Source organism: Ptiloglossa arizonensis, chromosome 11, assembly GCF_051014685.1.
Source record: "Ptiloglossa arizonensis isolate GNS036 chromosome 11, iyPtiAriz1_principal, whole genome shotgun sequence".
Taxonomy (NCBI): domain Eukaryota; kingdom Metazoa; phylum Arthropoda; class Insecta; order Hymenoptera; family Colletidae; genus Ptiloglossa; species Ptiloglossa arizonensis.
Genome location: NC_135058.1, coordinates 3,268,563 through 3,556,920, shown reverse-complemented (window position 1 = coordinate 3,556,920; position 288,358 = coordinate 3,268,563). Strand labels below are relative to the sequence as shown.

Genomic DNA, 288,358 nt, shown 5'->3' with positions numbered 1-288,358 from the left:
TGACTCGTCGAGTTCCAAGCCGGAGAAAATTTCGATTCGTCGCGAATTAACGAAGAACGAACGAGTAAGTTTCAACGGGCGATAAAACTTACGGTATGAATCATCGAAGAGCTCACGCGAACGAAAGTTTCGATCGAGTGAACTTATCCTCGAGGAACACGCAAAATGTGTTCGGTTACTGGGAAACCGTAAGGAATTAATTAATACGCTTCGATCGTTGCTCGAGAGCTTCGTTCATCGGGACACAGATTCCCGAATTACGAATATACGCGTTATGCTCGAAGAGTGTTCTCTAGCGAGCCGATACGTTGCGTCGAATAAATGAATTTTCAACGCCGCGCGTTGTCCCTCCCTGCGCGTAATTTTCGTTCACCGAACGAACAGCGAATTAAATACACGATTTTCGTACTCGATTGATCAGGACGCGCGCGGAGATCGAACGATTCGTAATCGCGCGCGGCACTCGCCATCGGGGAATATTCCAAGTAGAATATTCCGTGTGGGGTCAGACGCGGCGGTGTATCCGCTCACCGTCGGTATCACGAAATTCTTGATAAAATCTCGTCGCGGTATTAACGGGAGGGTCTGCACGTATCGATGGGGCCGGAGGGGGTTTAAGGGCCTATCGCATCATCGACTTCGACGACCGACACCTAAGGTGAGTTCTCTTGCGTCAAACGAGGTGTAAGCGTCGAGGGTGTTCGCACGAATTATCGAGCAAGCTGCGGTCCAGACTCTCCAGGAATTGATTTTCCACGGCTACCGCCTTCGTTGCCTGTACTTTCCCTCGTTCTCAACCATCGACGCTCTGGACCGTCGACGGTGACTTTCTTCTCGTTTTTTTCTCTTTTTCTCTCTCTCTCGAGCTCGAGCTCTCCTAAGATTCTCGTCGGGGAAAATCCGAGCGCGCTTGAAGCTCTTTTATATTCGAATCTCGTCACGTGTTTCGCGAGATATACGAGTGTACGTCTCGTCGTCGGTAAACTAATCGATGCGGTTATTCACCGTCTACGAGTAAGCGTTGCGTTATTACGCGTGTAAAAAGAATAAAGAAACTCTTTGCAAAATGGACTACGGTTACTTCGTGGAACGATCTCCGATCCGAGTATTCTTTTTATCGATTATTAACATCGATGAAACGTTTACTTTGCAAAGGACTCTAGGGGCATTTCGTGGATGGATCTCCGAACGAAGTATTGCCATTACTATTTATTATTATTAATAACATTCTTGATTTACAAAGGAGATTAAGTGTATTTCGTGGATCGATCTCTGATTTAAGTATTCTTATTATCGTTTTATTATCGATGAAACGTTTACTTTTAAAAGAACTTTAAAACAAATTCTGTGGATAGATCTCTGAACGAAGTATTACTATTATTATTAATCATTGTTAATAACACTCTTGATTTACAAAGGAGACTAAGTGTATTTCGTGGATCGATCTCCGATCTAAGTATTCTTATTATCGTTTATTATTATCGATGAAACGTTTACTTTACAAAGAACTCTAGAACAAATTCTGTGGATAGATCTCTGAACGAAGTATTACTATTATTATTAATCATTGTTAATAACACTCTTGATTTACAAAGGAGACTAAGTGTATTTCGTGGATCGATCTCTGATCTAAGTATTCTTATTATCGTTTTATTATCGATGAAACGTTTATTTTTAAAAGAACTTTAAGACAAATTCCGTGGATAGATCTCTGAACGAAGTATTACTATTATTATTAATTATTGTTAATAACACTCTTCATTTGCAAAGGAGACTAAGTGTATTTCATGGATCGATCTCCGAGCGAAGTATTATTACCGTCCATTATTATTAATAAAACCTCTACGCGGATCAACGGTTCACTTCGTATCGATAATACTCGAGTATTATTACAGTTCGAGTAATAAATTTTGTTTACACTTTATCCAAGTGAAACATATTTTATGCACCCTCGAAAAAGGCGTCGCGTTGTCCTCGAGTTGTAATTTCACGAGGAGCATAATTCGATCGCGAGCGACCAAGCGTTCGTTTAGCGGTTAAAGCCACAGGACTTTGAATACAAATGAATTCTCAACGGGGTATCTTCGGTCCTCGTATTATCCATTGGCATTGAAAATTTACACAGTCGACAGCAGAGTAATACCACTTTTGAACTAGGCGGCGTATACCCCGCCGGTGAGGAGCTATTGGCCAACTATCCTTAACTTCATTAAAAGTTTCGTCGAATTTACCAAATGGCCTGTCAAACGTTTAACGTCGCTCGAGATCGATTCTTTTGTCGCGTCGAACGCGCTGGGGACACATCGTTCGTTCGTTCGTTTTGCAGCAGAGAACCTCTGTTATCCGAACTGATACGGGGACACAATCGTTCGGATAAGGGAGTTATCGAGCTTTCTCGACGTTGATCGTTCTATATTTCAACTAAAATAACAGCAACATCGGCAACCGAAACGAAGAAATAACACAAAAAAAAAAAAAAAAAAACTTTTCAAACGTGTCTTTTCAGCTGTCGGATCACCCGAAGATTTTTGACAGATCCGACCGCGCGAAATTTCATACCCTTTCTATATCGAAAAATGACTAAATCCTTTTTTTCAATTCCACCAACGTAACGAAGAGTCTCTCGATAAAAATTTAATTCGATAGTAGCGATCGTACCGAGAGTGTTTAATTTTATTCTTACTTGTAATTTTCAATCAAGATTGTGCCTCTTTTGATATTTTCTGCGACAGTTTCGATTTTACGTTCAGACTGGAAACTATGTACACATTGTTGAGCTAAAATTATATCTTCGTTTAAATAGAATTTAAATATCGTCCAACTACGAGGATTTCGTTGTTAATATTGACATATTCGTTGATAATACGAACTGAAATGTGAAAAATATTGTTCGGTTTAAAAACGATTGATCGTTGTAACTTTAAGAAATTTACATTAATCTCGTTCGATCCGATAATTGCGGGAAACGGTTAGATTTAATCGGTATTTAGTAGTGTTAACAGTACTCGTTATCAGTCTATAAGAATATTCTCCGTTCCGATAATAATTCGACTAATAAACCATTCGGATATCGACGATTCCACCGTATTCAAATTGTTTCTTAATGGCCACCTAAAGCTATACGCAATACTTAACGATCGGTCCTCGTCGTAAAAGCTTTACACCGATCGATAACAATTCTTACTCGGAAGTCTACAGAAATTTCTGCGCGCAAATATTTTCAATACAAACGGTATACGTTCTTGTACTTTCACTGTGCTGCTTCTGTCCGAGAAGATTTATATCTGGAAGATTAAGGAGAAGAGTTTCATAATACAGATTACAGTTAATGGTAAACATCGAGATGAAATCGTTTAGATTATTCCATTACGATCGCAACGGTGATATGCGATGCATAATTGCCGGTACGTAGAAGCAATCGTGGAACAAGGCGACTCGTTTAAACCATTAACTACCACAGTTACCATTCGAATACCACGGTCTCGTTGCATCGAACTTGGCGATAAGTGATAGATTATTAATCGTACCGATTGCTTTAACGTTTTAATTACCGTTTCTTGTTTCTTTGTCCGTACCACGATCCTCGAGTGGGACATTTGTCGATTCATTATTCGAAAGAAGAATATTTCATTCGTCGAGACACGCGATTCTCGACACTTTGATCCTTCGTACGTGCGAGTACTTTTACCACAAGTACCTCTACAACTCGGTGATAAATACTCACCAAATTGACCAACAATTACGCCGATCACTGCTGCTAATCGATTTACGAAACTAATCAGAAACCGATCAATCACCATTCGACCGATAAACATTCTACTTCCCAATTAAACAAATTTTTCTTCCTTTCGAAATCTCGTCGAAATCGTTTCTAAAAATTTCAACGAAACATTCCCCGAACGAACAATTAAATAGGCATAAAAATTCAAGATAGCGTTCGTATCGATGACAAAGTCGTAGAAAATACGTGTCTATAAAAATACATATTCCAAAATGAAAAACGAAGACACGCGTTAACGAGTTAAATCCGAATATTCGGTTAGCGGAGATTCCAGTGGATTCGTCGCACTTATTGTTAGTTTTGGAGCTCCGTATCGAATGGGGAAACCGATCGAAGCTTTTCGACGTTCTCGGACCGTGCAGACAGAGGCAGAGGGAAAGTTTTTCGTCCTCGTGCAACGGATTCACGGGCAAAGACGTTTACGACGAACGAGTTAAGTTGCGGATAAGGGTGACTTTAAGTTCTCCCGCAAGGAACGGTTCTAAAGTGCTCGTAGCCGCCGGAGCGGAATCGATTTCTTGATAGACGTGCGCACTGATTCACGGCTATAACGCCGGCTCGAGTGCGACGTCGACGAGACGACGGCCAAGACGAGCGCGTTATCACTTTCATCGTCATTCTCGGTAATGAAATTCATTAGAATTTCTCGGTTGGCGCTCGCTAGCTCGCAACCACGTCGTCCGTTGCCAGCGATTATCGCGACGTTTGCTCGAAACTGAACCGTATTGTGTTAATTGCGTTCGAAAGCTGTCAACCAACTCGGAAGAGATTCTGTGCAATAAGTCTTATTCTATCGATAGGTTTTGTCGTTGGATAAGAAATTGAGATATTAGATTCGTCGTTTTATTTTTCCAAATATGGTACTGTTCTTTGACGAACGTGTGTGCAGTTTCGCGTAGATCTGTAGACTCGTTTGTATACTTTCAGTTGTTCAAAGTCGATGTGTCGTGGTATTCCTTTGTTATGATGAAAGAAAACGACAAAACTTATCGAAAAAGAAAGTAAAAGTTTATCGAAAATATGAAAGATAATTTCTATTTAACGTCACAACTGTATTTAACAGTCGCTAACTGTTCTTTGTATTTAAAGTATAGATTATAAGTACAAACGTAACGAGTATACTCCGAGTCGTGTATCCATTTAAATGTTAATGAAAACAGAGCGGGAATTTTTAATTTTTTTTTATTCATTCGAGGTTACATCGACGAGTCGCGTTATTGAACTCAGCGAAGAGGTTTCGATGCAACTATACCGTATTATTGTACAGTGGTCTCTATTAATGCCTGTTGAATATTCGGAAACATTTTCGTACGTTTTATTTTCGATTATTCGAGAGTTCGAGCACGACTCGGTTGAGGTGTCTCGTCCGATACTCGTCATTATTTCTATTTGTGTCGAAGTCGGTAAATGTTTATTGTGGCGCGTATGTATTTGTTTTTCGTCTCTATTTGTGTTCCATAAATATTGACGTTTATTTTATACGTTTCATCGACGACGCTTCTACGTACGGTTAATTTTGCACTTCTCGTTTCGGTTCCATTAGCAACGATCTCTCTCGCACACGCGAACGTTTCGTTTCGCGCGAGTCACATCCATCGACATCTCGTTCCATTTATCTCCTTCTGTCGTTTTCATTTTTTCAATTAAGGCGATGTACAATGAAATTTATCGCACCGAGAGTGTCTCGAAAAACGATGTCGAAAATACTGAAACCGATACGAGAAAATTCTCCGTCAACGCAAACGTTAATTCTTATCGAGGTGGGTATTCTACGAAGAAACGAAGACCTTCCGTGCGATATTGGATCAGACTTTATGGTCAGCCTCGACGCTGTCCACAATCTACTTACGCCAGGTACCATATTCCCCTTAATCCGAAACCGTTCTTTCCATCTCTAATACGCTAAGGCTTCGCAAACAACGCATCGAATACGTTGAAGAAAGACCAACTGAAATACAGAACCAGAAAATCGGCAAACTGTTCGAGAAACTGCGAGAGTTTCCGATTTCAACGACTCGAGAAAAATGATCGAATTCGAAACACGGAGTCGAAATAGCGCCAAGCGTCTAATTAATTGCTACGATGTTGATCGAACCAACGTTACGTTCGAAAAATTCGTCCGCCATCGCGAGCACGCGATTTTAGTCAATAATCGACCATTGTTCGGCACGATGATAGTCAACCGAACGTTGTCCATATTCTAGGTCTTTAATGCACCTTATTCCCTTTAATTCTTTCCCCATAAAATGAACGAGTGGTTGCAAAAATCCTGTGCCTTGAATTAATTTCTCTATTCAATGTTTAACAATTGCTCTCGCAGAAATACGCGAGAATTGAATAAAAAAATATTAACCCTTACGGAATATTTTCCAACAATCACAATGGATTCCAACAATCCAATTCGGATGTTTTCGTCGACTCGAACATTTGGAACAGTATCGTTATCCACGCTCGAGCGTACTCCGAGCTTGTTCTTTCATTCTCCCCGCGATACTGTCGCTAACAACTCGCGAGCAGTCGAATTCGCGTAGCGAGTTGCAAGAAGTCGACCGAAATGGAAAAAAAGAAAAGAAAGAGAGAGAGAGAGAAAAGAAGAAAATCCGTCACCGTTGGAAGACGACGTCGCCACCGTGTTTCGTAACAAGTGACACGGTTACGCGACAGATTTTGAGAAACAATAAAGCGCTCCCGTTTCTCCCGTACTTTTAATTAATCAGTGCTAGTAACGATGCTCCGCGAAAGAAAGAGAATGGTACAGTCGATAGGGGAGCAAGCCATGTTCGTTGAACCGCGCCGCGCACCTAATTAGTTGCTACGATGTTAATTGGACCAACGTTACATCGATCCTGCTTCTTGCTTCTCTTCGAGAAATTTGGTAACGTTGTCTCTTCGTCGCCGCCACGGAACAGAGAAACTTTCCATTGCGAAAATTGCCACATCGTTATTCGAAACCACGTTGGTTCCTGTTGTCATTAGCCGTCCCGTGTCTTAACGATATCCACGCGCGTTGGATCTTCGATCGAGACATTAGCTACCTCGGATAGACTCGTTTCACGTTTCGCAAAGATCCCAGTCGCGTAATGCTTTATTACTTCCGACATGGATCGTTGACTTCGCGAACATTAAGCGAGTTGTTTTTCCACGTATCCGTGTCACTTACCGGACGATTCGTAAATGATACCGAAGTATCAAAGTGTAATGTATCGCGTGTACGAGGGTTCGGACGGAAATCGCGAGTATCGAACTTTATCGATTTTTAAACAACCATTGAATTACCCGATATTAGAATTTTAGTAACCGAAGTATTAAACAACCTAATGCTTTTTCAAAGGGAACCAGCGGTTTGGGAGACTACGCCTGGGTCAAATATGACCCGTGAGGAAACATTTCGAATAAAAATTCCATTAATCTGTCGCAACTTTTTCAATTTGTAAGAAAGGTTTCGCTAACGCTACGAACAAACGGTACAAATACCAGATACTGAAAGATCCACTGTTAAGTAAAACCTAACTAAACAATTAAACAACTTAATACTTTTTCAAAGAGAACCAGAGGTTCGGGAGACTACGCCTGGGTCAAATATGACCCGTGAGCGAACATTTCGAATAAAAATTCCATTAATCCGTCGCACCTTTTTCAATTTGTAAAGAAAGTTTCGCTAACGCTATGAACAAACGGTAGAAATACCAGATTCTGAAATATCCAATGTTAAGTAAAACCTTACGTTCCGAATTCCATGTAAAAGATTCGAGACGAATCTTTCGGTTTAATCGAAAAACGAAACAAAGAAAAAATACGTTTTCAACCGGTTACGAAAAATGTTGAACGGACACCGCGATTAGTCGTACACTCGTGGTTACCATTCGCGCGTAATCGAATCCGAAAGGTTTCGTGTTCCGAGTCTCACGATATCCAAGGATCGTACGAAAATCGCAATCGAGGCAACGTTATCCGACGAAACGGTAACGACGTCGTACCGTTTTTTCCATCCGTGGTATTTTTTCCACGATGGGGCATTTCCCGACGCGAGAGCACAGGACTCGCAAATCGTGCCGCCGCCCCAGCCACCACGAGGACACTTCTCGTGGCTGTCGCCATAAATCGAGAGGCAATTTGTCCGAACTGGTCGCTCGCGCACCTCGGTTCCCTCGTGTCTCGTAATCGTTCGCGGCCAGGTTTCATTTATGCCCAGGCCGTCCCTTTGAATTTTCTACGATCGGTATAATTCCCGGGCACGGTGTTAAGGACCTCGAGCTGCCCTTCGAGGCCATCTGGCTACCATCGGTGACGGGTCACTGTCGAAACTTCCTCGCGCACTTACTTCGAGACCCTTTGTGAACTTCGATCGACGAATCGGACCGACGACAATGTCACGAGACCGTATCGGAGCGACGAACAAAAATATAAACACTAGAGTTTCTTTCACTCGCGCACTGAAATGCACGGGATCGCAACAGGAGTATGTAGCGGACCTCTCCGCATAGTTTCGGCAACGAATAGCTGGGCGTTGAAAATGTAATTTGACGCGCGACCGTCGCGCGGAGGACTTGGCGCCGAGTAACATAAACGGTCAAACTAGCTTATCGTTGCCGGCGGAGGCCTGCACTCGAAGGGACGAGTTACCGCTGTCCGAAAGAAGGCGATCGTGAGAATCGTCTTCGAGGACAGCAGGGTGGCGGTCGAAGGGCAGTAAGCAGAGGTCGCCCGTACAATAAAGAACTAAGGCGGATCCTTTCCGTCCGCCGAACTATTCGCACAATTTTGACTCGCTGTGCGTCAGTACTTTAATACCGTACCTACCGTACATCCCCAAAAGTACTTAAACGAAAACGGCTTAACTAATTCTTTACTCCGTTGAATAATCGAATAGATACCGAAATTCACTGCTTTAGGCGAATACCTCCGTAGAGAATACGCGACTAACGAAAGTGGCTGCTTTAACGAAATACTTCCGTAGAATGTATAACGGCGAACCGGCGTTATAATTAAAAGGTGCACGGCGGGTGACGGACAGAGATTCACACTTGACTAAGGTGGAACAATCGATGCTAATCTATTCAGAGGGTGGCGGCTTGTATGCATGATTTTTGGTTATCGGTGATCCTGGTGTTTAGGCTTCGTGACGGTCTTATCGGCGTGCTAGGTGGTCCTCGCAACAACGTAGCTACCGTTTCATCGGTGTTGTTATTATCGCGAAGGGATACGATTGGCACAATTGCGAAAGAGGTTGGGTATCAATGGCGGCGTTCGTAACCCTCGTCCCTTCACTGAACTGGGATTTCTCCTCAAAAATGCTAGGGATCCTAATTCCCTCTTCCTCGATCATCTACGTAACAGACCCAGTGATTCCATCTCCTTTTTTACCGACGGTAGTAAGGATGAAGAATCTGGCAGAGTAGGTGCAGCATGTTTCTCTCCGGACCTTGACACTTCTTCACAATTAGGCTTACATAAATATTTTTCCATTTTTTCAGCGGAATGTATTGCATTAAAAAATGCTATTGAAATAGCTTCTGTTGCCCCCAGTAACAATGTTTTTATATACTCGGACAGTCTTTCTGCCTTGCAAGCCTTAAACAAATGCCCATGTAACGTAAATACTAATACCATCATCCTTGATATTCGTAATCTTATAAATACCTTCTCCACGGACAATAAGAAATTCTCCTTCTTCTGGATTCCCTCTCATATTGGTATTACCTTTAACGAAAAAGTGGACACCTTGGCAAAAGAAGCATCCCTTTCCAATGTGTCTCTCAATATTCTAGTTCCGTATTGCCATTTTTCCGATATTTTTAAAAAACAGGCCAATATAGCGTCAGAAAGGAGGATTATTGCGGAAGACGAATTTAAAGGTAAAAATTTTTTTGATCATTATCATCTCTCTTCGTCCTACCCATGGTTCTCGCGCAAGAATCTTACTAGAGAGTTTATTTGCTGGACGAACAGGCTTCGGGCTAACCACTTCCAGTTAGCTGCATCCCTGTTTAGAATCAACCTCGCTCCGGACACAAAGTGCCAGTGTGGATGGCCAGTCCAGGATCCCAACCATGTGATATGGCAATGCCCCATCCTTAACAGTAAGAGGTATATTTTATTAAATCGACTACGTAACATGGGTTACCACCCGCCCTACTCAATTGAGTTCTTCACAAGTAAACTGCATATTCCTCCTCTACTGTGCATTCACAAATTTCTGAAAGACCATGGCGTAAATCTCTGACTACCAGTAAGGTCTGTCTGTCCGTTTGATACTGATGCGAAAAATTATGAATTTATTTATATAAAGTATACCATATTTATAAACCGCTACAAGTTATAAGCATCTAGTAATAAGTATTATATATTGCCCATAGTTATAAGTATGTAACTATAAGCACTAAGTACAATCACTAGTAATAAGTTTTTTTTTTATGTATAACGATACATAACGATGTATCTTCGGGTAATCTTAACTTATGTATTCCATTCTTGTTTTGTACTGTTAGTATGCACATCGATGTGCATGCTGCTAATAACCCTGTACTGGGTTCATAGCGTAAATAAAAAAAAAAAAAGAAAAAAAAAAAAAAAACCTCGTCCCTTACGCGCTTGTGCCTCTTAAATTAGTAACATACACGGAGTGTATCCTTTGGGTTCGAGCATTTTCGCCGATCTGTCGGAGCGATATTTTAAAGAAGCTTTCGACAGACTACGCACTTGAATATTAAAAATTTCCGAAAAATGTTTCTTTTCTTTTTTAATAAAAAATGGAGGTCGTATCGATATTTTTAAATAACTCTATATATTGTATCGATTTATCAAGTTGTAGTCGACGCGGAAATAAATTCAACCATCCACCGTATCGTGAGGTTACCTTGATTTTTTATCAGAGAGAATATTTTTTTAGAAATTTTTAATATCCAAGTGCGCGAGCGTTGGTTAATTTCTGTTCGAAATATATCTTCGATGGATTAGTGGAAATGCTGCAAAAGAATACGTCTTGTGTATTTGTGTGTATCTTTAAGTGTACGTAACGAAGACGTTTGATAAGAATACTTATATTTGTTACAGCGGTAACGTTTTACATCGGTAACGGATAAATGAAGCAAAGGAGTCAGCAACGAATATGGTGTACGTTACAAAATGAGTATAAACGATCAAGTTAATTATGTAACGTAGCCGAGAGGACGAGCTCTTGAACGAGTTGAACGAGATCGAGAAAGTTCACGTTTCCACGCAAATTATTGGCCGTAATGCACATTCGTGTTACAGGATCGACGTTCGAAAGGTCGATTTCGAAGTAGCGAATTTTAAACGGAGTCCGGTAAGTCATCAGCGAGCATGACTTGGACCGTGTGACTGAGTTACGATCGACCTACGTGTACAAACGATCGCGTCGACCGAACCGATACCGATTCCAACGAACGAGCACGTACGGATGCAGCTGCACTTTAAGTAAACGCGTTAGCGGCCGATATAGAAATTTAGAGCATTAAAAAACCATTCGATTCTTTCTTTTTCCTTTCGTGCCGCGAAACGTTTCGACGTCTCTGTAGACGTACACGCGTTGCATCGAGACCGATGTAAAAGCCCGAGCAAAGAGTTAGCGAAACGAAACTCATTTGCGTTAAAGTTCTACGACGAGCGAACGAAAAATATAGAAACCGGTGGCAGAATAAATTGAACGGATTATTATCGTGCCGCGTTTCTATCGTACGTTGATTCTACAATGACGTTTAATAATCTGCACACGTAATGTGCATAGTACGTATCCATAGTGTCGCGCAAGCATTGCAAAGTGTGTACTTTTTAATGTGAAATCGCACGACGCGAAAGATCTTTTCTATCGCGGTTGAAAGGTGAAGTGTTTCACCCGATAACGAATATATTTAAACTCGTGAAAACACAAGGGGCGCGCGAAGAATTGTAAACCAGTGCAAAGCCCATGGTAAATTTCACTCGTTCGTAAATGAGTCTTGGTAAATTCTATTTCTTTTCGTTTGAAATTTTATATAATTATTTTCGAAGGGAGACCACGGTGCGGATGATCGAAATTAATTCGAAGAGTATTTATTTCTTATTCCCTCGAAAATAACCGTGATCAAATCGGAGAAGTTTTGCTCAATTTAGTTGCTTCTATCTCGAAAACGAAGCCTCGGTGCGTTAAATAACGATAGATGTTTCGATGTTTATTCCTGTGCATTTCGGTGGAGGTTTTCGAAGCATTCTGTATCGATGGAATTCCAAAATTTTCGACCTACTTGCGAAAAACGGGAAATAACGCATCCGGTTACGTTAAACGTGCGCTCCAATTTGAACGAGGATCGAGTTCGAATCGGTGTTCATCGAGAAATATTTTTTAAATTCAACTGTTCACTCGTTCTGCGTTATCTCCCGTGACCGTTACGAAAATAATTTCGCGACGATTACTTTACAGATTTCTCAAGGTATTCAGAGAGACGCGTACAAAAGTAGACCGGAGAATCGGCAAAGAGAAGTTTTTACTCGGATTAAAGAGAGGTTTTATCTCTGAAAAGGTTGGCTCGCGGATTCACATTTACCAGGATTTCTTCCTTTCTTTCTACGAGCACCGAGCCTTTATGAAATTTTTCTGCGAATTCTTCAATTCCTTCCACAGAGAGGACCAACGCGTTTAACACCGTTAACCCTCGTCCGTGCAACGATAACGTAACTTTGTAAACAATATTCCACGTATCTCTCGTGCTGGAATTTTATTATCGATATCCTTGGAAAGGATTCCACGTATTCGAGCTTATTTCGCTTTCCATAATTACTAATCTTTGTTTCATTTTTTTGGAAAAAGGCACGTCAAGTTCAATTACTATCGTTACTATTATTACTTTACGTTACTTGCAATCTTCTGTATTATTTTTCGGTTATACATCACTCCCTTACCAATGTCACCTTTGTATGTAAGAATTACCTTGCGACATTTTCAAAATCGATAAAGTAACCATTGTCTCGCATTTTCTAATATATCTTACGATATCGCACTTAATATCTTTCGAATGCTCTCTTGGCAACATTCACAGATACATTTTCTTACAGAGAATATCGATCTGTCCGTAGGACCTTCGTGTTTTCTCTTGTAAAGAAATCAACACCCGACTTTAATTTCAAACATCGTTCCAGTGAAAATATTTCGAGACACGAGTACACCCGTGAAGTACGAAAAGTCGAATAAAATTCTAAAAGTATGAAACATTTACCAAATACGTCGCGGGTACATGGATCGGGAACCGCGTCGGAACATAAGAAATATATCGGGAATGCAAAGAAAGAGCAACCGAGGAAAAGCGTTGCGCCGATGTGTGGTAGGTAAAGCAAACGAAATAGCGACGTTCGGATGGAAAAACCCGTGGAAAAATAAAAATACATACTTCTCCGTGGAGAACCGATTCAACGTTCAGTCGTCTCTTCGCGTACGATACGTTCGCGTTTCTTTCGCTGTTGGAACAACAACAGCCCCGAGAAAGAACATTTCACCGAACGCGGTCCGTAATGACGTGCTATTATTCCAGGGTCGGTCGTGTATTAAATTCACGGGGATTCCGGAATGGAAAACGTAAATAACGGTTTGCACGTTCGAGCGATCAAATCTTGTTGCTTGTTCGACCAACGGTTCCCTCGACGTTACGTTTGCCGCGTGATTTGAAAACACGGTCGAGCTCGAGAGACGAAAGGCGAACTTCTCTTTGTTTATACGGGTTTCGCGTATCTTGCACCGGTTTCGGTCGGCGCGCGTGTATTTCTTATTTACCAGCGGCGATACCCCGTGTATTTCTGTATTCGTAGCTACAGCCACTCGTCGATTACTCATCGCCGGTTTCTATCTAGCGTGCACGCTTTACGAGCCGCATTTCCATACTTTGTCCGCGATGTATCCTTGTCTCGGGAGGGTTTTAAAGCTCTTCCCGGCATTTGTCCGTCGGCAGGAAGAGGTCGTCATGGGTATTCATCGTGAACGATTCCCTTCGCTACCTATCCGCGCCACTTATTCCCTTAACGGGATGTTCTTTTGCGTATGAATAATCAATGCGCCCGAATTTTCCACCTCGTTCGCGCGCCTCGAACGTCTCGAACACGCCGCGGACACGATCCTCGGTTATCTCGCGATCAGTGCGATGCACCTGGTGTCACGAAACACCTTTCGGCACCCGCTCGAAAAGCATTTGGTCTTTATTGTACCAAATTCGCGGTAAGTTTCCTTTTTATCGCGTAAATCTACGACCGAGCGTGCCGCGTAACTCGAGCAATTTGAATTGTTTCGTAACCGATGGACGAGTAAAAATTTCCAAATTTATCGCGTTACGATTGCAGGGAACGCGAATCAAATTGTCGAAGGTTACTTTGGAAAATTGGATACGAAAAGGGACGATAAATGAAGAATCAAATCTCGTCAGAAACGTTCTTCCCGAAGGATTTCTTTTATGCAAGTTTTCAAACTTACCTGCAATATTTTTACGGATTATATTCAGTTACATGTATCGATGAATTCTCCTTATCGTCTCTAATCCATTTTTTCTACGGAAAATCGATCGAAATTTTTCCTTGAAAACAAAAAACGATTGCCTTCTGCTATTGTATTTTCTTCAAACGAATCGACGCGTTCAATCGTTTCTTCTTCTAAACATCCGTTTACTTCTCGGCTGCTTTTAGTTTCTGCCGTGCATTTCGGTTATCGGTCAAGGCAACCCGATTTTGTTAACTGTACAATTAAAATTACACGTGTACGGAACTTTGAATAAATAGAGGAAGAAAGCGTACGGGAGTACGCACCGTACGAATTGCATTCCGTTCGCCGGATGGATTACCGAACTTGTTTGCCCTGAGAGATACACGCGTTTCGTATCGGTAATCGCGGCGTTGTTTCTTTCCGCTCGAATTACTCGAATCCTCGTGATTTCGTTGCTCCGCGAACTCGCAACACCGATGACAAGCAATTGCACGCGAGTTGCGAGAAACTTTTTCATACCGGGTTCCGCTAACGAAACTTCCTCGTTTCGCGATAGGGTGATCCAGATTTAATTAGACTTTCGTTTAATTGTACCGGCGTTCGTGGCCCGTTGCACTTCTGTGCTCCGATGTGCACCGTGTGCGCGATGCACCCAAGCCGTGACAAGCGTACCGATCGTCATTTCGTTCCATCGAACCGAACGTTGTCGCGAAGAATCTCCGTAAACTTGGAATTATTGTCAAAGAGACTTCTTAAAATAGAGATAGACATCTTTGAAAAGGATCCTTAAGAAAGATATCTACTTCCTTTTCAAGAAATCGTTCAACGATCACTCGGAGTCTACGAAGACTGTTCGCGATAACGGAGCGTAGAATTTTTTAACCAAATGGCGCGAAAGTATAGCGTAAAATCGAAGTGCAATAGATGGCCTGTACAGATAGTTTTCAATATTTTGGATCTCGTTGGAATCAATTCGTGGATACTCAGGATGAGGAAACAACTGGGTTGGAGCTATCGAGGCAATCTTTCCTGTTACAATTAGCAGACGAGCTCGTTACAGAGTACCTCGAATTTTGTAAAGAAGAAAAGGAAAATCAACGAGAAGGAGTATCGAGCAGCTCCAATAATAATTCTCAATCCAGGAAAAAATGTCAAATAAGATTGCGCGCGGGCAATAAAACAACACAAACTTGCATAATTTGTAAAAAATTTGTTCGCGGGAAATGTACGAAGGAGAAACCCATCCTGTGTAAAAAATGTAATTGGTCGATTGTTTCGTTTGTAACGATAAAAATATGTGTTTCATTTTATACGATATCAGAAACGATGTTGCAAATTATTTCCTTTAATGAATAAAGAATTTTTTACGAAAAATCTACGTTTATTTCATAAGGGGTCAAATGACCCCCTATGGTAAGATTAGGTATAGAAAAATGCCGTTACGTTTAGCGTTAAAGAAGAAATCGTTTAAATTCGAAATTGCTTATAATCTTTTCCACGTTACTTGGAAACGAATCCGAGCCCGTGGACGCGTTATTAATTCCAATTCCGTGTTTCTTTTCAAAATAATCTTTGATACTGGACAAGTTTCAGCGTACTTCGGTGTAATTTTTCCATTATCATTACTTCCTACTATTCTCCTACTATTATTGCTTCGAGAGACGCAACCTGAAGATTACAACGCAACTTCGCAACGGTTACACCTACCTAAGCAAACATCGATCGCTTTAAATTACCCTCGTTATTTCGAATTCTCCCCTTCCTGTTTAAAACTATATTCGAATCTCTCCAACGTTTCCTCAAACGTTTCATACGCGAAAAGAAAAGACAACGCGATACACGATTTCGGAATCGGAATCCGTGAGCAACGTCGATTCGAAAATCACGAACGAGTTCGGTACACGATCGCTCGGGATCCCTTTCGTTTCTCGAAAACCACCGAACGATCCCGGGGTAACCATAACTCAACTATTATAAACTGAAATAAAACCGTTACTTCCGACAAAGCGTATTCTTAGAGTCGACGTCTCGCCTCTGGGCGTTTCTTCGCGAAACGCGCCGTTTTGGAACCTTCGACGTCGCGGAGCGTTCGAATAGCTTTGAAAAATGGCGGTTCCAACGTATAGGCGACCACGGGTCCCCTTTCTTTCTCCCCGTCGAACGAAAATACAGCTTGCGTCGCAATTTCGACGAACGTTCGCAGGAAACGGTCCGACGAACGAGTCGACGTCCCTTTCGAAAGTCGTTGCGGTTTTCGAGAACGAAAGATCCGGTTCTGGCCTCGCCACGGCAGACTGTACGTCCGCGCGATCCGTGGAGGATTCGTGGATGAATGAGCCGAAGACCGCGGTGATTTTTATTCAGAGGAACGACGTCGATTATATCCAGCGGCGTAAGGGGTGGATATTAAGAACCGGGGCGACGCATAATGGATCGGGCAACGAACCACGCCGCTTAATAATTAACGGCGTATCCGTGGAAGAGGAGGAATGAAAACCTACGGCGAACCATCGCCGACAAAACAATGCCCGCTCATTACCGTCCGTATCGAAGCGCTCAAGTCTTCGTAACGAGACGCAAGTAGCGGCAATCGTGATTTCCACCGCGATAACCTAATAATCATCGCGGCAGGATGACCCGGCCGCCAAGCGCCGAGGTCTATTCCGAACACGGTATCCCATTACTAATTACATTTCGATCCCCGTCGGTAAATCCTTCGACGGATAAATCCGTGTCGAGTACATTGTACCAGCTACCATGAGCCACAATTCCCAACGAATTTCACCGGCTCGTAAATCCCGCTTACAAGGCGCGCATCACCCCCACCGAGTTACGCTTTCGTCGTTTACACACCCCAAGGCAGAAAATATCATTACGCGTGGGGGAGAAGAGAAATAAAATTTTCAATTTGTTAACCACGAAGAAGCTACGATACAACGAACAGTGTGAATCATTTTTACGAGTTATGCAATTCGGAGCGGTTGTTCCGCTTGGGTTCGTTCGTAGGGAAATTTTCTATTGTAGATCGATATTTATATTCAAGGGACGAAACCTTGGATGTTTTACGGTAAAAGATATCGAAAGGAGAATTTTGGCTTTTTGTTTCTATTTCGACCGATTTGTTATTCGATCTTTCGCCAGGGTGGAACGTACGTATGGTGAAATTAGGTACAGAACGAGGGTAGAATTGGGAGAAATACCTCGAGGAACGAATAACCGGTTGGACGAATTCGGTTAGTTATTGAATCGTGTACCGTAGGAGAAAGACGCGACGGTGCGAAATGAAATAAATAAACGAATCAATTAACGCGCCTGGCGCGTCGTTCGATGGGTTTCTGAAAACGTTCGATTTGTCGATTCAAATCTATCGGAATTTCTCTTTTAATCGGGGAATCTTCGTTAAATTAAATACGTACGTATTATTCGCGCGCGTATCAACGCGACGTTTCCCATAGTTAGCGAACTTCTGCGCGAAAATTCACGTACGCATTAATCATTCTAATCGCAGAAATGGACGCTGGGAATCTGATGAAACTTTAGGGGCGCCCCGGGTTGCAAATAATGTACCGTTAATGCGAAATTAATTGTTATTCGGCAACGAAAATGAAATGGATGTTTTCATCAATTTTAAACGAACGATACGAGCGCGCGCAACTACAGGGGATCAACGGTAATTAAAGAGGAATAATAAGGTAGTTGGGAATGATTAATTTGACCGTTAAATTCGAACAACAAAGAGAACAACGTCTCCGCTCCGATATGGTTGCGAGAACGCTACAATGTGAAATTAACGGGTGACTAATTAACGAACTGCACCGTACGGATTGTTGGCGGAAATTATATTTTTCATTAAGGTAATGTTACGATTCGTCCCACCGAAACGATGGAAGCACATTTTTCTTTTAAATATCCGGTTTGGAATACCCTGCTCGGTCACCAGATTCCTATATTAATAACCGTTAATTAAAAGAGATTCTACGTATAGTGTTTTCGTCCAATGTGTTTCGTAGAATTTTTTGCAACACGTACGATAAACGATTTACTTAAAAAAAAAAAAAAAATACCGTTACTGCGTTATCTTAAATCCATAAGTAGAGTACAACCAACGACGAGACATTTTCTCAAACAACTGAGAAAATTATCGTCAAAGAACGATACTTGCTAAACAAAAATAAAAGAGGGTATACCGATCGGAAGTGAAATAGAAGTATAAAAAATAGAGAAACTTTTCGCGTGTAAAAATTATTGTATCGAATATTTTTTATTCTAATATTTTACTTTTCTAATATTTCAAAGAAAAATACAAACTCACGAACGATGTTACTCAAAACGATAATTTCCCAACGTGCGCTATCATTTTGTCCAAGAGTGTAATGTTCTCCACACGACCGTATTTTATAATTTTATTAACAAAAATAATAAAAAGAAACTTACTATTCGAAACGATAATTACTCAACGCGAGCTATTATTTTGTCCAGGAGCGTAACATTCTCCACACGACGATATTCTCTAATTTTACTGTCAAAAATAATAAAAAAGAAACTTACAACCTGTAATATATTCAAAATGATAATTATTCAACGCGCGTTATTATTTTGTCCAGAAATGTAACATTCGTCCACCTGACGGTATTTTCTAATATTATCACCAAAAGTAATAAAAAGAAACTTACTATTCGAAACGATAATTACTCAACCCGCGCTATTATTTTGTCCCGGAGCGTAACATTCTCCACACGACGGTATTCTCTAATTTTACAATCAAAAATAATAAAAAAGAAACTTACAACCTGTAAAATATTCAAAACGATAATTACTCAACGCGCGTTATTATTTTATCCAGGAGCGTAACGTTCTCCACACGACGATGTTTTCTAACTTTATTCTAAAAAATAATAAAAAAAAAACTTACTATTCGAAACGATAATTACTCAACCCGCGCTATTATTTTGTCCAGGAGCGTAACGTTCTCCACACGACGATGTTTTCTAACTTTATTCTAAAAAATAATAAAAAAAAACTTACTATTCGTAAAGATAATTAGTCAACGCGAGCTATTATTTTGTCCAGGAGCGTAACGTTCTCCACACGACGATGTTTTCTAACTTTATTCTAAAAAATAATAAACAAAAACTTACTATTCGTAAAGATAATTAGTCAACCCGCGCTATTATTTTGTCCAGGAGCGTAACGTTCTCCACACGACGATGTTTTCTAACTTTATTCTAAAAAATAATAAACAAAAACTTACTATTCGTAAAGATAATTAGTCAACCCGCGCTATTATTTAGTCCAGGAGCGTAACGTTCTCCACACAACGATGTTTTCTAACTTTATTCTAAAAAATAATAAACAAAAACTTACTATTCGTAAAGATAATTAGTCAACCCGCGCTATTATTTTGTCCAGGAGCGTAACGTTCTCCACACGACGATGTTTTCTAACTTTATTCTAAAAAATAATAAAAAAAAACTTACTATTCGTAAAGATAATTAGTCAACCCGCGCTATTATTTAGTCCAGGAGCGTAACGTTCTCCACACAACGGTGTTCTTCTTGCAGTCGTGCTTGACCGTCGTTCGGTTTCCAGTATTTCTTATTTCCGCCAAATACTCCTTCGATACCCATTAACCTTAACGACCGCAAGAACATCGGATTTCCTGTGTTTTCAGGACGTCGACTGTTATTTTTCTTTCTCGTGCTCCGAGCAACGACATCGACCGCCCGTTATGTACTCGAGCAGCAACTTCTAGCGCGACGATCGATCGATCGAATCGATAAATCAATTGGGTCGCGCGACACCCTTCCTTCCTTCCTTTGGGTGTCTTACGCGGGAAGTTTCTCCATTGGACCGCTGGAAAACTCACCGCCACCCGTTCGTCTCGACACCCTCTTGTTCTCGCGATATTACACGGGACCGAACTATTCGTCGAACCAAAGAATCCTTCGTCTCGCTTTTCCGTGCGCGAGCAACTCGTTCCGCTCGGCTCTAAAACTCAATTTACCCGATGTCGTTTGTGTTAAATTAACGCTTTCCCCTTGTTGCGAGCCGTCTGCCTCGTCGGTACGGAAAAACCGACCGTGCGTGCGATTCACCGAAACATTTTCCAACCGTTTCGTACACCAGATGTTCGGTACGCGAAAATATTTATCGGAACGTTCGATGCGATAGAAAACGACGCGTTTCGTTTCGAAAACCTACCCTTTCGAGCGTCCCGCGACCGGATCACTCGAACACGTTGCACGTCCGGTTTCAAATTTAATTTTCCAACGGACGAGAAGAAATTGGATCTTTCCAACGGCGAATCGTACGAATGGAACGCGCAAAAGTAGACAATTGTCAGCGGACGTTAATTCCAAAGAGCGATCGAGCGTTAAACGGAGTTTCGAACGACACGGATCGTTTTCACGCGAATACCGAATAAGATTCTAAATGTGGAAAGTGAATGATAAAGTGCATCGAAACCGGTAAATAATTGTAATTCTTTGTAACCAATTTGGTAGAATTATGCGCGGTTGAATCTACCGAGTACTCGAAGAACCATTACGCTACTGCCATTATCCTAAATGGCTTATTAAACACGGCGCGTAATAATCCTTTAAGAAGATTTGAAAAAATGTTCTCCGATGGAAACGGGTAATCTCTCGAAAGATGCGTTTCGTCTTTACGTTGCCGATAGACTCCTCGATAGAGCTCGTTCGACAACCTTTACCTTAAACGCAATTTCTGTTCACCGCAATTGATTCCTCGTGATTCGATTAATAAAACCCGCGCGAAACAGGTTTCGAGGCTCCGTGGTCCAGCGCTGTCCTACGGAGATTCGGAATTTCGTGTCCCGCGTAAGAAAATTCGATCGGTTCGAAATTACAACAAGCGTACTATTTCAGCCGCGGAAATTCGTTACGAGCGAGTACTAAATGGCTCGGTTAAGCGCGTCTAACGAACCAAAGTTCAACTCCGTAGAGCGTTCCAATTAATGTTTTCCGATATCTCTAAGCATCTCCGAAATAATTCCCGACGAGGAGAAACCTCTCGAGCGGACGTCGTTTCTACGCGATGTATACCGAAAACTAAAAGCTCGTACGCGTTTAAAAATGTCCGCTCCGTCTTAAAACGATCGGTACGTCGCGCATAAATTCCTTCCACGGAAGAAAATCGAGAACGAATTTTACGTTTCCGTGTAAACTCTTTCCTTTCGTGAAATGAAATGTATAATAATTTGTAAAATTCTACTCGGAGTCGAGCCGCGCGATGAAAAGAAGAGAAGAGGGAAAAAATGGAGAAGAAGAAGAAGGCGAAAGAAGAATACGCGCGGGAACCGACTCGCTATTATCGAATTGAATCAGATTTTCCATCGCGACACGCATTCAGCTGCATTTTGCATACGAATGAATCGGCCGCGATTCAAGCCGGTGCAGTTGTTCCGCAAGAGCGGAAAGTAAAATATTGTCCCTCCGTTCGCGCGTTACTTTGCGCTCCGTTTTCCTACCGCGTGTTCGCGCTCCCTCGTTCCATCGGCTCCTTTGTCGCTCTATTTTGCTCACTCGAGGCACGAAAGTGTACACTTACAAATAGCTATGCGCATACTTTCGTACCTGCGGGGACCACGGGAAGGAAGAAGCACCCGGGAGAAGCACGGAGTCGAAAACGGAGAGGAACGGAAGAGGACGCCGGTGAGACGAGGAGAGAAGAGCGGAGAAACCAACCCACCGAGTGGAGACGATCGATAACTACTCGCGGGCCTATATAAACTCGAGACGATAGCCGCGGTAGGCTTTTTCGCTCGTGGAAATCTCGCGTCGGCAGCAGCTCCGACCAGTTTTCACCTCTTGACCGTGAGCCGCGTAATATTACGTCACGCGACGAGAGAAAGAGAGATTCCCCTTGCTCTTTCGACGTCGAGAATGCCCGCGTATTTCGCAATTCGCTATCGATACATAGCCGCGTTACACACGCGCGATTATATTTTATATTTCACCGTGTGTTTACGATTACCGCCTGCTACATCCCCCACACCCTCCTACACCCTCTCCATCTTCCTCGCTGTTCGTCGACCAGCTCGTAAATCGCGTTTCGCAAAAGCTACTTCGGCGCTGTTTTTCCCGACTGTTCATTTTGTTCTTCGATTCTTTCGTACGCTTATTAGACGAAAACTTTAGGTCGCTTTACCGACCGGAGTGTTCCGAACGCGGTGCGTTTTATTCGCGACGAGCGATTTTAACCGGCGCGGGTAAGTATTTCGTGTTATCTGGTCCACGTGCCCTCTCTCCACTCTCGAAAGTTTGCGTTGGATTTCCATGACCGTTTCAAGATTACGCAACAAAAATTATCTCAAAAGTTAGTTACATGCATTTATGTATGTTTATATGTATGTATGTATGTATGTATGTATGTATGTATGTATGTATGTATGTATGTATGTATGTATATATAGAATGTCTTTCTAGAAGGTTCTATTCCACGAATACGTTTGTTTGAAAGCCAATCTCGTAAATAACGCGCGCAAAAGATATACCTCCCACAGTATTAATAAAGTTTGATTTATCGATAAAATAGAAATACCGAGCTATTATTTAATCCCACCCACAATCGAAAATTTCAATTGCTTGGAACGCCCTTTGCGTTTACAGGGTGTTTTATAGAAATAAAATTTCGCGCGCGCGTACTCGTCTCGTTGTAAATTGCGCTTCTTTGGTTCGAAAGAGCGATATTCTGGCAGAGGAGAAGAATCGTGTATCGTAAATATTCTTCGAGGGAACAACGCAAGAGATTAGTTTCTTCGTATCGGCACTCGAACGTTGATGATGGATTTCGTGGACTTCTATTTTCGAATATACGGGAACGCTGTAAAAGTAGGCGACTAAACGAGAAACGAGTTTTTTCTATCCGTAGTGATTGATCGGTTTCGTAAAATTCTTTTTTTTTGGTTATTATACGCGCAAAAATTATGTAAAAGTAGGCGATTAAATAAGAAACAAGTTTTTTCTACGTTTTACGATTATTGCACACGTAAAGATTTTACAGCAACGAGTGATCAAACGAGAAAGAAGTCTTTTCTATTTGCAGCGAAACGCGATTAATTAACTTCGTGTAGTTCTATTTTCGTTTATTATGCGTGCGAAGACTGTGCAGAAGTAGGTCATCCAGTGTCCGCGTATGCGGTGCGGTAGCGCGAGTGAAGTTAAATAAAATAATAATTGTCCGAGGCGATCGAAACCTGAGAAAAAGTGTCCACGTATCGGTAGGTTTCCCACAGCCAACGCTCGACTCGCAAACGATGTAGCAAATGGTACGCCTTTAGTCGGCAAAGCGTTAATTAAGATATTGTGCAAAACGATAATCGAGTCTCGGAGTAGAATGTTTTTTTTTCCGCAACGAAATACTTTCATACCGAACGAAGAAACGGATATTCGTCGGAGAAATTACTCGCTAACGAACCGAAGTATTAAAAATAAATTACGAGTATTCGACGCGTGGCACCGGGAGCAAATTTGAATAATTAAAAGCGAAGGTACGAGCGAAGATGGAAGGTTATTAAAACTTTGTTTTAATAAACCGAAAGTCGTTACAATTTTTTTCCATAATACGCACAATCCACTCTCCGAACGAGCAACCGGGCTCGGATCGAACATTGAAATATCGCGTTTGTTGTTAATATTCTCGTCGGCCGCGAGGACCGTGTAATTTCACACTTCGACGAATATTTTCTTCGAAGCGCTTTTAAGGAAGGAACGTTATCGCTCGGTGATTCGCAATAGTTGTACACACCGTGTACAATTTTTCTTTCGATGTTCAATTTCGTTGGCAAAGGAATGCGCGCAACGACGAAGCGAAAGTCAATCCTCCTCGTGGTAATTCGAAATTAATCGAACGAAATCGTTCCCTCCTCGTTCGGAGCCCTTCAATTTTCACTTTCAATGGAATTTATTCGATCGCGTTGCATACCCAAATGAAACGTCAAATAATAGATATACGACCAATTGTAACACGTGTAACAACCTGTTTGTGTAACGTATTAAATCAATCGCCCAGAAATATATCGGATAAGTAAATATGTGTCACTAATGATATTTAAATAGTGGCGCTGGTTATGCGCTCGTATAGAGAATTCGTGCTCGGTAATTGGGTTAATACGGGCAAACAATAGAAGAAAATTATTATTGACGTATTGCCCCTGTTCTTGGACCCTTTCCAGAATATTCAACCGGGTGAATTTTAATACGAATAAAATTATTTTTACAACGACCTCGAAACTAAATTACGCGAGACGCGAACAAAGGGATCACTTGACAAAGCGGGGTACGAAAATATTCAACGGGGAATTTAGAAAGTGAACAAATAGAGAAAGAATCCAGAAATAAATATCCAAAGTAAACTATTCTACCGAGCCGAGCGATCAATGAGCAATAACGATCGGTGACCGAGTAGAATACAATCGCTTATACGGTAGAATATACCATAATTACATTCTACTCGCGATAATAGTACAGAGTATACTGTAATACTTATAGTCACATTCTACTTAGAATGCTACGGTACATTGCGATATAAGTAGTCACATTCTACTTGCAACATCTCCAATGGAATGCAATGCAACACTATTCGTTTCAAACAGTCCCTAACAAACGTTACTATTTCGTAAACATTCGGTATAATTTACAATATTCGTCGTTGTATCGTCGTATTTGTCAATGATCGTCGACGACGAACGTTAAAGTGGAAATGTAAGTACAAAAAATATCGACGTACCCTTGTGACGAGCGTGGAGCGAAAAACACGATCGACGAACAAAGAACAAAGTAACGGATACTTTTTTTCCGTGGATAAGTGGATAAACCGCGATACTAATTATACAGAAGCATATCCAGGTAAGTGCTCGAACGAGCGAATATAACGCAACGATGGATTATCGACTTTACAAGGCGAGTGCGCGCGCCCCGCAGAATTCTATTAACATCGTGGATAACGAAACACCCAATGACGAAACGGACAGTTCACCGAATTCGATTGCAACGCGATTGGCGCGCGCAGGAGCATGGAACACGGAGCCATTGTTGCTGCAAAATTTGCGTCGACGACGACAACGACGACAACGACGACAATTACGAACAACATCCGCCCTGTCGTCATCCTGATCGTCTTCCTTATTGTCTTCGTAGTCGTCGTTGTCGTCCTCGTTGTCTTTGTTGCTGCCCTCGTCGTCCTCGTTGTCTTTGTTGTCGCCCTCGTCGTCGTTGTCGTCGTTGTCGTCCTTGTTGTCGTCCTCGTCGTTGTTTTTGTTATCGTCTTTATCGTCGTTGTCGTCCTTATTGTCGTCCTCGTCGTTGTTTTTGTTATCGTCTTTGCCGTCGTCGTTGTCGTCATTGCCGTCATTGTCGTCTTTGTTGGTGCCCTCCTCGTCGCCGCCATTATCGTTATCGTCGTCCTCGTTGTCTTTGTTGTCACCCTCGTCGTCATTATCGTCGTCGTCCTCGTCATCCTCATCGTCTTTGTTCTATTTGTCGTCGTCGTTGTCGTCGTCCTTATTGTCATTGTTATCGTTGTCGTCGACGTCATTGTCGTCATTGTCGTCATTGTCGTCATTGTCGTCATTGTTGTCGTTGTCGTCGTCCTTGTTGTCCTCGTCGTCGTCGTTGTCGTCCTTATTGTCGTCCTCGTCGTTGTTTTTGTTATCGTCTTTGTCGTCGTCGTTGTCGTTATTGCCGTCATTGCCGTCATTGTCGTCTTTGTTGGTGCCCTCCTCGTCGCCGCCATTGTCGTTATCGTCGTCCTCGTTGTCTTTGTTGCTGCCCTCGTCGTCGTCGTCGTCCTCGTTGTCTTTGTTGTCGCCCTCGTTGTCGTTGTCGTTATTATCGTCGTCCTCGTCATCCTCATCGTCTTTGTTGTATTTGTCATTGTCGTTGTCGTTGTCGTTGTCGTTGTCGTTGTCGTTGTCGTTGTCGTTGTCGTCGTCCTTATTGTCATTGTCATCGTTGTCGTCGACGTCATTGTCGTCATTGTCGTTATTGTCGTCATTGTCGTCGTTGTCGTCGTCCTTGTTGTCCTCGTCGTTGTCGTCCTCGTCGTCCTCGTCGTCCTCGTCGTCCTCGTCGTCCTCGTCGTCTTTGTCGTCGCGTCGTCTTCGTTGCGCTGCACACGCTAGTTCCTCCGCATCTTGGTGTCCGCCGCAACAGTGGTGGAACTTTCACCACCTCGAATAATATTGCGGAGATTGCGGACGCTTGAAAGGATTCAAGTTGAATCGAGCTCGTTTCACGACCGACGAACAGAAGTTCGTGACGTTGCTTCGACGTTCAAGAACGAACAACGCAGCCGCTTGGAATCTGTTAATTTCATTGAGGAACTACGGAGGCGCCTCGGCTACCCGGTCGGGGAACCGAGACGAAAGAATTCAACTCTCGGCCCGAAGAGTCTCGTTACCACGGCTTAACGAAATTTCTCGATCGTCGAAACACGCGATACACTTACTCGGTGCTTCGCCAGTGGAAAAATTCGCATATAAAATCAAACGTACACGAAGGTAGAAATATTGTACAGGTCGAGATACAAAGGACAGATTATCGCGAAAGAAACATCGCGAGAGAATTAAAATTTCTGAATGTCGATTTTGATTACTCGTCGAGATTTTGAATTTTACGAATAAGTCCATCGAACTTTGTATCTTAGAATTTGACAAATTGAGGAAATAGAAAACAGATTAATCATTGATATAATTTTCGAGGAATACGAACAATTTAAGATTAAAAATCCATCGTTGGTTATAATATTGACAATTGTACTCCTAGGTATTGTTATTTTTGTTTCGTTCGATTCGTAGAATAATAGGTGATATTAATTTAGTTTAAACGATATTTTCGGAGAATTCGATCGCGTTTCGCATCAAGAAAATGATCCAATTCGACACAGGAAACACCAATAACGAATATCCGGAATCCATTAACTTGCCGACACAGAAATCATTGCACAATGTACGAACGCGAAATTTTAAGACGAGAAAACGGAGTTTTTCCACGTCGAATTCGTGTCCAACGATGAGTAACGAACGCGCAAAGTTTTTTAACTTTTCGAAGAAATACAGAGACCCTTGCGCGAGACACAATGTAACGAAAAAGATTCCACTCGACTCGAGTTCGTTTGCAACAAAAAAGGTAAACTTTCCTGACGTTGAATTAAGATCGGAGAATCAATAATGGAGATCCGGAATCTGTTATTTGCGTCGTGCGATGTCGAAGTCATTGTGTCGGTTTCAAATGGGAACGAGTGCGTGTATAGTTAGCGAATAAACTTTTTTGACATTGAATCGAGATATTCGGGAACGAATATTTCGGGCATTTTGTGCGCGCTGCCTTTATGAAACGTCATGGTAACTTTTTTACAAAATACGGACGGAATGAAAGAGAACTCAATTCGAACTGGTTACATTTACGACGAGGGAATAAAATTTTTTTGGGATAGCAAAGAAACTCCGCCAGCTTCCGTGAAAATCATAGAATATTTGTCAAAATGTTTCCAATTTTAACATTGTAACGTACCCAAATTGAACACTAGACGTTTCAGCGTATCTCCTAATTTAATATTTTAATTTCTCATTCGATGGTATCCAATTTACCTTTTAAATTACTTCGATATTCCGTGCACGCTGCATGGATAAAATTCGTGGAAAAATGAGAGAAAGGAAACGCTGTCCCGCGTGCACATAAGTTAAAAACAAACGAAATTTGTTTTTTCTTTCTCTATACGTTTTAAAACAACGTTAATCCAAGATCGGCTCCGTTCTATTCGACTTTATTGCACGCAATACGATACTTTTTGCTAATAAATTTTGTTTCAACGTGTTTGCATACTCGTTCGAACTGCATCGTTCATTTTTTCATTGTTTCGTAACTTACCGTCTTTGTGTTGTTATTCCGGCAATATTTTCTAAACAGCGAACCATCAACGTAAGCAGAAATGTCAAAAGATTATGATGTTTGTTTTTACCACCGAAACAAATTTATTCTTCGATCGATCATTCATCGAAGCAAAAAATTCCAAACTATAGTACAACATTATACATTATTGTAAACTGTCTTCCAAACCATCTAGACTATCGATCAAAAGTATTTGTTCGTTCGACGGAATAAAAATCGATTTGCATTTACCAAAGAAATTTTTATTACACTTTTATATTCGCTTTTATAATTACACAGAGGGTAAATAATCAAACTCGAGTGACTCGTTTTCGAACGAATCCAAATTTTCCTTTACCACTATTCTCACAGATGATGTCATTCGATTTGTCGTAAGTCTCCTTTTTATCCAAAGTTTTCAAGGTCAGCTTCGAATTTTTTACCCACAACTCCACAACTTTTGCCGCTCATCGATATCTGACAGCTGGTTGAAAAACAAGCATTTCTTTTTTTTACGCAATAAAACATTTTTTGCGAGATAAAAGAAAGCTGAAGGTGACTTTGAAAGCTTACATAAAAAAGAGACGTACGAAAAAAAAATCAAATGTCATCGTCTCGAAAATTTATCGTAATCGTATCGTCGGTGGTAAAAAAAAAAAAAGAAAAGAATTCGATTCGTCCATTAGTTACGAAACAAAATCGAGTTAGGTGGTCCTCCGCGTTATTGACTCCGTAAAAATAATAATCGAACTCTCTCCGTTTTACCAAAAATTATTTTCACGCTGGAATACATTTGAACAGCATCGTGGTACCGAATTCCGTTCGAATCTTTAAACTTCGTTCTCATTCCGTCGATTGATTCGCGTTATTCAAGAATGGTCCACTCGACGTCGCGAGTAGTCGCTTATCTTAATTACACGCGAATCATTCGTACGCCTTACATCGTCTATAATTCGATGCGAAAACGAACGATTATGCGTATCCCAAATGGACACGATCAAATAAATAATTAATCGAGAACGCGTCAGGTGGGTATCGAATCCTTTTTTTCTAATTTCTTCTCGTTTTATCGAACCATCGTCGAACCGTCCATGGAAATCTATCAAATTTCAGACGAAACTCCTCCCCCCATGGATCTTCCATTGCGTCTTTGTTCGCGGCGTAACATTGCAACTTTCACCGGTGAAGTGCAGCCACGATCGAGCTCGATAGGTCGATTCACCGTTGCGATTCTACGAGCATCATTCAAACCCACCGGGCACACAAACTCGAACGCGAGCCTCTTCTGGTCAACGGGAAGGGTCATCGTCGTCATTGCCGCGAGGACGAAGAACAAAGAGCAGCCAAAATGGCTCGTTAGCGACGCTACCGAACACACTGGACTCTAACAGCGATTTTCAAACTTTTTGGAAGGTAACCCTTGAAAATAATAGAAAAAAAAAAAAAGAAATTTTCCACGCTCGAGGTAGGTGGTGATATTTATCGCGTTGTTCGGTATGAAATTCCGATGATTCTCGCAATTTGGTAATTGAAAGGGTTGCCAGATCGTATATCAACGAGAAACTCGAATCTGAACAACCGTGACACAATGTGTGCACGTAGGTACTGCACGTTGTTAATACTAATGGAGATTTCGAAGAAGGTGTAATTAACGAGCGAAGGGACCATCGTTGATTCGATGAACTTTGATTAGAAGATACAGATCATAAAAATTGAATCGTGAGACTTCGAAAACGATCGATGAAATGTAGCGTTTCTTTTCTTTAATCGGAGACACTTGTTTTATAACGGTGAGAGTTTAGTAAATGTTTTTATCGATAAATACGATTTTTGATAAGACAGTAGTACACGAAACATTCATTGTGAATTGTTTTACTTTGATTGTACTAATCTGATAAAGTGATACAAAAGAAATATACTTCCACTGTTGGCAAACTTCGACGATCAACGTATTATATTTATGGAGAAGTTTAGATTGTCTACATTTTTCTACGTTAATAATTTTCTTTCGATTTACCTGCTTGGTGAATATATTCGTTTAAATGGATAAAAAAGAAATATTCCAGTTATTGAACTCCGATGATCAATCTATTGTATATACGTAAGTACGTATAAGTATCACTACCTATAAGCAATTTCACGGATGTGAAGATTTCCTGATAGGTACTACGTGCCTTCGCGAAACGTGAGAGAAATGTTAACCTCTTAACCTTAACTTCTTGGGGGATACTGGACCATACGCGTGCGATTAGTTTCGAAGTGAGTTTAAACATTGCAACACGAAAGTAATCACTGAAATTATCTGTAAATATAGAGTTATACGGAAGGAAAAGGGGGAGGAATAATTTAGCATATGAATTTTTTTAACAAATTTTTAACGAGGAGATAATTCGTTCCACGAAAGGTTAAGACTCTTATCGAGGCTTAAAAGAATAGTCGATCGTAAGAAGAATTTCCGTTGAACGAACTTTTCAAATAACAAACTAATTAATTCCAAAAGAGGTCAAGACTCTTATCGAGATTCAAGAAAATAATTTCGCGCGATAAGAATTTTATTTCGACGAAATTCCCCAACGAGAGAATGATCAAACAATTCGTTCCGAGGAGAAGTTGAGTCTCTTATCGAGGAACGCGTGTGCCCTGTAAGTTGAACGAGCGGAACGCTCGTCGTTGTAGTAAAACGCGTTGGCCATGGTTCGTACTTGTATTACACCAATGACCACTAGCAACATCTCCTCCGTCTACCATTGGTTAACCCTTCGACGCGCGGAGGCATTTAAATGCCCTGTCTGCGTTGAGAGTTTCAAGGCGAGGGAGTAACATTAAGAAAGGATTTTTTTCGAAACGCGTGACATATCATCTCAGACCTGTTTCTTCTATCTAAAAGGCAAAGAAGAAGCCAGCTTTGCTCCATTCATCATCGAGAGATGTAAACAGATGTGTCAGAGTCCGTAAAATGCGAGCAATGCTTGCATATTACACGATGCGCTGGCGTCCTCGTTGCGCAACGCGAATCTAAACGAACGTTGCAAAATTTTCAAGCACATTCGACGTTCGATCGTTTCTAAATTGGTTATCGCCGAAAATATTGCACTACGTTGGAAATATTTACCAACGTAATTCCTGATCGAGTAAATAATATGAACGTCACTCGTGTGTATATCCGCTACGGGGTCCCCTGTGCAATGGACGTGTCACTCGAATTCGAGTGACACGACAGTCAACGTGTTAAGGGATATTGTCCCAGACCAATATCTATACATTTATCCATCTATCTATCTATCTAATAATCGATGGAAGCCACCGAAAATTACACGCTTTCGGCTAAAAGGCCATGTCGATATCGATGAAGGGCACATCTGCTTCTACCGTAGACGTTTCGAACGAATGGATTGTCTTTTCCCTGTATTTTCGAGAAATTTTAACCATTGAAAACGTGTTCGTAAATCATTCGGATCGAAATTCGAAAAATCAACGAAATTGTAAGAATCGGTGTGGGACGAGTGAATGGATTTATTTTTCGATACGCTATAAACGCAAACTTTTTCTCGAAACTACTTTTTCGTCGCGTCGGTAAAAAGTCCGATATCGATGAATAAAATAAGCACGCGTCTTAATAGCTGTGGCTATAACCAATTCGATGTCTACAATCGCTCTACTTCCGTTGGAAAAAATGTTACACTTTTTTTGATAAAAAATTTCGCTACTGTTGTTTAAAGCCACGTCGTTTCTAAAATTATCGACGTATTTCTGTCTCTCTCGTCCCGGTTGTAACTATATTTTTACTAAACACGAGGCAATGCAATATTTTTGTTTCCTATCGATAGATTGTAAAAAATCACGGACGCCGGGAGCGCGAGTTTCTTTTTTTCCTTTTTTTTTTTTCTACCGAGCCACTTCGAATAACGTATTCCTATATTCCTTCGATGAATTAACATTTCTTTGTAAGAAAAAAAAAAAGGTATATAGGTTTTCTTGAATCGCGTATAAATAAATATGTAATGCTCGAAAGAGCTATTATCGAGAGTTTCGTTTCGAGTGAGTCGCTTCGAGCATTTTAATGGTTAACGATTTCGACACGCTGTGTCGAACATGTTTGAGCTCTCTTTGGTAACACAATATCGTAGATACGAATCTGCAAAGGTTTGTTACAATGTAGGTTAAATTGTAAACGGTGGAAAAGTGGCACCGAAATCCGTTAATAACAAAGAAACGTACATTATTTGTCCTTGACACGGGCCAATTTTATTTCCATCGGTAATTTTCACAAATTGATTCGTTTCTGCTATTTACGATCAAACCTACGTCACGAAGAATTTGTTCAGATTCCACGATCAAATTACCAAAGAGAACTCGAGCATACGTGTCGAGAACGAATCATTAAAATATGCGTCTCGTTTAAAATAATTTGTTTTCTAACAGGGTATTATTATTCTTAACGGGTTTTCACGAAAAAATTCTTAAAAAAAGTAACGTAAAAAAAGAATTTTCTACGGTAATTTCTCTAAATCAATTCCTTCGTTTAGATTCTGTAATCGAATGACCAAAGAGAACTCGAAAGCGTACAAAATTCATTTTCAATAATTTATTCTCCAACGGAATGTTATTATTCTTAACTTTGGCGAGAAAACTCACAAAGGAACGCCTATTTCTAGCGTTCCAAAATGTAAGGTACTCTTAACGCAAAAAAAAGAATTTTCTACGGTAATTTCTCTAAATCAATTCCTTCGTTTAGATTCTGTAATCGAATGACCAAAGAGAACTCGAAAGCGTACAAAATTCATTTTCAATAATTTATTCTCCAACGGAATGTTATTATTCTTAACTTTGGCGAGAAAACTCACAAAGGAACGCCTATTTCTAGCGTTCCAAAATGTAAGGTCCTCTTAATGCAAAAAAAAGAATTTTCTACGGTAATTTCTCTAAATCAATTTCTTCTTTTAGATTCTATAATCGAATCACCAAAGAGAACTCGAAAGCGCACAAAATTCGTTTTAAATAATTTATTCCCCAACGGAGTATTATTATTCTTAACTTTGGCGAGAAAACTCACAAAGAAACGCCTATTTCTAGCGTTCCAAAATGTAAGATGCTTTTAACGCAAAAAAAAGAATTTTCTACGGTAATTTCTCTAAATCAATTCCTTCGTTTAGATTCTGTAATTGGATCACCAAAGAGAACTCGAAAGCGCACAAAATTCGTTTTAAATAATTTATTCCCCAACGGAGTATTATTATTCTTAACTTTGGCGAGAAAACTCACAAAGGAACGCCTATTTCTAGCGTTCCAGAGTGGAAGGTCCTCTTAACGCAAAAAAAGAAAAAAAAAAAGGAAAGAACGCTAAGCGCGTGTGTGTGTGTATTCTCGGTAACGTAATTTCGATGGACAGCCGAGCGTAAGGAGAAGTCGGTCCAACCTGCGACCGGTGAAAGGCCAGAAAGGCCCGCTCTGTCTCACGAGCATCGCAAGGCGTCGTTACCTTTTATTCCGTCGATGGATCAAGAGACAGAGAGAGAGAGAGAGGAAGAGAGGGGGCAAGAGAGAAAGATGAAAAGAGAGCGAGAGAGAGAAGCTTCGGTGGACGTCACGCGAGACGATAGTTTCGCCGGATAACGTTGTATCGCGCGGAGGCGCATTAGCGGAAATGAATGATCGCGAACCATCCCGAATCCATTATCGCCGATCCATTGTTCCCGGTGGTCGACGATTAAGCGCGAGTTACCGCCAGACGACCGTCTGGGCTCTTCAAGAACCGTAGACGCGAACAAAGTCGAGCAACCTGACGCGAGACGACGACTATTCCGTCGAATCGCGATGTTTTATCCGTCGATTCCCCATTATCGCCCCGGTTAAACGCTCGTATCAATTGATCATCGTCCCGAATCGAATTGGCGGAATTGCGTTTCCACCAAGCGTACACTGTCTCGTAACGAGTAAGCTCGAATCGTTAACGACGAGACCGAGACGCGTTTCGATACCGTCGATACGTTTACGTTCGAAATCGATATTCTTGTTTCAATTCGGTTCGAACGAACGTTCTTTTCACGGGTGATTCAATCAATGGGTAGGAACGACTTGCGTTTAAACACGTTTAATCTTGCGATATATTCGGTAGTGTTTATGTATAAAAATTGTACGTAGAGATTGACGAAGGATCTTACGGAACTGTCGACAAAATTAAACATTTTATGGTTTATAGTTGGTATTTCATTTCAGTCGAATAATTTATTTTGCGGCGATTGTACTTGGAGATTTGTGTGGAGGTTGAACGAGGAATCTTACGGAATTATTGACTAAAGTTAACTAATCTGGAATAACGTCTTTAATAGCGCGAAGAGTATACTTGGGAGTAGTAGTTGAAAGATTCGAGAATGTTTTCGAACGATTCGAGACTCATCGAATCACCATCGATACCTATCGATTGTACGAAGTTTGGTACCTCTTCATTCGCGATTCAGTTAAACTAAAAAGATCGACAATGCACTCGACTATCCGTTCGAACATTGAGCACAATTGGGAATTAAACAAAGCTCTTTTGTGACCGTTCGAACGCTTATTATACAATCTTGAAATAACTGCCGTAAGTATAAATGTTCTCGATCGCAAACCTTGTAAAAAAAAAAATACGAAATATTCTTCTTTCGCCTATAAAACTGCAAACGTGTGCAAACAACGCACATTAAAATCGTATCGGCGGGGGCGAAAATAAAAAATAAAAACACGCGGGAAAAACTCCAAGATTGAATACCTATTGTATCAACGACCGTGTCATTGGGTCGGTCCCATCGTTAGAAATGGGTCAGTGAGATATTCATTCAGTAATTCGAGAAAAACGTACAAGTTGGTGTTTTTATACCTAGACGGCCGAACGATGTGCAAGCAACGCAGTTAAGGATCGTAATATCGGCGAAGCGAAAACAAAAAAAAAAAATAAAAAACGCGGGAATATCTCTAAGAATGAATGTCTATTGTATCAACGATTGTGTCATTGGGTCGGTCCCATCGCTCGAAATAGCTCGGGAGATGTTCGGGCGATAACCCGAAAAAAGGTACGAGTGTATTTGTACCTGGAGAACAAGAGTGATAAAAAAAATATAATTAAAAAAAAAAAACAAATTGGACGAACTTTAAGAACGTACACCCATTGTATCAACGACTGTGTCGCTAGAAACGGACCGACGAGATATTTATCTAATAAGCCGCGCGAACTCGCTTAATTAAGCGGCATGATTCGCGAAGAAAAATCTCTCTACCGTAACAATTGCTTTTGCTTCTCCTCTGATCGCGTTTTGCGTATCCAGCAACAACACCTGTCGTAATCCGACGTACGAGCAACGATTGCGCAACAATTACAATCCGCGTGCGCAATGTATACATTTATAAAAAAAAAAGAGGGAAATAGCGAAAAAAGAAGAGAGAGAAAAAAAATGACACGAACAAAATTGGGTAGTCCCGGAGGATCGATGTTCGGAATTCCAAAGCAGTCGCGCAATGTTTATTAATGCAACGTGTGATTTTATGGATGTGGACAAAACAGATCCCGCCTGGAATTCGAGGACGACGCGTGCACAGTTATCGAGGCAATGATAAAAAGAAGTCCGTCGTAGACATTTTTTTTTTCTTTTTTTTTAATTATTGATTTGCTATTTTCGGTACCCGGTTCGATAATACTTTTTTCGAGGAACGAATACATCGATGGGGACGAATAACGCGCCGACGTAATTCAAAAATAATTTCGAATTGTTTCAAAAATAATTTCGAATTATTTCAAAAATAATTTCGAATTATTTCAAAAATAATTTTTACGCGTTGTATCCGCGAGGACAGCGACGAATCGTCAATTGTTTACAATACGATTGCGAGTTTTCGAATCACTCGATCTATCAAACGAGAGATTCGCGTACGCGTTGTTATTTCGAGGGAAGGAATTATTTTGTAAACGTAACGCAAAATTCTCGAAACCGCGATCGTTGTTTCAACGTACGTCCGATATTTCTAAACAAGTTTCGAGCTACGGTTCTCGAAGTTTTTCGGTCGTTCAATTAACGGAGGATTAGTCTTACTTTACGTTTCCGGTTTCTTTCTTTTACATTGCACGCTTTGTGCAATTCTCGTGAGTTTCTTGTCCTTAATTTTTTACAATCCCGTTTCTTTCCGCGCTCGTACTTGTGTCATACTTGCAACAACGGATTATCCGAGAAATATTACCCGTGTGTTCCGTTTGAACAAAGAAAGAACCGAGTAAGCAAATTACTCGATATTTGAGTTCAATTGCTTCGCGAAAGGCGTTGTTTAATCGCGAAGAACGTTACATCGGAGAAAGTGCAGAACGTCGAGAGTTACTTAAACGCGAAGTAACCGAAACATTGAAACGAAACCTCGTTCGACTTTCGATTAATGAGAAACGATCGCACTTCGGAGGGGCTCGTTAAAAATTGCAAAGGTCCGTTTCGTTCTTTCGATTCAAATCGAATATTTTCCTATCTGTATCGCGAATGGCTCGTTTAACGAATTACTCGTGGAAACTGCCGATGTCTGCAACGAAAGTGAAGAGAAAGCTCCGTTTAGTAGGATCATTATAACTTACTATCACCTGTGCGAAACGAAGGTTCGGGGAATCGTGTCTCCGGCGAGTGTTTGTCTCGTAACGAATTATGATCGCGAGAAACGTTGATTCGGTAAGATTTTTCGCGATATTAGTCCGTGGATTTAAAATAAACAGTCGTATTACGAATTTTCGCGTACACAGGGTACTTTGAGAATACATCGATAGATAAATACTTTCGAGAAGTACACAAGAACGAGTAACGAATCTATCCTCTATAATTCCCACGAATAATTATCCGAACGTTGCCACCAATAGTCAAAACTTATACGTTGTCGACCGGTAGAAAGTTATTTATATTCGTTGTTCGTGGATCGAATAAATTCGAGTTGAACGCAACGTACACATTTTACAATATTTTTTTTTTCAAGCCACGTCGCGTGCAAAATCTCGAAAAAATTCATAGACCGAACAATACCGAAAGAAACCTGCCTCCGGGCTCCGTAGATCGTCCAGAGACGATTTCACGAACGCGTCGACAATATTGATAAACGAGCGGAGATTCTTCTTCCGTTTCTCGAAAAAGAAAAAAAAAACGAGTCAGTTCCGTACGAGTGTCGACATTTTTTCGAAACAGTCCGTGTATTGGAAAGTTTGCAACAAAATTGAGGGTTTCTAAAAGACCGTGTGTCCGCAATATCCGAGTAGAGAAAGGACACCGAGTTTCTAATTAACAAAGACGATCGGGTCGTTAGTGATTTTCTAGCAAGAAATCGTGGAATCGGTCTCTCGTGGAAAACATGAAAATAATTTTTCCACCATTTCCGTGAATCGTGCTCTTGGTCCCTATTTCGTTCATCGATTCAACCACGTTGCGTTCCATTTGTTACACATTTGTGCACGAATATATTACTCGGTAAAGGTCCGTCGTTGTCGACGGTTGATCCAGAACGAAACAAATATTCGACCGCGTTGGTACACGTTCTCGCCTCCCCCTGAGCTACACGGTAGCGTAACGGATGAAAAGCAGTGTTCCTAAAATTTGTAATCGACGTTAGGTTTCGACAGCACTTTAGCCGCGCACTCGGCGTGCCCGGGCTGTTTTGAAACACCGTTATCCGAAACATTATTTCAAGCAACGTGCTCTCCTACGTTACTTAACTTTTCGAAATACAATTCCATCGTCCTTATTTTCTTCCATCATCCCCCTTCCTTCGTACGTTCGTTCCTCGCTTTCCCATCGATGATTCCTCTTGCGCACGAACACAAGAAGATACACGGACCCCCGTGATCGTTGTTATCGCGGTCTGAAAAAGTCCCACGGAAGATAGAAATTTTCGGTACGACGTATCTCGGTAAACTCGATTCACCGTCGCGGTTGGTTCAAGTTCCGTGGTGGATCGTTTCGCAGTCGAAACGGTCCCTGGGTTCCCAGGGCCTCGATACGCTTTTCCACGAAATTGCACAAAATCCCCGCGCCCCGAGACGTTCGAGAGATCTCCGCCTACGCGCGGTTTCCCGCGCGAGGCAATAATCTCGTGGCGCGCGCAAAACTTCGCGTCTGGCGAACGAAGCGCCCCGACCTCCTTCCAAACGGAATCCCTGTCGGCCATCTACCAGCGGGTAAACATTCTCCGAGCATCGAGAGAGAGATTACCATCCTAATGAATCATCGTTGCTGCTTCCTTCGGGCAACGAGGTCGGCGAATTTCCACAGAGCGGGGCCCCCCGTTTTTGACAAACAATCAACGCGAGCGAGCACAACTACTCTCTCTCTCTCTCTCTCTGTCTCGCACCAAGGTGCGTTATTGCGCTCGCGAGGTCCCCGACACACCGGTTGGTATCCCGTACACGACCCTGTAACCCAGACGCCGGTCTCCGCGAGGATTCACGATCGTCCGCCGCGATTACGCCGCTCGGCGTCGGATTGTTACATCGTTGCGCGCCGGAGAGAGACCCCTCGAAGAGGAACGAGAGGAACGGGGGTGGGGGGCGGCTAGTTGGAGGTGCAGACCGAGGAACGGTGAGAGGGGGGACAGTGGGGGATTTTCGTCGAGACGACCGGTGGTGGGCACGAAAGTTAGGTGTTACGAACGCCAGAAGACGAACCGGGTAACCAAAGGGGGGCGTAAGGGCGGGGATCCGCGAAGAAAGGCAAGTGCTATAAAAGAGGCACCGGTCCCGACGATGGGCATCAAACACCTCAACATGAAGGTACGTGGTGGTACGAGCCGCTCCCGCGAACCGTGCGACGGGTACACGAAACCGACGAGTACCGCGCTCTGCGCTCGCCATTTGGTACCCGTGTCTACCGTACGCACTGGATCACAGGATCTCGTTGTATCTTTCATTCACGCGTTATTTTCGGTTCCAGGTGTTCGCGATTACGGTCCTCTTGGCGCTCGTAGCCACCACCTATGGTGAGTACAGAGTTACCATTCACGCGTCAACGGGGGACACGCGAGATGTAACGTTTCGGTGTTTGTGATTTTCGTCCGCGGACGTAGACGTTGGACGAAGCTTGAAGTGCGGGTCGAGTAACGCTCGGTAAAGAGTCTCGGACGCGTTTTTATCGTCGATTTTCGAGTTACCGCGGAATGAATCGACGCGCGGTGAAGATTGTATTTCGCGCGGGAAACCGAGCAGTTTCGTTTGCTCGAGAACGGGACCAACGTACGCGTGTTCTCGACTCGTGAAAAGAAACGTCGCGTTACAAGTATCGAGTAACGATCGTTGCCGTTTGGGTCGAGATTTCTCGTTCGTCGGTGGGTTCGCCTCGGTGGAGCAAAAAACACGGTTAGCCAGTTTCCGCGAACGTTCTCGAGAGGTTGGATCGAGTCGCGTCGAGACGAGTCGAGTCGAATCGGTCGCGAGACGGGCCCCGAGGGTACTCCGCTCGAAAGTAGACGGAACACCGGTTCCGCGCGCCCAACTCGAGAGAATCGAAGACGCGAGAACTCTTGTTTTGCCTTGCAGCCGGTTACATAAGCAGCGGTTGGAACGGCGGCGGCGGCGGTGGCGGCTGGTCCGGCGGCGGCGGTGGAGGCGGTTGGAAACTCGGCGGGGGCGGCGGGGGCTGGAACGGCGGCGGCGGTGGAGGCTGGAACGGCGGCGGCGGCGGTGGCGGAAAAATCATCAAGGTGATCAGCGTGGGCGGTGGCGGTGGTGGCTGGCCCAGCGGCGGCGGCGGCGGATGGTCGGGAGGCGGTGGGGGTGGATGGCCGAGCGGCGGCGGTGGAGGATGGAAACTCGGGGGCGGCGGATGGAGCGGCGGCGGCGGCGGTGGATGGAGCGGCGGCGGCGGTGGTGGTGAGTAAACCGTGTTTCGATCGCGTTTCGTTTCTCGCTCGATAAATTGTTCGTCGCGGGTGCGATCAAACTTTTACTCGCGTTACGTAGAAACTACGGAGCGTATTTCGATACAAATATCGCTCGCGATCGTTCGCTTTGATGAAATAAGACGATTGGACGTTCTCTTCTTGGATATAATAACGAAGCTCTTACGACTTCGTCGAACGTTTTCGCGAAAGAATCGAACGTTAAGATTTTGGAAATTGTAATTAAATTTTTACTCGTCGAACGTACGTGCAACGAGTGATCGTCGAACGTTTTCGTGAAAGAATTGGACGTTAAGATTTTGGAAATAGTAATTAAACTTTGACTCTGAGAACGTTTTCGCGAAAGAATTGAACGTTAAGATTTCGGAAAGAATAATTAAACTTTTACACGTCGAACGCACGCGTAACGAGTGATCGATGGAATTCCAAGTGTGTATGTACGTGCTTTCCTGAAATTTATTTATTTTCTCGCTGTCGCGCTATCGTTGTACGACTCGAGAGGTGTTTCATAACCTGAACGACGATCGATTTCTTTTTAATTTTGTTTCGCTGCTGTACGCGAATTCGACAATTCGGGCCACCGTACCGCGTTCGACCGAAAGAAGAACCTCGCGTAAACACAACCACGTGATCGCAAGAGAACGTCATTGGTCCGCCGCGTCACTGGCCAGGAGCGTATCGTAGATACGATTCGCGAGTCGAAACGCGAGAAGATTCGACAAAGTGTTGCAAAAGTTAATCTTTGAAAGAAAGTTACAATATTACTACACGCGCGTGTACAGTAATCGTTCAGCTTCGATTCTTTCACGGTCACGTGGTTTTGTTTACCCAAAGTTGGTCGAATTTCTTCGTTTCTCGGTGGATCGCGTCCGTTGACAAATTTATCGGAAATTCGTTATCGCTTTGCTCGTAGAATTTCAAACGTTCGTGATTTTTCCACTCTGTCCTCTGTTGTTGAAAATTTGTTCACCGATAACGAAAGATCGAATTTCTCCCCCAACGTTGCACGGATCTACGTTGCAAGAACGCGGCAAAGACAGTATCGACTTCTCGGGTCACTTTCAAAATCGTGGGTCGCGTTACGCAACGCTTGAATCCAGATTTACGACGATCGCGTAACAGCTGTGGGAATAACTGAATTTCAAAGAGCCGCGTAAAAGATATCGTAAATCGCGGGAATCGATGTACATTATGAAACTCGTTGCTTCAAACGCGTCCGTAAGATCGGTATTCGCCGGGACGCGTTTAACTCGAAATAAATTTCACGATCCGCGAAAGCGATCGAGGAGCTCCCGATCGGCGTGTGTTTACCGTTGGATTTACCGCGGCCCGCGGTGAAAAACTTGGAATAAAATATTTCGTCCCGAGGATATAGATTCGCAGGCCAATTGCATCAATATCGATGACCGTTAATGTATGCTAATAACTTTTTGCTCCGAATCACTCGAACGCTGAAATACCGGAAAATTAGTCGCGCGAAATCGTTAAATGGGATACCTCTTCACGGGGAATAAATAAACGTCAAGCGTCTAAATTTACCGCCTGCAGTTTAAATACCAATTAAACAGTGCGCGCGGCATCGGCGGGGGCCGATGAAATCCTCGTCCGAGCGGCGAAAAAATTGAAAGAAAAATTACATCGATTCGTCGAAACGGTTCGCCTCGAATCGTTAAATAGAAAAAGGATCGAAAATTTTCGACCGACTCGTACTTGGGTCGAACACTTTTACCGTATCGTATTCGAATTTCAATTTTATCGATCGATCGACTTTCGAGCACCTCGCGTCGAAGAACACCGTTTACGGAAAATGATTACAATTTCGACGTTGCAGCGCGTAAAGAGTTCGATCGAAAATCCCGTAACGTTTCCAAAGTTTGTCCCCTTCGGTGGAACGCCTTAGAGACTCGAATCTCGAAGGAAATACCGGTCGAAAAAATCGATCCACTTTCATTGGAATGTACCAAACCGCTCCGTTGACGGAATCGTCTCGCGAAGTAACGCGAAAAAATCGCTTTTCGAGAACGAACAATTGGGAGGACGCGACGCAACAAACAATCCCTCCCCTCCCACCGTGTCGCGGATACTGTTTCCGTGCGTTTGATTAAAGGGGACGCGGGTTACAAAATAATTAAAAACAACAATCCACCCGCCGGCCGGATTCTGGGGGACAAAGAGCCGTAAACAAAAGCACCCGGGACCATCGTCCGGCGGAGAGACAGTGCCCATCCCTCCGCGATTAACGCACGAAAAATTCTTTTCAGGCTGGTGGTAAAAGACACCGGGTATCCGCGGATAATTAGAAGGAAATTTGCTCACCGATCACCAACGCACATCTTGGCTGTAATCACCGATTGTCGGTTCACGAAGAGGCCCTGACCCCTCTACGGTTCTTCGAGCGGGTCTGGGGGACGCACCAACCCCCCGTCTTCCGTCGAAGAATGGAAAAGAAAAGAAAAAAAGAAGAGAAGAAAACGAGAAAAAACGAACCCGCCACCCGTCAACGGCCACAGTTTCCGCATGTTCCGCTGAACAAACACAGAGCGAGAGAGACTCGGGGGAAGAACAACGGAGATCAGCGGGCCACAAACGAACCACGCCAACGACGTTTTCGAGAGACCACCACCACCGACACCACCAACACCACCACCACCGCTACTACCACCACCACCACCCCCAGCTACCTGCGTTCTTCCAGCAATCTACGCGTCGCCCTCGAGAACGTTCCACGGGAACAGTGGTCGTTCGACGATTCACTTCCGGCGTGCTCGCGTCTCGACCGTCCAGGATCTACCCCCTTCGAACCTTCGTTGTCTGGACAAGAAAATCCTCCCCCGCTCGGCCTCGATCGTCCGGTTTCTCTTCGAATTGGAATTTCGTATTCCCTTGCCCCCACCACGCCTAAACTCCCTCGATCCATTCATCTCGACGCACGTGTATATTCCGATAACGACCCTAACGGGAGGGTACGGGGTCACTCTTCGATGAAAGTATAAAGTATTTAGCGAATAACATTTGTAGATTTTGTATAAATTGAAACACACGGTTTTTAATTACTACTTTTTCTTTTTTCGACGAAAAACGTTTCGCACACCCTGTCCGCGACGGAAGTGCACGATCGAGAGAGAGAGAAAGAGAGATAAAGAGAGTGAGAGAGAAAGAGAGATGGTGAGCGAGAAAGAGACAGATAGAGAGAGAGAGAGAGAGGAGTAAACGATTGCATTGCGCAGGATATTTTTGTATTTTTTTATAAAGCAGTTTCGACGGAACGACGTGCAACAATTAAATCTCATTGACAGAAATCGAACGCGTGGCGTTCCGTTTTATTCGTTTTGCCACGTTCCCGGCGAGCCAACCCCGACTGGAAAATAACCACCCGCACCCCTTCAACATCCGTGTCGGTAAGACTCGGATAAGCAACGACGAGCGTGCGACCATGCATCACGCTGTGAATTAAACGAGCGTAAATTCCCGATTCGGCGATCTCCTTTCGATTTATGAATCCACGGTCATCTTGCGCGCCACGGGGAAAATTAAAATCGTAAACGGGCGCGAAACGGGCGTGGTCCGGTCGCGATATTGCCGAACGAATGGATTTACTATCGCCGGGGCTCGGCAATAACATTCTGTCCCCCCCCCCCCCCCCCATACCCACTCACCCCCATCCGCCGTACGTCCCGTTTACGATATTGCAACGGCGTAAATATCATGGACACGACACGCTCGAAAACGATCGACTCTGAAAGTTTCGAGCGACCGCTCTCCTCTCGCACACCCCCGAATACCGAGCACGCTCGTTGAATCCTCGTTATCTGCGTTTTTCGCGACTTTCGCGACAATCGGGGACCTAGCCCCCTCCCGAAATGAATTATGGCGCGCGATACGCCGACGACTCGGGCCCACCCGCATTTTTAATATTTACAGACGGGGGATCAATTCGACGGAGGAACACGGTGTTTCGGTATTTGCGAACGGTGTCGGTGTCCATCGAAGCAGAGGTATCGAACAGAGTGGTAAAGAGAGGAGTCTAAGATTTCGGGAACTTGCAATGGTCATCGAAGGGAACGAAAGTCAACCTAGGTTCTACGATCGATCCTTTCGACGTGAAACTTTGTTATTTAGGAATATTTGGTATCGCGAGTCTCTTCGCAGCGAAGTGAGTAATTACCGGAGAATATCACCCGTCACGGTCAGTATTGAACGGATTGCTAATTTCCATATAGTGAAATGTAGCAAAGAACAAGATAAAAACGTCAGGCCTGACGGTAAATATTTCGTAATTGCTAGAATCAATATAGAGTCTCTGTGAGCAGTGTCGGTGTCCATCGAAGCGGAGGTATCGAACAGAGTGGTAAAGAGAGGAGTCTAAGATTTCGAGAACTTGTAGCGGTCATCGAAGGGAACGAGAGTCAACCTAGGTTCTACGATCGATCCTTTCGACGTGAAACTTTGTTATTTAGGAATATTTGGTATCGCGAGTCTCTTCGTAGCGAATTGAGTAATCATCGGAGAATATCACCTGTCACGGTCAGTATTAAACGGATTGCTAATCTCCATATAGCGAAATGTAGCAAGGGACACGATAGAACCGTAAAACCTGACGGTAAATATTCCGTAATTGCTATAATTGTACCCAGTTTGGTTGGAAACGTCGAGACAGATACGGAAGACATCGAAAAATCGTCGTATTCGATACGAACGCTTACGAGCCAATTAAAACGATCAAGAGCCGCGCGAAATTTATCCGCGATACTAAACGGTACAACGAGCGGTAACCGACGCTTTAGTATCGGGTCGTCCCGTAAATAATACGCGTATTTTTCTCCGTTTTCGAAGGAACATGATTCATTTACCGTCGTCGATCATCGATAGGTTTCCCCCTCGTTTTCTGTGCCAGTTTTCCGCGTGTCCGTTCATTTTTCGATTCCCCCTTTTAAAAAAGATTCATCGACTTCGACGCGAAGAATTCGTTCGGGCAGCTCCCGATTGCGTCAACATTCCTTGACTGCTTCCCGACGAAATGGTTTCGCAAACTCTCGAATAAGAATAATTCGACGAATACACGTCTGGAGAACCGGGAGAGCGAATCGCTCGTTCCCGTTCGAATCGATCGATGTTTGCCAGCGATTCACCGCGTGTGGTTGAACGTTACCTCGACGAGAAAAAAGAAAAAAAAACACACATTCTCCGTTGAGCAAATTAGCCCAGGTTTTTCTTCGATGTTGACTGCGATCCACGATGAAACATTTTTTTCCCTTTCCTCCGAGTGCCTATCCGTGCTTTTTCTCGACTCTTCTCCCTTTATTTCCCTTTCCACGAGCCATGCTCGCACACACCTACGCCGTTTCTCCGTCACGATTGCGACTGTATCGCGTCTAGAGAGTCCGGTATTGACTGTATCGAGTTTGACAGCTCCTGTGTTCTCTACATCGTGTCCGACGACTGTGGTATTATCTGCTGGCTTGTGTCCGACCCTACGTGTTCGGTATCGTTTGTACCGGTTCTACCGAGTCCTGTGTTCTCCGTATCGTGTCCGACAAATTTGGTATTATCTACTTCGGAACTGTATTCGATCCTGAATGTTCGGTATCGTTTGCATCGAGTCTGTCAGGTCCTACGTTGTCTACTCTTGGTTCGTTTTCGACCTTACGTATTCCGTATCCTCTGTACCTCGACCGATAAATCGTATAATCCTTGTATTGGCTCCGATAGGACCAGTGCTCTCTACATCGTGTTCAAAAACTTGCATATTACCTACTTTGGATCTATATCCAGCCCCGAATGTCCATTAAGTACAATATTCCGTACTGTAGCAGACTTACGCCTACGACCCTACCGATCCGAAAATCGCGAACAAAAGTATCTACGACTATTAACAACGTCACTGACTCGGAATAACCAGTCCCCTCGTATTCGAATTTCCATGCACAGGTACGGAGTACTCTTAACTCCAGAGTCCATCGACTCTAAAGAAGTTTATTACTCTTGATTCGTTTTTGCTCCTGGAGTTTAACACAATTCCACCAAGAATAAAACCTGTAGCCCTAAGTGTTCAGTATCGTCTATATCGAGTCCCCTCGTATTCGAATTTCCATGCACAGGTGCGGAGTTAACTTAACTCCAGAGTCCATCGACTCTAAAGAAGTTTATTACTCTTGACTCGTTTTTGCTCCTGGGGTTTAACACAATTCCACCAAGAATAAAACCTTTAGCTCTAAGTGTTCAGTATCGTTTGTATCGAGTCCGATGAATCATCTGCTCCGTACATCGCGTCCGACGACTTCGTTATTATCTACGTTCTGGCCAGTATCCAGACCTGTGCGTCCAGTATCGTTTGTATCGAGTCCGACAGGTCCTGCGTTCTCTGTATCGCGTTCGTCGAACACGGTGTTACCCACTTCGAGTCTCCGTCCAGCCCTAAGCGTGCAGTACCGTCGGTGTTGCAACTGACGTTGCCCGAGAGAGGCTTCGTTGAGTCAGTTGTCGTCCGCGATGGGTCCGACGCGCACGGTGTTGCGTCGAGTCTCTCGAACTCGATGTCGCCCTCGCATTCGGTTACGAGGTTACCGACGATAACTGTATCGGATGGCGGAGGATTCGAAGTCGTCCTTTCCGGGTCGTACGAGCGCGAGACGGTCCGTACGGAGTCTCTCGAATCCAACGTGACCGGAATCGGGTTCACGATCGTCGATACACGCGTCCGTGTTGTACTCCGCGGATCTACCATCGTTCGTATCGAGTTCTACCAGGTTACCAGCTGCTATCGGTGAACAGCTCCCAGGTGTGTACCAAATCTCGCACGTCCGAAACACCTCTATCTTTTTTCCCCAACAATGTAAACCTTGCGATCCTTCGAACGGTACGTACACCACGAGCAGCTCTCCGACAGTGATCACGATCTATTATTCGCGACGCCATTAGATAACGGCGAAGTATCGTTGTTATAATTCTTCGTTCAAATGAATACGAATTACCAATGGAAAATTATGCTCATTTATTTTAATACCCGCGAGATCGAAATAAAAGGATTCGATGATTAAAATAGAAAATCGTAAATAACAATTCCGCGGTACGCACGAGTGATATATTCGCGAGTCACGAATTTTTCTCGCGAAATATATTGCGGCTAGCTACGGGATAACGTTAAAGATATGTATCACGAGGAATTGGGGTCGCAGCTGTGATCGAAATCGGTCGATTTATTCGCGCGCGATTACGATTCTTTTAAACAATCGATCGCCGATACCGTGCCCGCGCCGTAATAAATTTCAGCCACGGGACGTATTGCAAATTTACGTTTAATCAGGAATAGCGGAGGTACGTCGACGAGGATCTTGAGTTACAACGAACGAGGGATTATCGACGAGGATGCGATGTTGTCGATTGTCTCCGAGCGTTTACCATCGAGCGGAATCGCGTAAATTCCGTTCGGGCGCACTTTCTCGCGCGAGTCCGATACGTAAAAACGGCATAAAAACGCGCGACGTTAAATAATTGGAAGAGGGAGCCGCGTAACCGCTCGACCTATAGAAATCCTCGATCGTAAACTGTCGTTCGTCGCGCGTTTTCGGCCGGCACCCCCTTTACGCGCGAGAGTCGTCGCGTTTCTTCTTTTTTTTGTTCCTTTCTCTTTTTTCTTCTCATTTTTCGTTTCGTTCGGCTCGTCCCGACTTCCTCGAATGGAAAAGTGCGAGTGTCCCGACGGAGCGAATGACTCGTTAATTATTTCGTTCACGGAACCGGTCGACGGTACGTTCTCCCGGAATGTACACCGAGCGGAGAAATTTCACGCGTCAACCGTGTCAGAATCGATACGGTGGCAGAGCGACGTGTCGAGAAGTTCGCGACAGAAACAGCCGTGCGAGCAACTGGTTCGGTTACAAATTACCCGACGCCTCGATTCTCGCTTAATCACGACGATACCGTGTAACGTGAAACGCAAAACGTCTCGAAGTCACGTGCTGCAACCTGTACGAGCAAACTTGGGAGAATCTACGCGACGCGAGCGTACCTAGAATGCGCGCTAAGATTGACGGGAACCGAATCGCTGGAACGCGCGGGAATTCCCGAAACGGAAACTGTCTGTCGTCTTGTCACGATCTACCGGAGTACTTACAGAGTTATTCGCGCCACATTGTGCCCTCGATTGTTTAAACTATTATTTTCGAACCGATACATATTTTTTGGTCAACGATTACCAGAAAGCGTTTGCTTCGTTTATAAATTGACATCGCGACACTGTGATAAGCTACTACTATACGTATTTTTAGTCAACATTTACCAGGAAGCGTTTGCTTCGTTTATAAATTGACATCGCGACACTGTGATAAGCTACTACTGTACGTATTTTTAGTCAACATTTACCAGGAAGCGTTTGCTTCATTTATAAATTGACATCACGACACTGTGATAAGCTACTACTGTACGTATTTTTAGTCAATACTTACCAGGAAGCATTTGCTTCATTTATAAATTGACATCACAACACTGTGATAAGCTACTACTGTACGTATTTTTAGTCAACAGTTATCGGTAAGCATTTGCTTAATTTATAAATTGACATCGCGACACTATGATAAGCTACTACTGTACATATGTTTAGCCAACAGCTACCAGGGAACATTTATCGAATTTATGTATCAATGACGCGACACTTCCTGTGACAAACATTATGATAGTTACAACGACTATACATATGTTCAGCCAACAGGTACCAAGAAACAATTATTTATGTTGGAACGAATGCAACAATGATCCTAAGAGTGCAGATGTCGATAGCGAATGGTCGATGTCAGTTTTAAGGACTGCCTCCATATTGGCACAGAAAGGTCAACGGTTCGGGTATTTTTTCTTTTGGATTTTTTCTAGTCGGTTCCAAGTCGAAACTCACGAAGACCACACGACACTGTCGTCGTTCACTTCAAGATATATTACTGTATACTTGTTTGTTCGGACATTGTATTCTTATAGCTACAAAAGCTATACTACTGGATACGCGAGATCTCTGCATATTATAATAAACTACATATTATAATCTGAACTTTACATTAATTTAATTTAATTATTAATGACGCGACACTCACTGTGACGAGTCACGATAGTAACAACGACTATATATATAATATATATATATATGTTCGGTCAACAGCTACCAAGAAACAATTATTTAATTTATATATCAATGACGCGACACTCGCTGTGAGAAAGATAAAACACCAAAGACGAAAAGTCTCCACCGTATATCGAGTCGACGAGGATACTTAAAGCGTTGTACGGTCAAACTTTGTACGAAGAATAGCAAAAGCGGAAATAGGAATTTTAAATATACAAGAGGCGGAAGCCAACGAGAAAGACAAGGACCGTACACCGTGTTGTTGCAATTAAAGTAGAACATCTCCAAAGATCGCCGCGATAAAAGTTTGAAACACGCAAACGACAAAATATAATAGTACGGTATCTCGCAGCGTGACGACTGAAATTATTAAAATTGCCATAGCTCGGGAAGTAGGTCGCGTAAAACATTTGTTTACGCTGTAACGTACCAAGCATTTTGACCGGATGGTTTTAATTCGACCTTTGGCCGCGTTATCCGAGTCCTGCGTGGTTCGAAATTTGCGTCATCGAATCCTCGTTCGTGTTCCGAAATACTGAGCGATTTTTACGAAAGGAAACTCGTATTGTAAATTACTTTCGGTTTGTTTCAATATCGTGTTCGTATCGGATACTCTATCTATACACAGTATCTTACCGTAGAATTCTTTAGACAAATGTAAACGTAAGTTCAATTATTTTTGAACACGTCAACGCATCCTGTTCCTTTTCTGGGTCGTACGCGCTTAATGATCGTTTATTTCCATTTGTCGTAACAAACAGTATTTCAACGCGCGCCGAATGTTACCGTGTTTAATAATAAAATAATACGAATCTTTTTCATTTCGACGTTATCGTATCAACGAGCTATTAGATATCGAATACGTAACCGAAATATCGATATTAACGCTAGGTTTACGGTACACGTCATTTTGACGCATTTCTATCGATGAGGAAAATTACCAATACCGTTTACATTTTTCTTTGGTCACTTGTACCGACTTTTATCCAATTAACGAGACAAATATGTAACGAAATTCATTTTCTTCGAAGCTTTTTTACAATTCTCTATACGGTATACCTATTTCTTCTCGATACGCGCCAATTTAACGCAAGAAATATCCGTAAACCTAGTGTTAAATCGCAGAATCGTTACAAACTCGTTTCTAGATCGTCGTTCAATTCGTTGTATCTTTACCAGTTTTATATAAACATCGCGTTCGATCGTTCGGTCGTTGAATTGTCGTTTGCGTGTTTCGTCGCAATCACGGTTGTCCGTGAGTTGCCGAATAAAGTTCATCTTCTTTAAAATAGCCCACGGTGTGTAAACTTGTGCGGAATTCTCATCTATTGCGACACGAACGTCCTTTATCTTCCAACGGTTCGTTTCTTTCGAGTTCGGTGATAACTATAATATATACACGGTATTGTGCAAGTCCATAGATAATAGATACTCGAAACAGCGACTAATAAATCAACGTTCGAATTTTCTCTAACCTGACAACTGTACGCGAAATCGTTCGAAACAGTAGCTGTTCGACCAAACATCGATTTAAAATCGCTATTTTAGTTACGGAGTTACGTAAATACCATTTTGAAATATGTACTTCGTTCCAACTCGAGAAAATAATATTCGAAATGGGTATTTAAATAACACGGTACGCAACCGTAATGCGTCACGTCCGTTCGAACCAGCATTTTGTTTAAATCGACCTTAATGGTGTTCCAGACAAGTATTTCGTTGGCATCCAAGTTTTTACATCGATTTGTGTCCGATATACGAATGGAAAATAAAGTTTGCGACAAGCTCGATGCGACGAATCGTTCTTATCGACGGTACAATAATCGATAGCGAGGACGAAGCTCAAGGAGCACGTGATCCACGGATTTCGGTTAATTCTCGATTCGGAATAAAACTGGCGGGGATCTAGCTTCGAAATAGCCTCTTTCGTTTCTCGCGTACCGTTTTCCATATCGCGTGTCTACGGACTAAGAAATGGTAAATTTAAGCGCGAATATTCCCACCATTTGTCCATTACGTTACCACCGAACGAGACAGCGATTCCGTACAGTTATATTCTACTTAGCGCGGCCACGGTATCCGATCTACTTCGAATTTTCCACGACACCGAGCATTATGTATACGGGAATAAAAAATAGAACCCGGTTGGATATTCCGTAGCATCCGAGCTGTACAAGCGTATCTGCATCTTTAAACGGCTATCTCGCGGAGTAATAGGGAAATATACTAGAAGATAGCGTGCAATACGCTCGCGGAACTTTGCGCGTTTCTTCGCGAACGAGCAGTCAGCAACCGGGGCAAGGTATTAAAAATGTAACGCTCGCCGGCGAAAATTTCGTCGAAGAAGAAACCTAGGACGCCGTTTCGTTAATTGCGCGTCATTATTTCATAATCTCCTCTCGTCCAGCTCCCTTGCCTCCCCTGTGCCCAGTTGCTTTCACCGAACGAGCCGCAAGTCTCGTTTCTGAATTATTAACGCGTCGGGTGATCGGACACGGGCGCACGGGTGTGTCGCGTGAAAGCACAATGTTCGAAAGTGACCATTTTTGGTACTCCGAGGAGAAAAAGTTTTACGTAACGCGGTTCCCGAAGTCGGTGGCCACGGCGAAATCCATTTTTGCCCGAGGGAAAATTCGCACTTTCCTACCGTGTCGTAAGCCCCAGGTGTATAATTATTTTTGCAACGGTCGAAAAATATTTTAAAGGCCATTTCTCAGGCATCCCGACAACGGTGTCGCGACACCACCGTCCACGGACCCCGTTTACTCCGTACCAGAGAAAAATATTTTACTTACGTAACGCGATTTCGTCTCTTTTGCTTTCGAGGAGCACGAACTTCGGTACATACACGCATTTTAAATACACGCGGCTGGTATCAAGTCTCGTTCTCTTTTCTATCGATACGTTCACGCGTTCGATTGAATTTTCCTCGCGATTCGTACCAGCGATAGATTCGTAATAAGCAAAACGAATGTACAGGGAGCATTGTGCTCTCTCGGTGCAATATATTCGAACACGATCGTAGATAATTACGATGGTAACGCGTCGGTCGGGTAATTATTTCTTCACGATTCCCTGGGGCGTACCTTTCTTTCACGAGTACCAAAAATAACCATTTTCGAACAATGTACTTTTACCCAGTTCGGTGGGCACCGTTCCGCGGAATTCGTTACAGTTTCGCGAAAGGTAACGAAAGGTGGGCGGCCCGGGCCAATATCGCATTAATTAATTTACGTAATCGAGTTACGCGGCAATTAAGGCACTTACGCGGTCGCGCGGCCTGAGAATTCTCCGCGCGCGGGGTATAAAATTCCATCTCGTAAATAAAACTGTCGGCGAGAAGCCAGCGGAGGCACTCGCCAGGCCCGAGAATTTCTTTTCAACCGGAGATCTTGATCGTGCAAAAGGAATTCGAGGTAATTCGCAATTAATTCCACTTTACGGCGCTTCCCGACGAATCCACGCGTCCCTTTAAACCGAAGATTTGAATATTCCGCGAATAAATCTCTACGGCGATCGCTCAAGCCGGTTAAAGCTGCCCGATTGTTAGCTGCTGGGTTAAATGGGAAACGAAACCCAGATGTAATAAAACGGCACGATATTACGTGTAATAACGCCGAATAAAATTAACGGCGCATTGTTGCGTTGTTTTTCGTTGCGCGATGCTCCCGCCGCGATGTTCGAGAAATTAGCGGGAGAATTGCATACATGTATTTATCGCATCGTAAAATTGTAACGCGTAACGAGAGACGTGAAATCGAAAGAGAACGCGATAAAACGAGGGAGTCCAGAGACGAACTCTCGAAGAAAAGGGGGAAAAATGAAAATGTTCGAAAGAAAAATGTCGGTAATTAGTTCCGAATCATCTGGACCGGAGTTACTTTCCGATTAAAGTAATTAGAAGGCCGTCCGGTGCGAAGATTTTATAGCTCGGTCGATAATCTCGTGTATTCAAATTTCCAGAATACGATCGACACTGTGGGCTTACGACCGTTTGACGAACTTTTCTGCATTCGAGTGTTCGAACACTTCGGTAACTCGAATATAATTCGAATACAATTGAATACTGTTCGAATACTGTACAGGCTATTATTTAGAATATTTGAAGTATTTTTCGTAACGATCGAAAGCTACTATCGGAAGTTTATTCGTAATATTCGAATACTACTATTCGAAATCTATTCGTAATATTCGAAATCTATTCGTCATATTCGAATACTACTATTCGATATCTATTCGTAATATTCGAATACTACTATTCGAAATCTATTCGTAATATTCGAATACTACTATTCGAAATCTATTCGTAATATTCGAATACTACTATTCGAAATCTATTCGTAATATTCGAATACTACTATTCGAAATCTATTCGTAATATTCGAATACTACTATTCGAAATCTATTCGTAATATTCGAAATCTATTCGTAATATTCGAATACTAGTATTCAAAATCTATTCGTAATATTGGAATACTACTATTCGAAATCTATTCGTAATATTCAAGATCTATTCGTAATATTTCGAAATCTATTCGTAATATTTCGAAATCTATTCGTAATATTTCGAAATCTATTCGTAATATTCGAATACTACTATTCGAAATCTATTCGTAATATTTCGAAATCTATTCGTAATATTTCGAAATCTATTCGTAATATTTCGAAATCTATTCGTAATATTCGAATACTACTATTCGAAATCTATTCTTAACGTTCGAATACCTACGAATAATCCTACATCGAATTATTCGAACAGCCTCGGTAATGGGGGCATGCGTGCAATTAGCATCCGCTCGAACACAGTGAGATAAGTATCGTAACCATGGTTGCGATAACACGATTTAGCGAACAAGGAATTCAACTATTCCCGCAGATTCTGATGGACGTGAGCGTAAGAGCCTCCCTATTTCGGAAAACCCATGTACAAAGGGTTACTCGTGTAACCCTATCGTAACTTACAAGCGATAACCGTCCGACTAATAACCTGTTAATTAGAAGTTTCCCGGCCATTATGAACGCCCGTTGTTGCACGCCGTAAACGCATCCGTTATCACGAAATTCGAAGGATGGTATTAATGCAATAACTCTATCGTCTAGCAGCTTACCCATGATTCTCTCTACAGTCGGCTTAATTAATATTATCCGGATGATTGTGTCGTTGACAACACGTAACCGCGATCGGTTATTGTTTAATCTCTGCCGCCGTCGTGCCGAGAATCTTACGACGAATTTGCATCGCGAGTACCAATCGGATCGAAATCAATTGGCCACTCAAGGTCGCTTCTCCCCCTTTGAATCGCCTCGAACACGATCACCATTCTTATTCTTTATTTATTTTACGAATGGATGCCCTTCGATACGATTTTTCACGAACCGTGTTTACCGAACTCGTCGACAGCGTAACAGGATACTGGAATATTTAAAAAATACATCGTTCGCGTTAAAATAATTCGTATTTAAACGAAGAAGAAAATTCCTTGCACGTAAGAAAGAATTTTCTTCGCAAAATTTCGAAACTTTTCTTTCGAACTCGCGCAAGAAAATCAATGTCGTCGTTTTTATTATTCTCTTGTTATATCGCGAAGACGAGTTTACGATGTACAAATACCGTTTCATTCTTTTTATTTCGATTATTCTGTCTCGTTTGTATTGAACAGGCTACTTTCAGCAACACCTACGTTTCGATTCGAATCGAATTTCGCGATACTTTTTCTACGTTACTTTCAGACTGCGATTACGCAACACTCTTGAAATAGTCGACAAAAGTAATACAGAAATACTTTTCCTCTAAAATAGCTAAATACTTACCCAGAGCCTCGGTTTACAACGTTTCGCGAACAATAGACCGAAGCCCGACACGCGAGGATTTTCACGGCCTTCGTACACCCGATGCGCATCGCAACGCGCGTTTATTTATTTTCCTCCACGTCCCAGTTAAAGTTGATTAATTACAAACTGTCGTATTCAACGAGGAACGAAAATATCGTAAACAACAAGTCACCTAAAATAAGATCGGAACGTAACAAGCTTCCTGTTACGCGAAACGTTTGCGACTCGAGCCTAAAATATATCTGTACAATTATTATCGAATATGAACGACAAACTCGGAAAAGAATAAAATATCCATTTCACGTGTTTACACGACGACGATATTGGAAGAATACCGTTCAATTATACCGAAATATCGAAATACCCAACGATGTACAAAAAAGAAGTACATCGAACCGTTGTTAATGCACGTATAATTCTCCATTACGCGAACCTTGAACGTAATTCAAGAAAATGAACGTTTTCTACGCAATGAGAAAACCTAACGGTCAACAATTTTCAATTTCGCGACGCGCGATATTTCCCCGTCCCTTCTTCCCGCGAAATATTTCCGACGCGAGTATTTCATTCATTTTCGTTCCGCGCGCGATACAAAGCGCCAATAAAAACAGAGAACGCGGGATACCCGCTCGCTTTCGAAGAGTAATTCTTCGAAAAATATTGGCCAATCCGGAGAACGATACAACTTCGGTCCGTGAACGTTCAGAGGGGGGACGTTGTTACCGAGATAGTTATTAAAAACAACTAATTGAGATCAATGAAACGGACGCGGATTCCGCGCGAAGTCTCGCGGCGCGTTCCGCGTTTCGCGTTCGGCGTTGTTTTTAATGCAACCAATTTACAGAACTCGCCAGCACCCTCGAGGAAGCTTCGAAAACCAACCGACGCTAATTGGACCCTTCGGATATCTGCTTTGAATAATTACCAAGCGTCTTCGAATCATCCACGCGAGTGGCCGTCTTTTCGATGCTTTTTCTCCTTTTTTCATTTAACTACGCGACGATATTCCATTTTTTCACGGTCCATTTCGTCACGGAGGCATTCAATGCACGCGGATTCGAGTTTTTTTTTTCTATCGTCGTTGGTCAGGTAAAGGTAAAGATTTTTAAACGTATTCGACGATTTCGATGTCGCGCACGAGCGATGTACAATTTCTGGTTAATTTTCGAGTTCATTTCCAATGATTCTTAACGGAGCGATGTTACGCGAGATCTCTGGTCGAGAGCACACCCTTCAGGAGAAAGTTCTTCGCAAAATATACGCATCAATCTTGTTAATTATCGTTACCGCGCTGGATGACGAAATAAATCGGTGAAAATTCCGTCCATTTCATCGTGGATTGAATTCGATGAACTGACGAATCGTTCGTGTCCATCTTTGACGCGTTGGATCGATAAGTGTACACGCTTTTAGGTTTAGTTAACACGAGCTAGACCCGTTTATTTAGGCACAACCGAAATATCGATCAATACGATACAACAATGTTTCGTTTATCTAGAAATTTATTCGTCGGTGAATTATCAAAATATTATAATATATAAAATTTTCACGTTATACATTTAACCGTAAAATACGTTAGCAAATTTTGTACGGTAGCTATCGAACGCGCTGCGTATTTTTTTATTTATATGAAATATCGTCGTATCGTGCATTCGGAGTTACAAATTCGTACGATGAATCGTGGATACGCAAAACATCAATTAAGTATATTTGTTACGAGAATTTCTGTTTTTCTTTGAGCAATTATCGTGTCATTATTTTAATGGCGCTGAAAATTGTCATTTCGTCCAGCGAAAGATTTCGAAGCGTTACATTTTTGGTAAGCGTTGGACGTTTCATTATCGCGGATAGAGAATCGTTGTTATTTGCAAAAGTATTTGCAACGAATTAACCGAATTTAGTCGAAGAATTAATTAAAATAATGTTTCCGGTATACAATCCGCTGGAACGTGCCCGAATTTGTTAACCGCGGTTAAAACGTCAGAACCTAATTCTCGATTGCGAATTTTATGAACACCGGTTCGCTCCAACTGTTACGGTAGCGTGTAGCGCTGCATCGGGGACAAATATTTGCATAAATTATTTCGCGAAATAGAATAACGTAATTGTGGTACAAAAATTGAAGTAAATGTCAAATAAGATAACACGTTGTTCGAAACGGTGCAACGAACAATGTTGTTTCGACAGTGCCCAAGTCTGCCAAGTGCGGTTAAAATGTTGAAACCTAACCTCGATTGCGAAATTCGTAAACACTGGCTCCCTTGCGTTCGTTACGGTAGCGTATAACGGTGCAACGAGAGACAAATATTTATAGAAATTATTTCCTGAAACTGGAAAACGTGATATTATATTACTCCAATTGAATAATTAAATAACCGTTAAACAAGATAGCACTTTATTCGAAGTATACCGTACTGTTCGTACTTTTACCATTTAAAAGTATCCAAACGCGCCTAATCGGTAACAACGGAATTTCCATGGACCCCTTTCCGGTATCTCGGCAAACTCGAACTCGGACGAGACACGCGAAGAAACCAATTACCGAAAGACGAACGGAACGAATCGTGTATTCGAGTTTCAGGAGCGCTCGCGCCGCGCTCGCACGAACCAATTAGATTTCGAGCGAAGGGTCTTCAACGTGGCCGACCGAGCAGCATCAATTGTCGCATAAATTTATCGGACGCTGATGGGTTCGCGGGCGTGCAATCGACTGACACCAATTTACGGTGACCGCCGGTGTTGGCCGACAGGCTCCGACTGACTGGCAAAGCCCCTGCGAGCTATCGTTTCGCTCGCGTAACACCCTAAACGCTTCCACTTATCCCTATTTTCATATTCAACGCGCGCGGCATCGAGCCGGATGGAAATCGCGTTCGATGGAACGCGTGCGCGAAATCGATGCGCGTCGCGACAATTTTTCCATTCAATTCCAGGTTAGCGCGATCGCCGTATCGTTCCGTATTCGTTCTCCGCGAGCCGCCACTTGCGCGACGACCTCTGCCCTTTCTCCGCGTATACCGGTCCCCCGAACTACGGCGTCCTTGTACTACCGGCAGCGATATTGCCGACAATTCTATTCCGGTTAATGGCCATCGATGACGAGGAGCAATTAAATTAGCGCGGATTACGAAATGCGCGTCAGTGTGTGTGAAATAGGGGCGGGCGTCCGGGCGGTCGGTCGGTCGGCCGGTCGAAGGGAGGGCAAGGGTATAAATTTTGGGGTAGGCCTGGGGTAGTGGGTAGCGTGTTTCAAACGCATCTGTGCCGCGCGCGCGCCACCGCCTCTGGTACGGCCAGCCATCGTCCGTCTCTATCGCGACGGTTCTGTTTCCGTTTCGGCCACGGGGAACGATACACGGTTTCTCTCTCCTCACCTATTTCTCGTCCCGTTTCCACGGTGTTTTCCGTCCTTCTTTCGCGCCCGCTACGAGACTCTCTCTTCGTTCGTTTGGTTCCCCCTCCGAACTACCGCGCGCTGTCTCGTTCGCTCCGATCGGTCCAGCATCGCGCTACTCTCTGTGGCTGTCTCGCGTTCGCGCTCGATCACGTTGCGCGTCTCCCCTCCTCGTCCCTCCTTCGCGGCCGTGTTTCACCTCCCCGACCACCCCCCGTTTAGCCTAGCTGCCGGCCGTAGCGCCAGACCCGAATCGACCTGACGCTCACCGTGGCCGATTACAAATCTGACCAATTAGGTGCACACTGCGCCCCGCTGGATCCGAATTGGCGGGCGTTCCGAAAGCGCCCAGCAGCGTTTGCTGCCCGATCGTGCCTCCTCGAGGATCGAATCCCTCGGCTTAACGATGCTCGTTCACCGGTTCTCGACCGTGGAAATATTAAACGCGCACGGATCGACTACCCCTACCCGAGATACGGACGAATCGACTTTCGACGCGCGAGCACCGTTAATTGCCCGACGATTATCGCTCGGGGATGTATCATTTATTTCGAAAATATGCAATTGATTTTACACCGTGAACGAACCATTGGATAACGTTCTTCGGTTCCCTCGAAATGGAAAATTCCATTTCTCGCGTTTCGAACGTTTTAGATCAATTTTCCTCTTCGAATGTATGCCTGCGTGATCTACGATACGAGTTTCAATCGTAAGAAGATTCTCAGAGAAGGCGGTCGTTGCGTAAACAATTTTTCACTATCTCGCGAGCAACCGGTGGTATCGAAATAACGTTCTTACGAATGTTATTTTGTACGACTGTTCAGTGACGAACAAGTTTCTTTACGAACATACGATACTTTTGGTTGTTCGTGAGATTTTCCAGAAAATTGAATTCGAAGTAAAGAAGAGCCAACTAATCTTCCGTTTCACGGGTAATAAGTGCGAAACGTTTGTAAATATTTCCGCTCGGCTCTCTTTGAGCGTAACATTTTCTTTTTACTTTACATAATCACCTTACAGCGAAAGATACTTTTTACCGGGGAAATTCAACAGTTTGGTGTTTCCGCGACACCGGATACCGAATGATAAAATCATTAAAATACAGGAGTATGTAATTGCTTCGAGCAACGTGTCAGTAGCGCGCACCACTACGCGCGCGCTAAATACAAATGTTTACTCTACATTAAAACGTGTCTTCGTTTTCCATACCGTGCTCGTAAATACGATCGTATCTCCCCTCGTACTTTTCAAAGTCACGTTGACCAGATGTAAAACACCGATGAATTTTTCACCACCGTTTCCCTATCTATAATCACCTACTTCCACTCGCTGTCATCGCGCAATTAAAGTCCAGATCCCGATTTCGTAAATATTCCTCTCGCAATTACAATTCCGTTTCTCCAGAAAACCAGATTAATCATCCACCGACTTTTCGATTCATTTTTTCATAATTCGGCCCCACCGTTTTTCTTTTCTTTCGAAGGTACACCCAACGATCGATTTGCAGAATTTCAATTTTCCACGGTCGAGGGAAAAGGTAAAACGCGATCAAAATTTGCAGCGATACGGTTTCGAAGTACAATTTTCGAACCGTGTGATATTCGCGCGTACGAAAAATTTTTGATCGATCATGACCCTATATCCCAATCCTTTTCTACACTCGACGGAACATTTTTCACATCAGATTTTCGCTTTTGCGTATTTGCGCTTTCGAAGATTGCACTTCTATCGATGAAAAAAAAAAAAAAGGAAAATTTCTTTACGGTACAAATCTTCGTTTCTTCTCTACGCAACGAATAAATTATTCGATCGAGCGTTGCAACACTTACCCTCTGGTTCTCCATAGAAATTTTAATCTCGATTTACACGGTACTCTCGCGGTACAAATCGAGGTTTACGCGTATATTATTTGTGCAATATCTCGGAGGTGAGGCTCGAAAACAGCCGCGGGCTGCACCTCGCCTTTACACGGTTACGCAATTACTTTCCGTTATGATCCGTACTCGTTGCATATATCGATTAAAGAGAAAGGTAACGATTCCTTGCTTTTTCAAATTTTAAAGCGGATAAAATACAATCTTATTCCAGAGTGTAAAAAAGAAACCGTTTCCCTGTACTTGCCAGTTTACGAAGAGCGGCCGACGTTTTTCGATTCAAATTTCAATCGTACGCGTAGAAATTCTACCTCGCGTAATAAACATAATAAAACGCCCGCGCTGCCAGTTCAAAGTGGTAGAACACGGTTAGAAATTCCATCTTTGAAATTTTCAGGAATCAAAATACCCTTCGTATTTGCTCCGAAATATCGAAAAGAAAAAAAAAACCAGTATTCGATGGGTTCGATTCTCGTCGAATCGATCCTTTTCGACACCGTTCTTAACAGCGTACGCAAATTCTTCCTCTCGCGCGGTACGAACCGCGAAACCCGTGGAAACGCTATCGCTACTCCATTTTTCGTGAAAATGAGAAAAACGCGAACGATATCGTAGACGCCGCGAAGTCTCGCGTATCCGCGCAGCGGGCACGCTTCGTGCGATTCTTATCGGGCTTCGCAGCGAAATATAATTGAAGCGGAAAAGAAAAAGAAGGGAAGGAAGAGCGTCGGGGCTTGAAAAAAGGAAAACTGCGGGGAACGAATGTACGCTTCACCGAGAAAATAAGACCTCACGGACATTTTGCGTCGGCCTCGATTCAATCGACGTGCCCTACTCCCCTATCCACCCCCCTCCCCGCGCACGAGTCGACCGGCTTTCAATGCATCTTTTTCCTTTTTTTTTTTTTTTTTAATTCTGTTCGAATTACCTTCCGTGGTATTTTCTACGCAACGCTACGGAGCACGAGAGATAGATAGATAGAGAGAGAGAGAAAGAGAGAGAGAGAAATAAAAAGTAGGGGGGAGAGAGAGATAGATTTTGAGGCGAACGGGGGTTTGAAAATTCGGATGCACGCGAGCTACCGGGCGACGATAATTTATTATTCGGTGTTGGGCCACCGACTCGATCCATACAGGGTGGCTCTGGGATACGAGGACGCCAGCAGCCGTTTCGAAAAGAGAAAGAGACGGAATGCGCGCACGGGGGCCATAGTGGGGGTGGGGACAGTGGTCGCGGGCACGGTAGGTGGTTCGAGGTGGCACGGGGGCGGTGAGGTTGAAAAAGAGGAACAGAGACAATGGACGAGGAGGTTGCTCCGGGTAGGGAGGGCGGTGTGGAGGTTCGAGGGTGGAAAATGCCAAAAAAAGAGAAACGGGAACGCGCGCGCGAGAGTCGGTGTTTTATTGCCGGCGGATTTGTCGTATTGACCGACGGTGGAAGGGGACACCGGGTTGAAAGGCGGAACAGGGGGTTGGAAGATCCAACAGGAATGGCAAAAGTGACACTCGCCTGCCGGCGGTCGATAAAATCGGCTGATTCCGGTGTTGTATAAATGATTTCGGGGTTAGATAGCAATCGCGGAACAATTTCGAACCGCGTTGCGCTGCGCTTCTGGGTGGACCGGGCTTTGATCGATACAGAACTTCGTTAAACGTCGTGTTTTTCTCGCGGGTTCGTTTCAATTGGAAAATCATTTTTCCGCGCCGAGTACGGCAGCTGATCGTACGCGATCGTTGCACAGGCGTGGCCGTTCATTCGTTGCCCTGAGCTCGAATTTTAGAGACGGTTCTCGTTCCTCGGGTGACGTCGCTCTGGGAAAAAATTGGCGAGTTTTTTTCGGGTAATTCGCTCCGCGATTATTTCTCAAAGTGTAGATTCGGAGGGTGGGTACCGATTTATTCGATGGGAAGTGTTTTACGAATCGCGAAAGAAACAATTTCGTACGTTACAACGTTTAATTACGTTTTACCGTTGCTTCACCGGGAACGTCGATAAAGATGGACGGCTATTGTCGACAACTAACGAGCTGTTCGGGGGTCGTTCTTCGGATTTCGAAGAGACACCGTTCTTTGTTCGTTAATTTTGTACACGTCGCTCGGTGACCGAGGTAACGTGATTCGATTACGTCGTAATGTCGCTTACCTAGAATTCCGGTAAAAAAATCGACGAAAGGTCTTTTGTGCGAAAGTTTCGTATTAAATGCGCGACGGACGGTGAAACGGAAGGTATTAAACGTTTATTCTTGGACGAACGTGGCTTCGTTTTTCGTCGAACGAAACGCAAAAACTATCCGCTCGAGCCGATAGACACGCGGGGCCCCTCGGTCCGTCCGAACACGTTGAAATCGTCATTAGCGCGGCACAAAAGCGACGAAACGGTCGCCGCGCTAAACGACATATAAAAATTGACGGGGCATAACTAATTCGTGAGGGCGTCGCCGTTGGATAGCGAAAAGCTCTTTAGAATCTCACGGCGCAGACGATCGCGAGGCGTGGGCGTTATAAAAATTACACGCATTTCCATCTGGGATAGCGATACCATCAATCCACAAGTCTCAGGAATAAAAGGAAGGCGGAATGAGTCCCGCTGTGAATCGTCCGTTGATTCACGGCTTGCATCCCCCGTTTTTTGTGCGATCTCTCTCTCTCTCTCTCTCTCTCTCTCTCTCTCTCTTTCTCTATCTCTATCTCTTTCTCTCTCTTCATCCCTGCCGCGCGCGCCTTCCTGATGCTCTCCTCCTCGCGCGCGCGCCGAGGCCTGCACTTCTTTCGGGACTCGGAGAAAGAGAGATTGAAATTGCGGATTAGAGTCTACCTCCGGCGAGAGAGACCGTGCAGGGACGAATTAAAGAAACTTCGAACCCTGTGCAGATTCGTACGAATTTCATAACGTTCCACCGAAACGAGCGACGATATCGCGCGGTGACCAATTCGGAGATATTACAGGGATTATCGTAATCGACGATAAAGTTCTACTTTTTTTTTAACGATTTTTAATCTGGATAGTAAAAATAATGAAACGAAAACCGAAACGATCGACGATATCGCGCAGCGACAAACTTGGAGAAATTACAGGGTTATCGTAATCGATGATAAGTTAAGCTTTCTTTTTCATTATTTTGAATCCAGAGAGTAAAAATAATAGAATAAAAATCGAAACGATCGAAAAATTACAGGGATTATCGCAATCGATGATAAGTTAATCTTTCTTTTTCATTATTTTGAATTAAGAGAGTAAAAATAATGAAACGAAAACCGAAACGATCGACGATATCGTGTAGCGACAAACTTGGAAAAATTACAGGGATTATCGTAATCGATAAGTTAATCTTTCTTTTTGATCATTTTGAATCTAGAGAGTAAAAGTGATGGAATAAGAATCGAAACGATCGACGATATCGCGCAGTGAGAAACTTGGAGAAATTGGAGGAATTATCGCAGTCGGTGATAAAGTTAATCGTTTTTAAAAGTATTTTTAAAATTTTGAAGAGTTAAAGCGATGAGATAATTTTAGACGAGCGTGCGTCATCGAAGACGACCAAATTCTCGCGATTGACGCAGTTGTGCTACATCGAACATCCAGTTATAAACGGATCGGTTAATTTTTTGAACAATTTGCTAGGCAATTTTGGACTCGAATCATCCAATCGGAATACTTATTATCAGAATTATAAAATCGAAAGGAAAATAATTGTTCCGCTCGTGTATATATTTTGCTTCCACTCTCTGTTTACTCGCGGTATACTAATTAAGCGTTCGGTCAGTCGCTATCTTTTGCGTAACATTTTTACATTTCGCGCGTTTTATTTATGCTCGCCATCGTCCCGCGTAACATTTAACAACTATTCATCTTTTTAACGTAAAAACGTGTTTCAATTCTAATGCACTCGCGAATTACGACAGCCGTATTTCTCAGAGTTCATTTCTAATTGTAAGTAATTTCGAAGATAATAATTTTTCGTACTTAAAGTAACAAAGTTTTATCGATGAGAAATTATGTATTTTCGCCGGGAGGACCGAAACGGGTCGAATGTTCGTTGAGAACGTAATAGTCGAAAGGAAGTTATCGTTCGATAATTTTATTTTCGCCGAGCAACGACTCGACTGATTCGACTTATTCGGTTTCGAGGGACAGGGATCCGTGGATTTTGCACGCTGGAAAAATTTCGATACGCTACAAGGGAAGCTAAGGGATCTTTTGAAAAAATTAATCAGTAGTTTCGGTCGCGATAGCGCAAGACGTGTTTCAACGAATGCACACAGCTTGGCTTTCTATGTACGTATCTCGATGGAAAAATCCTCGTACCATCCCCGAAGCGCGCGTTATTCCGACAGCGACACCCGGCGTCGCTATCTTCCGCGAAGGAAAGATGAAAACAGGGTATTCGTCGATACGCAGACGCGTTTTCAGACAGTAATGGAGCTGTAACTCATTAAAATCTCGAGATGAAATGGTACCAAAGAAAACACTCGCGTCACGCCGTTCTGGATTTTCCTAAGCGACTCCTTTCGACAAAACTCATCAACGTCGAGCGCACGTTAAAGCTTTTACAATAATAAAGTAAGTCTTTACGGTGTAATTAATAACTGGAAAACCCGAGGACGAGACAACACCGGGCGCGCAACGTTCGTATTTTTCAATGTGCCCGCAATGTCGAGTCCCTGCGTTGCACCGTCGTTGTGAAACTACGTTGCACGAATTCCTGACAGAATTAAAAAAAATTCTATCCCCAAATTTTTTTCCCTCGGATTTTTTCCGTCCTTTTTCCAAACGAATACAGTCCATTTCGCTCCGGTTGTATTGTTTCGAGTTTCGAACGAAAGATAACGAAAACGCGTATCGTGACGAACGTCGAGTCGGTTCGTCCGGTGAACGGGTATACGAACGGATTAACGTTCGCTGTTAACTCGAAGAAAAAAATAAACGATAAACAACCGAGATATTTCACGGTCCTGTTTCGTAGATTTCTAGATCTCGCTCTTTCTAGATTTTTGTTTCCATCCTCTGCGCCGAAGTCACTGTTCCAACTTTTCGTCTCGAGAACCATAAGTCACACAGCGACCGTACCGTGCGTATATTGATCGTAAATAATCGAATAACGATATACTTTGATCCACGCTACGGTAAACGTGCGACGAAAAGTTTACATACGGTCCAACGAAACGCAAATTTAAATAAATGCGTTTATTTCTGTTTATCGACTCGTCTCGTTCAACGACATCGGTAAAACATCGGTGAGTCAGAAATGGCTCCGGTTAATCGACAAGTGGAGCTGGTTTTACGCGGGATAAATATTCTGCAGCGATAAAAAAATACTTTCTCCAGTCGTTGTTCTTCTTAAATAATTTTGCACCTCGAGACGGGTGTTGTTCGACCACAAGAGGAGAAAGGGAACATTTTTCTCTGCGAGTGTTGCACCCGAACGCCCAGATAAGGCACACAGGTACCAAACCACTTTTCCAAGTCGTGGTTCTTCCTAACTAATTTTCCCACTCGACAGATGTTCAACCGAAAAATTAACCGTCGTAATTATTAGATTGTTTGGAAAGTCAATTCGTTTTCCAAAATGGAGAATATATAATTTAATAAAATATTTATATACTCTAAAACAATCGTGTTTCATTTTCACCAAAAAAAAAAACGAAACGACTTTCCGAACAACCCAATAATTTTGCCAGTTGACAGATGTTCAACCGAAAAATTAACCGTCGTAATTATTAGATTGTTTGGAAAGTCAATTCGTTTTCCAAAATGGAGAATATATAATTTAATAAAATGTTTGTACACTCTAAAACAATCGTGTTTCATTTTCACCAAAAAAAAATGAAACGACTTTCCGAACAACCCAATAATTTTGCCACTCGACAGGTATTTAACCGAAAAATTAACCATTTGAACTAATTTTGCCATTTGACGGATATTCAACCGAAAAATTAACCGTCGCAACTAATTTTGCCACTTGACGGATATTCAACCTAAAAATTAACCGTCGCAACTAATTTTGCCACTTGACGGATATTCAATCGAAAAATTAACCGTCGCGACTAATTTTGCCACTTGACGGATATTCAATCTAAAAATTAACCGTCGCAACTAATTTTGCCACTTGACGGATATTCAATCGAAAAATTAACCGTCGCAACTAATTTTGCCACTTGACGGATATTCAACCTAAAGATGAACCGTCGCAACTAATTTTGCCACTTGACGGATATTGAATCGAAAAACTCGAAGAAAAATGAACCGTCGTTGGTCGGCTCAGGACTAAATACTCCATCGTACGATCGAAGAACGCGAAACACGGCCGTCGAACGGACGATTCGGAGTTATGTTAATTAAACCGTGCCGGAGCATTGGTGATCACACGTGAACGGTGAACGGTGATTCGGGCGTGCCTACACGCGCGGTCTGGCTCGCTAATGCAGCTGATTCGTTTTATACGCCGGCCTAATATACAGACGACTGTTTCGATACGCGCGATCAAAGCGACGGTACCACCCTACTCGTCGATTAAATGGCCTTTGACGCGTGGGAGCCAATTTTGGCAACGAACGGCTTTCCAGAAATTAATCTTCAATAGCTGGAACTCAACCACCGCCACCACCCTCCCATTCCGGAAGGATGATTGGACGCGATGTAAACGAATAAACGGGAGGGAGCTGCTTGCGAAAACTTCGACGACACTGAGTAATTGCCCGGCCCACTGCTCGGCCGAGGATAATTAAAAATAATCACCACCGCCCGAGAATCGATTAAATAGATAGGGTTTTGGAGCACCTAGCCTTACCTTTTGCCCATTGTCCCTTTACCGCGCTTCTTTCGCGTTCTTCCCAGTGATCGGTGGATTTTGTGAAAATAAATTTCCGCACAGTAAACCCGACGAAAGAATTCGGTGAGATTTTTGTGTAACTTCCGCGAACCATGAAGGATATTGAAATGTATCGCGTGTCCGATGTAACAATTTGCATGCATCGCACGCATGTACAGTTACAACGATTTATCGAAATTTAATACAAATACAGTTTAAACGAATCTTGCAAAGAGAATTAATAGATATACTGGATTGTTCGATAAGTTTTGTCGAACTTTCCCATTGTAAAAAAATACTATGACACTTCGACTTTGAACAACTGTAGATGTACGAATGAATCGACAAATCTACACGAAACTTCAGACACGTTCATCGAACAGTACTCATCGAACCCTCGACTATTTAGCTATTTTTAATTTTCTCGTTGTAACTTGGAAACTATAGAAGACAGAAAAAATGTTTTCCAACGAAAAGTAATTCTTAAAACAAGATCTATAGGCTAGTGCCTCTGGCGTGATAAATTATCCGTCAATGTTTCCGAACAGTCCGATAAAAATTATAAACGGAATTCGATATTCTTGTGTATCGTTTATCACGGGATAGATCTAATTTTCAGGAGTAACTTTAATCCAAATATTTTTTTAAAACTGAAAATTAATTCTTAAAACAAGATCTATAGGCTAGTACCTCTGGCGTGATAAATTATCCGTCAATTTTTCTAAACAGTCCAATAAAAATTATAAACGGAATTCGATATTCTTGCGTATCGTTTATCACGGGACAGATCTAATTTTCAGGAGTAACTTTAATTCAAATATATATTTTTTTCTACGTTTTGCGTTTCGTTTCGTTCGCGTACCTCTCGTCCATCTGTGGACTCCTACGCTTGTCCAATTTAACCAATCGTAACGGTGCATCGCGTCGAGAGGATTGCCAGTGGACGATTCCCCTTTCTCTGTGACTTTCTAGTTTCGAACAGCGGTTAACTTTTCGCGCATCCACGGTACACGAGTTCTTGGAACTCTCGAGCAAGGATCGATTTTAACAGGGGTATTGCGCGTGGGAAGGCGCGTAAACATCGTTCGAATTGAAATTTATTGCGCGCGATACGCGCAGTTACAATTAGCCGTTTGCGGTCCGTCTGTCCAACGCAACGGAGCATCGACAGGTTCGATTTATTTCAGAGCAACGCTGCGCGTACGAAATAATTTCACCGTGTCAAATGATCAACGACAATGGAACGAAACGTATTATTCTTGCACCACGGAAACATTCTTCTACGAAACCATCGATTCAATGACCGAATTCTCAGTGAAACCTGTAACGACCGTTGGATGATTTCAGCGCGTATAATCGACGACCATAGATCGAATCTTATTTTTGCGTCGCTGAAACACAATCCTGTCGGATTATCGTTACAATGGTCGAATTCTCAACGAAACGTACGACAACCGGTAAGTTTAGCGCGTAATCAACGACGACAGCGAACGTGTTATTTAGACCGAAACATTATTCGATTGTCGGTATATTGATAAAATTCTTAACCGGACTATAGATGTATCGATACGCAGCGGATTCGATACGCATCGATCATCGCGAACTGCATGCATTGGATTTCAAAAAATATTTTATCGGTAGTTTTTAACATAGCTTCAAGTACTTCGTTTCGAAGATACGATAAAACTTTGTAAAAGCTATTGGGTATTTCGTCCAATTTTTATTTACACGCCGAACGTACATACTCGAATTTGACTTTGATCCGTCATTCGCTTTGCCGTACAATCTGCCACTTGCTGTTAAAATATTTCACTGCAAAGCCAACAACTCGATACTTGTTCTTCGACGTTTCGATCGTATCGTTCGAAACTTCTAATTTTCTGCGATAGTTAGATTACAATTATCAGAAATTTCGTCAAGGTAATATTCTAAATTTGCAGCCGACGGTTGTTAATAATTATGATAAATAAACATCAAGATATTGCGAAATCTGCGAAGGCGAACGATTTCGATGAATGTTTGTTCATTTCCGCGATTGTTAGTAACATTTATGCCTATATCCAATATTAATCAAACAATGTGTATTCTATTTATGCATTACAAATGATTAAGTAACTTATAGAAATTAATTTTGATCGAAAATCGGAATCAAATCGTCTAGAGGGACAAACATTCGCTGAAATCGTTCGCCTTCGCAGATTTCGCAACATCGGGATGTTTATTTATCGTAATTATTAGCAACCGTTGTAGGACCATAGTTTAAACAATTATTAACAATTTCTTGAAACATTCGGTTAGATCGAAGAAACGCAAACGCAACTAATGGTAGACTCCGAGGTAGACGGACCGGTAAACTTTGAGTACCTGGACCACCACGGACTACCATGGATGCCAATTCGTATTTGTTTTCGCATGCTTATCTTTTGTCACTGCTTCGTTTATTTTCTTTGTTACTGCATGGCCTGTATTTAACCATTCCTAACTTCATTTCTCCTCTGTTACTGTTCTAAATTTTCTATCGTGCCTTGTTTTGTTCAATACTTGCCGATTTTCAATTTGTTCCTCTTAGATAGGCACATTGGCAAACGAAGAAAGAAGAAAGAAGAGAACACTCTCGTCGCAGCCGCCGTGGGATCTTTAGCTTTAAACTTAGAGTAAGTTAGTTCTAAGGTCACCGTGTACGAATGTCTGTTCTCTGCCAAGCAATTGTCCAATCTTTAGCTTATTTTGCTCGCTTCCCCGTTTCACAGTCCGGCGACCCCTGCTTGTTGCATAAGCAAGTGACCGGTCGAGTAGCTGGACCGAACGGTCAATCGCCGTCTCTTCTGGTGCGTCCGCTTCCGAAGGAAGATGTTGCGAACACAGAGGGAGGCTTTACCTCTGTCTCTATGGAAGTCGCCGATCGCAGGAGAGGACCCTCTCTTCGGTAATTCTTCGTAAGTCGTGACCACGCTTGTGTCGCGTAATAATTAAGGATTTGATAGAAAAAATGTTGATCTCCAACGGGAGATCGAACTCTTTGTTATTTTCTTTTGTATTACACTTTAATTGCGGTACCTTTCGTCACAGATTCGTGCGGATCTAATCACGGGTCAAGACCGATCTGTCTCCTATGTGTCGGGTTTTTGTATCTGTTCTTGTCCCGAGTGTCCTGCGTTACGTAAGGAGTGCGTCGTTATGGGAACGGAAAGAGTCTCGTGAGTTGTTACGGGAACGTATGCAAAAGCAATTTCGGTTATCAGCGGTCTGTCGTATGGAGTGTCGTGCGTTGTTATAGGAGCGGAAAGAGTCTCGGCGTTGTTATGGGAACGTGTGCGAAAAGGAATGTTATCGGTTTTTGGTATGGTTACCAACTAGTAGGCCCAACTCCACGGTACGCGTCGCGTCTTTCCCAATTTTGCCTCGTTTTGTACGACGATGTAATTGCTCGGCATAACTAAACGAGGAGATCGAAGGAACATTGATTCCTTCTATCTCTGCGGTTTAGTAATTTCGTTTGTACTGCGTGTCTAGGGAGATCGATTGAACTTTGATTTCATCTATCTCCCTCCGGGTCTCCGCTCGCGGCAACCTCTACGTGGTGAGACCTGGCAATCGGTATTGCTCGCGACGAACAATAATTCTTCGTCGCGGGTAGTACCGAGCTAATTGGCTGCGAATTTAGAATATTACATCGACGAAGTTTCTGTTAATTGCAACGTAACTGTCGCCGAAATGAAAACTTGGGGTGGTACAGTAATTTGACTTCCGGATACTTGTTCGAGGAGCGTGGCTCTGCAAGGATCACTTACTGGTTTTCGGAAGACAAAAATCGTATCGGACAGTGTAATCAACAGCAAGGTTGCTCGCAACTCTCACCGTCCTCGCGAATGTTAAATTTCTTTTTCAAGGATATTGTAGCAATGCGTGAGAATGAAAGGGATTGCGTGTGATCCGGAGAGAAGCCGAAGAACGTGACCAGACGCATTCAGTGGGAGAGGTTAAGAATTGGAACGAAAGGGAACGAATGCGCGTGAAGATATAAGGTGCGAGGGAAGAGTGTTTAGGGCGGCAGTAATTGTTTGAAAATTGTCGAAGCGTGTCGTGTCGCGTAAAATAAGAATAGCGTAGTCAGCGTAGTTATCGATTGTGCGCTTTGTTAACGTTTTGTTCCTACCATTACTCCATTCGATACACGTATATCCTCGAACTTTATTCACTCTTGTTTTATAACCACCGGTACTGAATAAATTCCTATGATATTAAACGTGGGTTTCCTTCCAATATTTTCAAAAAAATATATTCGAACCTGCGAATGTGGATTATTTTCGGCCCGATTCCCTTACCGCGAGTCTCGCGCGATATTGTAGGCGAAGGGGTTAAACAGTTAGCCGGAAACGATAAGTAAGTGATCGATTCCGCGAGTCTCATCGGTGGTTCGGAGGATGGCCGAAACGTGTCAAAGTGGGTAGCGGAATGGCATTCGTGTCGCTGAACCGTCGTTCGGTAGAGAGGAGAAGAGGGAGAGTATCAACGTGAAAAGAAGTAACGAGCGAGAGAGGAATAGGGGTAGAGTAGGGGACGCGTGGGGCGACAAGGGGGAAACTCTTAACTCGGTCCCAAGTTCGACTCGAAAGGCTAGAGTTTCCGTCCTTCAACGGCCATCGCTCTTTAAACGCGAGGCAGAAAGACTCCCGTTCAACCACCCGTTTCTCGGATACGTACAACCGTCCTCGTACTCGAAAGAAAACGCGAGCCTCGCTGTTCCATATACGCGCCCTCCCGGTTGTACACGACGTTTTATGATCGAACGTGCCAGCTACTGTGCAACGTTCGTTCAATTTATTCGCGCCGCGGCGTAGCGATCGCGAGGTATCGCGTGTCGGTAACGTTAATGAACGTTCAGTAGACGTAAAACCTACCAGCGTTGGTCAGACATTGACCCCATTAATCCCACGGAGCACGACGCTCGCTCGTACGCAAGCGGACACTGATACGCGTACTTTCGAACTGTTTTATTTTCCAAGACTTTGTACATCGTTTACCAGTTACCGACTAAAATAACGGACAACGCCCGGTCGAAATGCTCGATCCTTCGATAGTGACTTCCGTTACCGTGAAATTCGGTAATCTTCGGACATGAAAATCTTCTTTTCTAATTTTCGAATTTTCTTTGATTTCAAATTGATTTCACTTTGCGCACTCCGCAACTCGAGAACGTTTCCTTGGGTTTTTCCTCGAAGGAACATTTTCTACGGAGAGACCATTTTCTAGTCGAGGGATATTAGAATAAAAATGAGCATTCGCGAATGTATCGCGAATAAATTCACGGCTAAATATTTCTCGAGGAAGCTCGCACCCGAGTTTACGATCACCGATAAAATCCAGTTAGAATTCTCTCTTATTTGGTAATCTTTTTCTCGCGACCGCGAAGATAACGGGTTTTCCGTGCGAAACGGAATCATAGTTCTCCTCGACGCCTTGCTTCCCTCCCGCGCAATATTTTCCATAACCGGAGCAAGAACACCCTTGAATACCTGGAAGTATGGGACAAAAGGGAGTCTCGCCCCGTATTCGCGTGGCGCGAACAAGCTACGAAAGTCCTCTCGCGAAGATATCGTCGCTTTTGTATATTTCTTTCAACGATGAATCGATCCTTGAAACTTTCTCAGGCAGTACGATCATTGGCTACCCGAACGCACGTGCTCGATCAATTCTATCCTACGTTGATACGATTTTTTATCAAAAACTCTAGAAACTTGCCAACCGTTGTTTCGCAGCGCGTGTCGTACGAGCGTCGATATTTTCGAACGCTTATCGATTCACAACCGATCAGGTATCGGTTTGCAATTTACACTTGTCGTCACCTCGAAGAAAAACATTTGTTTCGCGAGAAAACGATGCTTCCTATCGAACATCGATTTAAAAGAGAAAACGATAATTTGGCATTCAACGAGTGCGCAAATTCCAGGTTCGTCCTCTCTCGACTCGACGTTTGTTGCGTCGCAAGGTTAGACGTAGTTCAAATGTTTCGCAATGTTTCGTCGTCGCGTTTGGTACACTGGTAACACCGTATGCGTACAATATCTGAATTTTCCACTCCGACTATTTTTCTTTATTCTGTACGGAATGCTAAACGGTTATTCCAGCTTTCGAACCGATACGATCATCGTTCCGACAGATTCGTACGAACCAGCTTACAAATGTACAATCTTCCGATGAACCATAGTATCGAATATTCCTCGCTGGCGTAGTTCGATCTCAGCGTGGTTCCGTTGCGTGAATTTGTATCGGAGATACAAACGTGCATACGCGATTCGTTCACCGAGGCTACGCTCGAACATCGCTGCTAATCGTTCCATTAAGTTACAAAATTTTAATCGACGTCTCGAACGAAAGTGTAAATTCGTTTGTTCGAGATTCGCGTCTCGAGCGGAGGTGTCTCGAAGCGACCGCGTAAGATGTAAACAAATTCGTACACCGAGGCACGCGAAGTTCGTTCCACGGCACAAATTGGAACCAATTTCTATATTGAATGCACGTCGCGAGTTCGAACGCGGTCGTTTAAAATGTCTCGGGCGTATATATCTATACACACGTACGTATATCCGCGTATAACCGAAAGGCATTTTATTCGGTTTCGTAGCGGGTAAAATACGCTCCCCGGGCTGCTTCCACGCGGGAAGAATTCACTTTGCATTTTTACATTTCGTTGGAAAGAAGAAATCGACGCGAGACTACCGCCGAGAGAGACGTATCCCTCAATGGCGATGGCAGCCTTTCGTCTCGGCCCGACTTCCCTCAGGGCTTCGTCCTCTCTTCGCCATTTAAGGTACTCGTCTCTTCGACAATTCAAATTTTAATTCAATTACTACGACGACGACGAGGAGGACGAGGAGGACGAGGAGGACGAGGAGGACGAGGACGAAGCGGAGGAGAACGACTACGACGCGTTCCCCGTCGAGTCGTTCGCGCGTCCCCGTCTTCTTTTTCCCGGTTCGCTCTTTTCCACCGGATCTCCACGAGTCGGTCTTCCTTCTCTTATTTTTTTTCCTCGCCACCTTCCCCCCGTGAAAATCTGAATTTAATTATGACCCTTCACGTAGCCGTTTTACTCCGCCGGCTCCTCTCGCGTCGCGATTCGTGGCCTATCTCGCTCTCGCATCTTCCGGTTCCCGAACGCGCCAAGTCTTTCGTCTCTTCTCCCCTGACAGTCCCCCACGTTCCCTCTGCACTCTATCCGACGCGCTAGACGATCGTAGACGGCTACGAACCTCCCCGGGGAAGCGTCTTAAATTTTAAACGGCGTTTAACCGCCCTGCCCGCCTTTCCCCTATTAAACCTCGATTTTTTCGTTCCTGGAGTCGAAATCGTCGACAGTGATCGGTTCGATCCGTCGACGATGGAATTTTCCCGCGCTGTACCGCTTCGCGTGCCAACGAACCGTTCCGTGCTCGATTCTCGAGTACGCGACGAGACGCGTACACGTTTAAAGAACACGGGACCGCGTTGTAAATTGTCTCGAGTCGACGTTCGCGGCAACTGGACTTCGATAGAGACAAAGGACACTCTTCTGATCGGGCGAGGATCCGTTTTTTCGTCGATCCCGAGACGTTTTCGAATCCACGGCTGTTCGAAGGCAACGCGAAACCGACTCGGCTCGAACCGCGACGCAGGTCGCGACGTCGTTCGCGGATTGCGCGAACCGGCGATTATCGATCCGGCAACGAATAAATATTCTTATAGACGGATAATGATGGGTTTTGTATTATGAAAAGACGTAATAACGTATTCAGAACTGGTTACGGGTTGGCCGTCTGGCTCCCGCTTCGGTCTTCATTAATTCTCTTTCTGTTGCGCGCTCGTCCTTTCCGTTGGGTTGTTTTATTTCCCGTCTCGATTATCCTTTGGAAACGGGCTTCTATACAGATCGAGGATTCTTCCGTGAGGTTCGGCGGCACATTTCCCGCCCTCTTCCCCCCCGCGTTTTTCTTTCCCGTATTTATTCGGCCGCCCCCCGATCTTCTCGTTACCTCGGCCCCCGATAACGATTCGAGGTTCCCGCAGCCCGGCTAACGGCGATCGAACTAATGCCAATTAAACAAACCGACAACCGTTAATTGACGGTTCGTACAACCGACGCGAGACCGCCGATCCACCGTTTTATAATTTCGCCTCGGTGATTAGAGCACCGCGCGCGTTATCCGCTCGTTAACTACCCCGCGGATCGAGATTTCAGCGCGAACGCGATCTTCGCGAGGGTTTTACCACGCGGATGATTTCAGCGACAAGTTTCACGGGGCAACCATCGAATCGAGTTCACTTTTAAGAATATTCATCGATTTCCGGTAATTTTGCAAACCTTTGCGCGTTCGATCGCGCAAAATTTCGAAAGAACCCACGCGTCGGTCGGTTCAACGACCCCCGTTAGGAAGTATTGGGTTGTTCGGAAAGTCATTTCATTTTTTTTTTTGGTAAAAATGAAACACGATTGTTTCAGAGTGTATAAATATTTTATTAAATTATATATTCTCCATTTTGAAAAACGAAACGACTTTCCAAACGATCTAATAATTACGACGGTTAATTTTTCGGTTGAACGTCTGTCAACTGACAAAATTATTGGATCGTTCGGAAAGTCGTTTCGTTTTTTCTGGTGAAAATGAAACACGATTGTTTCAGAGTGTATAAATATTTGATTAAATTACATATTCTCCATTTTGAAAAACGAAACGACTTTCCGAACGATCCGATATTATCACGGCCTCGTATCTCGCGGCGAAAGAAACATTGAAACGATCGAACGAAGAAGAAAGAAAATTTCTCGTCGAATCGTTTGCAACGCTCGAAGAACGCTCGAAAATTGATTTTTCGGACCACCTCTCCTTGTTACAACGAGTGGTAGATACACGTGTTATTGTTTAATAAAACTCCTGTTTATTCTCGCAAAGTAGAACTCTTCGACTCGCACCAATGCCTGTTCCCAAATACCCGCAAAATTTCCGAGTGCTCGAAACGTCGAAGAAAATCTAAGAAAATCGAAGAAAATCTAAAAAAATGTAAGAAAATCTAAGAAAATATCCACCCTCGACATTTCTCTCCTCTGTTCTCGAACAAGATCGTCGCGATTAGTTTAACCGCGAAACGAGACTCGATGCCGCGATTCTTCGCGGTGCATTCGACAATTTGCGAATTAAAACGCAAACGTCGAATCGCAACCGCGTTCTCCGCGTACGAACGTACTATTATGCAGGAGGGAAGGGTCGAAGGAACACTTGTGTAGAATTCAACGATCCCTTGGCACTTTACCGAGGTTTTATTAAAATAGACCGATTGACTTAATAAGTACTTAGCACTTATCGATGTCTTAGAGAAGAGTGACCCTCGGAGTCTTTAACGGGTCTTTATATGATTCGGTGACAAAGAAGGAGTTCGATCCCAGCACGAGATTCCCACGGGGAGTCACGTAGGCTGGTCCGAGAAACGTTTCGGCTGACTTACGTTATCTGACTTCTGTGAATCGGCTCGCGTGGGAACAGAGATTAATCCTAAGGATGCAACGCGGTAGGTATCGTATCACGATTACGGTTTTGGTGTAACAGTACCACCGGTCGTATCGTTGGAGGAATCTTCCCAGGAAAATCGATTCCGATCTTTCGTGAATTTCGAGGTACGTGAAAATTCTCGATAACGGGCGAGGGAATTTTTACGAATTACTTACTCGCCGTGAATCTTTCCCGTTAGGTAGCGGCAGGTTTCGTAGAAATGGCGGAGGTCGCGGCGCTGGAGCGACGTTATCGGAAACGACGGGGCGCAATCTCGAGAAATCATAGCACGCTGGATCAATCCGTCGGGACTATGAAAATTTGCAGAAGTCGATCCCCCGTACGCCTGGGACCCTCCGGTATTTGACACAGCGGAGCAGGCGTATTCTAATTAAACGGTACAACGGTCTGATCTCGGGATGGAATCCCAAGACCGGGATCGATTACCCAGCCAATTTGCAACGGGCCGCTTCTCTCCTCTCTGTTGCTCGTTCTTGGTTCTCATTCGCGCTGTCTTCGTCCTTCGGGTCCGTTTCGACGAGTTTCCTCGAGGAAATCCCACGAATGCGCCCGCATCGCGTCAAAGCCGGTAGAAGTTAATTCGAAAACGAGAGACGCTCGAGTTGCATCGACGTATCGGCTTTGACGCGTGCACACTTTTTCCGCCGAATATTTACCGAACGCGAATTTCAAAACGATCTTCGAAATCGATCGCGTTTCGTTGGACACTGGTCGGACAAAGGAAAATCCACGTGTTCTTTCTTTTTAAAAGAGAGGAACGAAAGTTGGCCCGGATTGGGTCGCGCAAATTGAAAATTTGTAGAAATTTTCTTTCGTCGTCGCGACTTTTTCAAACGGTGTATCCTTCGGAGTCGTAGTCGAGACGAATTCGATGATCCGCTTTACTATGGTCTTGAGACGACCTTGACTGTATTTTTAAAAACTTTGAACATTCGAGCTTGCAACTAACCGAAAATCGATTCATCGTTTAGAAATTTCTTCGTCGGACGATTCGTTCGGTGGAAACGTCTCCGAGAAATAGTAATGCAACTCGAGGGATACACCTTGCGTAACGAGAATTCTCGAAGAAACGTTCTCGAGATCAATTTCCTTTGATTCTACAATTTTAAAGATTGATTCTACAATCTTTGATTTTATTTTCGCGATTTAATTTTCCCTTATGTAGGAAAGATCGCTCCTAGAAGAAAAATGTCGCGAAATGTTTGATTCGTTCAAGCTTCGACGCACTCGTCGCGAATTAACGCGTGGTTAAATTCGCGGGAAAGATACGCGTTTGGTACGAAACGGCGTTCCCCGACGTTTACCGAAAAAAAAGGGCCACTTTCGAACACGGTCGTTTGCGCTCGGTTTCACCGTCGTCGCCTTAATAGTTCATTTGTCGTTACGAGCTCGAACGCTTTGCGAAAGCGGGGGATTGGGCGGGAACACGGCGGACGAGGCGAGGAACGTGGACGAGAAGAGGAACGCGGAGGAGGGAGCCACTGTTTATGTCAATTTCGTGCCTACGATGCATCACAAAGGAAATAAAAGGGAACAATTGCACCGTCGCCAAGTGCAATTTGCGCCCAGATATTATAAAAAGGGAAGAAAACGGGACGCGGGGCGGAACGGAGAGAGTGAGTGAGAGAGAGAGAGAGAGAGAGAGAGAGAGAGAGGAACGGACGGAAAGAGGACTAATGGTAGGGACAAAATGGTCGGAAAATGGAGAGAAAAGAGGTAACTAGTACAAAACAAACGGCGCGCCACTCTACCGGTGGCTGCATTGATATATCGCGGTGTATCTAACCTCGCGTGTGTCGCGACTGCTCCGGGCGTGCTTTTCGAATTCGATTATCGGCCTCGTCGATAAATCACCGATGAAAATAAACGTAAATTATGACCGTTTATCCGTGCTGGAAACGGGGAAAAATACACAATCCAATAAGTACTTCTCCATCGAAGGGACGAATCCGACGTAACGAACGTATCGGTCACGCCGAGTAACTCCGGTCCGGTTAAATAGGGTAGGGTTCCCTCGATCGGACCCTTCGTAACGCGAGATTTAGGGAAAATTTGTCAGGTTTGATGGGTAACACGGGTTGCCTGGACAGGTGAGCCGAAACCGCTCGATTCGTCGCAGTCACTTGCACTTGGAACGTCACCGGTGTCGGTGAAGAGGAAACATTCGACAGATCGAAAGGGAGTATCGGAGACCGTCGTCGTTTAAAAGTTCCAGTCTGCAATCGAGACGGTACAGTTTCGGTCGGTTGTCGAATTCGAATCGTCCCGGTTGCAGCGGCCACGCGAATAAAATTCAACTTACGAGAGAAAATTTCCAGAAGACGAATCGAACCGTTCGATTCGATAATATTCGTTCCGCTCTCTCCGATAATAGTCGTTCCACTGTTGCAAAGTGGCCGTTTTGAACGTCGCGCGTGCTCGAATGTGTACAGATACTCTCGCGGTACGAGTAGGTTCTCAAAACGTCCACCGTTTACCGAATCGGTCGCGCAAAATTAATTTGTCCCGCGACGAGAGAGAAATGTATTTTTTTTTCTCCGCACGCGCGAAACACTGTAAATTCAATTTCCGTGCTCCGGCGAGCAAACGTTGTTTCACTTGCTCGAAACGGAAAAGAATCAAAACCCAATCGTGCGCGATATGCGAAACGAACTTTTACTCTTACGCGTATCAAAGGTGAAAGGTGTTGTAAAATTATTCGGCGCTCTCGCGCGACAAACTTCCGCGAGAAACTTCCGCGTATCGCGAACTCAACTTTTCGACTACAATCTTGTCAGTAGTTCGCTTACCTTGTATCGTTATTTCTATCTTTCGTTCCGACTGTTCGTTTCCGTTAATCTCTCGCTTAGCTCGTGTTACACTCCGCGTATCGTTTTTTCTCTTTCCTTCGTTTTCGTCGATTCTCGTTCCTCGTAACAATCGTGATTTCCATCGAATTCGAGTATGGACTCTCGGAGCGGATTTTTTTCGACATTGTTCATCGTTGTCAGCGACGCCTGGCACCTAGCGCCAAAATAATTGACCGCTGTCCCAGAAGACGATCGTCCACGCTCGAAGAACGCTCGAAAATTGATTCTTCGAACCACCTCTCCTTATTACAACGAGTAGTAGATATACGTGTGTTGTTTTTTCTCTCTTCGAATCACTCGAGAAGAGATCTTTGAGCGATCGATCCCCGTACGAGCCCCCAAATAACTGTTGTACTCGTGCGTGGTTTATGGATATACGTATATTTATTATGAATTACAGCGATAATAGTGTTAGATGTAGCGTCGGTGGTTAGTTTCGCTTGGTACGTCTTTCAATTGTCTCGTCTTATCGTCTTTTCAGTCGTACTGTCCGCGACACACTCTTCGGACATACTCTCGTCGTCATACTTTGTCATACTGTCTCATACTGTCTCATACTGTCTCATACTGTCTCGTACTGTCTCATACTGTCTCATACTGTCTCATACTGTCTCATACTGTCTCATATGGTCTCATATGGTCTCATATGGTCTCATATGGTCTCATACTGCCTCATACTGTCTCATACTGTCTCATATGGTCTCATACTGTCTCATACTGTCTCATACTGTGTCATACTGTGTCATACTGTGTCCCTTAACATTCTTCTCGCGCTCTATATAGTAATTCCCATTAATTCTCTTTCATTCCAATCCTCGGTCTCTCTCACTTGAAACATTCGGTCACGTTCGGCCATCCTAATCGTTCGACTTTCCCAAACACTCTTCACTTTCTCCGAACCACATGTATTTCCTTTCATCCCCGTGCATTCTCACGCTCGGTCGTCGCGCAAGAGCAAGACCCCCTGTAAAGGATACTCGTGCCTTCCAGGAAAGCTAGCGGACCGATCGGCGCCAAATGTTTAGTTTAACTCAAGTCCGACCGCGCGCGTTATCTTCTTTAGGCCTACGCTCGAAGCAGGCCTAAGCGGACGCGGAAAATCCGATACGTGCTATTGTTTAATAAAACTCCTGTTTATTCTCGCAAAGTAAAACTCTTTGACTCGCAGCAATGCCTGTTCCCAAATACCCGCAAAATTCTCCATTTCCGAGCGCTCGAAACGTCAAAGAAAATCTAAGAAAATCTACGAAAATCTACGAAAATCTAAGAAAATCTACGAAAATCTAAGAAAATCTACGAAAATCTAAGAAAAACTAAGAAAATCTAAGAAAATATCCACCCTCGAGATCTCTCTCCTGTTCCCGAACAAGATCGTCGCGATTAGTTTAACCGCGAAACGGGACTCGATGCCGCGATATTTACCCGACCCACGTTGACGTCTTTCATCCGTTCAGATTTGGTTCCTCGAATAGTTCGATGAGAATCCTTTCTCGGGGTGCGAAAGGTTCGCGATGGGGTTCCAGTACGCCCGAAAGCGGCCGATATTTTCCCTCCGACTCCGAAACACGTATCACGGTGAAAAAAGCAACAGAGGATCGAGCGCGTTTCCGGTGGCTGGGGTTCGAGGGGAGTCGGTGTGGTTCGGTTCACCCAGAAACGCGCGGCGCTCCCCGGTTCTTTCCGGGTCCCCTAATTCGCTTCTCTCGGGGGAACGTGACCTGGGGACAAATTTGAATTCGCGCAAACGGTTTCCTGCCGGCTCTTTACGAGGCAGGGCCTAGGCAAAATCGCGCGCGCGAGCTAGATAGAGGCAGAGAGAGAGAGAGATAAAGAGAGAACCAGAGAGAGAGAGAGACAGAGAGCAAGAGAGACCGTACGCTCGGGACGCGCGACAGACGGAGAAAAAGAGCGTCAAGACAACAGCCTTAATAGCCAGTACAATGGGCGGATCTTCGAGTCTTTTACGTCGCACTTGACGAAACAATAGTCGAACGAGTACCGGGCGATAGACCGCCGCTGCTGTAGGGTGTCGAGGGTGTCGAGGATGCCGAAGAGGGGCTGCTACCCGGTAGACGACTCGGAATCCGTAGCCCCGGGTCGGGTTTTAACGACGTGCTCGGACACAGTCGTTGCGTCCCTCTGCCTCGGATATGCGCTCTCTCTCTCTCTTTCACTTACTCAGTTGCTCTCGAACTATCCGTCCCTTTCTCTCTCGCGCGTTCGCGTTCTCCTCGTCGCTTCTACTTGGCCTAGCTCCGTCCGTCTCTCGCGCTCCTGCCTTCGTTTCGTTTTCGTGCATGCTGCAACCCCGGGACGCATCAAGCTCTACCTTCGTTGCACGTCGCGCACACGCACACACACCTGCACGCGTACAGCGATGCGTTCCGTCCCTGTTGCTCCTTTTCTCTTCGTCGAGTACCCTTCCTCCTCGCTCCTTCCATTCTCTCTGGTCCCGAGTCGTCTCTCTCTCTCTCTCTCTCTCTCTCTCTGCTCCGTAGGTTCTTTCTCGTCGTTCCTCGTCCTCGTCGCACATCCGCGGCAACCCTCGCTTCTCGCTATCCCCGTCTCTCTCCGACTCGGTGACAGTTACCTCTGCTCGGCTCGGCGCATCTCCGTCGTTCCTTTCATACGGCTCAAGCTTGCCTGCAAGCTCCCCCGTCGCTTAACGTCAAAACTTTCGTGTCCCTCGTCGCTACCCGTTCTCTCAGCCAATGAGCACATCCTTCCGTGTACTGGGTGTCCGGCTTTACCGCGACCGGCGGCGTCTTCCACGGAAACACGGTCCCTGTCCCGTTCGCCACGATTATCGCGCAAAGTACCGAGCGTACGAGGATTCGTTCGTACGTTGCGCGACGATGGTCCGACAGGGTCCTCGAGAGGATCCGTTCGCTGGCAGAGGCGATGGTCGAAATTTCGAGGACACCCCGCGAACACCCGTGAATAACCGGGCTCGTAAAGCTTCTAAAAAGTGCACGAATATAATGTACGAACGCGGTGGTCCCCCGTATCCTTTCTTTCGTTTTCGGGGAAAAGTTCCAGCCATCTCCGGTCTCCTCGGGATCCGCGCGTCCCGAACCGACACTCCACGGGGAAAACCGTCGAGCGAACGGAGAAATCGAGCCCCGAGCGGGAGAATATTTTAATAAAGTCGTTAAAGCACCGAGCGTTGCGCGACATTCTTGCGTGCAACTGCGTAAAAATTGAAAAATTGAAGCATCGCGCGATACCTACCTACCCACCTACCTCTGTCTCCTTTTTTCTCTCTCTCGCTTCCTCCGTTGGGGGGGGAGGGTGTCTTTTTCTTTTTTTTTTTTCGTTTTTAAGAGAGCAGACAACGCCGCGAGAGGAGCACGGGACGGAAAACGGGTCGACGAGACTTGTTAAAGTAAGAATAAAAAATGCAAAATGAAGAGACAGAGAGTGGGAGGGAGAGACGAATAAGAAGCAACTACGAGGAATAAATTATACATTCGAGGGACTATCTCGGTGCTCGTCTGCGTGCACGTAAGTTACAAACTTTCTCAAAGATGCAACGACTGCAAAACGTACTCCCTTCGTTTTTTTTTTATGCACCGCGGTACTCGCATCCTCGGCCGTCTTTTCCGCCCCTTGCGACTCGCCGGCAGCTCGTTCGAGAAACCTCGAGACGACAACCGGTAAGAAGGAGATGGTTGAACGCGATACGTGTGTACCGTGGAACGCGATCAATTTTTCGAGAGACTCGCGATCAAGATTTACCGCGAAACGCTCGATACGTGTATACGCGTCGAGTGTTCGTAGCGAAGACGGGGGAACGAGTGGAAATAAATTTTACGATAAACGGCGATTAAACGTTCCCTCGTGATCGTTCGAGGTGGCGTGGATATTGGGCCTGGGTCGACACTTTTCCCACGCAGTAGTGGAAATTCGTTTCCGTTCGAATTCGAACGAACGATCGAACCAACCAGCGCTGGATCGTTCGAGTACGAACGTTGAAACCGATCGTCCAATGTTGCATTCGATACTCGTTGAAAGACAAGACTTGAATTTTTCAACCGAGTGAAATTGCACTCTCCTCGATATTAAACGATGGGGGGGGGGGGGGGGTAGTCTAATGTTGCATTCGATACTCGTTGAAAGACAAGACTTGAATTTTTCAACCGAGTGTAATTGCACTCTGATATTAAACGATGGGGAGGGTGTGGAAACAATTACCCTTTGTTGCAACTTTAGACGGTACCGCCACTTAATATCGTCGCTGTAAACATTCTTTTACCTCGAAACAAAATATTCTTCCGTTGTAGTCCGAGCATCGTTTTCATTGCCGTAAATTCCACTGTCCAGAAAATACTGTAGAGACCGAAACGCGGACGCGGGGAGTAAAAGTTTGAATGAAAATGCACCGCGAGTCAAAATTCGATTAAAATAAATAGTCCCGCGGGACAACGTTTCCCGAATTGTGTTCACCGCGACGCGAACAAGCGTTTCGTGAATAATCGTTGATAATAATTGAAACAAGGCGAAACGAAACACGTAAATTGCGCGTATTCGTCGCGAACGTAATTTTTTCTATCGTTTGAACTTTTCCCGTTATATTTTTCGTTGATCGATACATCGATGTACGAAAACAATCGCGTATTTCGACGAATTCGGAACACACTTTGCGCGTTACAACGACCTTTCGAAGAGAAACGTGCGGATGGTACGCATCGACGGTATCGACGAAGAACCAACGATCCAATCTTCCTTCCGACAACCATAATTTGCGTTGTTTCGGTACTCATGTATGTACACGTTACAGTTAAAGCGTAAACTCCAACGGACGTATACATTTTGTATACACTCGCCAACTGCAAGATGTATACGCTCGCTAATGAACGTATACATTTTACCAGGGATTTAAACGAGAACTAACCGAAACTTGACTAAACTCGGTCCAACCTCGTCGACGAATATACACACGTTCTCCAAGTTCGCGTTTCGACCGTGACGCAACATATATTTTCTTATACAATATTACGACTCGACGTTCGACCGATTTCGACCGATTTTCTTCTTTTCCAAAGCGTAAGTTAACGTCGACTTCTCTGTTATTATGAAGAACGTTGCGACGCCCCGTTGTACCGTTCGATTCCACTTTCCTTAACGAATTCAAGGAAACGAAATTTAATCTCGACGTTATCCTTCACCGCGGATCCTCGTTTTCTATTTATCGCGCGTCGAGTGCATCGAACGGACGGTTTTGAAAAAATAAAATCGTTTAAAACGTTGCTCGAAATGTTTCTCGTTTTAAAACCCATTTGCGGAACAGAGATTGGAAAAGTTTCTCGGCTCTGGGTATCGAGAGCGAAACTAATTTAAGGGCGCGAAATTGGGAAAATGCGTGTGCCGTTGAAAAATCGAACCTTTCGAATTTCGCGGGACTTAATGTCCGCGCGTTTCGATCTCGTCGAAAAATCTCGAAAAGTTCGATCGTCGCGTTCGAGGTCCGTTTTCTTGGCGGACGCGGAATTTTCGCGCGTATAGACGTCGGAAAACGAACGAGCGCGGTCGTTTCGCGGCGGATCAGCCGTGCCGTAACGAGGACACCGAAGTTTTAATCCTCGTGGCGCGCGGAATCGCGAGGAGACATTTCCGCTAACGTTTTTAATTACGTACCGAAACGGGCAACCTTACGCGCCTATCGATATTCCGCAACGGAAACGCTTTCGGCGCCCGCGGAATGTATTTTAACGCGCGACCCAGTTCCCGTAATTGAATCACATTTCGCGCGGTGTTCCATCATCGTCGAACTAATGGTGAAAAAAGACGAACACCTGGTACGTAGGTACGTAGATTCGGAGCACGATGCACGGGGAATATTTTAACGTCCCGATAAATAAAATAGCGAACGTACCTCGCGAATAATAGAAAATAAACGCGGGACACGTGCTCCCGGAAATCGTTCGATAATTAACGCGATTATGGAAACGTATCGCAGAGGACGCGAATAAACTGTGGATCCGGATTCCCTGGGATTCGCTAGGTGTCCAAAATCGTTTAAAACGTTAATAGTCGCGGAGAAGAACGGTCCAGGTTTTATTTCGTCGATAAATCGCGCACGGATCGCGGTACAAACGACGCGGAAGTCTTTTCGTAAGAAGTGGACGATGTTGCAACGAAGTTGTCGAACGCGTGTTAATATTTTAAAGACGCAATTGGGAATTTTTTTTTTTTCTAAAAAAAGGACACGTGTTTCGACAACGAGTGGAAATTGTTGAAATTCGTTGCTAAAATTTGCTCTCGATCCTAGTCTCGTTTCGCGCGTTCTTTCTCCGGTCGAGTCGAAAGTGTAATTACGAACGATCGAACGACTCGAGTATAATGTTCGCAGAGTTGTTCGCGAGACGGAGCCTAAATTGGAGAATCGAAGTAAACGAATCTACGCGGTCGAGAAAAACCGTAACGACGATTCGAACGATACCGCACTCAACGAACAATGCCGTCGAGTATATTTTGCAACGAACGAAACGATTCGAACGCGTGTTTCGTTTCGATCGAACAATCGGGAGGGAAGTGGAATAAATTTTGAAAAATAAATTCCCCTTAAAATATTCGATACTTTGAAACGGTTCCATACGATAACGAAATCCGTACAGGAATACATCGATCGAACGGTAATCGATACGGAACTCGGAAATAACGATCGAAGAACCTATACACCGATGTAGATCTTACACGGTTCTTCGGAATCTAAATCGAAATCGATACGGACTGGAACCGATACGTTCGTAACGGTTGACACTTTTTTCGGTTTCCGTAACCGTTTCGATCAGAGTCGATGCGGAACAGTTCGAAACAGTTATTTCGAAAACCGTTTCGACCACCGCGAACGATCTATCAACGCGCGTCCGAAAAGTGTTTTCGAACCGTGCTCGCGCTAAACGCGTCCATCCCTCCCGTCGAAATTAACGGCGGGTCGCGGAGAGTGCAACAACGATTCCCCCTCTCTCGAAAACAAAAAAAAAAAAAAAACAAGAACACACCGTGTCTCGATACGGTCACCGAGGTTGAAGTTTCTCGAAACCCATCCATCGACCGCGCGCGCAACGATCATCGCGAACGATACAACTCTACTATCGTTCGTCCGAACACCTACGACTCGCAACACGCCTACCGTCATCCACGGAACAACCCTAACAAAGCGGAAGAAACATCGCGCAAGGGTTCGCCGCCCCTGGGGCGAGAGGCTCGTCGATTCGCGCGACAACTTTTCGTCGCTGCGACGCGCGAAACGTTAAACGAACCCACCTATCGCCCTACCTACCCTCTTACGCGTTCCACGCATCCATCCGGAGTCGAACGTCTATCCGGTGAAGGAGCTGCGACAAACAATACTCTCGTTGCGAGAGAACAAACGGAAAGAGAAAAAGAAGGGAAGAACGAGAAAGAGAACGAGAACGAGAACGAGAAAGAGGGGTAAAAAGAAAAGAAAGCAAAGAAAATAGAAGAAGCGGGAACAGAAGGGAAAAAGAAACGGACAAAAGTGTAACGCATCGCGAGCATCTCCGAAGCGGGGTGGATGTGCGTGCGAGGGCCGCGCGCAGCGTACGTCCTCCCTTTCGTTCTTTGTGGCACCTGCACGGCTACCCTTTCCAACCCCTAGGACACGAGCAACGCGGCGAAGGGAGAGGCGCGAGTGAACGCGGCCAACCGAGAAGGAGAGGGCGATGGTAGGCGAGGAGAGGGTTGAACGCATGCGCAACGGTACTCGCGGGGGTTCTCCGGCACGATCAGTCGTGGCCGGCGGTGCCGGAGGCCAAAGACTTTCGCGAGGGTGGACGCGCGCCGCGTTTTCTGCCGGACCTCTTTCGCCTCTATCTGCACCTGTGGTCGTCCGCGTCCCCGGCTCTTGTTCGCCGTGTCAGATCGCGGCGACTGGTCGGCTCCGCGCACGTATGACCCAGCACCGCCGCCGCGTGCGTATCTCGCGGCCGGCTGCACCACCGTCGACCAGGACCACGACCACCGCGACCATCGCGACCAAGACGTCGCGACAACCCCCTTGACTCTCACGGGTTTACGTCGGTGATCGCCCGCTGCTCCTACGGTCCGCGTGCCAGCGGTGCCCGCGCGCGACCCGAGGACCAAACAACGACGAGACGCGATCGAACAGCGCCCGAAACAACCACCAGGTGCACCGGTGCAGTCCGTCGAACGACGCACGCTTCGAGCTCCACCGAGCTCCAAGGACACGATCGACAAGGATGCTCGCCCGATACCTGATTCTCCTCGGTAAGTCGTCTCAGGTCCCCGCGATCACGATCACGTTCTACCCGCGTCACGCGAGACCAACGGATACCACGGATTTACAAACTTACCCGTTACCAAGCATCCGGACCATTGTGTTTTCGAAAACCGCGCGACCGTGCACGATCCTCGATAGAATCTTCGCGCGGAAACCTTCCCCGACGTATCTTACTTTTCACCGTGGTCCTCCCGAGAGGACGTTCGATCGAGCCACGGATTCGATCGTTTATCACCCGGTAGCGATTTTATCGCGAACGCGCACCAACAGGGATTTTCTCGTTCAGAAGGTACGATTTTTGCTACGAAACGGGTAGAGAGAATTCACGCCGAGTCTACGGGAAGGTATTTCTCGCGACGAGAATGTTTCGAACTCTTTTCAATTTTATCGAATGCTGCAACGTGTTGGGGAGATCGTTTCCAAGGTGTTGGAAAGATTCTTTTCTAGCAGGGAATTATCTCGTCCGAGCAGGGTTCGAGTAGAAACGATCATTCGTGAACCGTGGAAGAAATTCTTTCGTTAGAGAACACTGTTTCGTTGGAGCGGGAATTATTCGTTTATACTCTTTTCTCGAATAAGATTATTTCGATATAATAATGATTCGTAAAGTGCGAAAGACAGTTCTTTTCTCGAAGAAAAAAAGAAACCGTTCGAACAATCGTGAACGTGTACGTTGAGTAAGTTTCACCTGGAACCGCTTCGATCGAAATTTCTTCGCGCGTTACGGACAACTTCGAAACGTATCTCGCGTTCGTTGTGTTCGCGATGGGGGGTTCGGCGAGATGACCGTCGGTTTACGCGGACGCGGAAAATACGCGCGGAAACAAAAGTCGGACGAATCCGGGACTAGACGTAACGTGGACTCTCGTCCGTGGAAAACAATTACAAGTTGGCGCCTTCGTCGAGGGGGCGCGCACCCCGTACGCGAACGCGTACCTATTCCGAAAAGTTTCGCTCGGTATTGGAAACGAGATAACGGTGAGCACGTGACACTCCTGTAAATATAACTCGCGGAACGCGGACGACGAATCCACGGTTTCGTCGAACGGGGGAACGAACCGATCCGCTGCACCCCGATTGAAACTTTTGTGCTAACCGCGCGAACGCTTCGCAGACACCGCGAGTGATTCGAGCGTGAAATCGCCTCGTACGAATCACGCGATAATGATACGCGTCCCGGAACGGAATTTTTCTCCAAACCTCGACCAAGCCAAACTTTCGATTTTCGTCGAAATCGAACTTGCCCGGTGTTTGGAGCGCGATCGAGACTCGATCCACGGAGATTCGCGTCCGTGAAATATTCGCGTTCGAAACACGCGAAGTAACGAATTATACTTCGAGTTTCGTCGAGCAAGTTCTATTTCGGAAAATATCAATCGCGCGTAGAATTTACAGTCTCGTGGATTCGATTTTCAAATTGAATCGAAACGCTCTCCGATTCGTCGATCGTGGATTTTGAAATTAATTCTGTAGAAGATGTTGGACATTTTGTCGAATTTATAAAAATAAAGGAAAACGGAATCGTGGAATTGTCGTAACTTGGAAAGTATCGCGTTTCGAAATAATTTTGAAATATATATATATATATATATATATAAATGCAATTACGAGACGGAGGAAATTTTTCTTCCAAACTTTTAATCTTCGCGACGGTTTCGTTTGTGCTCTCTAATAATTTCCGCGTTACCAGAACCTATCCCAACCGCGTTGAATCCTCTTTGGAGCGAGCTCGGAATCGTCTACTGTAAAAAGAGCGACGTTCACTCTCTCGTTGAACGATCCTGGACGACGGTTGTACCGGCCGAAAAGAAACGCACGCTCGCGGCGAGCGCGAACAAGTCGAACAATTTGCCGAGAAAATTGTTTCGCGGAAGAAACGTCGCGTAAATACAGGTTTCGTTCCGAGTACCCGTGACAAATGAAATTTTGCCCAATGGTGTGTCACCTTCGCGAGAAAATTATAAATTCGTGGTTAATTACCGTTACGATCGTTCGTCGTCCGTTACGGTATCAAAGCTTTCGCGATTCGCTGTTCGGTGCAAGAAACGATCGAAATGTACGATTTCAGCAGCGTGGACACGAGTCCGGTATCAAAGAAACGGTAAATTCTACGCTCGAAACGTTTCATTGGTTGTTACGGATTTCGTTCGATGCGTTAATAACGCGCTGAATTGCTCGGAAATGTTTGTTTCGAGACCGTACGGGAGCTCGATTTCCGAAAGGGTGGATCGTATCGAGTTTGGCATTTTCTTACGACAGTGATAACGTTTCGAATGCACACTCATCGCATACGCGTAAAGGAGACTAGCTGTGACCAAAACTACCCAACCCCGAGCCTCTGTTGCGTCTCTCGTTTCGTTTACGTTTCGTCGTTGCAAGTGTGCAACGAAAGCGTGTTCGACGACAACGCGAGACCCTTTTTCCCCCCCCAAGAACAACCGACCGACCGTATCGTCCAATTACAAATGTGCTCGTTACAAAACAGGTAATTTCGCCAAAGGGTTCAACGAGAGTCTATTTATATTCAAACTCGAAACCTCCGCGCAAACGCGGAACAATCGACAAAGTCGATTCTCCTAGGTGCGTTATCGCGCGTGCAAAAATTCTCGATTAACATTCACCGCCGGCGACACGTTCGCCGGAAGTATGGGTTCCTCGGAAATCCTCCGCGTGAAAAAAGACTCATCGAGCGTTCACCGTTCGCGCGTGAAAAAAGAAGCGGAAGAAAAGAACCGTGTTTTTATTCCGCGCGGCGACCATCCCGAGTGTGCGTTCTCCGTTCGAAATTTCGTCTCGGCCGGAAGACGCGCAAACAGAGGTTACGCTCGAATCGAGAATCGACCTCCGGCTTCGTAACGACGAGCCGTTAAAAAGAAAGGAAAGAGAAAGGAAAGGAGAAAAAAAAGAAAAGGAAAAGGAGCGGTCTACTTTAACGCGGAGTGCACTCCGCCGCATCGTACTCGAAAAGGTTAACTCGTTTGCTTACAATTCCCGCTCGACTGCCGCGTTTCCGCCATAATTCCTATAACTGCGAAGGGGTGGGCAGGGAGAAGGGCCGGAGGTAGAGTCGGAGAAGAAAAAAAAAAAGAAAGGGGGTGGGGGAGGGGAATAGACGACCACGGCAACCACCGCCCACCGCCCACCGGCAGCATCGAGGAATCGACGCAACCGGCCACGAAGGAAACGCTTTTCGCATCGGCGTCCACAAAGGGGAGAACATCGTCTTATTTGCGTTCTCGTGGAACAATACGTTTGTCTGGCGGTGGAAGAGGCCCCGACGACATCGCTCAGACAATGAGAAACGTCGATAACGATCGCGACGCATCTTAAGACCTCTCTCGTTAACGTTCAGCTGGTTCTTTCGCTTCTCGCAGGAAGCTCTCTGTAGTTTCCCGAAGGAGCCAACCGGAGCCCCCTCTCCTCGAGACCCTCCCCCGATCCCCCTCCGTCTACCCTCTCCCCGACCGCTGTCCTCTCCCTCCCGCCGTTTCGCACTAATTGCGGACAATTCCAGACTTTAAATCTCTCGAATCTCGAAAGCCTTTAATCTCGACGGCCGAGCCTTAACGACGTCGCCGTGTTTCGTAGAGCGACAGTTTGAAATTTAAGCGCTCGAGGGGGCGGAACAGACACCCTTAATAAGGTTCCTCCGCCGTCTCCATCGTCCACACCCTCTCGCCATCCCCCAGCCACCCCCTGCTACCTACCGCCCTGGCCACCTTCGCTGTCTTCGGCTTATCTCCGCCACCGTCTTTCCTCGTCCTCGTTCCGACCGACCTCACCTACGCGCTCGAATGCACCATCGCCGGACGAGCGTTAATGGAATATTTTAATGGCTAAGCAAACCTTTAATCAACCTTTGTCCGTCCACCGACACATTGTGCGGAATTAGGGGTAAGTAGATAAGACGTTCTCGCGGCACGGAACACCGCGTCGTACAACGATCTCCGATCCAACACGAGGAACACGAGCAACGAGGAGGATTCTCGGTGAGAAAATGGCGGCGATCGGTGTCGCGGTAATGCGGCGCGCTCGGTAGCGATCGTCGCCGATTTCGGTGGAATTTAACCGTCGTTGAGCAACACGTGCGCGATAACCGTATCTAAAATTATAATCGTGGATGACCGGTCGGTTATGGGAACGAACGAATATAAAGCTCGGAAGAACGGCTCGAGCGGGGACGTTCGACCACCGGAGCCTCCTAAACAACGGTAACCGTGGCATGCCGGCCGTAGGAATTTCGATGAAATTCGTTGCAGAGACAATGAAAACGTTGCGTATATTACACCGCGAACTTCTCGCCTCGAAATATTACCAAGCTTCTACGCGAGCCACGCGAGCCAGGGCTGCTGTTGGTTGGAACGATCCACTGGAGTATAGTCGTTTGGGCGGTCTTTTCAAATTTTACACTCGTTTCTTTTTTTTTTTTTTTCAATTCACGACCACGACGCGTGTTACGATCGTCGTACACGTTCACCTTGTCCGAAACGTGGACAACTATCGTAAATAGAAATATTTACAAGTACATTTTCGTTAAGCGGACTTAACTCTAGCGCGTTTCTCGAGTCTTTTTCGACCTATCCGGTACTTGTATCGTTCTCTTGGATACGGGGTGACTTTCTCGATTCGATTGTAACGATCTCGAACCCGTTTCGTTTATCTGTACAACTACCATACGTGGAAATATTATTCGAACACACTTCGCTCAAGTACGCCCTTCGATGGGTCATTGATTTATTATATTTTATTTCTACAATTCAAGCTACCGTAATGGACACTTTTTATTATATTTTATTTCTACAATTCAAGCTACCGTAATGGACACTTTTCATTATATTTTAATTTTACAATTCAAGCTACCGTAATGGACACTTTTTATTATATTTTATTTCTACAATTCAAGATACCGTAATGGACACTTTTCATTATATTTTATTTCTACAATTCAAGCTACCGTAATGGACACTTTTTATTATATTTTATTTCTACAATTGAAGCTACCGTAATGGACACTTTTCGTTATATTTTATCTCTACGATTGAAGCTACCGTAACGGTCGTTAATTTGTCGTATCATTTTTCTATAATCGAAGCTACGGACACGATTGGATGTTGCGGCATTTCTTCGGTCCTCTCGTCGTTTTACAACGTTAGAAAGCCAGGGTTCCGTGCATTCGGGACACTTTTACTCCAGAGACTTTCCGCGTAGAGAATGGAAGAAGGTTAACGTGTTGAGCACCGAACCCATTTACCTTTTTGTTTACGCCGCGCGATACCGTCAACTCGAACGACTCGAATGTTACGTATCGCAAAAAAGGAGAAAAAGTGGAAGAGCGTTCGAGGCCGGAAAATTTGGTAAGAAATGTAACGTGGACGATGCACAACGCTTTGAGAAACACGGTGATAAAAATTTCACGATGCGTGTCGCAACATTTTACGATAAATGCGATGGAAAACCTCGTGTCTGCTCGACACGTTTCGGCCGACTTCGCTGTTACGAACGTTGATGAGTTATCGTAATTATTAATATCGATAATAGCGATGTTCGAGCGAAGTTTCATTTCCACCGTGATCTTGCAATTTTTAGTTACGACCGATTCGGTGTCCAAAAGGGTACATCGTCGGTCACCGATGACCGACAGGGCTCCTAACGCGTTAAACGACCACTTTGTCGATATTCCGAACACGAACGCGAGTAATTGCTAAGAAACGTAACGCATGGCTGGCCAGCGAATTTGCTCGCTACTCCTCCATAAATTGATACGAGGGTGGTTCGAATGTACAAAGAAAAGATTTTTCGATAAATCTATCGAACGAATATTTTCGCGAACCGACAATGAAATATTTTTTCACAGTGCCGATCAACCGTTTCTATTCAATCTTTTCGATCGACAGTTCTTTAATGCCTAACTAAACTAAATCGGTATCGAGACAATTGTGCGCAAAATTCTTCCGTTTTCCGATATCGTTTTTAAATTCTGTTTTCTCAACTCGCTGGAATTATGAATTATTAACTTTTTACCAAGAATTTACAAACAGTCCGAGCATTAACGAAACAAATTTTAAACTTTGCGGATTTAAGTGGAACGAGTCTATTACAGATTTCGATCGAGAAGAAATCGGGCAAACAATGCGTACTCCATTTGTTCGATTGTAAAAAGAAGACCGAATCGATGCGCAACGTTCAACGAATGACCTAACCAATCCACGAAAAAGTAGTTGCAATGTCGTGGCCTTTCTAAAACGCCTGACCATTCTTCGAACGAGACCCAAGGTTTTCTAAGCAATGGAAGCTTTGATACGAAACGAGGTCCGAATTGAGCGCTATGTCAAGGTCGTGTGTCCTACGAACAAAAATCAATGCAACGTTCATCAACGAAACGTTTATCATTCTACAAAAGGATCTTTCCCTACGCGCATATAAACCGTGCAAGAAAAATGAAACGAAGCGACGATACATAAATTTTCACGCGTAATAAAAATCGCATACGTTGTAAAGTTCGGATTATAATATCTAGTTTATTACAATATGCAGGGATCTCGCGTATCCAGCAGTATAGTTAATGTATATATAACAATATAAAGTTCGAAGAAATGCGTATACAGTGATACGTCTTGATGCGAACGACGACAGTGTCGTGTGATCTTTCTGACTCTGGACTTGGAACTCGACTAAAGAGAAAAGCCAAATACGGAGACAGTTCTTAAAACTGACATCGACATCTGGCACCCTTGAGATCATTGTTGCGTTCACTCCAACAGATATTGTAGAAAAATGATACAACGAATTAACGACCGTTACGGTAGCTTTAATCGTAGAAATAAAATATAACGAAAAGTGTCCATTACGGTAGCTTGAATTGTAGAAATAAAATATAATAAAAAGTGTCCATTACGGTAGCTTCAATTGTTGAAATAAAATACAATAAAAAGTGTCCGTTACGGTAGCTTTAATTATAGAAAACTAATATGATAAATGAATGACCCATCGAGGGGCGTACTTGAGCGAAGTGTGTTCGAATAATAATACATCGTCGCGATTGAACTCGATCGATTTACGTTTAAAAATGTTGAAAATTTCTTCCCGCGAAGATCGATCCTCGAGTCTCGACGAGTCCTCTCGAGACAAGGATCGCGCAAGGGTGTCGTCGAAGCGTGTAATTTCACGCGACAATTTCCAATCGAGCTTCAACCGGTATCAGGAACCGAGTGTACGGTGACTTAAAGTCGTTGAAAAAGAAATCCGTGAAGGATTTGGTCCCGCACGATGCACCGTATCGGGCAAAGTTTGCAATGGTAATTGACGCTGAACGATCGAAGGGAGCGAGATGCGAGCGGCGCTCTTTTCGAGAGGCAAAACTGCGATTGGACCGCGACGCGGAACACCCGCGAGGAGACCGCGTCGTCGTCGAGGATCGATCGGGAGGCCTCGTGGAGAGAAATTTGGAATTTTTATCGACAACGCTGGCGGGGAAGTTTCACCTCGAGTGTACGATGTTACCCTTTCGAAACGAATACTCGGGAACCGAGGTTGAAAAATGTTCAATTCCAGACGCGACGTAATTACACGAAATCGCGTAATTAAAGTTTCGACGCGTTCGACGACTTCTCCCTTTCTCTCTGCCCCTCCTCGTCTTCGTTTATTTTTCGAACAGTTACGGATAACTCCCGCGATAAAATACGTTGCCGGGACTGGAAAAGCAAGAGGGTGGTAGAAGGAGGTGGATGTCGATGGAGAAGGATGGGGCGGGGGGTGGAAGGTAAAATATCGATCGAGTTTTATCGCGAAACGTCAAGCCGAAGGCTGTCGAAAAACAAAAACGAAAAACGGCCGCCGGATCGGGTAAACGGCTCGATACTTTGTCTCGAATGTAAAAAAAAGAAAGAAGGCAGAAAAAAAAAGGAAAGAAAAACGCCGAACCGGGGGAAATAATTACGGGGACGGTTGGTAGGCCGCGAGAGCTGTCAGTCACTGTGAAAATTATCGCTCAAGTATCACGGGTTTGTACACGGATCCCCAGACAGTCTGAAGGGTTGCTCGTAGATGGTGGTAGCAACAGCGGGGATGCGAGACGCGGAGCACGGTTCTCTCGTTGGCACGTTCCCCGATTATGTGGATAATGCGAGACAACGTGACGAGCCTACGTATACATCCCGATGGGCGCACCTCCGAAGCCGGCTGAATAACTTATTCGTTATGAATATAAACTCCGCGAAACTGATTCGTACTTCTCCGCTCGCGTTGCCCGCTACCCTCGTCACTGGACGGAAGGGACCGCCTCTGCGATGGAAACGTGACAAGATTCCTCGTTGGGGAGAGGGGACGATGCTTCGTCGTTTTAGAACTTCCACCGTTTCCGTACAAAATTCAGAGAAAAAAAGAAAAGAATCGCGGATCTCGCTGTTTCGATGAATCACCGCCAGAGATCACATCAAAAGTCGTCCGTTCGGCAGATTTCGTCCATTTTGCAGATTTTTAGTACTGGATATCTTTCGGTATCTTTAAGGTGAGAAAGGTGCGGGTGTAGCGAGTGTACATCTCGGAGAAACCAACGTGCGAGGAGAAAGAGAAAGCGGTTCGTACGCAGAGAATGGAGAAACGATCGATCGTACAGAGTCGAAAATCGTTTAAAAAATTCTAAAGAATGCGAAGAGTCTTCCAAAGCGGAAATCAGCTGTGACATTTGAAGTAAATTTATTTACGATAACCGTTGAAACTAGTTGTTTGGGCGATTGGTAAATCAGACGTTGAAAACGGATGGCAGGTAATCTACTTTTGGTGAATGTAGCGTTAAAAGAGTACACCAGATTTTAGACCATTTCGATGATACTCGTCGATGCTCGAGAAAACTAATTTACAAAGTTGTCCTTTCGAGAAACTTTGCCAGTTTGTAGTTCGAAAAACCGGATTCGCGTATATTTAAAAGCGTCCGTTCCTGCGGATCGTTGACTAGCTCTCGAGTTACCAGTCGATACTCGAGAAAATTAACATCGAAATTTGACAAAGATCCGATACAGTGTTTCTCGAAGTACGAAGCGCGGTAGAATCCAAAGAAAACCGTTTAACGCGAAAAAGTGTGAATATCCGTAAGGTGTGTTTCTCGCGCCATTGTGCAACGCTCGTCTCGTTCGATCGATCTTCTTAAATTCCAGTCGGAGAAAATTCTAGGATGAAATGTTCTCTGGACCGATACCGGAAGAAATTTTTCAAACCGGACGAAAAGTGTCGGCGCGTTACAAAAGAATCCTCGAAGATCGTAAACGTGTTTCGTTGCTGCCAAGTCCATTGTCGCTCGACGAACTTGGCTCGAGTCCTCGTATTTAGCATTCGTTTTCTTTCCGGCGTTGTCCTCGTGTTTTCATTAATTACCGTTATCCCCGTTGTTGTTTACTCCGATTACGCGGAAAGAAAGTTTCGTCCGTTCTCTCGATACGTTCGCGTTATTTGAATCCCTGCGTCGTCTCTTTGGTCTTTCGTGTTCCAAACGAACCGAAATGAAAAGAAGAAAATTGAAATAAGAGGGAAGCGACTACCTCTCCGTATCGAGTACAGTATTTAATCGCGTTAAATGTTTTCCTCCTCGTTACTTCGAAGAGTTGCGTCTCGGAGCTCGTTTTCTTTGCTCTTTCGCAACGATATCACCGACAGCGGAAAACTTTAACGTTCGCGATTAAAGATCGTAACGTCTACCTTCGCTCTCGCGTACTCGCGATCCCGTTTCTCCCGGGATTTTCGTTCCTTTTCCATTCCCGTTTTGGATTTTCCTTCAAAATCGAATTTTCGAAATTCCATTCGAATCGAATCTTCGACGCGACCGATTGTTCTCGTTAAACGGAAGGGAGACCCGTGACTAGCGGTGAACGTAATTTCTAAACGTTCGGGTTTCATCGGCGCGCGAATCGTTTCCGGAATTCTGCGTCTCGTTCGATGTACCTCCTTTCGCGAACCGTTACAGAAATCTGTTGAATTTCTTGCAAAAACTTGTCGACGCTCGATACTCTCTACCTTTTACTCGCTTTCGTTCATCGATCCACTTCTTCCGTACGAGAATTATACTCCGAGCTGCTAAACTCCACTGGCCTTTCATCGATCATCGTTCGTAGCACGCGAATCGTTTGCACGACACGTTTTCTCGACAAATATTTCCTAGTTCGAAGCGATTCATCACCGATCCATGAATAATAAACTACACTCGTCCGATACGTTAACGGAAGAAAGCACAATCCCCGTCTTACGAAGTCCTGGATGACAATCAATGCGCCCCATTTCCTATTCATTACTCGTCGTCACCCTACGAACTGTACTCTCAATGGCAACGTAAAAACCAACGACTATCGCGAAAGTATAATACCAACGCATTACGGAATGGGAGACTTTCGAATCGTTAATTCGACCAGAAGTGTATAAAATCACTTCGTTGTCCCTTTGTACTCCTCGACGAAAGTAATAATTAATAGCTTCCTATTCGGTGTACATTTAGCGGAAGATCGTGAACGACGTAATTCTACGTTTCTCGTTTCTCGTAACGCATCAATGTTCTTCGTTCAGAGAAGAAATCCAGACGGGAACCAATTCGAGAAAATGTTGCTTTCCGAATTTCGACGATCTTTGGAAAACAAACATTCGCGAATTTTGTATAAATCGTAGCTGCAGAGGAAATTTTCAAACAAATTACTCGGATCCGAGTTCTAATGGGAATTTAATACCGGATTAGAGAGTTCTCTCTAATTGGCTTTCACGGTAGCTAGCGGCATCGGCTTCCAGTTCTGAATCTAATCCATAAGATTTCGGAAGTTAACGTTTCGTTGTCTTTTTTTATTTCTGATAGAAATTTATTAAAATTCTTCGATGCGTATCGACGTACATTTTCGCCGTATGTCATTTTACTCTCGGATCGATAACAAGTTACTCGGAAAAATTCTCATCGTTCACAGAAGGAACACTGCCAACGTTCGAACTAAAAATTATTCCAAAATTCGAACCAACGTTCCTACATTCCGAAACAAGAGTGTTTCTCCTTTGGAATTCAACGATACGCGAAATACAATTTTAAAGCACCGTTCGTACACCTTCTCTCGACCCACATTACTTCCAAAAAATGTTCCTCCGATAGCAAAAAAAATTTTTTAAATCACTCGAAACAATGTTCTCGTATTCCCAAACGAAAATCTCTTTCTGCAACCTCTGTGTCTCGTTTTTCCTACAAAAAAGAATCCATGAAAATTTCCGACAGAACCGAAAATCGTATTCCTTGAAATTCAACGCGTTTGATAATTTCCAAGCCCCGTTTACACGTTTTTGCAACCCGTGCATATATTTCGACATCGAGGCGAACGCATCCCGCGCAAACAACAAAAATACTTTCCAACTTGGCGAACTTTCGTATCCAAAGGAAGAAGCAGCGATCGTAGGAGAAAATTGGGGGACCGAAAGAACCGCAGATCGGCGCGGAAAGTCGAGGGAAAGCGATTTAGATACATCGGGATTGAAACTAAGGCCGCCATCCCCTCGAGGAAGAAAATTTAGCCCGCGTACTGGCTATTTTCCTTACCGAACAAAGTTCCGCGCATTTACAATTGAAATTACTTTGCCCGTCGTCTCTGGATTATTACTTTAAGCCGTACCCGCGGATATCGTCGGTGTTCTTTTCCGCGTCCACGATGGTTTCGCGGAGGAAAAGGCCAGGGCCCGAGGTCATGCCTCGTCGTATCACGTCGTCATGAAATTCTCATCTTCTTCGCGAGGATGTACCGAGTTTGACCTCGTTGTTCCTCTTTTCTCTTTTCTCTTTTCGCGTTCGTTCTTTTGCGATCGTTATTGTACAGAAAAGCGTGCAAACCGCACCGAATTTTGGAAGCAACAATTCGACAAAGTAGATTCTTCGAGCTTACGCGAGTACAGTGTACTGTGTACTTTAACGAGGAGTGTTCGAAACGAGACGAACGCTTAGAAGAGTGTGCGGTTAACGAAGATTAAATCGGTATTAGAATTTGTCGATTTTGGTAACGTTGCGATCATTTCTCGCGCCAGCACGATGGAATAAAATGAAAGAATAATAAGACGTTAATATTCGCCACGGATGCGAAGAGTTAAAGGTATAATTGTACAGAGTGACTCGTTTCAAGGAGGATACCTGTAAAAAGTTGAACGTTGAAACCTACACGAGGAAAGAAACGTACAAAAGATTCCGCGTGGTCGCCTCGACACTTCCTTAAAATCGTATCGTCCTTGATAAAAGGTACTGGACGCGCGAACGCCTTCATTTTGTAATACTTTCGACTAAATATCCGAGTCGTCTTTGGTGACTTGAATGGAACAATGTAAGAAACAATACCTCGAAGTAAATTCATTCGGAGCCTGTCGTTCGGAGCCTGTTCACTCCAACCCTGAACTCGCGAACAATGGTGAGTCGAAAACGTTGCAAAATAAAGATCCGTGAACGAAACGTTTCGATGTACTGGGTTGTTCGACAAGTTTCGTCGTTTTTTCCATTGTAAAGAAATACTATGACACTTCAACATTGAACAACTGTAAATATACGAACGAATCTACACGAAAGTTGACGTTCATCGAACAGTGGTACCATCTTTCGAAAAATAAAACGACGAATCCAATAACTGAATTTCTTATCGAACGAGAGAATCGATCGAGCGACCTATTCCACGAGGAACCATCTTGAAACGTTTGAAAAATTCTACGATTTCCACGTGACAGTAGTTCGGTATCTCGAACGGGATTAAGATCGAATTTTTGCCGTATTTGTATCCCGTATTTCGATGCGTGTTCGTCGGGTATATCCGGGACGAAAACCTCTTACCATTCCGGAACTGAATTATAAAAACATCGTGGTTTCTTATCTCGACTCGACACGAACTCGAGGACGGGACAGAGTACGTTCTTTCGCGAAGGATCGTGGTTACGTCGACGACGCAGACAGCGTCTCGACGAAAAACGATTACAAATAGTCGCGTGGACGACAGCGAGGAAAAAGCTCGAAGGGATTTCGAGTCGTCGGGCGAAACTGTTCGGAACAGATCGAACGGTTTCTTCTTTTCGATAAAACTTTCGACGTTACGGTTCGATCTGTTTCGTTGAGCAGTTACGAGGAGCTCGTGTGCGGGAATCGGGCGGGAAATTTTAAAGGAAAAAGAGCGTCGGGGACGTCGAAGCCAATTTTCGAGCGGGAAACTTCCACCGAGATTCGAAAGGGGGATCGACGCGGACCAAGTTTCGGCGATTCCGGTTCTTCTGTGTTCCTTCTGTCGACTTCTCGTCGACGATCGTTATCGCGACTTTTATAACACTCGAACGTTCGAAACCGAGTGCCTTTATCCTCGTACCTTTTTACGTCGAAAAACTTTGCCACCGTTTAAGTCGTTTAAATCTGCTCGAATTCTTCCGACCGTACATTCTGTACTTCGTATCGCGAAACCGAGTGAAAACTTATCGACGTTGACTATGTATAACGTTCGTCGAAATCGATGATCGTAGAAACGTAATTCATCGTGGACGAATACGAAAATTAAACGAGCGATAAATTCGTATCGAGATTAGTAACGGTGAATGTACATCTACAATGCTCCGTACCGAAATTAACGAGGATAAAAATCAAATTTATTACACGCGAAAGTATACGTATTCCGTACCGAAATCAGAAACAGTGGACTCAACGTTTATTATTTAACGTCTACTTCTTATGCGTCTCGCGGGTAATTTCAACCGAAATAGGCAAATTTTAAGATATATATTTACGCGCCCAGTCGCAGCTGAGAAAAAACGATTTGAAATTTAAATCCGTAAAGAAACCTAACTGAGCGACCAGAGGTACCTCGGTGTAATCAAGGTGTAATCAGCGCGTCGTATTTTGTATCCTTAACGATCTTTTCGCTCGTTTCGAAATGGCCCGTGTGTTCGTCGGGTTTCTCCACCTCGAAGGTTGCATCACAAATGTTTTCTCAAAGCTTCTTCGGTGATCGTCCTCGTTTACGTTCAAAGAGACGAAAGTCCCAAAGGATAAACGTTATCCAAACCGGTGCGTAAAGATTCTTCTTCTGAACCGTTGCTGCACACTGGATCGGATCTAGCAAACCACTGCTAACGTTTCACGGATTAAAACGTTCTCTTTGAAAATATTACGAGATCGAAGGACACTGTCTCGGTAGTTACTCTCGACGAATCGTGGTTCTCTCACCCTTTCGCGAATCATCGAGCTCTCTTCTTTGGGAAATTGCCACTCGTTGGTGAACCTCGGGACATTTTCTCCGAGAAGACGAACCACGGCATCGTTCTAAACTACATTGCACCGTCGAAACGGACCGACCCGGCTCGTAGCTTATCCAATACCGAAGAACTCGGGTGAACGCAACCTCGATTGCCCGAGAATCTCGTTTCTTGAACCGTGTTGACCGATGGAAGCGACCGATGATCGTTCACGCGCGAGAAGCTGGCCACTGTCCTACCGGCTAAAAAGTCACGGAGAAAGGAGAATGCAACGATCGTGACTGTTCGGATAGAAATTGACTCTCGAACGTGCACGAATATTCGCTATTGGCGCGAGTGGACCATTCACGTTTCTCCTGTGACTTTTCAGCTTGCGAAACAACGAGCGACTTCTCTCGCGCGAATAATACCTCGATCGTTGCGCGAATTTCGATACTCGCGGGTATTTCCAGCCCCGTTTTCCCCGCAATTGTCGAGGTTCTAATCGCACCGACTACAATCGTGCGTACCTATGGTACCGCGCACCTGTTCACTCCCACGCAGTGTCCCCTCTCTCAGGGACCACAGACGCAACGATTTATCGTACGATGAATTGCAATCGTACGCGGAGTTGCAACGATAATCGTAACCCAGTACTGCCATTCGACGCGAGCTTGTCGTACGACAGGTTGTACGACAACCTCTGCATACTTTACAGTTATCGTTGGAACAGGCGCGCCAAACGGAATCATTGTATAACTTATATCGTACGATTAATTGTTACGCCCGTCGTTCGCACGCCCGATCGTGAGTCGTACGTACCGACGCCTAATTCGAACACTTTCGCTCTCTTTTCGTTGCAATTGTGTATAATTATTGTTGCAACGTTTGACGATAATCGATGCAACGAACGACAGTACGGCCATTTCGCGCGTGAAAACGAAACGAAAATATGATACGAATTCGTTTCGACTTTTGAGAAAAATGAATGCGAATATTGGTCGAATACGCGTGAATTTTTGAAAAATTAATACATTCGAGCGAAAGGGCTCGTCGATGTTCATTAAGAGCACAATTCGGTGGTTTAGCGCAGGAAGGGTATGATTATTATCGTCCAAAGGGTATGGCGCTCTGAATATTTTTTTCCATCGAAACGACCGTACAGTGCAATGTTATTTTTATTAAATTTGAAACGATAGTCTTCGATAGAAATAATAATCGAAACGAGCATTGCGACATTATTTCGTTACGAACGTAATCACGATGTAACGTAGCTACGATATTAATATTAGACACAACGATCCGAAATTAACAAAAGCGCTTTAAAATTAACCCAATTTCTACCAACCCCCTCTTGACTCGAAAACAACAATCGCGCGGTTATATCCTTCCTACAACTACCGGATTTATGCATACAGCGAAATGGACTACGGTTTCGTGAATTTTTGACGCGATAATGGTATCAAAAATAATCCGATGAAATCAACTATTTAGAAATGGGAACATCCCGCATTTTCCGTATCCTCGATTACGAAGTAGAATACTAACGCGAACAAAAATGCAATCGATATGTATTACATCGAGATCCATCGAACCGATCGAGTACACTTATAAAAATACGAATACTCAGGGTCGATTCTCCTGTGAAAAAATCTCATTTTACGATACACATCCAAATAAGACAATACTCCGACTTAATTAACTCCGAAGCTCGATTAATTTTAGACCTTCCTCGCTGTAAAAAATCCACGGGACAGTTTCCCGGTAACGCCCAAAGAATACAAACCCGGAAAGTTATTTCGTTTCTTTTCGTGAAAATGAAACACAATTTTTTAAGAGTGTATAAACATTTTATCGAATTATATATTCTCCATTTTGGAAAATGACTTTCCGAACAACTCAATAAATACAAAATATTCGAGCATCCCCATTAATTTTCACCGAACGACCGCATATACGTGAACGTTTCTCGCACCCCGTACGATCACCGAAAAATCACCGAAAAATCATGAAAGAATCACCGATAAAACCACCGTATAATCCTTGACCGAACAAATCCCGTTCTCTCTTACGATCGCGTCCCCGTGCAGGTACCGCTAAACGAAAATTCAAGAACAGAATCGTGTTCTCCGGGTGTCCCGGGACGCCCATTGTCCCGGTAAATGAAGTCGTCGCGCGGGTTAAGGGCGTCGCAGTTTTACGCGCGATAAAACGCCGAAAGGAGGGCCAATTTCCTGATCGACCGTGTCTGAAACGTCGAACCTTCCCGCGTTCCCGTCGCCTTGGAACGTGTTCGTTCTGCGTTCTCTTCGAACCGTTCCCCAGCAGCCCCGTCCCGATCGACCCCTCTTTTAAACTCTCGGCCGTAACACGCACGCCAGTTGGCTCGTCGAGTGGTCCGTCGGCCCGTTTATTTTCATTCCCCGGGATTGCTTTTCATCGGTGCACGGTTGCTGCGGAGCCGCTCGCACGACAAAAGCCGCGAGCGCGAGCGGAGCGCTCCTTTCACGCTCGCGTCCACGCGTGCTCCTCTGCGTCCCGTGCCTAACCCTCTCTCTCTCTCTCTCTCTCTCTCTCTCTCTCCCTCTCTGTTTCTCACGCGGGGGTGGAAGTTACGGACGGAGGGGTGGGCCACTCGTTTTCAATGGAGCTCCTTGGCAACATTCTTGATGGCCCGTATCGTCGAGCGAGCGTAGCGTAACGCGCCCCCTTACCCGACGAACGAATCGCGAGGCTAATTTGCACGGTAATGAGCTCATTATCCTGGCTACTTCGCCGAGCGCGGGATATTAAGGGATAATTTAGATAGCGCCTCGTAACGATATCAACCGGGGTCAACCTTTGAGGATGCGATCGCGCGGAGAACATCGACGAATAGGAAATTGGGGGGCGCGGGGGACGACCGAGTCGTGCGAGGTTACTTTGCGTTGCTTGCGCGAGGAGAATGGAAAAATTACGCGCGTTTTTTTTTCTTTTTTTTTGGGGGGGGGGGGGGGAGGTTCGAGTTTTTGGTCATTGTCGAGCGTCACTGTGGCGAAAGAAGAGGTGTAAGGTTTCTAGGGTTTGTAGTACTCGCGGAGAGAAAGAAAGAGCGATCGATACGGATCCTACGATTCTTTTGGGTAAAATTAGATTTTTTTTTTCTTTTTTTTTTGGAGGGGGGGTCGAGTTTTTGGTCATTGACGCGCGTCACTGTGGCGAAAGAAGAGGTGTAAGGTTTCTAGGGTTTCTAGTACTCGCGGAGAGAAAGAAAGAGCGATCGATACGGATCCCACGATCCTTTTGGGTAAAATTAGATTTTCTTGTTTACGAGCGTTCGAAACCGTGTTCTCTCCGCAGCAACGCGAACACGGGCTTGGAAGTAGCTAACTCGGACCTGGAATATCCTTTCGTTTACGATCATACGTCTCGTAAAAGGTTTCTTCGATTTTTTTCGCACAGTTTCGTCAACCTTGTTTCGCGTTTACGACGTTCCCCGCCCGTTTAATTTCGTTTCCGTTAAAAGTGATAAAGGGTAACGAATTTGATTGGATTTTTCCCTCGGAACGGGACGACTTTTCCCGTTCATTTTCGCGCATTGTTCGAGCGATCGATACGCGAAAAGTTTAAATAAAACGATGCGGAAACGTTTAAATGAAGTTCAACTATTCGAAACAGAAATACATTGTTGTAAAACACGATTGCATTGGACAACGTTCGGTCGGAGAACCGTATACCACAGGCGCATACGTGGTAATTTTATTTAATGCGGTGCGTGCTTTTAACCGTGTACGAATAAAATGCGTTAAATAAGCCAATTGAACGGTCTGCGTTACGTTTTACTCGGACTTCGTACGTGCGTATCGGAACGAAGGCCATATAATGGAGGATAACTTAAATGTTTCTTTGTATCGATACACCGATAGTAGAAATCTAACAATTATAGAAATATATTTGCCTCGAAATATAATATTTACAACCCTTCGCTTACCTCGAGCGGAAACATTTCCTCGTACACGCTCATCGATCGCTAATTTACACGAATATAAACTAAAAAATCACCCCTGTCGCGCGCAACGCCTACATACGTTTCTTAAATTATTTTCAACCGTCCACTTATCTAGAGTGCAAAAATGTTCCTTCTTCTCGTACACGCTCATCGACCGCTAATTTACACGAATAAAAACTAAAAAATCACCCCTGTCGCGCGCAACGCCTACGATACGTTTCTTAAATTATTTTCAACCCTCCATTTATCTAAAACGCAAAAATGTTCCTTCTTCTCGTACACGCTCATCGACCGCTAATTTACACGAATATAAAGTAAAAAATCGCGCGCGACGCCTATCTCCGCCTACATACGTTTCTTAAATTATTTTCCACCTTCCACTTATCTTAGCGCAAAAATGTTCCTCCTCCGAAAACAATTGATCGTACTGTCCACCGAACCGAACTAAAACCACCCCACTTGCACGCGTGAAGTTAATCTCCATCGATGAATCGCCGCGTGCGGAATACGCGACGCGAGAACGATAATTTAATTCCGTTGGAAGGTGTGCTTCATCGACGACGTCTCCTCGCGTTTCGCGCGGACGTCTCGCCAGAATCTAGGAAGCACTCGTTCGCGCGAGCACCTGTTCCAAATTACTCGAACAATAGCGTAACTCCTCCGTTTAGCCATTCGGGCGGGCAAGTTTAAGCGGCGCGAATCGTTTCTCACCTACGCGTCTCGGTTCGCGGTGCGTCGCGTGTATATCGTCGGAAGCGTGGGCGGAACGTCGATTAAATTTTCAAGAATCCCGCTCGAAGTTTCGCGAACGATCGTTGAAGCAACGAACGTTGCGGATCGGCCGTGGTGTGCACGTGCTTGTTCGACGAATACCCAACGTGGAACGTAACGCTCGCTCCGCCACGTATGACAGCTCGTACACGATGTGTTACCGCTCGCTAAATTATTCCGCGATAAACGTGTTTACGTACAGTTTAGTCGCGCTACGAACGCGCGGGTGCCTCGCTACTTTAATCGCACGGCAAATGAACGTGTCATCCGTCCGATTCGATCGAACGCACCGAACGCGACGCGACGGACGTATCGACGAATAAATAATACGCCAAACAGGCTTAACGCATTGGCACGCTCGTTACCGTTACCTTTTCTTTTTTTTTTTTTTACTCTCTCCTCTCCTTTATTCGCTCGTTCGTTTTATCGACGATGTAACGCCGATGAAATTTTCAAGCGGAGCAAACAACGCGAGCCAACCTCTCCCCGTACCCTTTAAACGCGTCGGTCCCGCGTTTAAAAATTCAAATGTAAACTCGAAATACCGAACGCTGCGAGCACCTGCTAAACGTTTCCTTTCTTTTTTTTTTCTTTCTTTTTTACACACGATGCTTCGTTGTCGGAGTTTCCGTGTCTGGCGGGATTCTAACATCTAACTATTCGCGATCGGGCACGACGCGAGCTTGGCTCCGATACTCGTCGTTTAAACCTTCTCACCCTCGAGGCTATTTTCCGAAGCGCTCGCGAAAATCGTACAGATTGTTCGCGAGGATACGTTGCATACGGTGGATAAAATTCCGAGTAGATCGAATCTTCCGAGACGTTTCGACGAAACGAAAAGCAATTTTTATCGCGTAAAGAGGGAAGTTGAGATACTTTAGGTTCGCACGTGACATCGCGAGCTGTCCGAACGAAACTTTGGGAAATATACATGGCGGATCGTTTAAAGCGACCGACTTCATTTTTTTTTTTTCGCTGGTGGACGAATTAAAATGTTGGAATACAACGACATTGAACCATGCAGTACTTGAGAAGTCAAGGAACGGTGGATGAGCTCGATACCGGCTTTCCTATTTTTCCGTTGATGTGACGACGCGATCGATACGATCTGTTCAGTTGTTCATAACCATACTTCGCTGCACGACTGTAATATATTTATCGAAAAATAAACGTCCTATTTACATTTTCTCTTGTGCTAAACAATTCCATAATCCCACATAAAATATTCTTTTTTCTTTCATTACGGTCGGGATCGTGACGTTCAATTTTTCCTACATTCTTTTTTTTATGCAATCTTTCAAGGTAGACTTCGAACTCGTTACGCGCAACCCTATGACTCTTTTATCATAGTTGGTAGACATCGAGACGAATGGTAGAAATAAACACTCTTTTGCACGGAATCGAAATTCGTGGACAAAGCGAAAGAAGTTACAAGTCGACGTGATTAAAAAAAAAATGTTAATTCGTGCGCCAGTTACGAGAATGGAATTACGTCCATTCGGTACGTCCCGGTAAATGGAAAGTGCACGTTACCTGCGATAAGTGCACGAGAATGTTCCACAAATTTGTCGGACGCAACGTTCGTTGTATCGACACGACTGTGAAATTGAAAATATTGTAAAATATTTCACGAACTACGGGGTAACATTTTTCGAATTCCACGTATTTACCGTAAAGTTTCGTTCTCGTCAGTTGATTCAACGTTTCGTTTTTCATCGCTCGATTTTAACGTCGAACGAAAAGTAGTCGGAGATTCGTTCGGTTCAGTGTCGTATTCAATTTTATAATATCGCGCCAGTTGTGTCTCTTATCGTTACGGGAATAAACGTTCGTTAACGAACTGGCAATTTTCTCGTTTCCGGTGTCCATTGAAGTTCCATTGTCTCGTATCGCGTTAGAGAATACGTTCCGCGTCGCGAATAGGGAAAACGCGTTATTTTAAGCTGAGCAAGATCGTGTCGCGTAATAATTAAGGATTTGATAGAAAAAATCTCTCGCCGTGGGATCTTTAGCTTTAAACTTAGAGTAAGTTAGTTCTAAGGTCACCGTGTACGAATGTCTGTTCTCCGCCAAGCAATTGTCCAATCTTTAGCTTATTTTGCTCGCTTCCCCGTTTCACAGTCCGGTGACCTCTGCTTGTTGCATAAGCAAGTGACCGGCCGAGTAGCTGGACCGAACGGTCAATCGCCGTCTCTTCTGGTGCGTCCGCTTCCGGAGGAAGATGTTGCGAACACAGAGGGAGGCTTTACCTCTGTCTCTGTGGAAGTCGCCGATCGCAGGAGAAGACCCTCTCTTCGGTAATTCTTCGTAAGTCGTGACCACGCTTGTGTCGCGTAATAATTAAGGATTTGATAGAAAAAATGTCGATCTCCAACGGGAGATCGAACTCTTTCTTATTTTCTTTTGTATTACACTTTAATTGCGGTACCTTTCGTCACAGATTCGTGCGGATCTAATCACGGGTCAAGACCGATCTGTCTCCTATGTGTCTGGTTTTTGTATTTGTTCTTGTCCCGAGTGTCCTGCGTTACGCGAGGAGTGCGTCATTATGGGAACGGAAAGAGTCTCGTGAGTTGTTACGGGAACGTATGCAAAAGGAATTTCGGTTATCAGCTGTCTGTCGTATGGAGTGTCGTGCGTTGTTATGAGAGCGGAAAGAGTCTCATGCGTTGTTATGGGAACGTGTGCGAAAAGGAATGTTATCGGTTTTTGGTATGGTTAGCTCTGGGTTAGGATCGTATTTACGACCAAGGTTGACAGTTCTTCGAACAATTGGAAATAGAAATTCGTTGTTAGTCACGTAGGTCCTTTTCGATCGATCGTAACAATAGACCGTGAAGCTGGAGCGACGAAAACAACACCCTCGAGAGTCTCGACGTGACGATAACCCCTCTGCGCAGCCCCTAAAAATTGTTTAAACCGTTCCAGCTAGCGTCACTCGGAGACAGAGAACAAGAACGAGAACCGTAAGGCTTCCGCGTGTAAAGTAACTCGTAATATATAAAAATCTAACATCGTTCCAGCAACGATTTCTAAGTGGAAGGTGAATCCATAAGAACTTACAAAATGTATAATTTTGTACACGCAGTCGGTTAAAACGGAAAATTCATTATTGAACACTCTCGTACGTTCAGTTTCGATCTTCGCGTACCAAATTAAGAAAATTATCCAGCTCGAGCGATACTTGACAACATGAACCAACTGCGCGTATTTAAGTACACTCGTGACGTACCAACTTGTAATTATTCAAACCGACCGAACGATACAAGCGATACCGTGTGATTTATCGAACCATTGTCAGAGTTTACTCAATTTTACAGCGCAACGTCAATTTCTATGGACGATTGGCTCGAGAAACGTTCAAAATTTATGGAAGATTAATTTCGCGACGGTCTGGTTCCAGCGTGAAATACACTCGCATCGCACTGTCGTGAATTCGTTGTTGATGTCGGTGGTTGCGACTCGACCACGGGAAGATGTTATCGAACAACCGACAACACAGTTTCTCCAATGTATTTCACGTCCCGTGTGAACTATCGTGAAAATTATTACGGGAAACGTTTAACGCGTCGCGATAAATGGTTTATTTTTATCGCGTACGGTGGTATTTGCTTCGATGCTTACAATTAGTGAAAAATACGAGGAAAAAAAAGGTACGCGATTCCGTCGTTTGAGGAAAAAAAAAGAAAGGAAAATACCATCTCGACTCTTTGCAACGAAAAAACTATGCGATGTTTCGTTCTGCGTTTAAAACTGGCGCACTTTTATTTCTCCATTTTTCTTTTTTTCAACAAATCCTCGGAAATACCGAAAGTCACGACGATCGTTGCAACGAGAAACGTACACACACGTGTATCGATTTTTAGTTGCAATTTCGAAACGGCCACCGATAAGTCGTTGCATCTGTATTCGCTTTTATAATAATTTGTATCGAGTTTTCGTCGACTTTGTACAATTTCCATCGGTGTTGGATTATTCTCGCGAGGAATATTTACCAATAAATAAAACAAATACGTAACATCTATGGATTACCCGATACCCACGTAAATAATAAGTAGTGCTAAACGTAACGGTGTAATAGGTTGTTCGATCATTTTTATCGAACGACAAAAGCATAGTACTAGGTTGCTCTTATCGTTCGATAAAACTTATCGAACAACCTATTACACTGTTACGTTTAGCGCTACTTATTATTTACAAAAGTATAGTACTAGGTTGCTCAATAGGTTCTGTCGTTCGATAAAACTTATCGAACAACCTATTACACCGTTACGTTTAGCGCTACTTATTATTTACAAACGTATAGTACTAGGTTGCTCGCTAAATTCTATCGTTCGATAAAACTTATCGAACAACCTGGTATACTATTTCCAATCTCGTCGTTCGCGTGCAACGATACTTCGTTTCTCTCCGAAAGGAATCAAAGCTGTGTACAGCGCGGAAGTGTAAAAATTGCATTCGAGTGACGTTCGTCCAAGAAATCCATCTTTTTGCTCTTAAATGAGTTTTCGCAAATATTCTGAACCCCCGATCCGAATTCCACCCGCAGACGATCTCTCGTGCATACGGTTCGGCATTGTTCGTGGTCCGTTGCGTAGCGCAAACGCTCCAGAAACGATCCAGTCTCGAATTTCCATCCAGTTTGATCGACAGAACCCATTGCCAGAATAATCTGTACTCCGACAGGCTAAACCGCAGCGGGAAAATTTAATAAACTCCCGTATGCAAATTCCAGCCGCTTGTGTTTAGAGTCAGCACGAAGTTCTGACAAGTAAGAGGCGTGCACCGCAACGACTGAACAGCAACCGACTAAGAGTACCACGGACTCGCGAAACGGTAACAACACTCGCATATTCATCGGTGGCTGACCAGTTACACGACAAAGGCGGACTCTCGTATCCCAGGAACTAAGAATCGGTGGAAAAACACCGACGCCAAGCCTCGAATTAAACATCCGGGGGCCACGAGGTCGTTAGACTCGGAGTCCGGCGAATCGCCTCGTCGCTGACCTCGCTGAAGAGTGATTTTTCCGCGTACACTTGACCCCGTCGTGGGTTCCTCGAACGCCTTTTCAGAATTCGAGCTCTCGAGAAAGCTCGAGAGCCGATTTCTTTTTTCATACCGCGAGACACAACGAACGATAAATCCACTCGAAGTCGGTCGAGGACGCGTTCGAACGTGAATCTGTTCTCGAAATTTTGCGCGTCGTAACGTGGACTCGAAACAAACATCGAAAGTATCCGTACAGCAGGATGGATCGCTTGATTCGACTCTGATCGTTTTCCCAGTGAACGAATACGAATTCTTTTTGCCGGGAATCGCACGATTTCGAAAGACCTTCGAGACGGTAACGCTTGCAAAAAAAATTGTAAGCTTGAATTTGAAATTCGCATAAATGTGAATTTGAAAAGTTAGATTAAAAAAGGGACAAATATCCTCGACTTAAAAATTCATAAAGATCGTATTATTCGCGATAAAAAATGTTTCATTCGTTCACTCGTTACGAAAATGAAATTAAATTGGTCGAGTTGAGCGATCTACCCTGTATTTTAATATATTACGCTTCTACCGGCTACATTGACTGCGTTTCTGGTTCGACGTAAGACATGCGTGTACTTTCGAATTTTCTTGTACACGCGTCGAAGCAACGAGATCGAGAACGAGGATACCCTAGACTGAACTACGTCTGTCCCAACGTCGGTCGAGCCTGGAACGGAAATCGACGTTAAAACTGATCGATTCTCGTTTCGAGAAAATTGATTAGTTCAATTTATCTCCGGGGAAATGGAAGTTCACGGCGCGTCTTAATCCAGTTTAGAGAAACGCAAGGATATCTACGACTCCGAACGGACGGAATGGAATAAAGGGACATCGCCGGTTCTGGAAATTATACCGTACGATCACGGTTACGCCCTTCGCGCGAGATTGTCTTTCGTTGTTACGCGTCGATTCAATTACAACGATCTTCCAATTACCAATGATCTTCGCTCGACGCGATTTCGAATCGTGGACGAGCAAAATTCGAATTAAAATTATACAATGACACATCGTGTTTCGCGAACAGAAATTCATCGGAGTAAATTTTCCCTACTTCGAATCTACCGAGGCAAAGTTTTCAAAATTGGACCTCCTTCGACGTTTAAATTGTAACATGTTTAACAAACGAATGGGAAACAGTTTTACCTATTTCGTTCTGCATTTACTGTACGAACGGTACGGAGAAGAAATAAAATTTTCATCGAATATTTAATAGCCATTTAGTCAAAAGAAGTAGAAAATAATTTGCTTCGAATCGAGAGACCAGCTACTTATTTAAATAAACAAGTGTATAGATTAATCTCCACGGCTAACACCTTTACAATTGTCGCGAGTCCACGGTTCGCAACAAACGCATTCAATGTTTCGTTCTTCGACGCTCGTAAATTTGTCCTCCTCTGCTCTGGATACGTAAACCACTTGTTCCAAACACGAGGTAAATTGTCCGACGAAACGAGAGCAAGTCGAAATTGAAAATAAAACGCGAATAAAACCGTCCGAAATCGGGGAACCTCGTTCTAAGGTCGTTCGACGCAGGAGCGAAACCGGAATTCAACCTGTGGCGCGTCCTCGACACTTCTGACGCGCTTAAAAAATTTCCCGGTGCATTAGTCCAAGGTAATGTAATTACCGCGAAGTTAATGGATCCTAGGAAAAATGCGGGACTGGACGGGTCCCTCCTATTTTCCGCGTCATTTCGTAAAAATTATCGCCGCCGACGCGAGTTACGTTCGAACAAATAATTTCGTCGCGTAGTTTGCGCTCGCACGGTGGTAAAACAAACGATCCCACCGCCGCGCTACGCCCGTTCCATTCTCGGTAATAACTCGTTAAAGGCTGTTCTCGCGGATCCTGCGCATTATTTCTGAATAATTCAGCCATTTTCGCTACGGATTAACGAATGCACTTTGCGAGCGCGAACGCGCGCTCGGTTTCGCGGCACGACTCGTCCTCGTCCTCGTCCTCGTCGTCTGCAACATGCATGCGTTCTCGATGTTTCATCCCTCTTGGAAACGCTCCGCGCGTACGGAACGCGAAACCTTACGGAATATTATTTCACGCCGCCGACCAGACCACGCTGGAATACATCGGAAGACGTCGCGACGCCGCGCGACCGGACCAAGACCGTTTGAACGCGGATATGGAGGTTTCCGTAGAAACAGTTAGGTCGTTCGGCAAGTCGTTTCGTTTTCTTCGGTGAAACACGATTTTTTCAGAGGGTGTAAACATTTCGTTAAATTGTGCATTCTCCATTTTGGAAAACGAAATCACTTTCCGAACGATCCAGTAGCATCGCGTCCGCTTTCGTTCTCGCGATTACGGTTCGATCGAATCGAATCGGTCGCTCGAGGACGTTTTCTATCCCATTGTTACGAGTTCGCGCTAAGAGAGATATCGAAATACCTTTCGTATTAGCTGGATGTCCAAACCGTAGACGCACGACAAACGCGAGGTCCGTCAAAAAGCTCTTCTCGGCCGCGTCGATGGCTCGATCAGAGACCCACGATACGTAGCTGGTGACGCAACTTGGAACCCTAATCGCACCGCGGATCCACCTTGGAACTTTGGTCGCGTTAAACGGGGACCAACGACGCTCTAATGAAGCAACTTTGCTCGATCCGAATACGAGCGACGGGGATGACTCTGCCGTGACCTTGACCGGCCGATTCATTTAAATCGGTACTGCGCGCTGTCTCCCACCACTCTGGCCAAACGTGACACAAAGATAGAGAAAGACCAACTCCGCTCGCTTCTCTCGCTCCCCACCACCACTGACCCTAACGCGAAAGAGAGTGGGCATTAACCGTATTAACTCTTTGCGGTCGTACGTCTGTTCTCAACCACCACAGCGAGGAACCGTACTAATCTTGTACTTTATTCGACTATGTATCGGTCTACACTTTCTACGAACGAACCTGAGTGTCCAAAGAATTTGGTCACGAGCCAATACGGTGCTCCTATCAGAGATAACGGAATCCAGTAAAGAGGAAAGGCTTAATGGAAAATTGCATACATTGCGGCACTATGAAGATGTTAAAAGTAAAGATTGTTTCGTATATTCGGACAGAAGACACCAAACTAATTATTTTCACGATACGTGTAGTCGAAAAGGACATACAGGGCTGTACGTTGGAAACTGTTTCGAAAGATAGCACACGATGGAGAATTATAGAATATAATTTTTACGTAAAAACATTACGTTAAATCGCACCGTTGTACGAACGTATATTGAAAGTTCGCGAAAGAATTGATAAATCTTGTTAAATTTTTCGTAATCTTACTTGTGTAGTATCGGATTTTTCTTTGGGCCTGCTTCGACCGCGGGCCTAAACAAGGCAGCACGTGCGGACAGACCCGGGTCGAGGTAAACATTTGGTGCCGATCTGTCCGCCAGCCTTTACGATAGGCCCGAGGATCCCTTTACAGGGGGGAGGGGGTCCTGCACAACGACCAGGTGTAAGGATGCATGTGTATGAAAGAGAGTACCTGTGGCTCGGAGAAAGTGAGGTATACTTGGAAAAGACGAGCGATTAGGATGGCCGAACGTGACCGAATGTCTGAAGTGAGAGAGACCGAGGAATAGAACGAAAGAGAACGAATGGGTACGACTATATAAAGTACGAAAGGAATGTTTGAGGACAGTTTGTGTCCCGAGTGCAAGAGTACGACGACGAGAGTATGTCCGAGGAGTGTGTCGCGGACAGTACGACGAAGACGATAAAACGAAACGATTAAAAGACGTACCGAGACGAAAGGCCGGTGTAAGACTTAAGCAACAAAGACGATCAAGACGCGTACCGAAGGCACAAAGACGGTTAGCTTGGTCTAATACGCGGTCGATCTGCCTTAGTAGAAAGCGAAACCAATCACCAACGCTACGTTTAACACTTGTATCGTTGTAATGTATAATATAATTAAATATACTTTAATATATTGCACGAGAACAATAGTTATTTGGGGGCTCGTACGGGGATCGATAACTTCAAAGATCTCTTCTCCAGTGATCCAAGTGATAAGAGAAAGGGAGAAAAACAACACTTGTCACTGATCTTTCAAAGGAAATTAATTCCGACCGGTACGACACCCGTGTCCAAATTTAATACGACCGCAATGGGGTCGTATTACGCGTGACTGGCGGTTAACGACTTTGTATCGAGATAACGAAAGTGGAACAAGCTCTCCGAGCACCGAAACTCGGCTCGTGCGAGTCTAATCCAGACCCATCGTTGATCCAACCACGAGTCGGTGGGAGTGACTCTGTCTCGACCTTGAGCGGTCGATTGGTCTCGCCTCTACTCTCGCGTCGAGTAACGAATCCCTACCAACGTCGATTCGTATCGCGAACAAAGGTCCGCGCAACGAAAAACGCTCCGCGGAGCGATCGGGCGCGCGTCTACGTCCTGCAAATACACAATCGTCGTTGATCTTGACCTTCTGCTTCGCTCCGGGTGCCTCGAGCGAAAACTCCTCGCGTTTAAATCTCTGGAACGTTTTCCGAAACGTTCGTTCGTTGATCGTACGGTTTCCAGCGCGCTCGTTTTTCCACACCGGCGAAGCGACGCGACGTAACGTTCTTTCCGCTCGAACGAACGTAATTGCCGCGAACCGAAATCAGAACCGACGTTACCGCGCGCGAAGCGTCCTCCGTCGAACCTCTCCGATTTCGCCTATTCACAGAAATCAGTTTCTACGGAGTGAATCCGGTCCGGGGCGATAAAGCGACAAGAAACGTGTCTTCGAGATCCGTGAGGGAACTTATTACCGCCTAACGCCCGATGATAGTTTCTTCGCGACCCGCATACGAACCGTCCCCGCGTGAAATATCGAAATCGTTTCGCCCCGGAGCCTTTAACGACCCCACTTCCCTTCGTACGGGGAGCGTGACTGCCCTCGAACTCGTTCGCTAGCCACTTGGAGCGTCTCTATTCACTTTCCTCCCCATCCTCGTGGATTTCCTTATCGGCTACGTGACGTTCCGTAGATTCCTCACGCATCGTGGATCACAGCACGGATCGAAGCGCGAAGAACGAAAAGGGGGAGGGACAAGAAATTCTCTCGAGCTACTTTTCTCCCTGCTCCATCATCTCCCCGTTATCGTGCTCGAGCGATGACCGCCAGGTGTGCCGTACTCGATGTACCCACGATCTCGATAAAGCAACCATCGCCCTACCGCAAGCCCATCGTCCTCTTACGGTCTTCAAGAAACTACCGAACGAGCCGAGAGAGACAGAGACAACCTGGCGGACCGACGCGACTCGCTCGATATCCATTAACCCCCAACCCCTACCCCACACCCCCTCCCAGAGCGTCACGAGCGTCTCTGTAGAGTTTAGGGGCGGCTATTCCCCTCCTCGTTCATCGAAAAGACACGAGTCCGTGGCTCTCGCCGAGAGGGCGAGGGCCCCTCGTTCGTTAACCTGCTGGAAACTGGAACTTCGGAGGCGAGCCCGATCGGGAATAGTTTCTTTACGACGGGCCGCGATAACTTCGTAGGATGAATACGAAATCGAGCGTGGATGCACGCGAGATGTTTTTCAGAGACGGTTCGAAACTTGGTAGAGCGAAGCTACCGTGCTAATTGAATAAAAAATGTTTCGTCGAGGCAGATGTTTTCGAAGGATGGTTCGAAACTTTGCGAAATATGGTACCGCCACCGTATTAACCCTTTGCGGCCGAGCGCCGCATATATGCGTTTTACGCAAATCATCGAATTGGCCGAAGAACTCGTATATACGTTTGGCGAAAACAGTCGATAGAGCCAAGAAACGCATATATGTGTCCCACCTAAACGCACGTCGATGGCCGAGGTTAAGCAGAAATATGCGCTGGCAATTTTAAACGACTATCGCGGCAGGAGCTCGGCACCACGGTACGGTTCACTTTGAACCGTCCCGTCCGCAAACGGTTAATCGATTCAAAAGTATTTTGTCAGGGCGGATCAACGCTTTTTTGAAGGATCAACGCTTTCCTGAAGGTTTTCCCATCGGAGTAAACTGTTTAGTTGACCAGTAGCTATTTTTGGTAGTTATTAAGAGTTCGGGAAGTAAAAGTATTTTGCCAAGACCATTTTGAGAGGCAAGGAGAATTTTCTACCGGAATAAACAGTTTCGCGGACTAGTGGCTACAGAATGCCCGTAAACTTACCGAAAATAAAGAAAAAGATTCGAAGAGTTCGAAAGAGTACCGAGCGCCCTGCCTCGAAGACATCGAGGGTGCACCGAAAGGAATACTCGTTGGAAAATTTGTACGCTCGGTGAGTCTAATATTTCTCGCAACTTTTGGTTTCCAGAAAATAATAAACTTTGCGGTAATAATTCGCTCGGAAGAGGGACGCGTAGAGATTTTGATCTCGAACGATGGATCGTTGGCACTGTATAAACGTAAACACCGAGGGGAGAGTCGCTCGAAAGCGGGGTAAAAATTGTCACTCGAAGGCGGCAATTTCTCTAGCGTACACACTTGAACCGTATCGTGCATTTTTTCGTTCGTTGACGCAACTCCGAGGTCCCTCGTTGTTATTTGTACTTTCGATGTCCCGATAATTGTAACGTTTCCTCGAGAGGTTATAAAATCGAAACCGAGTGGAAGCTTCAGTTTTCATTTTGGTCACCGTTTCGGACCGTGTGAACGCGAAACAAAACGAATACGGGGAACCGGGTAATTTTTCCTCGAAAATTCATCGAATCGAAACCAGGTGGAAATTTTAGTTTTCGTTCCGTATCGTTCTGGAGAAACTGACGTAAACGCGAAATAAAGGAATACGGGGATCGGGTAATTCTTCTTCGAAAATTCATCGAATTGAAACCAGGTGGAAATTTTAGATTTCATTCTGTATCGTTCTAGAGAAACTGACGTAAACACGAAATAAACGATTACGGGGATCGGGTAATTTTTCCTGGAAAATTGATCGAATTGAAACCAGGTCGAAATTTTAGTTTTTATTCCGTTACATCGTTCTGGAGGAAGCGATGTAAACGCGAAATAAACGAATACGGGGATCGGGTATTTTTCCGGGAAAATTGATAAAATTCAAACGGTGTGGAGACTTTAAGTTTCGTTCTGTATCGTTTCGGGGCAGACGATGTAAACGCGACGTAAAACGCGAGAATACAAGGGTCTGTGAGACGCCGAGTATGGTACTTTAGGGTAACTCGAGACCGATCTTTCTTTGGTCCATCGTTACGGGTTCTTCGCGAATACGCTCCAACGCGGGAGACACGCCGGCTGTTTTTATTCCCATCGTCGGGCTACTTTTCCTCGAGCTTTTCGCGCGTTTTATTTCGCTCCTTGTACGGCCGGTCCCACGCCCACGGTCATTTAATATTCATACGATACCGCGCTTGCGGCCACGGTGTCCTCGTCCGGCTTAAAAAATGAACGAGAACGCGTTCCCTCTACCCATCTTGGACAAAATAAGAAAGTGGATTTCAGAGTCGCTGCCGCTCCTCTCGGAAGTTTGATGGCTACTCCCGCGGGTTAATTATGCGCATTTATCGTCGTGTGCACTTAATGTAATTTCGCGACAGAACGACGAGTGCCCCCGGGAGCTGTTTACGGCCACGTTGCTCCTTTGAAGAACGTGGCTCACTCACCGTGGGAACAAACGATGGACAATTGCTCGATATTTCGGGACAAAATCGAATCGTTAAAATGTAATCGTAACGCACCGTCGCGACCCTGTGCTTCGAAGCTCTTTTTTAAATCAAACGCGAATTAATTTCTCCGCTCGAATCGCGAAAACGTCGCAAAGGTGATCCGTTGCGCGTGATATCTTATTTCGAGCGATCTTCTCGGACGTTGCCAATATCGTTGACAGAATCGCAGAGTGTTTCGAACGTAGAATTATTTCGAGGATATCGTGTAGTAAACGAGGGTAAAATATTTGAAGAAAAGATTGAAAAGTATCCAAGGGGACGTAGACAGTGACGAAGTCTAACATAGGTCGAAAATGTGTTTCGAGAGTCGTTGTTTGTTTTAATGAGAGATCAGGTGCATTCGTCGAGTAACATTGTAGTTTTTGAAATACCGAATATCAAGGTTCTCCGTAGCCATTGTAACTATTAATCCGAAGCGCGGTGAATGGATCGCTCCTGACATCCGTGATAAATCGCCACCGTCGAGATTAAATTTAAAGATTCATTAGTTATCCGAGATGTAATCACTCGATCCGTTGTTCCATTAATTTGCGCGAGAGTTTTACATAAGTTGGTCGGGTACGGATCGGTCTCGTTGCCCAACGTACAACGTAATATAGTATCCTCCTTGAAACTCTCTCGCTTTCACCCGAAACATCTTTTCGCATCGACCGGTAATTCCACCGAAACTCGATCGATCGATGCGAGACGCGTAAAAATTTGTTCCAAGTTTTTCAGCGAACACTTTTCTGCCTTCTATTCCACATCGATAGCTAAAACATTCGGGTATCACCGAACGAACGTTTCGAACGATATTCGTCGATATTTACCAGCGTACGGAACAAAACTAATGTCGCGATAAAAAGCTTATCGAAGAGATACAGGTCACTTCCCAAAAATGTACGAACAATTCTGAAACTAACCCCCCAGGGCGATTACCAGTTCGATCTTTCTACTCGTTTCGCGTTCTCGTATGGACATAAATGTCGTTTAAAAGCATCGATTCGAAAACTAAATCTCCACTTTGCGCGCCTCTATCGCAGAAAACGGAGAAGTCGATAAAAAAAAAAAAAAAAAAAAAAAGAAAAAAAAAAGTGTCGGTGCTTTTTCCGCAACGCAGGCTCCCTCTTTTTCCTCTTGTGTTTCCCCACTAGAAGTATACAGGGTGCGACGGAAATCATGGCCACCGTCGATGAAAAGAAAAGGTAACTCGGGACCGTAGTATTGTTTTCGAAAGAAATGAACAATTTTGAAAGCCAATGAAGCGCAAGTGCATCCATCGGGGCACGTTCAAAAAAAATATGTCACCGTGTCCGTTCTACGAAATACAATTTAACTACTTCTTTTCGAACAATATTCTCGATTGTCCTAGACAAAAACATCGTTGAAACGACTCGTAATCGTCAACTTCGATAATTTCTTGCTTTTGAAATTGACACGTGAGTAGCAGGGAATACGGATGTGAGAAATAAAATAACGAAGATTCCCAGGATTTTCCCTTTCCAGCTATAATTCAGATTCGTCGATCGTATCGTTAAGAGTGCAGTACAATTGTACCGTTCGATTGTAAATTCCGTGAACGCTGTTTCGTCGAAAGTGCTCCAATTTTTCGTATCACCGACTTCCTTCTTCCTTGCTTCCTTCTTCGCTAATTCTGCCGATCGAGATGTAGATAGAAGTATCGCGTACGCAAAGCGTGCGCGTAAGTCGACGCAGTCGGTTTACATTTACTTCGGTGTCCCGATATACGCTTCTCGACACGATCGACGAACGAGAACGCGAAACAAAGCGGAAATCCAATTATACGCTCGACCGAATTGAATATTCCTTGGAAATTTCGAGTCTAATAGAAATATTTCGCTCCCCGCTCTATCGTCCTCGATAAAATTCACCCTGTATAAAATCGCTCGATACTCCGCGTTCGAGAACCTGGTGAAAAAATATTTCGAGTACCTTTCTACCGATTTGAAAGGTGCTCGTCTCTACAATTACACCGAATTCTGTAACAACGCGAAAATTACTTTTCGTCTACCCTGCTCGAGAATAAAATAAATTTCCTTCCCTTCTCGGAAACTCGATATTCCGATTTCGTCCGGAGTTAACCACCGCGCGATTCACCGGCGAACGTGGCGGGCGTGCTCGTTCGGTTTCCAAAAAAAAAAAAAAAAGAAAAAAAAAAGAAAAAAAATCCCCAGGTTCATCGTCGGCTACTCGTCTCGGTCGATGTAAAATTTCATGCCATAGTTTCGAATTATTGCCGACAAGCGGGAGCCTCGTGTCGCGGAGTCGACGATCGCGGCCGCGATTTCCGCCGCACCCCGTATATCGGCGCGATGCATGCACAGTTTTCGTTGCAACTGCACGATACACGCTAGCCGTGACCGGGGTGGTACCAGCGTGGCACATTCAATGGCACGAGGACCGTGCTGTGTGCGCGCGGACGGAGCGGGACGAGCGGAGGAGCGGAAGAGCGGAGAGAGGGCAGAGAGAGAAAGAGAGAGAGTGAAGGGGGAGGGGGTACACGGTGTGCTGCGGTGAATGTGGCCTCCCCCACCCCGGTTTCGTGCAACTGCATGGAGATGCAGAGACGTGGATGCATCCTGTAGGAGAGTATAACGAGCTCGAACCCGACTCTCGGGTCGATGGCTCATGGTTTCGCCTTGCCCTCTCGAACGACCCACACCCCTTTCCTGTCACCCCCCCGACGCTGACCCTCTCTCGCTCTTTCTCGTTTCCCTCTGTCTAGCTCTCCGTAAGCCCCACCACCGAGCTCTCGTTCCAGCTCCGCTCCATCTCGCGTTCCCTCTCGTTACTCGTCTCCTCTCTTTCCGCTTGTTCCCTCGCCCCGACCCCCTCGGTCCCCCTTCTCTCGCGCGCGCGCTCGTCCATTCGCGCGCCCCGTCTACGCGACCCGCAGTGGCGTAACTTTAAATTCAGGGCCAGCCACCCACACCCCGTCGCGGAGGACGAAGCGGAGAAGGGTGACACGGGGGCACCCTCACCTGTCGTGCGTCGAGTGGGACAGCGGTGGTTACCGGAAGAGAAAACGTTTTGACGGCTGTTCTTGCCGGGACGAGCTCGCGAGACTCCTCCGACGCGCTCTTCGAACTCGCGCGAACGCGTTTTCCGTGGCTTTTGTCGCGGCGTCCCTGGAAACATCCAGGTGAAGCGACGAACCCTCCGAGTACAGGTGTCGCGAATTTTCGCGCGTCGAGCGTAGAGCGTCGCGATGAGAAAACGAGGAACAGGATATCCGTCGATACACAACGGTTAACCGTCGGACGCGAATGTTTATGCAAATACGCGAGCGGGAGTCGCGCGTAAGTGCAGCTCGCGACGAGACCGGCGAGCGCGGAACGCCATTAAAGTGTAAATGTGCACCTAACGAGGGCAATAAAGCACTAAAATGGCTGCTTACCACGGGGAAAACGAGGAGCATCCCGACGTTATTCACCGTGCAACGACCGAGAGTGCTTTCTCGACGCGCGGCGTCGACACCGCGCTTGTATTTACGCGATAAACAATTAGTCCGCGTATGAAATACGAGGAGCTTCGTTTTAGCGATCCTTTGGAAGTCGCGGCGAGCCGTAGAAACGGCTCTGTGGAAGACGCAAACGGGAGGGGATGTGGAATATTTAACGTTTAACCAAGGTAACGATAATGCGTCGTTACCGAGCCGAGATTTTCTAGCGAACGAACTGAGGAATTGTGCACCGAGCGAGGGAACAGAAACGAAAAGAAACGTTTATTCGTTCGAATAGAAATAGTATATATCGCGGATGTAATCGTTTGAGATCTATGTTCGAAAATTATGCAGCGTGGAGGTAAGAAAGTAACGTAGCCGAGTCGACGACGAAGATGGTTATCGGTAAATTTTTGTAGATCGTATCAACGCGACCTTTCGTACCTTCGAAACTTAAGATTCGATCGATCGTGACTCGCCCGGTAGCGAATTATTTTACTAGCCGTGTTTCATCGTTGGGAAATTTTTTACGAATTTTCGGAATCTTACTTCCGAATTGCAGCGCGCAAAGAGAGAAAGAGGGAACGTATCGACGTTAAGGCGAACGCGGTACCACGCGCAAGTGGAACGTGGACGAAGTCGAGGCTGACTACCAAGTCTGACCCAATATCCTCGCACGCAAGGTCTTTTCTTCTCCGCGGGATACTCCCCCCCGAAAAGGATAAACCTTACGAACTCTCGGAAAATTAGTACACGTATAAGAAGTAATTTCTTTGGTACCCGGGGCAAAAATTACCACCCTTTGTCCCGGATCCGCTGGCGGATTTCTCGGTAAAGCTTTCCCAGTGAATTCTGCCTTAGACTCGATGAATATGTAACAGCGAAGTAATTATTTTTCACGCGCTAATCTCGCGTAACAAGAGCGCACGGATTACAATTTTCATTACTTAACGAACTTTACCCCTCGACGGCCTGTTTTTCTACTTCCGATGTCCTACATTCCGAGGCTGAAAATCTCCATCTCGGCCGTTGTGCGCAAGATGTTCGCGTTTTACTTGGATTTATTATTTACTCGACAAAACTGAACCATTATACCGGACAACTTTCTCGACAATTGTTCAAACTGTAGCGCGTAAAGTAGAAATATTCAACGATCGTCCGACTGTTATTTTACTGCTGTTATTTACTGCTATTATTAAGTTGCTCGACAAGTTGTGTCGTTCGATAAGAATTTAAGTTCGTAGTTTTATTTTTCTAAAGATGGTACCACAGTTCGACGAACACGCGTGAAGTTTCACACACGTGAAACTCTCCATTGTAGATCCGTCGACTCGTTCGTATATCTACAGTTGTTCAAAGTTGAAGTGTCATAGTATTTTTTACCATGGAAAAAACGACGAAACTTATCGAGCAACTTGAACAACCTGGTATATAGCATCGCTAACGACAACGATGTTCAAAGGTTCACGAGTATCAAGATTCGTCTTTTGTAAACGCTTCGAAGAAACCTTTCAAGTTCAGCGCGTCGATGGTCAACGACCATTGTTAATGATCGACTCGCGTATTTGATGCGAACGTATATTCCGTCCACGTTTCCGACCCAAATGGAAATCGATTGTTTACTCGGCGGAAGATCGAGCGAAACGCTGTCGAAAAATAGAAGAAGCGTCCCGTATCTGGAACAGTGTTTCTCGGTTGATAAAGCGTTCGCGTCATAGCAGCTATCGCGCAACCCCGACGTGGCGCAGAAACGAGGCCGAAGGAACCGGAAGAAGGTGTCGTCCCGTCACCTTCCACGAGCAAATACGACGCAAATTCGATACGAGGCGTCTCGTCTCGGTCGACCTGACGCGCACGTCGAGAATGAGATACGGCACGGCTACACCTGGGAATAGTCGAGCCGTCTCCTTCCACCCCTCGTGTCCCTCCCCCTCGTCACCTTCTCCAGGACGTCTCTTGTCCTCCCCACCCGTAGTCGCCTTCTACCTGTCCCTATAGATCCACCTGCCTTTCGCGATAACGCGTCGGCCATGGTAACACGTCGCGTCGGTTTGACTGATGTCGCCCGACGACGTAAACGCCCTCGGGGAAGCTGCCTTCCGGTCTGATCGCGCAACCGTTCTCCAGCTGTCTCTTGGCCCGGAAAGACGCGCCAACCCTAACGCCTGCAAAGATCACCGAACGTGTTCGATTTTACATGCCGATGGTTCGCTCCTCGAACAAAATTCGACAACTGCGCACGGTTCGGTACCATTTTGAAAGAAAATAATCGTGTAACGAGTTTTCACGGAGGAAATGGAATATACGTTCTCACGAATATTTGTAAAATTTTTTGAGATTTTTCTCGCAAGAAATTAATAAGTAACTCGATCTCGAACGAGATGAGGACTGCGTAAACGTGGAAGCGTCGTTCGTCAGCTCACGAGAGAAACTGAGTTGGACGATAATTGCGCAAGCTTGGGTATTGATTACGATTTTTGGGAGAAAATAATCGGGTAATGGGTTTTCACGGAGAAAATGGGATATACGTTCTCTGGAATATTTCTTGGATTTTTCGAGATTTTGCTCGCAAGAAATTAATAAGTAACTCGATCTCGAACGAGATGAATAGGACTGCGTAAACGTGGAGGAAGTAAAATGTAACGTTGCGTCGTTCGTCGGCTCACGAGAGAAAGTGAGTTGGACGATAATTGCGCAAGCTTGGCTATTGATTACGATTTTTGGGAGAAAATAATCGCGCAACGAGTTTCGGTAAAGGAAATGGGATGTAGAGTTCTCTCGAATATTTGTAAGATTTCTGGTGACTTTTTTTCGCAAAGAGTAACGAGTAACTTAATCTCGAACGATGGAAGCTAGGATTACAGGAACGCGGAGGGAATAAAATATAGGACGACGATTGAACACGATCCAATATTAGTTACGATTTCGAAAGAAAATGTTCTATTGTAAAACGATTCCTCTCGTATCGTGGATTACAGAATCGCGCGTGACTTCGAGCAATAGTAACCGATGATCGCTCCACCCGAAAGTTGTGATTTCGTCTACCGAGCTATTATCCTCGTATAATCTTTGCGATACACAAAGTCTAAAGCAGTTTTTAAGAAGGGATTAGGGGGGATGGTTCGCCGCTCATAAACCTAGCTTACGGTATGTTGTACGTTGGCACACGATACTTTGTAATCCTGACCACCGAACCGTCTTTAATTACTTTTATTCTTATAGAAATCTCGAGCGATCTTCGTTTCAAGGGAACGTTCTACGTTTCGCGCGTTTTCGATATTCGTTACAAATATTCGATACTCGATATTCGTTAAAAATACGGGACACGTACTCAGGACCGATTCTCCCTATCGAAACAACGAAATAAGTTCGCGTACAAGCGTCTCGTGATTTATTTCTCAGTCGTAAAGAATTTTCAAACTACCGACGACCCGACTTGCATAAACCTTGTCAGACTCTGTCACACTCTGTCACACTCGCCGCCGGTACGCGTCGGTAAGTGTCGATATTTGCTCTTCCCTGGGTTCAATTTTTTATTTCCCGTTCAAGTACCATAGAAGAGCGCACGCCGCAAAGTACACGAGCCAAAGTCAAGAAGGTATACGGGAAAAACAGAGAAAGAGCCCTTCCAGGCTCGAGCGTAACGCGCGTTTCACAACCGTGGAAAAGTTAAAGTGTTCGCATCCGTGGATTTATTTTATCGCGTACAACCCGTTCCGTTGGTCTACGGTGGGACGTTTTCGTTATTATCGACCGTAACTTCGAGCTTGAATTCAGCGCACGAAGATGAAATCCACCTTCAACGGGGGAACTTTGTACCATCGAGGAATTGCTCGAAGCGGCCACCTTGGAACGCGAAACGCGAAACAAAAGCGACAAAAATTTCTACCTACGTATTTCCCTAACGGAGGATCAAATTGTACGACTCTGGGTGCATCTATTCCGAACGTAACGTACCCTAGCTGTTCTTCGTTCGCTTACGAGCTTTCGACCGCTCGAGGGACGTTAACCCCTTCGCGTACAATATCGCGCGAGACTCGTGGTAAGAAAACCGAGCCAAACGTAAGAACCACGGATGAGTCCGGGTTCGTGCGTTCGAATATCTTTTCTTGAAAATATAACGAAGAAATTCTTGTACGATGTCTTCGAAGAGAAAATTGAACGTTCGGAGGACAGCGAGAGTCGTGACCGAGCTTACGACGAACGTTATCGAGACTCGTAGGACACAAGGGTTAAATTCTCGACGAACGTCTCTCTCGCTGAGCAACGATTAAGCGAGTTACGCTCGCGTTTCGCGGAAGTCACGTTGCCTCCTTCCGTTGTTTCGCGAACGTAACGCGCGCGCGTTTGGAATTTCATCGAAAGCTCTCGCCGTTGCCCGATTTTCGAGATATTCCTTCCAGAGATGATAAGAGCCGCGCTTCTCCGGTCGTTGACTCTCCGGTAAAATATTATTTCCGCCTCTGCCTGGCTGCCTGGCTGCCTGGCTGGCTGCCTCTCGTCCTTCCTAAAGCACCGTGTCTCGTGCGCGTGTTAGGCGCTGCGCAAAGGACGTCGCTCCTCATCCTATCTGCCTTTTTTTTTCGCGGCCTGAAGAGCCGAGGGTGGATCAAAAGGACGCGCTTTCTCGACGAGACGTTCATATGGGAATACACAATGCGAAAGCGCCGCGGTAAACGCGCTGTTAAAACCCGTAGCCCGGCTTCAGATCCGCGCGCACGCTTTGCGCGTAAAAAAATCGCAGTTTGTCTAACAAGCGCGAACCGAGTCTCGCTCGGCTTTTATCTAAATAGCTGTAAACGGGACAAGCCCTTTAATGCACGAGAACAACGCAATAAGATCGGTACGAGCACTCCGCAACGCCAAACACGGACAGTCTCTTTGGAAGTTTTTCCTTTTTTTTTTTGTTTTTTTTTTCGTTCTTTTTTTTTTGGAGGCTTTTCTTTTTTTGACAATTCGTGGACCATTTAATTTCCTCCGCGCGCGCACGCGTCGTCCATAAACCATATTTTCTTTTACGAGTTTGCGACGACCGCGTTCTCGCGACTTTGTGCTTTTTGTCGGCGCGTTCAAAGTCCCTTGCTTCATCCGTTTTCAAGACCGAACACCGGTACAACGTTTATTATCGGAAGTACCGGAGAGAGACGCGACAGTTCGGATAAAGGAACTCTTTTTTTGCTTCTTTTTTTTTTTACGGTACAACACCCGCTTTTTCAACATAGACGAAACAACACCGAACGGTGAAGTAATTTAACGAAACTTTTCAAACGTATCTTTTCGCCAGTGTCAGATTAGAAAAGATTTTTAACGCGTTTAATCGCTCGAAATTATACCTACCGGTTTCGTGCTAATCAATTCAACGAACGCTTTGAAGATTTTCCATCGAGGTGTTTTCAACACCGGTAACTGTACGTACTTTGTCGAACACCGTTCAATTTTTCATTCTTAATGCACGAATCTTCGTTGTATCGTCTTCGACGTTCCAAAATTACCCCAAAAGCGAAAAAAAACTTACTCCACAAAAATTACTCCTAGTATCAATTACAATAAACGAACCTATCGACGATCGCGTTTACGAAAAATACGAACAGTGTGCAATTTGTCGCGTTTCGATTCTGTACACAATTTCGGAAATGTTAACCCGCGATTACGATTCGTTCGAGCTGAAGGTTTCACGAGTCAACGTTTAGGAACAACGTTTTGCGAACAAATGTCCGTAGATGTGCGTCAAATTCTCGCTCCTGTGAAACGGAGATCGCACGGTAACGCGTCGGTAGCTTATCCGGAGTTATGCGAGCGAGAAATGAAAACATTTGGAACTAAAAGCTTTTCCAAAGATTCTCGTATCTATCCGTGCCGGGTACAAACGGAAAACTAGAAGAGCGACGGAAACAAATACTATGAGCTCGGATAGAATGCGTTCTTAATGAGGATTTCGAGCCAGATGCTCTTAACATCGAGATTCTCGGAAGCTGGATCGAGAACTGTCGGGGAAATGTTTTATAAATCCCAAGGATTTTCCACGAGATCCGGTAAAGATTACTGTCCTTTGAACCGGTCAGGATATACGGCTAACAGCCGCCGGATGTGTACCCCTTTAAGACCTTGTGGCTGCCCCTGGAGATACCATTTCAATTTCAGTTTCACGAACGTCAATCAACGCGCCTTTTGCCCGAGATATCGAAAATGGTATTTTATTTTAACGACGTTTGCAACAACGGGCGTGCACTCTCGCTAATACCGATCGATCCTCCGGTTTGTCTCGATTTATCGAAACGGGCGTTATTCTTAACTTATTTACAGGTACAACGGTACAGAACGTTCGAAGCGATTTTTCGAGGGAAAACTTCAAATACTATCGAGACATCGAAGCAGAAATATTGTTCGTTGCGCGAGAATAATAATTACGATCGTGTCTCTTTGAGCGAAGTGATTTTTAAGAATCACAAAATTTCTATTCGAGTCTCGATAGTCTCGAGCATAGTCTTAAATCGAGTCCAGAGAAGAAACTAAAAAGATCCTCGTTACAAGATTCTCGATGATTCATCTTTTCGTTCGATTTCATTGGAAACATGTACGTATCACGCGTGTGGAATTCTATAAAAAGAATCTAAGAAACATAATTACCGATTCTCTTTACGGTAATGCGTTACTCGGCAATATTGGCTAACTCGTCATTTCCAATATTGCTCCTCGATGTTACATTATTCTTACCACCTGAAAATCATTCGATCCATCCGATGTTCGCACCGACATAAATTCGCGCAACAATGTTCAAGGCTTTGAACACCGATTCCAGAAGCGTGGTTCAGCGCTTCGAGGGTTAAATTTGCGATAAATCCACGATACACGATCGTCATCAAATTTCCTCGAAAAACTCGATTCTTCCAGCATCAATTCGTCGCACCATATGTGCAAATACAATATCATTCGCCATTTACACGACTGGTAAAGTCCACGGATCCTGGTAGCTCGTCGTGGAAAGTGATTTTAGGTGAGTGGAAAAAAAAAAATAAAAAAATAAAATTAACAGATCGATTATCCGGTGGTGATAAAGGACTGTGCTTCCTGTTTGCCGGGCGAAAGAGAGGCGAAAAGATTCGTATCTATCCGCGTTGGTCCGTTCGACGACGGATTCGCTCACGGGTCGGGTATTTGCTCCCGTAATCTTTTTATCCTTTTCCTGGTGTTCATGCTCCGCGGGATAGAGAAGACGGAGAAAGAGGAGGCGCACCGACGAGGAGCAATATCGTTCTCTTTCGGGTCGGGCACCGCTCATCTCCAGGGGACCTCGGTTTCTCGGTTGCTCGACGATCTCTGTTTATCCTTCGCTTCGATCCCTTCACCAGCCTCGACGTCGTCTTTTCCCTTCTTCCGACGTTTATTTTTCTCTTTCGAACGAAAGCATCCTCGGACTGCAAATTAGCTCGGATCTCGGGGACGCTTCGACCCCTTTCTCGTGCGCGTGCAACACTCGGTGTGCGTCTCTGTGTGGACACGTGTGGGATGGTACACGTGTGTATAACCCGGTAACAACATCATCCCCTCGGCTTTACCCTTTCCCCGTAACACGGTTATGTGACCGCTGTAAATAAAACGCGCACGTAGGACCTACTCCTTGCCAGAAAACATAGCAACAAGTTCGCCGGTAACGCGTGGATCGCGGCGGCGTCGCGACGCGTCCGTGCAACGTCCACGGTTTTGTTTCGTTGACCCAGTTTCTTCTTCCACGATGGCCGCTCCACTCTCCCTTAACGCCGATCGGTTCCAGCCGCGTCTTTCTTGGCGCGAGGTCAATACGACGCGAACCTTGCCAACGGACATCGATCCCGATACGAAACGGTGAAAGTGCACCCAACGAAATCACCGCGACCCGAGAACGCGAATTAAGGACGACCCGATCGCGACCCGGGACCTCTTCGAGAAAAGGAGACGAACAACCCACGAACGACGTCGTCCGGTTCGACGCGTTTCCTTTTTACTCGACTTTTCGTTCCAAAGGGGAGAAAGTCTCGAAAACGTTTACACTTTCTTACGATAGAAACAAAATATGAAATTTATCTTTCGTAAAAGATCAATCGGTTACAAACGAAATATAAAAGAAATTCGAAAGTAGCGAGACAGGAAATGGTTGTTTCGCGGCGATTGTTCGAGCTAGCATTGCTTTTCACGCGTTGCTTTAGATGTTAATTGTTGGACAAAGTTACTTGCGTTGTTCTATACTGAATTTTTTATAGCGTCTCCTCCTATCGTGTCTCTGGCTCGAATTCCTCTGAAAATTATCTTACACTCGGAAACTATTGGAAAAGTGAGCACGGTTTTCTTAAAAAAATTGAAGAACTTCGTACCGCTACCAATTGTTTAAAAAATGTAGCGTATCTAAAATTTCCTCGAGTTTAAAGAACGGAGCCTCCTCTGTACAACGATCCCCTAAAAGTTAGCGTGCGATTTTTTTTCACCGTGTACTTTCTTTTTAAGGAAAAAGAGTCCCATTGGCATCGGAATACAATTTGGTGACGATAGAGTAACTATCCGGCCACTTCTGAAATGCGTAATAATAACGCATAAATGTTGATTAAACGTCCAAAATAGTAAACGAAATCGATCTTTCTTATCGTTCGAGTCGATAACTTTCAATTTTGAAACTTACCGCTACTTCGTTACACGTGATAGAAATTTACTTTTATCGACCGCGTTTGCACATTGAAGTACATTTCTATTGCAAATAATTACTTCCGCGAGAAGAGCAAAATTAGCAAAATTATTTAAGTTAACAATTACTGAAACTATCCACGCTACTCTTGCTATTTCAGTGAACGTACCTACAACGATCGAATACTTTTCAACGATAGTGTACTATGGGAAGTTGAAAAATGGATTAAATGTAGTATCGTGTACAAGGGGGATTGTGAACAGAGTCGCGCAATAATATTAATTAAGATGGTCGGTACGGTTGCACTACAATTCACAGTGTTTGAAAATGTAATGCAATTTAAATACATCTTAAATTCCGTTTTAAGAATCTTCATTCAAAATGCGTACACTGCCACAATTCAAACAGTTCGTTCAAAGTTTCGAACGAGTTCTGTATCCCAAAAGTTGCACACTGCTACGCACAGACTTTTAATTTGTTTTGACACGAGGGTTAAGAATCTCAATGAGGATTTTCAGACGGGTTTTGCATTTTGAGAAAAGTCCCCGGTCTAACCCGCTACAAACGATACGCGAGTACACGGTGTAAATTTACGTGTAAATTTACGTGTAATAACGTTACGTTATACGCGTCTAGGATAAGGTTGCAAACAGCAATTCGCTGCAACTCACCCTTTCACCCTCCATTCTACGCTTGTGTACGTTACGGTTTCGTACACTAGACAAATAGATAAAAAACATTTTCCTTTTTCTTTCCTCTGTCTTTTCTTTTTCATATTTCCACGCGTATCCCTCTTATTTGTACCTTTGTCTTCGTATTCGAAAAATTTTGTTTATATCGTTACCACGTGAGTTTTCTATACCGTTTCATATTTTCATGTCATATTTTCATTTCAGCAAGGTAACATCGTGTTCTCGCGGGGGGCACGCAGGACCGTTGATGTTGATAAATATATTTCCCGTATCGCTCGAGAATATGAAAAAGCTCGCGCGTTCTATTGTTCGAGCGTTGCGAAGAAAATTTCGAATTTATTATTCCGTACACCCGAAATTGTACATTTTCAACGAAGTCGTTGAACGCGTGAAATAAAATCTTGCGCGTTTACGAGAAAATTGAAACCTGTACAGAAGGAACGCGTAAAAAAAAAAAAAAAGAAAAACTGTTAAATCCAAAAAAAAAAAAAAAACCCCAGGGGAAAAGTCACGCCCTTATCGCGCGCGTCCATAACACCGAGTGGGGGCCACGCGACACGTGACCGCATTATTTTTCAAACGAGTCTCGAAACGCGCTTCGCGCACGTTTGAAAAAAGATTGTTCGCCAACTCTTTGAAGAAGAACGTTCTCGCTCGGAAGTGCGCGCGTAAAGTTTGAACACGGAGAGCGGTACAATACGCACGGGCACGGCAAAGTATTACGACTCTTTCCAGACAAAATGTATGTTTTCACGGTGTTGTTACTTTCAACCGCGACGTATAACGATTGTTGTTTTATGCGAGACCCACCCCGATAAACTTTCCCAAACGCGGAACGTACTTGCGCCCTATTGTAACGAAACTTTCCGCTCGTGATAAATGAATTTACCGTGCACAGTGTGGCCAACTAATGCGTTAATTAAAAAACTTCTCGAAAACTTTTCGCGACTTGTTACGCCGATATCACCGTCTCGGAATTGTCAAGTGGAAACAACGCAGTCGGACGATCCGACAAAAGAACCGATTGTCGATATAATTGACTCGTAGCCCCCACCCCCCGGTGGTTGTACTCGTTACAGAAGAATACGTATTTCGATGTTCAATCGCGGAATCGTTACCGTACCGGATACATTCGTTGAGCGCGGTCGCGTTTTATAATTTATATTTCACAAACCGATAAACACGTATAATTATTGTACACGCGTACGCGCGCCGAGCGAGTCGTAGGAATATCGCGCTTTCAATTATGTATTACGGTTTATTGCACGTGCCCGAATCGATTCGAAATTATGTCGCTAAATTCAGTTCCAAGATTTAACTCGCTCAAGAACTAATTAAAACTTTTCTAATTCCCCTATCTCATTACGGCAATATCAGAACCGGACGTTTACGGTCGCCAATTTCATATTGCCGCTAGAAATTCCCTCGCCGTATTATAACCACTCGGTTCCATGGAAATATTCAGAATCGTCCACCGTGTACGCGCCGTTCTTCGACTTCGATTCGTTTCTTTTTAATCCGTTACAAGTTCTCGTAACTGTAACACCCGTTGTTTCACCTTCGAGGACAAATACGCGAACACGATTCGTTGTACTTTACAACCGGTGAAATCTGAGCACGATCGCTTCGACTAAACGGAAATAACCGAATTATTTTATAAACGTGCGCGTACAATTGCGAAGACGATGATTGTTACCAACGAAACAAGGACACCGATTTCGATAGTCGAGGGACGTTAACCCTTCGAGGGCTGTTTCGAGATTTTTGAACTCCAAAACTTATTTTGGAAATTGTACATACATATTTTGTCATTAACCGGAAAATTCGATACGAAGGAATCACTGCGCTGATAAACAAACTCGGAACAGGTAGATTGGTACACTTCGGTACGTTGTTCCGTGGACGAATCTAAACAATGGTGTGGTAAATTGCTCGTTAGTGCGGAAAGTATCGTTATTAGGAGACAACAAAATCACCTGTGTGTAAAATAGATAAGATAATCTTTGCGTAAACGATATTTTCATTGTAAACATTTCGTCTAGATTGCTCCACCCTCGAGATATTCTTACGATCTTTCAAGAAATACCTAGATTAACGTACATTGTTACTCTTAAACTAAGAAAAAATGTCATCGATGAAACGATGAAATTGAACACACGCGAGTAGCAACTTTTACGTACAACAGGATCAACGACTACACGAATATATACTATACGTTATACTACATAAATTTTCGTATTCCTCCTTCGACCTACGATACCTCTTAGCTAGGTAGGTTTCCTCCCCGAGGCCTACGACACCAGGAGACTACTCGAGACAAATATAAACGTCCATTCGATACGGTTCCATGATCGTCACCGGGATACACAGAACCGCGACTTTCGTCGTCTTATCGACCCAAAGATCCGGCTAATCCGCTCCGTCCTCGAAGTGTGACTTCTAATCTTCCGAATAACGATCCCGAACATTACCCATCGAAAACTCTCATCGACGCATCGAAACGCATACAAAACTCCCGCAATAAGCAACAATTAAACCCGGCACAATCCCCTCTGTTTCCATACTCCAGCCTCGAACCCTACCTCGTGCCACGCTACGGCTAGAATACCTCCAAGAGCAAGACCCGGGGCAAAAATAACTGTCCATTCGATACGGTATTACGGTCGATCGCCACCGCGATACACAGAGCCGCGTCTTTCATCGTCTTTGCGGATCCAAGTTTCCCGGTTAACCCACCGGTTGAAAAGCAGTCGGCCACAATCACCAGACCATTCTTCCCGATCAGTCATTTCATCCGCCACAGAAGACCGATTCAATGCCACCGTTCCCGCAAAAGATACTTAAAACGGTAGCCCATCTAACTCGTCTCATCGATACCATTATTCCGTCGTTCGCGACGGGTTCTATGTTCCCCCGTTACCTAGCTCCCCGAACAACTCTACGGTCTGGTCGTTCGCCGCGGTCGATTGTTCGCGCGACGTTAATGAATCCCGTTAGCGGTGCTCGCTTATCGGGGCGCAACTAGTCGAAAAACTTGCACAGATACGCAACGGCTGGCTGGCTGGCTTTCTCCCTACGCCCGCCTGCCTCTCCCCGCGTAATGACAGTATCGGTGGCGTCTGAGTCGCAGCCGGGGGAACAGCCTATATAGCCGGCCGTGCCATTGCCATCCGCCCAACACGGCCAATTGTGCGTTACGCAGCAGATACGGGCGTTTGTAAGAGGGGTTGCTGGCTGCCTTAACGCCGCCAATTCGTGGAGCTCGACTACGCGGAGTACTCCTCTCTCCGTAGCGTCATTTCCGGCTGACACCGGTATTGTGCAGACTACATTGTCCCCGCGTGTATTCAATGAGACGGCCCGCGGCAACTAACCGTCAGCAAGAGCCGGGTGGGGGTAGGAAGAGAGGGGAGTCGGGTGGGGAGAGACACTGCGGAGAAGAGACGCCGCGGCGCTATACCGGCGAGGAGAGGCGAAACTCGACTCGACTCGACTCGACTCGACTCGTCTCGACTCGTCGCGACTCGACTCGACTCGACTCGACTCGGCACCGCTCGGCTCGCGAGACCGAACGAGCTTCCTTGGAACAATGAATTGTTCTGGAAGATGTCATTGTCCGATCGCTCGCGGGCCCTGTCGCGGGTTTCGCACGGTAAACTCTTCCCTCGACCCCCTTCCGCGTTCCTCGAGAACTTGGACCGTACTCCCCTCCCCTCCCCTCGAAGTCGCTGCTGCGCTGATGTAGTCATCGACCTCGCGGTCCGCGAATTAATCCGCCCCTCGATCGATCAACGGAACTCCCCGCGATCTCTCGAACACAGTCGGGGTAATCGAAGAACACCGTCGTACGGGATCAGACGCGATATACTCGTACCTACGCAACCACGTACGCAAGCGTCCCGGAGTATGCCTCCGGGTGATGCGCGCAGTGCGAGAGATATCCGTATTCCGCTCCGTGAAATTGGGTTTCACGAGATCACGGACAAGAACGAAATAACGTTTTTCCGGTCGCGGTATCTGAATTTCATCCGACGACCTTCTCCGCGGTCTACGAGCGAATGAAAAATATCGAAGCTCCGTGCCAACTCCCGGGCACGGGACGATTCATGGACACGTGGCCCGACGCGTATAAGATCGCGGTTTCGAGTAATTTTTCCTCGTTCGTGGACCTCGAAGGGTCTACCAAACGGACACGTGGTATGGCTACGCAAGAGTTTCGAGTAATCCTCGCTCGTTGGTAGAACTCGGAGCGTTTGAATCGATACGACGAGCGATTTCCGTTTTGGAGACCGAAAGTTTAGCCCCCATTCGAGAGACGAAATCGTTTACGTTTACGAGCAACCGTCTCGCGCGACCTCGACCGAGAAAGTTACCGAGCAGCCTCGGTTGGAGAACGAAATCGCTACCCACCCCGCTTTCGAGCGAATCGACCGTCCCGATTTTCTTTCTCGAGAGCGAAGACTAGGTTTCACCACGTCCCAGTAATTTTCTCGAGAGAACACGGTTGCCAAGAAACTCCGACGACCACGAGTGCTTAGAAAACATCGATAGCAACAATGAGCGCGAAAGACTGTCCGAGCTCGGTCGGAACAATGAACTTCTCCGAAGGATGTCAATGACCCTGACGCGTATCGCGCGGTAAACTCTTTCTTCTTTCCACTTTGGTCCTACACCCTCGAGGGGTTCAGCTATTTAGTCATCGACCTCTCGTCCGCGTCTCCGTTCTCCCTTTGTTTATCCGAACTCCGGCGATCTATGAACCCAAGAGGCACATAAGCGACGCGGTTGTATGGTTTGCGAGCAATTACAGGAACACGTGACGCGTATTTCCGCGATGTACACAGTACGCTTTTCTTGTTACACGTCGTAGGATATCGTTCTTGGGGCAACGACAAAGAACACGATTCCAATTGTTGTACTCCGCGGTAGTTTGTCGACGATTAACGATCGTATAGGTCATCTGCGTTCGATTGTTCGAACATTCGAGGCTCTCGCGACCCGGATCGTACATTCGATACCACTGGAAGCATCCTGGTGCGGACCCTGTCCTTTCGGAGAAGTGCAAATCGAGTTAAAATTGTGGTTCGCGAGCTGTACATTATTGTGTACGATGTGTTACGCACGTGTCCCGTTTACCGTTCTGTCGATTCTTCGTAATTAACCGTATCGTAATTGTCGTCGAATTACTTCCACGCTGGACGGTCGTCAAAGGTCGAAGATCAAATTTGTCACGAGTCGACGCGGAAAGTTGCCTTTAATCGTCCTCCGCTTCGTCCATCGGCATCGTAGGAGTTCATCGACTCGTTAAATATCCAGAAACATCGATCCTTTGGATTCCGAGACGATTTTTCGTCGAATGATTAATAATCGAGTCGACGAACCGAGTACGAGTGTCTCGTTGTTGGAGAGACGATTCCTTCGCCATCTTTTATCGACGAATGTTTGGGCAACGCTTTGATCGCGCGGTTCGTAAGTCGAAACAATTAAAATCGCGTAGACGAGTCCGTGTCAACGTACGCGAATAATGCAACGTCGCAACCCGACAACATTACGAATTTGTATTTACCAATGCAAACGTACGTAACGCACACCGATATCGAAAGATCGATATCCATTTCAACGCTCTGAAAAATAACTTGGGATAATTCAAAGCGTCTGTGAGAGTAACTTTTATTTCCGGTTCCACAATTATACTCCGCGCGCTATAGAACCGCCTCTCGTGGCTGAGTGTTCACGGCTCTTATCGCTGTAAAAGACTCAATGCGCGGTAGGTTCGACGAGATGATTTCATCGCGGGTATGCCCGATATGGTCTGTTACACAGAATGAATAGTCTCAATTATATCAACGGTTGGCGTAAAATTCGAACCACCGCGGTAACGGTGAATTTTATTCACTTTTACTTACGATAAGAAGCGTCTCCCCCGACCGGAAACGTTTTAACTCGCGACGACGTACCAAATAGATTTATTAAAATTAAATATCCCTCGTGGAGATGATCGAATCAAAGAAACGTTCGAATCGAGCAATCTTCGGAGGTACTAAATACAATTTACCGGGAACTTTCGGTGTTGCGCGAAAAAAGATCCAAGGTTGTTTCAAACACGAACGTTACTTTCAACATCGAAAAGAAATATTCGTTGGTTTTCACATCCGATAATCTTCCACGATGTGTGTTATTTCAGAACGGAAGAATCAAGCGTCGAACCGAAGCCACATCGAAAATAAGCAATTAATTTTAATTTCTTAAAAGGTAAAAATTACACTCCAACGATTCTCGATTATACGTCTTCCTCGCGATTTATATTTTCACCGTTAAACCCGCGGTCACCTGCCTTTCGAACAATTGTACGTTAATCGTACACGATCCCTTTCCAAGTGTTCGCTGCACTCTTTGTTCGAAATAATTTTAACCGTTCGTTCGCTTATCGCTGAAAATGGTCTCTGGAAAAAAGGGCGATCGAAAATGTGCCGAATGGATATATTTAAAATCGACAGATCGCTCGAATCGACGCAAGAAACGATCGATTTTTAAATATATTCGTATTCTGGCACGAAAAGTACGCCCGTGGCCAATATTTAAAACGCGTGCTTTCGAGCGAAATCGCATCTCGCGTTGCTATTTTTTCGCGTAACCGTTAGCGAACGTTCGTGGGAAATTTCGTTCGAAATTTCCACGCGATTCTCCATCATTTAACGCAAACCGCTCTTGGAATATTTCGAACGCTTCTGGTATCGAATAATGGATAGCGTCGACGATTCCCATGGGTGCATATTCCGGGAAGATCGATAAAGGGCTCGTCCCAAAGTATAAATTGCCATCAAGGAGGGCCAAAAGTTCGCGAGAGCTTGCACCTATGGGCGAGAATATCTGCGCTAACGTGTACTTCGTTCTCGGATGAAATTATCTTCGAGTATCGGTAAAGAAAATTTACGTACTTGGACGTCTGTTCAACAAACGCGAGGACGAGTCCTTTTGTTTGCCCGCAATCGAGAGACGTTCACGAACGTTCAGCCTCCAGATTTATGGTAACGTGTACGGAGAGTCGAGACAGTATCCGAGTATCGGTGGGTAACGGTGAACCAAAGTCAATTTCGCGAGCAATATTCTCGTAATCGTTTCAATTCAATTTTATGCGCGACCACGGTGTACAAATAAATTGTAAATACAACGATACGATACAATTGGAGCCTCTTTATTCCGTCTTCCATCCATTTTAATATTCTTCTCTGTCGTTAATTTGTCGTCGGAGGCGCAACGAATACACGCAAGAATAGATACACGCGGACGTTCGTTCCCTTGGAAAAGGACTTTGAAACAATGTGCGTCTGATTATTGACAGAAATCTCCAATGCGTTCTTAATGAATGGCATTCACTCGAATGTTCTCGTCTGATTGCGACTGACTAACCGTACGTCTGTAATTTTCTATAAGGTAGAGATTGTTTCCAATACGAACGATTGGTAGATCTCCCTTCGATAAACGTGACAGACTGAAACGTCTCTTCCGAGAAAAGAAATGTTCCCATTGTCCCTGAGTGTACTGTCTTCGGATTGAGAAATCAACCTCGCAACGAGAGGAGGGTCTACTGTGAGACTAACGAATCTTTGGTTTCGGAGTCTCCCGTACAAAGAGACTCCCCGCGAGCATTCTATTTATCGATTTTTTAAATTCAACCACCGTCGAGAAGCACGAAAACAAAAATTCCCTTTACACTTGAAAAAAAAAAAGAAACGGCACGGATTGGTGAAAATACCCCTCCTACTGACTTTTCCAAATTCTTTTCCAGCCTTCCGTTGGAAATTTCTCCCTGTACGAGACTTTCCCGCACTAGATGTTTTCTCCATTGAAAAATATTAATCCCCGTAACTCTCAAAATTTCACAAAACGAACGAGCTTCCTCGAAGTAATTGACCACAGTTCGCGTACGTCGTTGCTCGCAACCGTAGCTGGTTAAACTAAATTTCAATTCGAACGAAACAAAGGAACAACGAATCAAAAAATAGGTAGCCAACTTTGAACCCTTCGCACGGTGAACGGATACAAATTCGCGTTTCTTTTATCTCTAATTTTCCATTCCGATGAAACGTCGGTCGTCTTCTCTGGTCGCGACCGAAAGTGATCGAAACGATCCACGGTCAGCCCCCCGATCCTCCTTTAAATGCACACACGTGACGCATATTCCGTAGCAGGCTCGCGGTTTACGACGTAGACGGCAATAAATGATTACGGTATGGTTCCCCGCAATGAAACTTCTTTACATTGTGTACGTTCACCGTGCGAGCAAGAACGTCTTTATTGCAGCCCGATACACGCTTAGACGATTGTCAGAGCGGCGAGATTCAAATACTGGTAGAACCATCCGGCAGACAGTAATATTCCGTTTTCCCCGAGCGGAGCGAGCGAGTCCACGAATTAGCGCGACGTTACTGCAGCAAGTGCTCGACTCGATGGGAAGTAATATTGTCCGACCGGCGGTAGGGTCCTGTTTCAACCACTTCGGCTCCTTTAAACAACGGGCTCCGCGCCAAAACTGCCTATCCTATCCTATCCTATCCTATTCTATCCGGGCGGACTCCGCTCGGAGATTTCCGAGGAACTCTGCATTCGCGTCACGGCACTCGGTTAAATCCAAGATACGAGCGAGCCGAGGAAATGAATTCGCGCGGATATCGTGCCCCGGCCACTGCGTACTGCACGTCGAAATACCGTGTTCGCGAATACTAATGAATTTTTACGATTCAACGGACGAATCCGACCGTCTTTCGCGCGTAATACGTATATATTTCCACGGAGCTTGTCACGCATAGATACCAAAGGGTGATCGTCGATAAGATTAAATCGGGCGGGACCCGGTTCGCGGGAAAAGTGAAACTACGAGACGCGAGGAATTTTACGATTCCACTCTGACGTTCACGTTCGATCGGGGTACACGTTTCGCGCTCCTCCGGATCGCATCGGTGACTCGAAATAAGAAACGAGAAAGAGGAAGAGAACAGAACGGGACGGTACGAAACCGAGGAGCAACGATAATGCGATACGTTGGTTTTTTTTTTTTTTTAGACAATAAGAAAGAGTAACGCGAGAAATATACAGTGACGAAACACGAAGGACAAATATCACGGAACACAACACCCATGAAAGTTTAAATTTCATTCCGGAGGAGAACAGCAGGGGTTAAGCGACTATTGTTGTGTGCAGAGTGTGAAGCAGTCTTAAAGGAGGGATTAAAAGGGTTAGGCCAGTTTCAAACCCCTCTCAAACATAGGGTAACCTTGCTAATATGCAAAAGTTTATACCCGGTACCGCCGAACTTTTCTCGATTGCCTTTATTGTTTCCAGAGCTTTTTAAATAAACACTCGTATTCTTCAACCCTCTGTCGCACAATTTTAATTCTCTTCCTAACCGTTACTGTACCCATAAAATAAATCTTTGTTAATTTTCACTTCGTTTACTCCTCTTGTATTTCATTTACTTCTTAAGTACTCGTAGATCGACATTGTTTTTTACAAGAACTCGCAACAAGGATCGAAAACGTTACAAATTTTTACCTATACTCGAAACGACTCTTTTCTATATGCCATTTTTATTTAACGAGCATCGAATCGAACTCCTAATGTGCAAATCAATTTTGCATCCTATTTAAATACAGCTGGTGCAAATTTTTGGTTGCACAAAATTTCGATACTATTTGCTGGAATCGAATACCAGCTTTACTATTTACCACGTACTTCGATCTACTTTGTTCGGGACGTTCCGGAGCAAATATTATTAAGAAATAGACAAATACAGAATACACGTTAACACTGATCAAAATCGCGGAAGACCGAGTAGGATAAACAATTACACTACATTTTATCCATTATCGTGATCTTGTCGCGTTGCGCGCAGAAAAAGTATTAAAAATGCATTATCCGAAATGTTGAACCCAAGTTTCGTTGCTTCGCGCAGACATTCATACATCGTATCACGGAATGTCTTACATCAGTGCTGTCCACAGTAAGCTCTGGAGCTTACGGAGCTTCCCCGTTCTGTCTCCTATTACTATATACATGAACAGCCCCATTCAAACACAATACGCCGTGCAGAGGGGTACAAAGTCGGATAAGTGGCTCCACACACGGACAGCACCGTCTGACATGCCCCGCATTAAAAGTTAAAGTGGCTACGTCTCGGAAACAAAGGGTTTAAGGACCAATGTTTATTAGGAGTTTTTGAGTTTTGAAACGTAAAAGGGGTCTCTACATTTTTGTTATATTTGTTCTGGAACACCCTGTTCCAAGAGTTTGCATCTCCTGTATAAATTTGTCGGCGAGTACGCGACAAACGCGACAATCCGGTATTGTTATTTTTATCGAACACGCGAAGATTCTTCCACTCGAAAGGAAATAGTAGAAATTTCAATTAAAAGAAGTTTGACGAGCGGTAACACTCAACTGTATCGATTTTATCGTCGATCGTAACAAATAAAGATACAAAAGAGCTGCTGCAGTGTAAGTTGGAATAAATGGATAATGTAGGTTAGTTTTCACTTACTTTCCAACACCGACCTCTATATCTTGCACGGACTTCGCGTTTTTCGTGTACCAGCAATGTCAGAAGAAATACGAACGCGTTAAATTCTCTCTACTTTATCTATGCGTTCGTACGATTAACGATGAAATACGTTTACTCTCACGGATAAAATATTACCATTACTGTGGAACGTATTCCCTAATAATCGTCCATTCAATTTTTACCGTTTACGGCGATTCTACGATTCGAAATATTTCCTAACCTAAAATGTACTCGCATCGAGACAATGCGTTCTCAAGAGAGAAATGATCGTTCGTACGAAAAAGAAACGAAGTTAAACAGTACAAAACGCCAGAAGAGACATTTCTTTCGCCAATCGCAACGTTTCAGTTGTTTCAGAACTACCTCGCAACCCTGACTCGTGCAATAACTCAGCTGTCCACGCGCGTAGCTACGTCTCGGTCGGTAAAAACTGACACGATACAAATTGTACCTGCACGGTCTACATAAATCATCTCTATCTTCCCCACCACCACGAACGGTATTCTCTTCGTTTCTATCGCGTATTCAGAGCCAGGCGCGTATATTTTCGACGAGATGCGCTATTCACCGTCGAACCGCGAATTACGTACAATAAATTTACGCGTGCATACGTTAACTCTACTTTTTGTCTTCTCGACCGCCACGGTGCTCGAAGAGGAATCTGGTGGCCGTCTCGAGAAATGACGCGATTCTGGATACTTTGCTGCTCGAGCGTGTAATACGATCCCCCGATACTATTTCGTATAGTCTGAACAACCATTAGCTGAAATCCAGAACGGAAAACCGGAGAAAGAAGGACGAGACGAAATACAGAGGGTGGAGGGAATCTGCTTGGCTCTCCCTACCGTTTTTCGCTATACGTACACAACAATTCGTCTCTATTTCTCGCTGTACCCAGCCATCTATATACTCTTGCTGGTTATAACGTTCATTGTACGTCGGCCTTTTTCGTCAACGATCGTTTGCCTTGTCTCGTGGCGACGCTATCCCAAAGCAAAATCTGATAAAAAGTTCAACGTTTCGAGCGAACGAATTGCTCCCGAATAAAGCGTTCACGATTTATTAGCACGCGGTCACTTATTTCTTTTAATGTTTTATTTCGCCGAGGTTACGATTAAACGACGAATGGAATACTTTGAAAATTGCTTCGTAGCAACGGGGTTCACTTGTTTACGCACTTCCTATACAGACTGTACGCGCGACACTGCCAAATCCGAGGAACGTAAAGTATTCATCGAAATAAACGAAAATTAATTTATTCTCATTTATCCGCCAATAATCAAACTTATTCCATTTACTTTTATATATACATATGTATGTTCCTATGATTTAAAGTTAACGTTGTTACGCCGCCTGTGTCATTATAAACGTAATGGTTTGCAATAACGGACATTTTGAGAAAGTCAATTTCAATGTCGCCCCATTGTGTCCGGTTCGCGCAATACATAGAATTGGTAAATCAGGTAATACGGAAATACAGTACGATCGAAGTGTACTGCCATGCGTGTAACCTATATCCATATTACCATGGAAACTATACCCCATATCCACGTTATCGTATACATATATCACGTATAACGAATTCTAACGTTTGTTGCAATTTAGTTAATGCATTAACACGGCAAATAACGTTTGCCAAAAGCAAATCAATATTATTGGCGTTCAATCAGGATAAACGTACCAATAACGATATTTTACGAAAAATGTACTTACCAAATTTTGAAGATATTTACTATCTGTTCGCCGTTGACGCTATTTTTGTGCACAGTTCACCAGCTTACCCTTACAACGACTTACGTACTATTAACTAACGTAAACATAGTCGAGGACGCGAAACAAAACCGAACTCAGCTGCTCTCGAGAAACTACCATTTACCGCCAAATTGATCCGCTTAGATTTAATCTTCTTTCTCATTGGTTACCTATCGAAATAGCGCTCGATTACTAACCTGTTCTGTTATTGGTCGAATTGCGATTGGTCGGTTGGTACTTTGCAAAGATCGTATGTTGCCAACTGCTAACAAACCGAACGACAGAGGGACAAGGGGATTAGGTTCTCGTTCCTCTCAATCCCCACCAAGGATCCGCTTATTAGTTGTTGAGCGTCCATTGCGTAGGAGGGTACCGCGGATACAATAATCTTGTTGCATAACGGCTTTTGTGAGCACGCGGAAGAAAAGAAAAGAATCGTTGCGAAAAGTTTAGTGGAAATTACCATGGATAATTTAACGTTGGAAATTCATCGATACAAATGCAGGAGACGACCGCAAAAACGAAGACGAAAACGGCTCATCGAATGAACAGGGTGAGCAAACAAGAAACTTTTACTTAATCGTAATACTTACTTCTTCTTAACAATAATCGCTATTACGTAGAATTTATCGAGATTATATCACAAAAGGTACGGAAATTTGTTTATTCCACCGATAATTAATATTCTGTGTCTGTGTCTACGTCAATGTGCCCAGCGTTGCCCGTTATCGTTTCGTCTCGCTCTGTTTCGATGCTTCCCCTTCGCCACATTCGTCGCGTGATCGCCTTAGCCAATAACAAAAATGCGTGTAATCGGAGATGAGACGATCGATCCGATTCGTTGACAACTTACGATCTCCGCATAGGACGAAATGACAGGTCCAATATAAACTCGGCATTGATCGGGATATTTTAAACTTTAAGATTTAAGTTTAACGTGCATACAACTTGTATAAAATTTCGTATATTTAATCGAAATCGTTCAGAAACTGGTTTTTACTCTTTCCGGCAATGGATTAGGTTCGTTATTACAATTCGAAGAGAATTACCCAGAAGTTCGGGAGTTCGGAAACTCTTAGAAATTCTTTCCTTAACGACTCAATTTATATGAAGTGAGCTTAACTTTTAAAGAAATGAAAATTTATAGATCTCAAGATTGAAACGATACGAAAAATGTAAATTTCCATGCCAATTTCAACAATTTCATATCTTACCGACGCGAAGTAATTTTTATCAATGGCCATTTAATGGCGAATCGAGTGTTTTTAGCGTACAATACTTGTGTATTAAATGATAAATAATGGAGAAACTTTGTTCGTATGGAATAATAATCGGAACGAATTGTGGGCTTGGAGAGTATTTATCGGAAATGATTTCTATTCGTTTAGGTCGATGCTCTGTAATCGTAGTTCTTTTTCTTATTATTCCCGAAGGACTACGGGTATCTCGATTATTTATATTTGTATTAAAATCAAATATTTGCGAAATGACAAAATTAATAATTATTCGGTCGATTTATCTCTTTATTTGGTATATATTCGTTCGAAACGAGTAAACGGTTTCGAACAAAGTACACTTATACACGCGGAATAAAGAGAACGTTTGCATCGATCGAACGAATATTAATTTTATTTACCGTTTAATCGTCGCGCGTACGACCGTAACGATAAAAAATATAAGGATGCAACTTCCAGAGCGTCAATTAAATTTCGGGCGGGTAAACTTTTCCCTGCGTTAACGAATCTCCTGTGTAACGTAGCGAACGAGCACGTCGAAACGAGAAGCACGTTAATTTATAAAAAGTAGGAGAACGGATAGAGCACCGGCAGAAGTTTCAACATTCCATGGACCGAAAGTAAGACTCCGTCGGTTTCCCGCGGCCATTCTCTCTGTTATCCGTCGAAAGAGCAACTAAAAGCGATGAAAAATTGACTCCACTCGTTGAGCCGTGGCAGAGTTGCCGGAACTTCCGGCGACTTTCTTCTTCTTCGTTAGAAAATACTCCCGGGGATGAGAGCGAGATAGCAGAGCCGCGGAAAAACGAGGACAAAAAGCCAAGAAGGGCAGACTTAGGGTGTTCCGGCTCGACAGGCAGAAGAGAGAAGTTTCGGCTCGTTAGTAGTTAGAGGAGTCGATGGAACGTCTCGGAGGAGTCAGATTTTTCCTGGAATCCCACTTCATCGGCGCGCATCGTCGCGAACGTTTCATGGAACACGTGCTATTTAAGCCTTCCGCCGGCGCGGTTCTCGAGAAAAGAGCCGCGATTTTAATTAAAATTTATCATAAAGAACGCGCCTCGGGAACCGTACGAACGTTACGGATGAATTATTCCGGCGACAATTATATCGAAAATCGTTAAATAACTTTCAAACAATTTTTCGCTGACGCGAAGCCAATTTATATCCATACAGGGCCGATCAAAGGATCGCCCAGCGTGCGCGCGATGTCGATGCTTAAATAGGTCACATTTCAGCCGGATCAGCGCTCTCTCGAATTTTCACCTACCCCCGTATTATTCGTCCATCGCGTTGAATGATGAATCAGTAACCTCTATCTCGACTCACTTCCTTTTTAACGACTTTACGCGCCACGACGGGAGGGGAAAGAAATATACAAATTCGAGTAGGTGAGCGCAAACGTGACGCACAACGATAGAAAAAACAGGAGGAAAATATTTGATTTATTAATTGTATTTATTTCTTCTTCGAAAACCTCTTCGAACATATACCCGTGCAAACGGTATACCTTTTCGAAACTCATTTTCGATTTTTAAATGCGAATGCAGAAACCAAAAACCGCTTAGAACCGCTTTACGTGGATTCATTTATTTTGCACTTTACTTATCCTATTGGGTCGTTCGGAAAGTAATTTCGTTTTCCAAAATGGAGAATATACGATTTAATAAAATGTTTGTACACTCTGGAACAATCGTGCTTCATTTTCACCAAAAACCAAAAAAAAACGAAACGACTTTCCGAACGACCTAATATTTTGTAAACACAACGGGAACGCTTTTGCGCGATCCGATACCAAATGATACGACGATCCTTAAGGTGTTAAGAATATGTTGCGCGTTTAATTTTTGTAATCGCAAAGAGTGAAAGAACCGGTACGCGCTTGTCCTAAAATTGTACTCGGAAAAAATATCGCAAAAATATCGTATAGATTGTTCGTCGAGAAACGTTGGGGTTGCTCGTGCATGGGAGTACAAAGGGAAGATTCCTAATTTCCCTTTTCCTAAGAAGGTCAGGTAACGCTTAACGGTTTCTTCGAAATTAGTCTCCGTCGATACGGAACGCACGAGTCGAATGTACCGGCGGGTAGACCCGGTTTACGACCGTATCGACGCTAAAGGGGTTTCCAGAGTCTTTCCAATTATTTTGCGCCTGAACGCGAAGGGATCGATAAAAGAGCATCGAACGTCGCTCGGTTAACGGAACTCGGGGTTGTCCGATTCGCCGTGAACGCGAAAGGAGCGAGATACGGGGACACTCGCGGCCGCGAAATTTCCACCGCGGGGCGCGCAGTCGGACGCAAACTGTATAATTTCATCCGGAATCGAAATCCGATAACGGGCGACCGTCTGCGAGCCCGAACGTCCACGCGATTAATTATCCTCGAAAACGGCGGGCAGGACACTCGCGCGAACCGAGAGAGCGAGCGAGCGAGCGCGGACCGTCGGCCGAAACGCGGAACGCAATAAACCGAGTAACTCTTTTTTCAATTTCGTTTATTGCGCGCGTCCCCGGTGCCTATTGTCTAGCGGGTTTTATTAAACCTCATCCGGGAGCACGCGCCCGACTATCACCGATATCAACGCTGCCTATGCGCGTACGTATCCAGCTAGCTACCTCTCTTTGAGACGAACACCATCCTCGAGGCAACCACCGGTAAAAGTCCAAGCAGGCAGGACTAAAAGAGGTCGACAACCCCGCCTTCGATAATTACCGTGGGTGGCGCGCGGGGACTAGGTTCTTTCTCTGTTCTCCTTCTCCTTCTCGGTTTCACCCTTTCTCTCGGTCTCTCCTCCTGTCCCTCTCCTCGTGGCTCTCCGTTTTTCATCGCTGCCTCCTCCGGTCTTCGTCGCTCGTTCCGTTCCCCTCGTCTCGCCGCACCGTGCTCGTCTCGCCTCTCTCTTTCGCTCGTTCGTTCGTCGGCTCTCGCCTTCTCTTACCCGCTTCGTCGAAGCATTCGCTTCTCGGTTGCGACGAATCGATGGAGCGGCCCGATCGCCCGATAAAAATACACAACCGCGCGACTCGTGTAGGTGTATTATTTTGAAAACCGGTCTCGCTCTGCCTAACCCCTGCACGCCGATGCATGGCGAACGCCGTCGAACGGTCCCGATAATGGTAACGCCGGTGAATGGAGAAACCCGGTGGGGAGTGGGCTCGAGGGGGGAGACGACCGAGACGGAGGAGTGGGGAGAGATTTCTTTGGCGCGCGTTGCGCGAAGAAGGGTGGATGATCGTTGCCGCGCTGGAGGAAGCACACGGATGGACAGGAACGCGGGGAAAGGGAAGGGGAGGGAGCTTGCCAGCGGTTGCGATGCCTGCCTGGCCGAAGGGAGCGCACGACATTCTTTGATGTCGATGACTCGACGTTTACCGACGTCACAAGGATTCCAACACGAACACCGGCTAGGTATTCGCTTCGTGAAATATATCGCGAACCGTCCGAAGAAAGAAACGCGAAGAGAAGCGACGGATAGAGGGTTCGGGGGACGATGGTGGATGGGTAGATAGGACGGGACAGAGAAAGAAGGGAAACGCATAAAAATATCCGCTCGAACGAGCCCCGCGAAATAGTTCCCGATTTCCGATAAAAATCGCGGCTCGCGGGTTCCCGTTAACCGGCGCCGCGCGCACGCGGATCTAACCATCCCAAGAATTATTTTTCGCGATAAAACGGCACCACCCCGTCCGCCCGCCCGCCCGTCCCTCCGTGCACGCACGCGCGCACACGATATTGCGACCCGATGCGCGGCCGTCGTCGTGTTGCTGAAATTCGACGCGTTTCGGATGTCGAACCACCTGGGGAGCTTCGGAATCGATTGTCCTACGCGGGAAGTGACGTTTCGAGGTCTTCAACGCGTCGACTTCGCTACCGATTTTACACAAATTTCCCCCGGGGGCGGCTGTTGCTCTTTTTCATAACAATTCCCGTCCCGTTTTGACCGCAAACGTTCCACCGCGCGAACATATTTACGAGTCGAAGTTCGGATCGTTCGCGAAACGTTTCTAAGCCGCTTCGGAAGTTGTAATACGATTTTTCTTTTCCCCTTGAAAATCAATTTTGAGAATAATTTTGGACTCGCGTGGAACTCTTTCTCCACTTTGAAATTTTAGATCGTCCGAAAGGAACAAACGATGCGCGAACATTTTTCGATTCTTTTTCCTCCGTTGGGGAATAATTTTCGAAAATCTGTACAAAATGGCCCGTCACGGCACAGTTGGGAACATTTTGTCACACTTTGAAATGTAATTTACGCGGGAACGGCCGTGGCTGCTTTTCGAAAATAATTTTTAAAAAACTACGGAAATTGAAACGATGCGGCTCGGCGCGAAAGTACAGAGCATTGTGCATTTTTTAATCACGGCACACTAACGACCGTATTAATTTCGTTGGCGAATGCACGTCGCGACGATGGATGCGTCGATGTTACCGTAACGAGACAGTCCATCGTCGACTCTCTCGTTTTCTTCGCGATCGATGAATTTTCTTACCGAATCTATTGGGTTGTTCGGAAAGTCGTTTCGTTTTTCTTGTTAAAAATGAAACGCGATTTTTTTAGAGTATACAAACATTTTATTAAATTACATATTCTCCATTTTGGAAAACGAAATTACTTTCCGAACAACCCAATGGAAAATGATTTCAAATCCGGTGAAACGTTCACGGTATTCGTACGAGCTTCCGAGAGAACTCGATTCCCGAACGATTTTGTAGCTTCTCGAACGTTTTGAAAATTTCAAGAAGAAAATTACATATTTACCTAGAAAATTCGAACACGACTACCGCAAAGTTTACTCGATCTTAAAGCAGCTAAAACTTCGTTAAAAATCGTTCTATTTCGATGAAAGGAAAAATCGTTTCTAAAGCTTGAAATTTCTACTTTGCGACGCATCGAACGGCTATTATTGACATTTTACGTGACGGTGGTGGTGCCTGATTTTTCCAGGCAAATGCACACCACTGTGAGTCGTCGACCATCGTCGACTGGAAGGAAAGAGTAGAAGTGGTTTTCGGAACAGCGGATAATGAGAAATCCACTCACGGATTTATTATTACGGGGAAAAGCATTGGAAATGGTGGAAAATTAAAATTTAGATATCGTCTTCTCCAATGCCGATAGCGACCGATTAACAGAATTTAAAGATCACGATGTAAGATTCGTTATCAAAACCGCCAAAGTCGATCCAGCCTCTCGCTCACCGTGACAACTACAAAATGACAGTGGGACTACTTACAACGAAACACGAACGACGATCTATAACGAAACGATACCGTAATTCGAGAATAATCGCATCGTACCCGGAATTTTCGGTTCTTCGAATTAATATCTTAGCACTTGAAGCCAGCCCATCACGTTTAGTTTAGCGGTACAAATTACTTTCGGTCCGCGTGAATTATTTCCTATTTAATTTTAAGTACCCGGTAAAGTACTCGGTCGCGTAACTCGCATTATGCGCGTATTATCGCTACAAGGATTCAGCATATATACTCCGCTTGAAATATTATATTCGGCCGAGACGTTGGCCGTAATTACTCGCGGAGGTATTTACCAACGTATACTTACTGTCTTAATGCTCTGTAAATACGAAGCACCCATGGATGTAAACGCTCATTTATCCAATTTACATCGTTTATTGTACAGTTATGAAATTCATTTCGCGCTCTTACCTTACACTTTGAGGTAAGAAAGCCCCCAGGGAACACGAATACGCTAATTACGGTTTGGCAAAGCTGTTCGCAACACGATTTTCCGTTCCAATTGGTGGATAACCGGCGTGCTTAATATCTTGAGTAATAGTTATCGTTTCACCGGTAGCATCGAACGGTACGAACGAACGAACGCGACTGCACTCTTCCCTTTATCGTAATTATTCGTTACGGGGTTAAACAGACTAATCCCGGCTCGGTTAATAACGCTCGTTCGTTTTTATATCCTGACGAATACAATTAAAATATACGAGTATTTGTAAAAGCGAGGGAAAAACGATCGTTCGATGCACGTGGAGTAATATTATTTCGTAAAATTGCAATTGATTCGCCGAGAGCTCGCGAAACGAAAAGAAACAACTCCGAAAGGAAGAAAATTGTTCGCTCGATCGAACGTATTAAGACGATTTTGTATGTACCGAAAACGTGGGCCAAAAATTCCCCGTTGCACTTCCATCGGGGTTAAACGAAATAGTGGATTCGATACGTTATTCGATACCGAACGAGATGGCGGCAGTTACCTTGGGTTCGTTCCCTCGAAAGTAATCGAATCCATCGTGTTCCCGGTTCCATCCGTTGGTACCGTTGTAAGTATTCCGGAGTGTGTCCCGACTGCTAAATATCAAAGTACGTAGCCACTTTAGGCCAAACAAGCGCCCGGTTTTAAGTTTCATAGTCTCGTATTCTAGGTAACGAGCCAAATAGCGAAGCGTGTGCAAGTTGATAGGTGCACGTTGACCTACATCGGGGGTAATTCGAAGTGGCTCGGAAGATCTTTGCTGCAGAGAGAATGAAAGACGAGTAACGGTTCGGCGTTAATACGCATCGAGAACTATAATTCCCGAACGGATCCAGGCGAAGTTCGTTCCTTCGGTTCATCGTCACCCCCCGGTAATACGGACCGAAAGTTTCAAATTAAATTCCATTTCTGAATCGTAGCACGCGGAAAAGTAAACGCAAACTTCTATTTGAACGGTACCGTGCGGAATTCCTACCGAAGGAATTAATGGAATAAAATCTTAGATCATAGCTGTACGTACGTGCGCGTTACGGGATATCGAACTTCCGAAGTAACGAGAATTCGTCGAAAGGGACGAAAATTTTCGGTAAACGTACGCTTGGAAAACAATAGTTACGGAGATGTTCCACGGTTTGAGAATCGGTAGCACGAGTGACAAAGATAACGGAAAATATTCCAAGAAAATGACGGTCGTGCGACTCGAGACGTGGACCGAAATAGTCAACGACGAGGCACGTTCGTTCCAACGTCGTTTGTTAGTTCGAGCTCGTTGGATCTCTCGAGATGTCCGTGTACAATCGTACAGAACGAGTTATCAACTCACAGAGCTGAATATCTCTGTAACTATTGGTTTCTCGATACGCGTTCTTTAAAAATTTCGCATTCCTCACGAAGGGTTCCACTTACCCGTAAAGTGTGTATCCGGTATACCCAGTTTACGTTTACCCTGTACGTTAAACCCGACCTGGACGAAATCCGAGAAAACGTAGCCCTGGTTACGCAAACTCCTAGGAAGCCAGGGGGTAGGTGACAAAACTCGTACAACAATCTTCTCGCGTCTTCTCCTATCTATGTTTCTCAAACACTTGAAGAGTCACCAGAACTCCCTGAGAACCGAGCCCTCCCGAAAAGACTGTTCAAACATTACTTGAACTCTGTAGGTTCTCCGAAGTTAGAAATATATCGCTTACAGTGTACAGAGTGGGCCGTGATTCACGGTACGAAACGAGGTCGACGATAAGACGAAGACTCGAGAATAACGAAATCGGTGGGGTAGATACCGTTTTCGAGAAAAATCCATTCGAAGATCGAGCAAAGTAACCAACGACCGGCATTACGAATACCGAAGGCCAGTTGGCGCGGCACGAAAGAATTTTGATCGTTTCGCGTATCGTTACTGTCATTTCAAGTTCTCCGTTGGTGGGTAACGAAGAGATTACGTTCCACTCGTACGCGTATCGAGTATAATGCAAAAGTCGACCGTTTCTTCTTCGATGGTAACGTCGAATAGTTCGTCTTCCGTATCCGGTCCGTTAAAATTACCTCGAGCTGAAAAATATCGACGAAAGTATAAAAAATCGGCTCGTCTTGCTCGATCTAGAGGGTAACCGAGCTCGACTTGTTATTTCCGTATCGTCGAATTAATTTCGCCCGATCCGTGGCAAATTGAAGCTAAGAAGGCCACCGATCGCGAATTCCTTGTACGCGGGGCCGCGAAACGTTAACACTCGAGCGTGCAAGCGATTTTCCAGCCGGTCTGCCGTGTTGATTCGCTCGCTGGAACAAAACGGCGAGAAATACATCAGTGGGGCAATTAGAGCACGAGGACATTGCCTCGTCGGCGAAAAAGAGGTGAAAAACGTGAAATTCTCCCGTGGCATGGTCAGTCTTCTGTAAACTACAACGCTCGCCAGAGATCAAAGGTCGCAGGAATCTGGCGGGGAACTGGGTCAACGGTGAAATCAAATATCATCGTATAGTATACTAATGGCGGAACGGGCGCCCGTTTGTACCTCAAAGACAATTCCTCTCGCTCTCCGTCTCTCGCCCTTTCTCTGTCTCGCGCTCTGCCCGGGAGCGGTGATTTAATTAAGAACGCCGGTTTAATTAATTTCGATATCATCGGGAGCTCGGTCCAGCGGCGTGTCCGCGCGCGAATCTTGCTCCGCCTGTTTACAGCCGAACCACCCTCGACCGTGTGGAAAAGTAATTAGCAGTAAATTCTCGTTCGTTGCGCGCGACGCGGATACGTTATTCGAATCGGAACACCGTCGACATCGGTCCCGTAGTTTTTGCACGCGAGGCGGTTCGCGAAAAGCGTATCGTCCTCCTCGAGTGGATCCACGGCCGGTTACAGTGTTCCCGACACTGGCAGATATATACGATCGGGAAAGTTCATCGAACTGACCCTGCCTAAGAGAGGAACGTTCAAGAACGCTTCTCTCACCGTCACCGACACCACCGCCCCTACGAACCGAGCGATAACCGTGTGTACGCGTTTATACAACGCGACGCGTTTAATTGTTAATCGATATCCACGGCCAGAATCGCGGCAGCGTGTGCGATATTCCCGTTAATACTGCGATACGATTCGCGAGCGAGCGAGATTGAACGACGAGGGCGAACGGACTCCAGACGTTCGACGAAAAAGGAAACGAGGAAACGAAAAAAAAAAAAAAAAAAAAAAACACACACACCAGCACGCGTACACTTCGTCGGCGGAATATTCGAGACGAGACTTAATTTAACTTTACGACTGGCACCAACATTTTTCATTTCCTCGCCGAACGCTTGGATCGCGTATAAAGTTTTATTTTACCAAATCAGGTGCCGCTACTGCCTCGTCGCTCGAAGTGAGCGCTCGTCGATTCGGTGTACGCGATAGACACGCCTACGTTGCGCATTAACGCAATTTCTGTCTCTCGGGTTGTCGCAAAGTTATACCCTATGCAAATAATTCCGATGCATAACGTTAGAACGATACGGGCCCATCGAAATACGATCGGGTGCGTTGTTTCGTGCTACCGCGATACGCGCCGGGTTTGTTTCGTTACAAATATAACGAGATCGCGGAGAAACATTTTCGTCGGATACGATACAGACTTCGCGACTGGTTCGTTCCGTTGAAAAGTAACGATCGAATATTTCACCCACCGATCGACCATTTGAATATTTCCTTTCGCACGAACTGTGAATTAAACCTTTTGAGCGGTATCGTTCTCTTTCGAACTTTAGATCGTACTCGAACGTTCCGATGTTCGTCCGCTGAATTCGAATATCGAGTTACTCGCTGTACCTACGAAACGAATTTTAATATTAAATTACTCACAATTTCTACAAAATACTCGAATATTAACCCTTTACGGTCGTACGCCTGCTCTCAGCCACCACAACAAGGAACCGTACTAATCTTGTACTTTATTCGACTATGTATCGGTCTACACTTTCTACGAACGAACCTGAGTGTCCAAAGAATCCGTTCACGAGCCAATACGGTGCTCCTATCAGAGATAACGGAATCCAGTAAAGAGGAAAGGCTTAATGGAAAATTGCATACATTGCGACACTATGAAGATGTTAAAAGTAAAGATTGTTCCGTATATTCGGACGGAAGACACCAAACTAATTATTTTTGCGATACGTGTAGTCGAAAAGGACATACAGGGCTGTACGTTGGAAACCGTTTCGAAAGATAGCGCACGATGGAGAATTATAGAAAATAATTTTTACATAAAAACGTTACGTTAAAACACATTGTTGTACGAATGTATATTTAAAGTTCGCAAAAGGATTGATAAATCTCGTTTGTACTTCGTAATCTTAAATGTTACGTATCGCTGCTTTTTCAAGAGAAATCGATTCCGACCAGTACAACGCCCATGTTCAAATTTACTACGACCGCAAATGGTTAAATTACTCGAACAGCTGCCGAAACTCGACATTGTTCCGCGCAACGATAACCCGATTCGTAAAAACGATATAAAAGAACGTCGCGTTGCAAAGACTGGTACGAACGACAAGAATGCGAGGCGAAACAACGGGGAACGTATTTTTCTCGAAACGGTCGCTACTTGCTTTTGTAGGAAAAAGTAGAGTGTTGGTCGATCAATGGGCGGTGTAGGCTCGAAGTCGATGAAAATTCACCGTCGTAGCTCGAAAGTTGTCGCTACTCGGTCGCGAGCCAGCGACAAGATACCAGCACGCGTCGAGTAATTTTCAACCGTACGTGGCGCAGAGGGGGCCTGGTAAGAAACACGCGGCGGAGGATCGTCCATGAAAATAAATCTCGGAGCTTTATCGATTGTCCGCCGGTGCACGCGGCCGGGTGGGCGGTGGGCGTGGTGATAAAAAATCGAGCACGACGGAATTCTTGCCCCGGAGAACGCCGGGTATTTCTCTGTGCGCGTTTCCACGTACCACACACGCCTGCGTGCGACACGCGGACTTGTACGTTCTACCTTCGGGCTTTTAAATTCTGCGCGATTCGAATTCATTTCGAGCGCGGCCAAGCCGTTATCTATGCGTGCGGGGCTTGCGGTTCCCGGTCCTGGCGTGGTAATAACTCCAGGGTAAAAGGGGTTGGGGGTGAGCGGAGAGTACCAGAGAGAGAGAGAGAGAGAGAGAAAGAGGAAAAGAGGAAAACGTCGAGGGAACAGAGAGAGAGAGAGAGAAAGAATGTCGATAGAACAAGAGAGAGAGAGAGAACGTCGAGGGAACGAGAAAGAAAAAGATTGCGCGCACGAAAGAGAAGAGAGAGAAGGAGACAGGGAGAGACAGGAATAAAAAAAGAGGGAAACCGGGATAGGAAAAGAGCGGAACGGAGAGGGGAGATTGGCGGAGGAGCGTACACCACCCCCGGGGGTAGCTCGCGGAAGGTACAAAGGTACAAAGCCCCAGTAATATATTTTGGATTACCTTGGCTGGTCTATCCCCTCGTTCTCGTTCGTTCCTCGTTAGAAGTATTCAAGCGTGCCTCTAACGAGACTACGGGCACAAACAAACACAGCGTATCCGGGTATAAAAGGAAAAAAGAAAGGAGGACCGAGGATATCTTAGACCGGCGGGGTGCTTTCTCGTGCCGGGATTGCTCGATTAGTATTTGAGGCGCGTTCTCAAAGAGATGGAATTTCTTGCGGGAAATAATAGCCGTCGGGAGCGACACGCTCGTCCCTCTGATTACCGCCATAAAACGCTCCGTTTTCGCGCCGTGTTGGTCTCGAGGCGGTGTACCTCGCGTTTCGACGAATTTATCCGGGGAGGAATAATCACGATAGGGGATCGAACCGACACCACCGTGGTCGGTCCGCGTCGTAGCAGGAACTTTCTCCGATCCGGCCGGGTCGGATTCTTTGGCCACCGTGCGGGACACGGTCCGATCGATGTACAGAAATTTGCATTGTAAACGGTTGCAAAGTTCGGGAAGCGATCGAGTCGAAACGAGCTCACCGTTCGTGGATCGCGGCGTTTTGTCATCGTTCGAGTCTTTGAATGGCTGACGTTCAGCGAGTAACGGAGAAGAAAGTAAAAGTTTACTCGCCGGAGCGTGGAGAGAAGCCAACAGGTGCAAACACGCCGAGCGACTCGGCGACTCCTTTACCGGGAGCTTCCAGTTCAAAAGACAAACATCTCGGCTGTATATAGGTGGCCCGGTGTAGGTGCAGTAATATTTCGTTATCCGGGGCAACACCGAAACGTTCTCGTTCTCGTTCTCGTTCTCCTTCTCCTTCTCGTTCTCGTTCTCTTTCTCGTTCTCGTTCTCGTTCTCGACTCGGTGGGACGCCGAGATCGAAGACGGTCGTTCGTGCGGAAGCGCGGCGAGACGGTGCTCGCGTTCGTCATCCCGAGTCAGAGAGTTTCGGGACAGCGCGATAAGACGTTGTTAAAATTTTTATACGCTTCTCGGGACACCGAATTAAAGCTCCCGTCCCCTTTCACTCGGAACGCGGTTCCATTTACCGGACCCGGGCTACGTGACATCCCCACCGAGCGACCAAAAGTAACAAATACACCTTCGGAGGATACTATCGGGCACGTTGACACCGAGACAAGAACATCGCAAAGGTCGTGCCTCGTTTCGAAAACTTTTTAACCTTTGAACGTTTCTCCGTTATATAGTCTTGATCAAAAGTCTTCAAAGCTAAGAAATCCCGAATCTGTGGAACTCGTGTTTCCAACTTTGTACGTACTCTAACGGTTCTAAAAAAACGATACATCACGTGGATGCGGTAATTCGAAAAAGACCGGAGAAACGAATCGGCGTTAAGATGTCGACAACGATGGAATCCTGAAACTCTACGGAACATCACGGACACGTTGGGACGCAACAATGGGCATATCTCGTACCTAGGAGATCCGATAACGATGGCTACCGACTCGTAAAGCGCAACAAGAACGATCCTGGATTTATAATATCGGACAGAGCTCGGTAGACCGGATAGGATTCGCTCGGAGGTCGTGGAATCCGTCGCGAAAGTCTCTGGATCAGTGGTACGCGGATAAAAACGATATCGGACCGATCTGACACAATGTAGACGATATCGAACCGACTTGGCGCGATAGAAACGACACCGAACGCGTCGAATCGTATCGCGAACGATATCGAACTACCGTGACCCGACATACGAATCGGAGTCCATGTAACCGATATCAGCCTCGTTGGACCTTGCACGATAACGAACTGGTCCAACACCAAATGGACACTAGACCGGACCGATTCGATAGAAACGATACGAGGCTCGTCGAACACGATGCAGACTGCGTCGGACTCGTTAGCCTCGGTATACTATACACGATATCGGAGTTGTAGGACTTGGCGAAAGACAATACCTGCTTCGTTGAGCCCGATACGAACGCCACTGTAGCGGTAGGTCGTTCCCAAGTTCTCCGGGGTTATCGAGATCCCGGTGGACTCTGGGATTCCGTGGATCTCGGAGACCTCAAGGTCTCGGGATTCCAGGGATTCCAAAAGCTTGGAGGTACTCGAGATCTTCGACCTCTGAGACCTCCGGGACCTCTGAGACCCACGAGGCCTCAGGGTATATCCATCCGTGGATCATCGTGTACATTGGGTCCGACGAGCGCAGTCTGCGTTCCAAGTCCGACGAGTCTGGTCCGTCTACTATATGTCGAATCGAGCCGATTCGGTGTCGCACCGAGTCGTACCGGTACAATATTGTCCGTACCGAGTCTTGCGCGTTCGGTGTCGCTTATTTCAAGTCGAACGCGATCCATGTCGTCCATATCGGATCCAAACAATCCGCTGTAACCGAAAATTAAAACACCACGATATCGAGAATCGTATATATTGGGCCTCACCGATTCAAACACTCCTGTATCGCGATTCGTACGTTCGCGATACTTCAGAATCCTTAGTATCGAGTGTTTGGTGTTTATCTTTGCTACTTCTTCGTCCGACCAGTAGCTCACTTCTGCCTAAAATAAACACTTGGAACACTCCGGTATCGCCCAAAATTGAAATCTTGCGCTATAATTGTTTACGTTAGGCCCAACCGATACCAAGTCCTCTGTATCGCGAGGGTTCGCGACACTTTGGAATCCTCAGTATCGAGCGTTACGTACCGATCTTCGTTATTTTCTCGTTCCACCAATAGCTCACCACTGTCCAAACCACTCAACGACTCGACCGGTGCATGGTCTACGCCCGTGACCATTATTACCAAATCTGTTCTCGCGTTACCCACAATTTTCGCTATTCGTGACAACTGTACTCCTCGAACTCGAGACCGCTCGTCAACGCCGAGTCGAACACTTCCATCGGTAAATCTTGCCTCGTTCCTCGTACCGTGATTGAATTCTCGATTCGTTGAATTTTTTACGAGGAAGAAACGTCGTGTCTCGCGTTGCACCACGATGCAACGTAACGATCCTCGTTCGTTCGGCGACGCGTTACGAGCGCGCTCGATTTTCGTTTCTCGACGTTTCGTTAGTTGCGCGAACGCACGAAAATAAATTACAGGAACGAAGCGGCCGAACAGTTTCGTATTTCGTTGTTAGAGGAAGTTTCGTGAAAACGCGGCAAATCCCATACGACCGCCACCATCGTTACCACTGGTTTTCCCGGGTAACGCCACGGCCGTGGGTATTGCGTTTCCTATAGAATCGTCGGTGCATCGGCTCGATACTGCGAAACATTTCCCTCGCGGGTCCCGAACCACGGCTCTTTTTTCGCGTTCAAGCCGACAGAGTATCCAGGATGTTCCGTGTGTGCCGACGTTTGCACGCATCCGACCGTTTTGCCGCGATCTTCCTGCCGGTCCGTGTCCGCTTTTAACGTTTCCTTTATTCCCGATGTTGGCTTCCTCTCTCGCATCCCGTATCTCTGTTCCCCTACGGTACTCGAAACCACCTTTACGTAATTGCACATTTGTCCACAATCGGATTACCAGGTTTCGCGTTCCCCCGTAATTTTAGGTACCTTCTCGCGAACGAAAGCTTTCCCGAGTTACTCGATAAATGCAAATTTCGCGAACGTTCGCTCCCACCCTGTCTTCTCCCACTGGCCCTCCACTAGGGTACATCGTAACGTCGACTCTAGGAATTATGCACGCCTATTGTATTACTCGGAGCGTCTACGGAGGTCCACGATTTCTTTTCAATCTGGTACGACTACGATCTTCCCGTGCTCCTCGAAACAGAGGTTACGGGGAAGGTTCGGTTCGCTTAATATTTCAGGACGACCGTCGGGGACGTACTTCCGATGAAGAGGGGAAGGGGAGGCTTCTCTTCTTATTGGGAATCCGAGCGAGCGGACCATTATGTAAATGTAATATTTCTGTCGCGAACTCGAGACTCGGATAACCGTTCGGCGCTGACTTTATCGCGTAATGTATACGTTCGAGGTTGTTATTAACGACGACGGCTACGCGAGCTTGTATTAGGGGGACCGGAAAGTAATGTCGTTTCCTTACATTAAATTCAAACATAAATTTTTAACGAGTTTTTATTTTTAATCAATGATATAATCACCCTCATTATCAACAACCTTTTGCCATCTAGTGTGCAAATTTTCAATGCCGGATCGATAAAAATCAATTGGTTTTTGAGCAAAATATACAGAGATGGCATTTTGAATATCATCCAAATTTGCAAATCTTTTGCCACTTAGAAAGTGTTGAAGCGATCGGAATAAATGGAAATCCGATGGTGCAACATCGGGCGAGTATGGTGGGTGAGGCAGTACCTCCCACCCCAATTCATTAACTTTTGCCAAGGTTCGTCTTGCGCAGTGCGGTCTTGCATTATCGTGTTGCAGAATAACGCCTTTTCTGTTGACAATCGCTGGCCACTTTTCAATTAAAGATTTATTTACACGATCTAATTGTTCGCAGTAAAGGTCTGCATTCACAGTCTGTCCAGGTTTCAGCACTTCAAAATGAACAACGCCGCGAATACTCCACCAAACACACAAAAGGGCCTTTTTGGGGTGTAAACCTGGCTTAGCAGTACTTTGTGGCGATTCATTTGGAGAGAGCCACTGCCTTTTGCGTTTTGGATTATCATAAAGAACCCACTTTTCATCTTCGGTGATCAAGCGATGAAAAAACGCTTCTGTATTGTGCCGTTGAAGCAATAAGTTGCATGTGGTGGATCGGTTAGCCTTGTTCTCTTCGGACAGATTATGCGGGACCCAAACACCTGCTCTGCTTACTTTCCCAATCTGCTGCAAATGTTCTTGGATGGTCGACCAAGGTTGGTTAAGACTGTTTGACAATTCCTCGATTGTCTGACACGGATTTGCTTCCACTTCCGCATTTAACACGTCATTGTCTAACGTTGTTGGTCTTCCTGATCGATACGAGTCGGAAAGATCAAAATTACCGGATTTGAACTTGGAAAACCACCTTTGGCATTTACGAACGTCTAATGCATTTGGATAAACATCGCAAATGTTTTTGGTAGCAACTGTTGCGTTACTACCCTTGCGAAACTCAAAAAGCATGCAATGCCGGATATGTACCTCTTCTGGTATTTGGCTGGCCATTTCACCCAAAATTGTAAAGAAAAATTTTAAATTTAATTATTTACAACTAAACAAGTCACTATAACCTCAGAATGTCTTTGCTACGACTTTAATGTACACAATGAGCTGACAAATGACAATCAAATAGTGACATGCGCAGAAACGACATTACTTTCCGGTCCACCTAATATTTTCACGGAGATTCGTTTTCTGCGAAAACTACGAGCAACATCGCCCGATCGACCCCAACGGCCATCGAACTGCATTCTTGGTCCATCGCGTGGATATTAGCTGGCCACTGGCATTCTTTCCACGAGGAAAACGGATTCCGTGCGGAAGGAACGCTGCTTCGGAACGATTTTTATCGTTTATTCGCGTATCGTCGAAATTCTTCACCGCGAATCAATGGACCGCGAAGGGATTGCGTTCTTCTGGTGTATCGAGAGGATACGACGGAAGAAAATTAGGAGAAAATCGACGAGAAAGTTTACGTAGATCTCTTAGATCTCTTCGTCTTGGGGAAGTAACAACGGGAAACAATATCGGTGTATCGTCAATCGTTGACTAACTTCTTTGCCCACGCGTTTTCGTGTCCAAAGTGTCGCGCGCAGTTTGAAAACTCACTCGTCGTTTCAGTTTCAACCGTTCTTGGAATCCATACGGTCGCGCGTTTTTTACCGAAACACCACGCGCAATGTTTTATTCGTCGACGCGTAATATTGTTCGGTGCTCTGGTAGAACGATCTTGTTCTTGAGAGTCGAAGTACGATTCGATCGAAACGATCGATAATTTGTTACTCGTGAACCGAAGAATTTCACTTTTCCGAGTATCAAGTTTTTCTTCGATTCGCTCGACTTTATTTTCGGTCGATCGTTTCGATCGAATCGATATTGTTCGAAGTTTCAAAAAATGTTAATCACTCCTGTCGATCTCTTCGAATCTATTCACATCGTTTACGAACGAATTTGTTTAACCTTGGAACGGGTTTTCGTAAAGTCAAAAATTTCTTTTCATTTTCGAAAAGTGTATCGACGCGATACGCGCGTTCGAACGAATCTTGTTCAATTCTGTCGAAGATCGTTTACTTTCTGGGTTGTAAAACGCGCTACCGGTGATTTATTTACGGGTAAAAAATATATCTCCTCACCGGCTCGAGGTAAATCGTCCAGAAACCACCGTGAATCGCGACAATCGATTTACCGTTTCTCCGTACCGTTTCTTGTATCATATTTCTATCAACCGCAAGTACTGCGAGTTAAACGCAGCAAACATCCGCGACGCGATTCGACGAATTATCCGTTGGAGAATACAAATATTTGAACACATCCGACATCGTAGCCGTCCCTTTTACCCTTCCTGCCTCTTTCTTCCAATTTCCTTCGAAATAGATCTAAACGTATCCCGCGATCAAATATAAAGGATGTTCCCGTTTTGCCGCTTATCCGCCTCGCATAACGTATACGTGTTTACTTTCCCAGCTACAAATACCATATACGGCTCTCAGACTTTTGCCCCCTCTTCACGGATAAGAATACCAAAGGATCTCTCTCTTTCTCTCTCTCTCTCTCTCTCTCTCTCTCTCTCTCTCTCTCTCTCTCTCTCTCTCTCTCTCTCTCTCTCTTCTGGCGCACGTGCATCCACCGTGAAATACAAATATAAAGTCTCTCGACCGAATTTATGTATTTTAACGTGGAATTGCTTTCGCGCGGCGAAAGAAGAAACTGTCTGGGAAATAGACCGGCTTCTCGAAGACCGGATCGCGAATAAGACAGAGCGGGATATAATTGCAGTAACGAGGGAAGTCGAAAATTGAGTGTTAACGATCAGGGGGAGATACGGGCGCGAGAATGGGAATTAGAGGAAGACCGTGAATTCGGAGAGAACAGCGCCGGTCGAGAAGAGAGACAGTCGAAGGACGAGAAAATAAACTCGGAGGTGAAAATGTTACGGATCGTTGGAAATAAAGGGCACGGTACTCCGAATGAGAATGTAAATGAAGACGAAAGAGGGGAATCTGCGTTCGTAGGAAAGCACGGTAATAATTAATAGACGAAAAGATCTTTGAAAGGAATCGTAATAATTTATGGACGAAAAGGTGGTAGAAAAGTTGCTGTAATGATGGAAAAAAGGACGAAATATCGTTAAAGGATTTGGAACGGACGCGAGAGCACAATGGGACCGTGTATCGACGAGAGTGAAACCGTAAGGAGAGGAAAGAGGGAATCGTGTAAAGATAAAATAACTATTAGAGAACGTGTATTATGGGATCGAAAATCGATAGAAGTCTACGGAAGAGAGAACGCGGGACTTGTATACCGGTGGGTTGCTACAGAGAAGAAACGGGAAGAGTTAAAGAAGTTCCGGAATAAAAACGAACACGTTGAAAGGATATTAACCCCTGGAGATAAGCTAGTGCGAGCGCAAGTGTGATATAACGTGGTCAAAGAATCGAAACGCAATAGTCGTTACCGATGCATTGGATGTTGTTTCATTCAAGAGTATCTTGACAAACGGAGAAAGCACAATGGTCCGATATTAATAACCAGAAATAAATACAAAGATACGGATGCAGAGAAGAAACATCGAGAGCGCAATAGTAAGAATTATTTACAACGTATTATGAGTAAACTTGAATCGAGTTTTCTCCGATATCGTTACCCAACTGTTATTCTCTGTATGTACTATACGGAACTGAGAAATCGACATTTGGAAAAAATTTGGAATCGTATCGTATGGGACGTTTCGAAGGCCTACAACCGGGAAAAAATTCTTCAAAATTGCCCACATTCCCCTTGATTCGAACAATGTTCTTTCGGTTCTTCGCGATGTATACCGTGCGGAGTTGAGAAGTCGACGTATGGAAGGAATTGCGATTAATATTAGATCGAACGTTTCGGTCCGCCTTCGAATGTCCGCGAATGAATAAAAATTTCCCATAACTGTCCACAAACTCCATACACGCGTTTCTGCACTCTCCTCGATCCAGAAGTCGTCTTTCCAGCTCCCACCTGTACCGTATCACCGTACTATTCCGATTCAAATGTTCTACTAGGTTGTTTCACAAGTTCGCACCACGGTGTGTTAACATTGGGTTGTTCGAAAAGTTTTTTTTTTTTTGTGAAAATGAAACACGATATTTATTAAATTATATATTCTCCATTTTGGAAAACGAAACGACTTTCCAGACAACCCGATACTTCTCGCGTTACGTTTCGCGAACATAAGGAGAAGAAACAGACTCTGTTCCGTAGACTTCTATCGATTTTCGATCCCATAATATACGTTCTCTAATAGTTATTTTATCTTTACACGATTCCCTCTTTCCTCTCCTTACGGTTTCACTCTTATCGATACACGGACTATGCTTTAGTCCGTAGAAGGCATTCGAAAGCCCAAGATCGTGACGTAAGAATTTTATATTTAATACCCGGTGAAACAACGAGTGAAACGCGTGTCAATTTTCATCGTCTCACGTTCCATGAGTTTCGGAAAGGAAATACGGCAACGAGTGCAGCAAATAATTTGCGTCGTTCGTCGAGAAGGAGTTTCGTCGATTCGTACGCGCTGAAAGTGATCGGATCGATCACGAGTCGTCCAGTCGAGACGAACCAAGACGAAATTCATAATCCGGTCAACGAAACGATGAGTTCGTCGATACGAGAAACTTCTCGCGAATGCTAAAAATCGTGTGTACACACTTGAAGAAAATGGGAATGACGCCAAAGCTGAACGTACGTTAGCTTCATAAATAAGATTGAACTTTCTACCATAGAAAAATAACCAACGCGAACTTACGTGCCATTGCGTATATTTCTAATCTATTGAAAAATTACTTTCTACGATAGAAGAATAACCAACACGAACTTACGTACCATTGCGTATATTTCTAATCTATTGAAAAATTACTTTCTACGATAGAAGAATGACCAACGCGAACTTACGTGCCATTGCGTATATTTCCAATCTATGAACCCTTTGCACTCGAAGCGTTTTTGCTACCTGAAACTGGCGTCTCGATGAAATCTCTTAAATCGGAAAATTAATACGGAATGGAATATTTTTATTTCAATACTCGACATACATATGTTTACATCTTAAAAGAGCGTAATACCTAATTTCCAATTTGAATTTCAAGTCACAAAATTTCCCCGAATTGAAGGAAGTACGGTAAATCGAGTGGTGATCGAGGGTCTCCTCTCGAGTTCAAAGGGTTAAAAAATTACTTTCCACGATAGAAGAATAACTTGAACAACGCGAACTTACGTGCCATTGCGTATACTATATTTCCAATCTTCGTCTCGTTCCCGGCCGTGGAACAACATCGACGAAATTTCCACCCGGAAAGGATCCCTACAGGGAGACCCGGTAGGGGAATAAACGAGCTCCTCAAATCGTCCAAGAACCGCGAAATAATCGAAGCGCAAGGAACCGCTCTCCGCATCGCGGAGAAAAGCAAAAGGGCCGTCCTCCCCAGGCCCCGTCTAAATTATCAGTCGGGACGCGGTTGGAAAAAGTTGCTTCGTTCTTGCCGCAGTTAAATGCGCTTCGAACGTCCTGTCGTGCGCTCGGCCGTTCCTTCTCTCGTTGAATCTCTCTGTTTCTTTCTCTCTCCCGTATTTCCCGACGGTTCTGCCGCCTCATTATTCTCGGTCATCTTTGTTCTTGCTTCCCGAGCAGCAAGAAGCAAGCGGTGTTTCGCTTTCGTGCGCCGCCGCTAATATTTTCATCGTACCCTTCCCCCGGCGGCGTAAAATATTCTCCGCTGGTCGTTGGCTCGACCAGCCGGAACAAGAGGGATCGAGAGATAGAGAGGAGCAAGAGGGAGTACGATGGTGGTGGTGGTGGTGGCCACGGAGAACGGTGGACGGAGGAGGTTCGTCGAAAAATTTATTCCCCCGCGAAGTCTCTTCCTTTCCTCTGTCTCTTCGAGGGCCGAATGGCGGGCCGAAGGCGAGCGAACGGGGGTGGATAGGGCAGCGGTCGAAGAGATAGAGAGAGACAGAGAGCGAGAGAGAGAGGACAGGACGGTAGGCATCCACGTCGAAATTTCCAGACGAAAACTTTCCGCGGCGATTGTACGGTGCGGCAGACTCTCGGTCCGGCGCGGAAGAAAGCCGGACCGAGAAAGATGAGGCACGGAGATGAAAGGACGAGGAAGCGAAGGGAGGCCCGATGCTCGACGCTGCTGGATGGAGTAAGCTCGGGAACGGAGACCACCGACGACAGAGACGGCTGGAGAGGATTGCTCGTGGAGGTACGGAGGGAGGTAGGGAGGTAGGGAGGTAGGGGGCCGACGGTGGCTGGCGAAGGAGGTACGCGCGAGAGGGTAGAAGGTTGTTGGTGCGCGAGTCAAAGAGGCGCACATAAAGCGAGCAACGTCTACGGCGCGCGGTGGCAGCGAGGGAATTGCCTCGTCCGGGCCGGCCTCGAGATTACCGCTAAATTTTTCGTCGTTTGTCAGCCCGCCCTCGCCACCGCGCCATTCCCGTCCCTGGTAATTTCCAGCCATCCTATGAACGTTAACGGGGCCTTTATATGCCGATACTTGAACGTCGGGTGTGCGCCGCCACCCCTTTCTCTATTAGCCCTTCTCTCGGACATTCAGACCTCGAACCCCCGGCCCCCAAGAAAACCGGAAGAAGATGAGAAAGTCTTCTCGTCTCGGTGCCGACCCGAGGCTCGTTTACATTCACGCGCTCCGGCACGATTTTCGAGCCCTCCCCCCCTCCTTGACCACGTTTCGTTCCCCTTTCGCGTAACCCACCGCCCCCTTGGGTTTCTTCGTATCTTTCTTTTGACCGGATTACGCGGACTGCGTTCCAAAGACGATGCGCGACTCGGAGGAGTTCCGTTTCACACGGCCGCTCGTTTCATCATCGAAGAATGCACCGGTCCGTGCGTTCACTTCCGCGGGGACGCTATTTAACCCTCTCGCTGTTAAGAGCGCGCACGGTGTCCAACGGTGAAACGAGTCGAGGTCGGAGAACGATCCACGGAGGAGAGGCGTCGCGATCTAAAAACCTTCTCGTGATACACGAGACGTCCGAGTGTTCGTCCACGAACACCTCGTTCACGGGGGGACCATTTTTACGAAACGACGATTTTGCTCGCGGAGGTGTATCTCGTCGAACGACACCGCGAGATGGCTCGAGCACGCGCTACTGGCGGCCATCGCGACCTTATCGCAAGAACGCTTTACCCTTCGACTCTGACCGTAGTCGAAAGGTTAAATTCCGTACAAATTTCGCGAGATACTACGTTTTACTCCAAACGTCGCGGGATACGCGAAATAAAAAATACGGACGCGTTATGTTGGAATACAACGACATTAAACCATGCGGTACTTGAGAAGTCAAGGAATGGTGGATGAGCTCGATACCGGCTTTCCTATTTTTTCCGTTGATGCGACGACGCGATCGATACGATCTGTTCAGTTGTTCATAACCATACTTCGCTGCACGACTGTAATATATTTATCGAAAAATAAACGTCCTATTTACATTTTCTCTTCTGCTAAACAATTCCATAATCCCACACGTTATTATCGTTCGATGATCCGGTTCCGTTCGCTCGATTTCGCTCCTATTTGTACCTTCGATTCGAGAATCGAACATTGAGTTTAGGAGCAATTTTTCCTCGGGTATTGTATTCGTTGTCCCATATTCTCGACTTATTTCGAGCCAACTTGCGCCATTCGTACCGTGAATTTCGGCTCGGCGCGTGTACGTAGAAAATTAGGTGCACGCGTACCGGTTCGATTTTCTTATTCATTTTTCCAAAAAATCAAACCTTCGATGCAATTTCGTTACGTTATCGTTTCATTTCGGGCCATTGAATCTCGCTAGCTCTGTGCCGCGAATTTCTGTCCACATTACTCCATACTTTTATCCGTGTACCTACGTTTCCTTTCGCTCGTACAACGAAACCGTTATAAATTATTACGAATCATCGAACAGTGTCTATTTCACAAATTCTCGGATCGCTTTCGAACCTAATCCGGAACTCGCTGCGCGAAACAAGAACGCACGATCGTAAAACGAAACGAAGAAACGACACGGAACGAAGTTATCCCCGATTGGACGATTCGAAGCGTAGGAAAATCGGTGCTCTTGACTCGCGAATCGAACGCACCTGCATCGGCTATTTTCCACGTACACGCGTGTCGCGTACAGACGCGACGATAAATCGGCATTAACGTCCCGAATTAACGCGAACTTAGCTCCTCTCTACCGGCGCGTTGAATTATTCTCATAGTTCCAACAACGAGCCTTACCATCGCAACGAACGTATCGCTTAAGCGCAAAATCGATACCGTTAAAGCGTACCTTCCGCGATTTCACTCGACGCGTTCCCTCGTCCAATTCGGCCCGATACCCATTTCGTTAAAAATACCATCGTTCCGGGTAAATGGAAACGATGCACGTGACCCCTAACCGGGCTTCGTCTCGGATTTTACCAGCAAAATCGTACGATACGCGCGATTCGACACCGCGAATCCGCGAATCGGACACTCCTGTCCATTCTGCGTAACGCAGGGATGATCGACGCGGAGATCGAGACGCGGCTTCAAAACGTAAAACTGTATTCGTCTATACGAATTCGTCTATACGTAAAACTGTATTCTATCGCTTTTCAAATCTCTCCTAAGACTCCAAGAGCAACGTACCACGTCCTTGCAACTACAAACGCGCGCATACGCGCGCTCTCGTACCTCGAGAAGAACATCACCCGCATTTTTCACCAAAAATCTTGGAATGAAACGCACCGCTGCGTACGTCGTTCACTGGTCGCGTATTTCGCGCGCGCACACTCGCGCGCTTCTATTCCACATGTATGCGGAAACGCGTCTTTGGAGTATCGGGCAAAAAGCAAGTTCTGGTTGAATTATTCATGATCACCGTTCGCGTACGCGAACCGATTCCAGATGGGACATTTTTTCCATTCTCGGACGAAGAACCTCGTCCCTCTCCGTATCCGTGGATCGTGGATTCGCGATCGAAGCGCGCCTACGTAAAAAGACGAACGGCCGCGGGAGCATAGTTTCGAAAGTAACCGGAACGGAAAATTTCCGGCCGCGAACGAACCAACGAAAATCGCACCGGGATCAAATTTTCGTCGCTTTTCTTCGGCACAATGGAATTATCCGAACGCGACGGCGTACTCCCACCTGGTCGTCTTTCGTGCTCGGGAAATCGAGAGGATCCTCTCGCATCCTGGATCGAAATGGCCCGAAGGACCCGGTGAAAAAGACGGATCGACTTTTGCTCGTATATCAGGATCGTATTCATCGACAGAGCCGGCCGGTTACGCTTCGCGATTGTTCGAAAACGTTGAAACGTTCACCGTTCAGAACCTCCTACCCGGGACGATGCACATCCCCGCGAGCTGCTCTTGCATTTCTACGAAATTCGATTCTTAGCCGAACAGAAGGAACAGAGAGCTCGAATGAAAAGAGTCGCCGGCCGAAAAGCTCCCGAGACGACGAGCACAGACGGACAAGCAAGATCACTGGAAGTTACGAAAGTCACTTCGACGCGAGTTCTTCGCCGACGCAACCCTCTCGCGCGTTGTTCCTCTTCGCAGAACGTTTCTCTCGTCTCTCCCGCTACACTCGGCTCGAATCTAACGCGCCAGAATTTTCCCCATCCGTTGGAGATCTACGGAGTGGTCCGCGTACAACGCGACGAGTTTACTTTTTCGAACGTATCGAGGATAATGTACGAAATTCGAAGGTTCTCTCGGGTGTTCACGGAAGCCCCTCGAACGAGACGCGAAACGTGGAAGGTGTCTCGAGGGCCTGGAGAATTCTCTTTGTATTTTTATTCATAAACGAGAAAGGATAGAAATTCTTCTTCTTCTCGATAGTTTCTACGGAGATGAATAATATTTATTTAGAAAGGCGAATAACGCTCGAGAGGATGGTGTACCGCTACTAGGATGGGTGGAACAATTTTTATCTGGATATACGGAGCGATTTTATCTCGATTGTTTTCGTTTCGTCGGTGCGAACAACCTTTCGACTCGGACGACTATGGACGAGAGAAGTGTTTACTCTTCGCGGGATCGATAATGAAGATTGAAATTCTTTAGTTCGTTGTATCTTTGCGAGAGCCTCACCGATAGATCGGCAAGATTTTCTCGATGAAAATGAGTCCAAACACGACCTCTTTCGGATTGTTTTCCATTAGACGGAATTGAACATTTTTGAAAAATCGTTCGAGAAACACACGAACGAAAGTAAACGGGACGTGGTCGTGTTTGGACTCGTTTTTCTCGTAAAGGTGTCGCCAATCTATCGGTGACCCTCGATAAGATGTGCTTAAACGCGCTCGATTTGAGACAAAAAGAGTTCAATTCTTGAAAGAAATAACGCTACTCGGCACGAGTAGGTGAAAACGAGATTCATAACAGAACGAGATATCTCGAAATTGATCGGATACAGGATAGGTGTACCTCGACGCTTTTAGTCTTAAAATTTCTTTTTAAAATCGAAATCTACCCGGGCTAAAATTTGTTCAATTTTATTTATAACGTTACAGCAATGTTTTTCTTCTTGCAAAGTATCTTTCTTAAATTCTTTTTTAAATGTCAACTATTTACAATTCGAGTTTCGAAATAAAACATCGCGACTCGAAACTTTTTGGGAACACTTCTAACAAACGTGCAAATCGGCGTGCTACCTAACAGCTTGCAGCGTTACCCTCCGTTGCTTTTGTTGCGTAACTTTAACCGGGGAATTTGCAATGCGGCAACGAATGAAATATTATTCGCGTTGCTTTGTTTTTCGCGTATAGTCTACGGTTACTAGACAATTAGCGCGTTCGAGGGTGCGGAAAACTCGACAAAATATTGCGTTACCAGGTAACGCCGCCATATAAATAAAGATGAAAATACTCACCGCTACCCGGCGCCACCATTTTTGCGAATTTCTCGTATCTTTCGATAAACGTTTTCAATTTTGTTTACGCGACACTGTTTCGAGCGAACGTTTACATTTTTGCTTCGTACGTAGCGAAGAGATCATCGCGTGTCTCGATACCATCGATACATTTGCGTTTAAAATCGATACTCCGATACTCTTCGTACCAAGAAATTACTTTGAACGATTTCAAGACGAGCTAATGTTGCGTGGTTGCATTTGTTACGTTCGTTCCTCTTGAATTTGAAACACGATCAGCTGTTGATTCTTTAGATTCTAGTCTCAAAACATTACCAATTCGATGTTCGAACCGATCAATTGAAACTCGATAGAATCGATAGCTATCGAAATTACGAGTGGATTAATCGTTCTCGTCGTAACTTACAAGGTACTTACCAACGCTATCTTTTAAAACTATCTGCCATTTGTTTAGTTTCGAATAGCCTTTGTATCGATACGTTTTCACATTTAGCAACGCGTCTCGTCGAATCACGCTCGTCGTGTTTACAGTAACTCGAAATTAAAAATAACATCGACGGGCGATGGGAAATACAAATACATATACAAATAAATATACAAATTCAAATACATATACATATACAATACATATACGTATATAAATTTATACATTGTAGCTCCTTTTAACCCTTTTCGAATCACAATTGAGTAGTTTTTAAAACTCTTCTCAGAATCAAAAGACAGTTGTTCACAAGTTACACAATAACAAAAACAATTTCCAATAACGTTGATTACGCAATACCGATTGGCAAAACTACGAAGAACGAGGTTCTATTTAAAATAAAATACGTCCAAACGTATTTGTGCAAAAAAATTCATCTCTTCGGAGCAATATACACGAGATCGGATTACGAGTTCTAGGAACACGCGAAGTGTTTACTTCGCACTGTAGATAAAAATAAGGTGACCCGGGCAAACTGCATCCAATGCCCTCTTCAACGCTTCAGTTTTGTCTCGCTGGTTCCATCAAGAATAATATACCTTCCGGAGAAATAAAATACAAAGTAAAATAGAATACGTTGTACTCCCTTTGATAACCCATAACTCCAAAATAGGTTCGATTTCAAAATTTCGCATCACTGAAACCCCCCCTGTTGGTCTATGTGTCTAATTAAACACGAGACGCGGTTCGCGGGAAATTTAACCGCGCGCACTCCCGATCGGTGTAACTCGTCGAGAAAGCGTTAAGATCTTCCGGTTTCCAGCGGGACACCCTCTATACCTATCGTGGCGCACTTCGGGGTCGCCTTCGGAATTTAAATTGCGTCGTTAGGAAGACGCGGAAGCCCGTCGCGGATTCTGACTTTGATTGGGAAGCGAACGAACGATTTACATATTGTTTTCCTCTGGCGTCGTTGCCCCATTATCGTTACGCGGATGAAGTTCGAGCTTTCACCGCCCTGTCCCGCGGCTCGTAATTCAGCTCCGCCATTACCGTCTCCTCTCTCTCTCTCTCTCTCTCTCTTCTCTCTCATTCACTCTCTCACTCTCACCTTTTTATTCGTCATTGTCTATCCCTCCGAGGTTGCATCTCTCTCTCTCTCTCTCTCTCTCTCTCTCTCTCTCTCTCTCTCTCTCTCTCTCTCTCTCTCTCTCTCTCTCTCTCTCTCTCTCTCTCTCTCTCTCTCTCTCTCTCTCTCTCTCTCGTAGCGCGCCAGCGTGCTCCGTTTCGAGCACCAGATTCCGTGCCACCGCGCCGGCTTCGGCGAGACTTTTAACCGAGAATGGAATTCACGATGGAACGCGAATGAAACGCAACTCGACTACACGCACATCCTATTTCCCGGCTATTCGCAATCGTTCGCCGAAATTCCTGCTTGTTTTCAGCGAGACGAAATTCCACCGCGACGAACGCGCCTAGCCGCGCCGACGTTCACCGCACCCGACTCTTCGTCGAGAACTGCAAATCCGAATTTAATTCGGTTTTTCTTCTCTCTTTCTCTCTTTCTCTCTTACTCACTCTATTTCTCTTTCTCTCTCTGTACTCTTCTCCCTTTGTCGGATTGTGGGTCACGTTAGCCGAACTTTTGTTCTTTAAACGGAACGCGAACCGATCGATGTCTTCGAGCATTCTTCCGCTCGTACGCGAATTGGACACCGTCGACTATCCTTTGCGGAAACGTTGCTACTGTTGGAGTCGATCGATCGAACGTCGGGGAAAATTCTTAGCGACGACGGAAATTTAATAATAATAGGTTGCTGGATAAGTTTCGTCGTTCGATTAGAAATGGAACTATTGAGTTCGTCGTTTTACTTTTCTAAAGATAATAATAATAATAATAGGTTACTCGATAAGTTTCATTGTTTCCAACGATGGTACTACTGCTCGACGAACGTATGTTAAGTTTCGCGTAGATCCGTCGACTCGTTCGTATATTTACAGTTGTTCAAAGTTAAAGTGTCGTAGTATTTTTTTGTTCACAATGAAAAACTGACAAAACTTATCGAACAACCTAGTTTTATAGTTCGTCGATACTGACGGAGAGATTGTTAGAAAAAGTATAAATTGCGCGGTCAAGATTGTTAACCCGTAACTGGATTGGATCGATATACCCCAGCGAATTTTGTGGTAAAAAATTCAATTTTTTCGGCTCCTCGATAAATTAATGAGAGTAATTCGCAAGATCGGGTTTTTTCTCTTACAAATGTCTAGAAATATTTAAATTTCCACCGTATCGTCTGTGATGAAATAACCAGCGTACCCGTCGAGGGTTAACGTATAAAAGGAGAATGAATTCTCGTTCGGGGATTTTCAAATGAAAATTTCACAAGCCGAAAGAAAATATACGAAAGTGTACTTCGAAGTGCATTTCAAATTTTTGCAATCGAGTCCAGTGCTTTGGAAGCTCTGTATCCCAATGGTAACAGTTTCTTAGCCAAATACACGATTATTGATCGTTCTTCGATAAATACTTACATTACTAAATTTGTTACGTTATTTGATATACGATTCATATATATACGATTATATTAATGATACGATTCGGGTCATCGAAGGGATAAAAATTTGCTCGATACGACACAGGTATTTCGATCTTCGAACGTTTTGGAATTTAACTTGGAAATCTTGTTCCGGATTTAAAGCGAGAAGCTCGTCGATGTCGCGTGGCTCGTCGTTGAAAATCGTAGCTGTCGCTCTAATAACCACAAGAAACATTCAACAGAGGGTGTTTGTACATTCGCGTCTGTGAATTTTCGAAAGTTCGACGCGCGTGACTATTCCTCTGTTTGCCGAAATGATGCTCGCAGACAAGTTGGACACGAAACAGAATTACTATCGTAGTCGTATTTCCAGTTGAACAGTTTCTATTTAATTAACGATCTCTGTGCCGCCGTAAGTTTGTATTTAACAAACATCGTTTACGCGAAATTGTATACGACAGAGGACGTTTTATCATCGCGACTGACTCACCCTCGTTTCGTAGCTCGATTCCTAACGAGACGATACGGTCGAATTAACGGCGTCGCGAAACCTAACGACATCTCTCCATCTCGATCTCTATCTCTGTTAAACGATCAAATTCGACGAACAATGAAAATGTTCTTCGGTGGTACGATAAAACGTTTAAATTTCGATTTCTAGTTTTACGTTCACCTCCGCGTAAGAGCACGACTCGTAAAAGCTCGAAGCTTCCGAGTCCAGAGTCACTCTCGAGATCGCGCGAGTCGACATTTGTCGAACGTTCGAGTAAAATACATCTAAACCGGTAAAAGTTTAACCGAGATATTTTCGGTCGAAAATCCGATCGATCTTCTCGTTTTCTCAAATCCGTTACGATTCGTCGATGGCTGAGATCACGCGTTAGGATACAAAAATATACGTATCCGTAAATTGTGCTTCCGTACATCGAAGAAATATATTGCGGAAGATTCTTATCGTTCGAAAGAACGAAAAATACACCTTTATCGCCGAATCTTTTTCATCGAATCTAGGTAGAAATATTTCGAAAACTATTACAAACTTAATATTTCGTTGTTTCTTTGCGTATAAAATACGATTATCGTGTATCTTGACAGCGAAGCGAGGTAATTTCCTAACCATTGAATGGAAAATTTAAAAAAATGCAATTTATCCGTGTATTCCGTTCTCGGCCACGACCGTTCGCTCGCGATACGAATGTGTACATTCAACGATGATAATGGCCAGGAAAATTGCGCGCGTATATACGCTAATGACGCAAATGGGTTAACAGAGTTACGTCGAGATCGAGGTACGTTCGACGAAATATTGCAAAATATTTCGATGCACCGTTTTTCCTAATTAACCTCGTGACGCGACATTCGCGCGAAACACCGTCCTCTCTGAGTAGCCGAAAGATTCGTCGTGCTCTCCGAAGATCTTCGAAAACGGTCTCGAGCAAAGTTCGCGGAAGTTGTAATTAAGGAGTAACGGTGAAAAAGTTTGAATGTCTCGGTGTCGCGATGTTCGAGACGACGCTCGTGAAATCGTCACTTTGGTAAACCGTGTCGAACGACCGTTTAACTCGAACTTGGTCGATTCTTTCCACGAGGATATTCCACGACGATAAACTCCTGGGGGACGCAATGTCTCGTTACGGACAACGATGCAACCGATATCGAGAACGAGTACGAAGAAAGGTCCACGCGGTGTATTCTCGGCTCCTCGAAAATCCTACGGGCCGCTCTCGTTTCGTCAGGAACTGGCGCTAAATAGAAGTAAGGAATGGCCGTCGTGTGTACCGGTTCACGGGCGAAGCGGATAAACGGCGCTGATAAGCGACGCGGACCGGGGCGGTTCGAGGCGTTCGCGTCGCTGGTCGCAGTTACCCGGAGACGCCTCTTATTACCGAGGGTCGGCGTCGTTAAACCGACGCTATCGCAGTAGACCATCTACACGAGTAACCTTTATACGTGTTTATACGCCTCGCCTACTACCAAAAGGCGCCACCAATTTTACTGCAACGCGACAGATAACGCCTGCATTCACGGCCGGTACCATCGAAGCTGACCCGACCTCGTCCTTAAGTCGATCCCGCGCGATAAGAAATTTCCAATTCGGAGATTCACGGAGGGGAGTCTCGTCTAATTAATCTCTCGTAGATCTCGATCGATCACTTGACGATTATTCGGCGATGGTCAATTTTACGAATTAATAACGATGAGAAATTAGTAACGTAGAAGGTCTTTTTGACTCTGTCGCGGAGATGTTTAGACGAACCGATCTCGCCTGATAAGAAATTTCCAATTCGGAGATTCACGGAGGGGAGTCTCGTCTAATTAATCTCTCGTAGATCTCGATCGATCACTTGACGATTATTCGGCGATGGTCAATTTTACGAATTAATAACGATGAGAAATTAGTAACGTAGAAGGTCTTTTTGACTCTGTCGCGGAGATGTTTAGACGAACCGATCTCGCCTGATAAGAAATTTCGAATTCGAGGATTCACGGAGGACAGTTTCGTGTAATTAATCTCTCGTGGATCTCGATCGACCACTTGGCGATTATTCGGCGTTGGTTAATTTTACGAATTGATAACGATGAAAAATTAATAACACAGAAAGTCTTTTCGACTCTGTCGCGGAGATGTTTAGACGAACCGATCTCGCCTGATAAGAAATTTCGAATTCGAGGATTCACGGAGGACAGTTTCGTGTAATTAATCTCTCGTAGATCTGAATAGATCACTTGGCGATTACTCGATAATAGTTAATTTTACGAATTAATAACGATGAGAAATTAGTAACGTAGAAGGTCTTTTCGACTCTTCGTTGTGGAGATGTTTAGACGAACAGATCTCGCTTAATAAGAAATTTCGAGTGTTCGGGGAGGGGTAAGGGAGAGGTGGAGGGGGTTCTCGTGTAATTAATCTCCCGTTTGAGCGCGACGTTTGAGCGCGAGCTCCGCTCGGCGATGATGATGGATTTTATGAATTAATAATAACGGAGAGAATGCTTTGTCGACTCTTCATCGAGAAGATGTTTAGACGAGTCCGATGAAGAATTTCGTGTGTTCACGGACGATGTCTCGCGTAATTAATTCTTTGTACGTTTGAATACGAGTCTCGCCCGGCGATGGTTCGGTGTAATTTTACGAATTAATAACGACGGGGTAATAATAACGGAGAAAATGCTTTTCCGAGGCTTTGTCGCGATGTTTGCGTAGACGCTTTTTTTTTTTCACAGAGATGAAATCAAGGGAATAACGTTTCGCCAGGGCGAGTTCTCTGCGACAAATTCAACTTCGACGAGTCAATACCGCCACGATATCAGTATACAAAATTGAAATAGTTTTCGCGTTTTATAGAATTATGGAATCGATACTAAAATATTTTTTTTTCGTAACAATTGTGTACGAATTTTTTCGTAACAATTGTGCGCGCAGAGTTGTCGCAAAGCGAAGTAACTCGATCGGACACGTTCGACTCGAAATAAATCGTAAAGTTAAGTATCCATTGATTCGTTATTGTTATTATTATTAACGTTCAGTGGCATTATCATCGCAAAAACGCACGTTTGTGAGCGAAAAACGAATTTCATCGGTCAGTAGCGTTCCTAGTAGCTCCTCGCGGTACAAAGCAAAAGAAACCGGAATACATTTGCACCGTTTGTTTCGAGAGACTGATGCAACCGAGTCCGCGCAACGTGAGCAGTGCTCGGCACTCGACGCTGAAGAGTTAATCGAAGATTATATTCGAAAGGCACCCGTCCCGTGAATCGTCTCTCGATGACACACTCGTCATTCTTTATACACGGGAGATCGAAAGCGTGGGGAAGAAATGAATTCAATTTGAATATTTTACCTCTCCGATTGAACCGCTCGCAAAATGTCGAATACCACGAACGGGGTGGCCCACGGAAATTTCGACGAATCGTTACCAGAAAAATATTCACACGTACTTTGTACGCAGAACGGAACTCCCTCGGTTACCATATTGTCCTAAAAATTCAATCTCGTACCGACCGCTCCCAATTTAGTTCTTACTGGCTCCGATTAAAAGTTACAAGAGTTCAGCTAACGAGCAAAAACGCAAAATCTACGAGATCACCTCCGGAGTTCTTTCTTAATAGTTTCTCGATAACCATTAACCTCGACAAAGCTTCTTAAGGCAATTATGTACGTTCGCGTTGTTCTCTTCGCAAATTTCACTCACGTCGCGTCAAGTTTCGATAAACCGGTGGTACTGTACATTGCGTGCAATTTCGTGTCTTCTTATTTATCGGTCGAGATTAACGCGACGCGTGACACGTGTCAATTATTACGTTGAACGTCGTTTCGGTTAACGGATCGTAAGGCCGCTCGATACTCCATAGTGTACCGTGCGATCACGCGACTACACCACCTTTGATACGAATTAACGCAATGGTGCCACGTTAAGATCGAAGTATGCTCTCGAGGAATACTCGATATAGCCGCAATGCGTGTGTGGGATTATGGAATTGTTCAGCACAAGAGAAAAATGTAAATAGGACGTTTATTTTTAGATAAATATATTACAGTCGTGCAGCAGTCGTCGCATCAACGGAAAAATAGGAAAGCCGGTATCGAGCTCATCCACCATTCCTTGACTTCTCAAGTACCGCACGGTTCAATGTCGTTGTATTCCAACAGCGTGTACTATGGTTCAGCGGAAGAGTGTAGCGAACATTCGAACGTATCTGTTGGAAAGATGGTTGCACGAAAAATATTTACCCAGTTCTGCATCGAGTCGCGATGGAGAAAAACCTCGTTGTACGACGTTGTCCTTACCGAGCTCTTCTTTCTCGCACCTCGAACTCGTGAACACGTGCTACTTAATCTTTGCGCTAATTATAAAATTACGACAAACGAGCGGTAAAAGTCTCTCCGATTAAATTCGTCGAGTTTTAACAGTATCTGTTACCAGATGGTAACTTTCTTTATTTCGCGTACGGAACAAAGGAAAGTAATCAAAGATAAAAATATCGTTAAGGAACGAAAGATTGTGGTGGAGACACGGAATGGGGACGTTCCAGAAACAACGCATTCAACGTGTTTCGTGTGTCCTGGCTGTATCGGTTAACCACACTGCGTCGAAATTCAAAACTCGTACGTTCGACGAAACATTACAAATGTCGTAATCGAAATATTATGAATATTTCGAAGGAAATATCACATACCGCGCGAAAGAAACGATTCTATCCGTTCCGTTTTCCCTGTAAAAATGTTCGAATTGTTGAACATTCTCTCGGAATAATAAAAAATCTTGGATGGATTTCCGATTCGAATCGACCTCGACGATCGATTCGAAGACGAAGGGGATAGAAATCGAACTCGTTTTGTTACGCGAGATACAATCGGTAATATTCGCGACACCCGTGTTCGTTCCCGATGCTCGCCTCGGTCCGACGTACTATATACCTTTACACCGCGCAAGAAACGATCGATCCAAGACGGGGTCCTTCGCTTCACTCGAAACGTGTGCCCTGTGACCCCGAGCGTGGTCCGCGTTTTCCGTCGCGCGCGAAACATAAATGCATTACCGCGTATTCCCGGTCCAATTTCCGGGTATTTCGTGAAAAATCGTTTATCGGAGCGTTCCAGCCGCGCGGAAGAACTCTCGCCTGTTGGTTCGCGCAGGTTGCGAGACTCTCGACGCTTCGCCGGTCTCCGATTTCTTTTCACGGCTCGGGGACCGGACAACGTGCCATCCGAGCGTCTCGCCGAGCCAAACCGTTTCCTTTCTACGGGAACCCTTGCCACCTGCGCCGCCCGCTTATCTCGAGACTCCAGACGCGACTAACGTGCCTCCGTCTTTCTCCCACCTCTCGCTCGAACGACAATTCTCTCGCCCTGACTGAGCGAGTGAGTGAGCGAGAGCGAGAGGGTGGAGATAAGGAGAGAGTAAATGAGTAAGAGAGAGAGAGAGAGAGAGAGAGAGGGGGTATTGGGAACTCGGGAGCCAATCGGGCGTGCCTCTGGTTACGGAAACGCGAGAACGCGCCCTTAACTGCAGCACGCGTCCATAATTCACGGTGTAATGGCTCGCAGGTGTGGCGCGTCTCGACGCGTCGTCGTCTTGATTGCGAGCGCCACTCCGAGAGCGCCGATACTCGAATCCCCACGGCGCTATTGAACACGCGATGTTACGTGCCGGGTGGTAGGGAGCGGTCGGGGTAGTAGGGGGAGGGAAGGTCGTTAACCGTGTTGCTCTTTTGATAGACTCGAGATCGCTGCCTGATACCCGAACGTGCATTCTGGTTATCGCGTTACGGGAACGTGCTTAACCGGCTGCGCGTGTAATTGAATACAAACACGCGCGCGCGCAGAGGTAAGAGGCAACCGTGAAATTGTGCCGATAACCGAAGACGCCGATAATCAAACGTCACCGACCCGGTTTATCGTCGTTTTTGACACACCGTGGACCAACGCGAACAGTAATGCCGCTCAACCGAGCGTTTCGATCGAACGCGTTCGCATCGTGCGGTCTCCTCGAGTATTTATCCCGGTCTTGGAGAACACCGAGGAAGATTCCGATAAGGTAGACCGGTGACGATGCGTTACGCGTTCGATATCTTCTCACGAATATACGGATCGGGCTGTATTTATCGCCCTTTGCGACCTATAAATGGAGCACTTGTCTCCGTGCCCTACACTTCTTATTTACCGTTACGTTTTACAGAGAATACAATCGAACGTACCGATCGTGGATTTCGACCTTTTTCTAACGTACCTTCGGAGCTGTATCGTTCTTCTAGCAAATTTCAATTAGAAACTAATAGACGGAATCGAGGTACCGCGGTATTTTTTAAAAAATAAACGAATACAATTGCACCAATCGGGTATCTAAGTTTTTTAACGTACTTCTGGAACCGTGTTACTCTCGAAGGAAACTGAAGTTGGAAACTATATCGACGGAATTGAGATATCCCGTGAAATGTAGTTTTCCGAAAGATAGAAGGTTTCAAAGTACACTGCGCGCTACGTCGGCCATCGCCTGGAAACTTTTTAATTAGTTTAGAATAGCAGTAGCGAGCCCCCTAATCTCTCGTTGTCCCCAGCCTCGTGATCTCTAGGGTCGCCGCGGAAAATATAATAGATACGAAAGAATACGTTGCTCGGGAAAGTTTACGAAGATTAGAGAAAAGAGCAATTATTTCAGCTATAATACTTTCGATGCAAATGTATACGAAACGCGAGCGTCTTTTTCACTCGGCGAATTTTCCTTCTTTTTCTTTTTTTAGAAACGTTAGTTTACGATTCGTGTTTCACTCGATTTGGCGAACCGTGCGTATCTACGCGACCGACGAAACCAACCTTAATTCGGTCGTTCGCGGAGCGTATACGACGACGCGAGAGCGTTTAATGCGCGTATTAATATTATTTCGAGCTCGATACAGCCTCGTCGGATGTATCGCGCAAACTTGACGCACCATCGTTTGCGCCGAGCGTTTGATACGAATCGAGTACTTGGTACGCGGATCAAACGCTCGAGATAGACCGGTTGACTGATCGCGAGACTCGAGACGCATTTCGATGAGAAACGGAGTAACGAGATTTCGGGTCGCTTCCACGGCTAGATTTACGAGAACTTTGAAGCAACGACGACCATCGCTCGGATGGAAAACAAGAAACGAAACGAAGAAGCTCGATTCCAGAAACAATATCGCCACTCTCCCTCGCGACCGAACACCAACGACACCAGTTCGATCGTTCGAAGGTTACTGGACCCGAACTCATCGATTGGTAATTCTTCGCGAGCACTGCGTTTCCGCGCGTCTTCTGTCGAATCAAAAAAGTCATTTTCGATACCTCGTAACGTTTGTATCGGGTTCTTCGGAAGTCGTTTCGTTTCTTTTTTTTTTCGGTGAGAATGAAACACGATTTTTCTAGAGTGTACAAACGTTTAATTAAATTATACATTCTCCGTTTTGGAAAACGAAACAACCCGAACAACCCAATAGAAAATGATTTCAAATCTGGTGAAACGTTTACGGTATGCGTACGAGCTTCCAAGAGAACTCGATTCCCGGACGATTTTGCAGCTTCTCGAACGTTTTGAAAATTTCAAGAAGAAAATTACGTATTACGTATACAATTACATATTATATACGGAAACTCGACCATCGAGGTCGCGCTGTACGGGTCAATCGCGCGAGAAATGAAATCGATACACGCGTGTACGTTTCCAAGTATAGGAAGTACGATAAAAGCGACTCGATGTCGGCGCGAAATGGGACAAATGTGCTTGTTCTGGAGTTTTTCTCGGAATGCGCGATTGCATTGTGCGTACGTGTCGCTCTCGAACGGAGGTATGCACGGGGGTTGGTAACCGAGGTGCGCCTGGTGCACCGAGATAAGACTTCCGGCAGGTGAACACCGGGTCGCGAGAAAACGAAGAAGGACACCGGTATACCGAGCTCCTCCGAAAGAGGATCGAGTTACGATTTCGTTTTCCGAATTACGCTACCTCCGGCCGGGAGAGAAATAAATTGATAACGTTGCACGGTACGAACCCCGCGATACGATGCATCGTATTCGTATCTCTCTCGCGGATACTGCGAAATCGAGCTCGTTAACGGAGCTCGTATAACGAACAAAAAGGGCGCGTAACGATTGCGTAATTGCACCGTAAATAAAAACACGACGGTGCGGAAAAATCTGAAATCGCGGACCGAATTCAACGAGTCGCGATACACGGGAAAGATGGCGAAATCGAACCGCGTCGATACGGTACGAATCGAGTATTCCTAAGAAACGATGGAAAGGTACGAACATTGATCGTTCCACGGCTTCGAAAATAATTGGAGTGTATACCGGTGAATGGTAAAAAATGAACGAATTATCTTTGGAAGAATCGAACAGCATCGAACCGATCAACGTTCGGTATTTAACTCTTGCTCGAAATTGCAATCTGTGCGAACTATTCGAGATAACGACCGACCGAGAGGAGAAAAGTTATATTTGTAATTATTTGGTATTTCTGCATCGAGATTACACCGTTCGACATTCGTGCCAGCTATTTTAGATAGCGATCGATAGCGAAAATGAATATTTCGGTAATTCGATGTTTAGAAAATTTCAATTCAAGAAGCAACGTTCCGTGAGCAATTTGTTTCTATTGTCATTGGTTGCGATCGAATCGATCCAAATGCAGGGTTAGCAAAGAAGATCTTACGCGAACTTTTAAAAACTCTTCGTAAAGAAGAAGTTTCTGCCTTCGAACTCACCCAAAAACGAATTTCCAAAAAAATGTACCAAACCCTGTGCGTCCGTTCGAACGAGCAAATTTTCGTAGAAAAGAACAATCTTCGTTTTTCCGTCTCGTTCGTACAAAAGCGTATTCGAGAAAATTCTCTCGACGACGAGAAATTAGAAAACTTCTCCTTTTAATCGAGCCCGGGTACATCGTTGTACGATTATTTCTCTCAAAGTTACAGCGGCTCGAATATCGAGAATTTTTCGGTGGAAAAATCTGCTTCAATTTTGCCGCGAAACGTATTCGAGGATCGTCGCTATCCACCGGTATCGTCGTACGAAGTAAAGGCAGTCCCTGTTGCCAATTAAACGAGACAAATTTTCCTCGAATCTCCGATTACGACACCGCTCCAACGTAGGCGATGGTCCAATTAAGGCGACCCTACGGTGTACCAACCGTATCCATGGTTCGTGGGATCGCAACGGGGTGAAATTTTCTCTCGCGATATTTCTTGCGCGGGCAGAATATTATTTATTTCGTCGTCGGTGGTAGGGGATGGAAAAATACGCGCCGAAATTCCCCGGAGGGGAACGAAATTTTACGAACGATGGCGTCGGACAGGGATTCGCGAAACGTTCGCTGATATCGTTGCACCGGATTCGATTTAATTCGACGTTCGTTTATGGAGAATCAACGAACACCGAGATGGTCCACGGCGACCTATCGGAACCGGATGCACGCGAAAACGAGAAAAATATTAAAATTTGTCTCTTTCACGGCGAGATCGGCCGGAGACAAATTGCTAGCAACGGAATAGACAAAATAACGACGTTGCTGGCCGGGAGACGCGGGCCGTGTCTCTGCTAGAGCAAAACGGGGCGAGGAAATACTAGAAAGAGGCGAGCCAAGACGAAGGAGGATGAGAACCGGTAGACGTTCCCTCCTGGGAAATCATCGGTGTCCTTACCCATCCTTCTTCTCCTTCCTGGTCCACCTTACTTCGGCCCCTGCCCTCGACTTTTTCCTCTCTTGCAAAGAAACGCTGCCATAATGCCGCGCGACAAGCATCTCCGGTGGCTTCTTGAGCCCGTCGAAAGCGATAAACTTCGGAACGTTGAATGTGCCCTCGTTAACTTGTCGAACAAAACCCGTACGGTTCGCCTGTGCCGCTAAACTGTACGCGCGACATTTTCAAACATTTCTCGCGGTGTTGCACCTCGGGTGTTCGATTCTCGAGACTGGTGACTCTTGGAGGGAGAGGGAGGATCGGAGACGAGTCGAGGGGAATCCGATGACGCTGGTAAATAGAACGGGGAGAGTATCGAGTAATGTTTCGCGTTCAATTTTTCACACTTCCGAAACAGAGAGAAGAAAGATCGGTCTTGGATCGAGGGAAACCGATACCACGAGTAAATAGAATCTGAAGTGTATAGAATAATTAAGTTTCTACGTTTGGTTTTTACCTTACCGTCGCGAGCTAGAGAAAAGGAAAGATCAGCTCTGAATTTTTGTATCGCGAGTTAGCAAAATGTGGACGATATCGAATTATTTTCTACAGTTGGTTTTTCACACTGTCGTAAGGTGGAAGAAGCAACGATCGGTCTTCGGTCGAGAGAAATTTGATATCACGAGTAAGTGAAATGTGGACGATATTGAATAATTTTCCGTGTTTCGTTTTTGACGTTATCGTAATAAGGTAGAAGGAAGGAGAGATCGGTGTTGAGTTGAGAAAAATTTGGCACGATTAAATATAAACGTGTGATTCTCGTTCACTCGCGGACCTTACGAAAACTGACCGTAAACGTTCGATAGGATACAACTCGATACAACTTTGTTCCTTCGATCTTTCCTTCTCTCTATAATGCTATTAACTGAGAAGAGATGGCGCACGGTATTAGGTTGAACGATTTGATCGGCCTTGGAGAACCTGCGACCTAACATCGCCAATTGACTGTATCCGATTTCGACGAAACTCTACACGCAGACGAGAATCGAAAAATATCAGATACATCGAGCACGAAAAAAAGAAACGTTGCCCCCGAAGAAAATTTCTTCTCGACGAGCAATCGTACGGCCTGGATAAAAACTTTACCGTGTCGGAAGTGGCGGCGCGATATTTTTTTTTGAATATTCCCCACGAATATTGCGAGCAAAAGTACTCGACCCAACCCAGATTCGACACCGTCCGTATTCCTCTTGCACGTGATGCTACATTCCCCTCAACCCAGAAATCATTTTTCCAGCTTCGAGCTATGGTAAGAGATCGAAACAATACGTCTGTCGAGGCGCAACGTGCGACGCTGCTCTACCGATGAATTAATACCGTAATATCGAGAAACAAGGGCGAAGGAACTATTTCGAGCGAAAGGATCCTGCTATCGCTAGGCTCCAACAAGCGTTTGGTACGGTGCGGAAAGGGCTCGAGGGGGATGTTTAAATTCGTCCATCGTCGACGAGACGAGAGTCGATTCTAAGAATACGCGCGAATTTTTCGGCGCGTAACGTCACATGGCACGAGTATATCGAGTAAAATCTTGAAAACGAGCAACCATCGGGAATCGATCGCTCGATAGTCTGCGCGAGAGTCGAAACGAATCGCGGAGAGTTCACGTTTCGAGATAAAATACGCGAGGTCGTAGCAGTTTCAGAGGTCGGAGTTCAACTTGGCGATAATCGTTGCGTTTTGCTTAATTAGCCATCGGTTCGATTTATCGTTATTCGCTAAGAGAGTCTCGTTCGTTTTCAATCTGTCTGGCTTACCTAAAGTCTCTGCATTATCGAAAGAGCTGGTTTGCTTTGTGGATGGCGATCCAGTTCATTGAACCGCGAATGTGACTTGCAACGATGAACGCTTACGATATATTTACGCAATAACAGTACGACTACAACAACGGTTGTAACCAAGTGTGGGTTACGGTGTGTAGAATAGTATTGCGGGTGAAATCACGACACTCTACTGTACTTGTTTCGTTCGTATAGCGTCGTGTTCATAAACACGTTCTTCCGAGGTGCGTTGAACGCGATATTGTCGTCGACGTTTCTATTTCTCTGTTTGGTCGTTTTGCACACGAGCGTCTGTACTTTATAAATTATCGACTGTATTGAAATATTGAAATCTTCCAACTGGCGAGTTTCTAATACCTTCTTTTCATTCGAAAGTTAAAATTTCTTCCAAATCGGAGCGTTTAACGTTTTGTAATCGATTCTGGACGACTCGTCGACTCTTCGTTCGATCTTTGAAATATTTCACATCGAACGTTCCTGCGAGTGCATTTCGAAAACTGTGTAAAAAAAAAAAAGAAATACCCCCCCAAAGCAATCGAGAAGAACAAAATACTCGCGTTTCGTCCGATTGCTCCGCGTAACTGTCGTCGTTTAAATATTTACCTCGCTGAAGAGCATTAAATGGAATGCCAATTTTTAAAAATGTTTCTCGCGCGTAACGAGAGAGGGAGAGAAAGAACAGAACGAAAAGCATTAAAATGATTTCCATTTCGCGTTCGCAACGTTCGCGGTAGATTTTCGTGCGCACGGGACGGTTAACCGAAATGTTTTATTCAAACGTTACAAGTGTTTCGGTGGTTTCGAATTTAAATAATTCTTCCCTTTCGCGAAACGTCGGCGATGCACAAGATTCCCGTCGAATCGTTTCTTCTCCGCGTTCTATTCGGAGACGCTGAAAATTCGAAAACAAGAGCAGCTCGACGTTTCCGCGGAAGCATTGTCTATAATTATACACAGCGAGAGTTGCATTTATCGATCAACCTCGAGGTTATTGACCGAGCGAAACGAACATCCGTCAAGGATCGGTCCGGGTTCTCCTTCGATTATTTCTCGTCGTTGGGATTCACCGATGGAAGAAAATTTCTGTTCGCCAATTACTGACGAGACTTTGTGTTCGTTTACTGGGTTGAAAATTCTTTTTACTCGTACAGGGTGATTCTCTCGACAGTGATCGACCGGTCGACCACCCCAACGGAGACCACCGTACTTGTAACGTTCGAGTCTTGTTCCTGGTGGAATTGCGTGAAACTTCAGCGGTAAAAATAACCCGAAAGCGAACTTTTCAACGGTTCAACTTTTTAACGGTAGAAAAAATGGAGTAAGAATCTCCCGTATACGATCTCGATGAGTCGAATACGACCAAGTGGTTATTTCGAATCAAACCCCCTAACGGAGGACGATTGTTAGAGGTTTACAGCCCTGTTCCCGATCAACGGATCGCTACGGTGATAAGGGAAGTTTCTACAGCCACGAGCGAAACTTCTGCGAAGTAAAAACGAGATTCACGAGCAATGGTACTCATCGCTCGTAGGCGGTAGAGACGTTCGCCTCGTGCTCGGCAAAGATAAATTTCTCCGCGCGAAAATAATACCGTGTATCGTAAAATTAGCAATTTCGTGCGTGCAACCGATAAGAATGGTACTTTCGCTTTGCGAGACGATTCTTCTCCGGAGACCTAATTCGAATGACTACGCATCGATGTCTTAGATTTTTCAACGACCGCTATATCCGATAAAACTTTTGAACCTGTACAGTATCGACGAATTTTATTGCAATATTTTGAAGGATCGCGTTACAATTTGGGATACAAATTATAATTTTACATATACACATATATTATCACTGCACGATTCACTTTTATCGAATCTTGAATAACGCACTGTTCGCGTTATTATCGCTAGGGCGTTTAGGCGACACTATCTTCGATACATCCGCGAGAAAGACGAGAGAATGGTTTTTCGTAAATTCGGTACCATTTGGTCGTAGCAACCGAACGAATTGTAAATTCGTGAATTCGTGAATTCGTGTCTCTGTAAATCCGCAAACGGGTCGCGTTGGAAAGACGCGAGCGGTTACTCGCTGCATCGAACCGGCCCGAGTACCCCTAACCGTCGAGCGAGCAATCGATACCTACGCGTAATCATCGTACCGTACGCGTTATTAAAATCGCGGCCTGTTGGCGGGTTCCGCCACTCAAACGTCGAACGTAATCCGAAATTTCATTCGTATCGACGAATTCCTCTCGTCCAGTCTCTCGCAGCGAACGCGAATGGCCGCTCTAAATTTCGATTTACGTTCCAGCGAAATACTGAATGAAATCGCTCATTGTTTCGCGAGCGAATTCAACGGGAGACTCGAAAATCGATTAGATTTTAACAATATAACGCATTTCGATGGCATTTTCTTTGTACGATGAAATGGCTACGACAAATATTGTTACGTTTTAAAGTTTAAAATCGAGAATCGGTAATACGCGCGTCACGAACGATTTTAGAGAACTATACGAGTTCAAAGTGTCCGTACGTGAAGATTACCGCGACGATCGACCGGTTAATAAAACTTAATTAGAATATTTCTCGGAACGAGTTTCTTTGGGAAGTCTGGGAAACCTTGACGCGTTTGAATGCAATTTTTCGGTGCATTCGACAAATATTGTCACGTTTTAAAGTTGAAAATCGAGAATCGGTAATACGCGCGTTATCGAACGATTTTAGAGAACTATACGAGTTCAAAGTGTCCGGCCGTGAAGATTACCGCGACGATCGACCGGTTAATAAAGTTTAATTAGAATATTTCTCGGAACGAGTTCCTTTGGGAAGTCTGGGAAAGCTTGACGGGTTAATTGCGTATTTTTCGGTGCATTCGAACGCACGGAATTTTGAATCCTGGCGAAAGCATTGAATTTTCTGAATCTCTGCTCTCGACTTGCCGAAGCATGGCTAATAAATAGCGCGACTAATACCGAAGAGGAAAAACTCGTGCACCCTCTACCTCTTTCACGAGAACTTCCACGTTTTGCTCTCCACGCGGCGTCGTTCTGGCTCTTTCGAAATACGCGAAGCGATGAAAATTTTTAACGAGTGAGCTAATAAATTGGCGAAGAGAGATCGCCGAGTACGTTGAACGCACGGAAATAAGAAAACCACGAGCACGCGTGGCCAAATACGATAAAAGTACGTCGCGTCTTTCGAGAACATCGTACGAAGAACAAACATCGAACACGTCGGCGCAATTTTTGCGATTAAAGAAAACTCTGCACCCGACCGATCGTAAATATATTACGCGAGATTAAAAAATGTTCCTTCGTTTCGACTTTCGGGGCTCGACGAGTTTTTTAATATCTCCGAGGGAAAATTTTTAATTTCGCCCAACTGCCGTGGAAGTTTTTACGGAAAGAATAATGGACGGTAATGCGAGTCTCTTTCCGTAGGAAAAGAGAAAGACCCGGATACGAACGATCATGAATTATTAACACCCTCGCTAGCATCGTTCGGTTGGAAAACCGTCAGGTACGTTTCGCGCTACACTTGCGGTAATCTTATTCAATTTGGTCCGTACTTTTATCCGTGTACGAGTAAAATTTATTAAACGCTCGACCGAACGCTTCGAACCGTTCGTCACGCGTACACGGTGTTCTGCAATTTGTGGAAATCGCTTCGCGGGTCGATTGTACACCGAAAAACGCTGAAAAAAGGTTAGTACGAACGAATGCATCGTTTGTCTTCCTTTACGAGATACAAAAATTTCGTTCGCAAATAATATTCGACGTCCGTCGTGCAACCACTTGACTGGACATTTTAACACCGAAACTACCAAAGGGATCGATTCGACTCGTTTCGAAATTCTTTTCAAGGTTACGCAATTATCGATCTTTGTCTACAAAATTCGTGGACAAAAAATAGACCACTGTCGATACTCGTAAATTAATTTGTCCATTCCCTATCCGACACCGAAAATACGTACGCAACCCGCTACAAATAGTAATACGTTCACCGTCGGTAGTTCCGGTGTTGAACATCCTCCGCGAAAGCAATCGAGAAACCATCGAGTTCACAAATTCTTCGCTGGAACAACGATCCCAAACACCGAAGTCGAGTTTGCATCGTACGAAAAGCAAGAAACGGTATCAGAGTGCTGGACCGTTCCAATTCTGTGATGCGAACCGAATCGAACATTTCTGGCCCACTGCTGAGCTTCGAGGAAAACGTATTTCGACACCGAGAGCCCTATCGAAAAATATGGAGATGTTTGCCTCTCGGACGTCCCCAAAAAAAAGTAGTCGAAATCGTGCCTGGACGTTGTCGAAACGTGGTATTTCAAATATACTTTCGATCGGTGTAAAACGTATCTTTTCCAAATAGAACGACTCTTTGCGAATATATCGCGTTCGCGTTGCACCGATGCAGATTGCGAGATGAAAAATCTCGCGCTCAACGTCTGAAAAAGCCACGCGTCTTCCCCTCGGCTGGTGCAATTGTTCCGTAACGAGCGTTCTCTACCTCGAACCAGACAACGACGCATCGAAGACGATCCACCGTATCGCGTATCCTCGGGACGATTAACATCGGATCGATGCATCAACGCGAAGCAACCGCGGTCAGAACGAGGATTACCGCTTTCACTTGGCTCACGTGTTGCGATAATCGATCGACGCGTATCCCCCGTAGGATACGTTCGAATCAACGTGCCCGTCTATATATTACTCCTCGAACCATATATCGTTGCGGCGGTGGCGGTGGCGGCGGCGGCGGCGGCGGCGGCGTACGCACTCGATTCACGAAGATCGACGGAGAGTGGGGAGGCCCGGGTGAACGAAAGGGAGGGGATGGCGGTATATGGAGGGGAGAACGACCCTTCGAAATTGGGTCGTGGACTGGTCAGTTCTGCATCACGCGTGTCGCAACCGGCAGTATTCGGCTGGAATTCGCCCCATTTACCGCGCGCTGCAATCTCTCTCTCTCTCTCTCTCTCTCTTTCTCCGTCCTGTTTCGTTTCTCGTGCCTCTTCCCCTCGCGCGATCCAGCTCAAACCCCTACATTCCCATTTATCCGTGCTGCCTCGATGTGTCTCTCTCCCGTCTCTTCGACCCTCTGTCCCGGCTCGCGCGTTGCCCTCTCTTTCATTCCGGTAGCTCGTCGCGTTCCCCCGACGTTCGCCCTCGCCTCCCGTATCTTTTCCACTCACCGTGGCTCTCCCGATCTGCGTCGATCGGGTAGCAGGCATCGTCCCACCGGTCCGTTCGGTACCTCCTCTCTTTGTCGGGCACAACGGACACTACAGGGCGACAAAAGGCAATCGGGGCCAATGGGCTAGTGGCGTGCACGCCGGCCGTTTGATTGACGTCGAACGGCTGCCACACCGCATTGATTGCGCTCATTGTTCCAGCCGCACCTATATCTGTATATCTATATCCATATGTGTGTGTGTGTGTGTGTGTATGTGTGCGTAATATATATATATATATGTATATATATATTCTTGCTTGCACCTGCGGGCGCCCGAGGACGATCCTCGACGACAAAGAAAATGAAATCGTTGCGTTCTGCTCCGACGATCGGGAATCCTTTTACCCCTTTCCCTCTCCTCTCTCCCTGTCCCCGGTTCCGCGTTCTCCAGAGGTCTCGGTCGATAGATCGTGAAAGGAATGCCCGACACGTTTCCCTGCCGCGATCAAAGGATCACCGAGGAGCTTCCTTCGGCTGGAACATCCTTCGGGCAAATTCGTCGGCGTTTAGCTCCCGGTGTCGGTCGAAATGTAATTGGCGCCTTTGAACGCGAGGATTACGATTCAAGTTAGCGCCGACGAGGCTTTGGTTTCTTATTGTCAGCCGGGATGTAAATTTATCCACCGACTCGACTACCTCGAGTATTTGGCTTGTTTTCAATGACGGGAAAAATTTCGGGGAAGATTACTGAGAAGGGCAAATACCATGGGCGGAGAATTTCTACCGAGGTCGAATTTTCCGTGATTTCGAGGTCATTTTTTCAACGGAGTTCAGAGCGCGATCGAAGAATACGAAAACGCGAGTTTTTCTCGCGAGAACGAAAATGTGGCTTCTTTTTCTCTGCATTTCTTAAAACGACAAACGTTTACTCGTCGCGATGGAAAAATATTCGGAACGTTAATTCGAAAAAGTAATTTTTGACGATTAGATTCGACCCACCTTTAATCCGTCTACGAATGGTTAGAATTCTTCGATCTTTTCTCAAAATGGTTTTCGCTTTTAATAAACGACTTTGAAAACGTTCGAAGCGCGGTAACGATACATTCGAACGCTTTCTTCGGATAAAATTTGAATTTTACCTGTACGTTTCGGCAAGTGTGTCTTGGTATTTCTACCCGAGGAACAACGAAAAGAATCGAAACACTCGCGAATGAAAATACACTGTTCCGCGCGAGGAGAGGGTGCGGTTGCAGTTTGCCGGTGCATCGATGCGTTATTTTAAAAAATATCTTCCCGAGAACACGATCTTGCACGATCGTGCAACGTTTCCCTCCATCGATTTTCGAGAAATACTTCAACTCCAAGAATCCGCCTGCACGGAGGACAGATGCCTCGTTCGTCGATAATCGTAACCGACGTTCATTTTTCTCGATTCGTCTTCGCGTTGATCGATTTATTTCCATTCGATCGCGTTAAGTTTACCGCGAAGATGATCCGCTCGTGAGAAACGAAACGCAACGTGGATAAAGCTGCGCAAGCCCGAAGTTCCGGCCCGAATTGTCTCGCGAGCATTCGTATCGTAACTCGTGCGACAGAGTTAATTCGTTTTGTAAACTTACGACACTCGTGCTCGGGTCTCCGGATATACGCGATACGCGTCCCTTGACCGCGGCAAATTGGAAGGAAAGTTTGTCCGTTAGCGAGAACATCGAGATTTCCGTAGGAAGTTTTTCGCTCGAGAAGATTCTTTTATCGGAAGTATCAGCTAGAAGCCAGCGATGCTGTATGAAAGGCCGGTGCTACGAGAGAGTCGAGAAATTGCTACGGCCGCGGTGGGGCCGCGCGGACGTGGACGAAAGGGGGATCTCGGGCCCGGAGAAAGAGGGAAAGGAACTCGGCAGGTGAACAGACCACGATAAAACTAACGTAGCCGGAAGAAAAGCAGCTTTTTGTCCCGAAAACTCTGCACGGGCTTTCAGAGCGTTTTAAAATGACGAAAAGGTTACGCTACGGAGCACTCGTGGTACGCTGCGAAATCTGCGCGTACTAGAAGACAGGAAAGAACCCTGAAAGGGAGAGAAAAAGTAACTGAAAGAGCGTACGCCCCGGGAAAACTGGAAGGGAGAGGAGAGCCACACAGAGAGAGAGAGAGAAAGAGAGACAAAGAGGATAGAAAAGGTCGAGGTTCGTCTTAACAGCGGAGATACCGCGGGGAGGAACGTTAGGGTGGAAAGTTTCTCTCATATTTCGAACAATCGCCCAGTCCGTCCTTGTTCCGCTTCTTCCGCGTTCCATTCTCCACTCTGTTCGGGAAATTGAAACGACCAACACCTCCCGAGAACTCGACAACATCGAGAGGAAGTGCGTACACCTCTGTCGAAGAAAAGCCACTTTTACGTTTTTCACCGACTTTCTTTTTCCCGGGTTAAAAAAATCCACGGAGTAAATCCGCAATCTGTGCTCGTCGAATCCCATTATCGTAATTATTTATGAAATTTTCCCGGAACTCGAGCGCAAAGTTCGAGCGTAGAGGTGAGTTAAGGTTACATCGCGATCCAACGGCTGCCACGAGTGTTTTCCTCGTGGTACGAAAGATATTTGTATTTTATGGTTTTTCCATTCCGTTCGTTACTATTGTCTTACGTCTGCGCGATGTAACGGTACGATTAACGAAGTTAACTTCCAAGCTTCGATTTTCGAACGAGTAAAATCGTCACCACGCGTACGTAACAAATGTTACTCCTCTCCTTCTGGAATCTTCCCTAGATAGCGTAATTTGTAGTTTCTTTTTTTTCCACTGCTTCGAAGCAAAGTTAACTCTCGACAAGCGCGACACGCTCGACTTCGGTACATCAAGTACATTTCCCCATCAAGTACATTTATTACCACACATACGTAACAAATGTTACTCCTTTCCTTCTAGAATCTTCCGTAGACAATAATCCGTCTTTTCTTTTTTTCTTCTCGTTACTTCGAAGCAAAGTTAACTCTCGACAAGCACGACTCGCTCGATTTCGGTCGAGCTTCTCCGATTCTCCATCGAGTACATTTATCACCACGCATACGTAACGAATGTTACTCCTTTCCTTCTAGAATCTTCCGTAGACAATAATCCGTCTTTTCTTTATTTTCTTCCCGCTACTTCGAAGCAAAGTTAACTCTCGACGAGCGCAAGTTGCTCGACTTCGGTCGAAATCACGTACAATTATCACCACACGAACGTAACCAAATATCACTCCTTCCTTTCTGCAATCTTCCGTAGAAAGCGTCCGTAGCTTTCCTTTATCGTCTCGCGACGTAACCTCGCGCGTTAAGGGAGTCACGCGGGGTAAACGGGAGATCGCGGATCGTCGAAGCGTCGGGCCAATTCGATTCTCTTATCCGATGAACTCCGACGGTGTTCCCAGGACCCGTGGAAACTTTCGAACTCTTCCCGCGTAGTTTCGTATCGACCCCCGAGAAACCGTAAGATCAGTCGTTCGGCAGTTTTCGATAGGTCCCGCGGATCGTTCCCGACGACAACGGTGCCACGCTCGTAACGAAACTTCTCCAACTTGTTGCCCGTTCGAAACTTTTCCACCGAGGTGCACCCTGCGAAATCGCTCGTGTCTCTGCACGCTCGTACTTTTTCAGAAGCGTCGTTTCCAAGGGGTCCGAACAACTTTCGCGACTCGTTGCCCCTGACTTACTCCCGTTCAGGGTAGCGCGACATTGGCTCCTAGAATCGGTCGTTCCGGTTCGTTTCCACTCGTCGTTTCTCTCCAACCGGTTCTTCGTTTACCCATTTCGACGGAAAGATCTCCGATTTTCAGCTTAAACGATAACGCGAAAACGGCACTCGAAAGGATCAAACTAATTAGCCGCGATTACGGTCCGAGCGAGCACACTCGTGTGTACGTTCGTAAATACGTTTCGACCTTAGCCTCGTTTCGACTAATTAGCAAGACTGTATCTCGAACGAGCGTACTCGTGTGCGTTCTCCAAGTTTCGACCTTAATCTCCCGAGAGGAGAGGAGATTCCAACGGGCTGAAATATCGCTAAAGTCAACTTGTGCAAAATTTAACGAGGTCCGAGAATTTGCCACGTTTCAATACGGACCACCTAACTCGACCGACTCGATTCTTTTCCTAACTAGCGGACGAATCGAAACTTTTCTTTTGTCACGGATAGTAGGATTCCAAGGGACATTCCAGGCGTCGAAATTTCACCTTTTGCGGAACCTTTTACGATTTTACGCGAGTTCCTTGGTAATCGTTCAACTTGACGGACCTTTTCTGAATCGACTTTCTCGTACCTTTGCGTTGTCTCTGCAAGATTTACTCAGAATTGTATCTGCGTCGAGTCTCGATAAACTGGTGCATTTTAAGCAACTTCTTACACACCTTGTTGTTGCGAAAGATCGATCAATTTTGCGATACGCGTCGATTCTTACGACGAACGAGATCCAATCGAGCCGAATCTGACCAAGAAACGTTTCGTTCTCGATTTATTCTTCAACGAAGAATCGCTACCGTAGCGGATCTTTGATATTTTCCGATAGTTTAAGCCTAAACATCGAAAGTGTAGTTCGACGCTAACCGGATACTCGACAATCGCGATCTGGGTCTGACTTAGCTCTGACTTAAATGATCATCCTGTGCGTTTCGAAGGAAAATTTTTTTCCTACGTTACACGCGTTTTCTTCGAGGAACCCTGCAAAATGGACAACGAAAAGCAGTTTCTTTCCAACCGTCTAAAAGTTCACTCGACCGCAGTTGACACCGTTAATAACGAACAACTCGACGGAGCTTGATTTTCGTTACTCAGCAGTTAGTAAATACGAGCGTTATCGTTCGATAAACTTCTCATTTATCGTGTTGTTCGGAAAGTCGTGTTTATTTTTTTTTTTTAATGAAAATGAAACAAAATTTTATTCAGATCGTACAAATATTTTATTCAATTATATATTCTCGATTTTGGAAAAGGAAATTACTTTCCGAACGACCGAATATTTCCACGGAGTAAGGTTATTTATCGCATAGCTACGCATATCCCCAAACTACCTTACTCGCTGGTACCGTATCTCCCAGGACACTCTGCACGTGAATGCACATCGGGGCTGGAGATATGGCCGGCGAATGCGTTGCGGTAAATTGGATTTACCTGTCCGGCTGAAAGTTGCGACAGAGCTACGCGGCTACGTAGCCGCAGGGAAACTTACCCGACCGGAAGACGAAGAACCTGTATCGACCCCGAACGACCTCACGGCTCTGCTCTAGCAGAAGGAACGCTACGATGTCGCGCAACACCCGAGCAGGTCCCCTTAAACTTTAAACTCGGAGCCCTCGAGAGAGAGAAAGAGAGAGAGAGAGAGAGAAATGGGGGGACAGAGAAGCTCGACTCGAGACCCACCTACCTGGACGGGGTGAATATTTCAGGTGACTCGAGTGTCCTCTAACATACGCCGATGAATCCGTCGGCGAGCGAGTGCGCGACAAAATATCACGAATTTACCTCACGGTGTACCCCGATGCAGCTACGGAAGAACCCGATAGGACTTGCGTTAACGTCGAGCTTCTCTCGTGGCCGATGAAAACGCGTTACACGAGTCTTCGCTCCGGATCGGGGGGATAGAAAATGTTGTATCGTTGCTGGAATAAATTATCCGCAAGAAGGAAGATACTCGAGGTGTGTATCGATGGTTGCGCGATAAACGAGCTCGCTACGTTGTAAACAGAGGTTCGAGAGCACCTTGTCTCGCAAACAGCAACGAGAGCTTCGATAATTTCATCGAAAGGGGACAAACAACTGCGTGTCTTATCACCGGATCGTTTAAATATACAAAATCAACGGATACGAGATTCTTCGGGCGCTCGAGAGATTTCTTATCCACGATCTTCGAACACTGACTACCGTGGGCTTCCGATACGTTGTTTCTGTCGTTTACTTCGAGTTCTCGATACTTCTTTCCTTCATTTTTTAACGTTTCCTCCTCCGTGACGAAGATCGTGACGGTGAACCTATCGATGAAAGGACGAAGACACTATAGGGTGTCTTGATTTACTTTTCGGATAAAACTCGAACGGTTTAAGTAATCTTGGTATTCTTTGCGTATTTCAAAGTACAAACTGTTGGAGTGAATGCAACAATGATCTTAAGGGTGCCAGATGTCTCCGTATTGGCGCGGAAGGGTCATCCGCCACGCGGTCAATGGTTTGGCCGTTTTCCTTTTTTGGTTTTGCTTGTCAGTCCAGTTCACTCGACTGATATGTCGAGACAGACGTATCACTGTATACGCATTTGTTCGAACTTTATATTATACATTAACTGTACTACTAGATACGCGAGATCCCTGCATATTATTATAATCTGAACTTTACAACGCAAACTAACGGAAAGCTCGTTAACGGGAGTTAACAACGGAACGAATCGTAAGCGTTAAAGATCGCGATTTTTCGTAACGCGCCTGAATAATTTCCACCCGTTCTTTCACCTTGTACTTTTCCACGATCAATTTCCCGTCTGTTCGGACGATACGTGTCGAGTTTCGGGTTAATCGGTTCGACTGTTCAAAAATAGCGGGAAATTCGAATCGACCGGTGACGATTGGAACGCTCGCGTAGATATCCAAAAGAGACAAAGAGACTTTTTCACGGTCTTTGGAACGTTGCAGCGTCCAGTGAAATTCGGCTGATCTTCGAGCCAGTTCCAGAAGAGTTATTCCTTCCCCCGTCGATCTCGAGGTGGATCGATTTGGTTTCTTCCCCCAAATCTCGATGGCGTCGTAAAGTTTCCGAGCATTCGCAACTCGACGTTCTCGAGAATAGCGCACGGTAAGGGCTATCGTAAACTCGCTTCCGTTCCCCGAACACTCGTGCCGCTACGGCTCGTACGGAAGGTTCAAAGAACAAAGTTTATCGTCGTTCGACCGGAAGCCAGCGGATCACACGGCCGTAGATTGTGTAGAACCAGAGACCCGTTGAAAATTACTATCTCTCGATTCGTGAATATTTACGCGTCGCGTTGCACTTTACCGTTCCAGTGTGCAACCTTCCTCGAACACGGTGCTACGATCCCAATAAGGATACGGAGAGCAAATTTACAGGGAGGCCGTTCAACGTTTTAAGACTCGCTGGGGCGTAGGAATATCGAGTTATCGCGAAAGAAAAACGTTCGAACCTCCGGGGAGCGAAACGAGAGGCAGAGACCGGGTGGACCGGAATAAAGTACGATTCGTGAAAGGGTAGCGTTCCACCCAGCCGGATCAAATAATTGCTGCCTTGATCGGTTGAGCAAACACGGTTGCCTCCGTGGAAAAGAAAAGGGAAGACGCACCATCGGTGGGTTCGCGAACCACCATCGTGGGACCATGGACTCGGTCTCTCGTCCGTTCGAGATTTGTCCTCCGCTAGCTTTTTTCCTATTCCCTCTCATTCCCTCTGGCTTCGACCCCGGTCCTTTCTCGTCGACAAGAGCGACAGAGCCTGCAAATTCAATCTTACCAGCGACCTCTGCCCACCTACACAGTTTGTTCCGCCTATTGATTCCCAGTCCGTACTCCCGCTCACCTTCGCCGGACCCTACCGACCGCTCGCTGGAAACTGACTCCGCAGACCCACCGAACCTCCACAAAAGGTCAGATCCTGGAAGCAACCCAATTTTTCACGGAAGGAAACTTGTTCTGAATATAATCCTCCCTTTTTGTCAATTTTTCTCGACGTTCGCCGGCCACGTCGCTCCCACCGAAATTTCCGTTACGATTCACGACGAGGAATTAATCTCCGTATTGTGCCGCCAGCACGACCGATCGACGAGCATCAATCTTCGAATCTCTCGTAACTACGCCACGCATTTTACGTTCGAACGCTTAACGCTCGAAAATTGCTCGATTTCATCAAGGAGATGTTTGCGTGCCTCGAACTCCAGTTCGAACATCACTGGGAACGTTTGTACCGAGCACGGTAACAATGTCGCGGAAGTCTTGTCGTATTTTCCATTTTTCTTGTATAAGCCACATTTCGATACAAGCTTCGTACAAGCCGTAACGATATCGTAAACGCCTCGTAAACGGCTCGGTTTGATCAAAACCTTTTGTATCTGATTTTAAAAACACCCACGGTATCGGATGTTATCAGTTAAACGATCTTTCGTAATCCTTCTTCTTTACTCTACGCGCTACGTTTATTTTTCTCTCTATATCAATGGGTTTATCGTCCGTAAATAAACAAATAACGGGATTGTCCGTGAACGATACAGTCGGGAGATGACTCCCGATCGCGAATCCAACAAATTCGATCAATACCCGAGACATTGCTCCGTGTACACAGGGTGTCTCGACCTGAACACTTCGATCGTTTCGAGTGCGCTTGACGATAGGAATCGTCGAGGATATTATCTTCGAGGGACAAATATTACGATAAACGAACAAATTTCTCGTATATTTCAAGATTTCAGTCATCGATTTTGTTTCGAATATGTGTGTATATTTTCATCACCGAGACGGGATACCGTGATCTTTACGCGATTCGAGTATAGAAAAATTTGAAAATCTAGAAGAATCAATGAAACAAACTTGTTTTAATAAATATTCAAAATGGACACTTGCAACTTAATACAAAGTTAAACAAAGTTTCCTTCGCCAATATGAAGTAGTTATTTCTTTAATTGCATCTATTCCCGTGCGTTGCTTAAATTTTTTCGTATCGCCCCATAGATAGTCGCACTGTCGTGCATCGTTGGATCGCTCGTGACGTTGACTGTCAGAAAAATGTGCAATGCGGTTAAAAAACTATCGATGACCTTGTAATCTCGAGAAATACGACCTCGAGGTTATTTCTCTCGCTCGTCGCGACGTCAGCTCGTTCCTCTCGCCGGTATTACGAGAAAGGTATTTAAAGTGGTCGAGTTAGTCGAGACAGCTTCCACGTTTTTTTGCAATCCGGTTGAAAAAACATCGATGACCTTAGAATCTCGAGAAACACGACCTCCGCGTTATTTTTCTCGCTCGTCGCGACGTCAGCTCGTTCCTCTCGCCGGTATTGCGAGAAAGGTATTTAAAGTGGTCGAGTTAGTCGAGACACGTTTCTCTGGTTTGCACGTTTCTCGAAATCGACTCCGTGGATGCGTGGTCCGCGTGGTTTGCTCCGGCTCTAGCTCCGTCGGATGATCGTTCCTACGTTGAAAGTTGTTCAGCTCGCGTGGAGGTTCGAGGCTGTTCGCACGGGCCGCAAGTCCGGCGGGAGGATCGAACGATGCTGATTTAACTCGGACACGATGCGAGACTGTTGCCCATTGTGCCGTGTACACATCTTGGAGTCGTACGGGACACGAAGTAGCCCGCGGAGAAGCTTTTAGCACTTCGGCGAGGATCTGGTTCTACCGGAGCGCGAGTAACCGTGAGATCAAAGGCCGATTCGTGAATTCATGGTGGTACAGCCATGGACGCGCGACGCGGAGCGGAGTGCAAATGCCACCGCTATGGATGCGCATAAACGGTAATCCACGTGCAACGTGATTAATAATAATTTGCCGGTCGGCATAAGCGGAACCGATTAGTCGGCTTAGCCAAGCGTTATGGTAATTGGGAGCTATTACCCGCCGAGTGCTTTACCCCTTTCACTCCCCTCGTCTTCTCACCCCTCTCTCTCTCTCTCTCTCTCTCTCTCTCTCTTCCCTCTGTATCCGCTGTCACTGCTCCGTCCAGGCTCTCCGCTCTCTTTGCTCTTCTTTCTCCTCGGTCCCGAGTCGAAGAAATCGCAAAGATCCGGAGAAATTCGACTAAACGGAACACACCGTTCAATTTCCCCATCTTACGCGTTACAAACGACGAACAGACCACCCTACTTGATCACGCGACAGGAAAAAAGCCACCGAGAGTTTCCTCCTCGATACACGTAGGGGAAGTCGTCCCTCGATACCAGTTCAAGTTCCTTTGTCGTAACTTGGGTCACAGTCGATGAAACACAATTTTCGTAAAAGAGATTCGTAGAGCAAACGGATACTGGACTAACGGAGACAAATTTTCTTGTCCGGAAATTTAACAAGGATCGGTAATTCGCAAAAATGAAGAATCGTGTATCAAATGTGGACCAGGTATTTGGTTAGTAAAGTTTCAGGTAAAAAAACAAATTTTTGTGTCGGGAAATTTATCAATAAGGATCGGTAATTCGCAAAAACGAAGAATCGTGTATCAAATGTAGACCAGATATTTGATTAGTAAAGTTTCAGGTAAAAAGACAAATTTTTGTGTCGGGAAATTTATCAATAAGGATCGGTAATTCGCAAAAATGAAGAATCGTGTATCAAATGTGGACCAGGTATTTGGTTAGTAGAGTTTCAGGTAAAAAGACAAATTTTTGTGTCGGGAAATTTATCAATAAGGATCGGTAATTCGCAAAAATGAAGAATCGTGTATCAAATGTGGACCAGGTATTTGGTTAGTAGAGTTTCAGGTAAAAAGACAAATTTTTGTGTCGGGAAATTTATCAATAAGGATCGGTAATTCGCAAAAATGAAGAATCGTGTATCAAATGTGGACCAGGTATTCGATTAGTAGAGTTTCAGGTACCGAGGGGTTAACGATGCAGGGAATGTCGGTGAAAGTGTACGTTAAAGTAGAATAGTATCGTTTAAAGTTTACTTTCGCAAACGTCGCGAAGAAAATAATTAATACGTTTCTGGTTCTCGATCTGTAGATTCGATGCATTGCACTCGATCTCGAACGATTCCTTAAACAGGATACGTTCGATGGCTTCCTCGTCGTCGAACGATTTTTGCGTATCGTCTATCAACTCCCCCTCTTGTTTATTCGACTTCTATTGAATTGTTCGGTGGCGAAGGCGAGGATTGGTTTCGGTCGGTGCTGGGGGACCTTCCCCTATTTGTTCGAGCAGTAAGTAGCTATGCAACGAGAGTCGAAACCAGCGATGAATCGCAATTGACCGTGTAGCTTACGAGAGTAAGGGATTATTACGGACAATTGACCCGTACTAAATTCTACGTTTCTAAATTTTAACGAAACGAATTTTGTACACGTTCCGATTATCGTGCAATTTCAACACATTTGTTTTCCATTGTAAATTCTAAACACGTACAACGATACGATCGACTCGATTGGTAGAAACATTTCTCGAACGAGAGATCGTCGTTTCCACCGTCCCGATACTTCGAGTGTTAAAAACGATTCAAAATTCGTCCCTCCTAATTGAACAAGAGATTAGCGGATAATCGATATCCCACGAATTTTAACTCGAAATTATCGCACCCGTATGCGAGATTCCGAGACTAAAATCCATTTTGTTACCCACCAGCTAACCGTTCGACAAATATTGGCCGATCAAGTTCCGACGTAACTCGCGAGATTTGAGATTAGGTTCGATAACGGTTCAGCTGTCCACCTTCCCGCATTGTGCAACAAATCTCTATTACAATTTACACTATCGTTTATAAAAACGTTGCAACAATAATAATTACTCGTTACATCGTTGTTCTATATTTTAATACTTATCGAATCTTCTAAAAGATTCTAAAAAAACGTTCTACGTATACACTTGCATACTTTCATATATACGTACGTGTATACACCAGAGATCATTTTTGTTGCATCGTGTTCAGTTGGTATTGGAAATTCAACACACCATTTCGAGAGTAATCTATAATAATCGACGAGTCCCTCTGTCTCGATTCCCTCTCCTTTCCCCCCCGATTTCTTCTCCCATTTCCAACGATCCGTTTTTCTTTCCACTCCCGAAAGTAAAATTTCCTTCTCGTCCGGTTTTCTCTCTTTTCTTCGGAGTCCCGTCCGATAGTTGTTCTTTTCGCTATTTATCGCCATCCGTTCGTCGAGTCACGTCGTTGTCGGTCGTCTTGGGTTCCGAGCAAACCCACGATTCCCTATGTTGCGGGGAATTCCTGTCATCTGTCCAACTCTCGTTCGATTTTCCGCGTCGGCGAACAAAATGCCCGAGACGGATCGTCCGGTTGGATCCGATCCCTCGAGCAGAAACTTTTTCAGATTTCCTCGAGAGGAATCGGACTGATACAAACCCGGGAACAATCGGAATTCCGTAACGATATGGATCGAAAGATTGGTAAGAAAGGAGACAGAAATTATTGTACAGAATGATGCGCGTTATTTCTCCGTACTTATTTCTTCGACGCGGCGAGACGAATCGTTCTGTGAACTCGACGCGGAAAAGTCAACGGCAAACTTTACAAGTGTAGATCGTTTTCTAGATACATAGATATTAAGAGTACTTTCTCTTCGACGTTACAATAAAGACGTTTATTATTATTATATTTAATCACGTGTCCGATAATTTCGTTACTATCGGTATTCTACGAACATTTACGATCGCAATCGATCGTTTCATCTTGAACTTCGAAGTATCGTTGAATTTGTTATTTCCAGCTCGTAGTATTCTTCGCGCGGAGTGTCTGTTTCATCTCGACACGGTGAAACGTGTTAAAAGCGATCGATGGTATGGCAAAAGTATTCTTAGGAATGATCGGTAGCGTTGTTTTTCTCTCTTCAAATCACTCGAGAAGAGATCTTTGAGCGATCGATCCCCGTACGAGCCCCCAAATAACTGTTGTACTCGTGCGTGGTTTATGGATATACGTATATTTATTATAAATTACAGTGATAACAGTGTTAGATGTAGCGTCGGTGGTTAGTTTCGCTTGGTACGTCTTTCAATTGTCTCGTCTTATCGTCTTTTCAGTCATACTACAGTATTGTCCGCGATACACTCTTCGGACATACTCTCGTCGTCATACTTTGTCATACTGTCTCATACTATGTGTTACGATCTTACTGTGTCCCTTAACGTTCTTCTCGCGCTCTATATAGTAATTCCCATTAATTCTCTTTCATTCCGATCCTCGGTCTCTCTCACTTGAGACATTCGGTCACGTTCGGCCATCTTAATCGTTCGTCTTTCCCAAACACTCTTCACTTTCTCCGAACCACATGTATTTCCTTTCATCCCCGTGCATTCTCACGCTCGGTCGTCGCACAAGACACCCTATAAAGGATACTCGTGCCTTCCAGGAAGGCTAGCGGACCGATCGGCGCCAAATGTTTAGTTTAACTCAAGTCCGACCGCGCGCGTTATCTTCTTTAGGTCTACGCTCGATGCAGGCCTAAGCGGACGCGGAAAATCCGATACTACAGTACGGAGAAGGGTGGAAAAATTATTTTACAACGTCTTAAGAACGTATTTTACCTTTATTCTCGAATTTTCAAGATCGTTTCGAAACCAACGTACGTTGCGTCTTCGCGCACCTGTTTCGCGGTATTCCCGGCCAATCGAGCGCGAACCTTTCCCTGTAATTCGCGCGTTAACCCCGTTCATTGACTCGCAGTTTAATCGTAATCGCGTAGCTGCGTAATAAAATTTCGCATGCCGCGGACAATTGAAAACATAACTCGCTAATTGGTCCATTAAGCGAAAAATATTCGATCTCGCGCAATATCGAGGCGGAGTATTGCCGTGCAATTAACCTGTTTCGTAAAGCTAAATCGAATAATCGGACCGTTTCAAGAAGACAATTTCTCGTCGTCGTATTGCGCGGAAAAAAAATTCGAATTAATTCCAGAGCTCTCTCTTCTCTTCTCTTCTCTTCTCTTCTCTTCTTTTTCTTTCGATCTCAATCTGACACGCGCGCGTTGAACACACGTGTGTGGGGACGTGTAAGGGACCATGCGTGAAATTCAACGTGAAGCTAGCTACCAAAATACTTGGTCGGAATTAGTAATTAAGTGCTCGAGACAATTCCGGAAGCGAGTCAGCGTGACGTTCTGTAATTGCCGGACACTACGGGGATTTCAATTCGGCCGCGGCGGGGATTTGCATACTTTGTGTTTTGTATGCGGCGCGCATACTAGCCGACGGTATTACGAAATTCGGTCGCGACGCGAATGTCTCTACCCGAACGTCGTTATAAACGAGTTACGAGTCCCCGTCCCTTGGACGTCGTTACGAGTTCCACGTTTCACCGAGCCGCTACCCACTTATGAACAACGACAGAGATACACGGATAACCTACACCCCTCCTCTTCGGTGTATTCGATTCGTTCCGTGAATTATCCCGATGTTCCGCCTTTTTAACCCTTTCGATACGGGGAACTCGCTGCGCGAGAAGATTCAAGACGCGTACGTGCCAACGAGTGTATCATCCGACGATTTCTCTTCAAGGATTCGTTGTCTAGACAAGTTCTCTCGAAAGTTGCCCGGAAACGAGCTTGCGTCGTTGGATACATTAAACTTTTCTTTTTTCCAAAGAACAGCTTAGCGCGTATTCTTTGCGTCGTGAGAAAATACGAAACGCGCAAAGTTGATCGAAAGAAACGGTTCGCGAACGAAAGAAACAAAATTATCGGACGACCTGATTCGGGCTTCGCGGTATCGTTAAGTTTACTCGTAAAGTGTTGCAAACGGTATAGATCGGTTCTCATTGATATATTTTGGAGAAGAAACTATCGGGTAATCGAAATACGATCGAGAAATGTAAGAAAATGTTTCGAGCGCAATAGCGAAACGTTGGAGCATTCGTGGATGTTGAAAGAAAAATCAGACATCTCGAAAAGTATTAATTTTGTCGATATCGTATCCCGTGACACCGATCCGTTCCATGCGACACGAGGAATCGATTTATCTAAAAAAAAAAGAAAAAAGATCACACGTTTCCGCTTAAAAAATGAGTGCAATTGCACTTTGCGACTGCATCGATGCACTTCTGGAAAAAAAATCGCATCGCGCGACGATAGAGCTTGTCGAGCGATGCAAAATTTTCCCCCGCAACTTTTTTTTCATATTCGGTAGAAATTGGGTCACAGTCCGGCCCAATTACTCGATGCACCCTGTGCAAGGACCTGCGAATAAAAATGCAAATTGAATAAATTCCTCGAGGATGTAATTTTGCGCGGGAAACGACGATGCACGACCGTGGTAGCCGATCGAATACATTTCTATCGCGAATACAACGATAGAATGCGCGCGATAATGGGCGACTATGGTCGTTGGCATCGAAAGGGTTAAGAGACGCCGAATACGCGCCGATCGGATCGAGAATCGTTCGTCCCTTTAACCGAACGAATTAATTTCGCATCGACGCGATTACACGCGATGGAAATTTTACGCACGTATACACACACACACACGTGGACGCACACACGCCCACATAAGAGACTCGGTTCACCGCTGCGCGCGCACCGTCCATCGCGCTCCCGGGTAATTGAATTTAAGATAAATGAATTTTTAATTAACACACACGGCGAGCCGGGGTACTCCGATCGATGCGCAAATTCTAGAACGTTCCACGTTTCGCACGGTTGCGGTGAAATCTCGATCTTGCTCGAAGACGAAGCGTAATCGAACTTCGAAAAATGGAGAACCACGCCTCGATCGAGTACCATTGTAATTTAATCGACAGATACGTCTGGAACGTACAGGAGGATTCGATAAAAGTATCGTAAAAGGCTGTTACAAACTGGAAGGAAGTGGTGCTCGCGAAAATATGCACCGACAGGAATATTTTATCATCTATGCCATTTAATAAAACGGAAAACACAATTTAAGAAGAGTACAACCAAGACGCTTTTCACACCCCATGAGATTCATCTCTCTGACGTATTTACGCGAATTCGTATCGATTTCTACGAACCAAATATTCCACTTTCGACGATACGTTGTTACTAATCTCGTCTTCGTGGGATCGCGAAACGAAAATTATAACCCGAATTAATCGAAAAGTGTTCGAAAATCGAGTTGCTCTAGATATCGATTGCAAGAAAATACATTTTCTTATGTTCGTCTCGTTATTTCTTTTCATAATTTTCGATCGATTCTTTCGACATTCGTACGTCGTGGATCTCGATCGTTCGCGAGTCGAGCGATTTCGTTTCTCTCGACACACGTGCGAATATCGCATCTTCGAGAGATCGCGAAACGAAAATGATAACCCGAATTAATCGAAAAGTGTTCGAAAATCGAGTTGCTCTAGACATCGATTGCAAGAGAATACATTTTCGTTCGCGAGAATCGGTTCTCGTTCGACTCGTTACTTCTTTTCATAATTTTCGATCGATTCTTTCGATATTCGTACGTCGTCGATCTCGATCGTTCGCGAGTCGAGCGATTCCGTTTCTTCCGACACAGCGGGAATATCGCGACAATTAAACCGCACTCTCGACGGGAGTGGCCTGGCCGTAGTTATTAGCTCGAAGTGGCCGGAAGCCACCGATTCTAACGACGCAAGAGCCCGGAGTACTCGCTGACTCGTGTTTTCGCACCCCTGATCAAAGCATTACGTCGAAGTACCGTGTGTCTGATACACTTCGAGTAGGATAACTTGGCCGACGTTGTATCCGTACGGGCAACGTTCGTTCTACATCGCGATAACCGAAGCGTTTAATCGATTCGAGAGCTCGGCGAACTATTCTTCCGCGGTTAAATCGCCGATCCGTGACTCGAGTGTGTTAATTTCTTCCGAAGTCGAGCCATACTTCAGGGTATACGCGCCGCTAACGAAAATTCCGTATTCGAAGAGGGGTCCTCTTTCGATTCGTGAAAATGTTCGAAACCTCGTTAAAAAGAATCTCGCGGACGAATACCGAGTGCAATTACGTACAGTGGCCTCGATTTTGTACCATTTGGATTTGTTTACCTAGTTCGAGACAAGTTTAAATTGCGCGGGATAATATTACCGCTAGAGCTCAAGAACTTGCAAAAAGTTCGACAATTGTTTATCTATAAATTACGCAAACGGAGGAATACCAAAAATCGGTGTTACTTCTATCAGAATACAATCAATCTCGAGAAGACGAAAGAAACGAGAACTTTCTTTCCGAATTTTTACCTACTCGAAATATAAGAAAACTAAAAGTACGCTGCTGGTATTATTTAACAGTATGTAAGAAAATGTCCGAACCGTTTCGATCGTCACATTTCGTCGAAAAAGTCGTCGTTACGCGCATCGAGCGATGCGAAGCTCGGTATATAAAATCGCGTTGCTGCGCCGCGGTTTGCGATTTAATACGAAACATTGTACCCAGGTCCGGGACGCGATTTCGTGCAAAATAATAGAACACGGCCGCGGGGTACGATCGGGGCATTCCGTCACGATTGAAGTGTTCCAGATTGCGCGATTATTCCGAATCGGACGGGCGAATATTTTTAACGGGGACGTAAAGGTGTAATAAAAATTACCGACGATAGAATAATATGCAAAAATCGGTAGACACGATTCCGCGTCGCAATTAAACTCTCGCGGTTCGACGGTCGGCGGGGCGAGAGGAGCAAGGGAAGGGTAGGGGTGCGGGTGGGTAGGAATGGCGCGCGACGATTCGACGTCGTTTTTCCGCAATCAATCCGCTAGATTTATGCGAATTTTACACGGCGAGCGTTTTGTTCGCAGGTGCAGCCGCAGCAGTGACATCCGCGAGCGGTCACGGATTCGACGCGCATTTACGCGGGCCCAGCTTCGTCATGGAACCGCCATCGAGGGTGGAATTTTCAAATTCGAGCGGCGCCTGGCTGGACTGCACCGCGACGGGAAGTCCCCCGCCCAACATCGATTGGTCGACCGCGGATGGACATCCGGTGAACGACGTACCGGGCGTGCGGAGAGTGCTCAGAAACGGCACGTTGGTCCTCTTGCCGTTTCCGGCCGCCGCGTTCCGCCAGGATGTGCACAGCGCGGCCTACAGATGCGTGGCGAGCAATTCCGTCGGCAGGGTCCTCAGCCGTGACGTACAGGTCAGGGCAGGTAAGAAAACATCGATAATTCCTGGATAAGTTACCGGTAGATCTCGCTGATCGTTGCGTTGACACTAAACGTACCAAGCGGGGTCGAATGATGACCCCTTTTGAAAATTTACTTCAACGCTAAACCTATCGACATTTCATACATACCTGATCCTACCATGAGCGGTCGAACGACCGCTCTAAAAAAACATATTTATCTTAATATAGAAAGAGATTTTAGCCAATTGGATAGTAAACAAAATATTTTTCTGGTACTACAGTAAAAACTCGCTCTCTACTTTTCTATTTATAAAGATTTATTTACCTTTATGCATTTTCAGCACATTTTTTACAAATTACAGCATTTTGTACTGCACATTTTCCACATACGTATTTTTTACATTTCGTACAAATTTTGTTAGTCTTATCGACTTTGCAATATCTTATTCGACAAGATTTCCGTACAGAAGAATCTGTAGCTGTGTTTATTATTGTTTTTGATGAACATTTTTCGCTTAGCTGTCTTTCCTCCTGATATTCGGTCCCGAGTTCTTCTGCCAATTGAAATAGAAATTCTTCCCTCGATATTTCTTCACCCGTTGTTTCTTTATATAAAATCCAAGCATTTATCCCGGCTGAATCCAAAATATTGAAAAATACCTGTAAAGGCCATCTTCGACATTTAGATTTTACACTATACTTTCTGGCCATTTGATCGGTTACATCTACACCGAATTTTGTGCTACTGTAAAATCTAATTGTCTCTGGTATACGGGTGTCACTTTTTTCAATTTCAACGGATGAATGTTACGATCAATAATCAAGGAAAATGCTGACTCAACTTTGCCCTTTATAATATTTCGTTCAGCGTATCCTGTCGGTCCTGATATTTCCTTGAAAATATTATAAATCGGTGCTCTTCCGCGATTAGACCCTTCCTTTATTTTTTGCCAAACAGTTCCGTCCATAGCAGTTTCAATCTCTTCCTCATTTTCACTTTCGGAACTAACAATAAATCTCTTTCTTTTTTGTCCTTTTCGTATATTCAAAATATTCTCTTCGTCCGTATCGCTATCAGATAAGCCACAATTATTTTCTGCTGCATCATTATCAATATCGGAAACTTCTTGGTCATCTTCCGAACAATCCTCGTCGATATTATTTATTTTATCTAATAAATCGATATTCCTCGAATGTCTTGATATTTTTGGGATTGAATATACAAATGATAAAGTAAAAACTAAAATATAAAAATATAAATCAAACGGGGTAAAAACATCGAGACCAGAAATAAAAAAACAATTATAAATAATACCGCAAAATATTGTTGGATCTGTCGACTTTGTCGAAACTATCACTTATACCGCGTAATAATTTCTATTGTACACTGCGAAATTTCGATGCTCTCCGTTAGGATCACAAAACCGTATTGTCGTCCAAGGAACGATATGTATTTGTTCCAATCGCGCGTTTGTTACGAAGAATATAGTTGTAAATAACATGAATTTTTCAAGCGGTCAAATGACCGTTCGTGATAGGCTAGACATGTTATACATTTTTTTTGGAAAGTAAATAATAAAAAAAGTTGTGAATATTAAAAAATGGGTTGTACGTATATTATAGTAAAAGTCAATAAGCTACATGGTCATACAATAACGTTGTATACCAGAAATTCTAAATGAAATTTCAAAAGCGGTCAAATGACCCCTTTTGAAAATTTACTTTAAATTCGTACATTTATTGTTATTTCTGTCGGTCATTTGACTTTCTGTAAATTCTTATATCATCCGATTATTCAATTTCCCACTTTCCGTATTTCTCGTAGCTTATTTTTTACCGACAAAAATTCTTCACCCACCTTACGTACCACGGGGGTCATTCGACCCCGTACGAAGTTTACGTATTATTTAGCAGTTTTCCAACTGGAACCTTAGTTCTAAATTCATACTCAGGACGCGATGAAACCAGACTGACGTCAATACCGCTCAGCGAATTTGTTGCAATGAAATTAGTCGAACCTTTCACCAACTGTAGAAGAAATATTACAACCGACAATTTTTTTACGACTTCATCTTTGGTTGCAAAATTATTGGCGAAAAGGACAACGTTAGTGGGAACAATGCGTGCGAACAGGAGGGAATTGCCCGCACTTGCAAAAACAACGAAAGATAATTCGAAACTTCTTTCAACAATGACGTACAAATCGAATGACTGTACGCTAACGATTTATAAATCAAAACCAAGAAAAAAAGTAGCGATATCGAGTACCAAACGTAAAACCGTAAAAATCGAGAACAATAGAAAGAAGACACCCGAAACGATCAGTTACTCTAATAAAACCAAATTTGGCGTCGATATAGTTGACCAAATGGCGCGAAAGTATAACGTGAAATCGAAGTGCAATAGATGGCCTGTACAGGTATTTTTCAATATTTTGTATCTGGCTGGAATCAATTCGTGGATACTCTATCAGGAAACAACCGGGTTGGAGCTATCGAGGCAATCTTTCCTGTTACAATTAGCAGACGAGCTTGTTACAGAGTACCTCGAATTTTGCGAAGAAGAAAAGGAAAATCAACGAGAAGGAGTATCGAGCAGCTCCAATAATAATTCTCAAACCAGGAAAAAATGTCAAATAAGATTGCGCGCGGGCAATAAAACAACACAAACTTGCATAATTTGTAAAAAATTTGTTCGCGGGAAATGTACGAAGGAGAAACCCATCCTGTGTAAAAAATGTAATTGGTCGATTGTTTCGTTTGTAACGATAAAAATATGTGTTTCATTTTATACGAAATCAGAAACGATGTTGCAAATTATTTCCTTTAATGAATAAAGAATTTTTTACGAAAAATCTACGTTTATTTCATAAGGGGTCAAATGACCCCCTATGGTAAGATTAGGTATAGAAAAATGCCGGTACGTTTAGTGTTAAATAATAGTGCGGGAATGTAACGCGTTAACGCGCAAATGGATTCGCTAACGGACCAAATTCTCGGAGAACTTTTTTTAAAGCGTTATGTCACATTTAACCCTTTCGCTCCGGCGACCGTATACATACGCTCTCGAAGAATGATTATTTATGCACGAAGAGCGTATATATGCGTTTGGGACAGTGGTCGCTGAGGTACGAAGAGCGTGTATATACGTTCGTACAGTATATACATTTATTTCGTACTTTGGACGAGATACTTTTGTCAATCGAGTATCTGGCAAGGCTGCGTGCCTCGAACAGTCAACTATCGTGAAATAAAACATCACCAACAAGACGATGTCTTGTTTTAATAATACACAGTTTCGGTCTTCTTTGGAACATCGTCAACGATGAATGCGTACCAGCAATTTGTAATTGTGGTTTCAATCCTGAAAGAGTTACCGAAAGACATTTTCCGTTCATATATTCGAATCAGGCGTCGAAAAAAGAAAATTATGTTCAAAAATGTGTCGTCTGTAGTAAACACGGAAAAAGACGCGAGTCGAGGTACTATTGTTCCCAATGTGATGTTGACTTATGCGTGGTTTCATGCTTCGAACTTTATCGTACCAAACTCGATTATTAATATCGCGTTTGACTTTAAATACTTTAGTAATTTCGTTGTATCGTATTTAAAAATATTATACGAGCATTATAATATGATATATAAAAAAATAAAATACGATTATAAAGTTTTATATTTTATAAAGTAAAATGATATTACCAAATATAATAAATATCATTGTGCAATTTCGAGAACGACAAGATACAACGTATACATCGTGAGATAAGGCTCGCTAAAGTCATCTAACGTAAAACGCTCAAAACATTTTACTTCGCCCATTATTTAACGGTTATTGAGAAATATAAGTGAACAAAGTTTTGGGATACACGTGTATCGAAGGAGATAGCGAAAGGAACAAAACATTAACGAAACGCACAAATTATAAATACGTTGAACACGTTGTCTAAACTAACCACGCTATTCTTATTTCACGCGACACGATACTTCGATTATTTTCCAACAATGACTGCCTTTAAACACTATTCTCTCGCACCTTATATTTCCACACGCATTTGTTCAGTAAGTTGTCGTTCGGTAAAACTTATCGAACAGTACTGTTCAATGTAGAATTGTTCAACGTTTGTTCAGTAAGTTGTCGTTCGGTAAAACTTATCGAACAGTACTGTTCAATGTAGAATTGTTCAACGTTTGTTCAAGTTACCGAACGACAAAACTCATGGAATATATATTAGATATATTTATTGAATATAATAAGTTTTGTCGTTCGATAAAATTGATCGAACAGTACTATTCAATGTAGAATTGTTCGATACGTTTTATCAAACGACAAAACTTATTATATTCAATAAGTATATTTACTGTATGTTCAATCTAGTATTATTCGATAAGTTTTATCGAACGACAAAACTTATTATATTCAATAAGTATATTTACTGTATGTTCAATCTAGTATTATTCGATAAGTTTTATCGAACGACAAAACTTATCGAACAACCTAGTATGTAAAATAATTTGTTACGGTAGGACGTGATATTAAAATCGGTTCTTCACGTGCTATAAATAGACTTATTTATTAGGAGATTAATCATACGGACAAAGAATATCCGTATAAAACTAAAGTAATCCCTAGTGGCAAACACGCTTTTCTCAGATGTCGATGAGAGGTTCTTGGAAGCAAAGTTAATAAAAATCATACATTAAAATCGTGGAAAGGCTCTTTAATTGCCTTACAGATGGCTCGCAGTTGTCCAAGAACCCAGATTATGGTAATTGTCGAACACAGTGACTGAATTCATTAAATTGTAAATCGAGACTCGCACAGACTTGCAACATAGTCCATTGAAGTCTTCTCTATAAAAATTCCTACACCCTCGAGTCAAATCTTTCCTAAAGTTTGACCATCGAGAGATTCGTACGTAGTATATTTAAAAGAACGAGTATTTCTTTCTTTTATGTGTCTCCGTGGTTTCTACCCCCTCCGAGTTGAACCTTTCCTAAAGCGTGCCCGACGAAGGACTCGAACGTAGTCAAGAATATTTGAGAAAATAAAAGTAAAAAAAAGGACGAAGAATACCCAGTTACGGAACTGAAGAGCAAGTTTTTCTTTTTTCTTTGCTGTCTCCATGATCCCTATCCTTCGAGTTAAACCTTCTCTAAAGTACGACTGTCGAGGGATTCGTACATAGTCGGATATATTTGAAAGAGTAAGAATAAAGAAAGAATGAAGAATGTATAGCTAGAGAACCGAAGAGCAAGCATTTCTTTTTTTTCAGGCGTCTTCACGATCCTTACCCTCAAAGTTAAATCTTTCCTAAAGTACGACTGTCGAGGGATTCGAACATAATCAGGTATATTTGAGAGAATATGAATAAAGAAAGGACGAAGGGCACGTAGCTACGGATCTGAAGTGGAAATCTCTTTTTTTCGGTGTCCCCGTGATCAAGATCCCTACCCTCCGACTTAAACCTTTCCTGAAGTACGCCCGACGAAGGATTCGAACACAACTATAGAAAAGGGCAAGCCTTTCTCTCGAGTGTCTTCGTGATCAAAATCTCTACCCTCCGAATTGAACCATTCGTAACCAGGAATATTTAAAAGAATACTCTTTCTTGCGACACGTAGGGTACGCTTAAATGTAAGAAAGACATGTAAAATACTTTTCGTAGATGTTAAAGTAAGATCGCGATATGATGTTTCCTCAGCGCTGGAAGGTCGAGAAACGCTATCTACGATAACAAGGAACCACCAATTGGACGTAAGGAGAATATTGGCCTTGGAGACGTTGAAATATTTGCTTTAGTAATAGCTTAATTATCCCTACTACAGTATTATAGAATCTGACTACACCACCATCGTGTTGGAGAAACTGCACATCTACGTGCATATCTGTCTTCTAAATGAAGAAGAAAGCGAACAAAATGCATTTATTCGAGACTAGATTTCTCTTTTGCCAGTTTAACGTAAATATTGCCCCGAGTACACCCAACGAAAGATTTCTATTGGGTTTCTAACGAGTTAAAGGGAAGAGTCCAGCGACGAATCAGTAGTATATCCGTAAGATTATTCGGACGGTCGAGTATAGACTCGCGCGGTCGTCTTCTATCGCGAGTAAAGAGGAATTATCGTTGGTAGGATACAATAGGTCGAGCAATCGTCCAATAAACGGAGAATTAACGTTCGAATCCTGTTCGAGTATTATTGTCAAGCGATTCTTCTCCTCGACGCGAGTACAAAAATTTCTGATTACGTGCCCGGATAATTATACGAACAATCAACGCCCTATTGTGTCGTACGGCGCATTTATGCGAGTGGTCGCTGAAATTTTCACCGATACTTTAATATAGAATCGAAATTGTAAATTGATCGAAATCACAATGGTTCTCGCGTAGCTGTGAGACATTGCTAAAATGTCCCGTCGATATAGATTCCAAAACGAAAGATCCGAACGAAATCGTGTTCCCATTGTACTTTCGTTGTAAATTTTTCCTTTATCTACTCGGGTTTGCGCGACGTGCGCATTAAACGTCGAATTATTATTATTATTATTGTTGTTGTTGTTGTTGTTGTTGTTATTATCAATCCACTCCACGGAGAATTTAACACGGTGTATTTAAATATTTATGAAATCTGTTCAAATTAGTACTACAATGTGGCGCAGTTAAATATGTATTTATGATTATTGTTGATCATAATTATTCGTACATGTTTGAAATAAGTTCTTATCGGGTCGTAAATTAAACGAAGAATAGACACCGGATCGAAACGTGTACACCGGTACGGTATCGTTATCAACTTTTACGAATCGAATGCTTTATCGCACTCTCGGCGCACAAGTATCGTTATTCTCCACAAATAACGGTAATAATGTGTACATCGTTCGGCTCGGTAATTCGCGAAATTCGCGAATTTCTTGACGAAGAAATATTCACGAAGTTCCGACTCTATTCGCAAACAGTCGGTCGACCGAGTACACACGCGCACAGTGTAAACATCATCAACGTTGACACATGCAAACACATTATCGTACACGTCGGTATTGTCCAACACAGGCTCCCCTCCAACCCCCGATTCCCCTTCCAATCCTTCCCTCTCGCAACGTGCCTTTTTTCTATTCGCCACGAATATTTTCTTCTCCTTTCGTTCGTTCGTAAATTAACCCTTTGCACTCGAAGCGTTTTTTCTACCTGAAACTGACGCCTCAATGTGAATCTTTTAAATCGAACAATTAATACGGAATGGAATATTTTTATTTCAATACTCGACATACATATGTTTACACCTTAAACAGTGTAATACCTAATTTCCAATTTGAATTTCAAGTCACAAAATTTTCCCAATTATTGGAACAAGTACACTGAATTGGGTGGTGACCGAGGGTCTCCTCTCGAGTTCAAAGGGTTAATAGGTTGCTAGATAAGTTTTGTCGTTCGATGAGAAACAGAGCTATTAGATTCGTCGTTTTATTTTTCCAAAAATGATACCTCTGTTCGACGAACAGTGAAGTTCCACGTAGATCCGTCGACTTATTTGTATATTTACAGTCGTTCAAAATCGAAGTGTAGTATTTTCTTACAATGGAAAAAACGACAAAACTTATTAAACAACCTACTTCTCAGGAGTACCGGTTCAAAATCTACGTTTCGTACGAAAATACCCCTGAAAGTTAACGCCAAGTTTTCGGGACAGGTGGTACACATCGTAACGAGTAAAAAATTGTTCATCAACCTGGGTTCAAACATCGTTCGTTCTGTAGTTACGAGACATTTTCAACAACGAAGTTTTACACGCTTCTCTTCACACCGATTCACGGTATACGTTTCCCGTAGAAGGGAAATTGCTCGTAGTTGAAAAACCGAACTAATTTCGATCTTCCGCAGTTTCGAAACTTGCCTCTCAACGTTCCAATCTCTATTAGTCGTTGATTTAGAACAGCGAACATTCTGTCGGTTGAACGACTGCAATTTGAAAAACTTTCTCGATACAGGCGTTCCATTTGCCCGTCATTGTCCTCTGCCGCTGTACCGTAGACGAACCACATGCCCGCCACTTCCAAATTTCTGCAACGAGCCATTATTACGCGAGATAAAAATAAACCGAGGAATTATGAAATTGTACGCGTTCACGGACGCTGTAATACCAAAATGACCGTTATCGTTGCCGATCGATATCGATGCAACCGCGCAATACACGCGCGTATCGCGTTTAGTTTGTTCGATTCAACGATTCGTTCGATAAATTACAAATAGTAGACGCTCGGTAGTTTCGCGCGCTGTTAAAAGCTCGTAACACGACACATCCTGGAACTCCGAAACCAATGACATCACGAACCCACGTTTAATAAGACTTCTTGCTCGTTTCGACGAGTAAAAGTATCCCTAAAGTTTCATCACAATTTTTGGGTACACCCTGTATACAAATTTTGGAACAATCGTCTTCCGGAAGTCAACTTTGGCCAGCACCGAGTACACACAGTAGTTACGCATCTGTTATTTGTCGTTATCGTTATCAAAAATACCGTCTGTTGCAATTCCGTTTACAACGAGAATATCCAAACTGGACGATTCGTTCCAATTCAACGAATACCGAGATACCGATCGATCGATCGGTACGATCGATACCTGTTATCGAAATGCTCTGGACGATCACCGAATTTTATCGAAATTCGTACGAAACGAATGTACAATCGTGAACGAGGTCTGTGCACGAGGAAAGGTGTCTTTTAATTTTTCCAACGCTTTTTCACGACGATCCGTCGATTGCAACGAAGATCGATAACTTTACTATCCGAGATTAGATCCGAGGCTAGAGCACGTTTCTCCGCAAAGACACGAACGCACGAGCCGAAACCTCTCGAGAAGAGGTCATTGTTCCTCTCGAGAAACCGTGTTCCTGTAATTCGCGCACCGTCTCCACATTCTTCGCGCACACTCCGAGCAAACAATTACACCGTTACCACGCTATAGAGCCGAATCGCGTTATTTTCCAGCAACCACGCGACCGTAATCGCGAATCTCCCCTTAAACGAAGCGACTCGAACGCTGATTACCGTTACGGGTGTTCGGTGTAATGGGAGAAATAATTAAAAAACCATTACGAGAGGAGGAGGAGGAGGAGGAGGAATAGGAGGGGCGTGTGGGTCGCGTTACGCGAAGAAAGGAGAGTCCTCCGAGCGAGTCCCGGGCAAGGATGTTTCCGAATCTGGTCGAATGCGGACGAAACGCGGCCGCTTCTCCGCCGAGTGCCGCGCGGAGCTCGGTGTAATTACCTGTTTAAAAAAGGAAGGGAGAGAAAAAAGTAGGAAAAAAGTGCAATCTGAATGCAAATCCGTGGCAGCTGCGAGGTCGAGCCGACGCTTTCAGGATTGCCAACTACTACCTCGCGGCTATAAAGTTCTGGTCCGGACGCGTGGCCGTTAATTAAAACTTTACTTCCTGCTTTCGGTTTAACGAAAGAAATTTCTATCCCGGTCCGATTGACCGTACGGAAGTTTTCCCGCGGCCCGTTGGAAGTCGATTCGTCGCGGGAAATTCAACCTCGAGGAACTCGACCAGATCCCGTTTCGACCCATTTCGTACGAAGTTTCGCGGAACGTTTTCACAACGGAGGGGAGACCATTCTCGCGGCACGACGATCGAGAAAAACGCTCCACCGACACGCCATTACGTCGAGGACGAGAGAACGCGTTTAATGCACCGCTGCGCCGTAACCGTAAAACCGTCCTACGGTTTACGAATTTTATACGTAGCGATTCGAATTGAATCGAAACGGGGAGGGGGGACGAAACAAAAATATTTTATACCGCGCCACCGTGAAAAACGTAACGCGTGCTTCTCCACCCGGGGAAAATCGTCCTCTCTGTTCTGTTCTCGGCCGAGAGCAATACGTTCGTGTATTGTATCGCTATATTTAATTATTTATGTATTGTACTTACGGTTCTTCGGAAAGTCGGTTCGTTTTCCAAAATGGAGAATATATTATTTGATAAAATGTTTGTACACTCTGAAAAAATTGTGTCTCATTTTCATCGAAAAAAACGAAACGACTTTCCGAACGATCCAATAGTTGTCGACGAAAGACATCAGAATCGAGCGAAAGAATTTAGTCCGATTTCATTCTCTCGTTAGAGAAAACGAACGAAACGGTTACTAGATGTAAAATTCTCCTTTAGATTTGCTTAAAGTGTCGTTCGAAATTTTTGCAAACGACGAATATACGAGAGAAGAACCGGGAGAGCTGCAGGTGACTATCGTTGTTCGTGAACGTGCGTTGAAGAAATATATTTTCGAAATTTCTCTCGATTACGATACATTCCTTTCTTGTATAGTTAAGTGTGAAAGTAAAAATAACCTAACCTAGAAAAACGAACGAGGGAAGGTTAGGTAAAAAGAAAATATACGTGTAAAAAATAATAATTCCGTTCTTGTATAATTAAATGTGAGAGTAAAAATAACCTAACCTAGAAAGACGAACGAGGGAAGGTTAGGTAAGAAGAAAATATACGTGTAAAAAATAATAATTCCTTTCTTGTATAATTAAATGTGAAAGTAAAAATAACCTAACCTAGAAAGACGAACGAGGGAAGGTTAGGTAAGAAGAAAATATACACGTAAAAAATAATAATTCCTTTCTTGTATAATTAAATGTGAGAGTAAAAATAACCTAACCTAGAAAGACGAACAAGGTTAGGTAAAAAGAAAATATATACGATTATTTTATACGTGTATATTTTCTACTTACCTGACCTTCCCTCGTTCGTCTTGGTACGATTATGGAATCGTACTAAAAGGAAGTAAGTATAAAAGTATGAAGTTCGGAGATAAAAGCAACTGGGAGAATGGAAAGAAATAGCAAAAAGCGGTATAAGAGTAAAGGAAAATGATCATTGGTAATGTTCAGCAATGAATACGGTAACTGAGTGCTTGAAAGAGTTAAAGGTTGGCAAAGAGCGAATCGCGAGGAGAGCGAGCTATAGCGATACGAGTAGCGATAGGAGGAAGATTCGTGGCATTTGTACGTACGGTAGATAAAAAAGAAGGAATCGTTGCCAAGCCTGGTGGTAAAGGATTCGACGTATCGACGATCGTGAATTCTGTGAAGAAATTCGCGTAAATGCGAAGGCGTGGAAAGGCAATTAAGTAGTTGGCATTTGTGCGAATATCGAGACGCGTGAAAGAACGAGGAAAAGAGAAAGAGCGAATCCGAGGAAATACGTTGATCGTTCGTCCATTTAAAATCGGGGATGGAACGAAACTCTCGACCTTCGTTCCGCGACGAATCGATCATTTTTTGAGAGCTCGATCGATTAAATACAGCGATATACCCCGTTTTGGACAAACGAGTACACCGATCGTATTAAAAACGATTCAAATCGCATCGCGTTTGACATTGTTCTCGTTGAAAAAATTGCACCGTCGTAAATATTTTCGTACGATTGAAACGAAAGTTAAAGAAAAATGTATTCTTTACCGCGACCGTAACCTTTAAATACAATTTTGTAACCGATCGTAACAGCGAATCGGCTTCGTTCACTGTAACTAAAAACGATCCAAATCGCGATACGTTTGACATTGTTCTCGTTGAAAAAATTGCACCGTCGTAAATATTTTCGTACGATTGAAACGAAAGTTAAAGAAAAATGTATTCTTTACCGCGACCGTAACCTTTAAATACAATTTTGTAACCGATCGTAACAGCGAATCGGCTTCGTTCACTGTAACTAAAAACGATCCAAATCGCGATACGTTTGACATTGTTCTCGTTGAAAAAATTGCACCGTCGTAAATATTTTCGTACGATTGAAACGAAAGTTAAAGAAAAATGTATTCTTTACCGCGACCGTAACCTTTAAATACAATTTTGTAACCGATCGTAACAGCGAATCGGCTCTGTTCACTGTAACTAAAAACGATCCAAATCGCGATACGTTTGACATTGTTCTCGTTGGAAAAATTTCACCGTCGTAAATATTTTCGTACGATTGAAAGGAAAGTTAAAGAAAAATGTATTCTTTACCGAGACCGTGGCCTTTAAATGCCATCCGGCGACTTCTTACAAAGTAGTCGCCGACTCGTGTCGTATTTTACGCTTCACCTGTTCCTGGGGATCCCCAGGTCGCCGGAGAAAGCGACGATCCCACCGTGAATCGAATCTGGCGATCGTACGAGAATTTACCGTACGTGCAAACAAAGTAACCGAAGAAAGTGACTCGCGCGGCGTGTAGCAAGTTTTGCGCCGCGTGGGGCGTACTATATACGTCGTGCTCAACCGTCTACAAAATTCACCGATAATACACCTTTCTCCAACGGACACTAAACACGTACGTTAAAACTTGAATTTACAGCTTCGATTTTTAATGCATTTTAAACTCTACACTCTATTCTTGCCAATTATTAGGTTGTTCGGGAAGTCGTTTCGTTTTCTTTGGTAAAAATGAAACATGATTTTTTTAGAGTGTGTAAACATTTTATTAAATTGTATATCCTCCATTTTGGAAAACGAAATTACTTTTCGAACAACCCGATATATTTTTGTCGGAACGAATGCAACAATTATCCTAAGAGTGATGTCGATAGCGAATGGTCGATGTCAGTTTGGTCGTTCGCTACGCGGTAAACGGTTTGGTTATTTTTTCTGTTCAGTTCCGAGTCGAGAGTCACGAAGACCACACGACACTGTCGTCGTTCACGCGAAGTCATATCACTGTATACTCGTTCGTTCGGACTTTGTATACTTGTATTCTCAAATGTGCAAAAACTATACCACTGGATACGCGAGATCCCTGCATATTATAATAAACTACGTATTACAATCCGAACTTTACAACAATGTTTGTCGCTGTTGTTAATATTACGAGCCGTACAATATTTAATAAGAAACGAAACTATTGATCGCAATACCGACGGACGAATTTCGATTGCGCGGATCGATCTGAACGGAACGATGGAAACGAGATCGAACGAATCCACGATCGTCGTCCGTTCTCGGGCGCCGTGTTCGGTACACAGCCAAGACCGAGAGTTCGGCAAGATTTTTTATCGGTAATAAAATATCGTTACCGTGACGCGACGGCTGCGGAACGTCGAAGAAAAAGAAGAGAGAAGGGAAGAAAGGAGGATGGCGGAGGTGGAACGGTGGGGCCGAAGGTTGCGGAACAGGCGGAAAGAAATCCAACGTCGCGTTCGGGACGTAGTCGCGGGAGAGTGTCTTCGTCGGCGTCGCGACGTCGTCGTCGGTGTGCCGGGCTGGCAGCGTCGCTGGCAGCTGGCCGTCGCCCTTGGAATTTCCGCGTAAATAAAATCTCCGGAAGAGTACAGTGCCTCTCGAGCGGCTGGGCGACGGTAGAAACAAAAAAGGAGAGGAGAAAAACGACCGGCAGACGTCGAGGACGAGGCGTTCGTTACGCTCGCGTCGCCTCACGCCTCGCCGCTTCCCAGACGCCGACGCCGAGATTCACCCGGTTGTCGACGACGAGTAACGACGTGACACCTAGCGCCTAAGTCCGCGTGTACGTGTCCCGCTCCACACGTGGCGAGACGCTCGCCCGGTCTTCTACGTGCGATCGCGCGCATCGATGCGCCAGTCTTCCGAACGCCCGACTGTATGCGTGGACACGGATGCGCACTTCTACCGAGTTAGTAGCTACGATCGCGTACACCGATGCGCGCGCATTCGGAAACCGCGAGTCTACCCGTTCGCGTCGAAATGCCTGCACACTTGCCCAAGACGCGCGTTAGTAGACACGATCGCGTACACCGATGCACACCTGTTCCGAGCGCGCGAGCCTACGCGTTCGCGTAAACAGGATTCACACTTGGCGAAGACGCGCGTTAGTCGTGGGCTCGCGTACACCGATGTACACACGTTCCGAGTGTGTGGGTGTACGCGTTCGCGTAAACAAGATACACACTTGGCGAAGACGCGTGTTAGTAAGTACGATTGCGTACACCGATGCACACGTGTTCGGAGCGCGCGTGTGTGTTCGTATCGCGTATACGGCGCACACGTGTTCCGGTCACGCGAGCGAACGTGTCGACGTACACGGCGCACACGTGCTCCGGGCACGTGAGTGTACGTGTCGACGTACACGGCGCACACGTGCTCCTACCACGTGAGTATACGTGTACGCGTACGCGTGTCGCACACGTGGCTGTGCTAGCGTTCGCGTAGAGGCTCACGCGTGCGTTCGGAGCGCGATCCATCGCGCGTGCGGGCCCTGCCACCGCGCCGCTACCCCTCGAATCGCGTAACACGTTTCAATTACCGCGGGGCGTGCGATGCATCGTTCCGCGTGGGATTATTCGAATGGCCGTGTTTCGCTGCACTAGGTCGAAAGTTCAAATTAATGTTAACACCGACGACGATGGTACCCGGCCCCACGCGAGCTCGTTAGACGCCTCCCTTAAACGGCGATTACAGCGACCATGCGCGCCACGAGGGAGAACTTCGTCGCGTGGAAGACACGAAAACTCTCGGGGGTAAACTCTCGCGATCGATGATCATTGGAACTTATCCGCGAGTCTTCGACCCGAGTAACGAGAAAGAAACGATCGAGAAACGACTCGAAACTGTGGAGAGCTTCGAAGGTGTTACGGTACGCGATGTCGAAAATTATTCGAACCCTTTCCAGAAGAGTTACGAGCAATCGGACACGATCGGAGGGTTGCCGAGTAATTGTCGATCGATAAGAAATTAACCGAAGACAGTGTTTATAATTTATAATTCTACCATTGTAATTCTATCCGTTATAATTCTAGTAGAGAGTCCAATGTCAACGTCGATGGTGAGCGCTGATCGGCGCTCAAATTCGAGTAAATCTCGAATCGACGAAATTATCGCGGAACAGGTAGCTATTTTACTCGAAGAATTGTCTCGAGCTCGAGTCTCGAGACCCTCGACAAGGGAGGAACCGTAACGAAGGTAACTCGGAGAGAAATAGCGAGCGGAGTAGAGATGGTCGATCTCGAGCGTTTCAAAGGAACGCCGCACGCGCCACCACGAATCGTCCAATTACAACAATTCAAATTTCTCATTTCTTTTCATTTCGAAGACGCTATCGACGGATCGGCAAGGTTCTCCCGATCGAAACGAGTCCATACACGACGTAAATCGGACCGATTTCATTCCCGACGATTTTTTTTTTATAAATAACCCGTATACCGAAATTAATGGAACGGTGGTAAAATTTCTTCGATTTCTGTCGCGTTTGGACGCGTTCTGATCGGGAGAGCCTTGCCGATTCGTCGCTACCGTTACGATAACTATCGTTGGAAAATTGTAAAAAATTCAAACGTTTGAAATTGGAAGCTTCGTCGCGATACACGTTCGGAGGTCGCTGCTCGTCGCGCTATTTCGTCCTGGTTTGCTCTCGCCGTGTATCTATTCACCGTCTTTGTTCGTAGTTTCGGATTACGCTCGGCTCGAGACGTTGTACGGTGTGGAAACAGGGTGGATATGCCATTGAAATTTAAGCGAGACCTCCCTGTTGAAATTTAAGCGAGCATTACCGTAATTATCGAGAAAATAAGCTACATTGTAACTCGCGCACCGAACGTGTCGTCGGTATCCAATTCCAGGCTTAAAATGCATCCAGTCTCGTCGCCGAGTTCTCGAACGTAACCGAAAAATGCAAGATCGATGCACGGTAAACGATACACTGGAACTATTGCCGTTGACGATTCCATCGGTGTCCTCTTTATCCAAAGTTCCACAACCGAGCGAAGAATACGCAAAGTTTCGTGTAAACTTCGAAGCAACAGCACGAGTCGCTTTGTCCTCGACCGTAACGCTCGAGGACGAAGAACAATTTTTCTTTAGAAAAGGCTTACAAATATTTGTTCGCCCGTCATTTTTATTTCAATTCCAACTTTACCATTTGGCGCGCGTTCTACACAACCGCGATGAAACTTTTAGGTAGACAAGTTCGCGTCCTGGTTTGCACGGACGACTAAAAATAACTCGTACGTTTATTTGTTCGCAGTGGTGGCTCAGGCGTACAAAGTCGACGTGGAAGTGATCGGGGGTGCATCCAGGGGATGCACAGCGGTGTTGCGATGCGTCGTTCCCAGCTTCGTGAAAGATTTGGTGCGCGTGGTGTCCTGGTTGCAGGAGCCCTCGTTTTACATCTACCCTTCTCTGCAAGGAGGTAAGGAACCAGCTTTGCTACCAACGAACGACAACCTCGCCAATTTCTGCGGTCTCTCTCGCGATCTAATTAACTCTCTGATAAGCAATTGCCGTGATTTATGCAGGGTACGGTGGCGTTATCGGTGTTCGTTTTCCGATCGTTGATATTAAGTTTCGTAATAGTACCGCATCGCGTGTTCGGAACAATTCGTTTCGATAATGAGATTTGATAACGCGCATCGATTTCCCGTACATTACGGGAAATTTCGACCTCTTTTCCTCGATCCAACGATATACCCTTGGACAAAGTCTACCGAATCGTGTTACGCAACGTTGCGATCGGAAGGAATACTTAAATCGATGTTTCTCGATATTTTTTTTTATTTCGACGTTCGTTTGTTTCACCTTATCGCGTGTCGATCAGTTGCATCGACGAACTCGCTTATGGAAAATGGTATTTCTTTTCTATCGTTCCATAGTTCAACGAATAGCGTTTCTCTTAGATAAATTGTATACAATCGTTCGAACGATGATCATTCATCGTAACGAAATGAACGATTAACTCGGTAAGTCTCGTGATTGCAAATACATTGCTCTACGCTATCGAAATCCTACGCTTTCGATTTGCTCTGCGCTGTCTAAATTCTTTTCCATGTACACGACCAACGTACACTCTTACTTACCAAATATATATCACGAGAAAAGTTCAAAATTACCTCCACGATTACACGCGTATCGATAACGTTTCAGACCCTGGCAAATTTCGTTTCTCCGTCTCCTCGTGTTCTCATCGTACAAATTGAAACAAAACGTAGACGAAGAGTTTTCGCTCGGCCCGGACGTACGTACAATTCCTATGTCCGTGTAGAACTTGCTCGGTGTAACTCGCGATAATATCTTAAAGTTCCTCCATCTGGGAAACAAAAAGTTCGCGGTCGCGGGCTCACCGAGATTCTTCCCTCGTCTCCCAGACGTATAATACGTCTCTAAATTCCGCTAAATTCCCAACACCCGTTTTTGACTCGCTCCGCGTAACGGGACCCGTTTCGACAACCGCTTTCGCGCGTTGCAAATATTAAATTCCAGCGTGGAGAAAAAAAATGGGGAACGGTTAACGTCAGCCTCGCGAGACTATTACGGCTTACAAGAATTTATTCGACCCTCGGCGTTCCCCGCGGAAAATACCGAAACTTCTTCCTCGTTCGTTTTCGTTCATAAATTTGTTGCGTTACCGGCTCGAAACTACCGATCGTAATAACGCTTTGTACATTTCTCGTAACGTTAATTCCGAGCGATCAATCGCACGTTTGGGGTGCAGATGAAATACATTCTGCGAAAGAAAGACACGAGAACGGATTCCGAGATAACGGAGAACCACCGATCGGTAGTACGGGTAACGCGAGCATCGAGCTCGTAAAATACCGAGTTTTCATTTCTGGTCGGTCACTCGTTCGTAAATCCGTCGCGTTACCGGCTCGAAACTCTGGATTATAATAACGCTCCGTATATTCCTCGCGACGTTAATTTCACGGGATTAATCACGAGCGATACGAGATTCGGGAGAGAAGGAGCGCGAAGGGGGACGCGAAAAAAGCGCGCTTCCCTCGCGACGGTAGCCGCGAAAAAATACCGGCAAAAAAGATAACGGAAGAAGAGTATGGCGCGGACTAATAGCCAGTCCCCTTTCCCCGTTGGATTACCAACGCGGCCACTCGAACGCCTATTATTCTATGCGAAAATGCGACGCGCTATCGCGTAATCGATAATTTCGCCTATCTCTACCAAAATGTAATATTCCGCGGGCTCGCGCGCGGTACGAGACGGCAATAAAAGCCCAAGAGACATTCCAGGGGGCGCAGATGCAGCGACACGGCCGATAGGTGGGCGCCACGAAGAATTATACACGGTTCTCGTGGTGGGGGAAACGACGTGGCGCGGCACGGCGCAGCGCGGCGTGATAGACGAGGGGGGGTGCGGAGCGCGAGAGGACTGCGGTCGGGCGATTTTCACGCAGGTAGAGGGCACCGGTAGTATTATGCCGTCGCGGCGTTGCTTACCGGGACTAAAATTTAATATCCGGCGAACGCGGGGGCCGTAGCCGGCCGCTACACTGAAATTTAATATCCACAATAATCTTGCATCGCCTTCCGGTGGCGGGCGACGCCGGTAGGTCGAGATACCCGGGGACATCGACCTCCCGTAACACGGCGAACTCGTTAATAGTCGTAGAAAATTAATTAGATTTAAGAACGTGTAACCGACTTGTTTCTCGCTGGTGGCGCGACGCGACGCGATGCTGACTCTTCGTCGTCGTCGTCGTCGTCGTCGTCGTCGTCGTCGTCGTCGAATCGAAAAAGATAACGCTCGGTAATTAAAACGTAATATCGCCTCCCCCCCTCTCCTCCCCGGTCGCGCTATTAATTAGTAAGCTTAATTAGTAATCCTTTTAATTGGACGCGACGCCCCGTTGTTAATGCCGTTTGAGGACGATCCAATGCGATCTTTCCACGAATCTCCGTCCTCCTCGAAAACCGTATGGTAATTAATCCCTCTTCCTCGGACCGCCCACGGATGTTTCCGTTCGTCGATTCGATAACGTTATTTTATAATTGCGCCCGATCGACGTAGACGAACGTATTCGTTCGTCGATAACCGAGCGAAGAAGAAAATACAAGAGCTGGCGCGTTTCCAACGGGTACGGGGTACGGGGCAGGGGACATTGTCGTTCGGTTCTCGAACGAGGAGCGCCGGATCGGCGTAACTTTTATGCGACGCTGCGAAAAAAGACGTCGTAAAAACGCGCGTCTACCGCGCGACACGAAGATATTGGCGCGCCGGTGAACTGCCACCGTTATCGCACGGTACCGTGAAATTCGCTGCGGAATCGTTCCGCGCCCTCGGACCCGTGCTACGACGAGACCGAAAACCCGTTTCGATACCATCGATGCGTTCCAGACGGTTCGCTTCCGTAGAGTTTGCGCAGCCGATTACTCGACGATTAAAAATCTTCTCGAACCTGTCTGTTCGCGATTAAACCTATCGTTGACTCGTGTTCGCGAGTTACCTCTGTAAGTGCAATCTTTTCCGTAACCGAAGCTCTTTACGCGACGTCTCTCTCTTTCTCTCTCTCTCTGCAATATCGTTACCCCGTATTGTCTCTCTCTCTAAATGTACCGCGGAATCGTTCTCTGCCCTTAATCCCGTTCAGCGACGGGAACGCGATTCGATGCGTTTGCATTCGAAATCGAGACCGTTGGCTTCCACGGATTATTCCGTCCAACCGATTATTCGACGATTAGAAACATTTTTATCGCAATTCTAGTTATTCGTGATCGATCGTGAACACGATTTAATTGCTTGAGTGCGATCTTGGTTGTTAGCGAAAATTGTCTCTCTATCTATTGCCGGTTGTCTCTTTAAATTTACCGTGGAACGGTTACCTGCCCCGTACAAAGAACACGTAGCTCGTTGGTAGCGCTGCAACGCGTTGCAAAAGTTTGGGAAATATAAATTAGAAACGCTCTTGAAACCGAGATAGTTGTTTCTCGATGGATTTCGAGATCGTTCGGCGGTTGAGATATCTTTAACTGCAAACGTAACCTATTTCTCCGTGTTTAATCGTAAACACGATTTACTTCCGTAAGTGGCATCCTACTCGTGGCTAAAGCTCCTTACACGGCATTATCTCTCTCTCTACGCGCCATATTGTGCTTGTATTGTGTCCCTATCTGGCGTGTGCATATAACGTGGCGTCATCTACCGTTCGTGCACCATGATAACGGAGACAGTGCGCGGGAAGCTGCTTTGCTTTCGAGAGTAACTATGGACAGGATTACGTAACGATGGCGGGCTCCGAAATCTACTTTCCGAACTAGACTTGTAATAGAATTCGCGCTACGCTCGGGACAAAATGTAATATTTCTACTCGCTCGAGGCGAACCAGCGACTCTTAGCGCCGTAACGTTTGGCTACCGAATAGTTTCGCGTTCGTATCCTCGTTGCAAACGAGAGAAACGATTTTCCAACGTGTAAGTGTACCGTTAGAAGTAACCTCGAACGGGTAAAAATCTCTCGTCTCGACCGTAAGTACCGTAAACGCGAACGAAGAATTCCTAGGAACAACGTTGATCGAAATAGGTCCACTCTGGCAAAACTGTTAGAACATTTGGAACCATTGAGATCATTAGAAACAAAATTGGGATTATCGTGACCGTAGGAGTGTTTGATTTATTAACGATATCGAGTGTATTAAGATCGTCGGGGTTAGGGGTACTAATAGGATTATCGAGACTATTGGTCTTCGTTAGGATTATTGACATTATTGGAACTGTTGGGAATATTGGCTGTATTAGCACTATCGAGACAATTAAGATTATTACGACTATCGAGACTATAGGAATTATACGAATTATTCGGAATATTGGAATTCTTTGGATTATCGAGAACGTGGAAACTATCCCAACGATTAAAAATATCAAAACCGTTGAAATATTCAAGATTGTACCAACTACTGACGGTATCGAGTCCATCGAAAGGATGATAACAAGACCGTGTACGAAGTATTCGAATCGGACGAATTTAACAAAGCTGGCATACATACATCGCTCGAATTAAAACCAACCCGTCCACAATAAGCGAGTCTAAAACCGGGGATGACCGATTTCTCTCTAGGTTCACCGTTCATCGATCCCTGTGACTCCGTTAATCTCTCCAATTTCCGTAATCCGTGCGCGAGACCTAATTCGACTATCTCTAATGATTCAACTACCATCGAGAACCGGCTGCGCTCCTCGGTTCGGATTTACGACCGGTTCCCGTTGGATTCCTCGCGTGGCTCGGAGTTTTGCGATCGGTACGCGATCGGCGCGTCGTGTCGCGAATTTAGCGAGCAGCGGCATCCACGCCGTTGAGTCTTCGCGGTCGATGTTCGATAAAAATGCAACAAATCCCGGTACGAATCCCGCGATGCGATTCCAATCGAAACGACGACGTGCCCTGCGTACCAGACGTCCGTGCGAAATTAAATTTTGCCAGTTCCTCTTGTCCCTTCCGTTTCCGTCGATCTTCCGAGCTCACCGGAAACTCCATTTTCTCACCGGAATCATAATTCGATACAAATCGAAACAATGTAACTTCCCTTTCCCTTAATATATTAATTTCAATTGTCCTCCCACGTCTTAAATATTGCCAGTTTCTTTTGTCTCTTCCGTTTCCGTCGATCTTCCGAGCTCATCGGAAACTCCATTTTCTCACCGGAATTATAATTCGATACAAATCGAAACAATGTAATCTCCCCTTCCCTTAATATATTAATTTCAATCGTCCTCCCACGTCTTAAATATTGCCAGTTTCTTTTGTCTCTTCCGCTTCCGTCGATCCTCCGAGCTCACCGGAAACTCCATTTTCTCACCGGAATTATAATTCGATACAAATCGAAACAATGTAATCTCCCTTTTCCTTTATACATTAATTTCATTCGTCCTCTCGCATCTTAAATTTTGCCAGTTTCTTTTCTCTCTTCCGAGCTCACCGGACGGAAACTTCATTTTCTCACCGGAATCATAATTCGATACTGATCGAAACAATGTAATCTCCCTTTTCCTTTATACATTAATTTCATTCGTCCTCACGCGTCTTAAATTTTGCCAGTTTCTTTTGTCTCTTCCGTTTCCGTCGATCTTCCGAGCTCACCGGAAACTCCATTTTCTCACCGGAATTATAATTCGATCGACAGAATTCGAAACAACGTAACCTCCGTTCCCCTCTGTATATCGAGGTCGCATCCATCCTCGCGCATCTATCGAGGTTAATTCCATGCGGGCGATTCATCGTCCGCGAACGCGTAGAGCGCGCCACCCACGCGTCGTCCATCTTGAATCCTTCGATAGCGCGCGTTGTTCGTGGGAAATATCAACGAACGTGTTCGTTCGTGGCACTATAAAGACACGGGGCCGCGTATCGCAAATTCTTGCGAGAAACGAGCGCGAGGTTTTAATTGCTCCGCTCAGGAGCACGCCAATTGAATTATCATTGTGCGACGCACGCTAGTTATTGCAACGCGGCGTTTGAATTAATTCTTTAACGGTCGCCCCGCGTTCGGCGTTCGCGAACTCGTTAAAACTACCGGGCGAAGATAAAATGGTATTGTTCGACGTTTCGCGGTGGTCCGCGCGTAAACACGACGAACGTTGTTCACCGTAATTTCGTTCAACGTTCGAATTGAAAATTTGTATCAGGGAGGGGGAGAGAGAATTGTAAACGAAAGAGTTTTTATTTAACCCCCTTTCACGGAGAAATTGTCGGAATATTGTGCGCATTAATTGGTCGCGTTTCAACGAGAAATAATATAAAAATGTCGACGCCACCCCTCCCCTCCCCCCGTCCCACCTCCATCCCGGTGGTATCGAAAAAGAAAAAAGAAAACGACTCGAACCTCGATACCGTTCGTAATAAAATGAACGGAGACGTTTCCTTGTTTTTCTTCGACCGTTCTCCCGTTTGTATATTTCCTTCTCTTCGGCCGTTTGAAAGGAATTCGCGTTTCTACAAAAGCAAACATTCGTTTCCAATATCTGCGCGTTTCGTCGGGAGGGTTTCCTTTTCGAAACGGTCGCGCGCGAAATCGATTCGCGTATTGAAAATTATCGTCCCCTTTTCTCTCGTGGATACACTCGCGATGGTATCGCGGAATTTCTTGCTCGCTCTAAGGAGGGTTTAAGAAAGAGATTCTCGGAGATATTTAACGCTCCTCCTGTCTATTAATTGAACTTTCTTCGTCCAATTCTTGCGACAATCGTTCTCCGCTAAATCGCGCGACCCTCTTTCTTGTATCTTTTCTTGCATCACCTTGTACACTCGTTCCTTTATCCGAGCCACTTACTGGGGAACTTCTTCATTTTTGTGGCAATTATATGCCCGTTAAATCGTACGATCGTTCTTTTACATCCTCCCGTTCGTCTACAAAGTTCGGAAGGAAATCTTTGCGAGAATTCAAACTTCCTTCAATTTCTCCGCGATCGAAACTTATTTAACGAGATATTAATTTCATCGACGATCATTCTTTTGCAATAACTCTTACATCTACAAAGTTCGAAGGAAAATCTTTACCAAAATTCAAATTTAATTCCAAATTTGTTCAACTATCTTTCAACGGTACGTCCATCGTTATTTTCTTAAAGCGAACGAATTTCCAGTGATCAGCTACAAATCTTTTACAACAACTCGTATCTACAAAGTTCGATGGAAAATCTTTACCAAAATTCAAATTTAATTTCAAATTTGTCCAACTATCTTTCAACGGTACGTCCATCGTTATTTTCTTAAAGCGAACGAATTTCCAGTGATCAGCTACAAATCTTTTACAACAACTCGTATCTACAAAGTTCGATGGAAAATCTTTACGAAAATTCAAATTTAATTCCAAATTCGTTCAACTATCTTTCAACGATACGTCTATCAGTGATCAGCTACAAATCTTTTCCAACTACTCTTATATGTACAAAGTTCGATGGAAAATCTTTTTCAATTTCCAGTGAGCAGCCACAAACCGCTCAAACTGTTTCGTATTTTTTCTTTTTTTCTTTTTTAAATTTCATTCTCCGCGACGATCGCACACCGTGAAATTCCACGATCGTCTTTTCGGAGAATCCCTTACATTAATCGGCATATTCGAGTCGCAGCGGTCGGTTCGAGCCGTTATATTTCTGTAAGCGTAACATATCCATCTTACTAATAGCGCCATGGTCGGACTACACGTAATTCGAGGTAGCCGCCGTCGGTTCCCCCGGTTTCGTACATGCGCGCGGTACATATGTACACGGTTATACGTAACGTACATACGTGGCCTATCTACCTTGAATAGAACCGAGGGGAATGGCGCGGGGTGGTAGCATCGAGTGTAATACCGAAACTACATAACCCATCCAAGCCGGCTGACTTGGCCGACAATCGCTATTTAGGAGGGCCGCTTATCTCGGCCGGTCTTAGCTGTGCTAATGTCTCGTGGCCGAATCTACTCCTGTACGTAGATGCAATAACGCGTGCAGAGTCTAGATAGAGACACTCGCTAACAACGGACGCCACGGGGAAGAAAGGAATTTGAACCGAGGACGGTAGAAATTACGGGGAGAGGAAGAGGGGAGCGTGAACACGCTGGAAGGAGAGATAAGAGAAAGTACGTTTAAAATTAAGAACGAGGAACGAAGCTGAAGTGATTAGGAGAAAACTTGGGGAATAAAGAGAAACGAACGAGATGGTGAATGAAATTCGATATCGGAGGGAAACGAACGCGTTTAGAACGATGAAACGAAGAACTGGGAGACGAGGTATACGATTCGATCGACGAATCGAAGAACGGAGCAGTTTTAAAATTAGCTATACTTTCGAATAATCCGAAAAGTCTGCGCGAAATGTGTATGGAACACTTTGGGATCGAGAACAACGAGAAAGGAGTATCCTGTACCCGTATCGCGGGATAGAACGATATCGATTTCCATCTAGATTAACGAGTGCGAGAACTTGTTTCCTCGAGTGTCTCGGAATACAATTTTCAGACTCGTGCTACTTCGACCCGTCGATTCGATCGGAGAAATCGAAAGTGCGTGGGAGCTACGAAGAATTTCGAAGGAAATTCCGATCGAGAGATAGCAAGATGACGGCAATGGACATTGAACAAGCGAGGAAAACCATCGAGAGGAACGTACAAGAGATTAAACCCTCGAAACGGGTGAACCGGAAAAGTGGACGGGCCAAATGAGACGGAGTAACGAGATAAAAATCAGAGCTACCGAGAGAAGCGGGAAGAAAAGGAAGAAAAAAAAGAATGGACACCTCTCCTCGGCAAGCCGATCGCGTATTCGCGAACTACGTTAAAGGTTCCCCGCAGCGAAGGTTTCGCGAAGCGACTGCAAATGTTTAGGATAACTACCGTCGTTAACTCGGGCTTATCTAAGGAACGAGCACGGCTTAAGCTCGTGTAAGAACGACGAGATTGTATCTGGCGTCATCTGGAACGGGCCGCTGGAAATCCCGGAATTAGCATAATTATCGTAACGGTGGAACCGTTCGGTCGGTGGAAAATATCGCGAGCCAACGACACCGGTGTGCGGCGCATCGGTGGTTCCAGAGTTATTAAAGATAATTCTGAGCCGTGTCCCGGTTTATTGGAAAACGAGACCAATTACAACACCGTACGACAAATATGAATAATACGGAGACTCGGGAGAGGGGTTCCGCGTTACGTATTAGATTCCGATGAAAGAACCGACGATTCAATGTTACGAGCGATAATTGTCGTTAGAAATTTTAGTCGACGCTTCTTTTCGCACGACAGAGGGATTTTAACCCTCGCAGCATCATACCTGGGTCTTCTCGAACCCATAGAAAGCTTTTGTATCGTTCAATTATACCTTTAGCACAGCTCACTTTAGAAGTTAAAAAGAAAATTTACCAACGAACCGTTGGTACGGCTTCTCTTAGAAATGAAGAAAAGTACGATAGAATAATGGAATCTGCGTTCGGAATGTTTGTGCGAGGCGAAGTTACGGGTCCGTTTGGACCCAGATGTGATCTTTCCCATGGTCGTTCGAACCACTGCTATTACGAGGGTTAGATCGAACATAAGACGCGGAGAAGATACGTTATACTTTTTATCGATACCTTAAAACTCAACATACCCTTCAAAGTTCACCTTATAAATCCTCTTCGGTATTACGATGTAATGGCTAGCTAAGGAGTCGTAGAAATTCAAAGGACAAGCGAGTAAAACTACTAAGGTATTGAGTAGAATATATTATTACAAAAATGTTCTAGATACAACATTCTATCGATTCGTGTATCTTAAGAAACTATTGTACACGAACAGCCGATCAGCTCGGCATTAGTCGCGACGAAAGACTCTTCGATGCGAGTAATACCGATTACCAGGTCTCACCACGTGGAGGTTCCTGCGAGCGGAGACTCGGAGGGAGATAAATTGAATCAAAGTTCCATCGATCTCCCGCGATATGCGATACAGACGAAATTACCAAACCGAGAAAATTGAAGGGATCGAAGATCTTTCGAACACGATTATCGTCCGACACGGTACCATCTATCGGACTTAGCGAAACCGAGTCATCGCGCAAGGTTCCATCGATCCAGGATTCGATGTAGGCGACAGTCTAGGTAGCATTCAACGCGATATCGCTCATTTGGGACTCGATGAACACCATACCGACCAACTATCCCCGCGCGTATTCTCTACGACCCATATCGACGAAATTGGAGTCACGAGACAACTCAATTACAAGTCCAGTATACTCGACAACGATAACTCTGAGATTTCGTACCCAATAATAACAATCGAGTGTGCCAAAATGTTGGAATTTCAGTTGGTAGTCAAGGTGTCGCGAGACTGGTCAATTACAAGTCCAGTGTACTCGACAAGGTGTCGCGAGACTAGTCGGTTACAAGTCCAATCTACTCGACAACGATAACTCTGAGATATGGTACCCAATAATAACAATCGAGTGTGCCAGAATGCTTGAATTTCAGTTAGTAGTCAAGGTGTCGCGAGACTAGTCGGTTACAAGTCCAATGTACTCGACAAGGTGTCGCGAGACAAGTCGGTTACAAGTTCAGCGTACTCGACAACGATAACTCTGAGATTTCGTACCCAATAATAACAATCGAGTGTGCCAAAATGTTGAAATTTCAGTTGGTAGCCAAGGTGTCGCGAGACTAGTCGGTTACAAGTCCAATCTACTCGACAAAGTGTCGCGAGACAAGTCGGTTACAAGTCCAGCGTACTCGACAACGATAACTCTGAGATATGGTACCCAATAATAACAATCGAGTGTGCCAGAATGCTTGAATTTCAGTTGGTAGTCAAGGTGTCGCGAGACAAGTCGGTTACAAGTCTAGTATACTTGACGATAACTCTGAGATTTGGTACCCAACGACGATTCCTAAATGTTGTATTCCAGTTGATACAGGGTCTAGGTTCCTAGCGAGGTCGTGTAGCTACCGAGTTGACCCGTACCGTGCGAGACCAGAGTAGGGATACAGACTATGTGTATATATATACAGTAGGGACGTGCAGAGGGCTTCGTAATGAGCAACTATGTGGTTTACGAACTAGTAATACGAAAGACCCTATTGTGCCAAGCACGAATGCTTCTATAACTAATTTACCGAAACTCTTGATTAACTTCGAGATTCTTATCGTTTCTTCGACGATGTTGTTTTTCGAAATCTAACGTCGCTTTTCGGAAACATTGCTCCTTTTTATTGCGTTCCTAGTACACATTTCTCGAAGCAACGTGTACCACGCGAATCCTGAAGGTAAACGTGACTCTGAAAATTTTAATTTTAAATCTTCAGTTACGACGTAGAATTCTATTTTGTCTATTTTCTCGCGTGTAGCATATTATGCACTAATGGGCTTCTCTACCGAAAACTGTATCAAAGAGTAAATCTGTAAGAACAGCAATTCAACTGCACTTCGACAAAGTGTCTCGAACGATTTAACCATCTCGATCTACGAAAGGTTTTATTAACCCAAGATAAGACGCTAGGTTGACGTAGGGGCTCTAGCAAAGCCATGTGGGCACCGTACTTTCTTTTCCTTTTTTTTTTACACGCGAGAAATCTTCCAAAGACTCTTCGACACCTCAAAGTGGGTTCGGAGAAAGTGTAAAATTTCCCAAACTTGGAAAAAAAATACTAAAACCAAGGTAACCGTGTTCACATGGTTTCACGAAAGCACCGAAAACCATCACCGACGTATTCGAACCCACCCCATATTTTGAGAGTTAACATTAACGCGTTGACCGTTAATCTTCCAGATTTAAGAATGTCCTCGACATTTGTTCGAATCTTAACGTAAAAAGTAGACGAATTCAATAATTCATCGATGTACACATTGTTCAACAGTTTCGCAGCCACAATATTCACAAATATTTGGATTCGTTCGTTGCGAACCTTCTAGAGAAACCTTCTAAATTTGAAGTACCGATAACCACCGTTGCATGCAACATATTAACACGTGAAATTGTCCAATCTGCGCTTTTGAGATTTGGTTCGTGTCTCTTCCTAGTCGCGAGACGGAAGAAACTTTCAACTCCGTATGAAAAATTGCCAACTTTCTCTCATCGGGAAGATCTCCGCGTCTATATTACACGCGTACGATGCTCCTAGTGGAAACTTCCGACCGCGAAATAATCATAAATCTCGAGCGTGTCGTAACCTCGAAGCGTTGCTAGCGTCGATACGTTGCATCCTCGAGCGGAGAGCAATCGTCGCTTAGACTAAGATGTCTCGGTTACTTCGCCAGAACCTCTACGCGCACGATGGAACGCGATACCGTAATTTTGTTCCTTTTCGATGATCGTTTCAGATGGAAAGTTTCATTTGCTGCCCACCGGGGAGCTTCTGGTCCACAGTCTGGAGTTCAGCGACCAGATACACGGTTACAGATGTCGGACGATGCATCGTCTCACCAGACAGGTCGTCGTCAGCTCCGTGGCCAACGTCAGGATAGCTGGTGGGTTAACGCGATCGCGTCCGGTCTACGAGAAGGATCGCGAATTTTTTGCAATTACTCGCTGCATTAATCGACCTCTTCCGACCTTCTTCTTTTTTTTTTGCAGATCACCGAGGGATAATGCCTCCGGTGATTCTTGAAAACTCCGGCGTGGTTCACGTCGCTCAAGATGAATCAACGTCATTAGTCTGCGTGGCGCAGGCCTGCCCTACTCCCGAATATCGGTGAGTTTCTATCACGAAGATTAATTAAGGCAATCTCGTCGGACGTCCAATAGCCGGGACCGAGCTACCCGAGATAGATCCAGTTTTATTCACGAGGAGGTCGATTAACCGAGTGGCAAATATAAATTAATGCGATCACAATACGGCCTTGGAATCCTCGGGACGATCACTTTCGAAAGATACGGGATGTTCGCGAAAAGTGAATTCAAATTGACGAACCGTTTCGCAAAGTACCCGAGATCGAGTACTTTAACGTATTTTACTCGACACGAGTATTTGTTTCGATCTCGTTTCGTTACTTTTCGACAATTACGGAACTTGCTTCTGTTCGGTTGTTCGGAAAGTTTTGTTTTCTCGAAACACGATTTTTTTTAGAGCGTACAAATGTTTGTACACTCGTGTTTCATTTTCACCAGAAAAACGAAATGACTTTCCGTACAACCAAACAGAACGAGTCTAAGAAGCGGGAGAAGATACTTGATTACGTAGACGAGGAAATACGATCGGGAAATATTTGGTGAAAATATCGAAGACTCTTTTTCAACGCTGTTACGTATCTCTCCCCCTTTTTTTGCCATAAAACGAAACTGTGCCCCTTTTAATCGTTAAATCGGAATTTTTCCGTAACTGGAAAAGATCCGAACAGTGCGCGAAATATACGCATCGCGTATATCCAGGTTAAATTACATCGTTCCGTAATTGGTATAATTATACATGAAATCGATCTCGAATTGAATATCGTCGTTATCGCGAACCGCGGAGAAGCGATATAAATTCGCAACGGAACATCAACGTCGAGAATCGATCGGTGGAACGATCACCGAACAAATGTTTTTATATCCGTTGCGAGGGTACGATCTACCGGATCGGTGGTTAAATCGATTTGCATAATCGTCCGCGCGACGAAACGGTCGACGTTTGTTTTTACAAGCTCGAAACGGATCGGAGGGTAAGAAAGTTAACGACGCTGGTCCCGATACAACGGAATTGAAACCGTTGGAGACTTCCGTGTGCAACACGTGTCCTTTCGGTAAATGATTTTGACTCCTCGCCAGCGGCGAAGCTTCGTTGGCGGGATGCTCGAGTCATTTGTCAGAAGACCGCATCCGTGAACCCCGAACAGCCTTATCCGTGAGAACACGAACAGTGAAAGTAGCCGAGTAGGGTACCGTCTCTATCGTTCGTTGAACGGTCGCTAATGCACACCAGTCGGTATAAATTTCGCTCGCTTCCTGCCAACTTTCGTATCAACGTTCGCTCCTTTCCCCGACATAACCCCGACGCTTCGATAATATTTAAGCAGGAAGATACAACGACACTTAGGCGCCGTAATTCGTCGACGAGCGCGTCACGATTACCTTTCGACCCTGGTGAGAAGGGCCCTCGTCGGAATATCCTCATCTTTATTCGAGTACGCTACGAACAGCTTTTTCACAGAGTTGTACGGAAGTTAACGAAAAGATCAGTTTTACAGAATCGTGCAAGCATCTCGAGGTACTTACTGTCTCGACGCGTCGAGTGATCAACTTTCATCCACGTACCCTCTTTTATATAAATGTCGGTACCTCGATTACCATGGAACTATTTACGTACTCGGGTCTCCGTGGATTAATTATTTACGATTGGTCGAACGTGACCGGAATTAATTCGCGTTTACGAATCCACCGCTGGAGCTCGCGAACAATCTTCTCGATTTCTCTTAGCAATGGATACGCCATCTTTTTTTCTTCAACGACCAGCGTTATCGTACGGTAAATATTTGTGCACCGCGTGTGGTCTTCGAACGCGTTTACCGGAACAATGTATCCTTCCGAAAAATTTGTATAAATATCTTCCAAGGAACGAATGTCCTTGTCGCTTCACCGAGGGACAAAGGTCGTTAAAAATAATTCCGAACGTGTAAATATCACAACCATCGAACTCGCTCGAGCGTTGCGCTATCATCGTATTTTTTCACCAATTGTTTCAAAGGCGGTTCAATATCCGGAAGAAGATAAGATAACTCGTTCGTAACAACTTTCGATGAAACGTTTTCCGTTCCTTGGAAATTCGTTTCTGAAAAATCCTCTACGAACGTTTCGTTCCCAAAGGAAGTAAAAGAACTGGCCATTTTGAGCGACCCTCTTCAAGTAAAATACGCGCAAGTAACTCTCCAATCTCGAAAGAAGAATTCGCGTAGAGTACAATAATCTTGCAACACGGAAAAGAAATATTCCAAGGAGGTTCCTCGAGATTCGTGAAAAATCGAAAGGCGATCGCGAACAATGAATCGGCGTTAAATGTTCCCGTTTTGGACTGACGGCTCGGCTGTGAACGTCCTCCTCTCGCTTCAATAATATTGTCTCGAGATTGCGCATTGCGCGCGACGAAACGTCGTACACGACTAACGTCTTTGTACCTTTGAAACGAACGCTCGAGACGCGCGTTTCCATCTGCCGTCTCGCGCGCGGATAGGAGTTTCCGCGTCCGCTCTCGAAGCTTTCGGGACACTCGGAAGACGATAAAGGGGGAACGCGAGAAAACACAAAAAGCGAAGAGCTAGAGGACAGTGCGCGCGAGCGTGTTTTCCTCTAATCTGTCGCCGCCTCTTCGAGAAAGAAGGAAAAGGAAAGAGGAAAAAAGAGAGAGAGAGAGAGAAAAAAAAAGAATGCGATCGTTTCTTGGACGCAGTGAGGGACGGTTGGGTAGTGGGTGTGCAGATGGAACGGAAAAGAGCGAATAAGGTAGGACGGAGGATGGAAGGGAGCCAAAGGAAGATCGAAGACGGGAATATTCGAGGTAGAAGGTAAGTGAAGGAATAAGGACTGGGCGCGACTTTGATCGAGGAAAAGTGGGAGCACTCGAACGTGAAACCTCGCGAACGGAGCACAATCGGAAACTCTCCATGTCGCTCCGGGTCTACGAGGAGACTTCCAACCCGGACCCTTTCTCTCTCCTGGGATTTCCGGATCTCCTTTTCCCGGTGGCCGCGTATCTCCATGCACTCGGGCAAGAAATATCCGCGAGGATGAAAATTTATTGGCAATATCGGTGACCAAGGCGGCGCGATACGCGCCAACGAGTAGCTACCGGCTCGAGTCGTAATTGCAGGATCCTGGACTTTTTCGAGGATTCCAAACGATCACTTTTCGTTGCTTCGTTTATTTCAGAGGGTTCCTCGAGCGAGAAACTCGATCCGGCTCGAAGGATCGAAATTTTGCGCATTGTGTCGCTTCGATGACTGCGCTTGGATTTAATTAACGGAGTATAGCCGAATCGAGACGAAGATCGTTGAATCGCGATTAAACCTTTACCTATTAAACTTCGATTTATTTGTCCGCGGTGCGAGGAGAAGATTTTACCAGGATCGAGTCGTCTCTTCTTGGTCTCGTTGAGGAAAATTCGATCGTCTTGGTTATTCAGTGTCCGCGAATGGTTCATTCTGACGGTGTCTGTGTCCTGATGGCGGATATTTTCACCGAGTCTCGCCAATAGGAGATTACGCGACTTTCCGGTGGTGGTGGTACACAATATTTAAGATCTAAACGATTAAGCGGCACGCATCGCAGAGAAATTCTTAATTATTTATCGTCTGGTTAATTCTAAAGGTGTCTATGTTCCGAGGGCGGATATTTTCACCGAGAATCTTCAAACAGACAGCTGTTCGCCAGATTTTTAGAAACGAAGTTTTCCATTTTACAAAAAGCAATGGAAATTGTCCTTCGTTATTTGCACCGCAACAGGGTTCGAAGACCCGAGGACAACGAGCAGAGATCGTGTACAGATACTACTCTTTGCTCACTCGAAGTGATAGAAGTCAAGTACGATATTGCAGGAGTTACAAAATATTAGAGTCGTTTCGTTTTCCAAAATGGAGAATATACGATTTAATGAAATATTTGTACGCTCTAAAAAAATCGTGTTTCATTTTCACAAAAAAAAAAAAAACGAAATTACTTTCCGAACAATCCAATAGTAATATTCGCAACGACTAACGCAGAAAAAAATGTACGTAACTTTATCGACGAAGATGCAGTAACGGTATAGCGTGGAATTGAGTCGAGTTACGTTTCGAAAATACAGTTCTTCTGTAATTGGAGAAAGGAAACTGCAACATCGTGTATCTACAGAGTTGTAGGGTCGAGTCGATCGAAAATTACTCGAGTTGATCGAGTTGTTCCTCCTTGATCGTCGGTTAGGTCTCCTTCTGGATCTATGCACCGAGCTGCACAATCGTAGAGCTGTTAAATTCCTTTGTAGAAATCGGGTGCCGGAATACCGTTAAGCTCGCCGGTTACATCGATCCGAGTGTCTTCGACTTAGTCGAAACGACGCCCCTTCGAGTGAGATTTCAACTCGGAAAATAGTCAACAGGTGTCGAGTCCGGTGAATAAAGATGGTTAGGAACTGTGACACGTTTTACCGTGAAGAGTTGCTCAAAAACGATCGCGTTACGAGAGAAAGTATCGTTGAAAGAGGAACCGGCCGAAACACGATATTACAGTGTTGCGTTTAACAGAGAGCTACTTCGAAACGCGCGCGATTACGCGGATGAAACTTTCGGTACGTCGAGTTCGGATATGTTTTCAACTGGTAGCAACAAAGACCACCGAACGGTTCCAACGGTATCCATCTGAGAAAAATCCGACTTAAGACTTCTTGGATGCCTTGTGTATCGTTACGAGGAAAACTATGAAAAACACTTACTGTGTTTTTCAGTTTGAATCGACTTTGATCGGATAACCGAACTTCGAAGTGTACAATGGATCGATACACTTTCAAGAATCTACGGAATAGTTCTCGTGGACTCGCAGAACATAAAATAAACAATTCGTAGACTGTAGAATCTCGAGAGTAATTTCTTTCCCGACAACTATTCAACAAATCGATAAGAAAAGGTTCGCGCGGTGCGATAACGCGGAACAGTTTCGTAGTTGATGGAATAGTTCAATATGCGGAATAGTTTCCGTACGCTCGCAGATATTGTACGATATTAAACCGCGAGGCGAGTTCGAGCTAATCGCCGAGAAAGAAACCGCGCGCTGCTAATTCGTTCCGCAAATCCGGTTCGGTTTGTTGGTAATTGAATTCGTGCGCGAAATCGAAGTCGGTCGCTGGGTGCGCGATTTCCGTGAAATTGACGACGAAACGATGCGCTATCGTCCCGCTCGAAAGGAAAACCCTCGAACCTTACCGGCGGAGTAGAGGAGGGATTGCTGGGGGAGAGTCGATCGTTAAATCTCCCCGAGTACGAAAAGTTGGTCGCCGCTTGTACGGATTGCAAAACGGACTTCCGGATCGGGAGCAGTTTCGCGGGTTCGGTTCATCGAGGACCGGTCGAAAAACAAGTTTCCGTAACTCGAATATTATTTTCTCCGCGACACTGTGGAATCTGAACGCGAATCCGACTCGCGATGGTAACTTCTTGCGACGATTTTACTTCTTGCCGCGGAAATTCCCCGATGGATCCGGGTTGGTCGCGCATCGAGAGGATTCGTAGCGTAGATCGTGAACGAACGACGGAGTGGCGAAGTGAGAAACGACGAGGAGGACCGAACGAGGTTCACGGAGGGGTGGCGGTGGTGGAGAGGAGCTGGCGGAGGAGATAAAAAAAAAACCGTGGTTGGAAGAAACCGAGATCTGTCGGAACGGTTCGAGGACCGAGCGTGCCACGACCGAAGGCTGTCAAGAAGTTGGGAGAAGGCAAAAGAAAAGCGGGGAATCTCGGGGATAAATGCTCGCGGTGGATGCGACTCGATGTCGTTTCTAGGTCGGCGTACCCGAAAGCCAGTGAAATTGAAGCCCTCCCTCCGCCCCGCGGCCCGCCACTCCGCTCCACGAGCCGCTTTGCCTTTCGATGAAAAATTATTCCTCGTCGGGGCACGGCGATAGTGCTCTCGGGGAAATTGGGATATCCGCGCCGCCCGAACGGAAACGCGCTAAATTTATTTCCGCGCGAAGACAACGGAAAAGAGTTGTTTAAAAAAAGAAAAAAAAAAGAGAGGAACGAAACCGACGATACGTGGACGAGATCGAGGTCGTAGCCCTGGTGGGATTCTATCGAACTAAGGGTTCTATCGGAGGCAAAAATTAGTCGAGATTAAATATCTTTTGGTGGAGATTGGAGTCTTGGAGACCTCTGTATCCGTTTTCGATGATTCGAAGTCTAGAGGATCACTCGAACCCTCTGGATACCAAGGGTTAGATGCTTCCATAGTTATCCGTAAGACCCAAGAGCCATACGTTATAGAACTCTCGATGTTAAATTTAACTGTTGGATTGTAATCTCGGTGAAATTGTATCATACTTTGGCAGCAAAATTGACTCAAGATTAGACATCCTTGCAACCACTAGAGAGTTTGGGGTCCTTGGTATCCGTCTTCGATGATTCCGATACGCTGAGAGATTCGTTCTAAGGCACACCTACTAGCAGCGACGAATACTAGAGGCTGGATGTTTCCATAGTTCGTGATCTCTGATCAATGGGGTTACAGACGCCCGATCTTGGATACCCAAATGCATTGTGTCGCAGAACTCTCGATGTTAAATACAACTTCCAGTTTGTCGTCCCGATGAGATTGTATCGCGCTTCAACGAAGCGAAACGATCCAAAATTAAACATCCGTGCAACTGCCAGAGATTGGAATTCGGTGTACTCCGTGAATACTTCGATGATTCGAATACAACGAGAGAGCTGGTTATTACGAATCGAAGCCTCTTCGATGAATACTTCTGGAGTTCGTAATCTCTGACAAACGAGGTTCCAGACGGTCGGTTCCGGATGCCCGTGAACAGAACGGGCACGAGAGAGTACGGTGCAGAACTCTCGGTGTCAAACATAGCTTCCGGGTCGTAGCCCCGGTGGAATTGTATTAACCCATTCGACGCTATGAGCGTGTATACGCGTCTGATAATTGGTACGCATGTGCGCTATGGACGCGTATGGGTACACGTTTACCGAATTGGACACTAACCGTGGACCTGTTTCGCAAAATATAAAGCGAAGTATTCGGTAGTAAAGCTCGACACAAACGGTAGAGTATCGCACCGTATGCGACATTACGCTCTTCGAAAGCAACACCGAAAGTTTTAAAATTCGGTAAAAATGATCCGATAACGAGCACCCTTGTATCTGCTGGAAACCGAAGTTTGGAGTCCTCGAATACGACCGGAGGATCGTTCCGAGTAGAAATTCCTATCAATAGTAGATATCTACCTATCGGGTCGTTCGGAAAGTAATTTCGTTTTCCAAAATGGAGAATACATAATTTAACGAAACGTTTATACGCTCTAAAGAAATCGTGTTTCATTTTCACCAAAAACAAAAAAAAAACACCAAATGACTTCCCAAACAATCCAATATATCGATGGATACTTGTTTGCAATTTTGATCGATAGAGTCACGAGTGCTCACGAGAGCTACGGCGCGAGACATTCGCTAAAAAGACCCTCCGTTAGAGGCGAGTACCACGGGATAGATATTTTTGTTCCCGATCTCCCGATCAACGAGGTTATAAAGCGCGAGCCACGGTACCCGCGACGCGGAACTAACGCCCGAGGAAGTATTCCCGTTGAAGCCGGAGGACAGTTTAATCAATTCCTCCGTTTGGCGAGGGGTGCGCGGACTTTGATCGAACGAGGGAAAGTCGATGATCCTTGACCCTTGAAAAACCGAAGGATTTATTATCATAACGCGGAGATAGACCCGCGAACCCCTGCCAGAGACGGCTACCAGAGGGTAGATATTTTTGTTCCCGATCTCACGATCGACGAGGTCGTAGGCGTAAACCTCGGTACCCACCGCGAGCACTGCCACGCGCATGACTGACACACCAGGAAGTATATATCGTTGAAATCGAAGGACGGTTTAATCGATCCTTCTCTCCGACGGGGGTCGCGAGCTCTGATCGAAAGAGGGAAAGTCGATGATCCTTGACCCTCGAAGAGGTTTTTTTTCTTTTTATCGTAGCGCAGAGACCGAACCCCTTTCGTCTTTAACGCGACGACTCGTGACTCGATACTTTCGAGTTCGACGCGTCCGAGTGTTTTTTTTTTTTCTCGCGAGAACTCTTTATTTCTCTCGAGTCGCGTTGCGTTTCTCGAAAGTTTCTCGAGCATCGTCTTGTACACGGTGAAAGAAGAAAGTTCGAGTGACGCGTACCAAACGTTCGGTACTCCAACGACGCGAGTTAGTATTCAAAGGCTGTCGGCCGAGACGCGTTATCGTCCGCGGATTGTTCTCACGGAGAACAGGATAAAACGGTGTACTTTTTTGTAGGGTGTCCGTGAAACGAATGACGAGAATTTGTCTAATTTTCAGATGGTACGCGCAAACAGGTTCCGAGCCGATGCTGGTACTCTCTGGACCGAGAACCAAATTGCTCGGTTCCATCCTGGCCCTCGAAGCTGTCACGTTGGAAGATAGCGGAATTTATCGTTGTACCGCGGCTAATCCCGGCGGCGAAGCCAGTGCCGAGATACGGTAATGATAAATCCCGCGCTGCTCGAAAAATCTGCTCCGAGTACCTGCCACGCCATTTGCCAAAACGCTCGTTAAAAGACACCCGTTTCTTCTCGATAAATTTCACACTCGGCTAATATCCTTCGCGGAGCGTTTCGTCGCTCCATAGAAATCGTTTCGATCAATTTCGATTAATTTCACCGAGCGTTGCGTAAAATCTGAACGTAACTTCGGAGCTAAATTCGTCTCTCCGACCTGACCTCCTTCCCGGATTACAATTATTTTTACGTTGCAATTACGCCGCGTGGTATCGTTAGAAATTTCCATTAACTCGTGTTAACTCTTATCAACGAACGTGTCCCCGTACCGAGTAAACCGAAGATCGTTGTTTCGCTCGTGCTCGACCGATTCTTTTTCAAAATTCACGATCGACGACGAAGAAGACGAAGATCCGAATCTTTGGAATCTTCGAAATGTGCGATTCAATGTCACGATCGAGGCACGCACGGTAAAGAAATCGACGATCGAAAATACGATTCGACGTTATTGTCGAGTATCGGTACACCGATTGGGAATAAATGAAATTGTAACGTATCGACGCGTCGTCGTTCGAATGGCCTCGAATTATCGGCGATCTCGCGGCGCGTTATTAATTATTCACGGTTAGGAGAGATCGAGCGACTGTTGGTCGTTACGGAACGAGAATCGTTCCAACGTTAAAACCAGCTGTAACGTACTCGAACAGGACGAAACGGTTCACCGAAACGTTTCGTCGCTCGGTACGCTGAACTCGTTCCCGGAAATTAAGCCCTCGTTTCGCGAAATACCCAGCGCACTTCCTGCCCAGGGCTTAAGCAGCGGTAACGTACAAAGGAACGTGTGTTCTTCAGGCTCATCGTGACTGCACCGTTGCACGTGGAAGTGACCCCGCCGTTGCTGAGCGTCCATTTGGGCGGTAATGCCGAATTTAGATGCGAGGTCAGCACGCATCCACATGCAGGACCGCACTTTGTTACCTGGTACAAGGACGGCCGGCAGCTGCCCGGAACCGGCAGACAATCAGAATTATTGAGGCTCAACGGCATTGGCAGGGAAGATCGTGGAATGTACCAGTGTATAGTCAGACGAACGGAAGGCGACACTGCGCAAGCCTCGGCCGAACTTCAACTGGGCGGTACGTATACGATATTTTACAGCGAAATTTACATCGATCCTACGATTCTTTTTTTTTTCTCCGCAAGAACAGAGCAATACGGGACACTGGATCTTTTAACGAGTAAATAAAATATCGACACGGACGAATCGTAATAGTATTTCAACGCAAGGTACAGCGGTAATGGATATTTTATACTCTTTGTTTTCTATTCGAGGAAATAGAGCTCAATTTTCCTCTGCAAATATTTATTTTCTTAAAATTGATTCTTCACCATTTTTACGGATAGGTAGATATTAGAGAAATGAAAAAAGTACGACTATTGTTGTCTACGTGTCGATTTTGAAACGATTTCAATGTAAAGTTTCATCGAAATGCATTTGGTCGGGTATTGGAGGAAATAGAGCTCAATTTCCGGGTGTAAAAGTTAGTTTCCTTGAGATCGATTCTTCGTCATTTTTACGGATAAGTATATATTAGAAAAATGAAAAAGGTACAACTATTATTGCTCACGTGTCGATTTTGAAACGATTTCAATGTAAAGTTTCACCGAAATGCATTTGGTCGGGTATTGGAGGAAACAGAGCTCAATTTCCGGGTGTAAAAGTTAGTTTCCTTGAGATCGATTCTTCGTCATTTTTACGGATAAGTATATATTAGAGAAATGAAAAAGGTACAACTATTGTTGCTCACGTGTCGATTTTGAAACGATTCGAATGTAAAGTTTCACCGAAATGCATTTGGTCGTTCGGATATACGCAGGTGGGTATTTAAACAAGAATTTCAATCGGATAAATAGTCGCGATTGTGTCGAATGCTTTCGAAAGTTTTCCGAGAGGGATGGAAAATAACTATGTTTATCGACCGTCTGCGGAACGATACAGCGAGGGGGAAACGTTGTTTAGAAAATATATTTCAAATAAATTGCATAACGTCCCACAGGAGGCAATCAGCGAATAAAATGTTGAAAAGGGTAATTCGGTATTTCTTGGCTCGCGAAACACGGAAGTGCGCGAATGCACAAACGCGCGGTCCCGTTCGATCCAATTCGTTCGATCTCAATTACTGAATTCTACGTACTCAGCTTCATTTCGACTACGACTGCACAAAGGAAAATTACATGGAAAGTTGCCGTGCAGTTTCGATCGGAATTGCAGATGAGGGGAGGGTTTCAAATAGGTCCATGCGCACGTATAAATTCACTTTTCCCGGGTGCTATCCACCTTTACCGAGGCACAAAGCGAATTAGGTCATTCGCGAAGATTCATTTTCCGCTACCCACGACTTCGTCGTTCTCTCGCGCGAGTTCGCTCCTCGCGATTACAATGCGAGTGCTCTTCGACGCGACAAGAAGCGCAATCGACCAACGTTTCGACGCAGCATCGATGAACTACGATTTTACGCAGGGACATCGACCTGCAAAGTAATGGTACCGTACCGATATTTTCTGGGTTACGTTTCGCCGAACTCTCGTGGAAATAGGGCTACGAAGGTACAGCCAGTCTTCGAGTTACACGGTCGTGCTCCGACTCGTGACCTCCTACATATTTTTTAGATAGACAGGTCGCTCGAATAACTGCGATTTTAACGTTGGAAAAATAAGGTTCGAAATAAAAAGAATTAACGATCTCGAAATGTCCTTGATTCTTCGAGCCGAATTGAACAAACGACGCTAAATTGTATCCCCCGTGAAATCGAACTTCCGCCTCGAACGTAGTTTTCCATTTTTAAAAATAAACGAGTTATTCGAGCGACTGCCTTTGAAAAATATTCTTTCTATCGGTAGAAAATTTTCAACCGTGCAAAGCGACTTGGCATTTCTGTGTACAGAGAATCGTTGCGCTGCTCTTTAATTACTCGTCGATACAAGTTCCTTCGAAATCTGAACGAATTATTGCAGAGGCGGAATAGGAAAGAAGGAAAAGAATTGAGACGAATTTTCATCGACGATTAAATCTTTTTATTCGAAACATTTAAGTATTTAACATTGCGTTCATCGCTGCCCGTGTAGAACGATAAAATATCAATTTTGCCACATTGTGGAAGAAAGGTTGCTCATCGCGAATAATAATTCCTTTTTAAATTATCGTGAAACTTTTAAAAACGGAAAATAATATTTACTCCGCGCCTAAGGTCGGAACAATCTACTCGAATCGTAAAGTTCGAGGAAGCGATCAATTTTTTTCCAACACTAAAATTATCGATAGATTTAGGTATATCAAGGTGCTCCTCGTACGTGTCTCGAGAAAGTCGATGATCGAGGAAAAAGAGGAACTTGTGAAATTGATTGTATCTATGGAATAGAAAAAGTTACAACGTCTTTCGAAAATATGTTATGGAATTTAAAATAAATTTCTTCGTTTGAGCAGTCGAAACCAGCCATTTTGACTGGTCGGTAAATCTAGTGTAAAAGCCCTCCAATTTCATCGATCGAAAGGTTGCTCATCGCTTATAATGATTCTGTCTCAAATTATTGTCCAATTGTATCAATTGCCTTGAAAATGGACAAAAGTTATCGAACAAAACGGCGCATATTTGATCTAAATCCGAAAATTCTTCGTCAAGTTCATCGTCGAAATAACGAGAAAAAAACGCTTAGAACTTTTTACTTGGTCTATTATTTACTCCGCGTCTGAGTTTCAACTTGAAGTTGAAACAATCTACTCGAATTGTAGAGTTCGAGGAAGCGATCAATTATTTTTTTTTTTCCACCCGGGACGCAAGAACCCTCCTTTCGAAGCCCTTCGATTTCATCGATCGATGGAAACCTAACCTCGATCGGACCTCGAAATACTTTCACCGAGTACGGCCCGAAGGGCGCGCGGCTAACGCTTCGAAAGTGACGCAACGGACCGAGAGAGGGCATCGCGTACGATAGTCAGCGTTACCGATCGCACTACCGGGAACTCGATTATCGTGGAAAGAGCAAGTCGACCACGCGGCCCGTTACGTCGAGTGCGGGGCTCCGCTTTGAACCGGAGAAGGCTTCTTTTACGGCGCTTTAGCTCCTCTCGTCCCCCCACCATCGCACCCGGTTACCCCGTCCCCTCCCTTCCAGGTTCTCCGCACCGTTACTTTCCCCCTGTACCCGCTCTCTTTGGTAACCGCTACGTGGCGTCTCTCTCGCCCGTTTGCCCTATATCTGGACCGCCCACCTATGGATGAGGAGCGCTGCATGAAAGAGGAACGTCCCGTTGGCGAGGGACGCGGTGGGCGAAGCCAGCCAGAGGAGAGGGCCTTTGAAACAACAATGAAGTTAGCGTCTCTCGCTCGTCAGCGTCGGTAATGCACGGAATTTACGTCAAAGGGAATTCGAGCAAGCCGTGCCGCGCGCGGTAAGGACGTACGGTTCCCTGGAAAGAGAGACCGAAGAGAGGGGGAGGAACGACCGACCGGCTCGTTGCAATTTCGCGACCAGCAAAGAGCCAAGAGAGCCAACGGCGGGGAGGGGAGAGGGGTGGGGTGGAGGAACAAGCTACCCCTAATGCCGCGAATAGAGGGGCTAACGGTTGAAAAAAAGTTCCCGATGACCGACGAGAGCTAGCTTCCGTGCCGAATCCGTGGAAACGGATCTCCGTCCACCGATCCTCGATCGATATTCTTGAAACCGGATTCCGCGTGCCGCGTTTTCAATTTCCTCGGTATCGCGCGCCCGTCCCACCCCGCCCCTACCTCCGTGAAGCTGGAGGAAAAAAGTCCGTCCACGAATTTACGTATATTAAAAGCGCGAGGAGCCGAATATTACCTTCCCGTGGAAATTATGGGGCACGCTGCATTATGAAATTTCTCTCTGGCCGTTGATGCGGCCGCACTCGCCTCGTATTTTCTCCGCGAACGGGGATATTCGTGTTTTCGAGAATATATACACCGGGGACGGATACGGCGTGTTTTTTGGTATTTTTACCGGCCGAAATTTCAGGATATACGGAAAACGAAAACTTGGACATTTTCCAGCGACGCGGTTTGTTGATAATTATTCGTGCACCGTGGCTCGATGAAAAGGGGGCACAGCGGTTCGTAGTCGAGTATTGGTCGGTCGTCGTCTACTATATGCGCGTCCGCGTTACAGTCGTCGAACGACCGCTCGGCCGATTTGATAAATGCGCGTGCGCGCGCTGTGTTTCTCTCTACTGTGCGCTGCTGGAAAGACGTCCAGCGGGACGGCACAGAGCCAAAAGAAAAGGATATCTCGCCGACTCCAGCCTTACCTTTCACTCTTTCGTAGCCCTCCCTCCCACTGTCGCACCGTTTGGTTCGTTTCTTTCCTTCTCTTGGCAACGATTGAAACCGTCTTGGCCAATAGTACACCGCGATTAAGACCACGTGTGCGTGCAAGTATGGTTAATCCAATCGTACTCGCATTTCTTCCGCTCCAGGAACGCGCGGTACCACGGGCCGATGAATATAATGCATAAAAAACGATCAACGATCGAACATTGCTCGGTCGTCGCCACCTATCCCCTATCGCAGTCGTGGAACGATCGCTAGGCCAATCGGAGAACCGATGAAAAGAAGACGCGCGAGGCAATCCATGATCAAATACAACTCCGATTAGAAAACTACGCGTGTAACGTCTTCCTATAATGTATCCCCAAATGTTGAACTACTGCGCTACATTCGATCGGCACTTGTGCAATCTTTTCATCGGTTCGCAGTACACGATCCCACGAAGTTCGAGGGACCGAGTATCAAGTGTCGTATTACGCTTCGAGGGTCCTCGCGTGCGATCTCGACTCCGTTGATCGCGGTGTCCCAACATCTTTTTTTAATCGTTATTTAATTTAACAAGTCCTCTCCACCGACGTACTTACCTACCTTCCTCGCTCCGACTCTCAATTATCCTCCAACGACTCGGCTACCACCCCGATATCCGATCCGGCTGTCCCTGTTCATCGTGCGTCCAAGTAGTTCTTTCTCTCGTTCCGCTACGCGACTCTCGAACCGTCTTTCTCGAACCTTTTCAACGATCGAACGATCTTCGTTGAAAACCAACTTGTGCAAATTCTCGGACAATTGTTGCATCCTGTACAAATCTTCGGAATCTTCGGAACTTTCTTTCCGCGCACGGTTCCACGCGGCCGAGACCACCGTTTTCTTCGTCGCGCAATTTTTTCCCTCCCGGACAGACAGAATAAATGCCATTCCCCGGATTCCGTTCAGCATAGTCCGCGAACGAGATTACGCGCGTATCGGTGATCGCTCGGAGGCATCGAGACGAGGTTCATCAATTTCCGTACGGATCCGCGAGCACCGTCTACGTACCCTACCTGTGTATACTCACCTAGACGAAAGCGCTCGAGCTATCTCTACCTCTCTCGACTTATAAACGACGGAACTGTCCTTTGTAACGCGACGCCCGAGCATTTTTAATGACGACGAAATCGACACTTTTAATTATGAAAAAGTCACTTCTCCTCGTCCCCCTACTCCTCCTCCTACTCCTATCCCCGGTCTCGTCCCACCGCGTCACCCGAGAAACCCGACTTCGATCTTGGACTTTCGTACCTTTGCCATCCGACGGTACTTTCCCCTCTTTCTTTCGTCAACGCCACCCCTCGACCACCCCCACCCCACCTCCTCCTCATCCCACGGCCATCCTCGTTCCCTTCGTCGTGTCGTCGAGATAGAAACATCGAGAGAAAAAAATATTCACCGCGCTTCCGTCGCAGCGAGTCCATTGTCTTTCGTTTTCTATCGCGATGCGCGGCAGGCGTGGCGGCTTTCAGAATCAAGAATCTCCCGTGGTCTTTCACGCTCTTGCCTCTTGTTCTTTCTTCTTTCCAACCAGCGGAGATTCTACTTTCGTTGATATCCCGTCCGCGACGTCGGAGCGTATCGTTCTTAACGAGATGGATTCGATTGCGTCGCGGTCATTGTACGAGGCGAATAGCCGGGATTGATCACCGACTTCGCTGACTTTTATCCCGATCTTCTCTCTTTCTCTTTCCTCCTTTTTTTTTTCCACCGCTTTTCATCCGCGATCCGAACGGAACGAGAGCCTCGGCCGATCGAAACTTCAGCCGAGCGCGGAAACACCGACGATAAAAAAGATTTGTCTCGCCCGTTGCATTCCTTTCGATGATCCTACCCGGTAGTTACACAGGCTCGCGATGTTTCCGAACGAGTCTTTGGAATCGCGCGGAAGCATCGGGAGGAAGAGCGAGCCGATGAAAAATATAGATCGGATAGAAGTCTAAGGTTGCCACGTTTTTATCGATCCGCGCCAATGTTGAAACCGTCGGCGGTGCGTCAGAATGTTGCGCGAATGGTGAAACATTTCTCGAAGACGTTACGCCTATGTGCAGGGTGAAAGATTTGAGGAAAACGTTACGCCTATGTAGAAGGTGAAAGATTTCTTGAAGATGTTACGCCTATGTAGAAAATGAAAGATTTGAGGAAGACGTTACGTCTATGTAGAAGGTGAAAGATTTGAGGAAGACGTTACGCCTATGTAGAAAGTGAAAGATTTAAGAAAGACGTTACGCCTATGTAAAAAGTGAAAGATTTGAAGAAAACGATACGCCTATGTAGAATGTGAAAGATTTTGAGAAAGACGTTACGCTCATGCAGAAGGTGAAACATTTGAGGAAGAGGTTACGCCTATGTAGAAAGTCAAAGATTTTGAGGAAGACGTTACGCTTATGTAAAAGGTGAAAAATTTCTTGAAGACGTTACGCCTATGTAGAAAGTGAAAGATTTAAGAAAGACGTTACGCCTATGCAGAGAATGAAATATTTCGAGGAAGATATTACGCCTATGTAGAAGATGAAAGATTTCGCGCAATGTGTTACACCTGTACAAAAACTGAACGATTTCGAGGATGATGTTACATCCGTGTAGAAGTTGGAGAACTTCAAGAAAGTTGTTACGCCTATGTAGAAGGATTTGTAGAAAGATTTGACGCTTCAGACGCGACTTCCTTGTACGTGGAATTTTTTTCGATAGAATCGTATACTGCAGAGAGAAAGAACAGTCTCGGTTTAAGGGGAACATGGTACTACGAGTAAGCACAACGTAAGTATAGTCTGGAGTAACTTCTATTCTAGTCGTTGGTCTCGCGAAGGTTTACTAGAACGTCCGACCCGGTACGACTGATACTTTTTTCTCCTTACAAAACACTTCTTTACACGCTACAGGCTAACGCACGTACTAAAAAGGCTTCTCAAAACTTTGGTGCTCGAGTACAAGCTCTTCTAACTGGCTGTACAATTTCTCTCGAAACTTCTAAAAATGGTCTATTGAAAAAAAAAGTTTCTATTCGAAAACTTTTCGTACCTATAATATCCGATAATGATCGAAATTAAATCCGAAATGTTATATTTGTAAACATACCGCTTGTGCGACATATTTTCGCATTACGTCTTCGTAAATGCACTACCAAAAGTATGTATCGTTGTACAAAAATGTATTAACCTATTAAAAGTAATAACGTATTATTAACGCAAAATGGTGTGGCACCCGGTCGTTAACGCCATCAATATTGTCCAAAATGTCTCTACCTGAAAAATGATAAGGGAAATCGTGCAAGATTCCTCGAGATCCTTCGACACTCGTCCAAAATATTTGGCGATACGTTGAAACGGTGTTCCGCTAATCGATCACCCATTATACATTTTACCGTATTCTTTGTTTCAGACGCACCACCGATGCTGTTATATTCCTTCATCGAGCAAACGCTGCAACCTGGACCTGCCGTATCATTGAAGTGTTCCGCAGCGGGAAATCCTACACCGCAGGTCTCCTGGGCTTTGGACGGTTTTCCCTTGCCAACGAACGGAAGGTAGGCTTCGTTTAATTATGCGTAACCGAATATCGCCGTATCGAGGCGAACGAGAAATAAAAAGACGCTTCGTTCGACGTTGTAGCACACCGTAAGATAATACAACGTATCTCCGATCTCGTGTAAATTGTGTAGTATCGTAATTTTAGAATAAAATAAATTTAGGGAAATGTAGCTTTAACGGAACATAATTTTAACGTTAAAACTACCAACGTTGAACGTATTATTATTTGCATCAGATCGCAAACGTATATTCGAAGATGGATGGAAAAGGGGCAGATTAATTTACAAATACTATTGGTTGTCTATTTTAGTAATTGTCTATGAATATTGCGAGCAAAGACACCGTTGATAATTGAGTAATTTGAAAAAGTAGTTTCAAACGAGTGAAATTGACCCTTTTGATAGTTCTAGTGCTAAGGATCGTGACCAAAAGAGTGTAATAAAAGAGAAAAGAGGAATAAACAAGGTGTCGAATATCGGTACAAAGCCTAAACTTTTTAATTGTATACGTAATAAGGGAAAGTCATTCGGAGGGTAGAAATCATCAGGAGTAAGAAGCAAGTTAGAGAAATTCCAGAATCTGAACCGATCCATCCAGTGTTTCGAGTGTTCGCTGGACGTCGGTTTGTCTCGCGTTTGGTTCGTGTTTCACGAAACATTGCGTAATACGTTTACATATTTTCTAACTGTATCCAAACTCGCGACGCAACGGTAGGTATCGATAAGAAATAAATTCGACGCAAATTGTCGCCGTAAAACCTGCTCCTCGTAATGAAAGTTCCAGGGCAAACATCTTTATAATCGAGGCCGGCGAGCGAACCTCGAGCTCGTCCCTTTCCCGTCCCGATCGTCGCGTGAATCTACACGGTTATAATTCACAAAGGATCGTAGTAACGCGTGCTCGATACCTCGTAATTAAAATGCAATCTCCCGTCGGCGATGGTCGCGGTCGCATCTGCAGCTGGGCAATTTCAATTTCAAGTGCAATATCCAGACAAGAGACTGGAATATTTATTGCGATGGCCTGGAATAGGGCGTTCGTCGAGAATGGAAAAGGCACGGGATGGGATGGACGCGGGTATACGACGACGCGAGATTCTCGTACGGTTTAACGACTGATCGACATAAAAGACGTCCCGTGATTCTTCGCCGGGTGCCGTTTTATCGCTCTCAACCGTTTCCTTCCCCAACGACGGAAAATGGTCCTCGACTGTCGGCCATTCGCGACACCGGGAACGAAACCCGACCGATTCTCTCGGATCGTTCCGAAAGATGTTTCCCATTTTATACGCGTACACGGAATTAGCCGTAATTTTTATCGAAACTCCTCGTTCCAGCTAACCGTCGCAGCGCCGCAATTAAAAACTACTTACTGCGAGCTGCAACCAATCGGAAGTCGAAAATTAGTTGCTCGTCGAAAGCCGGAGATAACCGTTAATTTACAAACTTTTGTTAATTAATAATTTTGATTGAAATTCAGCCCGCAGTGGCAATTAATAACCGTTAAACGCGGATTCTATTGGCCTACTCCGTCGGAGAAAAAGTTTACTCCAATACCGGGATGAAAAATGTTATTTCATTAACACGGGTGAAATTTTTATTTCATTCGCGATACAGCGTACGCGTGAAACTGGAGAATTCCTTCGAAAGTTGAAACAGTCGTTGCTCTGAACCAAAGGATGTATAATTGAGAGAAATTAATATAAAATCTTTGAATACAATCGAAAATATTGAATACAATTTTTGTTTGCTCGATCGGAGAAACTTTGTTTTCGAGAAACTCGATTTACAAGATACCGAAGTGACGAATACCGTGGGATTGGAACGTCTTTTATTTGATCTAAACGGACTTTATGTTCGTATTTCAGTTGAATACGAGACTACGCTAACAATGCGAAGGAAATACCTAATACCCGATAGGTTTGATATCCAGAACTTGAGTATTGACCGATCTGATACCGTACACTTAAAATTCAATAGATCGGATTCGGACAATCTGGGTGTCATTACGATATCGCAAAAATTAGGGTCGATACCAACGACAACCAGAACTCGTTCTAGACCGTCTCGTCTATTCAGAATTCGATAGGTCCAATATCGACGAAATTTGAGTCGTACGATTCGATGTTCCTCGTCTTGGACTTAATACGCGATGCAACGACAACCGTAAGTATCGTCGTATGTACGTCACGACCAATACCGACGGATCTGGTGTCGCAATATACGATCCGGTCCTTTACGAGTTCGAGAAACTTAACACTAATGATCCCGCGGTATGAAACTCGAATCCATCCAATTCGAATTCGTGAAATCGGATACGGACGAATCTCAGGGGTATCGATAGATCTCCAACGTACCAAGAGTCTCGGATACTTGGTGGGATTTTAAGTGTCCAGGAGAATCTAGAGGGTTTCGAGATTACCGAGGACTCTGGGGAATTCTGGAGTCTGGGAAGATCCAGAGCAGTGTTTCTCAAACCTTTCCAACGAAAATCCACTTGGATTATACTCGCGTATATAATTCACCGAGGTCTCCTTCGCGCGATCCCTTCATTTTTCGACAGGTCGTATATTATCGTTAAAAGTAAGACGAAAAATATTATCTCGAATCGCACGATTACGATATTAACGAGGTTTGCAGTTATTGTCGGCTCTGAATCGATTCCGATTGAAAATTAAATCGAATGAAAATTGAACTCGCGACGTATTGATTTCCATTCGCATCGGTTCGCGGATAAAATACGCTCCAATCGTGAATCCAACGTTGTATTCGACTATCCGGGGTATTTTGGATCGTGTACAAGTAGAAAAGATCGTGGAGAAAATTTTCGAGAAATATTAAAAGAGACTCTCCGGTCGCGTTGGTCCGGTGTACTGATCCTATCGAGAAGTCCACGTGGATTCTAGATGCAAGAAGGGATCCGGATGATTTCAAATTTCTTCAAACTCGGGTTATCGTTCCTTAATTCAAGAATTTATAGAAAATTTAAATATTTGTAACGAACGTATCTCACCGTGTATTGTTCCTTTTGTTGTTCAGGGCGAATGTTACGCGGCGTGTTCCGTTGTAAAAGAATTTCTGTTTTGCGTTCAAAGGTTCGTCATAGGTCAATACGTCACAGTCCACGGCGACGTTATATCGCACGTCAATATCAGCCACGTGATGGTGGAGGATGGAGGGGAATACTCTTGCACGGCCGAAAATCGAGCTGGAAAAGTCACACACGCTGCTCGACTCAACGTTTACGGTAAACTAAACGTTCGATTAGTAATTAAAACCAATGGTTGGATTTTAACAATGGAATTACCGCCTGAGATTTTCCTTTTCTAAAAATTTCAATCACATTTATCTCGTCATTTGCTTTCTTACGCTTGAATTGTCACAATGAATACATTCGTTGGTACAAACGTAAAAGTTCCTGAGAAAACGTTCTTCTAACGTTACGCGTAACATTGAATTTAGTTTCAGAACTATCCGTTACTTGTTATTTTGTCCGACACAATATTATATAACTTTTTCGCGAATAAAAATCTTGAATAAAATTTAGTAGATTCGTACTTGGACGTATGTATTTTTTATTTTTAGACGATAGCAAAACGTCCGATAAAATCTCATGCTCGTCTCTCGGAATCCAGAATCTCGATTAAAGAATATCAATCGACCAAACGTTATCCCTTAACTAGACCGATCTTTCTCTCTCTCTCTCTTTGGAATACATTTCTTTCGATTCGTAGGATAAAGACGTTAGAATGATCGTAATCTTCCCGTTTCAGGTCTTCCGTACATTCGACTGATCCCGAAGGTGACCGCCGTCGCGGGTGAAACTCTTCGTTTGAAGTGTCCGGTCGCCGGGTACCCCATCGAGGAGATCAAGTGGGAGCGAGCGAATCGCGAGCTACCGGACGATCTTCGGCAGAAGGTGCTCGCGGACGGTACGCTGGTAATCTCGAGCGTGCAGAAGAAGGGCGACGCGGGCGTGTACACCTGCTCGGCGAGGAACAAGCAAGGACACAGCGCGAGGAGATCCGGCGACGTAGCAGTGATCGGTAAGGCCTCACGTTCGATTCCAAATTCCACGATTGTTGCAGGTGTGTGGTTGCGGATTCGCGAAACGAATCCAAGGCATATACCTCGATCCGTATCTTCGAAGAGGAAAGGGAACACTCTCCGTAAGATTCGTTCGAAAGAGCTACCTACCCCGGTCCACGTTGGAAAAGACATAATTTCTCTAGGATAGCAGGAAACGCGGACGGCTACCCGGGGACATCGTGTTTATGCTTCGTCTGTGCTTCTCGTGCTCACGAGTTGTCGTTGTTGTTATTATTCCAGTTCCTCCCAAAATTAGCCCATTCACGGCAGATCGTGATCTACATCTCGGCGAACGAACCACGTTGACTTGCTCGGTGACGCGTGGCGATCTGCCACTCTCGATCTCCTGGCTCAAGGACGGACGATCGATGGGCCCCTCGGAGCGTGTCAGTGTCACCAATATGGACCAGTACAATAGCATACTGATGATTGAAAGTTTATCTCCAGATCACAATGGGAACTACTCGTGCGTGGCCCGTAATCTGGCCGCAGAGGTATCGCACACGCAGCGGCTTGTGGTTCATGGTAATCCTCCTCTAGGCCCCCTTCACTTTTGCCCGACGACCGCCTGCCCGCCCGAAATCCGTACGAGTGTGACGATCGTATGCGTGCGTACACGGTTTGCCCACACTCGAGAATGAAGCGCGTGAGGATCTCGAAACGCTGTACACGAAACGAACACCGTGGACGTACCCAGGACGCGTGTCGTCGTTTGCGTCGTCCACACGTTCACACGTTGCGCTTACCCCGGAACCGGTGTCTGGCGTTTGCGCTGTTTGCCGCTGTAAATAGCTTTCGACGTGGAAGAATCGATGAAAAACTGTGATCGCACAGCCCGTTCAGTTCTTACGCGTTCATTCGAGAAGGATTTTACTACGACGCCTCAGACGTCATCCAGGAACGTAGAGACCTGGTGACGCGTTCTCGATGACGGCTCACGCTTAGCGTGGCTCCTATCCACCTGCACGAGACCCGCCACTGTTCATATCCCGTACAACATCCCACGATCCTTGCGTCGATCTTTCGGAACGTGAATCTACGTCTACATCTCGCCGGTACTTCTCCTCGAATCGAGAAACGAGAACCAATCGCGCGCTAACCGATCTAACGTTCTGTCGTGCAACGGTTATCGAAAGATCGACGAATCATGCTAGCTCTTGCGTTGAGAACGATCGTATGTTGCGTGAGTGTGCGATGCCAAATTATGTGTACAAGGTGTTTAAGGGCGGCAGGGGCAGGTCCGCGGCGGGGCCAACCTCTCTCTCCTCTACATTGCTACGTTACTATACTGCCTCTATTGTACATATTCTACGTATATATATATACATATTATATTCTATATATATCTATACATATACATGGACGTACTACTGTCTATATAATATATACATACATGCCGCTACTATATGAACCGTATATATATATATATATTTATACATATATATATAAGAACACATGTACCTGGTACAAAATGGTTCTTGCGTTTTTTTTGGTGCCATCTTTTTCTCGCTCTCACGTATGGTTCTCTCTTCTCTCTTGACCTTTTCCAGTACCCCCTATTATTGAGCCATTTACGTTCCAAGAGGGACTATCCGAGGGGATGCGGACGCGGACGGTGTGCGGGGTCGCGGCGGGTGATCCACCCCTTACCATATCCTGGCTAAAAGACGGCCAAACTCCCTTCCCGTTGCCACCGAGTCTGGCATCCGTCGCAAACGTCTCCCAATTGGATCCTTACTCAAGCCTCCTCAGTATAACGAACCTCGCGGCCGAGCACTCCGGCGACTATACCTGCGTCGCCGCGAACCCCGCCGCCGAGGTCAGGTACACGGCCAAGCTACAGGTAAAAGGTAACTAGATGATCGGCGACCCTTTTCCATCACGGTCCCGACAACCCGACTCACCCTCACCGAGCGGTCATCGATCTCGACGGGGACGTGTCCTTGATCCCATCGAGTCGAGTTCTCCTAGCCACGACACCATCTTTATCTTCTCTCTGGATCGTATCTTCTCGCGTTCGGTGAATCCCTTCTCTCCGACCGACGAAATTAGTCTTTCCCCTACTCTCGTTCGTCCTCCGATCGATTTACACGGATCTTTATCGGCCGACTTTATTACGCTATTCGGAATCACTCGAGACACCGTAACAGAGACCGTCCGCGACGAGATTGCAAACCTTCGGATACTCGAAACGGACTCCGAGTAACTCTTTTATCTTCGGAGGGTGGAAATGTGACTTCGTGGGGATGTATCGCGCGGGGGATACTTTTCTTTGGCTTTCCGGGTCGTCGAAGCGTCGAGGATATTAATATTGCACGCGTCGTCGATTTTTTCTTTTTTTTTTCAATTTAATTAAAAATTTCGGTAGAACAAAGAGAGCCTCTCTGAGACTCTGAGAGAGCTCGAGATCGTTCACGACGAAGAAAAATATTCGACTTTAACGAATCGATCGAGGAATAAATAAATGTTCGAAATAACCCTCGGCGGTGATTCGATGGATGCAGAGAAAACATAAAGCAGTGTACCGAGAAGAATACTTGCTCCGATTGAAAATTAAGCGTCTCGCGCGACGTCTCCTTCAAAACCGGACATTTTCTACCTAAAATCGTTCTCGTTTCTTTCGTCGAGGTTAAACGTACGTTCGGTTGGCTCGTTTGAAGAGTTTTTCACCCAGAGACGGTTACTTTACGCGCGTGAGTGTTTCGTGTTTTCTTTTCGCGGAGAACACATTTTGCTTAGATTTCGATCGACGTAACGGAGAAAACGTAATCTTTGAGATTCGATACGAAGAAGAATCGTTCTTCGTTTTCGCGATAGAGATATATATCGTCGAGGTCGAGGCTGATCCTACAGAACCCGAGCCACCGTTACATCCTGGAGAATCCATCGAATTCATCTCCCTCATTATTATCGTTATCATCATCCGTTAACCATCGTCATGCCATAACGCTTACTGACTCGACTCCTGCGTCACCATCGTTAATTCATCGAAGCGTTCTCGCACGGATCAAAGACGACGTGTTTAACGAACCTCTCTCTCTCTCTCTCTCTCTCGAAATCTTTGAAAAAGAGAAACGGAACGAAGGAAAATAAAAGAAAAGAAAACATTCACCGGATTAACCGTCCGTTAAACGAGACGACGTCTGTTGTCCCAGCGAGATCACGCGGTTCATCACGAGAAACCTCCTAGCCATCGAGTTTTGTCCCGTATCCTCGTTCCCGGTGAATCCATCCCTCAGACACAGTGTGTATTACATTTACGTTGCTTTGGCTCTCTGGGAATGCGTCGGTATCTCGTGGACCCCCCGAGGTTTGCTTGACTTGACCGAATAATAAAGGTAACAGTTTGCACCTTTCCTTATTTTACTCGTTTTTTAAACGGCGCAACCAACCAACCAACCAACCAAGCAAAAAAAAAAAAAGAAAAAAAAAATATCAATAATAAAGAATGAAACGATCTATATATATCACAAAACAAAAGAAACTCTCTTCTGGCCTGCGTGCGTGCGTGTATGTGAGCATAACACTTTATCTGCATGATCTTCTTCTTCGAAAAATGTGTAGTAAAGATTATTCTCTGTCTGCATCACCTTACGTGTCTTTCTGTACATATTTACTTACTTATTATACTTAAGTGTTCTTTGATCACCCGAGTACGAGCACGCGCCACTCTGCTCACGACCAACAAAAATCTTCACCAACCTATGCGCTGGCTCTCCTTTGGGCTCGTTGGAAGGCAACCTTTTTTAATTACACTTCTGCATGCTTTCTCACTGTCTTTTCTATCTGTCACGCTCTTTTTTATCTTTCCTTCGTCGCGACGAAACCGCGGGGCAGCGCGCGCACGCGATATTTTCATACCGCGAATACGTATCTCCGTTCCGCTGTTTTCCTTTTTTTCATTTCGAGATACGAAACGGAGAAGAATGAATTTCGAGAATGTACGAGAATCCACGCGACGATCGAATCGATCTGGGTACACGATTTTACAATTTTCACGAACGCTTGCCCCGATGTTCCCACGCGACCCGGTAATGTAGGCTAGTAGTACGTATTATTATTAATTAAATTCGTATTCGTCGAACTAGTCGTTAGAAGCGGGTACTTATATATATCTATATATACATATATATATTATTATTCGCCTCTCCACGATATATCTTTCGGTCTTCCGCCGACATGCTCTCATTCCGTAACCTCACACGTCCCACCCAATTTGCGCCTTTTCTTCCGAGAGTTTTACTTGTTTCACGAGTATATACACACAAACACGCACACGTACTCTTTCCTTATCTCTCTCTCTCTCTATATATATATCTATCTTTATCTCTCTCTTACACACACGCACACACACATACACACACACTCTCTCTCTCTCTCTCTCTTTCTCTCTCTCTCTCGCACACGTACGTACACACAGATGCATACATACATACATACATACATATATATATCTATATATATATTATATTGTCGCACGCGTTAATGCGTGGCCGGTATTTGCCGTCTTGTAAAACGTTGGAACTCCCACTCACAGTATCTCGCTTGTGCAGCGTTTTTCACCACCGTAAAAAGTAGAACCCGCCAAACAGTACACCCGAATAAAAGACAAAGCCTGAAAACTCTCGACACGTCGATGCGCGGCGTTTCTCGACACCCGAATTTCTCAGCCAGAACCGACTTGTCCGGCGTCCGCATTAGACGATTGCACAAATTAGTGGCGATTTCGTTTTCATTTTACCAGCGTAGGCTAGTACATTACAGAGTCTCGATAGACGCTTCGTTATTGTGCACCACCTGATCATTTTCTTTCACTGTTCTTTTTTACTTTCCATTTTGTCCGACTATTCTTCTTCGTTTTCGTTCTCCTTTCTCTTTCGTTTGGTACATTGGGTTATTGTACGTTCATGGTGTTATTGAATCGAACCGCTTTACTGGTGATCCTTCCGTAGAAGCAAAAGTCCGGTCGTTTCTCGCGTGCGAATTGAAATCCGAGATGAAAAGTTAAGATGAAAAGAAATAAGAAAAATAAAAAAAGCAGAAGAAAAAGAAAAGAAAATAGACAAAACTGAAAAAGAAACGTAAAAAGAAAATAGTAAAGGAACGAATAAAATAAAAAAAAAAAAAAAAAAAAAAAAAAAACGGGAGAAGAAAGCATCGCCCACGCTTCACGAAGACGCCTCGCATCGACTGGTAACCCACTTCCATACTGTACCTCGCCCACGTACCTTCATTCACTTTGTCTTAATGTCTCTGTCACTTTCTCATAACGTGAATTGCCATCCACCCATAACGCAACGGAAACTTGAGATCGTCAAAATTGTTGTCCGAGTTGCTCGATACGATGAATTTCCTCGACGCGGTTCAAACGTTCGTTCGTATCGTTGTCGTACGAAACGACAAGACGCTCGTCGACGAACGCCCGTTTGTCGTTCTCTCGTGTCGTTCTATATGTGTCTGTTCTTGTCTTTTTATTTTTTTTTTTCTTCGTCGTTCTTTTTTTTTCTCTCTCTCTCTCTCTCTCTTCTTCCCTCGTTCTCGTACAGCGAGTCTCGTTGTACATACCGATCTCGGTGCTCGCTGTCACGACGACGTACGGTGGCACATCGTCGACGAGCTTGTCATTCTGTGACCGCGCTTTTCACGACTCTCTCACGACGTACCTGTCTCTAAATCGCTAACGACCAGTGGAATAAAAAGAAAAAGAAAAAAGAAAATAAAGAAAGAAAGTAAATTAGAACGGCAGATTCGCAACGGGCTCGTTTAAAGCTCTGCGTACCGATTTTCAGTACCACCTCGATGGATCGTGGAGCCCGCGGACGTGAGCGTCGAGAGGAACAAGCACGTCGCTATGCATTGTCAAGCGCAGGGCGTGCCCACTCCCACCATCGTATGGAAGAAAGCAACGGGTAAGGAAGTCTTTTAACGTTTAAAACGGTGAAAAATGTTTGCAGCTTAATTGGGGGGTACGATCTTCTCAAAGGCCTGTCCAGAGAGTGAGAACCGCTCGAGCGCAGAGACAACGCGAACATCGCTCGTATGTACCGTGAAAGTCGTGCTTTCTATCTTTCCTCTGATAAATAGAATCTATGCGTAACGTCGAATGGAAGCGATCGGTAATTTACTCGTTGAAGTTAAATCGATTCGCTCGAATTTTAGAAACGTCCAACTTTTCTTCCTAGACGAGGTGCCCCCAATAATTTCTACAAGTAGGAATATATTTTAATCGAAACTATAAAAAATCGTCGTTTGATAGCGTTGCCTGTAGATTCGAGTTACTCGGATATTCGAAACATTTCGTTTACCAAACATTACCGTACTTTTCGCCCTAGATCGGTCTCGAGGGTTTACTCGTTCAGACATTCTACAGAGTACTATTAACGGCAAATGAAACTTTTCGTCCTAGATCGGTCTTGATAGTTTACTCGTTCAGAGATTCTACAGGGTACTATTAACGGCAGAACACCTGTAACAGAGAACACGACCAACCCTCGTACACACAGAGGGATCAAAATCGAATTCCCAGCTACACGCCCGATTAAATTGGTTTTTAATCTCTGGACGCGCCATATACGTTCGCGCGACACCAAAATGATTCATCGTCTCTGCGATACAGGGAGCAAATCCGGTGAATACGAGGAGTTGCGGGAAAGAGCGTACACGAAAATTCTTAATAACGGTACGCTGCTGTTGCAACACGTGAAAGAAGACAGAGAGGGATTTTATCTTTGTCAGGCTAGCAACGGCATTGGTAGCGGTATGGGGAAAGTGGTCCAGCTGAAAGTAAATTGTGAGTATGTAACGTAAAGAATGTTAACTGGCCACGAAACAATGAAACTTTTTCCTCGAGCGGAAAATTCTTTTCCGCGAGAAACCGTGATCACGTGTAGCCGAGAGTTGAAGAGACGACTACTGGGTTAAGAGAAATCTAGCGTTACGCGTAAGGAGAATGCGGCTAACGTCGAGTAATTCTTTTCGAGTCGTAAACATTCGAAGGCTGATTGAAACGTTCGATTTACAATTTCTTCCAAAGGTCAACTTCTCAACTCTGCACGATACGTACCATAGGAAGCTGGAAAGATGTCCTCTGGATTAAGTAGAATGTAAACAGTATCTAGACATTTTTGTCGAGTCGTAAACTTTCGAAGGCTGATCGAAACGTTCGATCCAATACGATTCACAATTTTTTCCAGAGGTCACCTTTCCAGCTCCGCGCAATACCCACTATGGAGAACTGGAAAGATGACATCTGGACGAAATGAAATGTAATACCACGTGTAAAGAGAGATCTGAACAGCGTCGAGCAATTTTTGTTCAGTCGTGAATTCGATAAAATTCACAATTCCTTTCAGAGGTCAACTTCTCAGCTCTGCACTGTACGATCCACGATTTTGAGACTTTATCTTTTGTTGCTCCGATAGCGTCCCCATATTTTGCGGCTCCTTCGAGGCTCGTCACTGTGAAAAAAGGCGACACTGCGACGTTGCATTGCGAGGTACACGGTGACACGCCTGTCACCGTCACTTGGCTGAAGAGCGGAAAAATCGAGTTAAATCCCTCGACGAGCTATCGGTAAAACTAATAAGCGTGAAAATTATTGAACGAGACTTCGATACTGCTAAGAATCTAATCGCCTAATCTATACGATAAAAGTACATAACAAAGTATCGTTGATTTTTCGAAACGAAGGAAACGTAGATAATTACAAATTTTTGCGTTGATATTTCACAAAAGTAAATACGACAGTTATATACTGTGCGTCAGCGAGAAGAAGGTTAACGTATGTTCACACCCCCACTCCAGTTTACGATCTACCAGTTCCCCTACCATCGCAAGCATTGTCGCTATTGGTCGTAAACGATGACGAAAATCGACAATGACCAATAGCGACACCGTGTCGGTGGGGGAGCTAGTGGATTGTAAACCAGAGCGTGGGATGTAAACACTCGTCGGTCCACTTTTCGAGGACGAACGGTAATTTTGTCGTTCGTTTTACGCTCGTATGAAAATACGAATAAAGAACAGTAGTGCTATAATCGTGGTCCGTGTATTGTATAAAACGATATCGATTCGTATTACCGTGTATCCAAATCTTTCATGAACATCTTAATGGGTACAAAGGGTTACAGTGAAACGAGAAGTAACACCAGACGGTGTAATAGCGCAGTTACAAATTTCTTCCGCGGAAGCGTCCGACAGCGGAGCATATTTTTGCCGGGCGAGCAATCTCTACGGTCATGACCAGCAGCTGGTGCAACTCCTCGTGCAAGGTACGATTACCAACCGTATAATGTCGTAGAAAAAAGGAAACGATACGTACAAGGATCGTCCGTTAGAAAGGCAGAAATTTTGTTCCATTGCAGAACCACCCCAGCCACCAAATTCGTTAGAAACCGCGATGGTTGCCAGTAGAAGTATTAACGTAAAATGGCAGCATAAATCTCAAGATACCAGCGAAGTGAACAAATACATTCTGCAGTACAAAGAAGGTGACGGTGAGTATTACCGTGAACTCCATGGCTCGCGAAGCTTTCGCATCGAGCAACTACATGTATAGGTATATCGGTCAATCGATAATTTTCGAATACAACACACGCTCGTCGTATTATCTCGCAGCAATACTTACATACAACTGTAAAAGTGTACTACCAAGATTCTTGTTACAAATACTCGTGCACTCTCGTGTTCTCCGTAGACCAAAATCACCTAGAACTCGCGATTCTTTTGCGCCGTTGTTCAATATTTGACAACGATGATTAGGTGCAGTGTTCTTCGAGAACGTAAGACCTAAATTAATTGCGTTACGACAGGTGGAATGTGGCAACAGCAAGAATTCACCGGACCACCTCTCCCGTATGCTGCCCTCATAGACGAGTTGAAACCAGCGACTAGATACACGATACGTGTAATCGCCGAAGGGCCAGCTGGTAGATCGGTACCTTCGGCAGAGCTGGTCGTCAGAACCGAACCACAAAGACCAGCTGGACCACCGATTAATCTTGCAGCCAGAGCTCTGTCCTCGTCTGAAATCTTAATCACATGGTCGCCACCGTTGCTTGAACTCCGACACGGAGACATCCAGGGATTCAACGTCGGCTACAGAGAAACCAAGTAAACGCGTCCAACTTGGATAATCGATCTGACAGAGTGATCGTATCTCGACTAAATTCCACGAATTTGCAAAATGAATCGTTTTCGTACAAAATTCTATACCTATAAATTATAAATACATTTTTTTATATATACCGCCGAGTTGGTCGGCGCTCGAGTTTTAAATATTCAAAAGTACTTACAGCCGGAGAGGATTACTTCCTGGTTCCGGAACTCTTTGAAAATCATTTCTCCGAAGTTGTAGTAGAGCGCGTACAAGTAGCAGCGTCGAGTTAATACCTAAAAATAATTCAAATATACTTTCGAAAGTCCTAACTAAGAAGACGAGTTAAAAGAGGAACGATCCCCTCCTCCGTAACAAGTTTCAGGCACTCTTGGTTCTGAAATTGTCTGCCTAAGCGTATTCATTTATTAAAAATGTTCAAAGTAGACCAAACTGAGCTAAGACCCACTTCCGTCATGAATATATGATAATAGGACGAAATTTAATTACGTAAATAGTTCGAAATACACTCAACCACTCGGATCCAGGACTTCGTTACGTTAGCAATCCTCTTTCAGCTCCGCGAATCCCTCGTACAACTTCAGTTCTGTATCTGGCGACGGAGAAGAGGGTGGTGCAGAACTTCGACTGACAGGCCTTCGACCCTACACAAAGTACACTTTGGTAGTTCAGGCGTACAATCAAGTTGGGTCTGGACCACTTTCCGAACCTTTGCTCACGCAAACGTTGGAAGACGGTGAGAATTGTTCCTCTACGAAAAGGAAAAACGAAAAGAAACTAACAAGCATCGAAACAGCGTACACTGTAAACTAAATTTCGCGAGACCACTTCCACGAATAAAATATTGATTCGTTTGGTAGTTAAATCGCTTAGACTGTAAATCGAATTTTACGAGAATACTTATGCGACGAAAATATCGATTTGTTCAGTTCCCAGTGTGCCACCGGAAGACGTAAGGTGCGCTGCGCTCAGTTCGCAATCTCTTCAAGTATCGTGGCAACCACCACCTAACACGCACAGTAACGGTATCATTCAAGGATACAAATTGCACTATGAACCAATTTTAGCCGATATTTGGCGCAGCGTCGATGAAATGGAAGTAAGGATAAATTATATTTTCCTTGCTCCGAACAGGTGAACACGAAATTTCTTCAACTTTAATGTTTCGTTAGATTCGTAAGACCAGCGCGTTGACCACTGTCCTCACAGGATTGAGAAAGTACACGAATTACACCATTCAAGTGCTAGCTTTCACAAGAGTCGGGGACGGAGTACCGACCACAGTAACTTATTGCCAAACCGAAGAAGATGGTAATCTCATCGTGCCAATTTCGAGTCTAAAAATGAAAATATTGATCGTGTAAGTAATCTTGTACGGTGAACTTAACGGTTGTACTTCTTGTCCACAGTGCCGGGTAGTCCAGCGGACATAAAAGTGGTAGTTAGTTCACCACAAGCACTCTTCATCTCTTGGCTACCTCCTCTTGAACCGAACGGAATTATTATAAAATATAATTTATACACGAGGTATCTATAACTAGTATAAATAGGCAGATTAAGTATTCGCGATTCGATCGTTACGAAACTATCTTCCCACAGGGTCGTAGACGGCAGAGAGGAACTCAATCACGGTAAAAGAACACTGCCACCCACGAGCACCTATTTCGAGGCGACTGATTTACAGCAACACGTAGAGTATCAATTTTGGGTGACCGGTAGCACCCGCGTAGGCGAAGGTCAAAGTTCCAGAGTGGCTGCACAGGTACCAACGAATCGTGTACCAGCGAGAATCACTTCTTTCGGGGGCCACGTAGTACGACCGTGGAGGGGATCCGCCACATTAGCTTGCAACGCGGTTGGAGATCCTACGAGAGAATGGTACAAAGGTTCGACCGAACAAATTCGCACCGATACAACCAGGAACGTACAGATCCTGCCATCGGGCGAGCTCGTCCTGTCAAATCTGCAGTCTCAAGACGGTGGAAATTACACTTGTCAAGTGGAGAACTCTCAAGGGAGCGACAAGTTGCACTATACGTTGACTGTACAGGGTGAGAAGATACTTCACTTTTTACAAACTATTTCGATATTTCTTTCTTTCGGTCTAAAACACTTTTTTTACCGGTCCAAGGGGATGTCGTTAATGTTCGAGCGTCGCGGTCCTTTGCTTCAAGTTTTTCAATGTTTTTTCTTGATATTAAAAATGCAGAGAATATTAAACGAATTCTTGTTTTATCCGTTCGCAGTACCACCCAGTGCACCCGTTCTTTACGTAACGAGTTCCACGTCAAGCAGCATTTTGTTACATTGGAAACCTGGGCACAGCGGAGGTGCTCCGCTTACCGGGTACACGTTACATTATCGAACGACTCACGGCAATCTGGACGAATTGCAACTTTCTCGTCACGCCACGAGCCACGAACTGAAGGTACGAGTAATTTTACATCCTTGTTGAAGTTCTTCGAGAGTGTTTAGGATTCTTAGAGTAAACGACTTTCCAATCTATGGTCAAACATTTGAGGAGCATCTTGTACAGTACATGGAAACGCAACTGAACCTTTTCTAAACTTTTAGGGACTCCTGTGTGGAAATACCTACCAGCTGTACCTAACGTCCCACAATAAAATCGGAAGCAGCCCATCTTCGCCGGTACTTTCGGTTCGAACTCAAGGCCAGGCGCCAGGTATACCTCCCGCCGCAGCTTTTCTCAGCCCGAACTCAACGACATTGGTCCTTCGACTCCACGTGTGGCCCGACAATGGCTGCCCGATCCTCTATTTTGTGATCCAATACAGACCCATCAACGAATTCCATTGGACGCTGGTGTCCAACAGCGTTAAAATGCAACGACGGTTCGTCGTGACGAATCTACAGCCGAGCTCGGTTTACCAACTGAAAGTGGAGGCCCACAACGTGGCTGGAACCAATCAAGCGGAGTTCACATTCGTAACGTTGACAAAGGAAGGCGGTAAGCTTGGACATGTAACTACAGCTTTTACAGAGAATCGTCGGTGCGAGTAAATAGGAACAAAGTAGACAAAGACATGTCCGCTGGTGATATGATTTTCAAGTTGAAACAATTATATCCAAAAGCACTGTGTTCCTGAAACTTTGCAGAACCACCACCCGCAGAACTATCGAAACGCGGCATAGCATCTGCGGTTCCGTTTTACGCGGATGTGAAAGTGATACTGCCTCTGATCGTGGCCACCGTCGCTCTGGTCGTCGCTGTGGTGGTCGTGGCTTTTCGTTGGCGAAACAGTAAGTCTACTCGGTTAGCAAACGCAAATAGCCGTATCTACGAAAAACGAAAAACAACATCGATTATCGTGTAGAAGGTGTGAACATTTCTTGTCCTCTGTTACGCAATAGGGTACCTCGGAGACAGAGTTCAACGCCCCATGAAGGAGAGTCAAGAGAATCAACAGAACGCAGAGACCCAAAGGGAACGTTACTACGCCACCATTCACAAGGTGGCTTTACAACAAGCGGCGAATACGGGCGGAGGGCCCGACAAGATTCCAGGTGAACCTTTGTTACGATACGGACGACAGCCAGGTTTGGTACTATAATTGTTGTTCAGGTAAAAGTCGCACGCGTAGCGCTGTTCGAGCGGGGTTGGACAGACCCGTTAGCGATCGATTGCAGTTCACCAGCGAAGGTGGTTTATTTTATCACATCTTCATTCCATCAAGTGACCCTAGATACTATCTGGACATCGTATATTTTCTTTGTGCCTTTTACGTCAACCACTCTATATCATCGTTGAATGTACCGATCATACAGTTACACGTTTTCATGGATGTATTTTGTTCAGCGTTTTTCCATGCATCGCTTTTACCATTGGGCTGTCTTTTCTGATTTTCTAGACATAGTGTTCCCTTACAGCGATACGTCAATTTATGGGACGAACAGTTTAGAAGCAAAGTGCTAGAGATCCGATACAACTTTCGAAGCATGTAGTACAGTGTATACAGATGGATCGTTTCGCTCGAAGAGAGTACCACGAGGCAAAAGCGTATCTAGCTCGACAGGCTTTTGTGATTAATACTTGATCCGAGTTAAGGCTAGACACACAGATCAACGGTACATTCCCGCTCAAAATTTGTAGGGCACCCGTTTTAACAAATTTTGATCATACAACTTGAATTATTCAAATTATTTCACTTTGTTCTTGCGTATATTTATAAACGTATGATCAGTCTTGGCCAAGTACGAACAAAAATATTTAATCGTTCGAATGTTCTAAATGAGGGAAAATATATTTGAGCAAGAAGTTGGAAGAAAGACCGATCAAGGAATATTGTCCACGCGATAGTTTCTTCGAGCGAAAGAACTCTCCGCGTCACCGATATTTTACATTGTTAATAAGAAAGCAACGAGACGAAGTAAATTGTAATTTAGAGCTCGAACTCCATTTACACCTAAAGAAGTCATCCCGACGCGATTTGAAAGGTAGGCAATGCCGCTGGTGGGTTACAGAGACAGCGGAGGACATCTCGCCGTACGCTACGTTCCAGCTTTCGGAGGGTGGCGGGGGAAGCCTGGCAGGGTTGGGAGGGCTGGGAGGACTGGGAGGCGCGGCGGAAGCTTCAGCGGCCGGGCTTCATCCGAACAACACTCTTCTTCACAGCTTCATGTATCACGAGCACGCCATGACCGAAGGGTGTGCGAGCCCTCCACCTGCCGCGGCGGTACGTCATCATGCAAAGGTTGAACACGCAGTGAAAAGTGCCAATTAACGTCTAATTTTTTCTACCACGACTCGACTCCAGAAAATCTACCTTAAAATCCGAGACAGTCTATTGGCTACCAATTGGCTACCATTAGATTAGTTTTACACGTTACATCTTATCGAAATCGAAGCTCGTATTCCGTTGGTAGAGCGATCTGTGATCCTTAGTAGACACAGCTGTGCAAAAGATTACAACCTAAACATCAGAGGATACAGTATTGGAAGTTTGAACGTCGTTTCCAAATTTTGCGACAATTAATTTTATTCGCTTTACCTGCGGAAAAAAATGTTAACGAAGCTTTGATTTTAAGTATTCCCCCGTTAAACCTCCGATACTTCTTAATCACGTTCTACGGGCACGTCGAATAATGAAAACGTTTAAAATATCTATATGTTGATAGAGCATGAAGAGCGTTTCGTCGAGGAGACGGCAGCAGAGAAAGCAACAAACTCCGGGCGACGTCGAGAGCGACGAGAGCGAGTCTGACCCGGATCAACTGACGAGCTCTCGCACGGAGTCTTCCAATCAACTGGATCCTGGCAAACTCAAACACAGTACGTGTTAGTTCAGTTTACGTGCTTTGAACTCGTACGTGCAGTACCGCCGTTAGAAACCGTGGAACCCTGAGCATCTAGAAATTGAGGGCCCGTTATTCTTATTCTAGTATAATTAAAAAGTTTTCAGGCATTGGGCACGTAGCGTACAGTCTATTTGAAAAATCTACATTTCTCAGGAACCATGATACATTTCACGACACGTCTTAAATCTAAAAATACGTTAAAAAGGAATTTGATACCTCAAGTATTCCAATTACATTCATTTATTTTTACAAATTGTAGAAATATTAACAATAATCGAGTATCGATTACGTACGATTTGAAAAGAAAATCTACCAATATTTGCAATCTTCCTTTCAGTTCGAGCCGTTTCCGATTTCATTTACCACGGTACGTCGAGCACTTCATCGGACATTTCACCCATGTCAGAGCAGAAGTCGCTACCCCGAAGAGGACGTTCTAGGTAAATGATAAATAAATTCTACAAATACACGGAGAAGTAAATAAATACACGCGTGTTTCGGTAACTTTAATCCTTTTACTGCCAGCCACCTTACTTCAGTGTTTTTTTTTTTTTTTAACTGCCAGGCTATTTTCGACGAAAACTCAACAAGGTATGGCTGGTATTAAAAAGGTCGCGTACAATATGTTTATTTTCGCTAGTTGTAAATTAGAAATTCTTCGTGATTATCCATCGTACTTTGCGCAGATTGTTTTTTTTTCACACATTGGCTGCCGTGAGAGTCACTATTCTTTCCAAATACACAAAATACCGTGTACAATTCGGTTGAAACTGTTTGCAAAAGCAACGGACAAAAAATCATGGTAACGCTTAGCCGATGAAAACCCAAGAACGATGCTTCACGGATAGATATGTCCCTGAGACACGTCGGCTAAGCGTTGATCTTATTTGCACTTCGTAGTAAGTCGATTTCTTTGGCCGTCTCGTAAGATGGCATGTTCCCAGCAGGAGCTCGCTACGCACACTGTTACCGCCGATATCGGTCGCGGAGACTGCGTTCGTAAGTGGCAACCAAGGGACCGTCGTGACGGGGAACGGCGATCGTTCCGATCGGCCGGAACTCAGCGAAGCCGAGTGCGACATCGACTCCTTGAAGAAGCTGAAACTCGGCCTGAGGAGCTCCCTGTGGTCAAGGCCGAGTACCCAAAATAATCCTTCCTCCGACTACTCTATCGCCGTTTAATTCGCCACCCCCCGCCCCCTTAATCTCCGTGCGTCCCCCCACCTGTACCTCCGCGTGTCCACGGTGGACCAAACGACGCTCCCCCCCCCCCCCCTCCTCCTTCCCGCCCCGTGGTCCAAAACAATTAGGTAAATAAAATCCTTCTATCTGGTGTCTCGTCGGAAGTTTCGACGTGGTTAGGTTAAAAAAGAAAAGAAAAAAAAAAATAATAATGAAGAAAGAAAAACAGGACGCGCAGCGAGCACGCGCGTCCGTTTCCCCTTTTCTCTCTGTCGATTATAGGTGAAAAATTAAATTATATTCGTTGCTGGGAATCGGGCAGGTGAATCGTTCGCGGACAGCGAGGAGAAGCCGCGACGCGAACGTGTGTTGCGTCGACGCCGCGACGTTATCGAAAGTATCGTTGAACGCGGATATCGCGAGGAGAGAGAAAAATCGATCCCTGGCTCGATGGAACGAATTCCTCTCGGAGTCGATCTTTTTTTCTCCCGTCTGTACGAACGATTCGTTCGCGGCTCCGGACGCGCACGCGCCGTTGCCTTTCTCCTCTTTGTCCGCGACGCAACGAGATATTACATCCGTGCGTGCATGGACGTGACGAGTGAATGAGTCCGAGGTTGAATGAGTTTGATCGCGTGTAGGAGTGCGTGCCAAACGACAATTTGCTCAGACCGCTGCGACTCGTTTACCGGCGGGCGACCCATTCGAGACCAAAGACTTAATCGTACGAACAGAGCACGGGAGAGTTCTTCGAGCACCAGGGAATCGTGGAGAACGACGCCGCCTCGGATTCCAAGGAATATCAAACCGAAACGGACGATCCGATCTTTTCCTCGAGCATCGCACGATCAGTTACTTCGTCACAAAGAACTTGGCAGTAAGTCGTGCGACACTGTGAACGCGAGACGTCGTTCCACCGTTGATGCGCGAAACGCGTGCGCATCCGACTCGCGCATCACGTGTCTCGGAAGAACCGCCTACATCACGAGCGCGTTTCGTACATCCGTGGCGACGGAACGAGTATTTTTGCGACAGACTTTCAACGGTACGGTCGAGTCCAATTCAATCGATCTCTCAAGGTCAAGCGATGTCTGCGACAAGACGTCACAAGTGACTCTTCCCTTCACGGTTTCGTTACATACGATATTTACTTTCCAGCGGAAACGATATTTCTTAACCAAGGGAAGAGAATCCATTGACACGATAATTGACTGTAAAAATATAACACGAGCGGAAACAGATACCGACGATACGAAAAATAAGTATACAACCCCGCTTAAAGATCATAGGACACCTACTAAAATTTTACGTCTTAAAATAATTAATGGAAATCGTTTAAATGTACGCAAGAGTAAAGCAAAATAATTTATAGTGTATGATCAGAATCTGTTAAAATAGGTAAGTGTCCTACGACTTTTGAGCGAGAGTGTATATAAAAGAGTACTGTTGCCGAGAGCAGCATCGTAGGCATCTTCGGGTCACATACTCCCCTTCGTCTCACTGCCATTTCTTGGCACGCGCCGGCTCTCCATCAGCACCGAGCAACGTGTTCCAACATACGATGTAGCGTTGCGGTAGAATTATCGTACAGAGTTGGGAAAATTTTCTTTAAAATAATACACAGTGTCCGTAAATAATGTCTATTTAAAAACACTCGAATAACAATATTATCGCGTCGCAACGAAATTGTACCGTCTCGTTTCTCGTGCAAGATAAACGAAGGAACATATATTGGGAACCACATCGCGTAGCTTCGGGAGTGGGGATACGTGCATTACTGCTCTCAGATTTAGTCCATTTTTCAATTATAATAAGAAACCTTTACCAATTCTGAATAATTGTCAATGTGCGTACATACACGATTCGATTCAGTTTTAAAGGACTGAAATTTTAGATTCGTGGAAAAAAGACGTCGAATTCCAGCTAACCGTTAAAATCTAAATAATTCTAAAAATCTCTATTTTTTTTCTTGCCGTCTGTTCCATATTCAGTGGTATAAGTCAACTGCATATTTGAAAAAGAGATAGCGCGTGCTTATAGTTCGTTCGTAAAGCAACAGATACAGCGGAACGAAGGGACAAGAAACAAAACGATAGAGTAGCGGAATGGTGGGGAGAGCTTTGCAATGGCCTTGAACAGCTAATTGAATTGGATGCGACTCTGGTAGAGGCTGCGTATGGAGTACATCTTCGCGCGAACAGTCTCCGCGTTAAATCGGTTAAATCCCTTGATCTAAACATAGTTGAACCGATATTTATTTCTAATGGTCGTTCGTTCGCGCGCATATGCACCGATGGTGTACAATGAACGATTTTTCTGAGCGTCGACGAGCGACGGTGACGTTAAAAGGATCGAAGCTTCGGTGAATGGCAGTACTTTAAAGCGTCAATTACAGACTAATCGACTACAACGACGAAACAATGGAACTCGATCGGGAAATCGTTTACTCGACGTCGATGAAATTCATCATTGCGTAACTAATTGCTTGCCGCGAAGCGAGTAGCTCGACTCTGCCTAGGTGCAGACCGGCAACCATTTATTTTTATCACGCTGGCCTACACGATTTCGTTCATCGATTCTAGACAAGTCCGTCGTTATTTTTTGCAACCGCGTTCCGCGCTCGCTTTCGATCGTTTCTTCGCGTCATCGGCTGATCTCTCGTCGCGACATGATGTAACTTTAAAACGCTCGTTCTTGAGCAATGTTCCATTTTGCAAGCGTCACTGTGCAACACCTCGGTACATGATTCAAGAAGTCCATTTTATCGTTCAATTGTTTTCCCTAAGACCCGATCAACCGTTCTCAAACATTATAATGGTCGATCAAAGTGAATGGATCGAATAGTTTTCTCTTTAAATGCAAAATTTTTAGCCGTATCCTTTTAATTAACTTTTCAAAGATCTACGATTGGATCAAGTGCCAAACATTTGTCTTCGTTCTTCTCGAATACTAGAGTCAATCCACGGACAAATCGCACAGATCGATATTAATTGATATTAAGGTCGTTATCGAATTGTTTCGAAACTCGTTGGTAACCGTGCCAGGTTAAAATCTTCGTCCTGTTTCCGAATCCAAAAGCCATAGAAAGTCAGGAGATCCACGAAAGTTTACATTTCTACATCGAACCAAAACTACGTCGATTAATTATATCGGAGATTCGTTCGCTTTTCTGAAAACTAAGAAATGAACATCTCAAAAATCGCTGCAAACCACTATTACTAGTGACTCTCGTATCTCTGCAATGATCGTTGAACTTTTTAAAAAATTGATCACCAATTGTGTTTCTATTTCTATAACTCTATCAAATCCTCATCTTCCCTTTCGTACCAAAGTTCACATTTATTCGTGACACCTTGAATCCTCGAGAATTTCCATCGAACATTCGCCTTTCTTTTTTTAAACTCCAAAGATGGTTAACATCGAGTAATCGTATACCGGATAACTCGAAGACGTAGTTACATATCTCCGAAGTAAGAAAGAAATTTCCGATTCGCGAAACGGCGGCTTCTAAAATACACCCAGGACACTTTCGTCGCGCAAGTAAAATCGTCGATGCTCGCAGGGAAAAAGAGGCGAACCGTCCTTTCGATTCACAAAGACTGATTTTCTTACTCTCCGTTTGATTACGTCTTCAAGAGCCGGTAAATAATTTCGCCGAGCGAATCGCCGGCGTCGTTTTCACCACTCGAAGAAACCGTGCTCACCTGTGTCCAGTGCGTGTGTGGTATTAGAATCGGGATGAGAGAGTTACGAGACCGTGAGATGATGATTTGGCCGTATACACAAGCTATTCGGGGTATTCGTGGAAACACGATCGTCAGGACGCGATTGGTCCGTCGAATCGCGACGGATCGTCGCGGGGGTTGGGCTCTGTTGCATTGTAAAGTTTATACGTACGTCTAACACCGTTGATTACTTTAAGTCCGTTATTAATCCTAAGACGTCTCCGAATAAGACATCGATTTCCGCGCGGGGCAGCGCGATACACGCGCTCTCCGCTCCCGTTCTGTACATTTCTTCCGTGCCGACGAAAACGATAGTTTAACGTCGAAGGCGTCCGCCTTTCGACGCCGGGGTTTTACCGTTTAAACCGAGCATCCCTCTTCGAATATCGCGCACTTTTAACTTTTAAGGCTCGCGAACTATTTCTAAATCTAAGCGCTCGTTCTTCGAGTTTCACCGCTGTTCAAGAGAGACGAATCGTCTTGAACACGCTTCCCCGGGGAGCGTCTCGATCACCGTTCCACGATCGTTGTTTCCGATCGGATCGTTGAAGCTGCATCTCGCGGTTCGAGACCGCAATCGGTGAATAGGTTTATTCTCGCGTGCAGAACGAGTCACCGGGAACAGAATCACTCTCTATCGGTATAATAATACGTCTTGGATCCGAAGAAGCGCGCAGAAAGAATCGAAAGAAATTGTAAATCGTTCCGAAAGATTATCATTGGTCTCTCGAAATCGTGTCGTTCGAAATTCTAGAGAGCATTCTTTTTCTTAATGGTACTTGAAATCGAATTGTTATTACACTTATCGATGTCGAAGAGCAGGAATTTTTGTTCATAGTATCGCGTGAAATACACCTGCGTAAATCTTTGCAATTTAGTCGAGAAAATTAATTACAACTTTTGTTTATATTATTGTAACATTTTTATCGCACAAGTACGATACCGTGTACATAACGGAGAATTGTCGCAGAATGTGGAATAACGAGGTGCGGTCAAAGATTGCCTTCCGAATCTAACTTCGAAGATGTTGCACGAAGCAGGTGGTACAAGTATAAAAGAAAACAGAACGAAAAGTAGGAAAATTGCGCGATGAACTATTGTAATGGCAAGAGAATATATGTAAAGAAAAGAAAACATTGGTAAAACAACAGGAAGTGTTGGTACGGTAAGAGAATGACCTTGAAAAGATTTAGAATCGAACGATGAAAACTTCAAGGTGCGAAGTTAGTTTTCTCGAGTTTCATCGGTGAGATAATGTTGCCTCGAATCGAATATTGCGGTAGAACAATAGGATACTATATTATACGTATTAAACCAAGATACTAGCTAGAAGATCTTCGTGTCGTTAGTTTGCCAATAAATGTTTCGCACTCGAAGGTAGATAAGTACAATCGATGTCCATTTGTACGGACAATTGTCGGTGTTTTAGGGAAACAATTCAGTTTCCACGATCGTCTTCCCGGATACTCTGATTTGATTAAAAAATTTCGCGAAACTAACACCCTTGATAACAAAGATCGATTGGAGAAAATAAATGTGACGCTCTTTCGAGAAATTTCGTTGCTCGATTGTAAATTTCCGGAAGTTCAAGGTCGAAAATAAATGTGACGCGCTTTCGAGAAATTTCGTTGCTCGATTCAAAATTTCCGGGAGTTCAAGGTCGCGAAACACCACACCGTGGTGTACGATCGAATTCGTTCATCGTCGACCAACGAGAGAGAGACAAAACTACGTGGTAAGCCATTACGAAAAAATCACCGACAAACTTGAGAACTCGAGAGGGACCGATCTCGAGAGATAGGAGTAACTAACGCGCACCTAGATAGTATCCTATCTTCGATCTCCGTATCCTCGGATCCGAGTGTTTCGTTTCCGGTGGCTGGTCCACCCAGTACAATTTCGAAACCACGCGATTCCGTGTTCGCGATCGGTATACGAAAGCATATCGATCTCGGGCTGCTGAAAAATCAAAAAGAAACGAACGAAGGAACAGTCCACGCGACCCGCAACGAATTCGAACGTTCCCTCAGACTGACATGAAAGTAAAAATAAACACCGGTTAGTCTCTAAGCGCGCATCTCTGTACTACGTATCGTGTTCCCGCGACGAAGAGTTGTTCCCCGAGACTTCCACGACACTGCCATTCCGCAGATTAACTCGAATGTGCCAAAACCCACGGCCGACTTCCTATTTCCGGTAACAATAATTTTACGCCATTTTTTACCAATCTTAGGGTTAACACGTTTTTTCGATGTATTTTACGAAATCCGAGAACACGACGGAGCAGAATTCGAAACGATATCGATGACCTTTGTTTCACGTTGTTTCAGTGACAGCTAAGTTCCGGAACGTGTGCGCGACACTGCGAAGACGATGGCATAGGTATGCGTATATATAAATTTATATAAATATATATAAATTTATATAATATATATATATAAATTTATATAAATATATATATAAATACATATATGTATGTATGTGTGTAATTGAAGCGCGTGTAAGCGCATACATACGATACCATACACGAGTGTATATACGAGAAGCGCGTCAATCAAACTCGTAGAGTTCGATTAATTTGTTAGATCCTGTGCGGGAAGCGGGTATTGTTTATCGGACGACAACAATTTTTGTACATTTTTTCTTATGTCACCGGCCGACTGACGTCCGCTGAACAAGGACTGCGTGCATTTAACCGGGGTTCTTTCGATATCCGATTGTTTTCCGATTCCGGGAACCCCCGGCTCTCGATCGATGAAACCAAACCGATCGTTGTTCGAAATAAATGCTCCCGGGCCTACGAACGCTCGCCTCGAGTCATTCTTCGCGATCGATCGACGAAATTGAAAACTCCTTTGGAAGTATTCGAATATCGTCGACAGTGTACTCTTATCGTTGTCCGATTTTACGAAAGAACGAGAGAACCTTGTGTATTTCGCGAGCTGGTTAATCGTTCGTTGTAGTAATATTTATAGTTTGACACACCGTCGTTCCGATTCGATCTTGTTTGGTACGAAGTTTCGTGCGAAGAATCTCTTTCGTCGATTATTGGACAACGATTGTAAACTGTGCGGGAAATTCGTCGCGACTTTTAACCAAGAATGTTGCGCATCTCGATCGATGAAAATTCGTTGAAACACGACAATCGCTTCGTGAGAATCGCTCTGTACGTGTACAACCGTTTCCAAAATACCGTCACGAAATTTACAAACGCATTATCGTTCCGAATTGGAGAAAATTGTCGAAATGAGCATTGATCGGCAAGCTTCGAGTTTTCGAGATATAGTCAATCTCACGATATTTCACAAGAGGTATTCAAAATGGCCCCTATTGGTACACAGGCATTCAAACGTCGCACCGATGATCACTTTATATGTATGTTTTCGCGGAATTGCGTATTCGCGACTCTAAATTTTCCACTGGCTTAGAATACACTACAGTAGATTTTATTACGAATTTCGATCGACTTGCAGAAAACTCTATAATTTAAACATCGTTAAATTTTCCGAGACGAGCATCGATCCCTCCACCTATCTCGACAGTCCTGATTCGATACGTGACATATTTTCCTACGCTAACGTCTAAGCACGTTAGAACTTAAATCGACCGTATCTTGGAAAGAAGATTATGAACCAATGTCTCAATCCACTTTGTAAACCTTTTTCTTCAATTCACAGGTGTACAATACGCTTGTTCATATCCGACGCCATTTTAAAAACTACGTGCAGGGATGTCAAGACTCGCGTAAGCTTCTTGGATACTGTATATTTAATTTTGTAGAGAAATTGGACTTCCGAAAAATACAAATGCGATCGATGAACGTTCCACTTCGTATTTCCAGGCGTTGCATCATAAATTTCGCGATTCGTAGCCACGACGGTCGAGCGTTCGTTGACTTTGTCGTTCATTTTCGTTTAACAGTTCTATTATCGACGTACATTGCTCGATATCGATCGGGAGCCAGGAATTCTTCGGACACACACGACCCTACTGCCAATAATTTTCTCTGCGTTAATCGTTGGGTCAAACAATCGAGCCTCACGATGCTACGAACGGTGGTACGTTTTAATTAAAGCGGTGACGTAACTTGGAACACCTCGAAATACACTTAACGCTTGGTACTGCAGCCGCGTGCACGTGATCGTGCACAATCGAAGGATCGCGAAAAGGGACACGGGGATCGACGAAGAGATCGAAATCGATCGAAAACGTTTCGCGTCCGTTTCTACGAAATTTCAAATACGTTGGAAATTGTGCGAACGAAATATCTCGAAATCGACCGATGAGTTTCTCCAGCTCGTGCATCGTTAATCGATCGATCTTCCATTGATCGCGGTTCGTCGCGCGGATATAATTGTTTCTTTCGTCTCGACGCGTTTCGTAGTTACGTCACCGGTTTTGTTCGCGTTTTGCAAAGGGACGAAGGCGTTGGTGAGTGAGCAAATCAAACGAACAATTATTACTGTAACTGCTATTAGCATCGTTGTAAAAAAAAAAAAGAAGAAGAAGAAAGAGAAATCATGGCGTGAATGTGAGGGTGTGCCTGCGTATCGAGATTCTACACTGTGGCGTGGCCGCGTACGACGGAACATCCAGAATCGCGATTTTCCTCTTGCGTTTCGCGCGATCGTCGAGACAAGCGAGACGACGCGGCCGACACGCCACGGCTGAAAACTGTATCAAGTCGGTGGTGTGGCGTTTCGAAGCATTGTGTCGATCGTAGAGTCGATCAAATAAATTGATATCCTGTAAAGTACTATAAAAGAAACCCGACTTCGACGACTCTTTATTTCAAACCCCAGAGAACGTTAAACTGTCCCTGATCGGGTGATTGCAGCATCATCTGAATCAACGAAACAGATGTTTTTTTCATTGCATTTTCACGAAAGTATCGTCGATCGATCGGGGAAGTTCTCCCGATGAAAATGAGTACAAACACGACCATATTCGGACGATTATCGATTGTACTTAATTCGAAGTTTTCTCAAAATTATTCGAATAACGTATAATTAAAAATAGGTATAATTAATCGATCGGGGAAGTTCTCCCGGTGAATATGAGTACAAACACGACCATATTCGGACCATATTCTCAATTGTACTTAATTCGAAGTTTTTTCAAAATTATTCGTATAACGTGTAATTAAAAATAATTCGATAGTCCAGACCTAACCCTCTGAACTTCTAAATTCTTCGTAAAGTTTTGATACTTTTTAACTACGTTCGATTCAATCGGTGTACGTTAACCGGTTAATAACGATCGAATTAGTAAAAATGCGAGAAGAGGTGATAGTTTATATATACATTTTAATAAAAAAAATTAGTGGACACACTGATGTGGGAAACAGCAGATGTCAATGTTACAAAAATTCGACTAGTACCCGGTGAGTTCCGCGAACGTGGAGTCCATGTCGTCGCAGATGTACTTGTATTTCTCCTTTTCCCTGAAGAGAAAGTCTGAAAAGCGAGAACGCTATGACGCATCGAAATGTTCGATTGAACGAGCCGTGCATAAAGAGTATTAAACCTCGCTGTAAAACGCGAGGTGTAAAACGAGAAAAAATTCTCGAAACACGTGTACCTTCTCTTGCATCCAGCTCTTTCGAGAATACTTTGACCATCTTCTCCGCGATGATGGCTCTCTTTTCGGCGGTTTTCAGTTTCGATTTCAACTCCTTCAATTGCGATTTAAATTCTTCCACCCTTTGATTGGCCTACGAAATTTCGAAAATATTGCGAAAAATCGATCGATCGATATATATAAAAAATATATTTCAGAGAATCATAATCGATACCTTTTCTTCGGATACTTCCAGCGATTTCAATATGTTACCAACGATGAACAACTCGTCCTCTCGTTCCATAATCTTTCTGTAAATAATTACACAACATTATACATGTACAGATACAGGTGAATGAGTAATAATTGAACTCTCTCAGAAACGTATAATTCGTTAACTACATTTCGTACAAAGATGTAATATAAGTCAATTCGCAAAGGAACTTTCACGACGGATAAATTTTCTTCTCAAATTTTTAAATCTTGAAAATTATTCCACGCGGGGCTTACGTGTCGTGTAAAATTTCGTTATCGAATAATACATTTTTGGAGAAGTCTAATTCTTTTCGCATCAACCTCTGTAATTAAGAAGACCAAAACGACGAACGTAAGACAATCGTAAAGTGATTTATTTCGTAAGAACGTGACATCTAAAAATCATTTGTCAGTTTTTCGTTCGTCGAACTTACGCCTCGCTCGATTTCACTCTTTCCTCGGCGGCTTCCAATTCGTCTTCCACGAAGGCCAATTTTCGAGAGATCTCGTCCGATTTTGTGTCAGCGTCTTCGGCAATGAGCCTCGCTTCTTTCAGCTGTGCCATCAATTGGTCCATCCTCTCTTCGTCTTGCTTACTTCTGTTCTCCAATACCTTACAAATACTGAAACGAATCATTTCCATTTTAAGTGTTTCGATCAACAATTCCGGGAATACAAGTGCTCGTAATTGCCAAAGGTAAGAAAAAAGTCCTAATGAGCACTGGGTCTGCATTTATTCCCCAGCTGCACACGCTTTAAGTTCAACTTGCGACAGTATAAAAGATATTCGATAACTGGACGTATGGTCATGTATATGCCTAACAGTGGTAACCATTTTGTACACCTTGAACGAGATACGTTTAACATTTTCGATTGTGCGTAGTACGACAAGATCGTGTTGACAAATATCATCGTGTACGATTATTTATCTTATTTATTTGGTGACCAAGGGATAGGGTATTTTAATCCCTCGTTTATGGCAATTTTATGGTTTCCAGATTTCAAGGTCAATTACATTACATTCGTTACAATATCTATTTTACACGATGGAATTCTCTATAGAAATGTGAATGGTTTCTGTTGCTGAGATGAGTTTTCCTTCTGTTGAAAATATTATAGCAGAGATATTTCAAGTGGAAAGAGATAGCGTTCCACCTGGGATAAATCTACAAGATGACAATTCTAAAAAATATTGGCTAAAAAATAACCGATACGGAAATTGTTAACGTTTCTCGTAAGAGACGATCTAGGCCTGGCCCTTCGTAAAAAAAAGATAAATGCAACAATTGGAAAGAACAATCGCTTAACAACGAATGTGACTTGACGATGAAAAGAACTGGTAGGGACCATAGATAATAGACATAAACCGTATAAATACGATTCCTTCGCATTGGATCGAGAATCTTGATAATTGCACGATTCTATCCAACAATTGGCCGATTTTGAAATGATCGAGGCTCTACGTTTCCTACCGTTAGTTTCGAATTGTACCCAGATCCGTGATCGGTAGGACTTTTCTCTCAAGTTGAATAGGTAGAATAACGGTTACTCGTCTGTTAATTTCTCGATACTTTGTACCGTGGAGCACCCGGTATACAAACCGTTTTGCGTCCTCCGCGGTTTCCATAGCCTGCGCCAATTTTGTCTGCGCTGTCGAACGACGTTCCTCGGACTTTTCTAAATTCTGCAAGCACTGTTGCATCTTTCTGTTCAAAATCGCCAACTCCGACTGAGTCTGCCCTTGTCCAAATCGGAAACAATCGTCCGTAAGCACAACGATTACATACGTACCCGCATATTGCAACGTGAAACCCGAGACACTCGAAACAGAATCGATAGATACTGAGAATAAATATTTCGAATAAAAGTGTCTTCGTGTTAGACGATCGTTAAAAATTACCAACCACGATGTAGACACCCTCTGTTTGCTCGAGGTCTCTGTTCGATTTCTCCAACTGGGCTTTGCTCAGCTGCAAGTCGCGTTCCATCTGTACCAGTTTCTTTGCCAATTCACGGACCTCGTCCCTCAGCTTTTCTTCGCGTCGATTCGCTTCTTTCGCTTGTTGATCGCACATATCGGCCCTGTCCATCGCCAGATCTTTCTCGATCTTCAGGGTCTGCAGGCGTTTCTTGATCGCGTTCATGACTGCGACGATCGATCACCGAGCCTCGACCCCCAGCTGAATCGAGAACGGAGAAAATTCAACGGGATGAAAATTCGAAATGATCGATTCCGTAGAGAAAAATGATTAAATTCTAATTTCATTCTTCTTGTCAACGGAGCAACGAATTATTGTCGCGCGACGCTTCCGCGAAGAATTTCAACGAAACGTTAGATCGAATAAACTTATACGAGAGTGTATCGTGGAAATATTTTATATTCTTAGAATTGTATCATATTTTTGGTAATTTCGTCTAATAAATAGATAACTTCTTCGATTCTACTTGGCTACTTTGCGTTCGGTGTCACGACTGTGGTAATTTTAAAAGATTTTCAATTGAAAGCGTATCGTGCGTCCGAAATTGTTTGGAAACACTGAGATAAATTTACCAAAATGCTTTCCCGCTAAATACTGATCGGAACGTGGACGAATCGACATCGTGCGATGCTTTTTGCGAAAAACGATTACTGTCAGCGCAAAGACGATACGCGAGTATTTACGGAGCTTTCGAACCGTCTCGAAGCGTTTTATTAATTTTGGAGAAAACGTATATACATTTTCGTGCGATACGTTGATCGTGTTACGAAACAAAAATTTCATCGTACGTGATCGAACTCGATCCGACGAAACCGACGTTGAGAAATTTAATTCGTATCAAAAAATGTTTCGCGGATCAATGATCCGATATGTTTTTTCGATTGAATTTCATGGACACCCCGTTGGCTGGCTCAGTGATATGCACTTTCAAATATATGTATATATATATATGTGTATGTGTATACATATATATAAATATACATTTGTGTGTTTATATAAATATATATATATATATATATATATATATATATATATATATATATTTGTACGTATATCATCGAATTTAAGGCACTTCAACACTTCTACGAGACGCTTCGTCATGTTCGTGAGAATTAACTATGGATTTTACGTACTGGCGTATGAAAAATCAAATCTGTGGAGACCGAGTCCTACGGGCTTTCAAAGCAAAGCTCACGGGTTACTGCACTCCGTGACCGGCGAGGACAATGCTTTATAGACTCGAAGAAATGCAAAAGAAACGAACAGTCCGTTTCTTTAGTTAGAC

At 44.7% G+C, this 288,358-nt stretch overlaps 3 protein-coding genes across 4 annotated transcripts; 2 read left to right on the top strand and 1 right to left on the bottom strand.

Moving 5' to 3' along the window:
- The first annotated feature begins 87,600 nt into the window (after positions 1-87,600).
- Positions 87,601-275,604, top strand: Dscam2 (Down syndrome cell adhesion molecule 2). The gene is made up of 30 exons (XM_076323202.1): positions 87,601-87,676; positions 209,281-209,631; positions 225,585-225,749; positions 238,107-238,253; positions 238,360-238,477; positions 246,777-246,938; positions 247,808-248,091; positions 255,706-255,850; positions 258,949-259,100; positions 259,627-259,899; positions 260,183-260,467; positions 265,732-265,851; positions 266,559-266,732; positions 267,364-267,514; positions 268,064-268,212; positions 268,306-268,437; positions 268,753-269,053; positions 269,615-269,793; positions 269,987-270,156; positions 270,230-270,368; positions 270,467-270,584; positions 270,657-271,108; positions 271,304-271,485; positions 271,632-272,025; positions 272,175-272,318; positions 272,430-272,582; positions 273,540-273,751; positions 274,194-274,347; positions 274,711-274,813; positions 275,303-275,604. Exons 1-30 carry the CDS (start codon positions 87,649-87,651, stop codon positions 275,553-275,555), a joined length of 5,790 nt encoding a protein of 1,929 aa, XP_076179317.1. The 5' UTR covers positions 87,601-87,648; the 3' UTR covers positions 275,556-275,604.
- Positions 275,605-275,710: 106 nt separating this feature from the next.
- LOC143152516 (uncharacterized) lies at positions 275,711-284,042 on the top strand. 2 transcript variants are annotated; one of them, XM_076322761.1, is made up of 3 exons: positions 275,711-276,432; positions 281,611-281,662; positions 282,958-284,042. In XM_076322761.1, exons 1-3 carry the CDS (start codon positions 276,177-276,179, stop codon positions 283,058-283,060), a joined length of 411 nt encoding a protein of 136 aa, XP_076178876.1. In that variant the 5' UTR covers positions 275,711-276,176; the 3' UTR covers positions 283,061-284,042. The 2 variants fall into 2 exon arrangements, 1 of the variants encoding a protein (XP_076178876.1); XR_012993587.1 differs by lacking the exon at positions 275,711-276,432 and adding an exon at positions 276,607-281,476 and having other exon boundaries at positions 282,958-282,997.
- A 577-nt stretch (positions 284,043-284,619) lies between these two features.
- LOC143152611 (tropomyosin) lies at positions 284,620-287,238 on the bottom strand. The gene is made up of 6 exons (XM_076322913.1): positions 286,999-287,238; positions 286,696-286,829; positions 285,529-285,717; positions 285,075-285,150; positions 284,861-284,993; positions 284,620-284,736 (listed from the first exon to the last, which is right to left on the bottom strand). Exons 1-6 carry the CDS (start codon positions 287,236-287,238, stop codon positions 284,654-284,656), a joined length of 855 nt encoding a protein of 284 aa, XP_076179028.1. The 3' UTR covers positions 284,620-284,653.
- Between the last annotated feature and the right edge of the window lie 1,120 nt (positions 287,239-288,358).

Coding starts and splice junctions, on each gene's coding strand:
- LOC143152611 (XM_076322913.1), bottom strand. CDS start 287,238: ATGAACGCGATCAAGAAACGCCTGCAGACCCTGAAGATCGAGAAAGAT. Junction 286,830..286,998: donor CAGAGGGTGTCTACATCGTG/GTTGGTAATTTT, acceptor GGACAAGGGCAG/ACTCAGTCGGAGTTGGCGAT. Junction 285,151..285,528: donor AGAGTGAAATCGAGCGAGGC/GTAAGTTCGACG, acceptor AATTATTTACAG/AAAGATTATGGAACGAGAGG.
- Dscam2 (XM_076323202.1), top strand. CDS start 87,649: ATGCTCGCCCGATACCTGATTCTCCTCG. Junction 238,478..246,776: donor TGCCCTACTCCCGAATATCG/GTGAGTTTCTAT, acceptor TCTAATTTTCAG/ATGGTACGCGCAAACAGGTT. Junction 270,369..270,466: donor TTGCCAAACCGAAGAAGATG/GTAATCTCATCG, acceptor TCTTGTCCACAG/TGCCGGGTAGTCCAGCGGAC.
- LOC143152516 (XM_076322761.1), top strand. CDS start 276,177: ATGAGTTTGATCGCGTGTAGGAGTGCGTGCCAAACGACAATTTGCTCA. Junction 276,433..281,610: donor TCGTCACAAAGAACTTGGCA/GTAAGTCGTGCG, acceptor ACGTTGTTTCAG/TGACAGCTAAGTTCCGGAAC. Junction 281,663..282,957: donor CTGCGAAGACGATGGCATAG/GTATGCGTATAT, acceptor TTCAATTCACAG/GTGTACAATACGCTTGTTCA.